This window comes from Lissotriton vulgaris, unplaced genomic scaffold (assembly GCF_964263255.1).
Source record: "Lissotriton vulgaris unplaced genomic scaffold, aLisVul1.2 SCAFFOLD_2690, whole genome shotgun sequence".
In the NCBI taxonomy this organism is placed as follows: domain Eukaryota; kingdom Metazoa; phylum Chordata; class Amphibia; order Caudata; family Salamandridae; genus Lissotriton; species Lissotriton vulgaris.
The window spans coordinates 2263-290620 of NW_028250117.1; the positions used below are offsets into that span (position 1 = coordinate 2263).

The 288358-nt window shown below is 47.3% G+C and overlaps 1 protein-coding gene across 1 annotated transcript; it reads left to right on the top strand.

Annotated features, from left to right (window-relative positions):
• Positions 1-33940: 33940 nt before the first annotated feature.
• Positions 33941-195457, top strand: LOC147663365 (ubiquitin-conjugating enzyme E2 E2; the record flags this gene model as incomplete). The annotated part of the gene is made up of 3 exons (XM_086950495.1): positions 33941-34073; positions 107655-107802; positions 194667-195457. Coding segments are annotated over 3 exons (379 nt in total), but the record flags the coding sequence as incomplete, so codon positions are not given.
• Positions 195458-288358: the final 92901 nt, after the last annotated feature.

Sequence of the window (288358 nt, forward strand, 5' to 3'; positions counted from 1 at the left end):
TGACGCTGTTTGAATATTAAGAAGTCACATGTATACTTACTCCAATATATGCAATTCTATTGCACCTTGGTTTTTACTCAGTCAGCTCTTTTAGGTTTATGTTACTATGATCCGCAGCCCTGAGGAAGTCTTTTTTTGTCGAAACGTGTTGGCTGCATGGCTGTATTATCCATCAAATGTCACATAAGATATAATCAAGTACTGCCTAATGCAGAGCTTTCCAAACTGTGTGTCCCGACACAGTACTGTGTCGCCTGCAAATGGTGGGTGTGTCACAGGATGAAACCAGTATTAAGAGCACTTAGAAGCATAAGTGCTGTTAATTAGAAGGCATTCCTTTGAAAGAGTGTCTTGGAGTCAGCCGCAGCAGCGCGGACTCCAAGACACTCTGCTCTATGGGGGCCGGGCGATTCACAACAAAGCCCCATTAACAAGTAAATGGTCTTTTAAAGACCTGCGAAGTACTCTGTGCTGCTGTGTCTGTGCCCGGGAAGCTGGGGTGTGGTGACAGATGGGAAGTGTCTAAATGTCAGCTTTGTGTGCGATGAATACGATGACTGCGGAGACCTCAGCAATGGTCCGCACCACTGTGGTAATTCGAGTGCCTTTGTTAAGTGAACTAACAGAGCACCTTTCAAGTAGTGAGAAGATTCCTGCTGTAATTTACTTCCCGACTACTTCCTTGGTGTATGTGCGAATAAGACCCATGGATTGAAATTTGTATATGTGTATACTAAACATACAAGCAGATGCGATTAATGATTTAGAATGAATTGGATTACACCCGATTTGTCTCTGGTGATAAAAATAAATAGATTGGGTTCTTTAAACACCACAGCAAAGTTAGTGCAAGAATGCAAAACTCTTGACGTTATGCATGAGATGGTGAATGGACATGTCCTGGGGAGGCCATAAACTAGAGAAGCTGTATTGCTTGCCCGCACGTTTGGATAAGCTGAGAAATAACAAAATGCATTAAAGTGGACTTTTAATGAGAAAGAGTAATATATGAAAAATGCAATATAATTCAGTATGTTATAGGGCCTAATGTACGGATTTTCCAATTGCAAAAAGTGGGTGCAAATTGCATACCGACTTTTTGTGAATGAAAAAGAATTTTGTGAACCAGCGAATATAATAAGAGGGAGGAGGGCGACAGAGGGAGGAGGGCGACAGAGGGGCGAGGACGACAGAGGGGGGAGGGAGACAGAGGGGAGTGACTGAGGAGGGAGGGCGACAGAGGGAGGAGGGCGACAGATGGAGGGAGGCAGACAAGAGACCGAGGTAAGGAGACAGACAAGAGACAGAGGTAGGGAGACAGACAAGAGACAGAGGGAGAGAGAGAGAGAGAGAGGGAGAGGTAGGGAGACAGAGAGAGAGAGGGAGGGAGACAGAGAGAGAAAGGAAGGGAGACAGAGGGAGGGAGACAGAGAGGTAGACAGAGAGAGAGAGGGAGATAGAGTGAGTGAGACAGAGGGACACAGGGGGAGGGAGAGAGAGGGACCAAGATTGAGGTTGGAAGACAGCGAGAAAGGGAGTGAGAGAGACAGACAGATATAGAGACAGAGACAGGGACAGACAGAGACATATAGAGGCAGAGACAGGGACAGAGGCAGACAAATGGAGGCAGAGACAGGGACAGGGGCAGACAAATAGAGGCAGAGACAGGGACAGGGGCAGACAAATAGAGACAGACGGAGACTGAGGGAGAGGGACAGACAGAGACAGAGAAAAACTGACCGATAGAGGCAGAGAGGGAGAGGAGAGGGAGACAGAGAGAGGGGGAGAGGGAGACAGAGGGAGGGAGGCAGAGGGAGACAGTCAGGGGGAGACAGAGAGAGAAGGAGACAGACAGAGGGAGACAGGCCGAGGGAGACAGACAGGGGGAGACAGACAGAGGGACGGAGACAGAGGGAGGGATATGGAGGGAAGGAGACAGAGGGACGGAGACAGAGGGACGGAGACAGAGGGAGGGAGACAGAGGGCGAAAGACAGAGGGCGACAGACTGAGGGAGACAAACAGAGGGAGACAGACAGGCAGCTAGACAGAGGGAGGGAGGGAGACAGAGGGAGACAGACGGAAAGAGACAGAGGGAGACAGAGGGAGAGAGATGGAGGGAGACAGAGAGGGAGACAGAGAGAAAGAGGAAGAGAGAGAAGGAGACAGAGAGAGAGAGGGGGAGAGAGAGGGAGACAGAGAGAGAGAGAGAGAGAGAGGGAGAGAGAGGGAGAGAGAGACAGAATAAGTGAGACAGAAGAAGACAGAGGGAGGGAGAGAGAGGGAGCAAGATAGAGGTAGGAAGACAACGAGAGAGGGAGTGAGAGAGACAGACAGAGATAGAGACAGAGACAGGGACAGACAGAGACAAATAGAGGCAGAGACAGGGACAGGGGCAGACAAATAGATGCAGAGACAGGGACAGGGGTAAACAAATAGAGGCAGAGACAGGGGCAGACAAATAGAGGCAGAGACAGGGACAATGGAAGACAAAAAGAAACAGACGGAGACAGAGGGAGGGAGACAGGGACAGAAAGCGACAGAGACAGACAGACAGATAGAGGCAGAGAGGGAGACGGAGAGGGAGAGGGAGAGGAGAGGGAGACAGAGGGAGAGGGAGATAGAGGGAGGGAGGCAGAGGGAGACAGTTAGGGGGAGACAGAGAGACAGGGAGACAGACAGAGGGAGACATACAGAGGGACGGAGACAGAGGGAAGGAGACAGAGGGAAGGAGACAGAGGGAGGGAGATAGAGGGAGGGAGACAGAGTGAGGGAGACAGAGTGAGGGAGACAGAGGGAGGGAGACAGGGCGAGGGAGACATAGGGAGACAGAGGGCGACAGGCAGAGGGAGACAGACAGAGGGAGAGAGACAGACAGAGGGGGACAGAAGGAGAGAGACAGAGGGAGAAAGAGGGAGACAGAGGGAGAGAGGGGGAGGGGGGCAGAGGAAGACAGAGAGAGAAACGGAGAGAGAGAGGGAGACATAGAGACAGAGAAGGAGACAGAGAGAGAGGGAGAGAGACAGAGTGAGACAGTTAGAGGGAGAGAGACAGAGGGAGAAAGACAGAGGGAGAGAGGGAGGGAGACAGAGGGAGAGAGAGGGAGGGAGACAGAGAGAGGGAGACAGAAAGAGAGAGGGAGAGAGACAGAGTGAGACAGTTAATCAATCAATCAATCAATCAGTGACATTTATAGAGCGCGCTACATACCCGTAGGGTCTCAAGGCGCTGGGGGGGGGGGGGGGGGGGGGGGGGGGTGCCGCTACTGCTCGAACAGCCAGGTCTTCAGCTTCTTCCTGAAGGAGAGGTGGTCTTGGGTCAGGCGCAGGTCGGTCGGGAGGGAGTTCCAGGTCTTGGCGGCCAGGTAGGAGAAGGACCTTCCTCCTGTAGTCGCTCTTCGGATGCGGGGGACGGCGGCGAGGGCGTGGTTGGCTGATCGGAGGTGGCGTTTGGGAGCGTAGAAGTTGACTTGGCTGTTGAGGTAGCTCGGGCCTTGGTCGTGTAGGGCTTTGTGTGCGTGGGTGAGGAGGCGGAAGGTGACTCTCTTGCTGACGGGGAGCCAGTGGAGGTCTCTCAGATGTCCGGAGATGTGGCTGGTTCGTGGGATGTCGAGGATGAGTCTGGCTGAGGCGTTTTGGATCCGCTGGAGTCTCTTCTGGAGCTTGGCGGTGGTGCCGGCGTAGAGGGCGTTGCCGTAGTCCAGTCGGCTGGTGACGAGGGCCTGGGTGACGGTCTTCCTGGTCTCTGTGGGGATCCACCAGAAGATCTTCCGTAGCATGCGTAGGATGTTGAAGCACGACGAGGAGACGGCGTTGACTTGCCTGGACATGGAGAGGGAGGAGTCCAGGATGAAGCCCAGGTTGCGTGCATGGTCTGTCGGTTTGGGTGCGGTGCCCAGGGCGGGAGGCCACCAGGAGTCGTCCCAGGCGGAGGGTGAGGAGCCCAGGATGAGGACCTCCGTCTTGTCCGAGTTCAGCTTCAGGTGGCTGGTCGTCATCCACTCGGCTACCTCTTTCATCCCTTCGTGTAGGTTGGCTCTGGCGGCGGCGGGGTCGTTGGTCAGGGAGAGGATCAGCTGGGTGTCGTCGGCGTAGAGAGAGAGGGAGAAAGAGAGAGAGAGGGAGACAGACAGAGTGAGTGAGAATCCCCCTTACGTGGTTCGGGCTCGCTACGCTCGCTACCCTGCCTTACTGTGTCCCAAAATTATGCATCTCCAAAAAGTGTGTCCCCAACATAAAAAGTTTGGAAAGCTGTGGCCTAATGTGTATTTTCTTGTTTGAACCATCTTTGAAATTTCCCAGGACCTTGTATTTTTGCATTCTTCTGCCAGGATTATGGGCATATCTTACATGTTTGTAGGATTCTTTTTGTTCTGCTCTGCATTATTGAATGTGATTATTGTTTTCGACCTTTTTTTTTTAAATAAGGATAACACTTTCTATGCACTAAATGAAGGGAATACATTTTGATATTTTCCAAAGTTCTTAAACTTAGTGCTAATCCTAAACTATTATTGTTGGGGGATTTGTTTTTGGTGGTGTGCCCCAGTTTAATATAGCATTCTACACTTGTCAATTACATTGTAATTTCCACGTTTCACACTTTGATGCAGCAGGAGTGTCATTTGTGTGGCACCCACCTCATTTTATCATGTGGTCATTAATACACGTGGGGGTGGTGGGTTGGTGCAGTTTGTCTTTTGCTGCTTCTGCTATCTGTAGCACTTGGGTGCCAGGTTCATGTGGAATGTTTTCTTTTTTTTTTTCTTCTTGTTAGATTTGGCTTGCAGTTGCTTGCAAGATTAATTATTACCAATTCTTTAAACTATACTTAAGATAGTCGTGGGCTGCACTGGAATGAGTATTACCTTCTCACCTCATGCTATTGGATGCTTGGTGTACCACTCTACCTCATTGCAAGTCGTTCCTTTGGGATGCCTGAGGGTTTGAGAAGTAGGCCCAATCATCACACTGTTCATCCCATTCAATTCTTTATCTCCTATATCCATACAACACAGAATTCAGCGCCTTGTTACCCTCACAGTTGACAAGCAGCGCTCTACAAATCCACCTTACATTGCAGTACAAGATGCACATTTTTTCTACATTTCCCTCTTCGTTGACAAAGCAAATAGCTTTAAACAGTATGTGCAACATGGAAACAGCATTTGAGAAGTTTATTTTTAGAATCTTTGTCACATTAAGCCCAGACCTATTGGCTTTGCCAGTGCTTTTTATGTTTGTAGCAAACGATTGCAGGCAAAAGCAATTACCAACGGAAATGTTTATTTTTATTTTTTATTCTTCTGCTTGGCAGCAGGCATCTTTAATTGTTTTTGTCTGCACTCAAGGGCGAGTGTCAGACCTCTTGGCTTTGCCAATGATTGTTTGAGAAAATTGTGGGTGAGTATGCACACACGCATTGGGGAAGGCCTATGCCCCAGCAGGATGCACATTTGCAGGCATATATGCACAAAGCTCAGATCAGCAGTTATAGAATCCGTTTCTAGTTCCACCAGTAGGTGGCGAAGGTGCCCCACTGGTTGATAATGGTAAAGAATGAATACAGTAAAAGTTATAGAGTCATCAGGAAGTTGATTTTATCATTATCTGTTTCCGCTGCTTCCTGAGCAGCTAAGAAGGCGGTAAAGGAAGGATGCAATGAGTAAGTGAGAGGTGCCATGGGTGTCTGTCTTGGGTGAAATATGTATATATTGTCTGTTCGTCACACAGTGATTGGTAAGGAAAAAAAAAACCAAGGTGCCAGTGCCCTCATCAGTAGGCCACTGCAGCTTGCATCGCACTTGCCCCTGCCAATGCAGCGCCCGTGCCAATAGCACAACTATTAACCATCATAATCCTACACGTGTGACAATTCAGACTATTCCAGGCCTACACAATTATAACATAGGCTTGGGCGGCATGATTTTAGTCGTTTTTGATGTATATTGAACTAATAAGTAACTGTTTTTGTTCTCATCTCTAAATTACACAAACAGTGCCACCATGTGGTAGGCTCTCATAGGTCATGGTGTTGACAATAAAGTGCTGGTCCTGAGCACCGGAAACCACTGGCTCAAATTAAATACTGGCTTCACACTGATGGCATTGAGTGCTGTGTGATGCTTTTCAGGTGCCCAGAGCCTTCAAACCCAGGGATGGTAGCTTGACTATATTTTTCTTTCAAGAGTGAGAAAGGGGATTTCCAGTTTTTAAAATATGAACTGCCAGGATCAGCCATGGGCTCTAAATTTAATTTTAACACTTTCCTTGGCAGAAATAACATTTTCACTTGGCCAGTAATAATTAAGAAACTTACCTTTATGAATGTTAATCGTGCTGCACAATAAATGTTCAGTGTTTTTATAACTGTCATTTAACAACCTGCCAGACAGTTGATGAGATGCTCTTAGTAATACAAAGCCTGATTTTAGATCCGCAGCAACTGATTTAAAGATTCATTGTTAAGAACTGGACAAATAAGGAGCAGAAGAACAAGGCAGGACAATTCCTAATATCAGACAAAGCATCCCATACCTGGGGAGTAGTCTCAGCAAAGAGGCCAGAAACAGAAGAGGCATTAGCAAGTGGTTTAATAAGCAGCACCTATCCACCCTGGCAAACTCTGCTGGTGCAATGGTCTGCTGGTTGTGTTTGTGGAGCGCAGTCAGGAGCCGGGCTCCTTGGAAGGTTGGACCTTAAAATGGCCCTGCAGTTGAGCCAAGGCTGAACAAGTGGTCTGGGTCGTCCCTTCATGCCAAAGAACATGCAGAACCTGCAAAATGTTTGGGATGCATATTACACAACAAACAAAATGTAAGAACATGATAAAGATTCTAAAATGTAGATACACTTTCTTCAACATAGAGGTGTTTCGATTTAGCACATTCGATCACCACATTGCATTGACAAATATTTAAAGCTAAAGTTTCTAATCATGAAACTTAAAAGATTTACTAACCCTCCCTTCTGACAGAGCCATGATGGAACCAAGGGAACCAATTGTCTAGTATCTCTTACATCACTGCTAATATTATTGTCATGGATGGTATAACATTACAGGCCATTAAAACAGATACAAATGCAGTGTTTGTACAGGATCCATCTTGAACTGAATAACTTGAAAGTGCTCTCAAATGTCACTATCAAGTAAAATAGACAAATGAAGTAACTTGATTTTACTCAGAACACCCAATGTGGTCATGCAGGAAGCTGGGATTTGAACCCATGTTTCCTGGTCACGCAGAGTGCAATTAAGCTACTGATTAAATTAATGTATTTTTCTCAATCCCCTTCAACACCGGACGACTGTGTTTTGTATAATTCTTTCAGATGAATAGTATTCTGTGTCAAGTAAATACAGATCACCGGTTAATTTGGGAGTATTGAAAATAAAGATACATAGGGAAGGTGAGGAACTCCAGAAAACCATATGCTAATATCACTGGCTTTCTCAGACTTTACAACGCTATTCAACTTAGCATTCGAAGCGCAGTAAAAAAAATATTGATACTGTTTATCCTGAGTCCAGTGGGGACAGGGTCAGTGAGCGAGGAGGCGGAATCAAAGATATGTAAATCCAGCTACCCCAAGGCATCCAGGCGCTGGGGGCCGTCGGGAAGATTAAGCAAGCTATTGCCCAGAGTCACATGGTGCTGGGTTGACCAGCCGCTGATGCCGGGGATCGAACCGTGAACCCCAAATTCTAGCGTCAGTCACCCTGGCCGCGGCACCACACCTCTTCCAGATGTGATTAAATAGAACAACATATTCTGAAACTATTTTTTTGATCGTTCACCATCAGATAAGTACATATAAAATAATGCTCACCTTAAATGAAAAATAAATGCAAGTTAAACTATCAGTGGGAAATTACCGATTTTGTGTTTGAAACCTCTGTTTGTTAAAGTGATCACTGCAGATGTATGTGTGTGCAACTAGACGCATCAAGAATTGAATCCTGTTTGGTGCAGAAGGGAAAAGAGACTTGTGTATCTTTAGCACCCCCCCTCCCCCTCTCGGGAGCACAGGATTCACTTCCTTCCACTGCAGCTGAGCCATCTCAACTGTCGGAATTAGCATTTTCGTTTAGCACAAATCTAAAATGATGGACAAATGCTGTCCCTGGAAAGTTCATTTCGGACAATGGACGTTAGAGATAATTTACAGACAGTCTGTGTAAATTACGGACAAGTGGTCACCCTATTCAGAGATAAACATCGCCTTATGCGTTGATGGTATTTCAAGGCTGTTCTACCACTTTCAACATACAGAAGGCGTCACAATGAATATCTATGGAAGCAAAGGTGTAGGTCCACCGTCTGCAAAGAGAGATGGAACATATATAGGCTTTCTTGTCACATAAGAGATTTGATGTCAATGTCGGTAGGGAAGTAATATCACAAGTGATGTGATTGGTGCCATTCCTGATGTCATCACTGTGTATATCGAATTAAAGCTTCATGAACTACACGCACCCACAAATGACACATATGCTACAGGCATTATTGGTAGGTGACCAGCTGGAGCACTGCTGCTGACGAACCAGTGGGTGCCCAGTAGCTCAGCTGATATTCTTTGAAACTGATTTTGTGAAATAAGGACTGGCCATGATATATATATATATATATATATATATATATATATATATATATATATATATATATATATATATATATATATATTCAATGAAAAAACCACAGGTTATAGACTATATATAGTTAGGAATTAGCATTTACAAAACCTTGAAAATTCACTGAAAAAACCATAGGTTATAGACCATATATAGTTAGGAATTAGCATTTACAAAACCTTATTTTACTCGCACAAAACCATTGAAATTCCATATATAGTTAGTTGCACTAACTATATATCGCGCACCCGCAATCCACTGCTGATGATGTCACATATTACATCATTCATGACATGGTCAGTGACATCACTGATGACATCACTGATGACATCTCAAATGACATCACTGATGACATCACTGAAAACATCTCATTTGACATGACTGATAACATCACTGATGATATCATTCATGTGATAATACCATGAACCTCTTCAGACTCTAATATAACCTTAGATACAATCAGTGTAAACAGACAGTCACAGACTGTCACTCATCCATGGAGTTACTCACACACCTAGTCAGTTATGCCAAAAATCAATCACACCTCCATTTTCTCAACTATACAGTTATACACACCTTACTTATTCAAACATATACTAACACATATTTACTTTACTCTCTTATACAATCTCTGATACATGTTCACAATGATCCATACAGCCACTCACACATTCACTGGCTCTTATGCACAGTTATTTATAGATGTCAACTCTCACATGTACTGTGTTTTACATATGTACTTATTTTGACATGTAGCACTGAGATATCCATTCACTCACTAATACACTCATGCACAGTCAACCGCCCATACAGCTGTTTGCACATGCACTTTTGAATCTATACATATAGTGAATCAACTACTCACACATCTATGTACAGAGTCACACACCTTCCAGCCACCCATACACACACACTCAGTTTCCCATACAAATACTTGGACAACCAATCAACCCATACAGTTACTCATATAGCTACTGATCAACATATGCAGCAGTTTGTAGAACAACAGATATAATGATGCACAAATTAAAACAGTTTAGTCACTAACCCATGCACTCAGTGAGACACATTTAATCACTCACTCAATCAGTCAGTCATGCACCTACTAAATCCTTCATCCAGACACTTATACATCCACTCATTCTTCAAAATATAAGACATATTTTAACTTTACAGAAACATACAGTCACTGGATGTTGTCATCAGTGATGTCATCAGTGATGTCATTTGAGATGTCATCAGTGATGTCATCAGTGATGTCACTGACCATGTCATGAATGATGTAATATGTGACATCATCAGCAGTGGATTGCGGGTGCGCGATATATAGTTAGTGCAACTAACTATATATGGAATTTCAATGGTTTTGTGCGAGTAAAATAAGGTTTTGTAAATGCTAATTCCTAACTATATATGGTCTATAACCTATGGTTTTTTCAGTGAATTTTCAAGGTTTTGTAAATGCTAATTCCTAACTATATATAGTCTATAACCTGTGGTTTTTTCATTGAATTTCATTGGTTTTTTAAAAGCTAATATCTGTAGCTGTAAAATATACTCTTTATTACGTGACGTATCACGTAGCCACGTGAGACGCCTCATGACGCGTCGCCTCTGCAGCGCAAACCAAACCCGTAACGTAAGCGCGCCGGAGCACGCTTACAGATATATATATTTTTTTAACCTTAATTAGACAAAATCCACACATGCACATATCTTGAGGCCTTGCAAAGGCACATCAAACAAACAATCCCTACCGCTCTGGACTGTTTAGAATGTTGACAGACACCGGAGAGCCAATCAGCTCCGCTTCGCAAAGTTCCGATACGCGAAAAGTTCGCGAACCGGAGCGCTACCCGGAGCGCTGTTACAGATATAGCTGCCCGGTTAGCTGCCGGTTAGCTGCCTGGTTAGCTGCCCGGTTAGCTGCCCGGTTCGCGTACCAAGACGCGTCTCTACGGCGAAAAAATCGAATCTTTTTTTTTTTTTTTTTTAGCTTAGCTGCCGGTTAGCTGCCTGGTTAGCTGCCCGGTTAGCTGCCCGGTTAGCTGCCCGGTTAGCTGCCCGGTTCGCGAACCAAGACGCGTCTTTACGGCGAAAAAATCGGATTTTTTTTTTTTGCCCCGCGTGGCTCTATAATATCCCCCTCATCAATCCTAGGGGGTCAGGAGGGGTCTACCTTGCCCCCTTTCCTTCATTTCCCCCTTCGTTTTTCACCACATCTTGTCTCTCGAGAGACAAGATGGCAGCCGCTCCGGACTGTTTACAATGTTGACAGCCAATCAGCTACTCCTCCGACTCACGTTACGCTGCCGGTTAGCTGCCCGGTTAGCTGCCCGGTTAGCTGCCCGGTTCGCGAACCAAGACGCGTCTTTACGGCGAAAAAATCGGATTTTTTTTTTTTGCCCCGCGTGGCTCTATAATATCCCCCTCATCAATCCTAGGGGGTCAGAAGGGGTCTACATTGCCCCCTTTCCTACATTTCCCCCTTTGTTTTGGCCTCCTCTTGTCTCTCGATCCTACCGAGAGACAAGATGGCGGCCGCTACGGACTGTTTAGAATGTTGACAGACACCGGAGAGCCAATCAGCTTCGCATCGCAAAGTTCCGATACGCGAAAAGTTCGCGAACCGGATCGCTGCCCGGAGCGCTGTTACAGATATATATCTTGATTTAAACGTTAATTTCTCAAAATCCACTGAAGCACATATATTGAGACCTAGCAAAGGCACATCGGGCTAACAGTCCCTACAATTTTGCCAAGTTTCGTGTAAATCCATTCAGCCGTTCGGGCTAAAAGTGAGTCCAACCGCCCTATGGAAATTAACATGGGAAAATCGCGTTTTGGGACCCCCCTTTTTTCTCAGCCCCCCCTTGACGAACCCCCCCCAAATTTCCAGGAGCTGCTCAGAAACAAAATGTGCCATTTTCCTGAAAATTTCAGCCGATTCCGTCCACAAACGCCAAAGTTATTAGGCATAGAATTTTCAAAAGTCCCATAGAGAAAAAATCCTAACTATATATACCTACTGGCTATCGCCAGTAGGTAATATATATATATATATATATATATATTAAACAACAGCAATTTTTCATCACAAACCACCGGCAAGGCAGCTGAACAGAATAACCACGCGAGTCCCAATCTTCATTTGGCAATATTTAATGGAGAGTCAAGTTCATCAAATATATATCTCTCTCACACACACGCGCGCACACACACACACACACACACACGCACACACACACACACACACACACACACACACACACACACACACACACACTCACTCCCCGGTCACTCGTTGTTGTGGCTCAGTCTGGTTAAATGGAAGAGAAAGAAAAGAGTAAGCGCACAATTCTAATATGTTTAATTTCACAATGCTTGTGGGTATACAATATGTATTTGTCCATCCTAATATATGTAGACTATCGTCTATATGCGTCCCTTGTATTTGTTGCGCAGCAACCAACTCAATAGGGTCTGTTCGGCCTTTCGATTAAAAACACGCGCATATTGGACACGTACGTATTCGAAACCAAGGTTGTGTATATATAAACATGTGCTAATGTTGCAAAGTGAACCAACTCCTCCCCCCTCCCTCCACCCACTTCCCGGTCTACCATCCTGACACCAACTGTCCATCCTAATGCGTCTATTTTAGTTGTTGCGCAGCAACCCAATCGATAGGATAAGTTCGTCCTTAAGATTAAAAACATGCGCGTATTTGACACTCACGTATTCAAATCCAACGTTGTGTATATATAAACACACGCTTATTCAAATTCAACGTTATGTAAAAATTTCAAATCAATTGGTGAAGAACTTTCATAGATTTAAGATTTTATCAAACGCACATTGACATTTTTATGTGTCTTTGTGCTTTCGATTAAAAACACACGCATATTCGGCACGCGCGTATTCAGATCCAACGTTGTGTATGTAAAAACACGCGCATATTCGAATGCTACATTGTGTCAAAATTTAAAAGCAATCTGGGTATTTATTTCAGGCTTTCGTCAAGTCCCAACGCGTTTCGGGGACAACCCTTTGATCACCAGTCAAAGCGTCTTTAGTTGGTGTGCTTAAATAAACAGTTATGTGATTTAACAATCATAGTAAAAAGACTTTGAGTTACATCACTCAAAACTTCATCTTATAAAGTGAATTAAAAACAAATACATGAAGTGAAATAAAGTGAAAAGGACGATTGTATTTTGTCAGACACATATCTCATTGATATTAAATTTAAATAGCAGTTTCTATGTAAACATTTTTTAGTTTTCTGTTTTTTTCTGTTCCTGATTACAACAAAGCTTTATTATTCATATGATTGTGTGTCACTTCAGCCTTTTGTTTAAATTCATATTTCAGTTCTAATTTCATTAACCATTCAGCCCCTGTGGGCCTTGAGCATTTAAAAAAAAAAGTGACAAAAACTGTATTTGCCCGCTCATTCACATGCTAGAGCTTACCACTCTATTTAATTAATTGTTTTGTTGTACCTTACATTCAGCTGTGATTACTAAAGCGATCTAGCCCCAGTGGACATACTATAGCCTGCCTTACTATTTCTCATTCAGAATCTAGCCTGAAAGACAATGTTACAAAATAATGGAAAATAGAATTAATAGAAAAAAGTCTCTGTCTTCTCATACTGTCTTTACTAAGTTCCTACTTGGATACTTTCTTTCTATTTTACAAGAATTATACAAAATTGTTTGGTGGCAAGCTGGGCTGGTCTTCAGGACAATGAGCAACAAAGTCCCGTATATATATGTATGTATGTATATATATGAATGTATGTCTGTGTGTGTTTGTGTGTGTGTGTGTGTGTGTATATATATATATATAGGATTATTTGTCTATGGGACTTTTGAAAATTCTATGTCTAATAACTTTGACGTTTGTGGACGGAATCGGCTGAAATTTTCAGGAAAATGGCACATTTTGTTTCTGAGCAGCCCTTGAAAATTTGGGGGGTGTTCGTCAAGGGGGGGCCGAGAAAAAAGGGGGGTCCCAAAACGCGTTTTTCCCATGTTAATTTCCATAGGGCGTTTGGCCTCACTTTTAGCTCGAAAGGCTGAATGGATTTGCACGAAACTTGGCAAAATTGTAGGGACTGTTAGCCCGATGTGCCTTTGCTGGGTCTCAATATATGTGCTCCAGTAGATTTTGAGAAATTAACGTTTTAAAAAATTTATATATCTGTGACAGCGTCCCAGATAGTGCTCCAGATCGCGTACTTTTCGCGTCACGGAGCTTTGCGAAGCGATGCTGATTGGCTCTCCGGTGTCTGTCAACATTCTAAACAGTCCGGTGCGGCCGCCATCTTGTCTGTCGGTAGGATCGAGAGACAAGAGGAGGAGAAAAACGAAGGGGGAATTTAATGAAAGGGGGCAAGGTAGACTCCTCTTGACCCCCTAGGAATGATGTTGGGGTTATTAAAGGGTCCCGTGGGGAAAATAAAAAAAAAATGATTTTTTACGGTAGAAACGCTTCCTGGTTCGCAAACCGGGCCTCAAACTGGTAGCGAAACGGGAATTCGCCATTTTGTGTTTTGGTTTAATTAAATTACAGGGTATAAGGGGGTACGTTTTCTGAGGGTGGCTGAGGAGGCTCATATATGTTGATACATGTCTTCCAGCGGCAGTGCGTGAGCGTTTTTTTTTTTTGCTGCGTGACGTCTGTTAACGTTCGATTCGATGGAAATCAGGAACTGTTGACCGCCATTTTTTCACTGCGATAAAATATTTTGTTATAAATTAATCCTTATTGATAAACATTGTCTGCGCCATCTTGCCTTTTTTCCAATGCCACAATTTTGTCGTGCACGGCAGCCATTTTAGATGCCTTGACCAGACCCACTCTCTGCACGCCGTCGATCCTCAGCACGGCTCCCCACCCTCGCAAGCATCTCCCCCACGCACTGGTCACCCCCGCTCTCTCTCTCATGCATGGGCCATAAACCTCCCCCCATCTGCGCTGCTCTTCCCTGAGAATCACACCCCGTGCCCGCCTGACACCTCCCTTTCACCCTATTCACTACCGCACCCTCTGACACTCCTCTTCCTCTGTGTCCGATTGTCCAGGCCGGTCCCAGGCTATCACCTAGCCCTGCGGATGTAGTTTATGGCCCCAGCTGTAGAGAATCACCCCTCTTCAAAGGAGTTACAGTAGATCAAGGCCCCCACCCCATGAGATCCGTCACACCATACGGGTTCCTACTATCTGATAACCATCCTGTATTGTGCTTGGGGAGGGGATTCTCACTGTGAGGGTGTGTGGGACCGAGCCTGAAGCGGAAGATTCCAGGGATGCCTCTTTGTACATCAAAGTTTTTACAATTATGTGTCACATTAAAAATATATAGCACTCCGACAAAGTAGTAGGATTATAAAACTTTAATAACTTATAAATATATACAACGCAACAAAAACAGTAAACACATTTAAAAAAAAATTTGAAAAAAGAAGCAACAATGGTCAGTAGCTGTGTTTTGTGCGAATAGTCCCAAGGCAGCACAACAAGCTGAGTTCTGGACGGCACCCAGGTGATGTCACCTGGGTGCCGCACTGGTTTTTGGTATCCTACAATGCAGCTCCGAAAAATGGCGTGGGGCGTCCCTGGGGAGGCCTTGTCAGTAGCGGTCTGTTGTGCGAATAGTTCCAAGGCAGCAGAACGCGCTGAGATGTGGATGGCGCCCAGGTGATGTCCAGTAAACTGCCGCACTGGTTTTTGTATCCTATAATGCTGCTCCGAAAAACGGCGTGGGGCGCCCCAGGGGGGGGGGGGGGGGGGGGGGGGTAGGCGGCGTGAACGGGCCTCCCCAGGTGGCGGCTCGTGTGCTGTAGTGGGGCGCCCCTTTACCGTTTCAGTTGCCATTCCGCCCGCTTTTGGTACACTGTGCCAAAATCCGCCATTTAGCTGAGTTGCGCCTACTCTTGCGGTTCAGCGATAGGCGGCTGCCACAGGACTCTCAAAATGGCGGCAGGCTCTTTCCTTTTTGGGCCTGTAATCTCTAATAAAAGAGAGAGGGACCCTCTACCAAAGGGATGGGGTACCAGCTATTGACTTAGTCAAGAAAGAAATTCCCTTTGGCCACAATGATCAAGACAACATAACATACAACAAAAATGCAGGCAAACTAAGAGCAGTGCAGTAGTGACCCAAATTCTGAAACAACAAATAAATTTCCAAATGCATAAATTTATTAAAAATATGGTTAAAAACAGAGTTAAAATGATATTAATCACAATCAAGGGAAAACAGACAATATAAGGAACAAATAATCTTCACAGTTCATCAAACAAGTTCCTAAAGTACAAAGAACAGAGAACAAAGAAAGGAGGAACTCAGAAAGGTTATATTCAGCTTCAGTCAGAATAGTCCTTAGTGAATATTGTGAATTCTCTCCCCCACTCTTCAACGCGTTTCGACGGGCCAGAAAAATTACCGCCGTCTTCTTCAGGAAAAAATATATTAGCTGTCTTCCCCAGAGATACTTTAGAGAGGACTTGATATTATAATAAGGGGCAAATAGCTCCCGCTGTAGAAAGGGAAAATTTCCTCTTTTCTTTGCCGAAAGTACGTGCAGGCGTAATTCCAAATATAGTGTGTATAATACACTCCTATCAAAGGGAAACGCACATTTTCTTTTCCGTGTAGACCAACTGCAGGTTATTTAATAACGTGTTACAACTATAAAGAGTCTCAACATCTTCTAAACACGCGGTAGTTAAGGTAAGTCAGTTTCAAAAATTCCCATTAAGGAAGCAATTATTTTATATTCACATCAGCTCTTAGATGAAATGGGACTACCTTCGTCTTCCCACTCACTAGTGGATGCTGCTTCTTTAGCGTGGAACCGGTACACTTCCCGCGTGTTTTCTCTTTTCGAGTGGTATCAGCTTTCCTTTTTGGGCCTGGTCCACTAAAATGGCCCTGGGACACCTTGGAACTCGGACGCTTGTCTGCTAGGTCTTGGACCCCATTCTCGAAAGCGTCCCCTCAGCCGTGAAGATTCTACAAAAGTCTTGGGGGCCCTCGACTCCTGCAGGCTTCCGGTGGGGAGCGGCTGCCATGATTGCGGAATGACCACGACGGAGCCACGAGATGGTGGTGCTTTCATGCTGACGCCAGCTTCAGTCTGAAACATCCAGAAACAAGGTGGGGCTTTCATCGTTTGGGGAAAAAAAATGTTCTAAACCAATGAAAAGTGTTATTTTTAGGTCATATGACCAAGCCTTCCATCATTAGGAAACCAAAAGTAAAATGAACCAATGAAAAGTTTTATAAACAAGTCACATGACCTGTTATGCGGCATAGGGCTGTAAAAAGCGTAGAAAATCCGTTGGCACGTGAGGCGGCGTCAGTAGCGGACCGATGTGCGAATAGGCCGAAGGCAGCACAACGCGCCGAGATCCGGATGGCACCGAGGTGGTGTCCAGCAAGTTGCTGCACTGGTATGGCTATCCTACAATGCTGCGCCGAAAGTCGGCGTGGGGCGCCCCGTTGGCCTGTGAGGTCGCGTCAGTCAGTGGGGGCTGTTTGAGGATCTGACTGCATTGGAAAGCAATGTGATGGTGTGCGTCGCCCCCAAGATACAGGCTCCTCGGCTGCAGTGGGGCACCCCTTGGTGTTTCACTCGCTATCCAGTTGAGTTGCGTCCGCACTTGCGGCTACAGTAGGCCGAAGACAGCACAACACGCCGAGATCTGGATGGCACCGAGGTGGTGTTTAGCAAGTTGCTGCTCTGGTGTGGCCATCCTACAATGCTGCGCTGAAAGTCGGCGTGGGGTGCCCCGTTGGCCTGTGAGGTGGTGTCAGTAGCGGACCGATGTGTGAATAGGCCGGAACCAGCACAAGGCGCCAAGATCCGGATGGCACCGAGGTGGTGTCATAGTTGAGAGTTCTGAGCAGTGCTTGTAACACTGTCTGAAGCTTATTTGCACCTGCTGCAGCTTCACTATCGCCCTGGTGTGGCAAAAGATCGCCCATGACATAGGCGGCCGGCTCCCGGGGTCTGGCGGAACTTTTTTCCTTTTCCTTTCTGCATCTTGTCCCACAATCCGTTTGACCTGAAGACACGACCAGGTCCCTGAATGTGTGCAGGGGGACGCTATTGATTGAATCAAAATGGCGGCTTCACACAAAGCTGAGTCAAGCGTTGCTGTTGGTGCTATACAGACAAAAATTGGTTTTCAGTTTGTACATTCTTCAGGATTTTTCCATCCAAGGCTGGTTGAGAGTTTGTAGAACAATGGCTTCAGATTTTCAACATACTACTCTTCAACATTCTTCCTAAATGTAACAATGTGAGACTCACTAGGAGAACGGCTGTTTATCTTTCCTTTCAAAATGCTGCCAACAATATTTTCTGAATGGAAGACACCATCTTGTAGCATAAAGGGCCGAAAGGGGTTCTGGTCCGGCCGCTGGTTGGTGGAGACATTTTGACTATATCCTGGACCTGCCTGGCCTCGCCCAAAATGGCGCCGGTATAAATGGGACTCTTAACTCCTTGTTGTGTACTGGTTGAACAACCTTGATATCACGAGATACGAATGCAGTTTTGAAGCACATGGCGGGCGGGGACGAGAATTGATTGAATATTTCGACATCCCTATTGATATTAAGTTCTGATGTGTTATTGATTACTGTACTATTGAAAGTTCGAATTAACGTCACCCATGGTACTTGCCCGCAAATGTATATCTAGATAATTTTATTGAAAGTGGCCCTTTCGTATTTTAATTACAAAATGTACGTCCACCGATTCCGCAACTGTTAGACACCTTAGTTCTTGCAACCTAATGGCCCGCTCGTTACGTTCCTCTACAATGTAAATGTCTCCTCATCATATACGATTCCAGTTTGCTCCGTGGCCGGCCCACGTGGTTATAGGCCCGTATTTGTATACTGACATTTTTACAATAAAGGTTTTTAAAACAAAACATGGTAGTAGTATTTACATTGGTAAAGTTTTTAATTTTAGTCACTGTTTTCGAATCAGTAAAAGGCAAGTGAAATAAAGCAGTCCAATTACATGACGGATAAAAGGTATAATACGCAGGAACGCAGTAAAGATAAATGGTCAAGGGCAGTTGTGTTTTCCACTCCTGCAACATAAAGTGATCGATAAGAGTCTGATAATCAGGCGTATCGGCGACTAAGACAGCAGGCCGAGCCTCTTTTACTCAACGGCTCCGTCATGGGACGAAGAAACGCCCTTTTTCTCGAAAAAGGAATATATTTTACTTGCAGGACAGTTGTAAATTTTCCGGGAAAGTACATTAGCTTGAAACATTATAACATATATGTTTAAGAAAAAATAATGTTCGAAACCAATAAAAAGCGTAATTTTCAGGTCATATGACCAAGCCTTTCATCATTAAAATAACAAAAGTAAAATGAACCAATGAAAAGTTTTATTAACAAGTCACATGACCTGTTATGCTTACGTTACGCGCTGCGCGCCGCGCCCCGGATCGCTTCCGGGAAGCTGCGCTTCGCGCACCGGAGCACTTCCGGGTGCGCTAACACGGCGTGTCATATAACTCATTACGCGACAACGTAGGTCCAGAATATAGTCAAAATGTCTCCACCAACCAGCGTTCGGAACACAACCCCTTTCAGCAGTCTAAAAAGTTCTGTTAAATGACAACAGAAGGGACAGGCAACAAGAACCATCAGTCAAAGAGGGGAGGGCAAGTTCTTCTCTACCGGGTCACGTTGGGGCGCTACCGGAACTGATCGAATTGGTAGACTACAGTGTTTCTGGATGTTTCAGACTGAAGCTGGCGTCAGCATGAGAGCACCACCATCTCGTAGCTCAGTCGTGGCCATTCCACGAGCAATCATGGCAGCCGCTCCCCACCAGAAGCCTGCGGGAGTCGGGGGCCCCCAAGACTTTTGTAGAATCTTCAAGGCTGAGGGGACGCTTTCGAGAATGGGACCCAAGCCCTAGCAGACAAGCGTCCGAGTTCCAAGGTGTCCCAGGGCCATTTTAGTGGACCACGCCCAAATCTGAAGAGCCGGCCGCCATTTTGAGAGTCCTGTGGCAGCCGCCTATCGTTGCATCGCAAGAGCGGGAGCAACTCAACTACATGGTGAGCGAGACGCTGTAGTCGCAAGAGCGGGCGGTACACAGCTGAATGGCGGAAGAGGCACAGTGTAGCAAAAGCGGGCGGAATGGCAACTGAATCGGTAAAGGGGCGCCCCACTACAGCGTGTCTTCAGGTCAAACGGATTGTGGGACAAGGTCCAGAATGGAAGAGTCATCAAAAGGCAAAAAGTTCCGCCGAACCCCGGGAGCCGGCCGCCTATGTCGGGGGCGATCTCAGGCCACACCAGGGCAACACGACTTGGGGAGGGGGCAGGAGCCAAGCGCCATCTCACCGCCCCTCGGGGGCCTCCGTCAAGCGGTTCAAGGAGGCACCGCATCACATTGTTTTCCAATGCAGTCAGGTCCACAAACGGCCCTCACTTACTTTGAGAATAGTGAAGCTGCAGCAGGTGCAAATAAGCTTCAGACAGTGTTACAAGCGCTGCACAGAACTCTGAACTATGGCACCCAACATCCAGGACTTATGCCATTTGAGCATGGCAGTGACATCGAAGCAACTCAGGGACCAAAACCATGAACGTACACTCACGTATGAAAATCTTACTTGGGGAGGGGGCAGGAGCGAAGCGCCCCCTCCCAGTCCGCGCCACCACACCGTATGTTGAAAATCTGAAGCCATCGTTCTACAAACTCTCAACCAGCCTTGGATGGAAAAATCTTGAAGAATGTACAAACTGAAAACCAGTTTTTGTCTGCATAGCATCAGCAGCAACGCTTGCTATCAGAGTGCATGAGTTTCATGCTCAATCGATTGAGCTAGCCGGATCGGGCAACAAAAAGTATAAAATCGTTATGTAAATAGTTATTTAATAAAATGTTTTACCCTGTTACTTTGCTGGTGTGTTGTATATATTTATAATATTTGCATAGGGTTTGTCGTTATTTTGGGTGGGGTGGGGTGGGCGGCAGAGTCGAGCTGTCTTGCAGCCATCATGGTGTGGAGCTAAGTTCATCTTACTAGTTTCGTATTTCTCATGAGGGGTTGTTCTTAATGTTTCTATTTTAGTGAGGTCAAAAACAGATCCCATTAGTGGCCTACTGATTTTGCTCGATTCCTTTTGTTTTTTTAAACTATTTTTCACTATCTGCAAAGACTAAACAGAGTATTGTGACTCTGTGCTTGTTTGTAAATACAGAATGAACCAAAGAGAACCAATTCTAAAACAGTAAATGCTTGGATAGCAATCAATCAAATAGAGAGAGAAGCAGGCACGACGGATTACAACGGGGGCAAAGGCCTGCGTTAACTACCCTTCACTATCTGCAAAGAGAGAGTACTCCTAAGAGAAAAGAGGGGGGGGGGCAGCGTTCAAAGCACATCAGCGTGCATAAACACGAAAATGTTTTTACCTATCATGTACATGACATTTGACAGCATTTGATATTTGCTATTAAAAAACCATTGAAATTCACTGAAAAAACCATAGGTTATAGACCATATATAGTTAGGGATTAGCATTTACAAAACCTTGAAAATTCACTGAAAAAACCATAGGTTATAGACCATATATAGTTAGGGATTAGCATTTACAAAACCTTATTTTACTCGCATAAAACCATTGAAATTCGCATATATAGTTAGTTGCGCTAACTATATATCGCGCACCCGCAATCCACTGCTGATGATGTCACATATTACATCATTCATGACATGGTCAGTGACATCACTGATGACATCACTGATGACATCACTGATGACATCTCAAATGACATCACTGATGACATCACTGATGACATCTCAAATGATATCACTGATAACATCACTGATGACATCTCATTTGACATTACTGATCACATCAATGATGACATCATTCATGTGATAATACGATTAACCTCTTCAGACTCTAATATAACCTTAGATACACTCAGAGTAAACAGACACTCACAGACTGTCACTCATCCATGGAATTACTCACACACCTAGTCCGTCATGCAAAGAATCAAAAACACCTCCATTTGCTCAACTATACAGTTATACACACCTTACTTATTCAAACATATTCTAACACATATTTACTCTCTTATACAATCACTGATACAAGTTTTCAATGATCCATGCAGCCACTCACACATTCACTGGCTCTTATGCACAGTAATTTATATATGTCAACTCTCACATGTACTGTGTTTTACATATGTACTTACTTTGACATGTAGCACTGAGATATCCATTCACTCACCAATACACTCATGCACACAGTCAACCGCCCATACAGCTGTTTCCACATGCACTTTTGAACCCATAGATCTAGTGAATCAACTGCTTACACATGTATGCACAGAGTCACACACCTCCCAGCCACCCCCCCACACACACACACTCACTCTCCCATACAAATACTTGGACAACCAATCAATAACCCATACAGTTACTCATATAGCTACTGATCAACACATGCAGCAGTTTGTAGAACAACAGATATAATGATGCACAAATTAAGACAGTTTAGTCACTAACCCATGCACTCAGTGAGACACATTTAATCACTCTCTCATACAGTCAATCATGCACCTACTAAATCCTTCATCCAGACACTTATACATCCACTCATTCTTCAATATGTAAGACATATTTTAACTTTACAGAAACAGACAGCCACTGGATGATGTCATCAGTGATGTCATCAGTGATGTCACTGACCATGTCATGAATGATGTAATATGTGACATCATCAGCAGTGGATTGCGGGTGCGCGATATATAGTTAGCGCAACTAACTATATATGCGAATTTCAATGGTTTTATGCGAGTAAAATAAGGTTTTGTAAATGCTAATCCCTAACTATATATGGTCTATAACCTATGGGTTTTTCAGTGAATTTTCAAGGTTTTGTAAATGCTAATTCCTAACTATATATGGTCTATAACCTATGGTTTTTTCAGTGAATATATATATATATATATATATATATATATATATATATATGTGTGTGTGTGTGTGTGTGTGTGTGTATATGTATGTATGTATATGTATGTATGTATGACTTTGTGTGAACGTGTGTGATTATAAATTGAGCCACTCGCCCAAATGCGTATATATCTATTTTAAAAGCTCAAGTTACATATGTGTATGTAACCACAGTAGTGTGGGTTCTTGGCATAGGGTGGCAGTAGTTTGTTTCTATGAATTCACCTTTGTCCCGGGGCTTTCTTACATCTCTGGTCCCTCCACAACCATCTTACGTTCAAAGAGGTAGTATTTCATAATATTTGCTCTGCTTAGAATGAACCATCACGCGGCGCCTAATTGCCTGAGAAAATCCTTTTATTTGGAAATTTCCAGCCTCCGGTGGATAATCTCTGAGTAAATGGTATTATCTCGGCGGGGTATTTTAATTGGAGCAGGGTGGGCTGCAGTTGTTATCAGTGCGTTCTGAGTATATTTGCAAAGAGGTGCCTAAGAGCAGAGTTAATACAAGGGATGTGGTAACATTATATTCATTTCTATTTAATGTGTCCATTATCTTCCATGGTGATGGCGGCCCTGCCCTCCGTGTCCGCTTCCTCGCCCCGTGTAACACCTAGGCGAATTCACCCCCGTGGCTTTGGAGTGCGTGTCCAGGGTTCCCCAGAGCGCACCTGACCCTGTCCATGGCGACCCAAGGCGCTCGCTATCGGGGTCGGACTGTCCGTAATGGGCATCGGGCATTTCCCCGGGTGGCTGGAAGGTTGGGGGCCGGCGTTGCACCAGTGGGGACCAGCTTTGCACCAGTGGAGGCTGGCTTTGCACCAGTGGGGGACGGCTTTGCACCAGTGGGGGACGGCTTTGCACCAGTGGGGGCTGGCTTTGCACTAGTGGGGGCTGGCTTTGCACCAGTGGGGGGCGGTTTTGTTACTGGGAGCCGGTTTTCCAGCAGTGCTGCACTAGCCGCCCCCAGTTACAAAAGCAGCAGTGCTTCAAACGAGCATGCCACCTCTAGAGCCACCCCCCCCCCATTTCCCCAAGCTGATCTGACAAAATTGCCAGGGCTGCTTTGGGTTCCAGACCGGTCCTGCTCGCTATCCTGTCACCACGTGTTTTAGAAATCCCACTTGTGAAATTGCAGGGTGCTGGGGGCTCAGAGGCTGGTGAATGGGTATGCCATGGTGTTCCATAGCCAGTCTTTGGCTAGAGATCGGATGTAGTTAGTTGTAGGTTGCACAGAATCCGCTGAATGTCCTGCTGTGCTTCCAGGTAAAACACACACCTCTTAGACACCATCACCTTTACGAGAGCAGCCCTTTTAGAACTCTTACCTCTGCAACAGCATGGATATTAGAGGTGGACGATAAATTCAGCTCCACCAGCAGAGTTTTGAGATAAGGCGGAGGAATTCCGGCCAAATTCCGCTAACCGCCTTGTGGCGGAGTGTTTTCTCACACATGGTTCAACAACGTTAAGTAAGAAAGCGCAAGCAAGAGTTGGCGTCTCCTAGTGTAATTTTCAGTCACTAGGAGGGGACCCGGTGATTTTTACCCTACCCGGGCGGTCTCGAACAGTCATGACCATTCGAGATCAAAAAGCTGCCGTTGAAGTCGAAAATCTACTTGATCGATAGGAAAATCAACTCGAGAAGCAGCGCCCTCTGGCATGCTGCGTGTTGCCATTCTTACTGATTTGACAGTGCAAAATGAGCTCCAAGTGCTAAAAACTAGCGTGACGTGCCTAATTCCGCCCGCTTACGGAACTCTGCTGAATCTTGTGGAGTTCTAGTGTAACTACTCGGAATTTCGCAGAGTGAAACTTCGTGAGTTCCGCCCACCCCTAATGAATATACCTTCCTTGCGGCGCACACTCACCTCACCCCCCAGCAGACACTCTGCTCCACAGCATCACTCACCCATCTTCAAGCCACTACTCTCCTTGGTGAGAGCACTCATGGTCACCACTACCGTACTTGCTCGCCTCTAAAGCGCACTCACTGTCATTCACAACACCCCCATGTCCCACTGTCCCAGAGCAAGTGCTCACCACTGCATCTGCTCACATACACAACAGCTCTTGCTCACCTACACAGCAGCACCCCCTCTCCTCCAGGGCAGCACTCGCTTTCCTTCGGTACAGGACTCGCTCTCCACCAAGGTAGCTTCTGTGCATCACTATCGCTCTTATACAACAGTACCCTCCTCTGAAACAGCATTCACTCTGCTCTGTGACAGCACTCACTCTTCTCTTGGACAGCACTCGTTCTCTTCCAGAGCAGCACTCACTTTCCAGCGTGACAGCACTCTGACCTCATTCACTCTCCTGCCAACAACGCTGGTCCTCCTCTGGTACATCACTTGCTCCCCTCCAGGGCAGCTCTTGCTCTTCCCCATGACAGAATTCACTGTCCTAAGCTAGAGCACTCGCTCCCTTCAGGACAGCACTTTCTCTCTTCCGCAACAACACTTGCTGTCCTCTGCGACAGCACTCGCCCTCTTTTCGGATGGCACTTGCTCTCTTTCGGAGCATAACTCCGTCTCCGACAGGACATCACTCACTGTCCTCCACCAACAGAACTTTTCTCTTCCAGGACAGCACTCGCTCTCCTCCGGGGTGGAACTTCCTCTTCTGTGTGACACTACTCCAACTTGTGTGCAACAGCACTGTGCTTCCTTGCTTTCCTCTACGACTGCTCGGGCCCATCTCTGTGACAGCACTTCCCCACCTCCATGACAGCACTCCCTCTCCTTTGTGAAAGGACTCACTCTCCTCTGTGTGTGTGACAGCACTTGCTCTCCTTTGTGACAGTACTCGCTCACCTTTATCACAGCGCTCACTCTCCTTTATGACAGCACTCGCTTACCTTTATGAGAGCACTTGCGTACCTTTATGAGAGCACTCACTCACCTTTGTGACTGCACCCGGTCACCTTTATGGCAGCACTTGCTCACCTTTGTGGCAGCACTCGCTCTCTTTTGAGACATCACTCGCTCTCCTTTGTGACAGCACTCGCTCTCCTTTGTGACAGCACTCGCTCTCCTTTGTGACAGCACTCGCTCTCCTTTGTGACAGCACTCGCTCTCCTTTATTGCAGCACTCCCTCACCTTTATGAGAGCACCCACTCACCTTTGTGACTGCACTCGCTCACTTTTAGGGCAGCACTCGCTCTCCTTTATGACTGCACTCGCTCTCCTTTATGACAGCACCCGCTCACCTTTATGACCGCACTCGCTCACCTTTGAGAGCACTCGCTCACCTTCATGACAGCACTCGCTCACCTTCATGACAGCACTCGCTCACCTTCATGACAGCACTCGCTCACCTTTGTGACTGCACACGCTCTCCTTTGTGACTGCACTCACTCACCTTTATGGCAGCATTTTCTCACCTTTATGACAGCTCTCGCTTTCTTGTTCTTCTTTGACAGCACTCACTCACCTTTGTGACTGTACTCGTTCACCTTTATGACAGCACTAGCTCACTTTTGTGACAGCACTCGCTCACCATTGACAGCACTCGCTCACCTTTATGGCAGCACTTTCTCACCTTTATGACAGCCCTCGCTTCCTTACTCTCCTTTGACAGCACTCACTCACCTTTGTGACTGTACTCGTTCACCTTTATGACAGCATTAGCTCACTTTTGTGACAGTACTCGTTCACCTTTATGACAGCACTCAATCACCTTTATGACAGCACTCGCCACCTTTATGAGAGCACTCGCTCACCTTTGTGATGCACTTGCTCACCTTTATGGCAGCACTTACTCACCTTTATGACCGCACTCACTCTCCTTTATGACAGCACTCACTCTCCTTTATGACAGCACTCGCTCTCCTTCATGAGAGCACTCGCTTACCTTCATGAGAGCACTCGCTTACCTTCATGAGAGCACTCGCTTACCTTCATGAGAGCACTCGCTTACCTTCATGAGAGCACTCGCTCACCTTCATGACAGCACTCGCTCACCTTCGTGACAGCACTCGCTCACCTTCGTGACAGCACTCGCTCACCTTCGTGACAGCACTCGCTCACCTTCGTGACAGCACTCGCTCACCTTTGTGACTGCACTCGCTCACCTTTATGGCAGCACTTTCTCACCTTTATGACCGCCCTCGCTTCCTTGCTCTCCTTTGACAGCACTCACTCACTTTTGTGACTGTACTCGTTCACCTTTATGACAGCACTAGCTCACTTTTGTGACAACACTTGCTCACCTTTATGACTGCACTCGCTCACCTTCATGAGAGCACTCACTCACCTTTGTGACTGCACTCGCTCACCTTTATGGCTGCTCTTGCTCACCTTTATGGCTGCACTTGCCCACCTTATGGCAGCACTTTTTCACCTTCATTACATTTCGATATGCCACATGACTGCCTCACCTTTACAATCACATTGGCTCGCCATCAATCTTGACAAAAAGCCTCCTCCACCAGTGACCGAACAGGACAGGAATGTAAACACTTTATTTATGGATTTTGTTTTCTGCACAGGTACAATACGTCCCACTGCAATAATGTCAGCATTGCCATTATTACATAAGTATTCATTGCAGTCGTCATCTCCCACTCCACCTAGGCATCAAGCCTCCGTGCTTTGCACACGCCCCCTCCCTCCATGATCATAACTCTGCTCATGTGGCTGTTTATGGGTCATCGTTGTGTGGGGGCTACTGGACCCCCCGGTGTGCTGGTGTGGAGGCCAGCAATGTGTATCAGTTTGGGTGAGCGAGAGGCCAGAGGGTCTACCACTCCGTCTCTTAACATATACACTTCAAATGCTTTCCATACTCTATTAAATGTTGCCTGTGTGTCGTGTATAATGGCCGAAAGTTTCTCCTAGCATGGATCAGGGGTCTTCAAACTGGGGGTGGGCCCCCCTGGGGGAAGGAGGGGCCTCAAGTGATCCATGGGGAGTGCCAGGCTCTGGCCAAAAGAAGCATTATGCTGCTAAGAGCTTTGTTTTCAGCAGGAAAAAATCAGCAGCGGTAAGCCACTCTGTAACGGGCCATAACTATTGCTTGTCGTTTATATCCTGACTGGGAGGAGGAGTCAAAAGGGAGAGGACTAGGAGGAGGGGTCAAAAGGGAGAGGACTGGGAGGAGGAGTCAAAAGGGAGAGGACTGGGAGGAGGAGTCAAAAGGGAGAGGACTGGGAGGAGGAGTCAAAAGGGAGAGAACTAGGAGGAGGAGTCAAAAGGAAAGAGACTCCAAATATTCTTCAAAATCTGAACTGAACTGCAATGTTTACATAAGTCTAGACATATTTAAACATTGCCAGTTTAACCTGTTGACCACGGCGTGAATTCCGCCACGGTGCTGGTGAAATAATGAGTGGGCGGGGATCGGACAGCTCACGGCCGTCCTCCGCACACACACCCTGTGTCGTCGGACGGCCGGGGGCCACCCGACGCAGGCAAAGGGTTAAAAGAATACTTGTGAAAATTGTTGAGGGGGGGGTCCCTATGATTTGTTTATTTCTCCACTTGGGGAGGTGGGGGGGGGGACGGCATGAAAAAGTTTGAAGACCACTGTCATAGATCCACAAACGTCACTCCCCCAGAGGTGTATGGCGGTGTTAATTGTTTCCACGCGTGTGGTAGGTACATTCTCGCTGCCTGTAGGCGCTGTGAGATCAGTTGGCCGATCAGTCTCATTAGTGGAAATATAGCGGCGTCACCTGGGTCACCGAAAAGCATCACAAGAGGCAGCTGGGCACCCCTAATATGGCGAATATGCATTAAAATCCCCCCCCTAGTATGTCTGTATGTGGGTGCAGGACCACCACTGGTATGAGGGTGCCCCTCTCTCCACAACCCTTCCAACCGAACTCCGGGCTCCCGTTGATGGCGTAGGAGAGAGGTACCATCTCCCCAGCAGGCTGTAAAATTGCATGTTTCATTAACGTTTTAAGATCTTCTATATAGTACATTTCATTATGTCTCTACACCGAGGGGCATTTATTACAAGAGATGTTTCTGCAGGTGAAATTAAAAATCTTTCACTAACTGTATCCTTGGCCCTAATGACCATAGAGGCAAGTCACTTATTATCAGGGCTACTGGAATTATGCTCTAGGGGAGCACTGAAAGATGTAGCAGAGTGTCCTAAATTATGCAAATGATGTGGCATAATGCGTCACTTTTTGGGTAGTACTGCTTCATTATTTTATCATTTTTACTGATGGTAATACTGCCTGGGGAAAGATTTCACCTACTTAGTACCAGTTTAAGAACCAAATACAGAAATAAACAACTGAAAGATGACTAGTTAACCTTTGGGAAGGGCCTTCCACCATGTGTGAAAACGTCACCACATTTTTAGTAACTTTTGATCCCTTTGAGTTAGAGGCAATTTTTTTGTTGAAATCTACAGATTAAGTGGCAGATGATAAAATGTGTGGCAAATCTTAAGCGAAAAAAGCTTTGGCCGCAGATTCGCATAATTCCAGTGGCCCTGGATATTATGTGGCACTTAGTTTTTGTAGAGTCTCACACTAAATTTAATTATTTGAAGGTTTTCTTAAATGTAGTGATCAAGGAAAATGACATCATAAAGAAATTGCTTAGCATCACACAATTTAGCCAAGTAGGGGCGCCAAGATCGATATAAGGTTTTGTGGTTACACGTCGTCCTCTTTTGCCACAGGATACTTCTAGCCTCCTCTGTCCAGTTTTACACTAAATCCCAGTGTTTAGTGTTCAGATCTTTGAGACTGTGTTAAATCTGTACTTGTATTGCATGTTAAATCAAGCTGACACAAGCAGTCTTTCTAGGCAAATGTAAACTTAAGAAAAGGCAGGGCACTCTCTTTTATTTTTGATGATATTGCCCAATGAACCCTGACTTAATAAAGAAGCTGTTTCCAGGAGATGTACATACCTCCTAGAAGGCTGTTAAAGGTGCCATCAAAACCAAAGGCCCTCGGTGGCTCCAGCCCTGCAGGTCTTAGGTGAAGTGCAGAGCTGGGCTGCAGACAAGCTCTCCCCAGAGCTCAGGCCTTTAGATTTTTTTACTTCCGTCTTTTTTTTGCATTACTTTCATTGACTCTTAATGTGGGGGGCAGGGGGGCTTGATGGACCCCTTCTGTAGAGTTCTGTGAAATAGCTCAAAGAGGGATGTAACTATGCTGAATGTTTAGATAATCAACCTCTAAATACTAAAAAAAAAGAAAACTTGCCAGACTAAAACACACTTCAGGCACTTTCAAAGCACTGATGGGCATATATACAAGCCCCTATCGCTACCACAAGGTCACTTTCAAAGACGTGGTGGCGATAGGGGCTTCGCCTTATTTACAAGGCAGCGTTAAGCCACTCAATGTGGCTTAACGCTGCCTTGTAATTAAGGCCCCCTTTCACGCTACACTTAGCGTGAAAAGGGAGGGCAGTGGGTGTTACTGTGTGCATTCCACCGCAACACCTATTGATGAGGAAAACCTGGTCTTAAACCAACAAAGTGAAGAGCGATGCTTTATTTCTCCTCGTTTTTGCTGTTTCCATGAGTGCTGTATTGTGCAGCACATCTAAAACCACAACACGCGATTATGTGTTTATTGTTTATGTGCAGGAATGTGTCCCTTCCTGCACATAAACAATCATTGAAAAAAATGTATGTCTTGCAGCTTCTCTGTTTGTTGCACTGAGCAGCACACACAGAAGTTACAAAGCGCCATTACTAATTGCTTATGTGCAGGAAGGGACGCCGTCCTGCACATAAACAATATTCCCCTGCAACACAGACACTTTTGCACTATGGTGTAAGGGGGCCTGCTTTGCGCTGGGCAGTTAAATTAGCGCCAGTGCAGGGGGAACGCAGGGCTGCACCATATTCTTGATAACCGCTGCAGCCCTACATTTCAGAAGTGGCGCAGCATGGCACTGTTGATTCGGCCTTCAACGACCATTCAGCTGAAAGTACTTTAGCCCCTCCCCCCCCCAACATCCCCTGCCCTGTCAGGTGTGTGAAATGGGCTGGGGCTGCCGGTCAGTATTCCAGTCCCATTTAGGGCGTTGCACTGGCCTTACTAAAGCAGTGGTGTGCAACACAACCCTACACCCTCACCAAAGCTGGTTTTCTTGTCATGTTTTTGTTCAGCACAGGAGCTGCTCCCCTTTGTGTGACCCTCAACACTAATGGCTGCATTTGCATGATAACAGCAAGGGGTCCATGTGTGTGAAGGCAGCCCTACCCAAAAAGCAACGAATAGCAGGGAACGCTGCAGCACCCCAGGAATGACAACAGGCAATGGATCTGGTTGTGGGGAAAAACGAGATAAACATAGAAAGAAGGGAGGGAGGAATGTAAAAAAGTGTGGTGACAGCTAAAGTTAGGATTGACACTTTTTCCCGATAAAAATTCCAGACATTTGTTCAATTCTGAAATGGGTGCCTAGAAATTTTATTTTAAACATAAATTTGTGTAAAGTAAAAAAAACGGCTGTATTTCTTCAAGTAACCGGTTTAACTATAGATGAACCACATGCGAGTTCAATTGAATTGCCTCTTTTAATGCCGGGAAGCAGTCTGATCAAGAAAAATGAAATAACCTTTAGCCTGAAATTTAGTGTGAAACATTCCCATGCAGAATTTACAGGCCCACGACGGCACATGCGCGCGCACACAGGCACACACTTTAACAGCTTGCAAATACTTTTGTAATGATTACATGATTTATGCTTTTATTTACCGAAAAAAAAATCAATCCTGATTTAGTAATGTTGTTTTTTTTTGCAAGGCTTTATTTAAAAATACTGGCCTCAACAGTAAGCGTGCTCTATCAATACAGATAATGAAATATAGCACAACAAAATACTGGCCAGGTGGCATATTTAGGGTATGGGTACATCATGGAGTGGAGAAGAGGAGGCAAGTGGGGGAAAAACAGTGACAAAATGTAAGAGACTTGTGGAGAGAGTAAGCGAGAGGCAGGCCTGGACTGGCCTTTGCGGGCACCGGGCAATCCCCCGGTGGGCCGCATGGTTGGGGCCGGGTTTGGCCCCCCTGGGGGCCGTTTGTGTTCCAGGGCCGTTATGCTGCAAAAACGGCCCTGTAACAAAAACGGTCGAAAACCGTTCCTGGCACAGAGCGCGGTCGCACCTCCCCCTCCTCCCAGAGGGGGGAAGGGGGAGGGGGAGGGTGGGGGCCGGCCGAGCACTTTTCCAGGGCCGGTTCTGGTTCCCAGTCCGGCCCTGGCGAGAGGTGGGAGTAAAAGGGGCAGAACCACAGAGAGGCGGTTAGAGGCTGGGTAGAAATGAGAGGTGAATCGAGAACAGAGAGGAGATGTGTATGTAAAGACACTGAACCAGCAAGACACAGCAAGAGCCTGACCATAGTGAAAAGGGCACAGACAGTATTTTAAATGTGACGATACTCACAGGTACGGAGTTCCGGCACTTCTGATTTTTATCACTGTTAGTACTGGCACTTCACTATTGGTAGGCTCATTGCCTGATAGGGCTGGTGAACACTAGGCTGTCCGAGAAGAAGCTGCCTCTGACAGCCAAGGTGCTTCTGTAATGCTGACTATTCAGCATCGGCTCCTTTGCACAGTGGAAGGCTTTTGTGTACGTATGCTTGTTTGTTTCTTTGTGTGTGCACGCTTGAAAATATATAGCATTGTGTCAAACAACAACAAATAACGGCATGACTCTAAGAAGTTGCACTATTACAAAACAAGGAAATATTAACATATCCTGTTTTGTTTTCATTGTGTGTAATGATTTAACCTATTTTGTTTACATAAATGCATTTTTGTTGTGTTTTGATATGTGCTGCAACTGGTATAGAAGTAATCAAGTAATATTATGTCTTGCCCTTAGCCCCGCCCCTACCACCGCCCACTTGCCACGCCTCTAGATCTTTTTAATGAGTACCTGCACTTATTTTTTCGCATTTAACCCGTTAACCCCGCCGCGGTGCAGGCGTTTCCGTGCGCGGGTGGGGCGCCGTCGGCCAATGGCCGACGGCAGCACTGGGGAAGGTAGTGCTGCCGTCGGCCAATGGCCGACAGCAGCAAGGAAAGGGTTAAAGCACAGGCCAAAGGTAAACATATTTTGTAAGTGTAGGGAAACGACCTAAGCCCGCGTTGTGGATTCCGGGGCGGCGCTTTTTATTTTTCACACCTTGGTGTCGTTGGCGCAGTGCCCTGCGGCCTGCCCTCTTTATCAAGGAGGCGCGAACAGCCGCGGTTTCCTAGGCCTGCAGCAGGGGTCGCTAATCACAGCATCATGACTTTGAGCCAGATTGTAGGATTTTTTACATTTTATCCCACATGGGCCAGTTGACCTTGTTTTTTATCTTTTCAAAGAAATAAAGTTGCAAAAATAAACATATGATAGTGCTGGTACGAACCAGATGAGGTGAGCGGTTTCTCTCCCGCTCTCTCTTTCTCTCCCTCTCTCTCTGTTTTAACTGTAACGAGGAAACAACAATTTTAAAAAGTCGTATTTTCGCTATCATCAACAAAGCAGTGTGATGTGAGCCCGGGGAGGGGCCCATCAAATGTTTTTAATTTAATGTTGACAATCCTTCATAGTCCGTCCTGGTGCTAGTATGCTTTATAAAGTATCATTCATTCCAATGTAGATCCTGATAGTAAATAAGAAATGTGAGTTGTGGATGTAGTCACAGACAGCGGTGCACAGGTCAGTCTGTGCAAGCGAGCGCGAGGAACATTAAATACCAAAAAATGCAACCTGGGAACAAGTGTTGATGTTTTTTACTGGTATTAGCTTTAGCATTTATACGTTTTTATTGGCATCATTTTTATTGGTTTTGTTATTCTTACTACTATCATCACTATTGATCTTATTATTGCTCTTAATATTGTTCTATTATGTTTACATTTTAATTTCCGTTTACAAATTAATTATTTATTAGTGTATTAATGTAAGTAAGACAGTCTTGGTTCAGAAAACATAAACATCTAAACACGTTGCCTATAAGGCGGAGGGGAGGAGGACAACCGACCCATGGTTGGTGGACCGAGTGTCAAACTTTTAGTAACATTAATACTGGTTGTAACTCCTACAAGTTTACGGAAACATGTGCTATACAAAAATAAGTTATTTTTTCATTGATGAAGTATCACCTAAAACTATTGATACATAATGTTCTTTCTAAGTAAATGCAATTGTAGATGTAGTAGTTTCTCTGGAGGCCAAGGGCGGCCAATCAGAAGCTTGCTTTTCTAAACACAGAGTAGTAATTGTGTGACACAAGCAAACTAGCTTGTAAGTTTCTTTGCTCTAACGTTGTCCATCTTCTGTTTCTACAGTGCCGGCCCTAAGGGCGATAACATCTACGAATGGCGCTCCACGATCCTGGGGCCCCCGGGCTCCGTCTACGAGGGCGGGGTCTTCTTCCTCGACATCGCCTTCTCCCCAGACTACCCCTTCAAGCCTCCAAAGGTCAGTGGACACTGGAAGTGTAGTAAATGAGGAGCCAATGGGATTTAAGTGGTCAATAGTAGCTATCCTGCCTTGTGATCGGGAATGAGGCCTGGGGATGGATCAGCACACACGGATAATGTTTGTATTTGTGTAAAATTAAGATCACTTTGGCAGATATAAATAACCCTTTATCAATGCCGCTTGTAAAAAAAGCCTGCTGAATATTCACAATCCATCACCAATATTTACTGTATTGGAACATGGACAGCAGATAGTAATTTCTCCTGGGATGTTAAGTGTTAAATGCTCCAGTCCTATATTTTCTTTAAAATTGCAAAACTCAAAAATAAAAAGATATATATAAGCCTAGGGCTGGAAGAGCTACTGGCATTGACTTGGAGAACATGTGATGTGTGCATTCATCCTCTTTTAGAAATTGCCATGAAGTGTAGTTCAATAACATTTCTATACACGTGTAAAGCTGTATGTTCAAGGCATGTGTGCTCTTACCATCTGGTATTGGGGCCGGATATTTGCAAGTTGTTTTTCTTCAAAGAAGTATTTTCCAGTCATGAGTGAGGTAAGGTGACTCCTCCTTTCGGTTATCTTGCGCATGGGCATCGACTCCATTGTGAGGTTGTTTTGTTTCCGCCATCGGGTTTGGGCGTGACTTGCGGCACTCTGGTTCAAAACTGCCCTTCGGCTTTCCCTCCAAGCGCAATCTACTGTACCCTCATTGGTATTGTTCTCGTATGCGTTTCATTATTCTCCGTGTATTAAAAAGATGGGAAAACTCCATCTTCGATCGAGAAGAGAGCTAGCCACTTCGGTAGAATTATACTCTGTTCCGTATTATCCAGTTTTCTGCAGATGGAACGGACTCTGTTTCAATTCTGTCCTTAGTGCCACTTCAAGTATCGACCTGCATAAGTTGGTTGCAACACGTGTCGATCGGTCCGATCGGAAAAGTCTTTGCAGGATCGTCAGGCTTGACGAAGGGACATGCAGAGATAAAACATTGAACACAGTCCAGATATCTTCGGGGAAGACACCGAACACAAACAGAAGGAAGCGCCCGCGGTTCTCTATCCAAGAATCTGATTCCGAGCTGGAAATCGAGTTAGAGTCCGAAGACGTTCCACCAGGACACAGTGCTGATAGTAACACAGCCCCTTTGCCCCTCCAACTCTCTTTGATTAAACAAAAGGCTTCAGCACCACCACTGAATTCTGGCCATAGTCAGCACCAAGTCGCTGCTGCCAAACTTGTGTTGTTTCCTGAACCTGATTCAGTGGCAGAAAGGGCTCTTCACACATTTGATGTCAGAAGAATACTATTATACTATATTGACAGGACAAAAGATTTTCGTAAAACAAAGCAACTTTTTGTGGCATTTGTTCCACCTCACAAAGGCAATCCTATCTCTAAATCTGGTATTTCTAGATGGATTGTTAAATGTATTCAAACTTGCTATGGTAAAGCTAAAATAAGTTTATCTACACCCCTAGAGCTCGAAAAATAGGAGAATCTGTGGCCTTTTTAGGTAACATTCCCATAGCAGATCTATGTAAAGCATCAACATGATCTACACCACGCACTTTTACTAAACATTATTGTGTGGATGTGTTAGCAGGTCAAAAGCTAATGTAGGACAAGCAGTGCTAAAACACTTTTTCAAACAACTGCAATACCTAACAGTTAGCCACCGCTTTGGGAGAATACTGCTAAACAATCTATGCAAAGCATATGCATCTACAACACACATGCCTGGAACGGATTATGTCACTTACCCTGTAAGCATGTGTTCTTGCCATGTAGAGCTGCAGATTCACATGTGCCCTCCCACCTCCCTGGGCACCTGTAGTTGTTGCATTTCTTATAATTTACATTACAAACGCATGGACATCTCTATTTTCACGTACTTTCTTTATCCTCACCCTCTTGCGGAAAGCAATATAACTATGAAGTCTATACCCATGCGCAATATCACCGAAAGGAGGAGTCCCCTACCTTGTGACTGGAAAATACTTTTTAGAAGAAAAACAACTTGCAAACATCCGGACCCAACACTAGATGGCAGGAGTATGCAAAGCATGTGAATCTACAGCTCTACATGCCAAGAACAAATGCTTAAAGGGTAGGTAACCTAATCCTTCTTATCCATTTAAATGTCCTGTCCTCCCCCGTCTGCAGATAGCGACAGTTTAAGTGCCGATTCCTGTCTTGCTCCAGACACCCTGTGGCTGTGGTTTTGGCTCCTTCACCAGCACAGTCAGACATCAGACCTTTAGTCCTGCACTTTTTTCGAATAGTTTGAGTGAGAATCTATGTTATTGTATAGTTATTGCAGTATGTCTCTGGCATGGTTGAAGAGGAGACAGTCACTTCCTGTCAACAAAAGGGAAAACACTTTCAGCCAATGCTTTAAAAAGAAATATAGAAGTGCTGGTACTCACTCTCTGAAGTACTCATTTGTGCCTGAAAAGTGTCATTAGTCTCCCATTAAATGTATTGTAGGAGTGTTGAGAAGTGCAGGTACTTTTCATCTCAAATTAAAGAAGTGTAGGTACTCAGTACCAGACAGCACCTGCTCATTTAATCTGAGTATCAGCATGTTTGTGCGAAACCTCCGCATTTGCGTCCAATCGCAGCATTAACCTTCCTTGTTTCATTAACTTGACACACATGTTCTTTAAACCTCAGAGGACCACTGGATTACAGAACTACTGTAATTCGTTTCAAATCAGATATGGGGGAGAGTGTAAAAGTAGCCTATTTCCAAATGCTACTACATCTTGCTGGTTAGGGCACCAAGTCACACACGGATGAATATTTGCAGAAGATCACACATCTGCCAGACTGGAAAACCAGTGCCAGAATTCAAGGTCTTCTGTATGGAAGAAACACCACCACCTGTAATTGTACACTTGAGTCAGGATGTAATAGTGTACTGTTCACAAAAAATACTCATGGTTGTAATGAATATGAGCAGCACTTATAATTTAATGGCACACTTACCATTTCCAGTAGCCAGGTTGAGGGTAGATAGTAGATATTTGTCAGAAATTCTGTGGTTTTCACAGGCAGTGACAGGAGCCATGAGGCAAAACTATGTGTCCACCAAGCCCTGTGTGTTAGATCTTCATAGCTACTTGCTACTCCAAGTGGTGCAGCTGGGAGTTTCTAAAATGTTATTTAAATTATATTTACCCCAATTTCCCACTGTTCTTCCATGAGTTAAAGATTATATTCAGTGGTAATGGGATTACAGTTGGCGGTGATCCTTTTAAACCTGGCAAGCGCTTCACCGTTAGCAGTAACCTGGCTCGGTGGACTTTACTTCCAGAGGTGTTTTTTCCTCTTTTGTAACAAGAGGCGTTATTCCTGGTCTGCAATTCCACCCAGTGTCTTCGGTGTCAAGGGCGATTACTAGGCCTGGACGGCAAATTCCGTTCCGCTTGCGGAATTAGAGTAATTTATACGTTCCGCGGAGAACGCAGAATTCAAACTTCTGCGATCCGCAGCTTCGCTGAATTTTTTGCTTGTTCGCGCTTTCCTAATGCTTGTTTGCAAAATATTTCTCCCTGAGCACACAAACAGAGACCGCGAACATGAAAAAAGCACTGCGAAAGGGCGGAACAAGCAATTCCGCGTGTTCGCTGAACTTTTGCGTGCTCACAGAGATTTTTTACCGTTTCGCAGAGCTTTGCGTAGCGCGACTATGCAAATTCCGCCCACCCCTAGCAATTACTTGGACGCGTGGATGCAGAACCGAGCTTCAGTTAAAATCAATGGCTGTTGCCCACGAAAAATACTTTAATGCTGCGGGAGAAATATATTGAAAGGTAGTAAAATTGAGTCATGAATTGGTTTTGGAAAGGGGGCGTGACCTTCTGTTGGTCAGAGCAGAAGAGTAAAGGGTAAGGATGCTTGCCTCTACTCAAGGCTCTCTGTAAATCACAAATGTTGGTTCAACATTTACAGAAATGTATTGCACGTCTATGCTTATTATATATATAGATGACATAGCACCTGCACATCCAACGTGAATTACATGCCTGATTGTACATATGTTTCTAGCGCGCTTTTCTGTGGTTGGCCCATTTTGCAAGCTGAACATTATTTCCATTGAATACAATGGCAGTCCAGCAGTGTTAAAAGTCCTTTACCTACAGGCTCAAAGAAATGTGTGAGATAATGTTTCGGCTGATAGTGACTATGCAAAGCCTTCTTCAGGGCACATCGAAGTAAGTAGCTTTCTTTATGCAACTGGCCCATGGGTTTTCCTTTTACTCAATCCTTTTTCCAGGACAAATAAGAAGCAAACATTGTATTCTGCCCAGACATTTTATACATGTATTTACATAGCATGAACCTGGCAGAGGCCTAACTCAGTGGCAGTGTCTGGCTTCAGGCTACACACTGAATTGTTTTAGCCACAGATCAGTTATACACAGGCTCTGTTAGTAATATGATCGTTAAAGATCTGCGCTGGGCTTTCTGATGTCAGATGTGAAGGCCAACAGGGCTGTAATTCACAGAGAGCTGCAAGCAATATTGTATTATTGCGTGTTGATTTCTGCTGGCTTCCATAGTGTTGTCGGTTATTTTTAGTTTAAATGACCCACCGGATGAGTAAGATGGCTAATTGCCTGTTTTCTTGCCAGATTTGAACTGCTCCCTTTGTTCCCAGTAAGAGTTGTGCTTAGACCACACCAACATTTGCAACAGTAAAGTACACAATTTATATAGTTCGCAGGTGTAACTTCTAACTTGGTGGTGCTCATTTCATCAACCTCCAAAGGATGACTAGCTTAGTTTGCCCTGTTGGGATTCAAACTTGTAAATTAAAGATTTCTAGCAGCAAGTGCTCTAGCAATTTCTTGCTTATTGAGCAAAAATAGTTTTTTGTGTTCTGGGGGGCCGATGACACTAGGAATACCTTTTTCCTGATGAAGGGACCATCTTGGGGTATGGTTGGTCTCACATGCTCCAATACAATCATTGTTAGTGTCATTTTGAAATGCATCTCATCAAATTTCCCCATAAACTGAGACTAAAGAAGATTTTTCTTCAATTTGCATTGACAACGATGGTACTCTGAGGCCAGCTTCTGCGGTATTCTGCGCTTTATTCGGGAGACGGAAGCCCTGTGGACTCCGAATGATCTTTTGAATGAAGACAAATGGGCCTTGTTAATGGGCGTAATGAGATGAGAGGCTCTGACATCAATCCCAGTCCCACTGTTAACATTGCCCTGAAGCATTAAGCTATGTTCTCGCCAAGGTTTGATGAAAAGGATGCTCTGAAAAGGTTCTGCAAATTATTTTTGAAACACCTTTGCTCTCTTAAAGCAAATATGATATATCGCAAGAGTAATTGCAGTAAAGTGTAATTATTTTGTTACAGTAGGTTTATCAATTGTGATCCAACCTTCCGATAAGGGTGGAAAATTTGTTGGTAACGAAAAATTTGCAGTATTATAGGGAAATGCACGTAGATATTTTTTTTCTGAAATGGCAACTAAGCTAGGGAGCATCCAAACAGTGTAGGTCAGAAGGAGTGTATAAACTTTGTCAGAGGAAGGGAGTAGTGATTTCAGATCCTGTCCAGTGGGAAGCGAAGCAGGATTCCTGACGTAGGGCCAGAAGTTGGGGGAGCTTTATGGTGACGTGTGGTCCTTATTGGTGCTTGAAAGGGCATCTTTGACGAGGTGTCTCTTTAATTACTGTCTGTAATGCAGGAGTAAAGGTGAGATGTTGTTGTATTATTCACAGTGCACAGATGAAGACAGCTTGAATGTTTTTCTCTTTTATCTACACTGTTGGGTTTACAGCATTGCCGTACATTACCTTATATCACCTTCTAGTATTAAACTGGCTGTCTGGGGTCATAAGTTTGTTGGTCATGATTGCTGGTGCCCCGACTCTTGCTGCTGTGAGGTCGATGTGTTAGAGTTTGGAGGTGTTGCAGGTGATTTGGCTTCTGGAAGGCACCATCACTATCTTTATGAAGTTCAATATTGCTGAAGCTTATAGTTGGATCCCACCTTGGCTTTCGAGGAAGAGGCGAATATTAAAATTTAATTGTGGTTTGATCCCGGATGAGAATTGTGTATTTCTGAGGTCACCAGAGTGCACACATCTACGAGCAACCTCCGTTGGAGACCCATTGTGGACATCCGTGGTTACCAACACAGCCTTTCTCGGTATATGTAAATGATTTAATGTCTAAATTTGTAACCTCTGGGGGAATCGACTTGAAAGTTTTCCGCAAAATTGAGATTATTCCACAGAAGCAAGGTTCACCCAGGCATCATTAGCAATCAGCATAATTCTGGAAATAGCTATAAACTGAATTTATGAATGGCCCAGAGGTGGTGATGCACTTTCTAAATATGAAAAGGGGTGCAGAAACCCTTAATAAGGACACAGATAACTAGGTAATGAAACATAGTTCGTTTTTGATAGATGATGAAGCTTTCTTTGAGATCCTATAGATGCAAGGCATGTTTTAGGCACGCGCTTTGCACCATCATATGCCAATGTTTGTGTGTAGTGGTGGGAGAGCACGAGCACTTGGAATTCCTCCTTCAGAGGTTCCATAAACACGCCGGAGTCAACATCAGTTACACAGATGAAGCGTTACCCATCTAGTCCAGCACTTGAAACCCGTTTCATGAATGTGTCCTTGATCATATGTGGTAAAACCTCTTACACATAATCCATAAATACTGTAGGCGTTGACTTTCTAGTTCTAAATATTGAGTTATTTTATGGCTGCTGGTGAAACGTTTCATCTAGTCCGATAATTACTGCCCGCACCTCGTGTGCACCCTGCACAAATTAAATGACCCACTCCTCTAGTTAGGGGTTACTTTAGAGTTGAAGTAATGCACTGTAACTTATTCACAGTATAAAGTATAGAGGGAGTACATGCTTTTTTTCTAAAACATAGTTTTGTGTTCAGTGTGTGCTGGGAATTTCTGAGGATGTGAAGGGGTGTAAAGGGCGTGGCTAAGGTTATGAAGGGCGTCAAGTGTGTTGTATTGGGTGTAGAGGGCGTGGCTGGGGGTGTAAAGGGTGTGGCTCAGTAAGTGAATGGCATGACTGTGGGTGTGACTGGCTTGGCTGAAGTTGCTGTGGCGTGAGTGAGAAGGTGCAGGATTAATGACTCCTAACCGCTGAAAGAGGCTTCCAAAAAGTATTCTGAAAAGGCAGGAGTAAGGAGGCCTAGTGTCCACCCACAAAATGATCTTACTTTATTCCCCTGGGTCTGGAGATGGGAAGTTCCTGTGACAATGATTCCTCGGACCAGTGCTCCTTGCCTGCTCCCGGACCCTTAGGTGCCTTCACCACCACTACATTTCAGCAACAACCAACCAATTCCAAAGTAGTACCCCTTCAAACACTTATCAAAGGGCTAACACCAGTGTCCCCCTCAGCCCTCCTCCCGAAAGAGTGTCTTTTAACCATCTTGGACTGGGGTGTGTCTCCTTGAACTGTATCCAATCTCCTCTTACACGTGCTGCTGGGTCCTCTGCGTCCCTCCACGCCCCTATCCCTGACTCTGGAAACTGCCCTCCAACAGGACCATTGTTGTTCCCTCTCATGTGGATGTGAACGAATGTTACTGTCTGTACATCCCTTTCAGGGTCTGTATGGCAGGGATGACATTTACAGGAAAGACCCATAATTAAAATCTCAAACATCAAACAAACACGGCCCGAATCAGCAAGTTACAAATTCAGACATGCGGGCAATTGGGAGGGTGTATCTCTTCACCTTTAGCTCCTCCGGTACCCGTAGTATTATAGCGGCTGTTCCTTCTACTTCCACATTTGTATCCAGTCCCCAGACCACTGGCCCTCATCTCCCCGATTAGGGTGACACGTCCCAGATTTGCTGCGCTAGTGCAACATTACTAGTTTTAGCCCGACACAGTTATGTATTTCACTAAAGTATGAACATATGTCCCGGATTTTCCGAGTCAGCACTGGTTTTTAGGTCGAAGACCGTAAGGCTGCGCTTGCGCAGTCTCTGGTAGGAGATTTAATGATTTCTAGTATGGGGGCTTGAACCCGCCTCTCTCCTCCATTGGCTGGCTTCCTAAACTGAGGCCAGCCATGGGAAGAGAGAGGCGTCACTCCGTTCAAGCCCCGTCTCTTTCAGATTCGGGGGCGTGTTTTTTTGCGTTCTTTCGACCTGTGATGTCATCCGTCACTCAGAACGCCCAAAACACGCCCCCCTGAATCCTAAAATGGCCGTGTGTTTCTCCAAGGCATTTCTGCCTCGCCTCGGAGAAAGATGTTGGCGCTACGATGCTTCCAGCCCCCCTCGCCATGCTGAGAGTCTGAGAGGCACCCGCAGAAGGAAACCGGCATCTCTGGAGGCCCGCAGCGTCAGGGAAGCTGCTACGGCCTCGGGGAGAGAAGCGCTTCAACGCCACCCGGCTGCAGCCCAGTAAACCACACCGGTGCTGCCCAGATGCCGTATCGCTTTCCATAGCAGAGTAAAAGGCCAGTCTCAGCCAACATACAGATGTCCCCGTATTCCCGCATGGCAGAAAAAGGAGCCTTGAACGCCTGCAATTCTTCCCGCAGCAGCCGTAAGTAAATATACAGCCCACTGAATTCCTAAACTGCTTTGGCCTGCTGAAATTGTTACCGCCCCACCTAGCAGCTACTCGCGGCACCGCGTCCTTGCCTGAGTGCTTGACTCCAAGGAGGCGCCTCGCTATAGATATGGTGGGTGCAATATATATGCCACCCTGCTGCTTGTCCTAAAATATTCATACGATGCTTCCAGCCCCCCTCGCTATGCTGAGTAATGGTTGGCGTGCGGGAAGAGGAAAACTCACACAATGCCCGCACGGGCTTAGAGGCTGCAACTCCCTGCACAGCATGTCGAACTCGCCCCAGCATTGAAATAAGCCCACTCTGGCAGTCTCAGCCGACACTGCCCGTCGGTACACCTGAGAAGGGGGAACGTAGCCCGCTCAAGGTGAGAGCGGGCCATCTCTAAATGAAGTAAACGGGTGACGGAGCGAACTGGAGCTGTTACTGGGCAGGCCAGAGCAGTCTGAGAGGCACCCGCAGAAGGGAACCGGCATCTCTGGAGGCCCGCAGCGTCAGGGAAGCTGCTGCGGCCTCGGGGAGAGAAGCGCTTCAACGCCACCCGGCTGCAGCCCAGTAAACCACACCAGTGCTGCCCAGATGCCGTATCGCTTTCCATAGCAGAGTTAAAGGCCAGTCTCCGCGCAACATACAGATGTCCCCGTCATCCCGCATGGCACAGAAAGGAGCGTCGAACGCCCGCAATTCTTCCCGCAGCAGCCGTAAGTAAATATACAGCCCACTGAATTCCTAAACTGCTTTGGCCTGCTGAAATTGTTACCGCCCCACCTAGCAGCTACTCGCGGCACCGCATCCTTGCCTGAGTGCTTGACTCCAAGGAGGCGCCTCGCTATAGATATGGTGGGAGCAATATATATGCCACCTGCTGCTAGTCCTAAAATATTCATACATGATCAATGATTTCACCCCAAGCAGTCAGGCGTGCGTTTGGTCCCTGACGTTCACCTACCTGTTTAGCACTGGCGGTGCACAGAGAGGCAGGGAACAACAGTGCAGCAGTTAGAGGCGCAACTGTTACTTACAGCCCCCCATCCCCCCTCAGGTAAAAGTGTGCACCCAAACATTCGTCCTGAAAGTGCCATTAAATGTACAATATTACGTAGCTCTTGCCAAGTAGTCAGTATCAATCATGATGCAAATGTACGATATGCCTATATTTGCATTGTCCCTACGCTGAGCCCCCAAGCTTCTCAGCTCCACGTGTGCGTAGCCAATCCGGTCCAGTGTTCATTGCATTGCATTCTGGGATTTGAAGTCCCGTTCAGCCTATTATGCAATCATGACTACAAGCCCCAAAATGGAAAGCAAAAGTGTAGATTGTATAAGCAACCCAAGCATTAACCTCACAAACACGAGTGTTCTCTCCACACTTTGAGTGATTTGTTTTATTGCAAGGAAGATACTGAGGCAATGCTCAGATCTCAAACCCAGTTTTAGCCCTGACTTGACAGCTCCGGTGTTGCTTACCTTTTGTGAGCAACAGAAAAATAGTTTGAAAAAGCACTGTAGAGAGGGGGCTTTCCCTCTGTCCAAATATTGGTGGACATGAGTACAGCATTCAATTGGGTAGAAGTTATGCAGTTCCACCCAAATGACGGCTTTTATTATTGCCTAGAGAACTCCATAATCTTCATGCCTTCCACAAAACGCATAGCACAAAAATGTGTGCAGTTGTGTCCAGTCTCAATGAAAATGGGCACTCATACTACACATTTCCACAATGCCTTACACAAAACTCTCTGGGATTATTTAGCATTTTATATAGCTTGGACATGGCCCGAAGGCATCATAGCACTTTACAACAGTAGAAGGATATGTGTGGGTGTGTATGTGGTTCTGGGTGTGTATGTGGCTTTGGGTGTGTATTGCTCCCCCGCCCCCTGGCTGTGCTTGATCCCCTGCCCCCTAACTGTGCTTGCTCCCGTGCCCCCTAGCTGTGCTTGCTCCTGTGCCCCCTGGCTGTGCTTGCTCCCGTGCCCCGTGGCTGTGCTTGCTCCTCTGCCCCCTGGCTGTGTTGCTCCCCTGCCCCCTCGCTGTGTTGCTCCCCTGCCCCCTCGTTCTCCTGCCCCCTGGCTGTGCTTGCTCTCCTGCCCCCTGGCTGTGCTTGCTCTCCTGTGTGTGTATGTGGCTCTGAGTGTGTGTGTGGCTCTGGGTGTGTGTGTGTGTGTGTGTGTGTGGCTCTGGGTGGGTGTGTGTGTGTGTGTGGCTCTGGGTTTGTGTCTGTGTGGCTCTGGGTGTGTGTGTGTGGCTCTGGGTGTGTGTGTGTGTGGCACTGTTATGTTATGTTATGTTAAAATGGGACTTTTATAGCGCAACGGCTACTCCAAAGGAGTGTCCCGCCGCTTTGTGCTCCAGACCTAAAGAAAGAGCTGGAAAACATAACAGTAAAAAAACAGGAGCCTAACAGAGGAAGCGGACTATCCAGAGAACAGCCAAGTTTTTAAGTCCTTCCTGAAGACAAGCAAGTTCGAGGTAGTCCGCAAGGACACCGGTAGAGAGTTCCATTTATTTATTTATTTATTATGCAACTTATAACGCGCAGACTAAACCCGAAGGTATCAAGGCGCCTATCAAAATCAATAAACAATAAACAGAATATACAAAGCACCACTACGGGTATGCACGTGTAAAGAGGTGAGTCTTAAGCGCGGATCTAAAAGTTTGCAGAGAGGGACTGGATCTTACTTCCAAAGGGAGGGCATTCCACCACTTAGGTGCCAGGAAGGAAAAGGCCTTACCTCCCCATCTTGCTTTTCTGACACGAGGTACAGAGAGGAGAATTTTGTGACTGGAGCGAAGATTTCTACTGGGGTTATGCCGAGAAAGAATGGATCCCATGCTTGTAGGGCTGGGTTTAGCTAAGGCTTTATACACCAGGCACATGGATTGAAAAGGATCCGGTATTCAACGGGGAGCCAGTGCAGTTGTTTTCGGGCTTCGGTGGCAGAGGCACGTTTTGGTAGGTCAAGAGCAAATCTCGCTGCCGCGTTCTGGACCACCTGCAAGCGCTGTAGAAGACTCTTGTTCAGCCCTGCATACAGCGCATTGCAGTAATCCAGTCGCGAACCCAAAAGAGCGACAGCAAGTTGCTTTCTTGCCTGGGGTGACAAAAAGTGCCTGATTTTCCTCAGAATGTGGATAATCCCCCAGCAGGTCGAAACAGTCCTGTTGACCTGTTGGCACATACTAAGGTTGGGGTCGATCATAACTCCCAGGTTTTTTGCTGACAAGGTGGGCTCGGGACATACGCCAGCGAGTTCGGCCACCACTCCGCCGACCAGATCGGTTCCTTTCCTCCAAAGACCATCACCTCCGTCTTCTCCCCATTCAGTTTTAGTGAATTGTGGATCATCCACTGGCCAACTGCCTCCATGCAAGATCTAAAATTGGCGGCAGTTGACGTAGCTGGCTGGGAGAGAGAGACTAAGATCTGGGTGTCGTCCGCGTAGGAAACTACCTCCATCCCGAAAGATCTAATGAGTCTGGCAAGGGGGGTCACATAGATATTAAAAAGGGTAGGACTGAGCGCTGACCCTTGAGGGACCCCACATTGCACAGACAGGGATGGAGATAGAAACGATCCCAGCATTATCCTTTGTTCTCTCTGGTCGAGAAAAGAGGAAAGGAGTCCCAGAGCAGGCCCGCGGACCCCAATCTCCCTCAGGCGAGATGTTAACACCACAGGAGACAGGGTATCGAAGGCCGCTGTGAGGTCTAGAAGGATCAGGAGGGAGGTCTGACCCTCATCAACTCTAGTGCGGATGGTATCCAGCACTATGGTGAGGGCAGACTCGGTGCTGTGTTCCCTCCTGAAACCATGCTGGGAGAGATCCAAACAGCCCGAGCTCTCCACAAATGCAGCCAGATGTTTATTTAGATGGGCTTCGAGCATCTTTGCGGGAGCCGGGAGCAGTGAAATGGGGCGAAAGTTCTTTAACACCCCGGGGTCCAGAGAAGGCTTTTTAAGCAAAGGTTTTACTACAGCATTCTTCCACTGCTGGGGAAAAATGCCTTCCTTCATCGCTCTGTTCATGATGTCAACCAGAGGAGGAAGGAGAGATTCTCTGCACTGCTTGAGGATCTTTAGCGGGCAGACATCCAACGGAGAGCCAGATTTGGTTTTATCAAGCAGGATTTCAAGATCCTGACAGGAAAGGGGAGGAAAGGAAATCAAATCCTGATGTTGAGAGGATTCAGCAACACTGGGCTCAGGGAGAGCAGGCAGCAAAGGAACGGCGGTCAGGGATTTTTGGACCTCCAGAGCAGCATAGATGTCGGCGATTTTTGACTGAAAAAAAGGCAGCTATCTTGTTGCACAGGTCCTGAGAGGCAACCACAGGATCCGGTGTCTGAAGGGTCGTAAGGGAATCGACAATCCTAAAGAGTTCTCTAGGAGATGACAATGAGGAGGTGAGTGCCGTGAAGTATTCCTGCTTGGTCTTAATAACTTCCAGTTTGTAATTTTTAAGCAGGACCCTATGGGCTTCTCTATCCTTAGGGGCCCAACTAGAGTGCCATAAGCGTTCCTGCCTTCTTACTTCCTGTCTCCGAAGCCGGAGCTGTTCGGAGAACCAGGGAGCTGAAGGTCTTTTCCTAGCAGAATAGCAAGACCTTGCAGGAGCAAGCTCCTCTAAGGCCTCAGCAATGGTATTTTCAAATATAGAGACCGCAGTGGAGGTATCTGCCTCCCGAGGAATGGACAGACTGGTTGTCCATGGATGGAAGGAATCTTCCCTGATCTTTTTGAGGTTCCTTCGCACTTCCATGGTGCTCGAGGCCCTTCTAATATAGCCCCGTGAGGGATACATCATATTGAAGGGAACGGCCAGATGGTCCGACCAGGAGAGATGGAAGGGGCTGGCAACTGTCAGCCTAGGGTCGTTAGAGAAGATGCCATCGAGCGTGTGCCCCGCTCGGTGGGTGGGACCGTTCACCAGCTGGGTGAGTCCGCAGGCTGACATTATTTCTACCAGGGAAATAGTGTCGTGAGCCTCCAATAGCTCAAGGTGGAAATTGAAATCACCTAGAATGGTCAGATTTTGTCGGCCAAAATAGGGTTCCAGAACCTGCATCAATTTCAGCCCAAATCCTGCTCTTGGGCCAGGGGGGCGGTAGACCAAGATTCCATTAAATGCTGGATTAGCAGAATCGGAGAGGGAAAAATATAGGACCTGGAATGTGTCCTTGGGGTCAGAAGGTCCATAGCTGAGGGGCAAGGAATCTAAAGGACCGGCCGCCAAGCCGAGCCCTTTTGATACGTGGTACCTGAGCCAGAGCCAATGTTTCCGACCTGAGGGATCGTGTAGGTCGGTAGAAGTCCAACCTCTTCTGGAGATATTTAGCACCATTACCATGCAAGGCCTTATGAGCTAGGGTCATGGCCTTGAACAGTATCCTCTTCCGTACAGGGAGCCAATGGAGGGATAGGAGAAGGTTAGAGGCACTGGTGCGACGATGCAGGCCAAAGATCGCTCGAGCAGCAGCGTTCTGGGTCACCTGCAAACGCTGAAGGAGATATTCTGGCAGACCCAGATATAGGACATTTGCGTAGTCCAATCTGGATCCTATAAGTGCCTGGACAGTGATCCTCCGATGTTCCTCAGAAAGAAGGGGAAAGAACTTACGCAACATTCTGAGGATCCCGAAACATGTTCCCGTAAGCATAGAGACCTGGGATTTGAGCGAGAGCTCATTGTCAATTTTTACTCCCAGGTTCTTAGCCCACTTAGATGACTGAGTTGGAGGGAACATGTCAGCAGGCCACCACCCATGCCAATCTGGTTCCGATGGGCATCCGAAGAATAGTATTTCGGATTTATCCGAGTTGCACTTGAGGCTGTTGTGTTGGAACCAACTAAAAACAGCTCCAAGGCACTCACGGATCTTTCCTCCATCAAACTCTTCGCTCTTACGGCAGGTGAACAGAAGCTGGGTGTCGTCAGCATAAGAGACGATCCGGGCCCCATAGGACTCCGCCAATGTCGCCAGAGGGGTCATAAGGATGTTGAATAGAGTGGGGCTCAATACAGAGCCCTGAGGCACTCCGACTCCCAATGGCGGCATTTCGGCAGACCCAGGTGGGACCCAGACCGTCTGCCGGCTGTTGGCTAGAAAGGAACGAAACCAGTTGAGCACCGTCCCCCCCAGACCGATGACGTGTAGTCTAGTGAGGAGATCCTCATGGGGGACGGTGTCGAACGCCGCCGACAGGTCTAACATAACTAACATCACCCTGCCTCCGGTGTCCAGCACCTCCTTCACGATCTCAGAGACTTCCAGGAGCGCCGTCTCGGTGCTTAAGTTGGAACGAAAGCCCGATTGGGATTCATGGAGTAACTCGTTTGACTCCAGGAAGTTAGAAAGCACGCTATGTACGTGTTTCTCCAGGATCTTGGTAAGTGCTGGAAGGAGCGAGATTGGCCTATAGTTGGAAGGCACTTCTGGGTCAAGATTAGGCTTTTTAATGAGAGGGATGACCATGGCCTGTTTCCAGGACTGGGGCAGAAATCCCTGACTCAGGGAAAGATTAAGAATGGGATTAGCTATGGGGTTAACGGCGTCTGCCATTCTCGCTAAGAATTTTGCTGGGCAGGGATCTAGCGGTGAGCCTGATTTAAGGTTCCTCATCAGGGCTAAGGATGCGGCAGCCGGAAGGGGCGGGAAGTCTAACAGAACTGGGCCTGGAGACGACAGGAGAGTTGTCTCAGTCGGCAAAGTTGACGGGTCATCTATAGGTCTCAGAGGAAAAGAATCCTGAATTTGCCTAATTTTGGTGGTAAAAAAATTTGCAATAGTATTGGCCCAGGTCTCCGCCGGAGCGTCCTGAGCTGAGATTGACCGCGGGCTGGTGAATTCACGCACAATTGAAAAAATCTCCTTACAGGAGTTTGCCGCGTCTTCAATCCTTTTGGCAAAATAACATTTCTTGCCCTGAAGTATTAAATCATGATATGACTTCATCATAGTTTTATAACGTTGTTTAGCCTCAGGTTCATACTGGACTCTCCAAGCCCGCTCAGCAACTTTGCATTGCCTACGGTGATGGGCCAATTCCTCCGTAAACCAAGGGGCCGAGACCCGTTGGGCGGCAGACCTGGGTGGCTGTAATGGGGCGAGCTCATTTAATCTAGCAAGGAGCCAGGATTGCAGGCTCTCCAGGTCTTTTTCCAGGTCACCCGTATAAGACATGGGGTAATCCACCAGAGCCTGCGCTAGCAGATCCGGAGTCACCCGATGGAGTGCCCTATAGCTGCTACCCCGCTGTCTCGTGGCACTGGCCGGAGAAGTCGTAGTAGATGGTATTTCGAAATGAACAAGACAATGATCAGACCATAAGACTGGCAGAAGTGTTACAGCCATAATAGGTGAGGTGGAAAAAACCTGATCAAGTGTGTGGCCTTTATCATGGGTCGGGCCAGAGATGTAGGGAGAAAGGCCCAGAGTAGATGCAATATCCAGCAGCTTGATAGCATCCTGGTCTTGGTGATCATCCATGTGGAAGTTAAAATCTCCAGCCAGTATGCACCGCTCCGATCTTAGAACAAGGACCGGCATAACCTGCTGGAGATCATCAAGAAAGGATCCCACCGGGCCCGGAGGTCTGTAAACAACCAGACCCTTCAGCGCTTGCTGAGGCGATAGGGAGATGGTGAAGGCAAGAGAGTCAGCCCCTGCGATGGTATGTGTATGCGTGGCCGTGCTCGGAAAAGATTTTTTCACAACCAGGGCAACTCCTCCCCCCCTACCCTTGTCTCTGTCCTGTCGATGGATGATATAGTCAGGGGGAATGGCTGCCGCAATGTCCGGGTGGGAGGAATCATTGAGCCATGTCTCAGTGAGCATCAGACAGGTAGGACTGGTCGTCGTAAGGAGATCAAAAATCTCTTGAGTGTGTCGGTGCAACGACCTCGTATTAAGGAGTAGACAGAGATGTTTAGTGCTACAATCCTTAATAGAGCTGGGGGAAGGGAGATTGCGAGTGGGATGCCATTTACAGGCAGGGCACTTATGTTTACCCCTATATCGGCCAGGAAAGACTGAGTGACAGGACGCATCCCCGTCACGCAAAGAGTAGAGTTCCTGAGCGGAGTAGGAAAGCATAGTGGCCAGAAGTACCTGCCACGCCGAACGCCTCCGGGACGCTGACGGGCGCAGACGGGCAGGACTCTGGCACGACTCCGGCGCAGGTCCGGCGCGTCCGCAGTCCGCGTCCGCTGCGCGGAGGGAGGGGTGAGCTTTTTATAGCGCTACTAGAGCGCGAGGGCGAAGAGTCCTACCCCCAAGATGGCGGCCAAAATGAGATCCCAGCCCTCGGCGTCAACACTCAGCCGAGGGCGGTCTCACAGTCCCAGGCAAGGGAGAGGGAGCAGGGCAAAGCGCTTACAAGCGCTGGGAAGTCTAAGGCAGGCAGCGCTAGGCTCAGGCACGCTTATAACTCAAGCGCGAGCACAAGCTGCACAAGACAAAAATTTAAATGAACAGCATGAAAGTCAAACACGCTAAGTTTAAAAATGCCAAAGAATAGTAGAGAGACCTCCCGGCTTCCGCCTCAGGAGGGAAAGGTAGGTAGCAGTTGTTAATCACTTGCAAGATGTTCCGGTTCCCTTTTATAGCGCTACTAGAGCGCGAGGGCGAAGAGTCCTACCCCCAAGATGGCGGCCAAAATGAGATCCCAGCCCTCGGCGTCAACACTCAGCCGAGGGCGGTCTCACAGTCCCAGGCAAGGGAGAGGGAGCAGGGCAAAGCGCTTACAAGCGCTGGGAAGTCTAAGGCAGGCAGCGCTAGGCTCAGGCACGCTTATAACACAAGCGCGAGCACAAGCTGCACAAGACAAAAATTAAAATGAACAGCATGAAAGTCAAACACGCTAAGTTTAAAAATGCCAAAGAATAGTAGAGAGACCTCCCGGCTTCCGCCTCAGGAGGGAAAGGTAGGTAGCAGTTGTTAATCACTTGCAAGATGTTCCGGTTCCCTTTTATAGCGCTACTAGAGCGCGAGGGCGAAGAGTCCTACCCCCAACACTGTGTGTGTGTGTGTGTGTGTGTGTGGCTCTGTGTGTGTGTGTGTGTGGCTCTGGGTGTGTGTGTGTGGCTCTGGGTGTGTGTGTGGCTCTGTGTGTGTGTGTGTGTGGCTCTGTGTGTGTGTGTGTGTGGCTCTGGGTGTGTGTATGTGGCTCTGGGTGTGTGTGTGTGGGCTTTGGGCATGTGTGAGTGGGCTCTGGGTGTGTGTGTGTGTGTGGGCTCTGTGTGTGTGTGGGGCTCTGTGTGGATAGCTTTTTTGTAGGTGGCTCTGTGTAGGTGGCTCTATGTGAATGACTGTGTGGGTGGCTCTATGTGAATGACTGTGTGGGTGGCTCTATTTGTGTGTGGGTGGCTCTGTGTGGGTGTAAATGCAATAGGTCATGCATTTGCGAGCGATTAGCTATTGGCATTGTAAATGACAGTGCCATTTATTTAACGATTAAGCTATTGGCAATGTAAATGACAATGCCATTTATTTAGGATTAAAAAAAAATGTCATGATCAATGCCAATAGCTCTACCTTTAATAATGCCGAGACCATTGCATTGCATTGTAAATGCTTGTTTTTTTATAGGTCTGTTCCGGTGCACTGAAGTTTTTCACTAAATTCGATGTATGTCCCAGTTTTGATTTAAATATTGTCAAATGAGCGTGCACAATAGTGAAATGTTGTGCATTTCCGCCAGACCTGCCTTGCTACATCACGTAGTAGACAGGATGTGATTGCCTAAAGACTGGGCCGTTACGCTCCTGTGCCTCATTCATGCAGCACAGCAGGCTTTAAAGAGGGACGAATCAGCATCTGAGCCCGGGCTCTCCAGCCTTTCTCTGGGCTTCATCTCAGCATGGGGAGGGGAGGGGAGGGAGAGTGGTTACTTAATTGCATTGTTTTGCAGTGGTTTTAGGTTTTGGCTGAGACAGCGAGAATGTGCTGTCGGTGAAATCTTTTGCAAATAAAAAAAAAAAAACTTGAAACCCACCTAAAGCTTGACAATGACTTACCATTGCATGTCTTCCTTTGTGTTCCATACGTAGGGGATGCATTGCAAACAATTCCCTTTTGATTCCATGTCAGTCCCTCCACCACTGCATTAACAAACATATTGAACCCTGGTTTTATTATTCGCTGCCTGACACTTTGTCCACAGTGGAACCCCGTCGAGCATGCTTTGATCCGTTCCGGTTGCGGGCAGTAGGCCCAGCCACACAAGTGGGGCAGTGGGCTCCGGCCAGGGGCCTGGTGCAGTATCTTACCGGAAGCTCACGGCCCGTGCTTCCGGTATCAGACTCCCCGTCAATGTTGTCAGCTGAGCTGTAGCACGCACTGCTGATTCACTGGTTCAGCTGCAGCTCACTGCATCTGTTTGTTGGAGATGCTGCATCCGGTGGCCTCGGGGACAGTGCATCTACTTTAGAAATCTGCATTTGAGCCCCGGTCACACGTTCAGATCAGTGTGTTTCGCTCATCTTTTCATCCTCTGTCGGTGCATAAAATCAGTACCTTGCATTGCGCAGCAATAGCCATGTCTTGCCCAGCACCAGGATGCCCCATAGGCAAAGCCACGGGAATTATGCGGCAGGAGAGGGCCAAATTATGCAGCAGGGTTGAATAATCAATGCAGCATAGCGCAGCACATTTTGTAATAGTATTACTTCATTATTTCGTCATTTTTAGGTCACGCCTGCGTTGTAGCGCATGCGCCGCTTCGCCTTGGCGCGATCTATTGTTGTTGCTTTTGTGTCCGGTTTCTCTGGGAGCGGGGTTAGTGTCCGCCCTGTCTCCATTAGGCCCCGCCCACCCTGGCTGGATATTTTGCTAGACTCGCTCGCGCTTTTCAGGAAGCATTCTCAGCGTTCGTTGGTGTCCGCCCTGTCTCCATTAGTCCCCGCCCACCCTGACTGGATATTTTTTGCCGAGCGCTTGTTGTGTTTTGTAGGGAAGAAAAACGATTTCAACACGCCCACTATTTACCATTCTAATTCGGCAGCCTTGTAGACTTCACTTTCTTTTTAATCTGACGCATGACTAAGGTAAGTACAGATTAATTTACTTTAATGAGTCTCTCTGCTGCTCATACTTTGATTTGAGATAGTATTTCTTCTTTTTCCGCATTTTTGTATTGCGCAAACTCGACCCGAACGTATTTTCCCAGAGCCACATGATTTTAATGAGCTTACGCCAGGCTCAAAGCCAGTCCCAAAGTAAGCAACCCCTGTTAATAGTTTAACCTGTAGGATCATGAAAGTGTTGCTCCTCCCCAGAGTGAGGGGAGGGGGCATGCCCAGGGAGGGCTGCCACCAGCGCCGCAGCTGAGGCCCGGGCCTGACCGCAGGATTTCTATCTGGCCTATAATTTAATCGCCGCGCTGGCTCTGCAGGGTGCGTGCCGGCTTTCGAGACACTGTGTCTGCAGCCTGCCAGCGCGTGCAGGGTGGTGATAATGGCAGCGAGGCGGCGGGGGCATGCCAACCACTACAGGGCTACAAACATGTTCTAGAACTGCGTGAAAAGTCAAATGGGAGTACCGGTACCTGCAAGCTGTTCTGGGATTGGATGGGCTCAGTCAAGTGGGGTTTGATGTATTTAGAAGCGTTCTACTAATGAGCATAAAAGAGGGCGAGGCGCAACGGGTCTCCAAACAGTTCACCAAACTTCTTTCATCTGTAGCTGAATTGGTAAACGATTGACTTTTGCTTAGTTTTGACTTTTAACCCATGGTTAAGGATGAGTGGCGTGTTTATAAAAATGTATATGGTAATCCATCAACAGATAATATGCAAATTGTATATACTGATAATCCATGTCAGTAAAACTGCGAAGATCAGTTAAAAGTTTCGCCAATATGCCCTTGTGTTGTGTGCACAATGTTTGTTTCTTTCTATTAGCCTGATGTATCTGCAGCTTTGCCGTTAACTAGTGGATCAGAGTTTCACGTTCAAATGTAGTGTTTTTTTGTGTAGGCAGGCACGCCTGTTAGCATAGAGGCTTTGGTATGTATTGCTCATTGAATTTATTATGAAACATACTTGTGCCATATCAGATACAGGGCGTTCATTGAGTTCCATGTTGATTTGTTCTTTGCATTCTGGGACTTGCAGTTTTCTTATGCAATTTTACGCAGAGAATAACATTGGCTTGGAAGAGTTACTTACGCTGGCATGGTAGCGCTTCCTATCTGCTACACGCATTCATCTGGCGAGTGGGAGCTCTTGGCTGTATAAAATTGGAATGTATAGATGTATATTACCAGAAAGTGTGCCGTTTTGTCTTATTTGTTGTACAGCTGATAAACATGGTTAACGCGAAAGTAGTGACGTCACAGTTGTGTATTTACAAGAGTTTAAGCTATTGGCATTGTAAACGACAATGCCTTTTATTTATGTTTTTTTTTAAAAAGCATTATTATTTACAATGTTAATAGCTCAAAATAATGTAAATGCGAGACCTATTGCATTGCAAATGCTTGTTCAACTTAGTAACACTATCTGGACATTGATTGCATCACATTAGTACCAATTTAAGACTCCTGTATAGCAATAAGCAACAAAAAAGTGACCAGTCCTGCTTCAAGGGGCCTTCCAATGCGCAGCAACACATATTGCTGCATTTAAAGTAATATTTGAACCGTTTTTTGTTCAAATCTGCAGATAATGGATTATGTGGCAAATGCGGCACATCAATAACTATGCGAAAGTCGGTGTGGCCGCACAGCCGCATAGTTTCAGTGGCCCTGCCCATAGGGTAACGTGTGCTTTACAAGTGCTCATGTTGTTATGTCAGTTTAATTGTACAGCGCACACCAGTTTTAATCGCCACATTTCTTACTCCCTTGCAGACTGAGCTGTGCGCCACGCTCCCCTACATACTATTTATTTATACTGTTTTATGTTGTGCGAACTAGCCCAAGGGCTTTATATGAGAACCACATACTGTAAGACCAGGGGCAACTCTTCAGGGTCCCGCTTGACTCAGTCAATCATTGAAGTTTCTTTTCCTGCATCATCTCTGCACTGCCTGCCTCCCTAAATGTCCTGTGAAGGAAGTGCTGGGTACCCCAGAAAACTCCCTCTGCCGTAGCCTGCAGCAATGCGCCCGGAAATCTGCTGTCAGCTCAGCCCCGGTTGGTGGGAACACCCCCACTGCGCTCCTCAGAAATCTAGCAGGCGCTCCCCAAATGTTGTGCTATGGTACCATTCAGGAGGATTATCTGGGCTTTAAGTGTGGCGGATCCTGCCAGAACTCAGATCCAGCAGTAATTAAAACTGCGACATGCGGCCCTGCAGGGCCCTATATTCATGTCCTTATTTTGAAATGCAAAAACGTCGATTTCTGGGAGAATTGACGGCTAAAAATGTAAACAGGGAAACCATGTTATGTAGTTGCTTTTTCCAGGTGCTGTTTGTGTAGGTTTTTTGTCATGCAACATATGATTCCTGTGTGTAGTGCTTTGTGTGAATGAACCTCTAGGTGTCTGGGTGAGTTCAGGTTGTGTTTGGGTGTTCATCACGGGCCACAATTGCAACTTCTCGATTTAAAGCAGGAGCCAGTGCAGGCAGTAGCGGCTGCTACCGGGCTCAGGTGATGGGGTGGGGGCAAGGGGGTCGGGGGTAAGAAAAGAAAGAAAAAAACACACTTACCTGTGAAGGCTGGCTGGTCAGCCGTCGCCTCTCCTCCTGACTCCGGTTTCAGCAGGATACCGAAACCAGCAGGAAGCACCCGGCTCCCGATAACCAAACACAATGTTGCAATGGAGCTGTGTGATTGGTCTGAACGCCGTGACACGGCGCTCAGCCAGGGGCTGGAGGGGTGGGCATGTTCTCCATGCAGGATGTAATGCAGCCTGCATGGAGAATATGGGAAGTGCGCATGACTGTTTTGGGTGGCCCGAGAGGGCTGACCAAACAGTCATGTGCACTTGGGAGTAGGCAAACCACTCCTCCCCTGCTCCTATGTTCTGGCAGCAGCTCTGCCCAGAAAGAGGCCGCAGCTGAAGGAAACCTAAAATGATAATAACGTGAGTTGGGCAACGCTCCTCCGCCTTGCAGGGGAGCTGCCACTGAGTGCAGGTTTCTCACTGTGCCTGTCAGTGGGCCATGAAAGTGTTTAGACCAGGCGCTCACCCAATCCTTTGCCTCTGTTTTAGGTTCACATATGTGACAATTGTAATTGCCTTTTTATGTGAAAGTGAGAAGGTGGTATACACAACTGTTGAAATATCGGCAGCGTCAAAGGAAAATAAAATGCTGCATTTGCAGGTGAGGAGAGAGAGAGAGAGAGAGAGAGAGATGCAACAAATACACACAGAAAGACACAGTAAATGGAAAGTGATGAGATGAGATGATGCGTGAGGAATACAGACGGATGATTTCGGAAATGTGTTGAGAGAAAAAGGGTATAAAATATCTAACCGACTCAGAGGCTGCAGATGAAAGATGTGAAGGGAAGAACAAGAATGGCTGCGGCATTGCAAACTCCCCTACCACAGACCTTAGTAATGTTTAATACATAGTCTCATATGTTCAGAATTGAAATATTGTATATTCTAGTTATTCACAGGAAAATAATAGCCATTCATATGATACTGCTAACAAACATTGACAAAGGCTTTGGGTCTGTCTAGTTGTAGGCATATGTCCATTGTTGTGTGGATGCAATATCAGGAAACTCATAGAGCGACACCCAACTACTGGTCAGGTGGCACCCCGCGTCAAACATATCATGTTAATTCAAGTGTGATGAGCCATACCCTTAATTACATAGGTCATACCTCTTAGGGTTCCTAGGTATGCTTCTTTGGCCAAACCCCGTTTACACCACCCAGCCACTGTTTTCATCTTATTTAAAGCAATGCATAGTTTGTGTTGGGGGACAGCAGGCCTTCTACCTCTGCACACTCGCTCTCATAGTGTGTTTTGAACAGCGGCTTGACCAGCACCGCGTCACAGGCTCGTTCGCGTATCTTGGCCTGAACTGCGCCCTCAGCGCAGTCGTAGGCGTGGCAGACGCTGGAAGGTAAAAATACCCATCCTGACTCCATTCATCAAATTTTGGGGGAAAGACCAACTTTCCCCCAAATATCCCTAGAGGCGTGTTTAGTGTCCCAACTCCCGTCCTGGAATGTTTTGGGAAAAGCTATAAATCCCGAAGTATTTTTAGGAATGGTTGAAAAGTAGTAATTTTGAATGACAGAAAGAGTTGTGAGGTCGCAGCTCAGGGCAGAAAACTAGACCTACCGCACCACAAAGGGCGCACTTCTGCTGTTGCTGGGTTCTCTGAAAAATCGTCTTTAGATTCAAAATATTTTTTTCTGCTTGAATTAATCATCTGCAAAGAAATGCACCACAAAAAATTATATTTTTTTAAATTAGCAGTGTCTTCTAAATGCAGTGCAACTAAAAATAAAAATGTGTTTTTAACCACAAAAGACCTTTTTATCTCATTTCCATACCTAGGGGTGTGAGTAAAGACATATACACTATGTGTTTACTTCCTTTATTCTGTAATTAAACTCTCTGTATTTTTAATCTTCTACGCATGCTTATCCAAATATCTTCAATACAAAGTTGTAGGTTTTTCTCCCCTTGGCACGGACTCTACGGTTAGGGTTTTCTCGACTCTGTCATTGTAATAGAATGCGGTTGAATCCTTTTAAAATATGAAACGGAAGCCTTATAAGTCAGCAGTATTATTGCAGTGCAGCCTGCCCTGCTGCCAAGGGGCCAGTTATAAAAAAGATCCCACGCATAATTCATCCCCACAGTTTCCTCTTCCAGGAAGCCTGCAGGCTCTGACTGTGCTCGCTGCAGACCTGTTCCTCTTAATCAGAAATGTCACTTCCCTATTAATCTGGGTCTCAAGTTTGATAAATTTAGTCATCGCCTAAAGTACGTGGTAAGAGTAACTCCTCCTGACACACTCAAATCTTTAACCGGATCTGAGCTGCTTGTTTTAAAAGTGTGACTTTTGAGACCTGTGCTAATGTGTGCCGAAAAACCTATATTGGCTGAAGGAGAAGCGCCCTTTATCTGAGGCCACCAGACCCCCACCCAGGAGGGCCCTTTCACCACCCACATATCAACAGCCTTCCTGAAAGACATCTGTTTCAAGTCTATTTAAAATTGATTTAGATCTACAATGAGATTAGCAATAGAACACATTATTAAAATGTATTGAACATGTAAAAAAGATTTTAAAAATCCACTTATAGTTCAGAAAGAAAGATCAAATATAGACACATATGGATGTTATAAAACATTGTCAAATACCTCCTAAAAATGTAAACACTGTACAATAAAAGTGCTCACTAGGAGCATTCATATTACGTTGAATCAATTAATTGTGTGTTTTAGTATTACAATTAATGATTATTGAATTTGAATATGGTGTTTTAGAGTCCCTTAAAGCTGGACAGACTTTGAACACGTGGGACGGATTTTGTGTTCCTGCCTGATGGGGACTAGGATATCTGTACCCAAAGCTGGAAGGGGACACACACAGTGGCTAGGAAGAGGGAGAGAAGTTGTGCCCTCACTGAGGCATGTGTTGGCCCATAGAGTAGATCACACCTGTTTTCAAAAAGAGGTCCCTAGCGAAGCCTCTGGCGGGTGTGAGTTCCTGGATAGTGTTGAGATAATACGCTCAAGTTCCTGTGGATTGTACTGGGCTGCACTGGTCGAGATTGAGTCAAGCGGGCGCGTGCGGGAGCGTGCCTCCGCACCAAAGTAGCTGCTCGAAATCTTCGTCTCAAGCTCATGAAGCACGGTGCTAGAATTTGGGCGCCCCAAAAACTGTGTCAGCTTGGAGTAAAAGTGGGGATAGGGCTGAATGTGAACTTTGCATTGGTTGATTTAGGTTCACCTGCTAATGGAATGCTGCTTACTTTCTTAAATCGGGTGTCCTGCGTCGCACGCGGGCGACAACTTGGGCCGGCAACTTCTTAGGGCAGTATTCCCCTATCAGGCTGGACACCTCACCATTTGCTTCACCACCCTTGTGGTGTGATGGGGGCGGCAGGGCAAGGCTATACCCCTCCAATTATGTCACTTTCGGGGGTTTGGGGTCTTTAAATACTCCGTAAGTCCAAGGGTCATCTTCTTTGGGCGATTCTCTAATGCAACCCATTATTCCCACAGGCAGTTGTAAGCCTGAGCAACTGGGGGCTTGCCTGGTGCCTCTGTGATTTTCCAGGACTATGGAGTCCAGATGCGGGGTAGGCCCCCAAAGGTTCATTATCATCAGGTGTATTCCTTATCCTCATTGGCTAATCTAGCGGGCAGCCAGCTTAGGTCATATAGACACTGGATGCCCTGGGATCGCCTGTAAGTTAACCTATTAACTTTCCAAATTAAACTGCAGCAAAACTTTCTCCAAACAAAACTGGTGTGGTCTCAGTCATTTTGCTTGTGGACTGTTTCTTTGCATGCAGGTATTCTGTGTTATCCAGTTTGGATGTGTGTACACCTGGCTATGGGATATCTGCGCTCAGACCCTTTCTTTAACCCGCTGGTACTTCAGAATTTTATTGGCAACTGGAAAAGGTTATTTCTCTCCATGCTTCATGAACATTTTCTTCTAAATGCCAAGGAAGCTCTGGAAGATTTTTGTTCCTACCCCTAACTGGGCCCATAGTTTGTTCCAAAACTGGGAAAGTCGCAATCCTGGACCTCTGGTTATTTGAACCAGTTTCTTTGAGAAGGGTTCCTGTGGGATGGCCTGATTCAAGAAGCAATTGGATGAGAAAGATGAAAAGATCTTAAAATACCTATCACCACATAAAACCAGCACATGGGGGCGTGAACTCTCTAGAGGACACAGGGGATGGCCGGTTGCAGACCCTCTCCTTGACCTGCAGTTTTGGGAACACAGACCAGACCATAGGTTGCTGAAGGCCTTTACTCACATCATGGTGGCCCTGGGATAGTCCTGCGTGATTGTACTGGGAAGTTGCCCTCACAAAAAATACCTAGTTAGTTTGCATACCTAGATTCAGTCTGAAACTTGCAATATTGGTCATAATGTGAAGCTAAAATATCTTCCTTGAAGTTGATATGAATTAGCCACCAATAAGAGGTGGTCTGTATTTCTAAATTGTGCTCGAGTGTTTGAACATTTTTAGCTCTCACCTAGGCAGCGCTTGTGCTGTCTCTTCGAGACATCCTGAATTCAGTTATGGACGTGAAGGTCTACCCATCTTTTCAATTGGCTCCTGTTTCTGTTCTTTGTAAATGGTGGCTTTTTATTCGTCAATAGGCTTAGTAGTCCCTCCTTTCCCCCCTTTGTTACCTCCCATGAGGACTGTCCCTCTTACGTGTGTTGTTACTCTGTATGTTTTATGTACAATCTGTGAGCGCTATTTTCTTAGATTACTTTGTCCTATTGCACCATGACATGCTTTCCTGCAATCACTTGCTTTTGTTAAGCAGCACGCCCGCCCTTTATCTTATATGTTTTTAGCTTCAAGAATGGCTGCTGCGCCATTAATGCTGCTTACGCCATCATATATATATTTTTAAAAGCATCACGATTTTAAGTACCGCCTTATGTTCTTTTCTCAAACGCGAGGAATGCATAAGGTTCAAGAATGGTGGCCACGCATTTCTTTTGTTATGCCCCGCTCGCCCAAATACAGTTAACACCCACTCATTAATGCCGCCAGTGGCTCGCAGCCCCTCATCCAGACCCGCCCACGGGCGCCGCGCTTTAAGTTTCAGGCTTCAGAACAAAAGTTTGTGTCCAGATACTTCTGTTTTTAACAAATTAAGCAGTATACCCAGGTCAAGTTGACGCGATAGACTATCTGTAATTTCCGTCCGCGATTTGTGGCATTTTCTCAGTGGTTACGCGCAAGGCCTCCTTTAATCTTAATTAGGAGCTGTCAGGGAGGTGCTGTAATGGAATCCAGATGCTGTGGGCGCGTTCACCATTATGCAGAGCGTGTGCACTGCTGTATTTTTTTTCCCTTCAGCTCTGTGTGCGCGCATGAACAGCCGGCCAGCAATGTAGAGAATCACACGCATCAGATCTTTTTTTTTTAAAACAATTGCGATAGCGAAAGTGATCGCTTTCTGTGCTGTTTGTTTTTCGTATGTAATCTTGTTCTTGTACGAACTCGATGGTAGCGGAGTATCCCATCCTCACCCTCTAGGTCACTTCATTAATGTTCCCCGAGTCCGCCGTGTCTGGTGGCGTCTGTGCCCTACCCTTTGTGTCTGTAGAACATTCCCCTGGGTGAGAGTGCAGCGAAAGGGCTGCATTTGTGTTCCAATTGCGACGGATATCTCTGCCCGCCAGTGATGCTGTCTGGTGCCCGAGGGGTGTTCACCATGTTTTATCACTGCTTCTAGTCGGAGGCTGCCCCCCTGCCCATGGTGCTCACGTGGCCGAGGGTGATGTGCAGGGAAGTCATGTCAGATTGGTAGTGCAGTGTGCAGAGTGGTAGTGCAGAGTGGTAGTGCAGAGTGCAGAGTGGTAGTGCAGAGTGGTAGTGCAGAGTGGTAGTGCAGAGTGGTAGTGCAGAGTGGTATTGCAGAGTGGTATTGCAGAGTGGTAGTGCAGAGTGGTAGTGCAGAGTGGTAGTGCAGAGTGGTAGTGCAGAGTGGTAGTGCAGAGTGCAGAGTGGTAGTGCAGAGTGCAGATTGAGAGTGCAGAGTGCAGACTGGTAGTGCAGAGTGCAGAGTGGTAGTGCAGTTTGAGAGTGCGAGTGGTAGTGCAGAGTGCAGATTGATAGTGCAGATTGGTAGTGCAGAGTGCAGACTGGTAGTGCAGAGTGCAGACTGGTAGTGCAGACTGGTAGTGCAGACTGGTAGTGCAGAGTGGTAGTGCAGAGTGGTAGTGCAGAGTGGTAGTGCAGAGTGCAGTTTGGTAGTGCAGAGTGCAGAGTGGTAGTGCAGAGTGGTAGTGCAGAGTGGTAGTGCAGAGTGGTAGTGCAGATTGCAGAGTGGTAGTGCAGAGTGGTAGTGCAGAGTGGTAGTGCAGAGTGGTAGTGCAGAGTGCAGAGTGGTATTGCAGAGTGCCGTTTGGTAGTGCAGTTTGGTAGTGCAGAGTGGTAGTGCAGAGTGCAGATTGAGAGTGCAGAGTGCAGATTGAGAGTGCAGAGTGGTAGTGCAGAGTGGTAGTGCAGAGTGGTAGTGCAGAGTGGTAGTGCAGAGTGGTAGTGCAGAGTGCAGAGTGGTAGTGCAGAGTGCAGAGTGGTAGTGCAGAGTGCAGAGTGGTAGTGCAGAGTGCAGAGTGGTAGTGCAGAGTGGTAGTGCAGAGTGCAGAGTGGTAGTGCAGAGTGCAGAGTGCAGTTTGGTAGTGCAGAGTGCAGAGTGCAGTTTGGTAGTGCAGAGTGCAGTTTGGTAGTGCAGAGTGCAGTTTGGTAGTGCAGAGTGGTAGTGCAGAGTGCAGTTTGGTAGTGCAGAGTGGTAGTGCAGAGTGCAGAGTGGTAGTGCAGAGTGCAGAGTGGTAGTGCAGAGTGGTAGTGCAGAGTGCAGAGTGGTAGTGCAGAGTGCAGAGTGGTAGTGCAGAGTGGTAGTGCAGAGTGGTAGTGCAGAGTGGTAGTGCAGAGTGGTAGTGCAGAGTGGTAGTGCAGAGTGGTAGTGCAGAGTGGTAGTGCAGAGTGCAGAGTGGTAGTGCAGAGTGGTAGTGCAGAGTGCAGAGTGGTAGTGCAGAGTGGTAGTGCAGAGTGGTAGTGCAGAGTGGTAGTGCAGAGTGCAGAGTGGTAGTGCAGAGTGCAGAGTGGTAGTGCAGAGTGGTAGTGCAGAGTGCAGAGTGGTAGTGCAGAGTGGTAGTGCAGAGTGCAGAGTGGTAGTGCAGAGTGGTAGTGCAGAGTGGTAGTGCAGAGTGGTAGTGCAGAGTGCAGAGTGGTAGTGCAGAGTGCAGTTTGGTAGTGCAGTTTGGTAGTGCAGAGTGGTAGTGCAGAGTGGTAGTGCAGAGTGCAGTTTGGTAGTGCAGTTTGGTAGTGCAGAGTGGTAGTGCAGAGTGGTAGTGCAGAGTGGTAGTGCAGAGTGGTAGTGCAGAGTGCAGAGTGGTAGTGCAGAGTGGTAGTGCAGAGTGGTAGTGCAGAGTGCAGAGTGGTAGTGCAGAGTGGTAGTGCAGAGTGCAGAGTGGTAGTGCAGAGTGGTAGTGCAGAGTGCAGAGTGGTAGTGCAGAGTGCAGAGTGGTAGTGCAGAGTGGTAGTGCAGAGTGGTAGTGCAGAGTGGTAGTGCAGAGTGCAGAGTGGTAGTGCAGAGTGGTAGTGCAGAGTGCAGAGTGGTAGTGCAGAGTGGTAGTGCAGAGTGCAGAGTGGTAGTGCAGAGTGGTAGTGCAGAGTGCAGAGTGGTAGTGCAGAGTGGTAGTGCAGAGTGCAGAGTGGTAGTGCAGAGTGGTAGTGCAGAGTGCAGAGTGGTAGTGCAGAGTGGTAGTGCAGAGTGCAGAGTGGTAGTGCAGAGTGGTAGTGCAGAGTGCAGAGTGGTAGTGCAGAGTGGTAGTGCAGAGTGCAGAGTGGTAGTGCAGAGTGCAGAGTGGTAGTGCAGAGTGGTAGTGCAGAGTGGTAGTGCAGAGTGGTAGTGCAGAGTGCAGAGTGGTAGTGCAGAGTGGTAGTGCAGAGTGGTAGTGCAGAGTGGTAGTGCAGAGTGCAGAGTGGTAGTGCAGAGTGGTAGTGCAGAGTGCAGAGTGGTAGTGCAGAGTGGTAGTGCAGAGTGCAGAGTGGTAGTGCAGAGTGGTAGTGCAGAGTGCAGAGTGGTAGTGCAGAGTGGTAGTGCAGAGTGCAGAGTGGTAGTGCAGAGTGGTAGTGCAGAGTGCAGAGTGGTACTGCAGAGTGCAGAGTGGTACTGCAGAGTGGTAGTGCTGAGTGCAGAGTGGTAGTGCAGAGTGCAGTTTGGTAGTGCAGAGTGCAGTTTGGTAGTGCAGAGTGCAGTTTGGTAGTGCAGTTTGGTAGTGCAGAGTGGTAGTGCAGAGTGCAGTTTGGTAGTGCAGTTTGGTAGTGCAGAGTGGTAGTGCAGAGTGGTAGTGCAGAGTGGTAGTGCAGAGTGGTAGTGCAGAGTGGTAGTGCAGAGTGGTAGTGCAGAGTGGTAGTGCAGAGTGCAGAGTGGTAGTGCAGAGTGCAGAGTGGTAGTGCAGAGTGCAGAGTGGTAGTGCAGAGTGGTAGTGCAGAGTGCAGAGTGGTAGTGCAGAGTGGTAGTGCAGAGTGCAGTTTGGTAGTGCAGAGTGGTAGTGCAGAGTGCAGTTTGGTAGTGCAGAGTGGTAGTGCAGAGTGGTAGTGCAGAGTGGTAGTGCAGAGTGGTAGTGCAGAGTGGTAGTGCAGAGTGGTAGTGCAGAGTGGTAGTGCAGAGTGGTAGTACAGAGTGCAGAGTGGTAGTGCAGAGTGGTAGTGCAGAGTGGTAGTGCAGAGTGCAGTTTGGTAGTGCAGAGTGCAGTTTGGTAGTGCAGAGTGCAGTTTGGTAGTGCAGAGTGGTAGTGCAGAGTGGTAGTGCAGAGTGGTAGTGCAGAGTGGTAGTGCAGAGTGGTAGTGCAGAGTGGTAGTGCAGAGTGCAGAGTGGTAGTGCAGAGTGCAGAGTGGTAGTGCAGAGTGGTAGTGCAGAGTGCAGAGTGGTAGTGCAGAGTGCAGAGTGGTAGTGCAGAGTGCAGAGTGGTAGTGCAGAGTGGTAGTGCAGAGTGGTAGTGCAGAGTGGTAGTGCAGAGTGGTAGTGCAGAGTGGTAGTACAGAGTGCAGAGTGGTAGTGCAGAGTGGTAGTACAGAGTGCAGAGTGGTAGTGCAGAGTGGTAGTACAGAGTGCAGAGTGGTAGTGCAGAGTGCAGAGTGGTAGTGCAGAGTGGTAGTGCAGAGTGCAGAGTGGTAGTGCAGAGTGCAGAGTGGTAGTGCAGAGTGGTAGTGCAGAGTGCAGAGTGGTAGTGCAGAGTGGTAGTGCAGAGTGCAGAGTGGTAGTGCAGAGTGGTAGTGCAGAGTGCAGAGTGGTAGTGCAGAGTGGTAGTGCAGAGTGGTAGTGCAGAGTGGTAGTGCAGAGTGCAGAGTGGTAGTGCAGAGTGCAGAGTGGTAGTGCAGAGTGCAGAGTGGTAGTGCAGAGTGGTAGTGCAGAGTGCAGAGTGGTAGTGCAGAGTGGTAGTGCAGAGTGGTAGTGCAGAGTGCAGAGTGGTAGTGCAGAGTGCAGAGTGGTAGTGCAGAGTGGTAGTGCAGAGTGCAGAGTGGTAGTGCAGAGTGCAGATTGAGAGTGCAGATTGGTAGTGCAGAGTGCCAAAAACACATTGCCATTTACAATGCCATTATCTCTAACTTAGTCAAGTCAAGTCAAGTCAAGATATTTATATAGCGCACTACATACCCAGAGGGTCTCAAGGCGCTTGAAGAAGGGTGGGGAATTACTTGTCGAATATCCACGTTTTAAGTTGCTTTCTAAATGCTAGGTGGTTCTGAGTAAGGCGAAGGTGAGTGGGAAGTGAGTTCCAGGTTTTAGCTGCCAGGTAGGAGAAGGATCTACCTCCCATGGTGGTTTTGTTGATGCGAGGTACGGTGGCAAGGGCTTGGTTGGAGGATCGTAGCTAGCGGGAGGGGGTGTAGAAGGACAGTCGTGTGTTGAGGCATTCAGGTCCAAGTGCTTTGTGTGCGTGGGTTAGGAGGCGGAAAGTGATCCTCTTATTGACGGGGAGCCAGTGGAGGTTTTTCAGGTGACCAGAGATGTGTTCTTTACGCGGGATGTCTAATATGAGCCTGGCTGAAGCGTTCTGGATGCGTTGGAGTTTTTTCTGGAGTTTAGCGGTGGTACCGGCGTATAGGGTGTTTCCGTAGTCCAGGCGGCTCGTGACCAGAGCGTGGGTGACCGTTTTTCTAGTTTCGGTGGGAATCCAGCGAAATGTTTTTTTGAGCATGCGAAGAATGTTGAAGCAAGATGAAGAAACGGCGTTGACTTGTCTGTTCATCGAGAGTGAGGAATCCAGGATGACGCCCAGGTTCCGTGCGTGGTCCGTCGGGATGGGTGCTTTTCCAAGGGCCTCTGGCCACCAAGAGTCATCCCAGGCGGAGGGGGAGGTGCCTAGGATGAGGACTTCTGTTTTGTCTGAGTTCAGTTTCAGACGGCTGTGCTTCATCCATTCGGCTACTTCTTTCATTCCTTCATGCAGGTTGGTTTTGGCAGTGTTAGGGTCTCTGGTGAGTGATAGGATCAGTTGAGTGTCATCGGCGTAGGAGATGATGTTGAGGTTGTGTTGGCGTGCGATGACCGCGAGGGGGCTCATGTATACGTTGAAGAGGGTGGGGCTGAGTGAAGATCCTTGTGGTACGCTGCAGATGACTTCAGTGGCCTCTGACTTGAATGGTGGAAGGCGGACTCTCTGGGTTCTTCCGGTGACGAACAAGGTGATCCATTCCAGTGCTTTTCCTTGGATTCCGACGTTTCTGAGGCGCTGTAAAAGGGTGCTATGACAGACTGTGTCGAAGGCTGCGGAGAGGTCGAGGAGGATGAGGGCGACTGTGTCTCCATTGTCCAGTAGAGTTCGAATGTCGTCTGTAGCTGCGATGAGGGCGGTTTCAGTGCTGTGTTTGGCTCGGAAGCCGGACTGTGAGGAGTCGAGGGATTTGTTGGTTTCGAGGAAGGCGGCGAGTTGGTTGTTGACCGCTTTCTCGATGACTTTGGCCGGGAATGGAAGGAGCGAGATAGGGCGGTAATTTTTGAGTTTGGTGGGGTCAGCTGTGGGTTTCTTCAGGAGGGCGCTGAGTTCGGCATGTTTCCAACTTTCCGGGAAGGTTGCGGAGTTGAGGGAGCAGTTGATGACGTCTCGGAGGTGCGGTGCTATAATGGAGTCTGCTTTGTTAAAGATGTGGTGAGGGCATGGGTCTGTGGGGGATCCTGAGTGGATAGAGTTCATCAGACGGATGGTGTCCTCAGTGGAGATTGGGTTCCAGTCATTGAGGATGTTCAAGGGGGGTGGGGGTCCTGCAGAGGGTTGGGTGGGTTGGTCTTCGAGTCGGTTGTTGAAGCTGTTGTGGATGTCAGCAATTTTGTTGTGGAAGAATGAGGCCAGTGAATCGCAGAGGGTTTGAGAGGGGGTGATGTCGTTGGAGTTGGCTGAGGGATTGGTAAACTCTTTGACGATGTTGAATAATTCCTTGCTGTTGTGGGCGTTGTTATCTAGTCGGTCTTTGAATGCGGCTTTCTTGGCAGACTGGATTAGTTGGTGGTGTATGCGGGTGGCGTTTTTGAAGGCGTCCTTGGTGCTGGTCTTTGGGTCTTTTTTCCAGGCCTTCTCAAGGGAGCGACAGAGTTTCTTGGATTTCTTAAGATCATCGTTGAACCAGGAGGCCTTCTTGCTGCCTAGTTTGATATGTCGTTTTTTCAGTGGTGCTAGGATGTCGGCGCTGTTGGATAACCATTGGGTGAGGTTAGTGGCTGCTTGGTCGGGGTTTGAGGAGTGGGTAGGGGGGTTTTGAAGAAGCGATGAGGAGATCTGGTCGATGGTGATTTTGTTCCAGTTTCTACGCAGAGTGGGTTGAGGTTGGTTGTTGGTAGGGGTCTTGTTGTAGGTGAAGTGAACGCAGCTGTGGTCCGTCCAATGGAGAGTTGTGGTGTGGCTGAAGGAGACATGTTTGCTGGAGGTGAAGATAGGGTCGAGTGTGTGACCTGCGATGTGGGTGGGGGTAGTGACAAGTTGTTTAAGTCCGAGGTTGGCGAGGTTGTCCAAAAGGGTGGTGGTGTTGCGGTCGTTGTTCTTTTCAAGGTGAAAGTTGAGGTCTCCCAAAAGGATGTAATCCTCGGAGGGGAGCGCGTGTGGAGTGATGAAGTCCGTGATGTCTTCGCTAAATTGTGCGCGGGGTCCTGGTGGCCTGTAGAGGAGGGTGCCTCTGAGTGTGGTCTTGGGGTCGATGTGGATCTGGAAGTGAAGGTGTTCAGTGTTGGCGAGATTGACGTCTGAGCTGGTTGAGATGCGGATGGATTTCTTATGGACGATAGCGATGCCTCCTCCTGTTTGGCCGGTACGGTCCTTGCGAATGATCTTATAGCCTTCCGGGATGGCAATGGTGATGTCTGGGGCTGACGTGGTGTTCATCCATGTTTCTGTTAGGAAGGCGACGTCCGGAGAGATGGTGTCTAGTAGATTCCAGAGGTCGATGGCGTGCCTGTGGACCGAGCGGGTGTTGAGCAGGATGCATTGTAGGTGGTTGGGGTCGGATATCTGTAGTGTGTTTGTAGATGAGGAGTTGTTCTTGTTGCCGTCGAACTTGCAGGAGTAGCAGGAGAAGGGTCCATGGAGGTGACCGGGAGCGGCTTGAACGCAGTTGGGGAGTCGGCCGGGGTTAAGGGCTAGGAGGGTGGAGGCGTCGTAGGTAATGCGGGATGGCTGGGCATTGCGAGGACCAGGGGCTCTGGCGCTGGGCGCGGTCCAGGCGCGGACGGGCGTAGACGGGCTTACCTTTGGCGCACCTTCGGCGCGACTGGGGCGCGAACGCTGCGCATGAATGCTGCGCGGAGGCTCATCTGTCATATATGGAAAGTGGAAAGAGGGAGGGGCGAGGGCGGCTCAGCTGGGAGGCGGGGCGGGCTCACGAGGACGCAGACCGAGGACAACAACAAAATAAACAAAGTGGCAGCGAGGGGGAGGGCAGAGCACAGCGCCGGGGGTAAACGCGCACTAAAGTTAAATTAATAGCAGCGGAAGCGAGGCGGAGCAGCGCCCAGTGCACTACAATACAGACAAACTTTTAGCTGGAATGCAAAAGAAATGCAGCACAACGATACCAGGTCTCGCCAGGGAGACTGGGGAGCGACCTCTCAGCAAGCAGCAATGAGGGGATCACAGCGCTTCCAGGTACGGGAGCGCTGTATATACACAGTGGGAGGGCGGCTCAGCTGGGAGGCGGGGCGGGCTCACGAGGACGCAGACCGAGGACAACAACAAAATAAACAAAATGGCAGCGGGGGGAGGGCAGAGCACAGCGCCGGGGGTAAACGCGCACTAAAGTTAAATTAATAGCAGCGGAAGCGAGGCGGAGCAGCGCCCAGTGCACTACAATACAAACAAACTTTTAAAATACAATACAATTGCAGCAGAAGCGAGGCGAAGCAGCGCCCAGTGCACTACAATACAGACAAACTTTTAGCTGGAATGCAAAAGAAATGCAGCACAACGATACCAGGTCTCGCCAGGGAGACTGGGGAGCGACCCTAATGCATTCCTAATGCTTGTTTTATATAGGTGAAGTTAATAAAACATGCCACCCACCCTCTTTCTTTTCATAAAACTTTGCTGAAGCAGTGTTTTGCGGAAAGGCAATACGCAAATGTAGGCCACTTTTTATTGATGTGCCCGGGCCGATTTTTGACCCCAATCAATTAAAAAATTGTTTCACTGTCCCACCAAAATGACAAACATAATCTTTCACAACTATACTACAAATATGGCATACTTAACAATTCAAAAATTGAAGTTCTTTTCAGTTATCCCTTTTAAAAATGCAATCAAATACATGTGTACTGACATGCTGTGGGTAGCCCATCTCTTCGGGAGTAAGGTATCCGCAGCATGACCTTTCGTCAGAAGTGGGCGGGAAGGACTTTTCATGGTAATTTGGAAGCTGTAAGGCTAATACCGAGCCTGGACTTAAGTAACTAAAGGTATTGTTAATGGCCCACGGCAGCGAGGTTCGCTGCAACTCTGTTGTTTATTTATCACTAAAAACACATCTAAAACACTTCAGTTGGTCACTGCATGGCGCCCCCTGGGATCAGAGTAGCCCCATCCACCCCCCATAGCCCTCATTCTGAGGACCTCTCTTCTGCACAGGGGGGAGCCTTGTGCTCCTGTCTGGCATCTATGCCAACAAGGGTTCCTTACTTCCTTCTGCCAGTTGGTGCCCCTGGCAGGATCTCCTGTTGACTCATTAAAAAGCATGACTGCTTTGTGCCCATCCAGAGGGGAGGGGGCATGGCGCACGAGCCTGGTGAGAAGAGAGAAATACACTGATTGCAATTATAAATAACAAGCAATTTATTTAAAAAAAAAAAAAAATCAAGTGGCGCAGCAGAGGGCTGCTTTGATGTACACGGCACATTGTTTGAGTAGTTTTATAAGAGGAAAAACAGCTAATAACAGTTGAAATAAAATTGTAACATTGGCTTTGACGAGGAAAGCGCGATATGAGAGCGACTGATCAGTAAGCGGTCGATCGCTCGGTGGTAGCGGGTTATATTTTCAGCATAACTGATGAATGTGAATTACCTCATTCTAATCCATGTTATGCAAATTTATCTCATGAATATTCATTGTGGTGTCATAAGGTTGGCGTTTCCGAGCTGGCTAGGCATCCAGCTGTCTCAATGGAAATAGTTTGGTAGGGGAGCCGTGCCGCCACGTGGCTCCACCTTCTGGAATGTTCCCTCGCACGCGCAGACTAGAGCCCGCCTTTCTGAGTTCCGCTCAGTGTTCTATCGCGACCTGTTCACACCGCCCCTTAAAGCCTGGGTGCCTGTAGGGCTCCGACTGCTGGTGAACCTGATTAAAATGGAGCCAGGGAGGCACATGTGGCTCATGGTCGCCCATCCTGCTCCTTAAGAAGCCCCCAGGCCTGCAGCCTACCGGAAAAAGGCCATTCCCGTCCTGGGTTTAAATGGGTCAGGAGCTGTTTGTACTTAGCAGTCAGTGGTGTTTATAAATGTTAGGGGAGTGTGAGTCTGAGATTTCCCAACAACCAATGTTGGTGCCAGTCTAATGGGCAGAGTTTGGAGCATTAGCCAGGACTTATTTAAGAAGTACTGCCGTTTTCGGTAGCTTTAATATCTGTATAGAGACGTGCAACAACACAAGTTAGTATGGAAGGATTAATGTATGCTTTGAGACGAGCCACAACACAAGCTAATACGGTAGTATTAATACATGTTTAGAGACATGTGCTACAACACAAGTTAATACGGTAGCATTAATACATGTTTAGAGACATGTTGCACAACATAATTTAATACGATAGCATGAATGTATGCTTACAGACATGTGCCACAACACAAGGTAATATGGTAGGATTCATGTATGCTTAGAGACGTGCCACAACACAAGTTAATACGGTAGCATTAATAAATGTTCAGAGACATGTTGCACAACACAAGTTAATACGGTAGCATTAATGTATGCTTACAGACATGTGCCACAACACAAGGTAATATGGTAGGATTCATGTATGCTTAGAGACATGTGCCACAAGACAAGGTAATACAGTAGCATGGCCAGAAGAATTAGGACCAACCCCGACTCCCAAACCAAAGATACAAAATTTGGGAGTCTGGTTTGACAACACTTTATCTTTTACAGAACAGATATCCACTCTGGAGGCGCGTGCTTTGGCCTTCTAAGAATGCTGCGAAAAATACTAGATATTCTACCTCTAGATGCCAAAAAGAACATTGTGCAGGCCCTGGTCACATCTCGCTTAGATTACTGCCACATCCTCTATTTAGGGGTCACAAAAAGCAACTTGAATATGCTGCAGAAAGTTCAAAATGCTGCTGCCCGGGATGATAGTGAACATCCCGAGACGTACCCCGGTGGGAGCGGCCCTAAGGGGGGTACACTGGCTACCAGTGCAGGCCAGAGTTACTTTTAAAGCTCTATGTTTCTGCCATAGGATTCTCAATGAGAAAGGGCCTTGTTACCTGCGCCCCTTACTCACACCTAACAGACCTATCTGGAATCTTATGTCCGCGATCACTGCTAAGTTGGTAGTGCCAAATATTCAAAAGTTACGTTTGGGAGGTAGATCCTTTAGCTTTCTATCAGCTAATCATGGAATAAACTGCTTTTAGAGCTGTGGATGCAGCCTTCAGAAGTGATGTTTCGTAGAAAACATAAGACTTGGTTCTTTCAGTCATCCCAGAGGGACTGGTGTTAATTTCTGCTGTTTTCGGATAGGTATTTTATGCTCGGACTAGGGGTTTTGGTGGATAGGGTTCGGCTGTTAAGGACTGGAATGTCTTAGCACGGGGACACTCCGTTTGGAGTAACCAAGCTCTTTACAAACTTTAATCTAATCTCCAGTCTAAAGGTGGTGCTGACATTTTAGACAAAAACACTTATCATGCCAGCATTTTTAAGCCAATCACTTTTAATGGTAAATATAAAAATACAGTAGAATGCTGCTAAGGGGAGCGCAGCTGGGTATCACGTCAGACACCTCTGCCAGCCTGGCTTTTAACCAGTAGCTCTTTGCAGTCTGATTTCTACATGATATGAAGGGAAAATAGCACTTCCTGGTACAGGTCAAAATTCAATCCTAAAGTGCAAGGGTTGGCTGAAAGTGTAACTAATAATATGAGGGGCACTTGACAGATGTTTACTTGGACCAAGAGGTGCTGGGGTGGTGTGGTGACAGTCTGTGTTGACATGGATGGGTAACCTGATGCAGTCCAGTTGACTTCTAGAAGCTATTGAGCCGAAACCAGGTTCCAGGTGGCACCTGCGGATCGCCCCGGCGGAGTCCAAGCTTGCTGTGCGGACACCAGGACGCATGCAACGTTGCCCATACACAGTCAGTGTGTTTCTAAAAATCAGTAATTCCTTTTGTCTACATTTGCCTTCTCATTGGGAGCATTTGAAGGTCACAATGAGTCCAGCTGAACACACACACATTTGCCACAAGGATGTTTTATAAATCTGAAAAAGAGATTCTATCACTTTTAGGGCCCTAGAAACTTGGAAAGTTAAAAAAAAAACAACACACGTTTCTTGCAATGAATCGGACATGTGACAGAAAGTCTTTGATATGCGATCAGGGATGTGTGTCCCCCACAGCGTGCACAGGGACGTGTGTCCCCCACAGGGTGCACAGGGATGTGTTCAAAAGCAGTGACCCACTTGTTTGTACTACACCTCATTGACTTACTGTACAAGGCATTGCTTGGAGCAGGCATGTTAACCGTCTGTTTAATGGGGATTATATGAGGATTTTGGCCTGTATTTACAGACTAATCTCGAACTCCACCAGGTACTTTAAACAAACATTACTTACAACCATCCAGAATTACATTGTGGCAGGACCTGCTGCTATGAAATCTAATCCTAGTGGAATGTATGCTGGCTGAGAATGTCTCAATTACTTACCGGTAATTGCATTACTCTGAGTCCTACTCCCTCGCTTCCATTACTTACGCATTGAGATGTACAAAGCCAATCAGGACAACCAAAGAAGGTATGCAAAAACAGGTATAATAAAAAAAACACCGACAACAAGAAAAAAACACTATTTAGGAACCATAGCGGAAAAAACTTTGTACCCAAAAACAGCAGCACAGTCAACCTCCCGGCCAATCCTGGAAAGAGAGGCAAAGGTCAAACAAAAAGGGTGTTCGGAAGAAAGAGCACCCAGGCCACCCAGGCGGCAAGCAGAGGAAAATGCCACCAAAAAGAAGGGCATAAAGGACAAAGGGCGCAGGTCCACAGAGAGCAAGGGCTCAAAGGGAGGGGACACCAAGGCGTCCAAAGCAAGAGACAGATCCCAGTCGGGAAAAAGTCGTTGAGGGGTAGGAAGAACAGTACCCAGACCCCTAAACAGGTGACCAACCAACCCATCAGGAACCGAGAGACCGACCCAAGAGCACCGAAACACCTCAATCGCAGCCCACGTCACAAGAAGGGAAAAAACCAACAAGCCCAAGGCATCACCTCAAACAAAGAAGAGCAGGATCCAACCCCTTGCCACGACACCACCAAAGGAAATAATGCTAGAGCCACAGGTAAGAACCGTCGATCGAGAGGCGCCCAGCCGCCTGCAGAGTAGAGGTCAAGCCAGCCGGAACTCGATAACGCAGCAGATGTAAGCATTCAACCGCCATGCCTCATAGCGCAGCCAGGCCAGAACATCCAGCAGCAACACCGGAAACACCAAAGGGCACGGAGACAGAGACAGCAACCACTCCACCACCTTCAACACCTCCACCAGGAGAGGAAACCAGAAGGCACAAAGCCAAGCCGGAGCCACCAGAACACCGAAGCCCCCAATGTTCGGACCCACACCAGGAAGCGGAGAAGAAGGAGGAAGGGAGGAAGAGGTATAGAAGCCCGCGAGGCCAAGGGCAGGAGACAGCAACCATCGCCCAGGCCGACCCCACCCGACCGCTGGAGACAAACCGGATCACCCCGGCATCGCCCACAAAACGTAAAGAGGGCCACCACTGGAACACCTCAACGCACCGGCAGAACCACAAACAACTCCATACGGAGGCAGAAAACCACACAGAGGATGGGACGGCCCTGCCAAGGGCATCCGCCAGGTAAAAGGACATCCCTCGAATATGAAACGCCAAGAGCGCCACCAGATGAGACTCCGCACAAACGAACAACCGCCTCGGCGCCAGAGAGAAGGACCCAGGCCCTCCCAGCCTGTTCACATAAGCCATGGCAGAGATGTTGTCCGGCCGGACCAGAGCAACGGAAACCCGCAGGAACCGGGAGAAGGCCAACATAGCCAAACGGACCGCTCCAACACCCCCCAATTCGAAGACAACCTGCACCGAGAGGGGGACCAGAAGGCCCTGGACAGAAGAACCCTCAGCCAGGCCCCCCCAACCCGAGAAGTCGGCATCCGTGGAAACCACCAGAGGACCCAGAGGAGAGAGAGAAACACCCTCCAGCAGATGACCCCGAACCAGCCACCAACCCAGAGCCGTCCGGACCAGAGGGGACACCGGGATCGGAGAAGAGAGGGGGAGGCAATGGGGAGACCAATGCATCAGAACAGGAGACACCAGTGTGCACAAATTGTAAATTGATACTTGTATAGCGCACTACTCACCCGCAAGGGTCTCAAGGCGCTTGTACGAATACCGCTGTGGAACCCGTCCTGGCTTTCCCTGTGAGGCGTCCACTCCTGGGCACCCCCAGGGTGAAGGCCAGGCATCCTTAGCATTGTGGGGGCCGTTGTGGAGATTAAGCAAGCTATTGCCCAGAGTTGCAGAGTGGGACTCCATGATTGGAATAGGCACCGAGGCGAAAATTATCAGGTCCGTGGAATTCTGAGCCCAAGACCCGCCGAGGCGGGGAATTGAACCCTGGTCCCGGGCTAGACCTCTGCATCAGGGTCTGCCGCTCTAACCATTGAGCCACACTTCTCCAAATGAAACCCGGCCCACAGAATCAGAAAAACCGTGGCTGCCAAATCCCCCGCACCCGGAGCCAACGAGCCGCCACCTGAACCGGGCCGGACAGAAGAGACAGGATGCGAGAATGAAACATGGCCACCCAGGCAGAAAGACCACTCCCAAACTGTTCGAAACCGAGACCCAAGAAGAGACCATCCAGGGATGGAACAAGGAACGACATCCCCACTTAGAGAAGAAAGCCGTACTCCCCCAAAACGGCCAGAACCACCTCAGTGTGACTGAGAGCCAACCGGAAGGATGGAGCACAAACCAACCAATCGTCCAGGCAAGGATGAAGAAACATCCCCTGACTGTGGACCAGGGCCACCAACAGAGCCATAAGACTGGTGAAGACCCAAGGAGCGGACAACACCCCGAAAGGCAAAAACGCAAACCGGAAGCGGAATTCGCCAATCGCAAAACTCAAAAACTTCTTATGCTCCCGAGCCACTGGAACATGAAGGAAGGCGTCCTGCAGAATGATAGACGTCATTAAGTCCCAGACCCCCACCAACGAAATGACAGACTGCAAAGACACCATCTGGAAGTGAACGGGCCAAACCCAACCATTCACGCTCTTGAGGCCCAAAACCGTCTGGAAACCTTCCGGACCAGAAACGAAATGGAATAACAACCCTGACCCTGTTGCGCCAGAGGGACTGGCAAGATCGCCTATCACGCCAGAAGATCCAGAACCCCCTCCAGAAGAGCCTCCAGCGACACCGGGGATCAGGGGAAAGGAGACGGAAGGCGCCCCAGTTCGGGCGGAATAGCAACAAAGTCTATAAGAGAACAGCTCCAGATAAAAGTCAACACCCGGAGAACCATCACATCCAGCCGCCAAACCACCAGGAAAGACAAGAGCCTCCCGCCCACAGGACTAGAGGCTGAAACGCCGTTGACGTCAGAAAATCCATATGAAGGTAACCCATGGAGCCTTGGGATCAGCCATGGCAGAAGACTGCCAGGGCTGGAACATGCGCCGACGGAACGAAAAAGGTCCTAGAGGACTGCAGGGAAGACAGGAAGGAAGAGGTGGAGGAAGGAGCCGGAATCCAGAAGCGGCGAGAGCCAGACGCAGACACCCAGCCCTCGTAAGGCAGAGCATGCCAACGATCTCTGAAGACGTCAGTGATCATAACGTCTAGTAGTTCACCAAAAAGCATCAAGCCATCAAATGCGATCATAAGGAGAGAGGACTACTCCAAAGAATCAGCCCACCAGTCACGCAACCACAAAACCAGGCGAGCCAAAACCAAGGAACCAGAAGCCATGGCCGAAGACCAAAGCACATCTGAAGAGACGGCTGCCAAGAGACTGGCCCGCCACACCTTGTGGGCAAACAAGCTAGAGCAGTCCGTCGCCACCCGAATAGCCGTGGCCAGCTCCCCAAAGACAGACACCAACAATTGAGCCGCAGAAGCAGAGTAAATGTCAGCACGCACAGATAAGGAACCAGCAGAAAAGGCCTTCCACAGCGTCCCATCCACCGACATAACAGCAGCAGCAGCAGGAAAACAATCCTCTGGATTGATAGCCCCTCGACCAATCAGGGTGGCCAACATGGCAACCACTAAGATGGAGTGAGGAAGAGAGACCTCCCCCACCACCAGGGAGTAAAGGTTCTGCAACAAGTGAGGAACTGAAGAGTGCTCCAGATCACCCCTTACCCCCGAAACCAAGTCTGTGAAGCGACGACGAAAGGGCATAGCGAGCACAGGGGGCTCAACACACCGTGGAAAGAAGTCATCCAACCCCACAGGAGCATAGAAAAGCGAAAACTCCAGGGTCCCCCTAACGAGTAGGAGAATCACAGGAACGTCCACCCTATGAACAAACCACCCTGAAGAGGCAGAAGGCCCGGCAGCACCCGAAGAAGAGAACTCAGAGGGTGAGACCACCGGACCCACCGCAGCATGAGATGACCCGCGTCTAGCAGGAATCCCGTCCATCAAAGAGCGAGCCACAGCAGCCCCAAGCAAGTCCGCCATCACAGAAGCCAACAGCAGGGCAGAAGAATCCCCTGGACCTGGGGACCCAGACCAGCGAGCCGGGAAAGACTCCTCATCCTCAGAAGAGGAGGACAAAACGTGACAGTGCGTAATTTGAGCCAGAGCTTAGAAGCGGCACCTTATCTACGGCAGCACCAGTTAAGGACACACTTACATAGAAGGCACGTGATTTACCCCAGACTCACAGGGTGTGGAGCACACGCCAAGACTCGAACTGGGTTCTCCAACACTGAAACCAGCAGCTCTACCCATTAGGCCAAGACCTCCCCAGCTAGCCACCAATGCATGCGTGTGGCAGCACGCTTCGCTACAATGACAGTGCAACCGGAAGTACAGCAGAGTCATGTCGAAATAGGGAGCAGCCCAGGAACTTAACAACAGGGAAACGGAGGCAAAGTAGAGAGCAAACAACAAACACACATAAGCACAAAAAACGGCCTCACACGAGGCCCTTACTGTAACGAGGATCAGAAACAGCCAGCCGAGGATCCCAGCCGTCCCCACTGCTGCCGCTTCCCCTTCCCGCCTCCGACTCGGAAAGACAGCCCCAGCCACCAAGGGCCGGTGACTCCGTCAGCCGGACCCCGTTCGCTCCGCCGCCAAGAGTGCACCGCTACTCCAGACGCGGTGAGGGAAGGCCCCGCACAGTCCAGGCCGGCACCGCCAGGCCCAGCAGGCAGAAAGTAAAGAGGGAGAAGCCCATCATCCAGGTAACACTCCCATGAAGAAAGAAACTCGAACAAGAAGACCGCAGCACCGCAAAGCGCCAGCGCGTGGTACGCGCGTCTCAACAGGTGAGACAAAGAAAAAACAGGAGGTCTGAGGGGGTTGGGGGCTACTTATAGTCCTGCATGATAAATCACGTGGTATGGGTGTCTGGTGAGGCAGGGATGCCTCAATGCGTAAGGAATGGAAGCGAGGGATGGACGAGGAGGTAATGTACGTTCCTCCTGATGGGAGGAGGATAACCAGTGGGCTGTGATGTGCTAACATTATCACAGCCTTCACACCACCACACACAAACATTGCACCACCGCACACAAACATTGCACCACCACACAAAAGCAGTTCACCATGACACACAAACAGTGCACCACCACACACAGTGACCCACCACACACACAGTGCACCATCAGACAGAAACAGTGCACCACCACGCACAAACAGTTCACCACCAGACACAAACAGTGCACCACCACCACACAGGGACCCACCACACACAATGCATCACCAGACACAAACAGTGCACCACCGCACACAAACAGTTCACCACCACACAGAAACAGTGCACCACCACACACAAACAGTGCACCACCACCACACAAACAGTGACCCACCACACAAACAGTGACCCACCACACACAAACAGTGCACCACCACCACACAGACAGTGCACCACCACCACACAAACAGTGACCCACCACACAAACAGTGAACCACCACACACAGTGCACCATCGGACATAAACAGTGTACCACCAGACACAAACAGTGCACCACCACACACAAATAGTAAAAACATGTTTTGCAATGCTGTGCAGCATCGGCCAAAGTAAGAAAAAAAATGTAAAACCAGGATGACGTGGACGTTGCTACATTATTTTGTAGTCACATGAATGTGTGATGGCGTGGCCACTGACCATATCATTTCATGGTGCTGCATACATGTGCATGTGCCATCATGCGAACGTATTTCTACGAAATGATGGGGCACTGTTTTTAGGTCTCGCCTGTCGATGCGCATGCGCATCGAGCAAGCGAGACTATGGGGGCTTATCAACTCTTTATCCACACTGCAAGGAATCGTGGCGATTCCTTGCAGTGCCCGTGACTTTTAAGCTCAATGCGCATGCGCATTGAGCTTAAAAGCGCGTGCACGTCCGTCTTTGTTTACCCGCTCCGCCCCCTCCCCTTCCCGCCGTCTCGCATTTCCCCTGCCGCATCAAAGGCTTTCACGGCCGGCCGGCCATGCTTTCAGTTTCACGACCGGCCGGCCGTGTCAATTACATTCCAAAGCCCGCTCTCCCTGCTCCGGCCGAGACGCATTTCTCCTCCCTCCTCCCCCCATTCACGTTTATTCGCAATTTTTTTAGAAAAATGTACCACAGACTAGACAATATTTTGAGACCATGTTTATAACTAACACGTGTGTGGACGGAGTTGAAAGTGAGTACATCAATTTTCATTTCGCCTCGCTATTTAGCACACCTTCGAAGTCTTTCTTTTGGGTCTGTGCTGCAGTCATCCAATGATGTCCATCCAACTACAGCGGTTGCTCGGTTTCTGGCTACCCGTCTGACTGTGATTGGTGTGAATCTAGATGGAGCCACGAGCAAACCAATCACCGGGAGCCACGGTTTGAGATCCGGGGCAGACGAGGGAGCGGCGCATGGCATTGGCAGGTAGATAATGCCAGACTCATCCGGGTTTGCTGCACTCAGACTCTCCTCTTCCCATCCACAACACAGCCGGCCCAGTCAGGGGCACAGACTGTTACGGACCCGACTTCGACATGGCTACACCGCGACTTCTTTTAGGTAGGACCGTGGCGGTGTTTATAATGCCCGGCAGCTTCCTTATATAATATGTTATATATATATATATATATATATACAATTCGCCCAGACCATGGTGTGATATTTGTAACCCCTTGTCGTTTCCCTGTCTATCCTCCTTACAGAAGCATTCTAACAGAAGTAAGGCTTTACTATTGTGAATGACGACTTTCTTCTTCCCACCTTATCGTAGAACTTATTTTCTAAGTTTGGGTGTGTAAGGAATTTCATTCATAACAATTGCTGTGGAAAATGTAAGACAGAGCCATAGATCCCATCGCTCTAGATTTCGTGGGGTTAGGTATGTGTAGCTAAAAGTTTTATTGAATCGAAAAGTGCCAGCTAGAACACGACCGGCTAGAATGTGTAAAGCTTAGTAATATCGAAGTGCCCTAGAGTGTAGAAAATCTTCGCTGCTGATGAACAGCAGCGGCAATTGGTTCATGTTTATCCCGCTTTCAATTTATGCATTCGATTTTCATTACTTGTTTAAAAAAATATATGTTTAAGTCAGTTAAAACGGTGTTCTTTAACTCTTTTATACAGAGGATGTAGGCTTAAGGCTCGCGCGATCGACCTCTAAAGCTGGGAGCTCGGGTTCGAGTATCGGGAACGACGCTCAACATCCTCTTGATTCTTGGCAAATTACCTAAGTAATCTCCCCGTCCCAAACAAACAAAAAATATGAATGTGTCCATCTGTAACAAAACTGGTGCTCATGTAACGTGCTCTTATACCCGATATCTTCGGGTCTAGTTCGCGCTATATAAAACTAAAAAAAAGATACCGCTATAAGCATGTAGTTCTTGTTCCGTAAACCGTGTCTTTACGCATGTATTATTCTGCGCTTTGTAAACTGATTAGTAGGCTCCATAGTTGTTGAGATTTATCATCTATCAAATTCCTCAAACAAGGAGCCTCAGTAACTTGCATGTCTGGCACTTGTATTTCGGACATAAAAAGAAGATTTTATTAAGCATCTTTAGTTCTGTGTATGCCAAAGGAGCAAATCGCTGCTTGAGCAAACTCATTCAATTTTGACATTGGCAAAGTTTGGAACTTTCTGTTTGGGGACACCCCTCACCCTCAAACCCTCACCCTCACTCACCCACCCTCAACCCCGCACCCTCACTCACTCACCCTCAACCCCCCCCTCACTCACTCACCCTCACTCACCCTCAACCCCTCCCCCTCAACCCCTCACCCTCAACCCCTCACCCTCACCCTCACTCACCCTCACTCACCCTCAACCCCTCACTCACCCTCACCCTCAACCCCTCACCCTCAACCCCTCACTCACCCTCACTCATCCTCACTCTCACTCTCAACCCCTCACCCTCACCCTCACTCACCCTCAACCCCTCACCCTCACTCACTCACCCTCAACCCCTCACCCTCAACCCCTCACTAACCCTCACTCTCACTCATCCTCACTCAACCACCCTCAACCTCCCTCACCCTCAACCCCTCACCCTCAACCCCTCACCCTCAACCCCTCACCCTCAACCCCTCACCCTCAACCCCTCACCCTCAACCCCTCACCCTCACTCACTCACCCTCAACCCCTCACCCTCAAACCCTCACCCACCCACCCTCAACCCCTCACCCTCACTCACTCACCCTCAACCCCTCACTCTCACTCACTCACCCTCACTCACCCTCAACCCCTCCCCCTCGACCCCTCCCCCTCAACCCCTCACTCCCCCTCAACCCCTCACTCACCCACAACCCCTCAACCCCTCACCCTCAACCCCTCACCCACCCTCAACCCCTCCCCCTCAACCCCTCACCCTCACTCACCCTCAACCCCTCACCCTCACTCACCCTCAACCCTCACTCACTCACCCTCAACCCCTCACCCTCAACCCCTCACCCTCAACCCCTCACCCTCAACCCCTCACCCTCACCCCCTCACCCTCAACCCCTCACCCTCACTCACTCACCCTCAACCCCTCACTCACCCTCACTAACCCTCACCCTCACTCTCACTCACCCTCACTCACCCTCACTCACTCACCCTCACTCACCCTCAACCCCTCACTCACCCTCACTCATCCTCACTCCCCTCAACCCCTCACCCTCACCCTCACCCACCCTCAACCCCTCACCCTAACTCACACTCACCCTCACTCACCCTCACCCTCACTCTCACTCAACCCCTCACTCACCCTCAACCCCTCACTCACCCTCACTCACCCTCACCCACCCTCACCCTCACTCACCCTCAACCCCTCACTCACCCTCAACCCCTCACCCTCACACAGTGCAATAGGTCTCGGAGCATTTGAGTTAGAGCTTTTAGAATTGTTTATGGCTTTTTTTATTTGTAATTCTTTAGCATTGGCTACAGGAAACAAAAATGCTAAAGATTTACAAAAAAAAACCATAAACAATTCTAAAAGCACTAACTCTAATGCTGCGAGACCTATTGCATTTTCAATGCTTGTTTTATTTGCTGATCCAAGATGGATTGGTACTAACAATGGAATTACAATAGCATAAAAGTTGTTTTTTTTACGTGAAGGTGCCAGCAACAAATTGCTCACTTGCCCACCTAAAAGAATTTAAATAGGGCCCTCGCTATGGAGGAGGTCGGGGGATGCAACTGGGTGTGGGTGGAGATAAAAATAAGGTTGTGTGGGGAACAGGGGAGGGGGGGGGGGGTTTGAAAGCAGGACACCAGGGAGCAAAAAACACAGCCCATTGGTGGGTGTTTGGCATGTACAGAAGCACACAAAGAGAAAGTTAGAAAAAACATACACTCTCGTGGAGTGCTTAACCAACAAGCATTGGCATAGCCAATAGGTCTCGTCTTGGGATCTGATAAGTGTTTAGCCAGAGCTATTGGCTTTGCCAATGTCTTTAAGCTATGTTGTAGAGTGGCGGGCCGGTGTGCCTCATATTGAAAAGTTATAATAAAAAAGTGTTAAGCATTTGTTTTACCTTATAAACGGTACAAAAGCCGACGCTGCCTGACCCTATCACCTTGGAGGACTACAGGCACCTTGGGAACGGAAAGGTCACCTCCAGACATTCCAGGAGTTGGGAATCATTAACAGAGGTCAGATATGCTTTAATTCAGTCTGAGATCTGTAAGTGCTACAACGGAAGCGCAGGGGGGCAAAAGAAGGAGGGAGGTAGGGCACATCCTGCCTGGATCACAGACCAGTTATCAAGGGAAGGGTCAGTGGGCTCGCAAGGGGGGATGCTTTCAGAAACAGTAGCCACTCCTGAAGCACTAACCTTGTACGCCCTCGTTCAGACAATGTTAGGTAACAATACACATCACTTTACTAACAACTGAAACAATGTGTTGAATCTGCAGAAATCTACTCATCACACGTTGAACCCAACTTATAACGCTCCTGACAATTTTTAGATGTTGTAGGGTTGTAAGACTCTATTCCGTGGTCAATAAAATGGAACCACAATTATATTATTTAAATTTCATTACTTGCCGCTACATCCGACATTGATGGTAAGTACATTTTTATTGGTTTACCCCACGTCGTTTATCTAATACTGCTAATACTGTTCACTATCATATTCACCTGTTATACTAACCTATATTTACACTGTGGTGCAGTGAATGCAATGTCATTGTCATGACTTATAATACCTGACAATAATGAGTGGTATACCCAAAGAGGGGGGCTTTAGTTAGCGCTCTTGTGTTGTATTGTATTCCGATGTGTAACGCATTATGACCATGGTCGTAGCCTCTTCCAGGTGAATAAACAATTTTCTCCAACAACAAAGATGTATGTTGTCAAGTGTATAGCAAGGGAAGCGCTCATTGTTTACGTGTTTGCAGATCTGCTGGTCCTACTATCGGGCAGGAAAGCATTAATGGATGCCATGCGCTGGTTTGGTGTCCCCCAGCTACACTTTCATTTTAACACCAGAAACAATATGTGTACCATGCTTGTTGGCAAATAACCGTTCACCTGTATAACTTCTTGTTTTGCATTAGTGATTGCAAGCTAATCTGTTGTGCACTTTTTGCATAATAAGGAAGAGAGAAAATTATGTTTCAAACTTTTCAAGAACATATTAAAGAAACACTGATAACAGGGCAACTTCTGAATATATATTTTACACTTCTTTTGTTGCTTGTATGCTGCGATATCGGTGTAATGGCCGGATTTTCCGCTTAGATGGGATCAGCCCCTAGGGGCCCCTATAACCCAGCCAAAACGTACTCACCTCCCTCCTTAGAACGTATTCACAATGGATATGGATAGATATATGTATATACAGGTCGTACCTAAGGATGGGGAAATAGCAATACACATGCATAGATTTTCTACTATATCTTATTCACATCAGTTAGTCTCGCGGCCACTCCGACCCAGACTGATCTACCCCAGGGCAGATATGACACACAATCCGGTGCGTCTACACATGGGCCTGCAGAACCCAATGCTCTCCTTTCCAAACGGTTTACAATCCGGCAAACCTACACGCCAGTCATCCCCCTGACGCTCTCACTTATGCAAGCCACAATCCTGTGGGTATCCACGCTGGTAATCCAACCCAACGTTCTCACTAACGCCGCATATCAACGACGACCACATTCCTATGAGCACTTATCGGAACAATGTCTCCTTTGTCTACTTGGGATAAAACTATAATAATAGGATTTGGTACGGTTTCCAAATAGTTCAATGTGCCTACTATCCTTGGCATCGAAGGTCCACGTTACTCCCTATTTATGTGATCACCTCTTACCTGATTGGGATTACTCGTCCATTCATATAAATGGAAATCACCTAGAAATACTGTTTACCAAGATTGAACAAGAATACACGGCACATATTAGTTCACTAGAAACTATGGTATTTATTATCATCAATATATGTATAACACAATACTATGCAACACGAATTATGCAAAGAAAAGAAAAAGGTAAGGGTTAGAATGCGCGCTTATGGTGAAAAGAGCAGAGGTCACCTTATTAACGTGAAGTCGGGACTCGGCAGTCATCTAGGTTCCCTTCTCGTCTCTGTGTCCTGGCTCGCCTCGTAGTCACACCCCAGCCGTCACAAGTACACGTCTGCACCGCTAGGCTCAACCTCGTCTGCTTCCCTCCAGGCCACCGGAACCTTGCTGGTTATTAACTACCGTCTCTCTCTCTCTCTGTGTCAGTGCGCTCCGCGCTAATTCTCCTTCAGTCTTTCTCAGAGAGTTTCGGTCTTAAATCTTTCTCGGACTTCAAAGATGGCGACTGTCCGCCATGAAATAATTAATGGCAGAGATGCTAACGGCTAGATGCCGCCTACGAACTGACTGACGACTAACTAACACCTTCGCTAATATCAAAGCCCGTTCCTTCATGGAAAGCTACGGCCAGCAACCTGCCGCCCACCAAATTCTTGTACCTCCCCGTACCAAGGACACGTTCCCAGCCGGCCGGCCTGAAGTTGTGTCTTCGGAGTGGAGAAAAATACATTCCTTCGATAAGGGCCAGCCTGAGCCGGTTCTCTCCAAGCGAACAACAGCTTGAAACTAAAACATTACACTTGACCTAGATGGCCTCTCGAGCTACCAGGCAGAGAGCAAGATGGAGTCTGTCTCGTTTAAGGCCTACAGGGCCCGCAATATGCGTAACTCCATGGAAAATATCCTAACACGTTAGCAAATGGGCAAATCATGATTAATACTTATGTATCTATCCCCTAACTTAAATTCATAAGCCCTACTCTAAGGAAAGGGACACGAAAATGCTCTACTATATAAAAGGCAGGGATACTGTCTATAGTCCTAATCCCTATGCTATAGGGGTGATAGGCTGGAGTCACTCTTCATCATTCTCCCTCTTAAAGGAGCCAGAAAAAGGGCAGCCATTACAATCGGTAAAAGGGAAAATCGCGTAACAATGAATTAGGAGTGAGATAAAATCATTCGGTGACGATCACATTTTTTTAGATGGAGAAATCTCTATTTTACTCGGTCTAAGCTACGATGGAGCTAGTTAAACGCTCGCAACAGACTTTTGCTGTTGTCTGCAGCTCGTGTGTTCGAATACTGGTGCGGTCAATTGAGTTTTCCAAGGTCTGTGAAGTGAGTGCAATCACATCGCATCGCATCATGGTAACGCCTGTTACTGACAGCGCTTTAACAGAGTAGAAAGGCGCTTAGGGGTGATCTTAAAAAAAAAGGTTATAAAATGGTGCAAAATAGCTTTACAAATTTTGGGCAAGTGCAAAATGTGTACAATATTGTTTAAGTTGGGAGGAGCCAAGATGGCGGCGGAGACGGACGTGTAGACGCCCGGCTCCCCGAGCCTGTACTCCCAGCAATAATATCCTGATCTTTATCCTTCACGGCGCTACCGTCGAAGCACGGGGGAAGCACGCTGCTGCCGGGGGTGTTTTCCCGGTGTCCCCACCTGCCTGCAAGACGAAGATACTGGCGTGCTGCCCGACGACCGTTGTCGACCCTGGGACCGGACCCTTTGTTGCTGTGTGCCGCCTGAGCGGCTGGAGAACCCGCGGCTGACCGACGAGCGGTGGCACTGACATCCCCTACCGCTCTGCAGACTGTGGCCGCGCCCGCACTGGTTTCTCCCTTGGGACGATTGAATTGACCGACTGAGGGTCCACTCCGCTACCCCTTCTCTGTGCGAAGCCGAGGTGAGCCGCGCTGGGGGTTTCTTCATTAACGGCGAGGAATTGGCCGCTGTGGCTCGCCCTGGTGCTTTCTCCTGCTGAGCCCACATGAGGTGAATCTTGTCAGCTGTCGCCATGTAGTGCGGTGCCCGGACCGTGCCGTGAGCTCGGCCCCACCCCATTACCTATTGTGCGATTTGCCTACACCACCGGTGTTCTCCTACTTATCTGAAATATGGCGGCCGTCCCCCCTGTGACAATGGTGGATTTCATCTCGGCCCCTGACTGGGTCGCCCCGCATGGCCTCGGAAGGCATGTGGATCGCTGGGGCGCGCTACGGACTGTGGATGCCTTGGGTTAGCTGCCTGTGCTCACCACAGCCACCATTCTCAAAGCGATTGTTGAATTACGGGCAGAATGGCTTGAATGTTCCCGCGCACTCGGCGCGAAGCTGGATGCAGCCGCTCTCGGTTTGGAGAGTACATCGACGACCGGGGCTCCCCTTGCTGCACCGACCGCTCCCCCCCTTGCATTGCCATTGAAACAATGTTGCAGTCTGCTTGCGAACTGGAACAGCTTCCTGACAGCGACTATTCTACCGGATTATGGTCAGCCCATACCTCCGCTGCTACAATGTTTCCTACCCTGACTCAGCTTTCATTCTTGGATACTAAATCGCTGTTCCTGCTTGTGGGTCCGCTGGCTCTGTTGCTATTCGCCTTGACTGTATATCACATGTGGGGTGAGACTTTATTCAATTGTTTTATTCAATGTTGGGCGGCATTGGGAGCGGCACTCTTCTGGATCGCTATCATTACATCTGACTGGTGGTGTCCATTTTGTGTTAGGGGACCTTCTTCTTGCCGAGGGCGGCCATCTTACCCCTTTGTTCTATCTGGGGTGGACCTATTTCCGGAGCCACGTACAGGGGGACACTTGAAATCGGGCCAGGGCTAGGAAAGCTTGTTTTCTTGTTAAGGGACGCCCTCCTTGACCTTTTCAAACGCTCAGACCGGGGCTGCAGTGGTCTCTCCCGCTGCTTTTGCTTGATCGACTGGCTGGGACCCGGACTGGAACACTTGCCGACACATTGGTGTTGATACATTTGTGGAATCCCCTATTCTCGACTGCGATTGCTATTGCTTAACATGTTTATTTTCATTTCGGGCTTCACCTGATGTATCAGATTTTTGGTTCTTTCAAACGAGGTGGATGTAATTGGTGACTGGGAGTCCGGGGACAACTGTGACTGAGGGTGGTCTTGTATTTGTTCTGATCAGCTGAGAGGGACTCGGGTTGGGACGCAGTCTGGATGTCAGTAGGGGCTCTGCTTAGGTGTCCCTCCTCTTTAGTGGCAAGGTCTTTTGTAATCGCTCTGATATAGTAATTGTGGTGTAGATCTTGAGCGGGTGGTGGAGAACGGGACTTAGACAATATGGCCCTCCTCCGGGGTTAGTTGTTTCATGGGAGTTTTTAGATTAGAAATTCTTTTCTTGCTCCCTATATCTAAGGTGATATTATATTTTTTCTTTCTTCCTCTTATTCTCTATTCTATATTTCGGGTTTATGGGGCGACAGACGCGCTGCAGGGGGGGGGGGATAGGCCGTAGCCTTCGCATGCGTGTAGGGTGGGGGTTGGGGGATGGGTTTTTCGTTTCTCTTTTGTTCCTATGGTGCCTTGTTTTTCCTTTTAATTTATCTCTTTCCTTTTTCTATCTTGGGTTCGTGACGATGTTGCTGGCGGGCGGGTGGCGGTGGATCATTGTCAGGGCTTTGGGTCTGCCTTCCTGTGGCGTACACTCTGGCCGCCATGCCGCTGGGTGGGGTTTGTCATCTAAGCAGATGGGCTGTGTGTGCTTCTATCATTACTGCTATCTCACGTCTCCATGTACCCTGTTTTTTCTTTCGCTCATGTTCTCTTTATTGTAATGGAATAGTTGGACATTAATACTTGCTATGAAAACTTTAAAAATTAACCTTCACCACTCCTGAGGCGCGGTAGCACGTTACCCCCAGTGTAACTGTTAAATGCTTGCTACTTGATATTGATATGCTATTGCGTCGCCGCATTGTATGCTCCTGTGCTCAACAGTTTTGTGGCCGGCCTGAGGGTTGTAGGCCACTATTTGTATTTCTTTGATGCACCAATAAAGGTTTTCAAAAATTAAAAAAAAATATGTATATATATTGTTTAAGTTGTGCGTGGGAAAATTCACTGCTGCCCATGAAAGGGTCTGCAGCACGTGTGCGGCCTAGCGCCGTGGTACAAAGCTCGATTTCGAGTTACATGTTCAAAGAACTCAGTGGCATTTAAGAGTTGCACAACTGAGGTAGCGGGGTTGCATTTCTAAGGGAGACATGGTGGATCTGTGCGGGTTTTTTGTTCTATAAATCTACTTTTTGCGACTGTTATAGTAGCAAGTTAATTCTGCACATCAAAATTTAGAGGCTCAGGTGAAATGGGTTTAAACAGAGCAATGTGGCGTGAAAAGGGGTTTGTACCTCGGAGGCCCACAGATGCGAACAATGAAAGTGAAAGCGACCACGCAATGTTAAATTAGTAACCTGATCCACGACCAGCCTGCGCGCCTCTGCTTGTTCCCGAGACCCAAAGGCCATGGGAGTGAACGTTTAGAGGAAAGTCGGGACATGCCCTGTGTTTGGCCATTTGTGTGCTTTCATTATTGAAAGCCACACGCAAAGGCCAATGGAGTGTGTGGGAGGAGTCCGACCCACACAGCGAAGTCTCCGGGAAGTCTGGAGTGATTCCAAGAGGCCCTCTCCTAGAGAAGCGCATGCGCGCTGCGCTAGGCGAGACCTAAAAACTAAAGCGCAGTTCCTGGGAGAGTGAGCAGTGGAAGTATACAAGTCAGCCAGAGAGGGAGGAAATCAAGAGGAGGAAGTCAAGCCATCGAATTAGAAGCAATGAGATTGACATTAAAGCCAACCAGTGGCAAGAGTGGGCGGGCTGTAACCCCACTGTGCATGTTTGGTAAGCTCATAAAATGTCTTTTGCGAGACCGAAGAGAGGACATTAAAATCGGCCCCTGAATGTGTCTAGATTACATTTACGTCTTTAACTTTACGAGTATCGATTATGCTGCAGTGCCCTTGATGCACAGGAATGATTGGTGATGTGTTTTTTTATGACTAATCTTTTATAAGGTGATTATTGTTGAAGCGAGCATGTTGTAGAAAGTTGGTATCCTTGTTTCTTCACCCACTGACCCCCCCATTCCCCCCACCCCCACCCCCCATGTAAACTTCTCACCAAAGAACTGATGCGACTTCACAACGAGCCGCTTGAAGGGCTTCAGGTTCAAAACAGGGAGAATTGTTAATAACTTTAAGGTGCAGTTTTTCAGGATAAAGCTCGAGCAAGGATTTCTTTGGACTACAGGTGTAAGGATCCTCGAGGCGAGCCAGCGAGCATTTCACACGTTTTACTTCATCTGCATTGGTATGTCTCTCTGTTCCCTTAGACTATTTCATTTTCCCAATGTTGTTTCTATAGTTTTCATGCAGCATATGAGTCTTGTTTGGCGAGTACGTCCAACTGAGTCTCCTGCTGGTGTCAGGATGAGTTCACTATATGCACTAGTGAACCGGTGGTGCACGATTGAGAGCTCTGGAGCGGAGTGTGAAGGCATTGCGGGTTCCTCACAGTGCCTTTCACCGGTTCATAAGCCTATAAAGACTATGCACACATCCAGTCCTTGGCCTCTCTGCGCGTATGTCCAAGTGAGTCTCCTGCCGGTATCAGGATGAGTTCACTATATGCACTAGTGAACCAGTGGTGCACTATTGAGAGCGCTAGAGCGGTGTGAAGGCATTGCAGGTTCCTCACAGTGCCTGTCACTGGTTCATAAGCCTATAAAGACTATGCACACATCCAGTTCTTGGCCTTTCCGCGCGTACGTCAAGGTGAGTCTCCTGCTGGTGTCCGGATGAGTTCACTATATGCACTAGTGAACCGGTGGTGCACGATTGAGAGCTCTGGAGCGGAGTGTGAAGGCATTGCAGGTTCCTCACAGTGCCTGTCACTGGTTCATAAGCCTATAAAGACTATGCACACATCCAGTCCTTGGCCTCTCTGCGCGTGTGTCCAAGTGAGTCTCCTGCTGGTTTCAGGACCAGTTCATTATATGCACTAGTGAACCAGTGGTGCACGATTGAGAGCTCTGGAGCGGAGTGTGAAGGCATTGTGGGTTCCTCACAGTGCCTGTCACTGGTTCATAAGCCTATAAAGACTACACACACACATCCAGTCCTTGGCCTCTCTGCGTGTACATCCAAGTGAGTCATCTCCTGTTGTCACGATGAGTTCACTAGATGCACTAGTGCTCTGGGGTGCACGATTGAGAGTCTTAGAGCGGAGTGTGAAGGCATTGCAGGTTCCTCACAGTGCCTGTCACTGGTTCATAAGTCTATAAAGACTGCATACACATCCAGTTCTTAGCCTCTCAGCGTGTACGTCCAAGTGAGTCATCTGCTGGTGTCTAAATGAGTTCGCTATATGCGCTAGTGCTCCGGTGGTGCACGAATGAGTGCTCTGGAGGAGAGACTGACGGCATTGGAGGCTCCCCACAGTGCCTGTCACTGGTTCATAAAACTAAAGACTACATGCACATCCAGTCCTTGGCCTCTCTGCAGGGCGCACTGAGCGATTGTCGGGGATGTGCCAATTAGCTGTCAAATAATGACCCTACTAAAGAAACAGCATATGTTGGGTGGGGGGGTGCGCACACCCTTGGCTGTCAGTTGGGGTAGTCAAAGACGGCCATAATCAGGGTGCTGTGGGCCTTCCCTGGACCCCGGTGCACTGCACCTGCTATACCATATGTGATAGTCATAGTGGGCACGTTTACAGATTGTGTAAGTGTGACTTTTCCATGCTTCACGTCTATGTGTGAGTAATAACTACTAACGTTTCCCGTAAGACTTTCTCGCGAGTAAAATCAAGCCATGAAGTCCAATCAAAGACGTAATTATCAGAAATTACCCTTTTTGTACCATAAGAAGCTGTAGGCGGCCTTGATACCGCTGCAAAGCCCGGAAATGGAAGGTTGCTCACTTAATTGCTGGTTCAGGCTCTTGCTGGCGGAATCTGCGTGCAGTCTATTCACAGATTTGACTCCTCATAAAATAGCATAGATTTAAATGTGCCTGTTGCAAAGCACAACAGGGCACAGATTTGTGTTTTATGCAGACAGCTCAACGGGTTACTGCTTTCGCTGCAGAGATGGATGTGGTAACTGCACGTCACAGGTTATTATTCGTTAAACATAGTTTACTTTGTTATCACGGCCTCAAAGAGCTGAATGAAACTGAGGCATAAGTGTAGTGGGAGAGTCTGTGACTACACCGGTCCTGTGAGGATGGATCTCGGGGTGGCACGCACCCAACTGTACTGTGTGGCCCTAGAGAGACTGCAAGGAAGAAAACATTGCCTTGCAGACTAACATGTCTCAGGGTAGCACACAGTGCTTAATTTGTAGACAGATAATGTCTGGGGCCCTTCTCCGGAGGCCACATCAGCTTACACCACCCATCGCTCCTACCAGCGCTGCCAATGTCATGCCAACACAACTCCTAACCATCACACTCCTCCAAGAGTGTCAATTCAGATTATTCCAGGCCCCCAAAGCTATAAGAATGGCTTAGGAGGCAGGTATTAGTCATTTTCAACGCATATTAAAGAAATAAATGCTTGGCAATAAATTGGACGAATAGCGCCACCTTGTGGAAGACTAAAGTGCCGGTGACTAAAGTGCCGGTGCTAACAACTAAGTGCCAGTAGCGAGCACCGGAAACCACCAGCTCAAATTAAGCACTGGTGGTGTAGCGATACGTGTCTGGGCAGGGCAGCAGGAACACAAATGCATTTTCCCTTGACTGGAGTTGCAGTGTCTTCTGGGACAGGAAGTGAATTACAATTGCTGAAGGGCTCTCAGTGACCAGCAAAGTTTTTAATAATATGTCCAGTTACCTGCCGCAAGCGTCCTCTCCGAACCAGCCATGTGGAGTGCGGCCTGGTCTTCGGGCCTCCCACACCTCACGTGCTTCTTGTGTTTCATTGGGTCTTCTCTTTTGCTCACTACTTCCGTTTCCTGTCTCCAGATATCCTTCCTCTTTGCCTGCTCTCTGATTTTCCCTCCCTTTTGGTGAGCATGTAAGTAATTTCAAAGGAAGTCCCTCTCTGGGATATGTGACCTAACAGCTAGAGCTTCTGCCTTTGAAACTTGGGGACTAGGTTGGAGCCCCGCACTGTATAGAAGTGGAAAAAAAATACAGGCTTGCAAAGGTGGATAGGTCTTGGGCACAGCTCCTGCGCGGACCACTTTTTCTTTGTCCGCAGCAAAGTCGTGCACCTCTGCCTCACCATTTCTCCCTTAAATTTGGGGGGGAATCATCCCCACTGCATCAAAGCAGGTGCAGTATATGTTGTCAGTGGGGATCCAATACTTAGCAGGGTGCCCCAATGCCATACTCTATAGGGTAGGTAATATTCCTGTCCTGATGAAATGCCAATTGACCCCTCTGGCAGTTAAGGCATGAAACATGTTGACCCCACTCCATTTCACATGTTAGCTATTGAGGTAGATTACTACCTCAGATATTTCCTTTTGAATTTTTACTGTGTGAGGGGGCCACAACCCCAATACAATCCCCCTGGTTCCCTTAGAATTTTATACCGCTCCTATCTTCACCCCTCACTTGCACTCATTATAGGGTGTTTTTTGATCAAAAGGTCTGCGACAAAGAGCCCACTTGGACCGTCAAGCATTGCAGCGCTGGTTTGACAAGGAGCGCCCTATGATAAAGCATGACACCCTACCAGGCATGTGAGGGTACTTTGATCTGACCACTCCAATCCCCCTCGATCCAGAAGAGTCGGACTGTTGATTCCACAAAAAATGGGGTCAATTTCGTCCCTTCCTTGAGGATCTGCCCCCTTTGAGTGCATCATGAACCATGTACCTTTCCCAACCTTAAGCTGTTGGTTATACATGCAAGTGCAATAAAAATGTAATGCACCAATCCACAAACTGGACCGTGCAATCGATAGTGACACGTCTACTCTGTATTTTATTTGTGCTTCTATGAAATGTTCATGTGAGAAATTCTAAACTAGTTTTTGGCCTGCATCAGGATGCTGTGTGAGGATGGGGCAGGTGGCCTCCTATTTCCTCTGTTAATCTGCATTTAGTGACAATGTGCACCAGACAAAGCAAACAAGCCGGGATTGACTAGGATGTGGTATCCTTAGCAGCCACTCACATCCCCTACACATTGCAGGGTCAAACTCACACAGCTCTGAAAGGAGCTGCAAAGCCAGGCGGGATAATAGTGTTTAGGTGACTCAGCATTTTAATGCAGTGTGGCAGACACTAGCATAACATGCGTCATGATGACCCCAGATGCGTGATACTTGGCAGGGCTGTATGAGAACATAGAGGAGACGAAAGAAAGTAAGTGCGTGCAGAAAGGGAAAACCTAAACATATGGATGAGGTTGGAGATGGAGGGACTTGAGAAAGAGAGAGGTGGGGGTAAAGGGAGTAAGTTTAAGTGACTAATGCAAAGAGAGTCTGCAGGAGAAAGTGGTGTGAAGGGGAGAACAGGAGTGACGGGGGCTGAGGACACTCCACTGTCACACATCTTAGTAATGTTAAATTCGCTGTTTGTTATTTTCAACACTTTTCAAATGACATAGTTTCAGTATACAAACACTTTCATCTTATATTGAATAAAAGTCAGTGCTAACAAGCGTTGTCAAAGCCAATAGCTCTGGTTCGATTTTAGCTGAGCATGTTTGTTCTTTGTGGTAATTGGTGTGTAGCACAAATCGAGTCTCCCAAGTGCTGGTCACGTGGCAGGCCAACTTTCACACAGGATTCAAAGTCACTTTTTAGGCCACATTCTTATTTGGCCAGGCCAGTGTTTCCTAAACTGGGGGTCGGGAGCCACTTTTTGGTAGCTAGCCTTTCTAGAAAGAGAACAAAATAAAACAAGCATTGGCAATGCCAATGGGTAGCGCCTAAAAGAGGTCTAGTGGCTTTGTCAATGTTTTTTAACCCTGCTGCACAGAAGCCATGCGGCAGCTGTGCATCACGGCTGAAAATAAAGAAAATGAAAGCGGTATGACGCAGTCAACACCTCCCACTTCATAGTGCTTTTTTTAATTTATGTTTTTTACTACCAGCCATACTGCTATTTCAGCATGAATAAAAATATATAAACAAAGCATATAGATCTTAAATATAGGCGAGACCTGTTGGCTTTACCAATGCTTACATAGACAGACCATCACCTCCAGCACTCTTTGACAAAGCATACTGCATGTAGGCGGCACATTTCTGGGTTTTAATTAAACTGGACTTGACCAGCCCATTCCAAAAGAAAAAAAAATAAGAAAACTCCCCCGAGTAGAGCGCTGCACGCGCCACAGCTGTTGTTATAGCTCCGGCAAGAGGAGAATGCTTCTCGCTTCGGTGCTTTTATGCCTGTAAGAGTCCGGCCGGGTCTCATTCTTGTGCTACTGAGCACACAATCTGTCACAATAACTTCTGCAAACTACGGAGCGCGACGGGGGACAAACTGTGCTTTAGAATGAGCGGCTGTGTGGCACAATGAACGGATTAAAATGCACATTCATTACAGAACTGCCCGTCAAATCTTCTTCGCTCATAAAAATATCACCATGATGGGTGAGGTGGGGGCACTTATGCACAACGGAGAACTTTAAAAAAATATTTAGCATGGTCTACAAATACTCAGAGACACCGACAAATAGGGATACAGACACAGGAATGCGTGCTCACGCGCAGCAAAGTCTGGCTTTCCAGGCAACCCAGGCTTTCCTGCTGACACGATTACGCATTAATAACAACCCTTATAAGACTGCCATGAATGAGTCAACGGTTCCCCCCCATCAGAGGACAAACAACTTTTGACGGGCAGAGGGAAAGCCACAGTGAGGCGCTGGGGTGCGGAAAAAAACAATCAAAGAAGTGAAGGATGTTAAAAGAAAGATACAAGCACTGCTGCTCAAAACAAGCTGGATTACAAGTTGATAAAGTAGCTCAGTGGGTTGAGCTCTCAAAGCGCTGATTTCCTTAAGCAAGAGGCCAGATGTTTATCCAGACAAGGCCACCTCAGCCTGCAATCCTTCCAAGGTCGAGAACACTGGTGCCACCTATAGTAACAACACGTAATGCTGAAGTTTCAAGAGGCAATCTGTACCGTGTGAATAATCACTATTATTATAAACGTGTCATAAAGGCGAATACATAGGCATACCCGGTGCTAATTTAAAAGTGCATTTCACGCTTTCGTTTTCGTGTGAAGGTGTACTCTCACATTCATTATTTATTGCGCTACAATCAATTTCAGAAAATAAGATGTTAATAAAAGAGTGTCTCGGTTCTCATTTGGGACTGGCCTTAGCAGAAGTCACTGCTCCTTATGTCGACCCTACAGCTTGGGGCGTTTAGTGAACGTGTTGGTGTAAGAGTGCAGCGCCTCGAAGCCGTGACGCTGTCAGCAGCCATTACTTCATGCCTAAATTAAGCACGGCTGCAGTGAGACCCCATGGGCGGCTGAATCGTGAAAGTGACTTCAGTGTTGCCCCGTTGAATGAAAGGAGTCACAGTGGTGCGCAGCGTGATGAAACGGGGACAAAAGCGCTATATAGGGAGCAGCAGGGAGTGGGAGGATGGATGAAATTGTACCTCACTCACGCTGGGAGCGGCTGATGGGCACTGATAACGTGGATTCAACTGTGCTTGGTCCCTGCTCCACTTCAAGCATCGGCAGTGATGTTGCGACTTGACTGGCCAATTAGGGACGCTGAAATGAAGAGTGACGCCGAAGCGCACAAATGTCAATTGATGGGTGGAATCAAAGCCCTTTTTGTAAACAATAGTGTCTTGCCAGCGAGAAGCATACACTAGCGCATGCTCTCACAGCTCGACCCTAAAAATGGAATCTCTCTGCTGAAGGAGAAGCTGCTGGCAGAAGAGGAGGTACCCTTTTGATGGGAAGTATGCCCCATAATCTTTCTCTCTAAATCCTACTTCCAGAGTGCCCATAACTGCCTGAGGGCCCCTCAATTCCCACTTCCGCCAGATGGTCTCTTGCTTAGTTAGGACCTACCCTAGGTGGCTTCCCTCTACTCGATCCTGCAAGATGCAAAGAAGGAACTTGGCAGCAGTGCTTAATTTGAGCCGGTGGTTTCCAGTGTTCGGCACTGGCACTTTATTGTCAACACCAGCACTTATGACAGTCTGCCACATGGTGGTGCTGTTTGTCTAATTTAGAAACAAGCACAACATTTGTTTATTAATTCAATATACATACAAAAAATTATTATTAGCTGCCACCCAAGCCATTCTTATAGCTTTGGGGTCTGGAATAGTGTGTATTGTCACACTTGTATGAGTTTGATGGTTAGTAGTTGGTTCGGTAGTGTCATTGGAGGTGCTGACTGCAGCAATGGGTGGTGCAAGCTACAATAGCCTACCGATAAGGGCCCTGGAACTTATTACTTTACCATCCAAGCCCTGCTCGACAGGTGAAAGTAAGTATTAAAAATGCTTTGTGAGTGAGTGAGCATTAGTGGGTTTGCACATTAGCATAATACCCACTGCCTATACTGGTAAAATCTTGGTTAATTGTGGGCTTCTATTGCCCGTAGGTGCCCGGCCCGGCCATTATGTTCCCCCGTCCCAGTGGTGATTTCTGGCACATTGTGATTGTTACTGTCAGTGGCACACTGGTGGTTCTGAAAACACTATGGCAATTATTGGGTCCAATATATTTTTGAGACCTCAGATATGTCGTCGTGGTATACAAAGGCTAAAAGAGAAATACATTTAACTCTTTCAAATTGAATCTTATCTCTTCTATGGACATAAAGTCAGAAATGTATTTTTATTGAATGGAGTTTATTTATTGAGTTTTCTTAGAAGAGAATCCAGACTGTGGATGGCTGTCGATGGTAGCTCCTGACAGAATTGGGTGTAAATAATATTGAATACATTTAAGTTGAAGCAGGCTCAGAGAAAAATAAGCCGTGATTGTGAACATATGTAAAGTGTACGATAGTTGAACAAACGAGCCTGACAGTGGAACCCTCTGATCAAAAGCACCTGATAGTCTTTTTCACACTGATACAGCTGACACGATGCTTTATGTAAACGCCATTCGTCAACATTATTTAGGTTTATAACAGCCTTGTGTTGTGCTTGCCCAATCCTTGGGCACCTCGGTATACTCTTGGCAGATTTCTTTGACAACAAGGAACCTATACTCTTGGCTAATATTTAATTGTAATATCTACCATTTTGGGTGTGACCCCATTTTATACAGCATTTCGGTCATCTGCGTATTAGCAACGGACCTACCCGTTACCTTGGATTAGCAGATCCTCTTATCTCTTCATGGTTATGATATTTGATATTTGATATTTATGTGCATTTGTAAAGCGCGAACGTTCGCTGATGATGAAGTCAGTGTACATATTTTATATTGAAAAACCTGATGGGGAATACTTATTGGATACGGAACCGGTTACTCACTGGATTCCTTCTTGATGAGATTGATCCATATAGTTTCTCAGTGCCCTGAAGAAGTCCTGTATAAGGACGAAACGCATCGGCTGTATCAGTGTAAAACAAGCATTTGCAATGCAATAGGTCTCGCATTAGGAAAGTTTGAGCTATTGGTATTGTAAATGACACATCTTTTATTTATGTGTTGGTTTTGAAAATAGCGAAATTAATAGCTTTGTCATTTACAATGCCAATAGTTATAACTTTAGCAAATGTGACACCTATAGCATTTGTAATGCAATATGTGTTGTATTTAAGTGACTTAGATGTATTGATATTACAAATAACAACGCCTTTTATTTTTTAATAATTGATACTTAAATAAAAGTAATTGTAATTTATAATGGCAATAGCTTAAACTTTTGTAAAGATTATGTTCAGTGTATTTTATTGTGACGAAAATCCAAGAACAGAAGTTAAATATTAACATTTTTTGTGACATTTGTAATAAAGCTTGAAACATTAAGAGAATATATTTGAACCAGTTGTTGAATGGTTGCGCAGATTGATGCTGTGGTGGCGCTGAGTGATGTTGTGGTGGCGCTGAGTGATGTTGTGGTGGCGACGAGTGATGCTGTGGAGTTCACTGATGCTGTGGTAGCGCATAGTGTGTGTGGAGGGGTTGTGTGTGTGGGGGGTTGTGTGTGTGTGGGGGGATGTGTGTGTGGGGAGGTTCTGTGTGTGGGGGGGTTGTGTGTGTGGGGAGGGGGTTGTCTGTGTGGGGGGGGGGTTGTGTGTGGGGGGGGGTTGTGTGTGTGGGGGGGTTGTGTGTGTGTAGGGGTTGTGTGTGTGTAGGGGTTGTGTGTGTGTGGGGGGGGTGTGTGGGGGGTGTGTGTGGGGGGTTGTGTGTGGGGGGTTGTGTGGGCGGGGGTTGTGTTTGTGGAGGGGTTGTGTGTGTGGGGGAGTTGTGTGTGTGTGTGTGGGGGGAGTTCTGTGTGTGTGGAGGGGTTGTGTGTGTGGAGGGGTTGTGTGTGTGGAGGGGGTTGTGTGTGTGGAGGGGGTTGTGTGTGTGTGTGGAGGGGTTGTGTGTGTGTGTGGAGGGGTTGTGTGTGTGTGTGGAGGGGTTGTGTGTGTGTGTGGATGGGTTGTGTGTGTGTGTGTGTGTGTGGAGGGGTTGTGTGTGTGTGTGTAGTCAAATGCTGTTTCATAAACGTGTGTGATCCGGGAATGTGGGCCACTTTTTTGGTCGTGCCCAGGCCGAACTATGATCCCAATCAGACCCTGAAAAGAGGTGCTGGTCAGGTGCAAAACTCAACCAATTTTAGGTCTACATAATCCTAAGAAATAGGAGTCATTCACATCCACATAGAAGAGGTGGCATTTATTCCGATTTGTACATAATTCCGGTTTGGGTACAGCCCGGATAGGTCTTCAAACTCGTTTTAGCATTACAACCAATGAGACAGAGAACTCTAGGGGATTTTCAAATAAACTAACTTGTTTTTGGAATAAAGGAACATCATGTGTTGCAGCACCTACACTAATACACAAATTTGACATCTGCCCAACCTATATTAGCAATTGGTTCTATTACCAGGTCGGACTGCAATGGCATCAAGGGCACACCAACATTGTCCCTCTTCCTAGGATCCAACCCTCAGAAATGAACCTGTCCTCACTCATCTATGGACTTACGTAAATCAGTTTTACTCACTCTATAAAATAAGGTCCAAAGTTAGATCTTTACAGAACTTACAAAAGGAAACACCAACTGTATAGAAATCCTTGTCAATATCTAGGCAGGCTACGTATTCATCCCCAGATCTACACATATTGGCCAATTCTATCTATGTGCAACAAACTCAGATGGGGATAACAGCAATATCTGCAGCACTCTCCTGGCCAATCCTTTATTGGCAAGTGTCTTGCCAAACAAGTTGATCACAGATAATGGTCAGTAAGAATTAAAAACTGCTGGTTCAACTTTGGGGTTCAGAGCAATTACAATCAGCGCTTCTCTGGAGAAACCCAGTATCAATGCCACGTCACGAGAATTCACAGACACAACTGTTTTTTTAAATATATATCTGAGGCACATAAATCTAACTCCATCAGAAGGACATAAGTACCTGGAGCCTTTCCCCGCTCTCAGCAAGCTGGAGCGGTGCTCACTAGTGTTTTCAATACAACTGTAAACATCAACTGGAGTTGCAGTAAAGAGGCCCTATATAAATCGTCTTACATCAAATCCAGAAACTTGGTATGCAGATGTGTATGAAAGGATTCTAAATTACACTGGAAAACCCCATGGATTGCTTCCTGAGTGCACACCAGCCCACCTTGTTCATCAGTGAGCCACACGCTAATATCACCTGATTTCTCCCTCTGTAAGAACAGAGCTAACATCCTTTAAGATGTATACTCTTTCTTATGGAGTTTGTCAGTCAATGTCTACGAATACCTGTAAAGTGAGCCATAGAAGTCCCAAACTTCTGTTTGTGTTGGAATATTAGCACCTCATTCGCACTCACCACCACCTACTTCTCCAACCTATCTCCCTCTCAGTCCAAGAGATGTCACAATCCAATTGCTTTCAAACCCCATATACTTTGCATAAACAGGCGTTCCTCGTCACCACTTCAGGGCATCTTACTTGACTTCTCTAGATCAGGCGGGCCTTCAACTGATTTCCAGACATGGTCTCCATATAGGGTGAGAGGAGTTGGAGCGGTAAATGATCTCACAGGGGTCTCCTCAAATATATGTCGGAACATCCATCACTAATGGCCTGACTAATTAAGACAATCAATTCTGCTGCATGTTCTACATGGCAGAGAGAAGAATGAGAAGACTGAATCCCAGTGTTGGTGAGTTTGCCAAACAGGAATCATATGCAGATGTGCTGCCACCTCCTACTACTTCTTCATACGTCAATATTGGGTACCATGCCTGGAGGGGTGGGGTCTAATATCTACAACATCATACAGTAAAGAAAATGAATACCATATCACTAGAGCCTTGACACACATGAAAACAACCTCCCTCAGCTTTGGAAAACAGAAAATATCCACAACATTCAGAGCATACAGGTTCAGCAAGACCAGTTTTGTCAATCCAGTGCCGTAGACACCAGTACAAACCTCCCCTCAAAATCTCTAATCAACACTTCCTCACCAGATGACACGCCACCCACAAATCAATTTGCCAACCCCTCTCAGAATACCTTTTACCAAGAGTCAAACAGGTGGCCCCTGAATCAATTTCCCAAAGAATCAAGCTTTTATACTCCCAGATGAATGCCCTGCACGAAGGTCAGGTACACCTCTTGCCTCATAACATAGCAAAATACTGTATACCTTTGGTATAGTTGTTAAAGCCTCAGATAATCCAACTCACCAAATTCAACTATCCAGGTATTTGTCATCACCCCCCTGCCTTTTACCCCTCAAGGCTTCCTCATTCCTTCAATATCGAGTTCGGCAGTACACCCAACAATGCCAACTGTATTCAAATATCATAAGAGAAAAACACAGGCTGGACATGAGATCAAGGATGTCCAACAAAAAAACTGATTTTCACCATTTACCTGTTCCACGGTACCCATTGATAACAGGGAAACAAACGGAATATCAACAAAAAAATAAAATGGGTTCTAATACTACAAAGTGGGAAAGCCTCCAACTGAGACCAATGACTTGTTGTTAAGCAGACACTGGACAGCAGCGAAGATTAATTCTCTTAAAACAGCAGGGCACTGCTTAAGTAGGCACAGGAATGCAGAAAGGAAACATGGTGTAAATAAATTAGTTATGTTTTTGTCCTATTCCAATGCCAAAACACTAGAGGACCAATTGCAAAGGAGCACCCACTAAAATAAGTTTAGAAAAAAAATTATATTCCTCAAATTTTAGCATTAGAGAATATATATAAAACAAAAAAACTAAAATAACATGACAATTAAGGAACCATTCAACAATCTATTGTTGAGATGTATCATAGACAGAAATGTTAAGTGCTTCAGTATCAGAAAAAATATATGGTGTGGGTAGTGCTAACTTAAGGGCAGACAACATGGGAAAGGAGCTTCCAAGAGCCCTAAGGTACCGTCTCTGGGCAAAATATTTTAACAAAAGTCCGATGATTTTGGTCTTGATAGGTCATTTTGATCCTCATTTCCCAAATCATTTTACCACGACAATAAAATTTATATTTCTGTAGTAAAAAAGAAAATTGGGGATTTCGAAGATATAGGCCTTCGAGGCCTGTGCACATATCGTTTGCTCTTTGATATCTACACAGAAAGGCATAAACAATCAGTGCGATAATGTCAAAAAGAACGACCCCCAGAATAAGGATGTTTTTTATGGAAAGCCCTGCCAAATGATGCAGATAGCAGCACCAACCTTTCAATTGCAAAAGGAATCTAAATATAATTTGGTAACACCCAAGGGAGCAGAACGTGCCTTTACTTGAAATAAACATACAGCATGCTCAGAGTACTGGCATGAAAAACAAATCTCACACCTACAATAAAATAGCTTGAGGCACTTTCCATGATGTCAAGCAATGAGGAAAATTAGCATATCCCACAAAGACAACTGTAAGTTCATCCCCGAAGACACGAAATCTTGTCGTTTAAGTATCAGGCTGCTAAGCAGAGAATTTGCAAAGCGGCGGAAATTGTGCACTTAACTAGACTCCTGCTTTCTTCACACGATTTCCACACTTCAATTGCATTTAGCCCTTTAAAATACTCCTTAGATGTCACTAAAGGACGCCTCACATTGCGCCCAGAGCTGTCCTCTTGCCCACCAATGCGGTCCACTAAATCAACAAGTTCACATTAAGGAGTGCCGCCGCGCTGGCTGCGGCGACCCGGAAGCTCTAGGCCGGCCGGCGAATCCGGTCGCGGCCGACCGGAAGTCCCGCCTCCCGAGGTCCGCGAGCCCGATTGAGAAGAGGAGACGAGACGCGCCGCGCCGTGAGGAGCCCGCCGGAAGAGCGCAATCGGTGAGTGGGGCCGGGGCTGAAGTGAAGTGCGTGCGTGCCTGTGTGTATGCCTGGGAGGGATGGGGGAGTGTGTGCGCGCGTGTGTGCGCGATGGAATGTGTGTGCGCATGCGTGACTGTGTGTGATTGAGAGAGAATGCGAGGTAGGGGATAGTGTGCCTGTATGTGTGTCGTATGCCTGCGTGTGCATGCGCGCGCCTGTGTGTGTGTGTGTGCGTGCATGCAGAGGGGTGGGGGCTGCCTGTGTGTGTGTGAGAGCAAGGGATTTGCTTCGCGCATGCGCAGCTACCAGACGCTCGCTCCCGAGGTGAAATCTGACCTCGTCAAAGCGCGCGTCTGGTAGCTGTCCACATTCCTAAATACGGGCCACAATAGGTCTGAAGCAGACACCTCAATGCTCACGCATTGAGGGTTAGGTCTGCTCGACCTAAAAACTGTATTATTGTGAAAAATTATGTCTTTGACTTCGTTTTAAAACGACTGAAATTGGAATAAAAAGAAAAAAACTTTTTTGAAGAACCTCTGTATTGAATACAGACTATATAATTGCTCTAGTTGTATTGAAATTGATGTGTGGTGCACCTGTGCTTATGTGGTAAATGTGTACGATAGTGTAAATGAGTAGTCTTTGTACTAAACTCATGAGCGATGCTCATTGCCAGGTCTTTCCAAAGTGGGTTGAGCAAGGATGAAACGTTTGCATTTTTTTTACATGGCGCTTTATATAGTACTTCTGACTTTAAAAGTGTTGTCAACAAAAGGTGTCAGTATTTCTGAGTCTGGTTCCTTTGTCTCTGCAGCAGCCTGTGACGTGACTTTAGGCGTGGTGCACCTCAGCACCCCAAACAACAAACTTTGGGGGGTAAAAGGAGAACTTTGAGGATAGGTCACTCTAAACTATTCAGTCCAACTAACAGACTTGCATGTTTGTCGCTCAAATTAACTCGTACCTCCCTATACTAATACTGTACGCGTATGTCCCTTTACTAATCCTCCATTAATCCTTTTGGGTTCTGTAGTAGTGTACTTTTTACCTAATAGTGCTTCAACGCCTCATCAGGAGTAGTAACCACTATATAAATACAATTGCAATTTTACTGTAGGAGATGAGTGCATGAAGAGAAGTTTCTGCTGTGGTGCAGACCCATCCGTTGTCTAGAAATGAGTGAGAAGTGAAAGGGGAGTGAAGAGAGAGAGTGTGTTATTTCTTGCAGAATAAGAAAAAAGGTATTGAGTGCTGCACATAATTTAGCATATTCCTTCAGCTGTAGTATCGTAGTTGCAGCTAGAGAAAACTTGGAGTTTTTTAAAATATAAAAAGCACCTCCAGTAAAAGGTGTAAAGCAAAACACAGACTATGGCTCCCATATATCAGAACACTTTACAGACATCTACACCAGGGCTTAAGTCATAAAAAACAAATGGGGGGAATAACCAGGTTAGGCAGTATGCAATCATGATGTGTGCCATCAAAGCACATGATGTCACGACGCGTGACATTGCATGTGACATCACAGGAAGTTACCTCACTGGAAGTGAAATCAGATATTAAGACCTCACACATATTATTATCTGGTATATCATGAGTACATTTAATTGCATTATGAGATCTAACAAATCAGATTTGACTTTGGGGTTGTGCCAAAAAAGTGTCGCAATCCCAATGCAAGATCTTGGGCTCAACTAATACCTTTGATTTTTTTAAGCAATGCCACAAAGAAAGTGGGAACATGGAGAAGTAGATCTGTTATGCTTAAATGGTTGCAAAGACTACATTTTAAAATATTTGATTGGGTTAAGGCATCTACTGTGAAGGTGTCCAGTAAATCTTAGGGAATAGTAATAATGGAGCGATAACTCTGGAGTTTAATGCATTTGTTGGAGAGATCTGTGTTTTGAATCAAAGTAGTATACGGTTAATGTGTCTCCTGCAAAGTACATCACGTAACATGCAGAAGACAGAATTTGATTTTATATAGATAGTAAAGTGGGTTACTGCTTTTAACACAGACATCCTTTTGTTTCCTGCAGTTCATAAATTACTTGTAATATAGCACAGTAAGCTATGAAGGACATGTGACTCCTACACCTTGTAACCCTGTCTCATGTAACTCATCTTGGACATTGATTTACACATGTACATGATTTATATTCTTTGTATGATGAGTATGTTACATAAGGAGCTCTGACACCATGCCTTGGGCTGGGTAGCGCTATAAAAGAAATAAAATAGTGCTACTGAAATTGTAATTTCTGTAAATACTGGGACAGAACAACACATCTGACATTCTTACAGTGCATGCATCTCTTGGGGACTGAGCAAAGGCAAAAGCATGCCTCTCTTAAGTACCTGTGAAGAGATAACAAGCTGTGTGCCTTTGTTTCCCCTCTGTGGCATTTACTTTTAAGTATGCGGTTCCAGGCCACCTAAAGTCAGGATATTCAAACAAAAGGAGGCCTGATGGCCCCTTATCTTCGGCCCAGCTGGAGGGGGGAAAAAGCTCCCTCCCGGCCTGCACGTGCTGCTAGGAATTGAAAGCAGACAAGGTACGGGTACTGCTGAGCGTGTCCCAGTGTCCTTTTCACAAGGGGAATTCAGCATATTTCTGTGTGGCCCAACTTCTTGGCAGGGGGGCGGCATTCACCCTGTGAAAATAGTGGGTGGACGCCATGTGCCTGCGTGTACCCCCAACTTGTGCCTTGATCAAGACCCTCTTGATAGAAACACAAAGTTCTCAGTAACCTAGCACATCACTGTTCCCCTCTCCTTGAATCCTTAATTTAATGATGCTTCCAATACTTGCTTGTTCCCAGAGCAGGAAAATGAGATGAAATATATTTATTAAAATGCCCCTCGAAGGTTTGTGGCCAATGGGGGAGGCCTGATCTTGAGTATTGTGGCCCATCCGTTGTTGAGTCGGCATTGTCAGAACGTTACACATATGGAGACAGTCCATAGACTCTGGCTCATAAAGGTCCATCTTGGGAGTGACCATTATTACCTGGATGCAGAAAAGGCATTTGATCAGGTGAACTGGAAATTTTTCATTTGTACATTAGAACATACGCACTTTCCCTCCTAGTTCACTTAGTTACCAGCCACACTGTATTGTTGCTCAGGGGCTCTCGTATTCAGTAATGTGCAGCTGGTTGTAATGGAAGGGTCTCATATATATAACCCCTCCCTTTCGTATTAGGTATCACCATCACTGCTAATGATATTTTCCTCCTGTGCTGGGATTTTCAAAAGTCCATTGATCATGACGAGCTGGGCTCGTCATCAGCCTGGTAGGAGGCTACTTCATGACGAGCCCAGCTCGTCATGAGCCTGGAAGGGGGTATAGAAGAATTGGTGATAATAAGAAAACACGTGAAGACCGCATCACTAGCAAGTGATGCATGTATAACATGTCTTCCAAATAACATTTTCTAAATAAAATTATGTGCAGCTGATGCATTGTTATTCCTAGTAGTGGATTAACAAACTTTAGTATCTGTGTACTTCAGGAAGGCTTGGCACTGTACCTCTATGTGCTGCAGCAGACTCCCTTTCTCCTGGAATTGTGAAGGGATTAAATCTACACTTTCCGAGTAACAGATAACGCGAATACTCTTGACTATCAGCTATTTACCGCTTTTATAGAAAATTCAAGGGTGCTGTGCAAGTTGAGCATGTTACCCCTATCATTGCTCAGGTCATAGATCTGCAAGAGGTCCATTTAACCACTTTTATGTTTTAAGTTCAAAATACATTCTATCATGTTGCAAATGTATATTTCATCAGATAAAGGCATGTTGGTACTCTTTATCGCTTGCTTAGTCTGGAGATTAAACAACTATATTAAGTTATATGTCGTGTGTACTATGTTGCACGTTAATAAAAATAATCTTATGGGATTTCTTAACCAGATTTTTTGTTGTCTGCGGAAAGATTTTTTAACTGTACGGCACAAGTATTTTTATTTGAGCTTATTTCTCAATAGGAACTTAATATTCGTTTTTTTATTACTATTACGTTTTCTAGCATTGCCTGCCATTTTCTATTGCCTGCCGGGGCCTGGCCTTAATAGCTGCCAGTCTGTGTCCTGCTCATTTTAAAGCTTTGAAGTCAGTGACACTTTCTCTTCTACCCATAGGTCACGTTCCGAACGCGGATCTACCACTGTAACATCAACAGCCAGGGGGTGATCTGCCTGGACATCCTGAAGGACAACTGGAGCCCGGCCCTGACCATCTCCAAGGTGCTGCTGTCCATCTGCTCGCTGCTCACAGACTGCAACCCAGGTGAGCCGCTGGATGAACAGGGCACCGCAAGGCGTGCGCTGTGTGACATAAGGCATAGGCCCTGTACTGCTGGTGGTCCGGTATAAGGCATAGGCTCTGAATACTGCTAGTAGTCAGGTATGAGGCATAGACTCTTTATACTGCCAGAGGTCAGGGCATAGGGAAAGCCTGGGTACTGCTAGTAGTCAGGCCACAATGAGTGGGATTTTGGTACTGCTAGTGGCCGGGCACAAGGCATAAGACTGTATACTGCTAGTGGTCAGGGCACAGGGGAGCGTAGGTACTGCTAGTGGTCGGGCACGAGGCATAGACTCTGTATACTGCTAGTGGTCACGGGAATCTGGGTACTGCTAGTGGTTGGGCACGAGGCATAACACTGAACACTGCTAGTGGTCAGGGCACGGGGGAGTCTGGGTACTGCTAGTGGTCGGGTACAACGCATAGATTCTATATACAGCTAATGGTCAGGGCAAGAGGAGTGGACCCTGTGTACTGTTAGTGGTCAGATACAAGGTGTATTCTCTACCACTAGCAGTCAGGGTGCCAGGAATGTTCTTGGAGTACTGCTAGTGGTCAGGGCACAAGGAATGGAGTCTTGGCACTGCTACTGGTCGGGTATGATGTATATTTTCTCTACTGCTAGTGGTAGGGCTTGAGGCATTGATTATGTGTACTGCCAGTGGTTAGGATACAATATGGAAGCTCTCTGTACTACCAGTAGTCGGGGCTAGAGGCATAGAGTCAGTACAGTTAGTGGCTGGACATGAGCTGTGGACTGTGTACTGCCAGTGGTCGGGTTAAGAGGCGTAGATTCTGTTTACTGCCAGTGATCAGAGTAAGAAGTCCTCGTCCTCGGAACCACCCCATCGGTATGGAACAACACCTGGTGGCCCACTGCCCTCAGTAGCCCCCAGACCCCCACAGACTATGCCAGAAACCTGGGTTTGGTACTCGACTCTTCCCTCTCCATGAACCGACAGGTCAACGCTGTCACCTCCAGCTGCTTCAACATCCTCTGTAAGACTTTCAAATGGTGCCCCCCCCCCCCCCCGAGTCAAGGAAGACAGTCACCCATGCACTGATCACCAGCAGACTGGACTACGAAAACTCCTGTTACAACGGCATAAACAATTCTCTACTCCGCAAGCTCCAGACGACACAGAACACCGCTGCCAGACTTGTCTTTGGTATTCCTAGACAAGAACACATCCGCCAACACCTACGGACTCTCCACTGGCTCCCCGTCAAGAAGAGAATCACTTTCAAGATATTCACCCACGCCTACAAATGCCTACACAACATCGGACCCCAATACCTCAACGACAGAATCACCTTCCACTCTCCCAAAAGTAACCTCCGATCCGCCAACCTGCCGAAACCCCACGCATCCGCAGAGTCAAAACAGGGGTAAGAGCCTTCTCCTACATCATGGCCAAGACCTGAAACAAAAATGATTCAGAAAAGGGGGTGGTGATGAACAGAGTGTCTGAATTAAGCAGACCACTCTTACCCAGTCCAAAGATCAGGGCTTGATCCATCACAGTTTTTCAGCTCACTGCACCATCCCAGCTCAGAACTTGGCTATATGCAAATTAGTCTGACCCTGGCCCAGGGAGCTTCCTGAGGCAGACAGCAGCGCCGTGAGGGAAACGGCTTTTCGAACTTACCTCCTTTGGGCTGCCAGAACTGTGCACCAGCACCGCCGTGAGGGAAACGGCGCAACGAACACCCACACCTTGATCGGCGGCGCCGAGCGGGCAGGGAACTACAATTCCCAGGTGCCCCGGCGGCCGTGACGCCAGCAGAGCGCCCGGAGGCGCGTAAAAGGAGTGCAACGCCTCTCGCCCCGCGAGTCGCGCCCGGGGAGCGCCCGGGACGAAGCCCGGGCAAAGGGCGGGCCGTTTGTGGCCGTCAGTGGACTGCAGTGGACGGGCGGGCCACCCCTCTAATCTCTGTATCTAAGGTGAGCACTTACTCTGGAACATAAAATGGGTGACAGCAATAATACTGATGTCGGAAACAAGGTTGCTGACACATCTGTCTCCCTTATTACTTCTTTTGAGTCAATGATAGACTCCGCTTTTAATGAAATAGTGGAGACTGAGAGAAGGTTTTCTATGGGTTCCTTTCCCATCAACAATAAAATGCCTTTTTCAAGTAGTACAAGCTGTGACAACGGAGACGCACATATAAACCCAGAAATAATTGTGGTAAAACCTTCACATCCCTTTGTTGACGTGCCCACTATTTTGGATGATGAAAATACTGTCACCTACATAGCACAAGATTCCACCTCTATAACATCAGTGGCAGTAACGCCAATACTAACAGTGACATCTCCAGTATCCCTCCAGACAGAGAGTGTTCCTACAATTATAACTGCCTCGCAGGATGATGTCATTAATCTGGACATCACTGATTCTAGTAGTAACAAACTGGGAAGGGAAAAATGTAAAAGAGGCACAACTAAGCAAACCGCAAACAAAAGGAAACAGCCCTTATTCCACAAAAACCAACCCACACCTCAAAGTCTGTGGAATAAAAATAAATCTTCGGGGACACAAATTGTCCTTACTGAGGATAAAGAGGACAAAGACTCCGCTGACATGGACAGTATTTCTGATGTATCTACTATTCACTCACATGGGAATTCTAAAACTATATGGACCCAAACAGCATTAATGGGTGATAATTACAATTTATCCAGACAAAATGGGAACCTAATAGAAACCATAGTCGGTACTATTTTTAACCGGATTGAAAAACAAATGATCAGTCAGTTTAATAATGTTTTTAAAAGACTGGATAGATTGGACAACCTGGTTAAGACTGGAGAAATCAAAAGGAAGGGGTCAATTATTTTGGATCAAGTCAGAGCAGATCACCTTTTGAAGGAATTGGAAACCGCAAACAATATACTGTCATCAAAGAAACAGGACATCACCAGCACCTTGGGTGGGGTATTGAGTAATTCTGTATCCTCATCCCCATCCACTGTACCAATAACAACAAAACCCACAACTACTAAAAGAGGGCCAACTATGAATAAGGTTAATTTATCCTCAAAACCGACTCCCATACCTGCCCCTAGGAAAGTTGTTAATCCAGCCACCTCTAACATTTCTGTTCCAAACAGCAATATTGGCCCAACTAAACCGACTGCAGCTCCAAAATCGACAGCTGCAAACAACAACATGGGTACTGGCTCTCAAGGGACTATTAAATCTTTTAAACATCAAGGACCAGCCTTACATTTGCCACCGGATGCTTGTCCTTTTGTTTTGGTTCTAGCAGGTGTCCCGCCATTGAGGGAGGACCAGGGGGAATCATGGGTGCAATTGAGAAATAAGAGCATAGACTGGCTAACCAAACACAAAGGGGTTGGTTTTGACATCTCAAGAGAGATTATATCTGCACGTAGGGTATCGTGGGTTGGCCCCTTACTCAAGGACAAGGAAGGTGACTGCATAGTTCTTAACTTTAACAACCCCTTAACAAAAATTGCAACTATTCAACCATTTCTACTGTTGCAACTATGTTACCCTTGAGTTATTTTTATAGACAAATGGCCACACAACCTCGCCCAACTTTTATGCAATTCCCAGTGCCATCAATGCATTTCCAACCACCACCTACGCATTTTCAACCACCACCTATGCATTTTCGCCCGCCACCTATGCAATTTCATCAACCTTATTTCCCATTTCAAACGTATAATAGATTTGCACCTCTTTCGGATCTGGACATGCAAGATTGACCACTTTCGACTACCTCTGTCGAACTATCTCCGGCATCCGAACCCCTGACTGTTTCAGAATCCTTGGCTCAATGCACCCTGAGTGAACCACCTCAGACCCTTACTCATTTGCCTTTGGACTCAGAATTATCCCTTGTTAGCTGGAATATAGCAGGGTTAAATTCTAAACTGAAAATTATAGAGTGGTTCAATTGGGTTGATAATAATTGTGATATATTGTTGCTACAAGAAACATGGAGTACAACGTCACCAACAATTGAGGGTTTCTGCTGTTATAATCTCAAGGCTTCCCCTTCTCCCATGGGTCGACCTAGTGGGGGATTATCCATTTGGTCCAAAATAAAATGTGGGGTGCAAACTAAGCTGATCCCTACACCGGGTATTTGTTGTTTTATGGCTAAGTACATTAACAGATTGAAATTAGGTATTATTAATTTTTATAATAATGATTTTGTTAACCGTCCAAATGATAATTTTATATTATTGTTTAATTTTATAGATGAAATTATGGGGGGGCAAAAGTACGGACCTTTTGATGGCATTTGCATCGGAGGGGATTTTAATGCACACATGTATCGCCATAGCCCAATATGTAAAAATGGGGAAGAATTGAAAAATTATATAGCTTCCCGTGACCTAGTTATTGCTATGGAAATCGCAGGTACAAGTGCAGGTAATACAACAACCCCCACTTACATAGGTCAGGGCTGTGCTTCTACGATAGACTATATCTTCACATGCCCTGAATTAGGTGAAATAATTTTAAAAGCAGAAGTTGTCTGTTCCGTGTATAGCGACCACTATCCGCTTAGAATTAATTTACACAATCCCCAGACCTCAAGGGTTGCAGCGAAGCAAGAGGTAGGGCCTCAAAATCTAACATTATCAACGGATAGATTAAGACTAGTATGGAAGGGAGCTGACAATAAAGGAATTCTCTCCAGAGTAATTAAAAAACATCCAGAGACAGTTGAGATTTGCCTGTCTTATATAAGTTCAAGTAATGAGGTGGTTGGCGCTTTTGGTGACTTATGCAGGGCAATCAAAATTGAATCTTCTAAACCTGCCAGGCAGAACATCTCCCAGGGACCCCGCTGGTTTGATTCTTCTTGTTCCAGGGCCAATAGGGATTTGAGGGCCACACTTAATACCAACCCAAGGGACCCTCAACTCGTAAGAGTATTAAGATCACAATATAAAAGTGTCTTACGAATTAGATCTGAAGCCCTAATAATTAATCACTGGGAATCTCTTACGCGCACCGCCAAACTAAAGGACACAATGGGTTTCTGGAAAGAAGTTAAGTCCTTAAGATCTTTTGGTTCTAACATCAATCCAATCAATAGTAATATAACTGGCGAGGCGTGGGTAGATCACTTCTCCCAAATCTACGCCATATCAGCTACCCCCCTAGATACTGTCTCTCTACCCTATAGCATTGAACCCTTGACTTTTTCACTACTTGAGGTCGAGGATGCTATCATTGACAGTGCTAGTAATAAAGCCCCAGGCCCAGATGGTCTTTCTATTGACCAGATAAAATCAGAAATTAATTTCTGGGCCCCTCTTTTATGCAACCTATTTAATAACCTAAACGACAGCTCAATTCCCGAATCCTGGTCGAACAGTGTCATCGTCCCTATATTCAAGAAAGGTGACAGGTCGGATCCCGCCTGTTACCGTCCGATCTCACTGATCGATAAGACGTTAAAAGTCCTGGGAAGAGTAATCTTTAGACGGATAAGGGATTGGGCTGAAGATAACTGGGATTCAGAAGCAAGGTGGGCACTACTGAACAATGCTTAAATTTAAACCTGATTATGGCTAAATATATCATTGTCAAAAAATCCCCTCTTAATTTAGGTTTTATGGATTTGAGTTCTGCGTTTGATTTTGTTAACCGTTCTAGGTTGTGGTCACTTTTGCTCGATTATGGTTTAGACGACTCACTGGTGTATTTCCTTTCTTATTTACATAGGGACTTAAAAGCCCGAGTACGAATTAATAATGATGGCGATTTATCTGATGATATCCCTATCAGCAGAGGAGTTAGACAGGGCTGCGTACTCGCCCCACTGCTTTTTATTTTATATATTAATAGGTTAAGTAATACTTTGAGTGAGATTATTAAGGATGTTCCAATAATAAACGGTTCCCCCATTACTACCCTACTATATGCAGACGACGCTGTATTAATGGGGCGTACACCTAATGCTTTACGCATTTTAATTTCTGGGTTTGTTACCTTCATGTCCGATCTTGGTCTAAACACTAATTTTAAAAAATCTTTTATAATGAATTGCGGACCAAAGAAGTATAACATTAAAACCATTAAATCTGGTAATAACATTTTAAAATGCACTAGCACTTTTCCTTACCTAGGGTTGTTATTTTCCAACTCAGGCTCATGGCAGCAACATGCTGCCCTTGCGAGTAACAAAATTGGCAAGTCAATTAATTCGATCTTATCCCTCCGTCAACCAAAATCGGCTGACGTTGTCACCCCCCTTCTTACCATCTACCGTACCCAATGTCGACCAACTGGGACTAATGGTGCAGAAGTATGGGGCTATTGTAACAGCTCGGCCATCCAGGTGGAGGAAAATAGATTTTGTAGGAGGGTGCTCCCACTCTGATTTGTCACAAGGAATTAAGGCTGCCATATATTGTTGATTTTATTAAGTCAAGGCCTGCCCTTTTTTGGATTAAAATATGGCTAAATCCAGCAGCAACATTAACGCGCAGTATTATATCTGACTGCTTGTCTAGTGATAGATCTCACCATATACCATGGCTAAATGCAGTTAAAAACAGTTTGCAGCATGTGGGACAAGGATCTTTATTTAGCTCCCCTGATTCTATTGTACCCGCTCACAAGAACAGCATTAAACGGGCATTTATGGACCTATATACTGAGGAAAGGATGAGATCTGAATCTTCTAAACCAGTGGTCAGTAGATACCTGAGCACTATTGATTTAGGTGTTGATAATCCAAACAACCCTACAAGGTACCTGACAATGTCTATAGGTAGATGGAATCGGAGTCTCTTATTCAGGTTCCGGGAGGGAAGCATAGTTTATTTGCTTAGCTTTCCTATTGGCTACAATAAAAAATTAGAAGAGCTGGATTGCCCATGTTCTCAAGGTGGCCGACAAAATTTATTACACTATTTTTTCTTTTGTGGCCACTATAAACTGTATACCTGTCAATATTTAAGACCAATCTTACGTAAATATAATTTACGAGACTCCATTCTCGCTCTGCAATTTTTGCAAATGTTGTATACTGATGATGTTGTTTATTCTGTTAGTTGTTTCATAAAGGCCTGTGTGAAATCGAGGGCAAGTATGGAGCACGGATAATGGGCAATAGTACTATGTTATCCTATGTATTTGTGTACTTTACCACTGTACCGGCTACTAAATAGTGATTTCATTGCACATGCGTAGGAGAACACATCTATATTTGGTAACTGTGGACATCAACGGACTAATACTCCTCCAGTATTATGTATTATGCATTTTGCACTTTAAATATTTTGCACTTTAAGCCATATATGCTGCTTAACCTAATTGGACTGTTTGTTTTTAACTTTTTAAAATGCGTGTTTTTAAAATGTTTTTAAATGTATTTTCACTCTGTATGTACTTTTATGGATGTACTAAATCCGAATAAAGATCATTTGAATTGAATTGAATTGAATAGTCTGACCCTGGCCCAGTGCATCATGGGAACAGGGCAGACCAAACTACCAAGCCAATTCTTATACTGGGAAGGAAACAAGCTACCGGGGACCGGTTTCTGGCATTTCAGCCGTCTTCGGCCCGGCTTGCTTGAATCCTGATGGTGCAATGAGCTAGGGACTCACATCTGAGTATACCCTTCCACGCTTATGGTGGACAAAAATGATTCAGAAAAGGGGGTGGTGATGAACAGAGTGTCTGAATTAAGCAGACCACTCTTACCCAGTCCAAAGATCAGGGCTTGATCCATCACCGTTTTTCAGCTCACTGCACCATCCCAGCTCAGAACTTGGCTATATGCAAATTAGTCTGACCCTGGCCCAGTGCATCATGGGAACAGGGCAGACCAAACTACCAAGCCAATTCTTATACTGGGAAGGAAACAAGCTACCGGGGACCGGTTTCTGGCATTTCAGCCGTCTTCGGCCCGGCTTGCTTGAATCCTGATGGTGCAATGAGCTAGGGACTCACATCTGAGTATACCCTTCCACGCTTATGGTGGACAAAAATGATTCAGAAAAGGGGGTGGTGATGAACAGAGTGTCTGAATTAAGCAGACCACTCTTACCCAGTCCAAAGATCAGGGCTTGATCCATCACCGTTTTTCAGCTCACTGCACCATCCCAGCTCAGAACTTGGCTATATGCAAATTAGTCTGACCCTGGCCCGGTGCATCATGGGAACAGGGCAGACCAAACTACCAAGCCAATTCTTATACTGGGAAGGAAACAAGCTACCGGGGACCGGTTTCTGGCATTTCAGCCGTCTTCGGCCCGGCTTGCTTGAATCCTGATGGTGCAATGAGCTAGGGACTCACATCTGAGTATACCCTTCCACGCTTATGGTGGACAAAAATGATTCAGAAAAGGGGGTGGTGATGAACAGAGTGTCTGAATTAAGCAGACCACTCTTACCCAGTCCAAAGATCAGGGCTTGATCCATCACCGTTTTTCAGCTCACTGCACCATCCCAGCTCAGAACTTGGCTATATGCAAATTAGTCTGACCCTGGCCCAGTGCATCATGGGAACAGGGCAGACCAAACTACCAAGCCAATTCTTATACTGGGAAGGAAACAAGCTACCGGGGACCGGTTTCTGGCATTTCAGCCGTCTTCGGCCCGGCTTGCTTGAATCCTGATGGTGCAATGAGCTAGGGACTCACATCTGAGTATACCCTTCCACGCTTATGGTGGACAAAAATGATTCAGAAAAGGGGGTGGTGATGAACAGAGTGTCTGAATTAAGCAGACCACTCTTACCCAGTCCAAAGATCAGGGCTTGATCCATCACCGTTTTTCAGCTCACTGCACCATCCCAGCTCAGAACTTGGCTATATGCAAATTAGTCTGACCCTGGCCCGGTGCATCATGGGAACAGGGCAGACCAAACTACCAAGCCAATTCTTATACTGGGAAGGAAACAAGCTACCCGAGACCGGTTTCTGGCATTTCAGCCGTCTTCGGCCCGGCTTGCTTGAATCCTGATGGTGCAATGAGCTAGGGACTCACATCTGAGTATACCCTTCCACGCTTATGGTGGACAAGACCTGAAACAAGCTCCCGATCGACATCAGACGCATCCCCTCCCTGAACACCTTCAGGAAATCCTCTCAAGACCTGGCTCTTTGGCTGAACGGAACTACTGACCCCCACTGCGTGCCTTGAGACCCTCACGGGTGAGTAGTGCGCGTACAAACCTCTGATTGATTGAAGAGGGTGTATATTCTCTGTACTGCCAGTGGTCGGGGTAAGAGTAGTAGATTCCGTCTACTGTCAGTTGTTGGGTGAGGTGTAGATACCGTCTCGAGCCAGTGGTCAGGGTACGAGGCATAGATTCTGTGTACTGCCAGTGGCTGGGGTAAGAGGCGTAGATTCTGTCAGCAGTCAGAAGTAAGGGCAAATATTCTATTGTTGTACCAGAGGCTGAGGCATGAAGGGTACGTAGTGTGTCCTGCCAATTTTTGGGGTGCCATGTGTAGATTCTATGTCCTGCCATGGTCTGGACGCGGTCTGCCAATGTCTGACTGTTGTGTCAGAAGTTGAGACAAAAGGTGTACACTTAGTGTGTACTGCCAGTTTTTGGCACCTGAGGTATCGAGGCTGTGTATTGGCAGTGGTCGCTTTAAGAAGTGTAAACATTGTGTCCTGCCAGTGGTCTAGGTAAGAAGCACAGACTTTGTGTTCTGCCAGTGATCACGGTAGGAGCTGTGCTGCCAATGCTCAGAGTAAGAGGCTTAGATTCTCTGTTCTATCAGCATCACTGTAAGAGCTGTAGAGTCTCTGTGCTGTCTGTGCTCAGAGTAAGTGGTCTAGATTCTCTGTTCTGCCAGTGGTCGCGGTAAGAGCTGTAGAGCCTCTGTGCTGCCAGTGCTCAGAGTAAGAGGCGTAGATTCTCTGTTCTTCCAGTGGTCGTGGTAAGAGCTGTAGAGCCTCTGTGCTGCCAGTGCTCAGAGTAAGAGGCGTAGATTCTCTGTTGCCAGTGGTCGCGGTAAGAGCTGTAGAGCCTCTGTGCTGCCAGTGCTCAGAGTAAGAGGCGTAGATTCTCTGTTCTTCCAGTGGTCGTGGTAAGAGCTGTAGAGCCTCTGTGCTGCCAGTGCTCAGAGTAAGAGGCGTAGATTCTCTGTTCTGCCAGTGGTCGTGGTAAGAGCTGTAGAGCCTCTGTGCTGCCAGTGCTCAGAGTAAGAGGCGTAGATTCTCTGTTCTGCCAGTGGTCGTGGTAAGAGCTGTAGAGCCTCTGTGCTGCCAGTGCTCAGAGTAAGAGGCGTGGATTCTCTGTTCTTCCAGTGGTCGTGGTAAGAGCTGTAGAGCCTCTGTGCTACCAGTGCTCAGAGTAAGAGGCGTAGATTCTCTGTTCTGCCAGTGGTCGTGGTAAGAGCTGTAGAGCCTCTGTGCTGCCAGTGCTCAGAGTAAGAGGCGTAGATTCTCTGTTCTGCCAGTGGTCGTGGTAAGAGCTGTAGAGCCTCTGTGCTGCCAGTGCTCAGAGTAAGAGGCGTAGATTCTCTGTTCTTCCAGTGGTCGTGGTAAGAGCTGTAGAGCCTCTGTGCTGCCAGTGCTCAGAGTAAGAGGCGTAGATTCTCTGTTCTTCCAGTGGTCGCGGTAAGAGCTGTAGAGCCTCTGTGCTGCCAGTGCTCAGAGTAAGAGGCGTAGATTCTCTGTTCTTCCAGTGGTCGCGGTAAGAGCTGTAGAGTCTCTGTGCTGCCAGTGCTCAGAGTAAGAAGCATAGATTCTCTGCACTGTCAGTCATCGTAAATGGAGTGGTAGAACCAGTGTTTAGTTTTGCAAAATCAAAGGGGCAGATTTACAATTTGGTGGATGGGTTACTCTGTCACAAATGTGTTCGATATCCTATCTGCCTTACCACAAGTCCAGTATATCCTACGACACGTGTAATACAGAGGACAGGATCGCCATCACGCTTGTCACGGATTGTCCATGCGCCAACCTCGAAATCAGCCCCCAAATTGCGAAGGTATTTCGCAGGAGTCTGCTGCAGCTGGTAACACCCACTGCTCCGGTTACTGCTGCTGAATGCCAGTGCCAGGACTACCTTTGTGGGAGTTATCCTTTCTTAAGATTGTCTTAAATAGTTAAATGTTCCATTGATGAACTCTGCTATAAGAAAAAATAACAGAACAAAAGGCACACAGGTCCACAATATTGTGGACTCATAAATATGTGCCAGAGTTTAGAAATAATTGCCAGTGCTGAACACCGGCAAACTCCAGCACAAATTAAGCATTGTAGAACAGTGGCCTAGCAGGGTACTGTGGGTCCAGTTGACGCGCTACAGCAGGGGAAATGTCTTAGAGGTGACCATCCCCACTCCCAACGGAGCAGAGTCAGAATTCCCCCTTTCCTGCGCAGGTAGAGCATTTCCTACACCACCCCTCAACAAAGGATGTGCAGTGAGAATGTTACCCTACCATCCCTGCTTTCCTGCCTACTTACTTCAGTTTCACCCATCATTTGCTACTCCGTCTCATTTTTTTCCCAGAAGTGCTTCCTTTAGCCACCTCAGAAAGCTGAAATACTGAGTCAGCCCGACTGTAATTCCAGAAGCACTTTAACCCACTAAGCCATCCATCTACCCGCAGAAGCACTGATTTCTGTAGGCCTGATTGACAGGGCCGCCCTACATAATGCAGGGCTCCATCTTGCAGCTATTTGTTCCCATTGTTGATTTAATTTCTGTTTCGTGTGCCTTTAGTTGTTTCTTATCGCTGTGAAAACAAACAGAGCCGCAGCCAGGAAGCATACATCCTTCCCTGGTAGGACACTGTACACTTTCACTTTGGAAGGATGTTGAGATCTTTCAGAGCTTGGAAAAGAGTGCCCTGTCTTTAAATAACCCTGTAATGGTGTGTGCAGTGCTCCTGTGGGTGTGAAACAGACACGCCCCACTCACACCTTTCACCAGGGTGGCCTCTGTCGTGAGAAGCACGGGGCAGTGCTGCAGCTCCCTGCAACCTCCTGACTGCACGTACTCCTTTGTACACTGGTCTAAACTTTCATAGCGCCCCATGTGAAAAAGTTTCATCAAGGCGCTCCAAAATGAAAAAAAAACAGATGTGCTCGCATTTATTACATAAAATGTTAAACACTGTCAGCAATATGAAGAGATTCCCTGGGCTTGAGGGACCTCCCTGCAACAAACATAGATAAAACTAATCTGGTTCGTAGTGGTGCTTTTTAGTTTACCGCAGTAAATATATGTACTGGAAAACAAAGCAAGCATTTAATGTTTAATCGCTGGGTGAAGGAGAGAATTTTAAAAATATTCCAAAAGTATTGTTATTTTTTCTTGCAAGAACCCCCATATATCAAATTAAAAACAAATCACATGTATAGGGCCCATCATTCCAGGGGAGATTCATAGGACAGCCATACATTTTACCATAAGTAGATGTTCTTTCTTGCCTTTTATCTTTCACATTATACCTAACTGGTGATTGACCTCACATTATCTCTGCCGCCTTCAGCCTATCATGGCTTGTAGCCAAAAACCCCTTGCCTGCTGGAACGGTGGTACATGTTAAAATCTAAAATTCGTGAAATAGCGTGTTCCCTTGGCTAAATTACCATTCATTAATGTCTTGCATGAGATATAGGGGCACTTGCCGACTATAAATGTGTTTCATATTTTGAACAAGCCAGTTATGTTCACTTAAGCCTTTTTAAAAGCACACTCGAGTACACGACTGCCAACAGTGTTATTGGCAGACCTAAAAATGTCCCCGTTCAGATGGGGCGAGGAGTTAGGAGTATTTTGCAGGGCATCCTTTGCCCACTGTTCTCAGCCAGGACATGACTAACCAAAAGCGTTCCTGATTGGCTATTGCAGAGTGGCGCTTTGGTTTCTTTCCCAGCATCACCTTATTGTGTGATGTTTGTCTGCACTCTTCAGGGGCCGGGTAGGTGCACCTCTTGTGCCAGGTTTATAGCCATGCATGCATCCGCGGGGTGCCCGCCTCACAGTCCATTGCTGCACACATCCAACTCCAAAGGCCTCTTTAAATGGGAGGCATGAGGGGAACCTTTCTTCTTCAAACACGCCTTGGCAAAGTCAATAGGTTTCACCTCTAGGGCTTCTTTGCTTTCTTTACCAATGCCTTTTGGCGACGCTGTGCAGCATGGCCAAAAGAAAATGAGTTTTTAAAAACCGCACAATGACGCAGCCGCAGCAGTCACTACACATGCGTATGCCTACAAAATGACGTAGGTGCTATATTTTTTTAACTTACCGATCCAAATAGAGCGGTAAAAGAAGCGCAAAAGTGTTTTTTTTTCAAGGCCAAAGGAACTGTTTGCTTCTCCCCAAAAAGACTAATTATATATAAAAAAGTAATTTATGTAAAAAAAATTGATGGTGGCCTTGGAGAGCAGCAGGCGAAGGGGCGAAGCAGTGGAAAAGCAGGGCACGAGGTGGCAACGCGGGGGCAGATGCACGGGTGAGAAAGCAACACAGGGCACTGGGTTGGGAGTTAGGTGGGGACAAAGCACATGGGAGAGAGCTGCAACACGATGGAGACCGCAAATGGTGCGTGTGAGGGCGGGTGTTTGATATAGGAGAAGCACACAAGGGGGAGTGCTGGAAAACAGTGCTTAAGCTAAAAGAAACTAGCATTGGCAACGCCAGTAGATTTCACCTACGTAAGAGCTATTGGATTTGCCAATGTCTTTTAGCCAAGTTGTATAGCAAAGTGGAGTGGAGTGGCATGGCGTAGAGTAGGGTGGAGTGGAGTAGATTGCAGTGGCATTGAGTAGCGTGCAGTGGGGTGGAGTTGAGTAGAGTGAAGTGGTAGACTAGAGTGGCATGGAGTGGTGTAGAGTGGAGTGGCTTCAAGTAGAGTAGAGTGGTGTGGTGTAGAGCAGAGTGACATTGAGTGGAGGGGGGGTGGCATGGAGTGGTGGTATAGTGTGCAGTGACCTAGAGTAGAGTGGTGTAGAGTGGCATAGAGTGCAATGGTGTGGAGTGCAGTGGCATAGAGAGCTGCAGAGTAGAGTACAATGGTGTGTAATGCACTGGGATAGAGTACAATGAATTTGAGTGGTGCAGAATAGAGTGCAGTGGCATAGAGTACAGTGATGTAGAGCGCAGTCATGCAGAGTAGCGTGCTGTAGCGTAGAGTGGTGCAGAGTAGAGTACAATGGCGTGGAGCAGAGTGCAGTGGTATAGAGTGTTGCAGAGCAGACTACAGTGTGATAGTGTACAGTAGCATAGTGTAGTGCAGAGTAGATTAAACTGACATAGAGTGCAGTTGTGTAGAGTAGAGTGCAGTGGTGCAGAGAAGAGTGCATTCAAGTAGAGTGCACAGCTTAGAGTAGAGTGGCGAAGAGAGGAGCAGAGTGGCATAGAGTGCAGTGTTGTCAAGCAGAGTGGTTTAAAGAGAGTACAGTTGTCCAGAGTAGAGTGCATTGGCATATAGTGCAGCAGCGTAGAGTAGAGTTTAGTGGCATAGCGTACAGGGTGGGAGAGAAAAGAAGCAACATCGAAGAGGGACAGTTGGGAGGGAAAAGAAAGTACGTGAACAGGGATATGGCAGTCAGGCTGAAAACACAAGAACTCAGGTTGAGTTCTTGAACACAAAGAAAAAAGTAGCTCCAAAAACGGCGGTTGTGGATGGACACAAGTATTTGGTCCATGCTCCAGGTGAGGGCCAGTCACAAGAAGAGGACATGAGGCCCACATGCCGTGATAAATGGGGAAGGAAATGAGTGACACTAATTTTAAGATATGGGTGGGCTGCAAGCCCATTATATGTAAACAACATGTCTCGCAGAGAACGCACATACTCTGTCTAGGCAAAACCTAAAAATGAGTTCCCTAAAAGGGAACAGTGGAGGCTAGAAGCCAGCTCATCAGAGAGCTAGAAATGAGGCTATGCTCCAGAGAAAGGAAAAACACAAGATGGCGAGCTGGGATAAGGAAAGGCAACAATTATAGGAGCATGCAACTAAGTGTGACCGTAAAACCAACCATTGGTAAGCAAGGACAGGCTGTAAGCCCCTGTAAGATCATGCCAGCACAAAATTGGTCTTTTGCAACCAACAGCTTACACACTCTAGTAGGTGAAACCTAAAACCAAAATATCGAAGCAGAATTTGATATAGTTTCCGTGCACTTCAGCAAGCTAGGGGATGCATAGGTGTTTCTGTGTGTTTTTCTTGATGTATCTCAGTGTCTGCTCTAACCAAGAGACAGGGCTCCCATGGCAACATGAAATTAAATACTTTATACTTTATTAGATCTGCCTTGCCACTGTGACCTGTATTTTAAAATATACTTAGTGGGCTTTGGCTGCTCTCACAAGAGTATTTCTCTCTCACTTCATATTTTTGGGTATTTGGTGTATCAGTCTGTCTCCTGTGGAGTCCTTACATTACAATGCACGAGGGACTGCCTTTTATCTGAATCATCACGCATTATATTCTTTAACTCATACATTCACTCTATACAGAAAGTATGTTTTTGATATCTCTCTGCAGCATTCTTTTTCAACGTCTTAGTCAGGACTCAAACTGCAAACCAGGCTTATTGGCTTTGCCAATGCTCATTCTTGTAGGTCACAGAGGTGTTTCTATGCTAGGGCTGGCATCACAGTGGACTGATGCTTCCACCGTAGGAATTTTGTGTTTCATGTTGTAAGGTGTTGGATTATTACTTGGGGTGGGTGACTGCTCACCTCAAGTCATAATCACAATTCTTGTCCGGGTGAACCCTTTGATTAATTAAATTAACCTGAGCTCATCCCCCTAGCAGCTATGGCACAGAACAAACAGGTTCATCTTAGGACAATGTGTAAAGTACTTATGCAGGAACCAAAACAGTAATAAAGTCAAAACACCAAACAATAAAACTCCCAAACCAAATTAGAAAATGGTGTCATTTTTAAAGTAGAATTAGCTGCAAAACACACAAAGTGCCAACTGTAATTAATAATTGCCATAGACTATGACCTATGTGCGATTTGAGATTGGCCGTGATGGAGCGCGGGTCAGATGCCAGGTTCATCCTGGTCAAAGATTGTACGTTCTGTCTTAGGACCTGATTTAGAGTTCGCCAGATAGGTTACTCCATCAAAGACATGTTGGATATCCCGTCCGCCGTATTACAAGCGCATTATATCCAGTGGCACTTGTAATACAGCGGACTGGATATCAATGATGTTTGTGATGGATCAACCCATCCGCCAACCTGTAAATCAGGCTCTTAGCCCCTTAAGTCTGTTCCAGCCACAATAGTACACTTCTAAGGCCTCCAGGACCTATGGGGAGACACTTAGTGACTCACAGGGTGCCAGGCGGAGGCCAACAGCAGGGTCCAGTCCAGGTCCAATTGCTACTGGTCAGCGAGTTCTTCTAGGAAAAAAGTTTGTTGTTTCCCAGTAGCTATGTGGGAGGTCAGCCAACTAACCCCATGCAGTCCACTTCTTTGTCCTGGGAGCAAGAGGGAGCCAGTCCTGTCCTCTATGGCTACTCCCAGATCCCTGACAGCAGGTCAAGTCCTCTTCTGGTCGCCTACAGGTGAAGAAATTGTTCTGAAGAGTATGCTTGGGGTTGCCCATTTATGCCTGCCACTAGATAGTGGCTGGGGGTGACTCCATTCCTCTTCTCACCAATGGGGTAAACGTTCCCAGGCCCTGACCTACCTACTTTCGCATTAGTTCATGTTTGCCTTAAAACACGTACAGGAAGCGTCTGTGTTTGACACCATCATAAGATCAAATTCTAGCTAATCAACTCAGGCCTCCATCCTCGCAAGGTCGATAACAGTAAACACCACAAAGCCCTTAGCGTTGATCATGGCTCTTAACAAATACACCAAAGTAGCCACCTCCCTGCAGGCCTCACGGTTGGCGCTATGCAGACCTTGCCAGCTACCATTCCAGGACGCACTGATATCCAAGGCTTTGCAGCAGGGTGCTGCTGAGAGTGTAATCTCTCCTCGAGGAGCGGAGCGGGGGAGGCACTCTCCCCGGATGTGAAGGTAAACACCATGTAAACCGAGGCAGTCAATTTGCGTTCTGCTCTGAGCTAATGCTAACACGTGCACATGCAGTTTGTATCCAGTTTAAAACTACACATTCTTTCTAATGGTCCAATTACGTTTTCCTTTGTGCCAGTAAAATAAACTGCAGCATATTAGACAGCTAAGCCAGCGATATCAGAATGAAGCACTGTTAAGATCGTGATACCATTTTTTATCTGAAATAGCATATATTTGACAAGATGCAATGTGTCAGGGCAAATCCAAGATGGTGAAAGTCTTTGGCCACACTAAACGTGGGTCTGGGGTGCAGTAGATGTCAGCCATGGTAATCTGAGTGTCCTCCCACATATAAAACTAAAATCTAGTATGAAGCAGACACTGTATCCACAACAAACCCAGAGACAGAAGTCTGGTAGGACAAAAGCAGCGTCCTTCAGCAATCAGACTAGGGATCCACAAGGCTTGTCTTAACATCATGTTCTCTCCCTTTCAGGTGTGCCAGAGTGTTACATGTGACTCTACAGACCGGTCAAGCAGGATTTGTCTCTGAGCTGTTAAAAGGAGGCCCACAGACCCCATCCTGCATATTCTGTTGAGCTTAGAGGAATCATCTCTTCCCAACCTAGTCAGCTTACTGTTTGCTGCAGGGTTGTATTTCACACCTCTTTCTCACCTACTCAGGACTATTAACTGGGTGTGGGAAGCTGAAGAGTTAATTTAAGGTAGCCCCCATGAACTTCAGACAAGGAAAAGGTAACTTTCTAAAAGTTACTATTCCTTAATATTTTTTAAAAACCCAACTTCACCATTGAATTTAAAAAAATAAAATAATTATGAAAACTAGTTGTTTAATTATTTTTCAAGCCAGTCCCATTCCCAAGATACAGTATTCGTATTTTAATCTGTACTCTGATTTTTTACGCAAGACAGCTAGGCCTGACACAGTGAAAATAGTTTTTTTGAGCCTTATCACTGTAGAGATATGGTACTGTTATTTTCTACATGTTTCACTTTTAAATACAATGCCCTCTATTGTGCACTACCAGGCTTACATAAGGTGACTTACTAATATTTAAAAGGGAGGTTTTTCCCCATCAAAAGGGTTATTTCAATACGTTGCATTGCAGGGTTACACTACAGCAGTCAGGCTATGCAGAGTAGGCCTAAAGCCATGTTTGCCCTCGCACTGTTGCGGATGTCACAATATATGCTGTAGTGCACAAGTGGCATTTTAACTTTCTGGGCAGACAGGGTGGGAGGAGAGGTGCATGCTTCTTCTGTTGTAAGGGAGGGTGGAGGTGCATGCGTCGGTCTGTAGAGAGGATCAACAGATTAGCATGCATGCTTCTTTGTGTTTCAGGGAGGTGCACAGTGGCGTAGCTAGGGTGGGGTGGGGGTGGCACTGTTTCTGGTGGCACCTGAGGTGAGCAAGTTGTGTCTGTCGACTATCACTACCCCCCTGCTCCCCCTAAACCTCCCCTTACAAGTTTGCTGCCCAACCGCTCTTACCTGTGCACTGGGTGGCAAACTTAGGGTCCGCCCCGGGTGGCAGTGGGTCTAGCTTGGCCACCGGAGGTGCATGTTTGTCTTTGGCCGACTGGGTCTGCAGATGGAAGTGCAAGGTTGTCTGCCATGGAGGATGGAGATGCATGTCTCTGTTGAGAGGGGGTCTGGGAGGGCGTGGGCATGCCTGCTTTCTGTTGCTGGGGGGGTGCATGCTTGTTTTCCTCCAGCTGCATAGGACGGTGGCGGTGCACGCTTATATTATTTTTTTAATTTTGAAGATGAAAGTGCTAGATCTGTGTATGTTGTTTAGTTGGAAGGTTGAAAGTGCTTGCTCCTCTCTCCAAGGTAGGCAGGGTCGAGGAGCTTGCTTCTTTCTCTTGCAAGGGAGGAGGGAGGGGGGGTCCATGCCTCTGTCTCTGTCAGCCACCTTTGATTCCAATTCCATTTGGAAGAAGGGGGGTGCGACGTACTTCCGGTTTGGAGGGGTGGGGAAGCAATGCTCGTCCTAGCCTGGGTGGGGAGTGGAAGGAAGGAGATGCCGTGCTCGGCTCAGATGGGCGGGGAGGTGGAGGTGCGAGTTTGTCGGTCATATAGGATGGATGTTCGCGCTTCGGTGTTTGTTGGTCAAGGTGGTAGGAGGCAAGCGCATACGTCAGTGAGGGGGAGGAGAGTGAGTATTTCTGTCTGGAGCTCCTCGTCATCAACACATCTGACTCACAGCAACCAGGAGGCTCTCAGCCAGCCCTGGCAGAGTGTGAACGGTGTATAGTATGTACTCACCTGCGGGGGGGGGGGGGGGGGGTGATACATAATAGGTATTGCTGTACATATGTAGAATGCATAACAAGTCATTGTGCACTGTGGTGCAATAATGCCTTAATTAAGTTTTGTTAACCTAATCAGTCACGAAAATGAGAAGGGTGCAAGTAAATTGTTATTATTATCAGAACCCCAAGATGGTGTTATTAGACTATGGTAAACATATTATGTTTTATGTACATTTTTGCCTGTTTTTTGGTTTAGTTTGCATGAAAAAAAAAATCACAAAGCAAAATATATATTTGAAAATCGTAATAAACACTGGGCTACGCTTTTCGTCTGCGTGTTTAAGTAAGAATAGAAACCATGATGTTCAGATGGTGGAGTGTTAGTGAAAGCATGTTTTGCTGTGCTAAGAAGCCCATTCTGTCTGTAGTGGAAAGGCTTTTGAAGCTGCTGTCTCCGAGGTTCAGCCTGGTTTTTTGCTCCAATTGTCTAAATCTATTGTCAGTTGGAGATCAATTCACTGGTGAGGAGGCAATTCGAAAGAAACTTGTCCTCCCATTGGAAAAATCCATCCTTTACAGAAAGAATGTAATTTCATCAAATAAGGGAAATAATTCATGTGTCTTCCTAGAGAAACTACTGCGGTGTCTGTGGGGACAATGGCTTGCAATACAAGTGCAGGAACTAACTCAACAGGAGCCGGGGGAGCAACTAGGGGCCAGATGTACAAACATTGGGAATACCGATTTCCTAATTGCAATTATCTCCGAATCTCAATTAGGAAACCGGTATTCCTAATATATGAAGTACTTCGATTCCAACACAGTGATTCCTAGTAGGCTGCAGATTGACCTACCTCATGAATGTTAATGAGGTAGGTCTCAATTTGGGACCCATTAGCAATCTTTCTTATATCTCAGAGCTTTACTATCCAACTTGTCTCAACCCTGTCCCTACTCTAACTGCCCTCATCCTGTCCTGACTCCTCCTCTTCCCCTCAGCCCACCTAGCTCCGCCCACCCCAGCTACTAGACTGTCAACTATATTACATCTCCCCCCCTCTTAACAAAATGAGCTTAATGTCTTCAGTGTTCGCAATTCTTCAATCCACCACACGGGTCGGCGGACAGCCTGTTCTTCAAGCCTCAGTAGTGTCGAATCAGTGGTGGGCTTGGTTTTGGTCAATCTTTCCGTTGTCTTAATCAGGGCATTCTTGACCACGTTGCGTGTGAACTGTTTACTCTCACACTCCGCAGTCATCATGTTTCCTTCCTGTGGTGTAACTGCTGTTGGTTCAGATGCTCGGTCTCTTTCATGAGTGGATAATGTTCTGGTCCTCTTCTGAGCACCCGCATCTACTTTTACTTCCTTTTGTCTTGTCCGGTCGAGGGCAACACTGTCCTCCAATTCAGGATCATGTATACCAGACAATACGGTACTATCTGACGAGACTGTCTTGGTTTGGTTCGATAACTCATTTGCGGCCTCGGATTGTCTGGCGAACTCGTGGGCTATCTGTGCATAGGCATGTCTCTCTCTCATCCGATGATGATCTCTCTCTACTGACACGTCCAGCTTTCCTTGCAGAGTGACTGGCTGGTCCCTTCCCATCCGGTGACTAAGGTCCACTGTCTCTGTTTTCCTTTTGTCGGTCCTTTGAGTCAGCCTCGCGGACCCCTTCAGGGGTGACGGTGTCTGATCTATGTCCAGATATACTTGTGACTGACATGACAGGTTGTCTTGTGGCGTGACTGAGTATTCAAAGACCTTAGTGTGTGACATGTTGCTCTTGACGGGAAGGATGTCCTTTGGTTCCATGGTGCGTTCGGGTGGTTGACGCCATGGCTGTTGTCGGGACCATGACTCGGTCGACTCACGGGATTGAACAGACGTGCTTTCTGGGTCAGAGAAGTCTCTTGTCGACTTCCAGGATCGGACAGACGCGCTCTCTGAACCAGAGGAGTTCCTGGCCATAGACGTGCTTTCTCGGTCAGAGAAGTCTTTTGTTGACTTCCAGGGACGGACGCGCTCTCTGAATCAGAGGAGTTCCTGGCCATACTCCTTTTAAAGCGTTCCTTTGAGAGTGTATCGAGTAATGGATGTCTGAAATGAGTAGGCCGTGACACGTTCTTTGACTCAGGGTTGTCTTTAAGACGCTTCTCCGGGCGCCTTCGGCGCCTTCGTCGACTTGTCTTTGGCGTTGTTTCATTTGAGAAGTTGTTCAACAACCACGTGCTTGTTCTTTGTGTTTGATCTTGAGGTTTTCCATCTTTGCCTTTCTCACATATCAACGACTTCTTCTCAGTTTCTTCGTTGTCCCAGGTGCCATTGATGCGTTGGTCTTTTCCTGTTCGTTGTTGGGGAGGGTCAGTTCGTCTTATGCGACCTATTTCTTCTTCCCACTTATTTGGTGCTCGGACACCCATGATACGGGTGTGATGTGTTCTCCTGCTGGATGTTCCTTCAGACTCATCTTCACAACTTGGCGAAGAATGTTCCTGCGCCAACTTCCAGTTTTGACCATTTTGATCTCTTCTTCTATAGTTTGTCTTCCTTACTCTCTTGTTGTGCAGGTTGCCATCTTGTCCAGGAGTGCGATCTGTCCCACTTGACGCTCCCTCCTCGTCAGACTTTGAATGACACCTTGAGGGTGAAGAACTCCTTGAGGTTGTCCTTTGACTGATTGACTCGGAGTGCTCCTTGTCACTTTGTCTCTCTTGTTGTCTTTTCACTGGTCTGCCTTCCCTCTCTTTCCTTTTTGTTTTGTGCATTTTCCGAGTTTCATCCGTCCAGGCATCTTGATATTTTGCCTTCAGCGGCAGGTCCTTTGATCTGTCTCTTGCCTTGACGTGTATTCCAATTTCAGCCTTCCTAATGATTTCTTCTAATGACCAATTTCCTCGCAGGATCTTGAGCTTTGTGTCAGAGTTTGCGCAGCCTTCAATTATCCGGAGTCGAACTGCGTCCTCATTCGTAAAGGTGTTAAAATGGCAGCCTTGTACCAGGTTTTGCAACCGAATGATGAAAGTTGGCAATGGTTCGCCTGGTTCCTGCCGAGCTGTGTTGAAAGCGATGCGATCATGATCCACTTCCGCTTGTGCGGAGAGACGGGCACATAGCTTCTCTTGGAGTCTTTCATAGATTTCTGTGTCTTGTTTGGAAAATGTTTTGATTGGGCATCGGCCCTCAGGACCCACCAAATGGAGGAGCAGCATTAGACATTTCCTCTCTCTTTGTTCACCATTGGCGTCCAGGAAGTCACCCAATGTTGCCAGCCATTGGTTCCGTTTGAGACACAGACTCCAGGTATCCGTCTGCACCCCTGGGGGTGGTACTTCAATGCAGGGATTGAACCGTTGTGCTACTTCTTCCCCCGCCATGAGAGGAGGATTCTGATAGATTATATTTGCAGGGCACGGGCTGTTCACTCGTCTTCTCGTCTTCTTAGCTGATCCTCTTTAGTCGAAACCTTCGGTCTGGTCATGTGCTGGGACGTTGATAATCTTTGCAATCATCACAGTATGTGCCAGTGAATCACTTAGATTTTGTGCGTTCCGAAGTGTCCACCACCCAGCTGCACTGTGCTAGACACAAGGTTCCTTTTCTTTCGAGTCGCATGCTAGTGGCAGGTGGTTACCAACTCTTCCGCGGTGATGCTGGGCACGTTTGACATCTTTGTTAATTCGGGCGTTCCCTGTGCACTGGCGCAAGTCCTCCAGTCACTTCAGTGTGTGTTGTGCTTGTTTCTGGGACTGTCTTTCGCAGTCTTGCCCTCTTCTGAACCTCGCGCGGTTTTGTCCAGCAGAACCTCTCTTTTACGCTCTTCGGTATGGGTTCACCATCACCTTTACCCGTTGCTTGCGTTTGCTTGTGCTTGTTTTCTTGTTATACTCCTTGCATTTGCTCGTGATTATTGATGTCCACTTGTCGTTTTTTACCTGGCTCTTGCATGCGTCTGTGCTCGTTTCTTTTCCTCACTTGCGTTGGCCAATGTTTGTTGCATCACCTTTGTAGGTGCTCGTGCTGGTTTGCTGTTTCTCGCCAATGTTTGTTTATTTGCTTTTCCAATGCTTGTTTGTTTCTTTCCGCCACTGCTTGTTGGTTTCTACTCGCCACTGCTTGTTGGTTTCTACTCGCCAATGCTTGTTTGTTGGCTCTTGACAGTGCTTGTTTCTTTCTATTAGCCAATGCTTGTTTATTTGCTCTTATCAATGCTTGTTTGTTCTTCGCCAATGCTTGTTTGGTTTTCGCCAATGCTTGTTTGGCCTTCAAAATGGCCGCCTACAGTTTGCACAGGGAGGATGTCCCAAAAGTTGCCTGACTCAAAGATGGCTGCCGTAGTTGTCTGCAGGCACTACTTTCTCTCTCTGCACTCGACCCGATTCTTCACACAGGACTCACCGGCAGTTGCTTCCAGGGTCAGCATACTCCAGATTTGGCTCCCTCTGGTCACTGCTACAGTCAGGTGAGGTTGGGGTGGGCTCCCGCCTTACTTTGCAGGGTCCTTCGGCGGCGGCGTGCCAAAACCCACGCATCCGGCGTGAGGTTTTCCGACGTCGGAGCTCACTCTGGCTCCAATTTCACTGCGCTCAGCAGCGCTTGGCAGGAGACCTTCGTGGGGGCAGTAGACCTTCGTGGGGGCGATGTCCTTCACCCTGAGGTACTTTCCTTTCACATTTGGGGCTTGGCAGCGTCGGAGTGGGCTCCAGACTTCTGCTCGTGCAGCACTCACTCGTTTTGCACGCTTCACGCATGAGTCGCGTTTCGGCGCGAACAGCGTCCCTTCCTTCGAGCGGTTTGGCGCTCGGTGTTTCGGCTCTTTCTTGGCTCCCTCTTAGTCTCTGGAGGGTAGGGTCACCTGCTGCTGGCCTCAGTCCTCATGCTGCAGCTCCGTTTTACGCGGCAGCGTTTTCCTCACCTCGAGGCTGTTTGGGACAGGGTTCTCTCATCAGGAGTTCTCTCAGGGGGTTCTATGAATCGTGGGCTTGCTTGATCCCATCCTCGTCGCCAGTTGTAGCATCCTGCTACAAAGAACCACAGACACAGGTTCTTATATCTCAGAGCTTTATTTCTATCCAACTTGTCTCAACCCTGTCCCTACTCTAACTGCCCACATCCTGTCCTGACTCCTCCTCTTCCCCTCAGCCCACCTAGCTCCGCCCACCCCAGCTACTAGACTGTCAACTATATTACACAGCCATCACAGGGATGGTGGCCTGCTGAGGTCAGCAAACCTGTGATTGCTTTTTAACAATTCAGAAATGGGGGGGGGGAAACCGGTCCCCGGAAGCTTGTTTCCTTCCCAGTATAAGAATTGGCTTGGTAGTTTGGTCTGCCCTGTTCCCATGATGCACTGGGCCAGGGACAGACTAATTTGCATATTGCCAGGTTCTGAGCTGGGATGGTGCAGTGAGCTAAAAAACGGTGATGGATCAAGCCCTGATCTGTTGACTGGGTATGAGTGTTCCGTTTAATTCAGATACTCTGTCCATCACCACCCCCTTTTCTGAATCGTTTTGTCCACCATAAGCGTGGAAGGGTATACTCAGATGTGAGTCCCTTGCTCATTGCACCATCAGGATTCAAGCAAGCCGGGCCGAAGACGGCTGTGATGCCAGAAACCGGTCCCCGGAAGCTTGTTTCCTTCCCAGTATAAGAATTGGCTTGGTAGTTTGGTCTGCCCTGTTCCCATGATGCACTGGGCCAGGGACAGACTAATTTGCATATTGCCAGGTTCTGAGCTGGGATGGTGCAGTGAGCTAAAAAACGGTGATGGATCAAGCCCTGATCTGTTGACTGGGTATGAGTGTTCTGTTTAATTCAGATACTCTGTCCATCACCACCCCCTTTTCTGAATCGTTTTGTCCACCATAAGCGTGGAAGGGTATACTCAGATGTGAGTCCCTTGCTCATTGCACCATCAGGATTCAAGCAAGCAGGGCCGAAGACGGCTGTGATGCCAGAAACCGGTCCCCGGAAGCTTGTTTCCTTCCCAGAATAAGAATTGGCTTGGTAGTTTGGTCTGCCCTGTTCCCATGATGCACTGGGCCAGGGACAGACTAATTTGCATATTGCCAGGTTCTGAGCTGGGATGGTGCAGTGAGCTAAAAAACGGTGATGGATCAAGCCCTGATCTGTTGACTGGGTATGAGTGTTCTGTTTAATTCAGATACTCTGTCCATCACCACCCCCTTTTCTGAATCGTTTTGTCCACCATAAGCGTGGAAGGGTATACTCAGATGTGAGTCCCTTGCTCATTGCACCATCAGGATTCAAGCAAGCCGGGCCGAAGACGGCTGTGATGCCAGAAACCAGTCCCCGGAAGCTTTATTCCTTCCCAGTATAAGAATTGGCTTGGTAGTTTGGTCTGCCCTGTTCCCATGATGCACTGGGCCAGGGACAGACTAATTTGCATATTGCCAGGTTCTGAGCTGGGATGGTGCAGTGAGCTAAAAAACGGTGATGGATCAAGCCCTGATCTGTTGACTGGGTATGAGTGTTCTGTTTAATTCAGATACACTGTCCATCACCACCCCCTTTTCTGAATCGTTTTGTCCACCATAAGCGTGGAAGGGTATACTCAGATGTGAGTCCCTTGCTCATTGCACCATCAGGATTCAAGCAAGCCGGGCCGAAGACGGCTGTGATGCCAGAAACCGGTCCCCGGAAGCTTGTTTCCTTCCCAGTATAAGAATTGGCTTGGTAGTTTGGTCTGCCTTGTTCCCATGATGCACTGGGCCAGGGACAGACTAATTTGCATATTGCCAGGTTCTGAGCTGGGATGGTGCAGTGAGCTAAAAAACGGTGATGGATCAAGCCCTGATCTGTTGACTGGGTATGAGTGTTCTGTTTAATTCAGATACTCTGTCCATCACCACCCCCTTTTCTGAATCGTTTTGTCCACCATAAGCGTGGAAGGGTATACTCAGATGTGAGTCCCTTGCTCATTGCACCATCAGGATTCAAGCAAGCCGGGCCGAAGACGGCGGTGATGCCAGAAACCGGTCCCCGGAAGCTTGTTTCCTTCCCAGTATAAGAATTGGCTTGGTAGTTTGGTCTGCCCTGTTCCCATGATGCACTGGGCCAGGGACAGACTAATTTGCATATTGCCAGGTTCTGAGCTGGGATGGTGCAGTGAGCTAAAAAACGGTGATGGATCAAGCCCTGATCTGTTGACTGGGTATGAGTGTTCTGTTTAATTCAGATACTCTGTCCATCACCACCCCCTTTTCTGAATTGCTTTTTAACAAGGCAATATTTTTTTTTTCCTTAAAGGAAAACGGGATGCGTTTCACAAAATAAAATGAAACTTTAAAGTTTCATTTTTTAAGACCAGGCAGTGGTCCCTTGGCCCACTGCCTAAAAGATATTTGTTTCAGCATTCGGGGCCCCTTCCCATTTGCGAATGGTTAGCACCACCCTTGAGGTGTCAGTAAAATATTTGTGTTTTGCAACCGTAATTTGGTCGTAAAACATTCATAGATATCACTGCATTTCGGTACTCGGAAGGGACGCCCTACACATGCCTTTTCCAAATATCCAATCGCTAAAGATAAATTACAATCCAGTAACATGTTACCGAATCGAAATTTGTGCTCTGTGCATAAGTAAAAGCCTTTTTGCAGTCGGAAACAGCCCAATGTCGACTGCAAAAATGCGTTTGCGTAAGTGACGAAGAAGAAATCACTTCTAATGTGTGCACGAGAGATGAATCATGTGCGAGCCCTCTCTGTATTGGGCTGCTGGTTTAGGGTGTGTGGGTTTTCGGTGTTTTTGTGATGCTCAGGGTCTTGTGTTTTTTTCTTCTTTCGTTTTCAGAGAAATGTACTTTGAGAGTGATTTGGATGATGGGGTGCTGGAACAGTTGAAGAAAACAAGTAGACAGTGCAGCTCAGTCCCTTCTGCCAGCCTTTGGCTGACTCTGGCCCTCACCCTCCACCCCTCAGACAAGCCCTGGGTGCTTCCTTTATTCTGTACCGCAGCATCGTGTCCACAGGGAGAGGAGAGTGATGGATGGACAGGGGGGGCTCTTGGTCCCCTCCCCCATCAATTCCTTTATTTTTATCCCTGATTGAATGGGCGGGACCCTGCCAGGATTAATGACGCTGGAGCAGCAAAGGAACTGAGGTCTAGCCCTCGACCGTTCTGCTCTTTTCACCCTGGTAATAATAGTTCGACGAGTTCTAGTATCTCTCGGATGCTGAGGGATTCTTGTTGGCCCAGTTCCCGTGAATTGTGACAGCACACAGGCGCTGAAGACTCTGTTCACTCTGCAAACATTCTGAGGCACAGCACACGTTTGTATCTATTGGAGGAGTGCCACCTTCTCACCTCATGCTATTGGCAGTTTGCTGTATCATTCCAGCTCCTTTGGTGTTCGTGCATTGCAATGCACGAGGGACTATTTGCAGTGCTTAATTTGTGTAAAATATAAAATAACTGCCAGGGCCCTTATCAGGAGGTCACTGCAGTTTGAGAGATCCTTCACTGTTCAGCTAGGGGATTACTCATCTAAATCCTTTAAATCCTTCTGGGGGGTGCCGCAGGGCTCGTCCCTAAGTCCAACCCTCTTTAATATATATGCGGCCCCATTAGCAACTATTATTAGGAACTGTGGATTTCTCCCCGTATCCTATGCGGACGACACCCAAATAGTGGTGGCTATCTGGAACAACACAGACGAGACAGCAGACAGATTTAGGCTGTATGGACCAGATCAGCCGCTGGATGCAATTAAACTGCCTAAAACTAAACAGAAATAAGTCTGAGGTTATGCTGCTGGGGGCTGAACGTAGCATTTGGTCACTTAATTGGTGGCCTGCCAGTTTAGGCAGTTGTCCTTCTCCAGTGGACAATGTAAGGATTTTGGGGTTCATGTTGGATTCCAAACTAACATTTAGAGCCCAGTTTAATAAACTCTCCTCCTCTGTGTGGCACACTCTGAAGTTGATAAGAAAGGTGCTGCCTTTTATCCCATTAGATACCTGCAAAACCCTTGTAACTATGCTGGCACTATCCAAAATGGATTACGGAAATGCGCTGTATGCAGGGCTTCAAAAACAATTACTGCTAAAGCTTCAGCGCCTCCAGAACGCTGCAGCCAGGCTAGTTCTGGACATCCCTAGGTTCGAGCCGTTGGCCCACAGAATGAGAAGTCTCCCCTGGCTGCCGATGGAAAAAATAATTGAATTCAAGTCAGCATGCCTGGCGTATAAGGCCTTGCATGGGTCAGGCTCTCATTTTCTGAAAACTATCCTACAACAGTATGATCCGCCGAGGACTCTTAGATCCAGCAGTGCTAAGCTACTCAGGACTCCCAGATTTAAACAACTAAGATGGGGGGGGAGAAGCTTTTTTCTGCATACAGCTAAAACCTGGAACCAGATACCAGTACCAATAAAAAAATAGCCCATCACGGTTATCTTTCGAAAGACTTTAAAAACCTGGCTCTTCTCAGCATAGTCCTGGCTCTTCTAGCGCACTGTTCTTCTCCTACCTCCGGCAGGCATAGACACTCTTAGCGCCAAGACGCCCTAGGGCATTTGTGCGCTTTACAAATTCAGTAATCAAATCAAATAATTGCCCCTGCCAGCGCTGCCAATGATAGTGCCAACACAACTACTAATCATCACACTGCTGCAAGTGTGACAATTAAGCACGTTCGAAGCCCCCAGGGCTATAAGAATGGCTAGGGTGTCCGGGATTAGTCACTTTTAATGTAAACTGAATTAATAAACAACTGTTGTTCTGCTCATCTTTTAATTGCAAAGCCCCCAGGGCTATAAGAATGGCTAGGGTGTCCAGGATTAGTCACTTTTAATGTAAACTGAATTAATAAACAACTGTTGTTCTGCTCAACTTTTAATTGCACAAACAGCACCACCAAGTGGCAGCTGTCATAAGTGCTGGTGTCGACAAATAAGTGCCAGTGCCGAGCACTGGAAACCACCCCCTCAAATTAACTACTGACTGTTTCACATCTCAAAACGACACTGAATGGGAGCGTGGTCAAGATGGCGGCCTGAGCAATCGCAACCCGTGGAGGCTCCTCGTCCCAAACCCCCAAGGCGATATTTTCGAAGCACTTCCCTGCCTCTGCAGGCGATCATAAGCTGCGGGGGCGATCCGGTATCGACCCTACCAGAATAGTAGGAGCTGGGGGCAAAGATACAGTCCCGCGAGCATCGACCGCCGCCATCAGCTGGAGGAACAGAGTAGGCGAGGCCTTCCCGCGAGAGCAGCCGGGATCCCGCACTGCTGCCAGCCAGAGGTCGGCCGGAGAGCAATGGCCTGTGCAGGCCACAGGAGCTGAGCGGAGACCGGGGCCTGAGATCTGAGACGGCCAGCCAGGTGGCCGGTGAAGCGGAGGACAGCGTCTGGTGGCGAGACATACCGCCGGAGGCCCGGAACAAGACGTCCGCCGCAGCCGTCGCCGATCCGGAGAAAATGAGGTGAGGTACAGGCTGCCTAAGCGCGTGCGGAAGGCACCTCGGGGGGTTGCCATCGAGCCCCCGGAGCGGACAGGGCCCGCCCAGCGATAGCGGCACATCGCGAGGCCCGGTGAAAGACGGCCGGACGGCGTAACGGAGGCAGGCAGTAGAGGGTGGCAGAGGCCCATGCGGCCAAAGGCTACGATTGCAAGGTGGGAGCAGGAGAACTTTAGAAGCCCCGACGGATAGAAAACGGAGGCACACGCTGAGCTCCTGGCAGTCGGCGGTGGGGCGGCGAGGCCCCCACGAGAGGGAACGGTGATTGCAGGGAGCCGCGCAGTGAGCCGGAGGCGAGGTTGAGGGCCTGAGTTGCCTTCCGGCAGATGAAGACAGGAGAATGCGGCGCCAAGGCCAGGCGGCCCGGACACGAAGAGACCGGCTTCGGGGGGCATACACCGAGCCCCCGGCGGTAGGCACTAAGACGACACGACCCGAGGGAGGCCGAGTATACCCCAACAAAGCACCGGCGAGGACATAGGGTGGCGAGGCGGGGCCGGTGAGCCGGGGACACTAAGCGTGAGAGTTGCCGCGCGATCGACCACGGCAGCAAACCGCCTCAAAGTGTGTCCCCCGCACGGACCCCCGACATAACGCGGAACACCCCGTTGGGGCCGGAGCCGACACAGCACCGCGACGAGATATCCACTTAGCAGCCGCCATTTGCAGAGTATCCACGGCTCCCTCGCAGTCTGGTGGCCGGTCATCGAGGACAGCGGAGCTGCGCTAACAAAAGGAAAGTGCCAACAATGTCCTCCACGAATCGTAGAGGGGGGCACACCATCCCCGAAATGCTCTCCAAGGGATCACACAAGGGGGAGAAAAGCCCAGACAAACCAGCGCCACAGTCTCAACCACAAGACAAAGACAAGGATGAAGTAGAAGCTCCCGCAACGAAATCGTTCATGGAGAACATATTCGCGTCTCTGAGGGAGGACATTCAGACCCTAAGGCAGGATATGGCAGGCGGCTACAAAGAACTACGGCGGGATATAGATGACATAGGAGAAAGGGTAGCGGCAGTCGAAAATAGAGCAATCCAGGAGTGGAGAGGTGGAACTCCTGCAACAAGAAATCAACAGGCTCCATGAACAGCAAACGGACCTACAGGCACACTCAGAAGACCTGGAAAACCGCTCCCGGCGAAACAACATAAGGGTTCGAAATGTGCCTTCTAAAGCAGAAGGGGGGGACATCACGGCGTACATGCAGGATCTGTTCCGCGAGATACTGGGTGAGGGCGAGGACTTAGACATTCGCATTGATAGAGCCCACAGGGTGGGCCTTGCACGCCGATCGCCCGCCCCCCCACCGGACATTTTGGCTTTCCTGCTGGACTACCCCCTTAAAGAACGCATCTTGAAGGCAGCGAGACAACTGCGACCCATTAACTTTCGTGATCACACGCCTGAGCTCTTCCAAGACCTGTCCACGATTACGCTGCAGAAGCGGCGAACATTCAAGGTGGCAACTACCTTCTTAAGAGACAATGGGGTTCCGTACTCCTGGGCCACCCTTTCAGACTGATTTTCAAGTGGAAAGGGGCCCTCCACCAGCTCAGATCATTAAGGGATACATGCAAAGTTTTGGGCATCCCCCACGAAGAGCACGCTCCGGACGATGATTCAGGTCAACGATCCTCCCGCCCAAACTCCTCACAACAGATGAGAGACGAATGGCAACAAGTGAGACGCAGACGCTCACCCAAGAAAGGGTTCAGGCCGGACCCCGAGACCGTGGCACACGAACATGAAGCAGCTATACTGGAGGTCTCCAAAGACACCAATGCCGATTCATAAGCACACAAGAATGGAGGTGCATACTCGCCTCTCAGTAGCATTGCCGGGGGGGCGGGACGGGGAGCTTCGGGCTTGCCATGGACACGCTTTCCCACAACCAGACAATATACCACAGGCCTAGACTGTTGTTGAAGTGGCCTGGGACATTGTTCACCAGTTGGGGTTTCAAAGTTGGGGTCGGGGCAAGGGGGGAGGGGTGGATGGACGGGGGTCGGGGGACTCCGTGTGTTCGGTCTGATCAAGAGATACACAGGACTGTAGGGGGCAGTGCTAGGTCAGGACTTCAGCGGGTAGTGCATACACCTCCCAATGGCTGAGAAGCCCATCAAGATTCTCACCCTTAACGTAAAAGGGCTAAACAACCCGATTAAAAGGAGGGCGATCATCTCTTTCTTGGAACATTCTGGGGCGGATATATGTCTCCTCCAAGAGACGCATTTGCTGGCTAAAGATTGGCACCGTATGAAATCCAGGGCCTTCCCACACCAATACTACTCCTCCACGACTGAGAAAAAGGCAGGGGTGGCCATCCTAGTAGCAAGGCACTTTAAGGGGCGAGTAGGCGACAAAGTGGCCGAAATCAAGGGCAGACTACTGGTCCACACGGTGCAGATGGGTGCTTTGTCATTCACAGTTGGGTCACTCTACGCACCAAACTCCAAACAGGAAGCCTTTCCTAAAGGAGCACTATCTGACGCACTTACCGAGGATACCAGACATATATTAATTGGGGGAGACCTCAACCTGGTCATGGATAATGTGCTGGATAGATCAGGGCGGAGATCCGGTGACACAGGGGCCCTTTCCACAGCGGGGAAACAATGGCTGGCTGATAGGGGGTTGGTAGACGAATGGCGAGAAAAACACCACACAGCCCCAGGATACACTTTCTATTCCCACGTGCACCGCACATACGCCAGAATAGACCACTTCATTGGGTCCGCTGATCTGTCCCCCATGGTGAAGGATGTAGAAGTCACTCCAGAGGCACTATCAGACCACGATGCAGTGGTCCTTCAACTGAATGTCCCACACACACGTTGTCACAGAGGCAGAAGGCGCCTTAGGGAAAACATACTTACCCACAAAGAGGTTACGAAGCAATTGTCCCAAAGTATTACTGACTACCTGAGCCGAAATGACACAGGGGAGGTGACTCAGGCGACCGTTTGGGGAGCACTAAAGGCGGTCCTTCGAGGGGTGATAATGGCGATAACGGCAGCGGACAACAAAGAGCAAAACGAAAGACGTAAGGACCTGGCGGAACAGGTGTTGGAACTAGAGAGAGTTCACTGCCGGACAGGGGCCCCGAAAATCTGGCGAAAACTGAAGGCGGCCAGGGCGCAGCTCGCGAGCCTGGATTTGGACCGGGCGGAATACGCGGCACTCCGCCTCCGCCATACATATTATGTGGGGGGAGACAAGACTGGTCGTCTGTTGGCCAGCAAACTGAAGGCAAAAACGGTCCGCTCCAAGATTCCCCTCATTTACGTAGAAGATGGAGTGGAAGCTAAAGAGGACGATCGCATCGCGGAGGCCTTTCAGGCCTTTTACGCCAAACTATACGCAGCAGATCCGGACTTGGATCATGATGCTGGCACCGCATACCTAGAGACCGCAGACGTGACGGCCATAAATGAAACTAGCGTACAGGCATTGGAGACTCCGATACGCCTGGAGGAGGTAATATCGGCAATAGCAAGACTCAAACCGCTAAAGGCACCGGGACCAGATGGCTTTTCCGCTGGCTTCTATAAAACATTCTGCCCTTTGCTAGCGCCGGTATTGACAAACCTATTCAAGTCCTTCCAAGGCCCGGGCTCGATCCCGCGGGAGATGCTGGAGGCTGATGTTATAGTCTTGCCGAAACCAGGTAAAGACCCAACTGGGTGTGCGGCATACAGGCCAATATCACTCCTTAACATAGATCTGAAGTTATTCACCGGGATCTTGGTTGCACGCCTCGGCCCTTGCTTGCCAGGAGTAATAGAACCAGACCAAGCGGGCTTTGTACCCACCAGGCAGTGTGCAGACAATACTAAACGCCTGATGCACATAATAGATAAGGCACACTTCAACGCCTCGGATGCGGCCTTGCTATCAGTTGACGCTGAAAAAGCGTTTGATAGAGTGGACTGGCAATATATGGACAACACCCTGGCGAGATTTGGCCTAGGGGATAGGTTTCGAACCTGGGTAGCCAGCTGCTACGCCTCTCACCAGGCGACGATTAAAGTCAATGGGGCATGCTCCAAGCCATTCGAAATTCGGCGAGGCACCCGGCAGGGTTGCCCGCTATCGCCACTGCTGTTCGCCCTCTATATAGAGCCGTTCGCCCAACACATTCGGAATAACAAAGATATCTCAGGCATCAAATTTGGAGGGGAGGAGCAGACCATTAGCCTCTATGCAGACGACATTCTAGTCACGGTAGACCCCGGAATGTCTATACCGGCATTCCTGACAGAGATGGAGCAATTTGGGGCGGTCTCTGGATTTAAGATGAACGTGGGAAAGTCCGTTATTCTCCCCCTGGGCAGCAATACCCGTCAGGCCCACAGAGGTACGCTCCACGTAGGGGGGATGGCTGTGCAAACTGCATTGCCATACCTATGAATTGAATTGACTCCCTCCACAGCCCAAACAGTTGAACTTAACTACTCCAAACTCCTGACCCGCATACAGGGACACATATCTAGATGGCGGCAACAACCGCTCTCGTGGTTGGGCCGAGTTGCCGCTGTCAAAATGACACTGTTACCGAAAGTGCTCTACTTGTTCCAGACCATTCCAGTCACTCCCCCCCTGGGCATGCTTAAAAAATTGCAAGACACCATACACCGGTTTATCTAGGTAAACAAACGTCCCAGGCTCCGCCGCGAATTGGTCACAAGAACGACGGAGGAGGGTGGACTGGGGGTAGCTGACCTGAAGCGCTACTTTCAAGCACCACAGATGAGATATCTTCTGGAATGGTCCCGCCCACTCTCCGAAAAACGTTGGCTTTTTCAGGACAGGGCGATGGCGGGAGTGCCGCTGTGGAGGGTCCCCTTTCTGGCACAGGCACACAGACCAGCATATCTTAAAAAGTTGCCCATCACCAAAACACTTCTCCAGGTATGGGACGCGGTAGCGGTCCCCAGGGGCCTGACGTCATTTCCATCACCAATGACGCCCCTGCTGGACAACCCGGCGTTTCCCCCCGGGGGTACTCCCCGGCTCCTTTCCCCAATGGCGGCAAATTGAATGCTGTTCCGCAGGACACTTATTTGACCTACAGGGCTTTATGACGTTGGACACGATGAAGGAAACGTATGGACTTGACCGGCCGCACCGATTTCAGTACTTTCAGCTGAGGCACTGGCTCACACATAAAGACGTAGTACCCCTAGTAGGCCGGCCCCTCACTCCATATGAGAAATGGCTCCTCACTAAATCCAAAGACTCGAAAGCCATCACAGTGCTTTACAAACTACTAGTCCCCCCTCCGCCAACGATGAGATCAGCAGGTCAGAAGAGGTGGGAGAAAGAATTAGGACGAACACTCACTGACAATGAGTGGCAGGACATATACTACCGAGCACACCACACGGCTAGGAACACAGCCAGCAAAGAATCGGCGGCGAAAGTGGCCTATTACTGGCACCTAACACCGGAACGCCTCATTAAAGTAACCTACGGAGAGATCCCGCATGTTGGAGGGGGTGCGGACAAACAGGGACCATGATACACATACTGTGGGAATGTGGGGAAGTGCAGGAATACTGGGAGGGGGTACTCAAAGACATAGATGTACATTTTGAGACGGAACTTCCCCGTTTCCCGGCATACACGATCCTCAGCCTTCCCAACAGACTCATGTTCCCACTCAAATCCATCAGTGGAAAGCAGATGGGACTGGCACTAGGAGCTTCAACACAACACATCCTCTCCCTGTGGGGAACGTCAAGGAAACCCACACACACAGGGTGGCTGCATCGACTGTGGTACATAATGGGGATGGAGAGGATCCAAGCTTCACTCACACAAACATCTGACGCATTCAAAGAAACATGGCAGCCTATACTCACCCTGCTCACCCAAGAATTCACAAAGCTCACATGCCCTAAATACCTACGGCTCCTCACGCTCTCAGATGAATTCCGCAATGAGACAAAGGAGGAGACGCACAAGGCCTAGACTGAGTCCCCTCAGGCGCTGGCGAAGGTTGGACACACCAAGGGGGCGGGGGTGGATGGTATTGGGAGACATGGTGCAGTTGGGGTTAGGGAGGGTCGAGGGAGGGGCTATAGGGGTTCTAGCTTGCAATGTTTATACAGGCTCCCATCATACAAGCTTACTTGGACACAAGACAGCCGTCCCCAAAGCTCAGAACTCCAGGGTATGTGAGCTACAACAGGAGGGGAATGGAGCGCAAGGTCATATTGTATTACAAAATGTGTTGTATTGCTTGGCTGAACCCAATAAAAACAAATTTGATCCAAAAAAAACTACACTGAATCATTTTTCTCATAGATGCAGCCTATACAGGTAGCGACCAGTTTTTGTTTTGATTTTCCCCTGCAGAAAGCGTGTTTTTCAGTATTTTAGTCAGTATTCCACTGACTTTGCTATTGGTTGCATATGAACATGCAAGCTCATGCCTGTTCTTGCAGACATTGTGAGAGCTCATTAGGAGCACACAGTGCCACAGCATGGAAGGCGACCATAATTCGCCTCCGGTACCCCACCTGGAAAGATAGTCTTGGCTGGTTCTCATCAGGGAGCCTTCTTCCCTGAACGCCCCCTGACTCTTGTCTAAGACTCTTGTCTTGTCTAAGTCCCATTGCCCACCTTTCTGGCTCATTGCAGCTTCAACCACTGCTCTGTTTCTGTGCTGGAACTGAAACACAGACACATACACTCATCACACACACTCACTAACACACATACTCTCTACAACATTTCTAGCCCCCCTTACTAATAAGAGACTGTGCCCACCCGAGTGCAATTCCACTCTGTCAGGGTCCAGTTTTGACCCCACGCTGAATATCCTGTGCTTCGGTCCACACATTACCCTGGCAGTCGGTTTGCCCACGAACTGCTGCCATAACTGCTAATAGCGCCACCCAGTGGCAAGCAAGCACATTACAAAAATAAATAGATACATGTAGACATGTTTTGGCTCACTCTTAGTGTACACACATCTTGGCTGAGTAAAGCTATAGAGATTCCAGGTGTGGACCACTGTTGCTAACTCCCGCCCAGCCACATTCTGGCTGTTTCTTGTTGCATCCGTGCACAAATCCAGGCTCGATTATGCTGCACCTGTGCCCTTCCTAATTCACAGTGTATGCACCTTCCCGCTTACTCTATGGTAACGCCGTCCTTACTCTCTCAAGGTATGAACGTTTCCTGGTTATATGTGGCTGTTCATTCTGTTCCACATCATACTGGGACACCTTTAGTGCCCCTAACCATGGCACAGCTGCTGCTGCCTTTGCAATTAACTTTGTTCTTTGTCATCCGTTTCCTTCTTTTTTGCTCAATATTTAAGCCTCTTAGAACAATTTTAATCCACATGCAAGGAAATGCCATTTCCTGTGTTTCTCATGTTCAAGATGGGCCCTCCGAACCTCTCATTTCAAGAATACGTGCAAAAGCAGAGTTCATCAAAAGCAGTTTGTTTGAAACCCAATGCATTTCGGGCCTCCAGGGGCCCTTTGTCAGGGGTAACTGAAAATAACAATTGAACAAGCAGTGCTCCGCTGAATATACAAAATCCCATAATTGTCAGTTGCACCCCATTTAAAACAACGCTTATGCAATTGAATAATACTATTTACCCTAATCAAACTGAAAACATCCTGATGTCTCACTTGTGTTCATATTGCGTTTACACATTTGATTCTGTTTGGACCAGTGAAACACTCACCTGCTCGACGCTGCCACGCCGCCACCGCCAGGAGTCATTTCTGGGGCAAAACAGATACCGGGAACAGAGCCGCCACCGCCGAGAGTCAGCTAACATCAAGACTACACGCGCCGCCGCTCCGGGACTTCAATTCCCGGCAGGCAACGCGGCGGCGCGCTCACCAACGACGCGAGGGCGCCAGGAGGCGCACAAAAGCGACTCTGATACCGGCGGAGCGGGGGGACCAGTGAAACACTCACCTGCTCGACGCTGCCACGCCGCCACCGCCAGGAGTCATTTCTGGGGCAAAACAGATACCGGGAACAGAGCCGCCACCGCCGAGAGTCAGCTAACATCAAGACTACACGCGCCGCCGCTCCGGGACTTCAATTCCCGGCAGGCAACGCGGCGGCGCGCTCACCAACGACGCGAGGGCGCCAGGAGGCGCACAAAAGCGACTCTGATACCCGCTGCGCGGGACGCGAGCGGGACGCCCGGGGCGAAGCCCGGGCAAAGGGCGGGCCCTCTACGGCCCTCATCGGCAGGAGGAGGCAGGGCAGGGCCCAACCCCCTGGTCCACCAGAGATTCATCAACAAGTAAGACTTTGTTGCAGTGTTGTTTGTGAACCGTGTGACATATAAATGGCAACAAAAAAGAAACCTGCTGCTCTGCCCGCAAATACCATGGATAATTATGTCGTGCAAACTGTAAAGAAAATAAATGAACAAAGGAGGGAATCACTTGGGCTAAGCCAGTCACCAGATTTGCGTAGGTTAAGCCCTACTCTACCTCTGTCAGCTGAGGATAGCCCCTTCGTGTTGGTGGAAAATAGGGTCTCACCAAATGTATCATCTACGATTGAGACTGATAGCCAGCCATTGATTACGCTAGCATCTCCTGTCACTCTCGATGTAGACTCTGACAATGTTATTGATTCAGACTCAGAAACTGTATCTGGTCCTGTGGAGGATGATCTGCCACTGATCGAGCATACACCACGGCCTGTGCGCGCCTGTGTGAAAAATCAGCGGAAACAGGGCGGGCAAAGGCCAAGAGTGAAAAGGAAAAGAACATTATCCCCAGGCTCCTCTAGAGCTCCTCAAAAGGCTGTAGGAGAAGGGATTATAAGAAACAGAGGAGATGATGAAATGTTAACTAAACTGCTTGAGGTTGTAGAGGGTAAACTTTTCGAAATTGTAAAACCTCTGATCTCCAAAATAGATAAATTACAGGCAGAAGTTAAACGACTTGGAGGTGTGCAAACAAAGTTGACGGAGGAAATAGGTAGCCTTAATACTTTACTAACAATAAGAGATACTTCCGCAAGGGTTAATCAAGCCGGGGAAGGGCCATCTGGTGTGTCGACTAATGTAGTGCATATGCCGGCCCCGAAAGTTAATCACAATATTGCAACTACTGTAGAGTGCCCAGTGATAGAAAATTTACCCCAAGCACAAACCCACGGAACAGACCCCCTGCAGTTTATTGAGGAAGCTTCACCTGTCGTTCTGGTGTTAGCCAATGTACCCCTGCTGGATGACGGTATTACCGAGTCATCCAGCTCTTTGTGCAGTAAGGCCCTACACTGGCTCTCTGGTAATATGAGGTTAGCGCCTGGTGGGTCACAGCAACTGGCGCATGATATCAAATCAGCTAAACGTGTTCCCTGGATAGGGAATCGCCCCAAAAGATTTAAAGGGGACTGTGTGGTGGTAACGTTTGCCCACCCCGATGTACTTCCTAATGTCCTAACACATATTCTCCCACCTCAGCGTAGAAGAGGTACGGTGGTACCCCTAACATTAAAATTCTTCTATGGGGAACAGCAAAACGTAACTCTACCGAAAACACCAGCACTAGGTTGGGATAACCACCTGAATATGCATAATCGCTGGGCATCCCCCCTAGTACCAAGCACGCAATTACATAATAGATATGATGCCTTGTCTGGTCTTAATAATTGCGATTGACAAGAGGTCAGACATGAGCTTGCTGAAGTGGGTGCAGGATTTGATTTACATCAGTCCCCAAGTACTACTGGTAGTATACAGCCTAAATATGTGGGTCCATCTTGTAATACTTTAGAGGGGGCATCAACATCTCGCCTTATTGCTAGTTGGAATATCGCAGGACTAGCCTCTAAACTAGAAGTATTGGGGTGGCTAGAACTTATTAGAACATTTGATATCATATGTTTACAAGAGACCTGGTGTCTAAATTTTAAGGGCCTCGATGGTTTTGTAGCATACGAGTTACCAGCAACGGCTACTACCTCAGGGAGGGCTAAAGGTGGTTTGCTAATTCTGACCTCTGTGAAAATGCGAATAAGGGTGAAGGAGCATATCACTGTGGGCAACAATTCCCAATTGCTGTGGTTAGCTGATGAGGCAGACAAAAACATTTTGTTGATTAACATGTATAATAATGTTTTTGATGCCAGCAGATACACGGTCATTTTAGAATTAGACGTCGCAATCAAAAAACTGATGAAAGTTTCTAATATAGTTTTTGAGTTCATATATGTTGGAGATTTTAACATTTCTGTTTGTCCTCTCTCTAACCATAAGTTGTGTGGTACTTTGAATCGTGTTGGAGAGCCAGCTACGCATTTCCAACACAATACATATGGAGAAACTTTGAACTCCTTCCTATTAGACTACGATTTGGAGATCCTAGAGATTGAGCAGGACGGGAAGGGTGATAGTTTGCCAACTTTTGTGGGGAGAGGGGCAAACACTGTAATTGATTTTATTTGCATGTCTTCCGAATTAGCTCATTTTAGCTCCGATGTCAAGGTTGTTGATTACTTGGTTAGTGACCATAACTGTCTTGTTATCGAAACTAGGTTTTGGAAAGTTTGTACAACCCCAGATAGTAGCCCTATCATAAACATTGAGGTACATAGGCCGAATGGATTTAGGATAAGGTGGGCAGGGGATAGAGCAGAAGTAACTTCTAATTGCATTATCTCAAGCTGCTTACCTGATATCACATCAATTATTGATGAAAAACCAAACATGGAGGCCTGTATCCTTTACTTTATGAAAATCAATGTTTTTATTAGTGGTAAGTTTACTAGGCTGGCTGGAAATTTTAATAACAAAGCCAGGGGATGGTTCAATAATGCCTGTACTGTGGCATTGAAGTCACTGAAAAACGCACTATCCATCAAACCTAGAGACAAAACAGTTGTGGCTAAGCTTAGATCCGACTATAATCTGGCCCTTAAGCAAAGGAAAGGTGAATTACGTGAGGAAGCTTGGGAGCGTCTGGATCTAGCGGCTGCATCAAACAATTGTACTCTTTTTTGGGCAGTAGTAAATAGCCCCCTTTTAAAAGATGATAAACTTCCCGTGTTAACCTCAAACGTGGGTAAGGAATCGTGGGTACAGCACTTTTCTGGTATTTTTAACTCTAATATGGTAACGTTGCCGATAAGTTGTTCTTGGCCAGTACTTAATTTAGATTTCACCTTGCAGGAGGTCCTAAGTAGTATCAGGGCTAGTAAGGGTGGTAAGGCCCAGGGACCCGACGGTGTCCCAGTCGATATGTACAAATTTGCACCTGAGACTTGGGGACCAGTACTAGTCAAAGTTTTTAATGCTGCTGTTCGCTATACCTTTCCGTGCACCTGGTCTGAATCCATAATAGTTCCGATCCACAAGAAAGGGGACCGAGGAAATGTTAAAAACTACCGGCCAATCTCATTGCTGGATTCGTCCGTCAAGATTATGAGCCGTGTACTCCTCGTCCGATTGGAAGAGTGGGCAGAGTCTAACCAGATAATGACAGACTGTCAATATGGGTTCAGGAAAGGCAGAGGCTGCATCGAACAATGCTTAAACCTGGAACTCCTGATAGGGAAATATACCCGAGCTAAAAATGGTTCACTCTACCTCTGTTTCGCTGACCTGAGCAGCGCTTTTGACCTGGTGGATCACGCAATTCTATGGACTACCTTGCTAGAAATGGGAGCACCTAGGGAAATTATATACTTTCTGGCCCGTCTATACGAGAGGCTTAGCTCGAGCGTCCGTTATGGGCCTTCGGGCGAATGTACAGACAAATTTAGGGTCAGGAGAGGTATTAGACAAGGGTGTGTTTTGGCACCCTTGCTTTTCACTCTGTTTATTAATGAAATAGACTCAATCTTAAAGAAGGCACCAGCGGACGCCCCTAGAGTAAACACAAGTACCATCCCCGTGTTACTCTATGCGGACGACGCTGTGTTGCTCTCTAGGACCCCTCGGGGCCTACAGCTTTTGATGGATAAATTTGTGGCCTTTATCGAAAAGAGAAAGCTGGTCATTAATAAAAGTAAGACCTATGTGATGGAGTGTGGAGCTAGTAAAGTCAAAACTAAAAAGCCCTATAGGTATCTCATCGATGGTCAAGAGGTGCAGTGCGTGGAAAATTTTTGCTACCTGGGGGTCAACTTTTCCAAAAATGGCCGCTGGGATATCGAGCACAAGGTGGTGCGCGACAAAATGACCAGGAGTGCCAATGGAATATTTGCTTTTGCAAGTAAATTAGGTAGTAGAAGACCTAAAGCAATGCTTAAGATTTTTGAAGCTAGGTGTCTTTCTGCTGCCCTATACGGAGCAGGGGTATGGGGGGTTTCCAGGGCAGAATCTTTACAGGTAGAAGAGAATACATTTCTGAAAAAATTATTGTGTCTCCCGACTTCTACTGCTAATAGTTTGGTCCATAAAGAATTAGGACTATGTCATCTAAATGATCTATTATTATTGAGACCTTTGATGTTGTGGCGCTCGGTCTGGTTGAAAGACGAAACCTCATTTAATAGGGCCATCATTGAGGATTGTCTTCGTCTTGACTATTTTCACAGAATCCCATGGATTAAATACATAATTGAATCCTTCTCTAATGTGTTCGGGTTTGACGTCACATCAGATCACCGTTCTGCTTCGGATCTCTCTAAAGAGAGTCTGAAATCAATTTTCCTAAATCATTGTGCAGAAAGACGGGCCACGGATGATCTCAAACTTTCCAGCTGTGTACGTTATAACCATTTGAATGAAATTGTGGGACTACATCCCTACCTCACTCAGGTAACTAAAGGGCAACACCGGTTTGTTCTTACTAGGTTGAGGATGGGTACGGTCCACCTATTGGTTGCATTCCCCGAGATTAAAACACGCCCCACAGGTCCTTGTCGGTGTGACAACAGTTCAGAACAAAGCACAGAGCACTTTCTACTTACTTGTAACTTGTATAGCGAATGTCGTAAATTCTTTTTAAAACCTTTATTTATCAAATTTGGAGCTAGAACTGTTAAAGCGGCAATGAAATTACTTTTTAACTTGCATCATCCTGACATCTGTTTTTATACGGCCAGTTTTTTACTTAGGGCCATCAGCTATAGGAAAAGCATGATTTTTTAAAAATAATATATATAAATTCTTTATAGAACATTTTCTTTTTATTCAAAACCTTTTAAAGTGCGTTATCTGATTTATTATATGTACCATACTGTATTTTCTTTCTTAGTGGATTGCGATTGTCTCATATATTTTAATATGTTTTTCTTGTATGTATGTACTTTTATGGACATGATTTACATGTTTCCGAATAAAGTTTATTGAATTGAATTGGTCTATTTAACATTCCTATGCAATGACCACGTCGACTATACCCTCATTTTCATGATGTTCATTCTGTTTATCATATAATATCCTTCACAATGAGTGGTATGCATGCATCTTGGCTGCTGCGCCCACACCTTAACTAAATGATGCTTTTCCCCAACCCTGGTTACGTCATGCTATGTGTAGGTCCTACCTCTTGTACTGCAATAACAAATCCTGGTTCAGTCTTGGTGGCTGCATTTCTTGAATAGTTCACGCCAGGCACGCATGTCTGTGAATGCATGACCAGCTGGTGCTCAATAGCCCATGCTCTCCAGTGCCCAGACAGTTTGTTTTAATGCACATACCGATAAAGCATTCTGTTCTCCACTCCAGTCAGGACCACAGAAGACACACAAACTGGCCACTTGCAGTGTGCATGCCGGTGTCCATTAATCCGTGGTGGTCACTCCTCATGGCTGGCAGATGACTTGTAAGCATCCTAGTTGTCAATCTGGCATCTTTGTTGTATGCATCTGCAGCGGCTACTAGTAGTGACGTAGGCAAATATTGCATTTCTAATGGTATGTACACAAATGAAGTAATCCATCTGCATGCATCCCTCCTAATTTATAGCATGCACCATAAAATGTTGCATAACGTGCATCTGCACAGGGTGACCCCTATGGTTCATCCCATCCCATGTGGACTGTTCGCAGGAGCCTAATTCTTACATGGTGGTCTGTCCTGTATAGCAACACCGCTTCTGTGGAGTGGTGTGGCTCACTGGTTAGAGGCGGCAGACCCGGAAGCAGAGAACGGCCCAGGACCAGGGTTCAATTCCCGACGCGGCAGGGTCGTGGACCAGGGTCAACGGACTTGATAATTTTCGCCTTGGTGCCTACTCTAACCAGGGATCACACTCGGCAACTCAGGGCATTAAGCTTGCCTCATCTCTACAACGGCCCCCTACAGACGCCGGGGGTGCCTGGTCTTCAGCGCCAGGACACCCCGAGATGGGGTAACAGTGCGCTTTACAAGTATCATCATTACATTACATTGCATTGTATGCCCTTCCTCGCAGGGTCGGATGTGAGTCTGCTGTGTTTTTGCGTCTTATATCAGTGTCTTTAGATGCATCGCTAGAGTTGTGTTTTTGCGTCCGTGTCTAAAGATGCATCTCTACAGCTGTGTTTTTGTGTTTGTTGCTTTGCAGAGTGATTTCTTGCTATGTGCGTCGCAGCATTCATTATTGTTGGCGACACTCTCTTGCAGGCATTCATATAGACAGGGCCACTGGAATTATGCAATGTTGCGGCAGCTGTGTTTTCCGCATAGTCATACATTTTCTGCATTTGTCACATAATCCATCATTTGCTGCATAATCTGCCGCTTTTTTTAAAAAAAAAATGTTTTTAAGAGAGAGAGAGAAATACTTAATTCGGCCACTAAAGGCTATAAAAGCAAAAATTTGATTAAAATTACAGTAGTTAAAAAATCCCAAATATGCAATTAAAAAACGAAAACACGCAGAGCAGTAAAGTGAAAACCAGCAGTACACACAAATACAGTTAAAAACACGTTTTTGTTAAAAGCCGTCACTGAGCATTATGGTAAGCATGAAATGCGACAAATAAAGTGCATGAATAATAAAGCGTTAACTCAGTAGATAGACTAGGAGTTAATATAGGGTAAGACATGTAGGTCCCAAAGCACAGATACAGCCTCACTACTGCAAAAACAACCTCTTCCTATGTCTTCTTGCCCCCGTTAAAAAGCTGGCAACCCCAAAAGCAAACCATAGGAGAAGAAAGCATTTGAAGGTCTAGCAGTGCAGGCCTTGCTTGAACAAAATGACAATTTCTGAGCAGGGGGAGTATAAACCTTTTGCGTAAGGAAACATAAAATCACAAAAAAAGATGAAGTGGAGAGTATCTTGCTCAGAAAAATAGTCACAGGAGCAGGGCTTTAGTGCTCCAGGTTTCGTATAGCCTTTGGGATCGGCTAGTAGCCAGGGAACCAATTTAATCGGAATCTATAGCAAAAAGCAATGGTATGCGTTAGTGACAAACAACAGGTATGGCTGGACCTGCAAGCTCAGGCTCAGGGGGACAAACCTTCTCACAGTGGGCTTAGTTAACGCGTATCCTTCCCTGACCCCCTGCCTTTTGGCCGGGAACTTTTGTTTAATGTCTCTAATGGCTGCCGGGCCTAGGATTAGCAAACAAGTCGGGGGAACCCATCCATTTCATTTGCTCCCTAATATAATTTAGCCAGGGGATACGTGCCCCCCCCCCCCCCCCCCCCATGTGTAAGGCAGTCCATAATGACATATTGATTTAAAGTGGGGTGGGACAAGCCCAGATTCTCAGCCAGCGCAGCAACGGGGCGACCGCAATCAGGTCTGAGATGTATCCCACACCCAATTCCTCATGTAGTATGTACGCCTGGGTGGAGGGGGAAGCGGCAAGAAGTTTGGGCATTAATTTATTTTCTGCCCCATGGATGTCTCTCACATCTTTATAACCCCAAACATCAGATCCATACATAGCCACAGAAATACACTTTTCTCTGTACACTTCAAACAAGGCGGGGATTGGCAGGGAGCCCAGCCTTTTTGCAAACGCCAGGGTTGCCCCGCTGCCCAGGCCGGAACGTTCTTTGTGTGCATTCTTTGTGCATACCAAGACCCTCTGTCATCAAACAGCACCCCAGGTATGGAAAGGTTGACACTTTTGTTAGTTCTGCCTCTTTGCAAAAAAACTTTAACCTGGTAGCCTTCCACGAGCCTATCGACATAGTATGAGGTTTTAAAAAATCGGTGGCTAGGTCAGGTGAGTCCATAATATCTATAAAGCTGTTTATAAGTTTTTGGAGACCCACAGCAGTTCTGGCAAACAGGACCGCATCGTCTGCATACAAGAGGACAGGGATCATCTTCAAACCAGCTCTCGGGATGTCTTTGCAGCCAGATGAAAGGGTGTCCCCTAATTTGTTAATATACAGCGTGAACAATGGGGGGACCAAAATGCACCCCTGCTGGACATCTATCTTAACCTCCCAGGAGTCCGTCAGGCCTCCATCCTCATGAAATCTCACTGCCACCATGGTATTGTTATGGGCGGCATTTAAGAAGGCCACCAATTCCGTATCCAGACCCAGATTCCGGAGGGTCAGCCACAACTTGGTTCTATTAACACAGTCAAACGCGGACGTTGGGACCATATGACCCATATGTAAAGTGCCCTTCTTATCATTTTCATATTTCCCAACCACCAAGTGCAGGTTGAGACCTTGATCCAGCATCCCTTTACCTTCCTTAAAACCGTATTGTAAGTCAGATATGACATTAAAATGATCTAGCCACACCGTTAAACGGTCCAACATCACTTTCCCCATAATTTTTGCAGCCGAGTCCAAAAGTGAAATCGGTCGATAGCAGGCAGGATCGTTCGTCCCTTGAGCCCTTTTTGAAAATGGGAATGATGGCCTTGGCCCAAGAGAGAGGGAAGCCACACACACAGGCCGCATTAAAGACCCGAAGTAGTGTGGCTCACTGGTTAGAGGCGGCAGACCCGAGAGCAGAGGACGGCCCGGGACCAGGGTTCGATTCCCGGCGCGGCAGGTTTCTGGACCAGGGTCAGCGGGCTCGATAATTCTCTCGCCTCGGTGCCCACTCTGATCAGCGATCACACTCGGCAACTCTGGGCATTAGCTTGCCTCATCTTCACTAACGGCCCCACCAGACCGCTGGGGATGCCTGGTCTCACCCTGGAGATACCCATTAAGGGACCATCTCTCAGGGAAGCCAGGAAGGGTTTCGCAGCGGTCGAAGCGCCTTGGGACCCTACGGGTAAGTAGTGTGCTATATAAATGCCTATACATACATACATACATACATACATACATACATACCCGTGCCAGAATCGTTGCCCAGAACGCAGGGTCAGCCCTATGAAGGTCTGAGGGGACACCATCCGGATAAGAAGCTTTCCCTCCGGAGGTGGAGCGTATGGCTTTGTAGAACTCGTCTGTACTAAAATGAAGTGAGGTACTACCTAAGCCGAAGTTCCCGTGTACCTCAGATACTTCTAAGCGGCCACCACTGCACATGCCTTCAAAGTGCTGAACCCAGCGGTCAGCAGATATAGTACAATCCGTTCTATGGTTCGCTGTATCAGAAAAATTGACTATTTACTACAGCCCAAAACTTTGAACTGATGGACGGAGCACTTGCTTGTCTGAGAGCCTCCTGGGCTTGTTCCCCGATGCACTTCTTTCTTTGATGGACTACAGATCTGTAAGCCTGCCTGCAGCTCCTAACCGTGGCCTCATCCCTCGGGCCTTGTTTTAGTGCTGACAATAACCTCCTATGGGCTGTGGAGCGGGTACCATCAAACCAGCTCTTAGCCTTAGGGCCTTTAGTCTTACTCTTAATTGTTAGACTAGAGGCTATCTGTTCAGTTATTTTATCAAAGGCATCTAGGGCCTCCCTTTCCTGCGCATTGGGGTTCATGCCCACTGTAATCTCCGAGGAGCGTGCATCATGCAGGTTGTCCAGGAAACTTTCTGGTATCCCCTTCTCCCATTTCAGCCTACGTGCTTGATCTTTGATACCAATGTCCTCATTTGAGATGCACCAACCCTCTGCCCCTTGTAGAGTAGGCGCGAAGCCCAGCTCAAGCACAAGGGGATTGTGATAGCTATGGCCGCTCCAAGAAATGCTCAATTTCTCCACAGCCTGGCTATAGGTGCTGATAGCATTATGCAATGGATGGTACTAGTGCAACCCCTGCATGTATAAGTAGGAACATGTTGTCACCTCAGTTTGCTGTAAACAGTACAGGTTATTGGCTGAGAACGCCTCTATATGAGGGCCTGATGGAGAGTGCTCAAAGTGTGTAACAAAGGAAGATGGACCCCCCATAGCCGAATGTAACAATACAATTACAGTGATATAGATGGGTGTAAGTCATCCAGAATTATCTCATAATAAGAGTGCTTCCCCTCCCCATAGTGTTCAAGCATCTCCTCCAGGGCTACTAGGTGCTCTGTCTCCAAACTACTAGTAAGATAATTTTATACATTAACAAATAACAAGGTAGAATGATTCTTAAATATCATCTCCAATAGACCAATAGAAGACGACCCCCCCAGCCTTCCCACTGTTGAGGGAATTGCACACTTAAAAAACGAGATAAAACCATCCAAGAAAAAACTATTTGTGGTGTCCCAGGTTTCCTGAAGGGCAATTATATGACGAGATAAAATGAAGTTTAGCCATAATGGGTCATCTCTTTTTGACCTTAAGCCTGGTGTGTTCCACTAAGAAAGACGGACTCTATAGTGCGACCCTATACAGATTAGTAGGTCTGGGAGGGAGCTGCCAAGGACGATTCAAGGATGTCTGATCAAAAGGATAAAAATGCTGAAGGGGAAGAATCCTGATTGCTGTTTGAGCTATGCCTTAGATGACAGCCAGCAAGGGCTTTTGCTTTGTACAGGATGTTGAGCATTGACTATACAACAATCCCTGCTTGTCTTTCCTGGTCCCGCGGCCAACCAGGCCCACTCTTCTGGCCATAATGATATCAGGAGATATATTTTGAACATTAACCACATTAACTTTGTGTTCAAGGTCCACAGTGGATTCCCTCGAACTGCTGGACAATGGGGACCCCCACTACCACAACAGCCAAAGCTGCTGATTCTGGAGGCAAATCCAGGCTGCTCTGGCTTTTCAATTTTTAACATAGCAGGTTGGTGCAAGATAGGTGTCTCAGTTTGCCCCGCCCCCTGGATTGTTTGCAACCCTTGTGTTTGCGCTACCTGTGTGGCTGGACTAGAAATGGTTAGGTCGCAATTATTCCTGGACCTGTGGTAGCCCCCTCTTCCAATGTCAGGCAGCCGCGCAGGCACTCGCTTAGCAGAACAAGACCTCCCTTCCCCCTCATTCTCTGTCCCATTAAAGGGATAGGCGGTCATTGGGAGGGGGGTATTGAACCTCGCCTCTATGCCCTTCAGCTTTTGACGTAAAGGTGCTACAAGATCTTTGGTCATCTGTTCTATCCTGGAAAAAAAGGTGTCTAGCAGTGGTTCAACACTATTACTGGGATTAGCTGTCTTCTTCCTCTTGGAGGTGGGGCTGTCCAGTCCAATCATCTCATGCCATAGACGTAACCGGCTCGACATTGGAAGCCACCATGGGTGAAAACGTGGGCACAAGCTCGGGCGCAGGCACGTGTGGAGCGAGATCTGGCCGAGAAGTAGCCCCTAAAATACCGCCGGTTTCCACTGTAGTTGAGTTCTGGACAAGTATCCTAGTCTCAAGAGAGAGCCTTCTTTCAGTTAGGGCTATCTCCTTTGAAATATCGTTAGCTGCCCTAGTTAAGAAGGAATCGATGGTTGTGACTGTGCCGCCCCCATTAGCTCCCCCTGAGGTACCCCCTGCAGCGGTTTTCCTTTTAACCATAATAATTGATAGTGCACAGGATCTGTCGAAATCGAGTTCCTCGGTGGGGCCGAAGGGTAAAATAGAGTCAAAATGCACACTCCACTTGCTTGTGATAACGTTATAACAAACAGTCAAGAGGACCTTAGGAGGCCGATTAGTGTACAAATCAAAAAGTCAACTGTGAAAGAAGATATGGCCAGTACCTTGACTTTTCAAGGGCCCCCAGGAATCCAGAAGACAAAATAAGAGCCAAGGCACCTGGCCCATCCTAGCCTCTACCAGCCTTCAGACGGGCCCGCTCTTGGCCCAGTCTTTGCTGGGCTCGCGTCCGAGCCGTCCCGCACAGCAGGAGGCCGCGGACAGTTTCAAAGCGCCTCCGGCGTGGGTTGTGTTAGGGCATGCCGGCCTGCCCCCGGAAGATAAACAGAGTGGTCTCCCGTGCAGCTGGAGGCCGCGGCCAGTTTCAAAGCTCCTCCAGGGCCGGGCGGTGCTGAGGCGTGTGGGCCTGCCCCTCGAGGATCAACCGTTACTAAATGTGCTGCAGGGATACTTGTTGCCGCTTCACAAAAGTTGACTAGTCACTTTTCTGTTGCTTCTTTCTATAGTTTGGTGTCAAAGCGGTACGAATCAGGTGAAACCTTTTCCCACATAGTGCCAACATGTGTATAGTTCCAAAATAATTAGGTAATACGAACATTAAATTTGCCGCATTATGCTGCTTACCTGTGTAATTTAGAGCCTGATTTACATCTTGGCGAACAGGTTACTCTGTCACGTATATCCGTGACGAATATCCTGTCTGCTGAAATATAAATCCTAAAGGATATAATGGGATTTATATACATTTTTTTTTACAGAGTTTTATATAGCGCAAACTTGACCCAAATCGGGTATCAGAGCGCTTTACATAGCACCAGTTGAGTTACATGAGGACACACATTCATTTTTGTTAGGCAAAGGGAGATTAAGTGATTTGCCCAGAATCACAGGATGTTCGGTGTCATTGCTGAGACTCGAACCCAGTTCCCCAGATTCGAGGTTGGACGCCCTAGCCGCTAGGCCAACTCCTCTCCCCAAATTTCAGCGGACTTGAAATTTGTCACTGTTGTGATGGAGTAACCCGTCCTCCAACATCTAGATCAGGCCCTTTGCCAACTCCGGCACATCATTTAATCTTTCCCTGCTGCATAATTTCAGTGTCCCCGCATAAAGCACAATCTCTGAGACGGGCAATGGACCACTGTAGATGGACTATGAAGAGCATAATCACCGCAGTCCAGCTGGCGATAGGAGCCTGACCGAACCACCCATTTAAAGACCGCAGTAGAGGCCAGTGCTGTGCATTTAAGGGTTCGGATTTGGTGCAGTAGCCACCGGTATCCGTTACCCCCACACTCTGCCATCCCTCGGGCTGGCCAGTTTTGTGTTCTCTTCTCTGATGCTGGGGGTAGTGGGCTGGCCTGGTAGGGCTTCTCTGATGTCGGGGGTACTGGGCTGGCCTGGTAGTGCTTATCTGATGTTGGGGGTAGTGGACTGGCCTGGTAGCGCTTCTCTGATGCTAGGGGTAGTGGGCTGGCCTGGTAGTGCTTCTCTGATGCTAGGGGTAGTGGGCTGGCCTGGTAGCACTTCTCTGATGCTGGGGGTAGTGAGCTGGTCTGGTAGCACTTCTCTGATTCTGGGGGTAGTGAGCTGGCCTGGTAGCACTTCTCTGATTCTGGGGGTAGTGAGCTGGCCTGGTAGCACTTCTCTGATGCTTGGGGTAGTGATCTGGTCTGGTAGCACTTCTCTGATTCTGGGAGTGAGCTGGCCTGGTAGCACTTCTCTGATGCTAGGGGTAGTGGGCTGGTCTGGTAGCACTTCTCTGATGCTGGGGGTAGTAGGCTGGCCTGGTAGCACTTCTCTGATGCTAGGGGTAGTGAGCTGGCCTGGTAGCGCTTCTCTGATGCTGGGGGTAGTTACCTGGCCTGATAGCGCTTCTCTGATGCTGAGGGTAGTGTGCTTGCCTGGTAGCGCTTCTCTGATGCTGGGGGTACTGGGCTGGTCTGGTAGCACTTCTCTGATGCGGGGGGTGTTGGGCTGGCCTGGTAGCGCTTCTTTGATGCTGCGGGTAGTGAGCTGGCCTGGTAGCGCTTCTCTGATGCGGGGGGTGTTGGGCTGGCCTGGTAGCGCTTCTTTGATGCTGCGGGTAGTGAGCTGGCCTGGTAGCGCTTCTCTGATGCTGGGGGTAGTGAGCTGGCCTGGTAGCGCTTCTCTGATGCTGAGGGTAGTGGGCTGGCCTGGTAGCGCTTCTCTGATGCTGGGGGTAGTGAGCTGGCCTGGTAGCGCTTCTCTGATGCTGGGGGTAGTGAGCTGGCCTGGTAGCGCTTCTCTGATGCTGAGGGTAGTGGGCTGGCCTGGTAGCGCTTCTCTGATGCTGGGGGTACTGGGCTGGTCTGGTAGCGCTTCTCTGATGCTGGGGATATTGGGCTGGCCTGGTAGCACTTCTCTGATGCGGGCGGTGTTGGGCTGGCCTGGTAGCGCTTCTCTGATGCTGGGGGTAGTGAGCTGGCCTGGTAGCGCTTCTCTGATGCTGGGGGTAGTGAGCTGGCCTGGTAGCGCTTCTCTGATGCTGGCGGTAGTAGGCTGGCCTGGTAGCGCTTCTCTGATGTTGGGGGTAGTGGGCTGGCCTGGTAGCGCTTCTCTGGTGTTGGGGGTAGTTACCTGGCCTGGTAGCGCTTCTCTGATGCTGGGGGTTGTGGGCTGGCCTGGTAGCGCTTCTCTGATGCTGCTGGTAGTAGGCTGGCCTGGTAGCGCTTCTCTGGTGTTGGGGGTAGTTACCTGGCCTGGTAGCGCTTCTCTGATGCTGGGTGTGTTGGGCTGCCCTGGTAGCGCTTCTCTAATGCTGGGGGTAGTGAGCTGGCCAGGGAGCGCTTCTCTGATGCTGGGGGTTGTGGGCTGGCCTGGTAGCGCTTCTGTGATGCTGGGGGTAGTGGGCTGGCCTGGTAGCGCTTCTCTGATGCTGGCGGTAGTGGGCTGGCCTGGTAGCGCTTCTCTGATGTTGGGGGTAGTGGGCTGGCCTGGTAGCGCTTCTATGATGCTCGACCTCCTCCATTGCTCCTTTGAAGTCTGCTGGGCAGCACAAAGTGTTATATCCTGGTTATTTACTTATGTGCATCCCCGTTTGCCTATCTCCCTGCTGCTCAGCCAGTGTGAGTGTTGAGAGTGGAATGTCGTGTGACTCTGATGTGTGGTTGAGGTGTGACAGTTGGAAGATGGGCTGAGCAGCAGGGATGCTGCTCCTGGTGGGGCTGAAGGGCAGATGTACATCGAAACCTACTAATTGTACTTGAATGCCATCCTGCAACTTGATCTTAATAAAGAAACACTTAAAATACAACTCAGCTAGGTCTGGTAAGATACAACACAAACCCTCCTGAAGATGTCTGTTACTTGTTCCTTGACCTTACCTCTGTGCTGATTGGCTGTGCATCCTTTGATGGCACATTCTGGCTGGAGTTGTGGTGTGGGGCAGTTTCTTCAGGTATTCAGGCCTATAACACCAGATGATTTTTAACCTGTGTAGAGACGTTTGAATGTGTATTTCTTTGTTCCACTGGGAGCCTTTGGCGCTCGGTCAGGGCCAAGGTGATTGTTTGTCCCTGGTTGAGACACAGCCTTGCCACCAGGTTCTGGATTCTCTGAAAAGTCACCAAGTTCAGTGTCAGTGTGAACTTTACCACACTAGTCCAGGCCTGACAACACTAGTGCACTGCGTTGGATAGAATATTGCAGACACGTTCAATAAAATCATGAGACAATCACTGTTTCCACGGAAAACCTGTGTGCAGCTATCGTGAAACTGACTGTGTGTAGTAGTTTTGTGTTCCCAATGCACCCCGCCATGTCTGTGCTAGCCCTGCGGAGAGGTGTGGCCCTGCAGGGTTGCAGAATTGATACTGCAATCTGAAGCCCTCCTGTGGCTTTTGCATGTAAAGGTGTCTCAGTTGTGTAACTATGAGGGAAATGCAAACCTCCCACACTTGCACAGTAACACAAGCTTCAAAAGGAACCGAGCCCTTGTCCTCTTGCCCTCCAAACTGGAAATCAGGCCTCGGTTACACTGCAAGGCTTGCACCTCTCTCCCTCCAGCTTGGAAATCAGGCCTCGGTTACACTGCAAGGCTTGCACCTCTCTCCCTCCAGCTTGGAAATCAGGCCTCGGTTACACTGCAAGGCTTGCACCTCTCTCCCTCCAGCTTGGAAATCAGGCCTCGGTTATTGTAATTTATATTTATATAGCGCGTTATCACCAACGGCCTCTAAGCGCTTGCTTTGGGAACCCGTCCTGGTTTTTCCCTGTGAGATAACCCGTACTGGGCACCCCCAAGGTGAAAGCCAGGCATCCCGCCGCGGGGGCCATAGTGGAGATTAAGCAAGCTATTGCCCGGAATTGCAGAGTGTGAACCCGTGATTCGAGCAGGCACCGAAGCGAGAATTATCGAGTCTGTGGACATTTTGGGCTCAAGACCCTGCCGCGTTGGGAATTGAACCCTGGTCCCGGGTCTGACCTCTGCTTCATGGTCTGCCTCTTCTAACCATTGAGCCACACTTCTCCCGCTTACTCTGCAAGGCCTGCATCTCTCTCTCTCCAGACTGGAAATCAGGCCTTGTTTACTCTGCGAGGCCTGCGTCTCTGTCCCTCCAGCTTGGAAATCAGGTCACGGTTCCTCTGCAAGGCCTCCATGTATGTAAATGTGCATTGGTAAAATGCCAAGCTCTGCGTGAATGGCAGATAATGACTCCCCAGGCTCCTTGTGGCTGTGAAGCTCAGCTGCCAGGAGGGCCTATTCTTCGGGCACGAGCCGGGAGAGTCTAAGGAGGGGGTGGGAGGGGGAAATCTACCCTCTTAGTATGAAGGTAATCTCCTAAGAGCCTAGAGAGGACTCCTCGCATTACCGCCAGCCCTTTGTGCCATGAAGCCAAAGGCTGAAGCGCGGTTGTGTGTAGACAATGCCGCGGGCTTGGGTTGATGTCCTCCAAGACTCTTTGCTCGTGGGGTGAATAATGTCTCTCTGTGAGAGTCACACGTGCAGAGCTTGTCTACAGTGACTCTAAGGCAAGGGTCTGCAACCTTTTCACTAACAGGAGCTATTTATTTTCAATGAAAATCATCCCGAGCTACTAATATTATCGCTGTACACATCAGGCAAGGTTACTTTAGTGACCACCCCATGCACGGTTACCAGCCCTGATCACCTCACTGCAGGATTGCCAGCAGTAATGTAAATAAGGATTAGTCAACTAGGAATGCCTCAACAAGGGGAATACATACCAGCCACAGATACAATGCCCCCTGGCACCAAGGTAATAATATTAGTAATAAGTCTTGCATTTTATCGCTCATATTTATCATTCAGATACCAGATTCAAATACATTTTGGAAATTATGTGTTCTGAAAATACACACATTTTCATATCAAATACACATTTTTCACTGTTGGTATACATATATTAATTCAGCCAAACAAAGGCTTCAAATTTAGTACCCAGGAGAGCAACTCACAGGTAGCTGTTGAGCTACCAAGTAGCTCATGAGCTACTCCTTGGAGAAGCCTGCTCTTAGGCCTTCCACTGCACAACACTATTCGCTGACTATTCACTTGACCATACTAAAAGTCTTATTTTTAGGTCGAGCCTTTACCATTGCGCAGGAATGGGAAATGGGGAGAATTCAAGTCGGCTATTTTCTCGTCAAACCAAAGGGCTTTCAGCCCGCGGTTTTCATGCAGTGCCCGTCAACATGCACGCGCATCGCATGCAAGCCCAGCCCAGTCCTCCCCTCATTCACGCCCACCCACCAGGCTCTCCCGCCCCCATCAGGCTCCTCTCCCAATCCGCATGCAAGCCCAGCCCAGTCCTCCCCTCATTCACGCCCACCCACCAGGCTCTCCAGCCCCCATCAGGCTTCTCTCCCAATCCGCATGCAAGCCCCTCCCACACCTCCCCTCTCTCTCCACGCAATCACAGGCATGCACTTCAGTTCCGCCTCCCCCTCCCACACCAGCACCTCCCCTCTCTCTCCACGCAATCACAGCCATGCACTTCAGTTCCGCCCTGAGAGCATGGTATGGCAACATTCGTCGTAGCAGAAGGGCAGTGACAGAGCCGGAGACCTCGCAGCTTGTGGCGGTCCGTCCCTGGTTCAATTTTTCCTCAGTCTTCCCCACTTTTTCTCTCTCGTGATGTCTGTTGTTTTCTTCGTCGTGCTCTCCTCCCTCCTTTTCTCCAATCATGTATTTGTTCTTCCGGTATCTCTCAGCCTCCCCGCGCGCCCTCCCTCCCTACCTCCAAACAGCAGGCTTCAGTCACAGAGGGCAGATCTCACTTTCTCACCCATGCACGTTCACAGAACATTCAATTATGGCTTTTTCCCCACAGCTTCACCCCCTCCCCCGCTCCTGATCATCGCAGACTCCCACCAACCCCCCCCCCCCGCATCCACATCCTCGCGTTGCAGCTCTCTCGTCCCGGGCTGCTCGCCCTCTCCTTCGGTCCTTGCAGACCCCCTTACTGTCCGCCACATCCCCTCATCCCGACCACCACACAACTCCGCCGTTTCTTCATGGACCCTTCAAAACACCAGATGCCATCGCACTATAACCCTAGGAAACTACCCAGCTCCCCCTCTAACTACCCAGACTCAGTCATAACCCTTCCCCTCAGCCCTCGCTCACCCCCGCAAGACCTCCAGCTCACGGCGCCCCCCCTGCAGACTCCTGCAGTATATTAAAACCACAGCCATGCACTTCAGTTCCGCCCTGAGAGCATGGTATGGCAACATTCGTCGTAGCAGAAGGGCAGTGACAGAGCCGGAGACCTCGCAGCTTGTGGCGGTCCGTCCCTGGTTCAATTTTTCCTCAGTCTTCCCCACTTTTTCTCTCTCGTGATGTCTGTTGTTTTCTTCGTCGTGCTCTCCTCCCTCCTTTTCTCCAATCATGTATTTGTTCTTCCGGTATCTCTCAGCCTCCCCGTGCGCCCTCCCTCCCTACCTCCAAACAGCAGGCTTCAGTCACAGAGGGCAGATCTCACTTTCTCACCCATGCACGTTCACAGAACATTCAATTATGGCTTTTTCCCCACAGCCTCACCCCCTCCCCCGCTCCTGATCATCGCAGACTCCCACCAACCCCCCCCCCCCCCCCCCCCCCCCCGTCATCCACATCCTCGCGTTGCAGCTCTCTCGTCCCGGGCTGCTCGCCCTCTCCTTCGGTCCTTGCAGACCCCCTTACTGTCCGCCACATCCCCTCATCCCGCCCACCACAGAACTCCGCCGTTTCTTCATGGACCCTTCAAAACACCAGATGCCATCGCACTATAACCCTAGGAAACTACCCAGCTTCCCCTCTAACTACCCAGACTCTGTGAGGAACAGAGACCACAGAGCCCCCACATTACGTTGAATTCGGACCGTTTACACCATGTTAATTGCACTCCCGCCCCCATCCGGCTTCCCTTCGGCCTCTCTCCAGGCCATGTTCCCTCCCCTGCCAGAGTCCACCCCGCCCCTAATTTATCTCTCACATCAAAGCCCCCAGGACCCCCTCCCCCGCTCCTGATCATCGCAGACTCCCACCAACCCCCCCCCCCCCCGCATCCACATCCTCACGTTGCAGCTCTCTCGTCCCGGGCTGCTCGCCCTCTCCTTCGGTCCTTGCAGACCCCCTTACTGTCCGCCACATCCCCTCATCCCGACCACCACAGAACTCCGCCGTTTCTTCATGGACCCTTCAAAACACCAGATGCCATCGCACTATAACCCTAGGAAACTACCCAGCTCCCCCTCTAACTACCCAGACTCAGTCATAACCCTTCCCCTCAGCCCTCGCTCACCCCCGCAAGACCTCCAGCTCACGGCGCCCCCCCTGCAGACTCCTGCAGTATCTTAAAACCACAGCCATGCACTTCAGTTCCGCCCTGAGAGCATGGTATGGCAACATTCGTCGTAGCAGAAGGGCAGTGACAGAGCCGGAGACCTCGCAGCTTGTGGCTGTCCGTCCCTAGTTCAATTTTTCCTCAGTCTTCCCCACTTTCTCTTCTCTCGTGATGTCTGTTGTTTTCTTCGTCGTGCTCTCCTCCCTCCTTTTCTCCAATCATGTATTTGTTCTTCCGGTATCTCTCAGCCTCCCCGCGCGCCCTCCCTCCCTACCTCCAAACAGCAGGCTTCAGTCACAGAGGGCAGATCTCACTTTCTCACCCATGCACGTTCACAGAACATTCAATTATGGCTTTTTCCCCACAGCCTCACGCCCTCCCCCGCTCCTGATCATCGCAGACTCCCACCAACCCCCCCCCCCCCCCCCCGTCATCCACATCCTCGCCTTGCAGCTCTCTCGTCCCGGGCTGCTCGCCCTCTCCTTCGGTCCTTGCAGACCCCCTTACTGTCCGCCACATCCCCTCATCCCGCCCACCACAGAACTCCGCCGTTTCTTCATGGACCCTTCAAAACACCAGATGCCATCGCACTATAACCCTAGGAAACTACCCAGCTCCCCCTCTAACTACCCAGACTCTGTGAGGAACAGAGACCACAGAGCCCCCACATTACGTTGAATTCGGACCGTTTACACCATGTTAATTGCACTCCCGCCCCCATCCGGCTTCCCTTCGGCCTCTCTCCAGGCCATGTTCCCTCCCCTGCCAGAGTCCACCCCGCCCCTAATTTATCTCTCACATCAAAGCCCCCAGGACCCCCCTCCCCCGCTCCTGATCATCGCAGACTCCCACCAACCCCCCCCCCGGCATCCACATCCTCGCGTTGCAGCTCTCTCGTCCCGGGCTGCTCGCCCTCTCCTCCGGTCCTTGCAGACCCCCTTACTGTCCGCCACATCCCCTCATCCCGACCACCACAGAACTCCGCCGTTTCTTCATGGACCCTTCAAAACACCAGATGCCATCGCACTATAACCCTAGGAAACTACCCAGCTCCCCCTCTAACTACCCAGACTCAGTCATAACCCTTCCCCTCAGCCCTCGCTCACCCCCGCAAGACCTCCAGCTCACGGCGCCCCCCCTGCAGACTCCTGCAGTATCTTAAAACCCCCCTCCGCGCATCAAGGAACACTACGTTTCATTGCCAATACTACACCTGCCGTAGAGCCGATTCATTGTAAATAGAATGTTCCTCCCGCACTGGCGGTGCTCCTAATAACGATGCTATCTTATTTGACAAATCTTTAATAAAAACAGTTTTCTTCCCAATACACTAATATTTAGTGTAAATTTAGTCCGCCGGTGAGTCAGCCCGGATCGGCTGCCCTCCCCCCACCTGTGTGTCTCAGGGACACCACCACACTACTCAGGGACACCACCGCACCACTCAGGGACACCACCACACCACTCGGGGACACCACCACACCACTCGGGGACACCACCACACCACTCGGGGACACCACCACACCACTCGGGGACACCACCACACCACTCGGGGACACCACCACATCACTCTGGGACACCACCACATCACTGATGTACACCACAAAATCAATCAGGGATACCACCACACCACTCAGGGACACCACCACACCACTCTGGGACACCACCTCATCACTCACGGACACCACCTCATCACTCACGGACACCACCTCATCACTCACGGACACCACCTCATCACTCACGGACACCACCACATCACTTTAATACACCACTACATCACTGAGCACCATAACAGCATCACTCAGCACCACAACAGCACTGTCCTTGCTGGCTAACAACAAGCATTCCCATAGCCAATAGGACTCGCATTAGGAAAGTGTAAGCTATTGGCTTTGTAAATAGCAATGCCATTAATTTATATATTTTCAATGCAAACACATATTAAAAAAAATAATTGTCATTTACAATACCAATAGCTCACACTTTCCTAATGCGAGACCTATTGGCAACGCCAGTGCTTGTTTACAAAAGGATAACACTACTTGAAGACATATTTTATTGCATGTGATACATCTGCTTTCCGAACTTCTCCTTGTGGCCCAAGGGTAAGTCTGGACCCCTCGACTTTGCCACCCCTGAAACAATTGTCAGTTTGGTGAGTTGACAGTAGTACCTGGTTCTGTGTCTCCAAGGATAGTAGCCATGATGCTTACAGGGACTGACTAACTGCCCTTCAGTCACAGAGGCCCCAGGGAACTGTCCTACTAGAGGGGAGGGGTCGAGGCGCTAGATCTCGGGGAGCAGAGTACTCCGAGCAGAAGGGTGAGGTAATTAAGAGGAAGAAGACGTCATCAACCCTGCAGACCAATGGAAGCGCTCCTTCGGCAGAGCAAGGACATGTAAATGCATCTCCTTCCAGATGTGAGGTACATTTTGTATAGCTTCTGCATCACCATAAAAGCGGGGGAATACTATCCATTGTGGTCCTTGACTCCCCAGAGAGTGCCCCCACTCAGGCCCCAACAGTGGCCCAACCAGATGTGCAAGTTCACAATGAGGAACTGTCTTGTGGCTTCAGAGTTTACGAGAAAAGGCGCTTTGTAGTACAGCAGCTAGACTTATTTAAGCGCTAGTTTACGGAGAGACAAATACCTCTCAGAGTTGTTTAACAATCACAGTTTTACACTACGCGGGGCTCTTCCACCGTAGTGGAGCATTATTTAAGAGTAAGGAAGCTTGAGGCGACTTGTGCAGTGCAATGCCGGCGTTGTATAGTCAGCAGAACGTCAACCATAGTGTGCGCTGAAAAGAAGCGGATCTCAGGCCACCCGACCACGACTGACGCAAACAGCGCGCACTGCAAACAGATCACAGTGGAGGAACTCAAGCAAAGTGCTGCAGAGGTGGGGAAGGCGCTAGATCCATGGACGAGTCACGACCAGCGTGGGGCTCAAAAGATCTCAGCGCAAAGGACATTACGCTGCAGCTGGCTAAAGATGGTTTGCCCAAGATCACACAGTTGGCAGTGGCGTATCAAGGGAGCCAAAGCCCGGAAGGACATCGACGCTCTGTGTCCCGTGGATGGATAAAGGCCCTAATGGAGCTAACATGGCCTTGATTCCACTGCACAATTTGTACCCTAGCCCATGACAGTTTGGCCTAATATTGAATATGGTTTTTCATCCCAAGGTTTTTGGTCATAAAATCTGCAATTTCGGCAGAGTAGTTAACTTTTCTTGTCACTATCTATTTTTTCACGAATGTAAATGCGTTGTACACATTTGTGCTGTGACAAGCAATTGTCTTCAAAATGTTCAATAAAACTGGCTGGCAAATCAGGTCATAAATGTACCCTAGACTGAAAAAGAATGAGTTATTTATTAGAGACACTGGGAGTAACTAAATCTCAATAGAGTATCTGCTAAACTCGTATAACATTTGGGAGGATGTAATGTCTGTAAAAGCAGAGTTAAGCTAAATTCAGTAATAGTGTATTACAAGTGAGAAGTGGCAGCACACAGCGCGCGCCCTTCCTGGCCTCGGAAAGGCCCAGCTGCCTGAACAGACTGCGGCAGAAGCGGGTAGAGCAGGGGCGTGGACCGGGGTCAGTCTGCTTAAGCACCCTCCGCGGGGGCGGGCGAGAGGGGCGGAGGGGGATGCCTTAGGGTGACCAACCGTCCGTAAATTTCACGGACAGTCCGTAATTTTGGCTGTCTGTCCGTTGTCCGTGAAAGATTCTTTAACGGACGCCATTTGTCCGTAATTTTACCCGGGCACAGCTTGCCCCACCTCCCTTCTTGACTCCGATGCTGTATGAAAGCTCAGACCCCCAGCAGCACCGTAGAGGCACAGCGGGATGGCAACCCTCACACCTCCAGCCCTTGATGAGCTGTTAAAAGGTGCTTGAAGGTGACAGAGGGAGGGGCGGCAGGTTCAGGAGCAGGGACATCCATTCACATGCAAACAGCCCTGAATGCGTCTTGTATCTGCTATTTAGAGGGGGGCTCACACATTCCATTTCTACCCAGGGCCCCAAACATCCGAGACTCGGTCAGATTACACCCCTGATTACACCGAGGCAGCACGTGGCTCACTTCACAGAGCGTAATTACTGTCACTAATTTGTAAGCAAACCTCGGTTCTTCAAACATGCATAATGTAATACAATAAAGAAATGGCACAATCGCACCCACACTGATTAACAAAGTATGGAGGACAATCAGTTCAATCAAAGTTTTTTCAAAGTTTTATTTATTATGATTTGGCTCTCATCGAGGGCCACATAAAATAACATACATAATATCCATAACAAAAATAAGCACAAGATACAGACAACTTCAGAAGTAACCACTAAATATAAGCAGATAATGAACTCAGCAGCATCTCCCAAACTCATATTAATATATATCTAGAAAACCTTTAGAATAATTAAATAATCTGGAACAGAACATTTCGTTGGGTGGGCAATACAGAGCATGGCAAAACATTTTTATATTCAAAATTCCCAACTGTAAACAGATTGGTTTAATCCATTTTTTGCGCCATTCGTGTAATATCGGGCAGATAAACAATACGTGGTTGAGGTCTTGAGCAGCATTATTGCATAGGTTGCATAAATCAGTCACACCATACCATTTTGCAAGAAGTGTATTAAGTGGAAGCAAGTTATGGCGTAAAAGGAACCATATCCTACGAACACCATAAGGTATATTCCACCTTACATATTGTTGTGCAAGTTTAGGTGTATAGGTTAGGACCAAAGCTTCCCTTTCTTTATACTTCTGTTGGGCAAGTATATCCTTCTTATAGCATAGTTCCCAGGATCTACTTTTTAGCTTTTGCTTTAACTCTAATGGGGAAAGAGAAAATAACATACTTTCATCTAATTCCAGTAATACAACAGCTTTTCTAAAATTTTTTACCAGCTGCGAAAACTCATTAAAGGTACCTAAGAGCTCTTTTTTTATGATTTCACGTAGGGTTCCTGGTTTAGCTCTGGCCAGGGAAGCTATCCACCTCACAAGAGCGGCCAGCCCTTGGGCCCAACAACTTCGCAGACCAAATTCTAGTCTGCAGGAAGTCGTGGAGCAGGCTGAATTAAGTGAGGAGATTTTCCTTAGTACCTTTCCCTCCACTTTTTGCATAAAATCCCATTGCTTTAAATCCACCAATTCTATTCCATAAAGGAGGGTGGCGGGAATCTTCGCTCTAAATACCTCCAAGCAAGAGGAGAAATGCCTCTTCCCTGTCGCTTTATATAATGAACATAATCCCATACCATGGGCAGTTGCCTTTCTAGAATTATTTTCAAGGTGAGGCTTCTCACTAAGGTTAGAAGATATTATTTTGCCCAAAAATGTATAGGAGTTAACTACTTCAAGTTTTTCTCCGCTTAATGACCAATTAAAGTTCCTCGATCTGCACTTCTTTTTACCAAAGATGCACATGATCTTGCTTTTAGAACTATTAATTTTCATACAGTGTTTTTCCGCGAAATCATTCAAAGTATGAAGACGATTATCGAGACCTTTAGGGGTCAGGTCTAAAATTAGTATGTCGTCAGCATACATTAGAATAGATACGGCAGTCCCTCCAATTACTGGGGCAAGACCATCACTTTCTGCAATTACCGTAGGCAGATCGGCCATGTACAGGGAGAACAGTGTGGGTGCTAGTATACATCCCTGTTTTAACCCATTGCAGGAGGGGATTGCTTGCGTAAAACCCCTTTCTCCGCCTTGTAACACCTTACACCAGGTGTTACAGTGCAGGGACATAACTAACTCCAATAAGTATCGCGGCATACCCAATGACATCAATTTTCTCCACAGCGTCGGTCGGTCAACCCTATCGAACGCTGCGGAGAAATCTATAAAGGCTGCATATATGCCCCCGCCACGAACACGCACATATTTGTCCGTGATTACATGCAACATAGTTAGGTTATCTAAAGTTCCATGCTCTTTTCGAAAGCCTGTCTGTTCCTTGGGAATAACATTATTTAAAAGTGCCCAATCTGTTATTAATATTAAAAGCATTTTAGCGAAGATTTTTCCAATCGCATCTAATAACGCAATTAGGCGATAATTAGCAGGATTCTCACGGTCTCCTTTTTTAAAAATTGGAATTAAAATACTTCCCCGCCAGGAGTCAGGAACTGTACGCGTTTTGAAGCATGCCTGAAACACAGGAAGCAGGATCCTGCTCCAATTTGTTACGTCTTGCTTAATTATAGACATGGGCACTTCATCTGGACCCATAGCCCCAGAAGAACGCATGCTCTTAATTGCGGTGGCTATGGAGTACTCAGTGGGGAGTTCCATTTTATCATCAATGTTACAGTCTGGAACCCAAGCGTCCCCACCAGCTCCATTGGATGCATATAAGGTGAGCACGTATTGGGTCCAGACATCTTCAGTAATAACAGTAGGAGTGGATGTTTTAACAGACCCGCATCCTTGTCTTATTATGGACCAAAAATCTCTAGAGTTTTTACTCCAAGATGCTTCTCTTAAACTGATCCATACCATATCTTCTTTATCTCTTTTTAATTTGGCTCTCAGTCTGACCCTCCTTCGCTTTAGTAACGCTAGCTGTCTCCCAATTTCTCCTGATCTGAATAGATATTGCGTCCTAACAAGTTTGTTAATCTCTTTATTTAACTTTAATAATGGACTAGGAGAAAAGTATTTCTTTTTAAGCTTTCCTTTACTCCTGGCCCTTTCAGTAATTTTTAGGATAAGCGTTTCAAGGAATATGAATTCCCTACCTTGCCAAGAGTCAAGATTTGTTAGAAATAGAGTAAGGGTGTTTTCTACATCCTTATTATGGTTGGTACCCCAATAGCATCTCCCAGAATGGGAATTAATAGTGAAGCCTTTATTCATTAGGGACCAGTGGTCAGATTCCGGGGGTATTAATGAGACAGTTAGTTTAATAATTTTATGGTCACTCAGAGGGGTATGTGTAATTACCAAGTCATTAAAGCAAGAGAACGTATCAAAATCTGTTATTACATAATCCAAAATGGATTCACCCCTGATAGAGCCATGTGTGTAATTAGCAGGGGAATCAGAGGGCATTCTGCCATTTATAATAATTCCCTCCATAGCACTAAGCTCCCCGAGAAGGATCTTGCCCCTTTTATTCGTTTTTATATTGTTAGGGAAGCAAGCTTGGGGAATATTAAAAACTTCTTCTTTTACTTTGTTTCGAAACAGGTCTAGGGAAGTATTGGACACTTTACAATTTAAGTCCCCCACCAGTAATAAATACGGGGGGTCATCCACCTCTAGTACCTGCTTTATGTAGGCAAACATTCGTTTTAACACTGGAGTAAAATTATCTTCGGGAGGGATGTAGGCATTTAGTATTATAAACGATGACCGTTGTACAACAGTATCCAGATTAGAGATGGTTATGGATTGGAATAGATTACTCTCATCCTTGTAGTGAGAGAATTGCCATTGTAATGTATTAGATAGCAAACAGGCAATTCCACCTTTAGCGTGGCCCCTTTTGGAGGGCGTTGCAGCGGCTTCAAGGATGAAGTAATCATTCCCCCCATACGGGAGAGTATCACACCATGTTTCTTGTAAACAGTACAAATCTGCCTTTAGAGAAAGAAGATAATCGAATTTCTCCGGACAGTTAGACAAGCCAGCGGCATTCCAAGACACTATGTTTAAACACTGGTTAAAGATATGAAGATGGTCGTGGGTTTCTCGAGGTAGTGTTTGAGAGAACTCCCGGTAACCAGCTCCACCTCGAAGCATCTTCATCTATAGGGTTATCCGTGCCACCCGTTAATGGAAGGACCTGTGAAACCATACGTTTGCCTCTGGAAAGCCAAATTTTCAGGTCATTGTTACCTACAGGATAATCATCCTGACCAGAGGATAACCTTCTGATTCCTTCAACGAAAGAATAACATACATTTTTGTTGACAAAAGGTAACACGTCAATGCCTCTACGTTGAAAGGCTTCCGCTTGTTGAAGGACCAGATTAGCAATAATTTTTGAATAAAACTTGACCCTTATTCGTTGGCCGTTAATGTTTCTTATAGGAAGAACTAAATCAATATCATTTGTCTGGACCAACTTTAAGCTTTCAATTTCATTAAAGCAGCTTAGTAGCCAAGATCTATTCATTCTCAAATCAGAATCAAGTAAGGGCAAAAAATCCAATAACATGGTATCCACATAAGGAGTGATACCCTTAGATGACTGTTGAGGAGCATTTCTGGGTACTTCAGCCTGAGGCAGAAAAATAGGGGCTGTTGGGTTAAATACTCTTGTTATTATTGGAGAATGTCTGTCAGTCACATTCATATGTTGGGAAACATGGGCATCACTTGCAGACCCAGAAACCACCCTATTTGGAGTTGCATCCACTATGGCCACAGTTACTGATCCAGCAGTCACCCCATTCGTAATTACTTCAACTGGGGTATCATTGGAGTCATTTGAGATACCTTCCGGCTCTACATTATCTGGAATAACAGAACATGGGCTATCCCCTCTTCCTACGGTAGCGGGCATTTCAGTTATAACATGTTTTGGAAAAATAATATGTCTAGGTCTTTTCTTTTTGTATTTACGCAATGGTTTCCCTTTTTTTTCTCTTGTTGTCATTTTGGAAACTCGGGGAGACCCAGAGTGACTTTCTGGCACCTTTTTATCAAGCACAAAAATGGGAAAGAGATCATGGTCCCCCGTTTGAGCATCTTGACACACATTCTCTTCCTGCTCAACTAGGGAAGTTTCCGTTCTCAAAAGCAGGACCGATGGAGAGCATGGACTAGTGGACTTACAAATCTCCTGCTCAATGTGTAGTCCCAATGGAGCAATTTCCTTCCCTTCAGTAGAGGAGACAGCCTCTATGTGTACAACAGGCTCAGGATTAGGAGGGGCCACTAGGGACACAGATTCATTTGCAGCCTTTTTCACATTTTGTGCCAACAATACTTGTAGTATTTCAGTGACAGAGGATAAAATACAATCTGAGTTTACAGCAAATTTACCCATTAACAAAAGAATGGAAGACAAGATTTGCTCCAAGGCTATAAGTGACTCAGAGATGGGTTTATCATTCTTTGGATAACTTGAAGATGTAAGGGGACAAATCCCCGATAGATTAAAATGAGGGGATTGTTCATTACTCAGTGGAGATAGATTATCTGTGGATTTAACAGAAGGGGTACTGCTATATAATAGCAGACCAGACGGTGTTTCTCCAATTGGCGTTTTATTAGCTACAGTGGGAGGCAGAGATGACTTATCCACATATCTTCCACAGAGTTCAAGGTCAATACTAGTGGCTATGGACACATCACCCTTATCATCTTCCAAAATATCATTCCCCTTATAGACATCCTGTATCAATGATTGCGATGTTAGCCGGGGATCAACCGCAGCCATATGTTCAGAACCTTTTAGCAGGTCCGCCACCTTAGACTGGCTTAGTGACCTCTTCATTTCTACCATGGGGCTCATCTCACTACCTTCCTCCTTACTTAAGCAGGGATTTAATTGCTGTAGTGGATCATTATCAAGTTTTCTGGACGCTTCAAGGGATCTATCTAAGCTTTTTTCCCAAATTTGGTTTAATTGCAACTGACCTTTCATAATAGCACTGTTAGTTTGTTTTTTTCTCAAATGATTCAGACCATGTGTTGTACCAAGGTTCTCCATTACAACCTTCCCAGATCGCAATGTCTTAGCCTCCATCAGATTAAAAATATAATACAGCCTACAATGAAGGTCCCAAAGTTATAAAAATATCTATTTAAAACTAATACAAAACAAATAAAGTGGGAGAGATACTGACAGTCTACTGTTATATGCCTATATTTCAATCAACTTATCTGCGTTACCAAGCAATATAATGACGCAGACTAGTATATACACATACGACTGAAGAGTCAAGATACCGGGGCCCAGCCCGGCCTACCTCGGCCACTGAGGGCCACAGAGGGCCCGCCCTTTGCCCGGGCTTAGCTCCGCGCTTTGATCCGCGCGCGTCCCGCTGGCGCGTCCTTCAGTGCCTTATTATACTATGAGTGGGCGGGAAGAGGGCCAGCTGAGGCGAATTGATTTCCGCAGCGCCCGCTGGTCCTCGCAGTCCCTGACACTCTGAAGCACTCTGGAGATTCCCTCGTCGGTTTCCTTTCTGCCTCGCTGAGTCCGCTGATGACAGGCACTCGAACGGCGCCCGCGAAGCGGGGGCCGTGAGTCGTGGTTTGGAGAGCAGAGAAGCAAGCACCCAAAGGCAAGTGAGCAGAGTCTCGCCTTAGCAGGTACAGAGTGATGCGTTACACCTCCACTTTTGATTCCGGCGGGAGGGGGCGGGAAGAGGGCCAGCTGAGGCGAATTGATTTCCGCAGCGCCCGCTGGTCCTCGCAGTCCCTGACACTCTGAAGCACTCTGGAGATTCCCTCGTCGGTTTCCTTTCTGCCTCGCTGAGTCCGCTGATGACAGGCACTCGAACGGCGCCCGCGAAGCGGGGGCCGTGAGTCGTGGTTTGGAGAGCAGAGAAGCAAGCACCCAAAGGCAAGTGAGCAGAGTCTCGCCTTAGCAGGTACAGAGTGATGCGTTACACCTCCACTTTTGATTCCGGCGGGAGGGGGCGGGAAGAGGGCCAGCTGAGGCGAATTGATTTCCGCAGCGCCCGCTGGTCCTCGCAGTCCCTGACACTCTGAAGCACTCTGGAGATTCCCTCGTCGGTTTCCTTTCTGCCTCGCTGAGTCCGCTGATGACAGGCACTCGAACGGCGCCCGCGAAGCGGGGGCCGTGAGTCGTGGTTTGGAGAGCAGAGAAGCAAGCACCCAAAGGCAAGTGAGCAGAGTCTCGCCTTAGCAGGTACAGAGTGATGCGTTACACCTCCACTTTTGATTCCGGCGGGAGGGGGCGGGAAGAGGGCCAGCTGAGGCGAATTGATTTCCGCAGCGCCCGCTGGTCCTCGCAGTCCCTGACACTCTGAAGCACTCTGGAGATTCCCTCGTCGGTTTCCTTTCTGCCTCGCTGAGTCCGCTGATGACAGGCACTCGAACGGCGCCCGCGAAGCGGGGGCCGTGAGTCGTGGTTTGGAGAGCAGAGAAGCAAGCACCCAAAGGCAAGTGAGCAGAGTCTCGCCTTAGCAGGTACAGAGTGATGCGTTACACCTCCACTTTTGATTCCGGCGGGAGGGGGCGGGAAGAGGGCCAGCTGAGGCGAATTGATTTCCGCAGCGCCCGCTGGTCCTCGCAGTCCCTGACACTCTGAAGCACTCTGGAGATTCCCTCGTCGGTTTCCTTTCTGCCTCGCTGAGTCCGCTGATGACAGGCACTCGAACGGCGCCCGCGAAGCGGGGGCCGTGAGTCGTGGTTTGGAGAGCAGAGAAGCAAGCACCCAAAGGCAAGTGAGCAGAGTCTCGCCTTAGCAGGTACAGAGTGATGCGTTACACCTCCACTTTTGATTCCGGCGGGAGGGGGCGGGAAGAGGGCCAGCTGAGGCGAATTGATTTCCGCAGCGCCCGCTGGTCCTCGCAGTCCCTGACACTCTGAAGCACTCTGGAGATTCCCTCGTCGGTTTCCTTTCTGCCTCGCTGAGTCCGCTGATGACAGGCACTCGAACGGCGCCCGCGAAGCGGGGGCCGTGCGTCGTGGTTTGGAGAGCAGAGAAGCAAGCACCCAAAGGCAAGTGAGCAGAGTCTCGCCTTAGCAGGTACAGAGTGATGCGTTACACCTCCACTTTTGATTCCGGCGGGAGGGGGCGGGAAGAGGGCCAGCTGAGGCGAATTGATTTCCGCAGCGCCCGCTGGTCCTCGCAGTCCCTGACACTCTGAAGCACTCTGGAGATTCCCTCGTCGGTTTCCTTTCTGCCTCGCTGAGTCCGCTGATGACAGGCACTCGAACGGCGCCCGCGAAGCGGGGGCCGTGAGTCGTGGTTTGGAGAGCAGAGAAGCAAGCACCCAAAGGCAAGTGAGCAGAGTCTCGCCTTAGCAGGTACCAATCAGTTCAATCAGTTCTCTTAGAGTATCTCCTGTAAGTACTGTACATCACAGTGGGGGATGGCATTTTGGACAGAGAGCCTGTCTTCTCGTTGTCTTGTGCAGGAGGGGGCGAGAAGCCCAAGATGATACTAGAATACTGCATGCCCACCCCTGTGCCCACCCTGGTGGATCACGTTCCCTCTCCTGTGATGACTCCTGCTCCTGTCCTCCCATGTTGTGGCTCTAGTCCACCCCCGCCTGTGATGGCTCCTGTGCCCCCCATGTGATGGCTCATGTCCCCTCTCCCGCCCCCCACCCACCCCCCACCCCCCACCTGTGATGGCTCTTGTCCCCCCCCCCTGTGGTGGATACTGTCTCCGCCCTGGGTGGCTTCTGTCCCAGTCCTGGAATGGCTCCTGCAGCGAGGGTGAAGTTCTTGATGGGCCTCTTCTCAAAAGGGCTCAGCTCAAAATTAATATGGAAAGGTGTGCAAGTAAGTAAGTAAAGGGATGTGTGAATGGCTGGATGAATTAGTGAAAGGGTGAATGGATGAATGAAAGATTGAATAAATGGATAATGAGAGAGGATAGATGGATTGATGAGTGAGGGGAAGGATGGAGAGAAAATGTAAATAGCTGGATGTATGGGTGGAAGGGTAGCTGGATGATTGATGAGGGGAAAGATGGGTGAGGGGAAGGATGATGAATGGAGGTGAAGGATGGATGGATGGATGAGGGGCAGGATACATGGATGGGATGGATGGATGGATTGGTGAGGGGAAGGATGATGGATGAGGAGAAGGATGGATGGATGGATGGAGGGGAAGGATGGATGGATGGATGAGGGGCAGGATACATGGATGGGATGGATGGATGGATTGGTGAGGGGAAGGATGATGGATGAGGAGAAGGATGGATGGATAAATGGATGGGATGGATGGATGGGTGAGAGGAAGGATGGGTGAGAGGAAGGATGGATGAAAGGAAGGATGGATGAGGGGAAGGATGGATGATGAGGGGAAGGATGGATGATGAGGGGAAGGATGGATGGATGATGAGGGGAAGGATGGATGGATGGATGGATGATGAGGGGGTGGGTGAAAGGATGGATGGATGGATGGATGAGGGGGTGAAAGGATGGATGGATGATGAGGGGAAGGATGGATGGATGATGAGGGGAAGGATGGATGGATGATGAGGGGAAGGATGGATGGATGGATGGATGATGAGGGAAAAGGATGGATTGATGATGAGGGGAAGGATGGATGGATGGATGATGAGGGGAATGACAGATGGATGGATGGATGATGAGGGAAAAGGATAGATGGATGATGAGGGGGAAGTATGGATGGATGATGAGGGGATGGATGATGAGGGGAAGGACAGATGGATGGATGGATGGATGATGGGTGGGTGAAAGGATGGATGGATGGAGAGTGGGTGAAAGGATGGATGGATAAGTGGGTGGGTGAAAGGATGGATGGATAAGTGGGTGGGTGAAAGAATGGATGGATGGATGGATGGATGATGGGTGGGTGAAAGGATGGATGGATGATGAGTGGGTGGATGGTGGGTGGGTGAAAGGATGGATGAGTGGGTGGGTGGATGGTGGGTGGGTGGATGATGGGGGGTAGGTGGGTGAGTGAAATGATGGATGGATTGATAAGTGCAAGGGTGAATGAATGGAGATATGAGTGAAAGGGTGGGTGTAAGGATGGATGAGTGAGTGAAAAGGAGCGTGGATGGACAAAAGGATGAATAGATGTGTGAAGGAGTGAAATGATAGATGGATGAGTGATGGGGCAATGGATGGATTCATGAGTGGATGAGTAGATGGATGATGGGTGGGTGGATGGATGGATGGAAGGAAGGCTAAGTGAAAGGGTCGATGGAGAGAGAAAGGGAGGATGGATGGATGACTAAAAGAGTGGATGGGTGGAAGGATTAGTAAGTGAAAGGATGGCTGGATTGGTGAAAGGGTAAATGGCTGAATGGATGGATGGGATGAAGAGTGGATGGATAAGTGTACAGATGGATAGGGTGAAAGGGTGGATGGATGGATGGATGGATGGATAATGGAGGATGAGTGAAAGGATGGATGAGGGGATGGATGAAGGGATGGATGAGTGAAATGATAGATGGAAGGATACATGATGGATAGGTTTGCAAATGGTTGAATAAGTTTGGAAATGGCTGGGCTTACTTATATACTATTGCGCAACCTCTGATGTGTCTGTAAAACGTACCTATTGTCCTGAAGTTTTGTCCTGAATTTTGACCTCCTGTCCTGAATTTGTGTCCTGAATTTTGACCCTTTGTCCTGAATTTTTGCACTCACCGTCCTGAATTTGCACCAATGCCAGTTGGTCACCCTAAGGATGCCTCCGCTCTCGGTGGCAGTGCCTCTCCCTGCCCTCAGCGGCACACCTCATAGCAGGGAGTGGGAGTGTTGAAGTCCTGCCTCAGAAGGAGAGACCGAGCCAGGGCCGGTCAGCAACAAGTGTGCGAACTGGGCCCACGCCCAGGGCGCCGACCTTCAGAGGGGCGTTGCAGCTCCCTATGAATAAGGTCTAAAGAAAATTGTGGTTTAACACATTTTCGGAAGGGTGCTGACACTCTTGTTTTTTTGTTGTTGTTCATGGTATTTCTTATTCTTGCTCCTCTCCCCTTCCTCACACCCCACACACATTTTCAATACATAGACTCTTCAAGAAGACACACGTGGTTTCCCCATGCCGCTCTCAGAACAAAGGCCAGCTCTGACAGAAGTGGTAATGCTCCCAGCGCTGATGCGGTTTGTAAGCAGCGCATCGATTTCCCTGGGCACAGGGAACCATTCCTTAAAACAGAGCACAGAGAGAAGCATAGCTGCACGCGCTGAGGGCAGGGAGCTTCCGACAGCAGTTATTTTCTGTTTTTCGGAGCAGTATCCTTGTTATCAACCTTAAAGGAGCACCGTGTTCTTGCAAAACAGAGATTTTATTTTTGGCTCCGGTGTTAGCCAAGACTTTTGTTTTTAATAAGACTGTACATACTTTACACACGGGGGCTTTCGCTCTGCTTGCATCATCTGTGGGTGCGCTGTAGTGTCGGCCGCACGTTGCCTCTACCCTTCACAGCATAGGGGCACAGGCAGGGTCAGCCAGCTGCAGCCATTGGCTATCCGGACTGTGAGGGACAGAATTCTGCTCTTGCTCAATGTGCGCATGCGCACGGTAAATACTTTCATTTGATGCCAGGGACTCCTAGTACAATTCGCACGTTTCTATTGTAATTGCAATTATATAGCACTTGCTGCCCCAGACGTGGCCTCGAAGCAGCGTCCGATTGGTAATGAGGGCACTCGGGCAATGCCCGAGGGGCCGGTGTCCGAGCTCCAGCTGTGGGCTGCTTTTTTGAGAAGCCTGGGGGGTGATTTGGGCGGTTTCTGAGTTGTTCCATGCCACCAACGGCCCAGTTGGGTTCTGAGTGGCCTTTCTGGAGGTTAATGGGCGTTCATTACCTCCCTTTTACCAAGGGGCAGAGGTGTCACTCCTTTTGTTTCGCTGGGCCGGCCCATTAATGTATACATATTGAGCGTGGTAGGGGGTCTGAGCAAAAGTGGCCTCACTTGTCATCAGGTGTGTTTCACCAGTGTTAACTAATCCCTGCATTTTTTTTAACGCTTCCCCCCTCCCCCCCCCCCCCACACACCTTTTTAATAAAATTTCACTGAAGCAGTGTTTTGCGGCAACGCAATATACAAATGTGGGCCACTTTTTTTTAGCGTGCCCGGGCCAATTTCAATCCCAATACAACCCTGCCTAGAAGCGCTTTTTCGGCGAGTAGCACACTACTCTAGAACCCAAAAAGGATTAGTGGAGTGATAGAAGAGGGAAGGGTTTGCATTTATATAGTGCTTGCTCCCCCTATGAGGTCTTGAAGCGCTTTTCGGTGGGTAATACGCTACTCCGGAAGCCAAACAGGGTTAGTGGGAATTAGTATAGGGAAATATGAAATTCATTTGCGCAGTTGGCATGTGAGTCTGTTAGTTGGATTGAAAAAGGATAGTGGAGGGATAGAAGAGCGAAGGGTCTAGAAAGGGTTGGATTTTTTTTAGCTCCTTTTTTTAGGAGGAGTTTTGGGATGAGTAAAGTGGAGGTGGGGGTGAAGAGTCGAAGGGAAGGGTTTAGAAAGGATGGTTTGGGAGATCTGAATAGTAAAAGAGGTTTGAGATGATGGAAGGAGGGAAGAGTCTAGAAAGGGGTATTTTGGGGAGCACAGTAGCAGAATATAATAAAATATATTTTGGCTTTTAGACAATGCTTGTTTTACTTGGAGAGGGACCAGTAGTTACCCTAACACTGCTACATGGCTGCTCGTGTCTCTCTTGTCTTCATATTAAAAACACTCACAAACAGAATAAGCACTGACAAAGTCAAAAGGTTAGCAGGCAACATCCTATGTTTTGGCTTTGCCATTGCTTGTTTTTTTGTTGCACTCCACTCTTCATTAGCTGCAGAGGCCCCTATTAAATGTGAAACGTAAGCCTGCTATGTTGTTGTTACCAACACGTTTTCAACGTTCTATTCTGGTGCTGGAAGTTTAGTTTTTAAGATTATTGATCTCTGATAAAAGAATCGGAGCTGTCAGTTAATAGCCAGATGTGGCTCAAAGTTTAAGTATGATGTGTGTCCACTTACAACTATGGCAGTGATAGTGCTACTGGTGCTGAAAGGGCTGTAAGGCTAGAGGATCATATATTATAAGGAATAAAATACCCCCAACCGTACATAACAAGCATTGGCATAGCCAATAGGTCTCGCCTGTGGCACCTTATAAGTGTTTAGTTATCCAGCACAATATCCTTGGTGCAACAACATCAACTGTTGCATGGCTAAACACTTATAAGGTACCAAAGGCGAGACCTATTGGCTATGCCAATGCTTGTTGAGGTAAGGGGGTGGGTCGCCACTGGGATGGTACTAGTGCGCTGGGCCATCGCTCCCGGTTATGTTCAGTTAACTGCATTGGGGGTAAGGTGATGTGCATACATGGGAGTGGTGGTACTAGACCCCACCCCCCCTGCAGGAGGAATTGAGATGTTACGCAATGTCACTAAGTAATTCCAACAGCTTATGCATACAGAACACAAGCTAGCAAAGCGTGAGTGAGGGCACCCGGTAGATGAGACAACAGGCTACAGTAAGGTGCAATTGAGCTTAGTGGGCTCCGGGCGGGCGAGAAAGAGGGCTGACTTGCCGGTGGTCATGGACTTTCTGGCCTCACCTGAGATGCTCGCTGGATGGGCTTTAGGTGCACCCTGGCCGATGCGGTATGTTTGCAATTATTAAGGTTATAACAAACATCAGGGGTTTAAAATTGTTTGCCCTCACTGGTGACTAATTTTGGCGGGGTGCATAATAAATGTTACAGCTTCATATTGCCTTTAACAAGGGTAACAACATTTTCTTATGACTTGGCGCTAGAAGCCGCTGTGTGGCGGGATAGCACTCTCCATAAAGTAGTCAACAATAACAGATGGGGAGTGTACCCTCTTCGTTATTTGCAAGAGTCTCCTGTGAGCAGGTATGCTGGGGGCGGTGCTTTCCTTGCAAACAGTGAGGGCAGATGCTCTAGCCTTGGCTGCTCCAAAGCCCTTTATTCAAACGACTCCCTCTAGAAACTGGGACAAGTTGTTGAAGTCAGAGGGAAAGACACAGGAGAGAAACGATGCAGGAAAGAATGAAGAGAGAATGGGTGAACACAAGATTCTTGGAAGTGCAGAGATAATAAAGGAAGGAGACCAGCAGAGATGCTATCCAGTGCTAAGGAGCTTGTGCTCTCTCTAAACCATGGTAACATTGGTTTCCACCAAATTACCACACTTAATTTACTTGTAAGTCCCTAGTAAAGCGACACTTCCTGTACCCAGTGCCTAGATTAAATGTGGCTGGGGGGCTTGCACCATTATTGTGACACCCACTTAAGTAGCCCTTAAACATGTCCCAAGCCTGTTGTTGCAGCCGTGTGTGCAGTTTAGACCGCCTTTGTGACCTGGCAAGTTAGACCTTTGAGAGTCAATTGCTGGTAACCAACCAGTTACACTGACCCAAGACGCGCTCCTATAAGGCCACAAGCTTCAGATAAGTAAATTGCTTCTAATCGAAATTAAACCAATATGTCCAAATTCTTCAATTCCATTCCTATATTGCTATCTCAAATATGTAAATCTTACGTGATGCTGCTCAAAATATATCCAGAACGTGCTACAGTTCAGGATGACGGTAAACAATAACATGCCGCTTCATCATGGACCCGGTGCTTTTCGGGTAAAGACCCATCCTCAACGGGGGTACCTGTAACACAAGGTTTGGAAACGCTATCAGAACGATTCATGGGGACTATCGAATGTCACATGTATGTAAGGCCAACTAAACACGCAACCCACGTGCGCGATTGGGGTGCGTCCCAAGAAAAAACAGCACAACAGTGCCCAAAAGGACAATAAAACCGTGCCAAAAAGAAAATCGATAGTGCCAAGCTACATTGTTTATTCCAAAACATGTCCTTAAACAAAAAGGTTCATGCGGATTCCCAATGAACCAACCTAGTCCAATGTGACCATAGTGCAACCAAGCACGACGCCCAAATTGTTAAAAAGTACTTAAGTGGTGCAATAGTGTGTACGAATGTATCCCAAAAATGTATAGTATTAGACTATTAAAAAAAAATAAAAAATTCAAGAGCAAGCATATCCGAATACTCTAGTACATGGTTGAGACATCCAAGCCAAGCGTTTGCAAATAAAATGACTTAAGACTGTAGCGTTACAACAACTAAATGCGTGTAGTGATGGTGGTGCCTGGAAATTCACACCGACCGCAGAATGGTTGAAGTGTTGTATCATGTGAATCCACACAGGCATGCTTAAAGAATAAATTAACAACAGTATATTCGGGGCTTTAAGTGGCTGGGTCCTGCCAGTGCTCAGCAGCCGCAGTTCTAAAAGGCAGGTGTCGAGACGGGTCCCTATCAGACTCTACAGAATCCCAGTCGGGCAGCACACTATGCCAAGCAACGATGCCAAGCACAAGCTTACGTGTTTTTAAGCCACGCCCTTAATTACATCGGCCATGGCTTTGGAGACTCCTCAGTTTCATCCCATTTAAAGCCCTGGATATAATGTTTAAAAACCTGCAATGCTCCAATAACAACGCTCCATACAGAGGTGAACAAGAACCCTAATTACCTTTTAGGAAGAAAGAACGGCTCCCACAGCATAGTGGCGGTGTGCACGTGCTTGTAAAGGTACGCCATGTGTGCCCGGTAAAATTCAATCACCACCGGAAGAGCAGTGGTGAAGAGTGAAAGAAAATAGAAGCGACACGTTGAGTGTAGAAGAATGTGCGTGGCAGTGACGTTATATCATGTTTAAAAACCCGCAATGCTCCAATAACAACGCTCCATACAGAGGTGAACAAGAACCCTAATTACCTTTTAGGAAGAAAGAACGGCTCCCACAGCATAGTGGCGGCGTGCACGTGCTTGTAAAGGTACGCCATTTGTGCCCGGTAAAACTCAATTAACACCAGAAGAGCAGCGATGAAGAGTGGAAGAAAATAGAAGCGACACGTCGAGTGTAGAAGAATTTGCGTGGCAGCGACGTTATAATTAATCAATTATTTGTCCATAATGGATACAAATGCACCACTTGTACTTGCAATCGATATGCACAAGTAATAAACAAAAAGATCATGTAAAGAAAGTGAAAGTGATCGCATGGCGGCTGCGCGGGGGCACACAAGCTTGAGGCCACCAAAAGCCTGTGGTGGCACTTTCAAAAGCCGCTTACTAAATGTCTCGGAGCAGCGCATGCGCTGGCTCACTGAGACCTAAAAAAGGACATTGAAAGTCACCTCTTAATTCTGAACTCCAAAGGCACGGATCCGTCATTGTGCCTATCATTGACATGCAATATCCTTATAATGTACGGTTGGGGGTTTCTTATCCCATATACTATGCATGGAAGCCTACAGTCCCTACATAAAAGCCCCACTCTAATCTCTTTGTTGTAGAAGACGAGATGTTTCTTGTCACCTGTGATAAATGATGTAGCTCCTCCACTGTAAAAACGTAATACAGTTGAGTTCTGATGTTGCAGTGCCTGCTGGCAGAGATAGCAGTCAGGGGGAATACCAGGTCAGGGATCATTAGGCTGCACTTTAAAAACAAAGCATCACTTCCTTCTTCTGCTCTTTTTCTAGCTAAAGAGTGAGCAGCTAAAAGGAGATATTTACGGCAGCATCATTATTGTTTCCATGATTTATGTCATTATATGAAATATGGAACGTTTCCTTATGTTTCTACACAGCTGGTTCCAATGTCTTTTTGAACAAATACCTAAATGCTTTTTGGTGGGTTTAATTTTGCACTAGAGTTTAAAATTGTATTTCTCATGTTTACAAACATCCTATCTCCTTCATGTGAAAGAGCAATACACCAGGTATTTCAGTGGGGTAGGAATGGTGATGGTGTGACTGTATTATGAGAAATAAATACTATCTGCCACACATTATAAGGATCTTTCAAGTCGCCTCGGAGTTCCATGACCGTATAAAGGAACTCAGCTTTTTGCATCGTTCCTCTAAATGGTCACGGAGTGCCTTAATGATTTACAATATCCCTAGAATGTATGACAGGGGGTACTTTATCCCATATAATGCACTCCCAAAAACTACATATATAAAAAAAAACTGTTTATTCTCCATGGGACAAATGTATTTGCAAGAAAATTCTTGCACACTGATTATATAAATATCCCTGTCTGTCCCTGACTTAATTCTCAAAACTATTTTCAAAGATGCCAACACAGTAATAGAGACAAGGAATGAATAACCTGGCATGGCACTTGTGTTTTTTGGCTATCCAGGCTGGCTATCAGGTGTGTTAGTCACAACATGTCTCTGGATGCAACCCAAAACGACACTATCCAGAATGCAGTTGGTTTAATGCTCAGGACTGGAAACCGTGTCATTGATGGCACCGGGTGAGGTAGCTGCCCTAAACTTTCTAAAGCATCGGGTTTTAGGGAAGTGGGCCCTGCTTACCTCTTCCTTGAATGTGTAGAAGCAGAGCACTGCTTCCTTGTACCAGAAAGCTCATGGAAGGGCGTGGTTTGGCTGCTTACCTAACTCCTCAACTGCTCCCTGAATGCTGGTTAGTGCCAGCAACTGCGTTATATTTAGGGTTCAGTGTGGAATAGAAATTCGACCAATTAATTTGTGATAACATTGTGAAATCACTATCTTGAGAACTTCTGACAAGTTCAACTGTGTCCAAAATCTCTTGCTCAAATTTGACCTTTTTTCTGTGGTCGAGCCCAGTCTGGTGAAAGTGATAGGGAGGTCCATCTCGGTGTAGTGCTTCCTTCTGTGGAACCTTCTAGATCCAGGTTTGAGAGCACGGTCCAGGTTCCTGCGCAAGGCAATGCTGAAAGCTACTTCAAATAGCCCCGCCTGTGTAGTTGCCCACCGCTGCTCCCACGGTGTGCAATGCATTTCTCTCCGATGCACGTCCTCATCTGTACCCCCTGCATACTGTGCTGCATCCTTTCTTTGAAGTGGTCTGAAGCCAGCCTACTTGATGCCTTGCACAACATTCACAGTGAAAACAGTGGCATCATTGAAAATGTGGTGAAGGGCCCATTGGATTCTTGGCACATGCAGTAGCTTCCAGCAGAGAGCCTTTCGGAACGATCATATCCTAGTCCTACAAGCACGCTAAGCGAGCACCTCCTAGTTTATAACTCAGAGGTCTCCCCTGTGTCCGCTTCTTGCTGTGGCGACCAGGATGGGATGTGGCGAGGAACACTGCCAACAGCTAGTTATCGGCAGACATTGTGGTGGTGAGAACCAAGATGTGTTGTATGAATGAGGATGCTCCAAGTAAGTCAATAGGCCTCCTGCGGCAGCGTACCTTCCCATTCTTGCTCACTTACTGCACAGTCCACAAGAGTTCCTCATCCTGTATCTCCTTGCCTCGACAGCATCAGCTGCTGCGTACGGTAGAGACCTGCCACTAAGAAAATATTAACGTATAAGGAAGTTTCTCGCGTTAAAGCACCTGAATTCTCTGTTTTCCTGTGGCTTTATAGAGGAATATTATCACCATGAAGAATAAGTATTTTTAACTTTTGAATGCATTCAACTCACTGAGCTGTGCTGACTCCGCAAGGAAGGTGAGATTTACAAAAAAGGTACTGTGCTATTTTCAGTGCAACAGTAAATGAACTACCTTGTGCTCATTTACACACGTTCTCCCTCAACTGGTCTTGCCTAATGATTTTTTTACACAGATTTAGGGCCGGTATTACACTAAGGCCATTGCAGCCATCCGTCTTAAGGAGCCACTGCAAATGGCCACAAGGGGGTAGCAGATTGCAATAGATCTCCAAAGAAAAAAATCCTATTCATGGGAGGAGGAGGAGGGTTGTGGAGTTGAGGAAGGAGGATGGAGGATGGAGAAAGACTCCAAATAGCAAAATATAAATATATTTCAAGCCAGGTGCTTTGCTCCAGACCGAGAGGGCGTGCCGGCTAAACGGTGCTTGCTACCGCTGACAGATACTGTCCAAATCCCACTCTGTTTAAGAACAGGTCCGACACAGCCAGATGACCGAAAACAGACTTTAATGCCACAATAGCAGGCACGTGACATGGAGCTGATGGTGAAACGCTAAGCAGACTGGTTTCAGCCTTGCGGCTTTCCGCAGTGCTGGTTCGACCTTAGCAAATGATTTTCCCACCTAGCTGCCAGATTAAGTCAAGGAAGGTCACTGCCATTGGAGCAAAAGTTAGCCCCTCCTCCAAGCTCACAGGTTTGTGCTCCTCCCAACGCTGATCCACACCGTGTTTTGTGCCTCCCGCTGCGAGTGTGAATTAAGTCATTTCTAACACTCGTACGCCCAGTGGCGTCCCAACACTGCTGGCCCCGGTTATCACACTTACACGGCAGCTTTATGCAATAGAAAATGCTGGTAAGTCTCTCTTTAGTCACCTTCCGCCGTAAAATACTGCTACCTCTCTCCCCAAGCAACATTGTAGTGTTGATAAGCATCTTTTTATGCGGGGGGGTGTATATATATATATATATATATATATATATATATATATATATATATATATATATATATATTATTATTATTATTATTTTTTTATTATAATTATTTTTATTTAATTTTTTTAACTCGTGGCTCCTTCTGGAACTGTGGGACCCTTGGAAAGTGGCGCGCATGCAGGCAGAACATAGCGGCTTGCCATCATTATTACAAAAGTACAGTAAGTGCGTTCTCAGGATGTAGCACAAATAGACCCAGTTATTGCAGGAAACTGTTTAATCAAACTAGCAATAACTGGGTCCATTTGTGCTGCATCCTGAGAGCCGCTTACTGAACTTTTGTTAAAAAAAAACATATATATATATATATATATATATATATATATATATATATATATATATATATATATATATACATACATACATACACCCCCCCCAGCATAAAAAGATGCTTATCAACACTAGCAAATTCACATCCTTCTGCTCTTTTGCCAGCAACTCTTGATGTCCTGGGGTGTATATGCCACATACTAGGTAAAGTCCCCCTGTGCGAAGTGCTGAGGAGAAGTCTTCATGGAGAAAAGGAGGTTTCAGGTATAGGGACCGGATCCCCCAGCATGCTCCACGCCCTCCCATCACCCACCCAATAATTAAACTTGAGATTTGGTGGGTGTCAAAGAACGGCCATGTTTAATATTCACACAACATAAACATGACGAAGTATTATTATTAAAGTTATTAAAACTTGCAAATCAAAACACTGAATTAAAACTGTACATTATCATGTTCAACAATCACACAGAATGACATTATCCCCCCAGCACCAAGGGGCCCTCTGGCTATGCTCTCCCCAGGAAGCGATGCCCACGCGAGGTGCAACCCACCTGCGTCATAGAGTGATGGGCCCCAGCCCTCGTAACCTTGTCCGCCATTTCCAGGGCACCACCACTCCTCCACCAGGTTGACCAGGGACCCAGGAGGCTCGTACCTGTCGCCCTAGCCTCCCCAACCGGTGGTCTCCATCCCCCTGTGAAGAGCTTACCCTCTCTCCCCTCAGTGCTGGCCTAAGGGAGTGTTCAAAGGTGGACTCCCGTCTATGCCATCTATCAAGATCAGTGTTCGAATGTCTCTTTTCCGCCACAAGGGCGACTAGGGGCCATAGGTCCGACGCCCTTCCCCCCTTCCAATAGATGCAGCACAAAGGACCAGATTCCATTGATCCATGCGTCCATGCCAATGTCTGACAAGTGCACACCATCATGGTGAAACATAGCCGGGCCAGAAATCATTTTATGTGGTAAGTGCAGCAAACGGCCCTTCGCTGAGCACAGTTTTGCCAACTCACCATTCAGACGTCTCACTGAAATGTTCAAAACCCTAGCCCTGATGTCCTTGCCCCACCATTTCCTCGGAATCATACATGACCATGCAATCCTGGCCTGTGGGAAGGTGTGACCAAGCCAAGAGAATTCGGCGAGGAGCGCCTCTTTGACTGCCAAGCGTCCACGGTCCACCATGTCATTGCCGCCCAGATGGATTATGATTAAGTCCGGGGACTTCTGTCCCTCGCGTTCTTTGATCTCGTCCACGAGCCGCCGCAGATGCCGAATGCGCATTCCTCCCACACCATGCCATAGAAATTCAGCCCCGACCAAACTCGATGGCTTCCTCAGTCGACGCCGCCGCAGATGCTCAGCCGCCCGTCGCACAAATGAGTGACCCAACACCCAGACCACCATACCCGGCATACTAATCAGAGAGGAAATAGAAAAGTTAGGAAAAAGTGGCAAAATATTCCGTCACAGTAATTCAGGGCGAACGTAACGCTTGAAACAATTGGACGTCCAGCGGCCCACTTTCATAACATCCCCCGATGACAACCCTGCTCCTGCCGCCAAAGTTGCTGCCCCTATTCTAAATGAGTGAGAAGAGTACCCTGCGCCCTCCAAGCCCAGATGTGTTAAGGCCCTCCGAAACACTGCCTTGAATTGGAACTGCGATACGCACTCTCCATTCTCATGTATGAACAAGGCTGTCCACCCCCCAACAGGACGCGAGGCTAAATACTCCCGCATAGAGGCCACCGGGCATACCGGGGCTCCCAGCGCGGGGCGCAGGTGAATCACTGCTCCCTTTCCAGCCTGGTCAGTTGTGAAAGTGACCTATATAGGTCACGGCCTCTGACCCCGCCCGCGCCGGAAACGCGTCACTGCTTCCAACCCGGAAGGACTTCCCCTACCCGGTCGCCACCCATAGGGTGGACGACCGGCTACCCTGCACGAATGGGGTGCGTGGGCCGGGGGGCCGGCCCCTAAAGGCGGGCTCGTCTAGCCTCGCCCTTAGTAAATGCTGCGGAGAGACTCGAGCCAAGGCGAAGGCTGGCTTGTATGTCCCGGGTTGTATACACTGCTCTACTCCTAAAAGTTTAGTATTAATATTGATATATATAACATATCCACAAACTGCTTGGTCTCTTGGTGGTTCGATAGTTGGTGCTTCACCAAACGTGGTGGTCCTGGCTTTCACAGCACCAGCAGTATGAACGCTTCAATTATCTGTGCTTTGATTTGATCTGAAGACCTGCAAATTATAGACCGATTTCTTTGTCTTACACTCTGTCGCCATATAATAGTCAATATTAGTAGCAGGCATAATCAAGTTTAGAAGCAACGCTTTTTCTGTGGCTGGAAAGTTTTTATGGAAATATTTTTCTGTAAAAACTTTTTTTGTGCCAGCATTTTTCCTAAAAATTGGGTTTTTGAATAGATATTATTTTGTATTGAATTTAAAAGTATAAAATGTGACTGAAACCCAGGTAGGGTGCCCTGGTGCTGAGGGTTAAACCTGGGCACAGAGCAAGAATCAACAGAACAGCCAAGTCTTTATATTTTAACGGAAATATAGCTATTTAGGCTCTGTTCTGATGCTCGGAAGGAGCTTCAGAGCAAAAACACATTTGCCACCTAAATACCCATACCCACCCTAAACCCTAAAAATGCCATTGCCACCCAAATACTTTTAACCACCCTAAACCCTAAAAATATAATTTCCATCCAAATACCCTTACCCGCCCTAAAAATTCCCTTGCCACCCAATACTCTAACCTACCAGTAAAATGTCATTGCCACCTAATAACCTCACCTACCCCTAAACCCTAAAAATACCCTGCAAGTATACTATTCATATTAAACTCCAGGTTTAGTCCATAGCAGAGCTCTATAATTAGCCCCACCAGGAGCAACCTCCTTGCTTCTCAGCCCATACTCCACCTGACACACTCGACCTTTAGCCACCCAACATTCCAAGGCATCACCCCACTCCAACATTCCACACAGCACGTCCATACCGGCTGAGCAGCAAGAAGCAGAGTACCAGGGAAAATGTACAGCACAATAAACTAAATATAACGAGAGCGTACATAGATAACTTGTTCTTACAAGGTGCTGAGTGTGGGGTTGTGACGGATAGTGCTGCGGTAGCTGTGCCCAGCCTGAAAGGATGAAAGTTATTATTACACATGCTGGATAGGAATCTATGATTCTCTAAAGTACATCTCAGCAGCACGTGAACTCGCCACGTAAGCAATCTAACATGGATGGAACCTCTGATCCTGCCTGGACATTGACCTTGGTTTACAACTATCGAAAGCTCACTCCTCCCTCCTCTCCTTGGCGTCCTCTGCATACCCCTCTCTCCCTGTGCTTGGCCTGCTCTAACTTACTTGCCCTCTTTTTAGTTTCTTTTTCTAATATGAAGTTCTACAAATTGCCTCCCTTGGTTTCATAGCTCTCAGCCTCTCGTTCCTTAACCCAATAACACTTCATCCGTTCAGCCCTCTCTATTCATCCCTCGAACCAGTTCCTTTGTGCCAGAAATCCTCCACTAATGTTGCCATCGAAATGTTAATCAAATATACCATAAAGGAACCCGAAGAAAATGCACGGAACGCTTTCCCTCCGAGCAGCAGGCTTAGCCTAATATCCAATTAACCGCTGGATGTAGCCACTAACCCTGGGTTTACAAGTTCCAGGCTACTTATAAAGCGCCTCAAGCCCCATCAACGGTGGTGAAGCTCTATGCAACGCATTTACTATAAAATGTTACCTTCGCGGGACCCGAACCCGTGACCCGCAAGACATCCCCAGCTCTGTAGAAGGGGAATTAACCACAAGCCATGTGACAGACAACCTGTGGCATGCAGCGCATGCGCAGACCAGTGCGGCTGAAGGTGCATTCACCACCCGGGTGAACTCACAATAACTACGAGAGCGAGCAGTTTATAGGGTCTCTCTCTCTCTCTCTCTCTCCCCCCTCTTTCTCTTCTCCCCCTTTCTCTCTCTCCCTCCCTCCTCTCTTTTGCTCCCCCTTTCTCTCTTCTCCCCTTCCCTCTCTCTTTATCTCTCTCCCTCCCTCTCTCCTCTCTCCTCTCTCTTTCGCTCTTTTTTCTCTCTCTCCTCTCTCTCTCTCCCTCCCTCCTCTCTTTCGCTCCCCCTTTCTCTTTCTCCCCCCTCCTCTCTTTTGCTCCCCCTTTCTCTCTTCTCCTCTCTCTTTCTTTGTCTCTTTCTCTCCTCTTTCTTTCTCTATCTCGTTCCTCCCCCTCTTTCTCTTCTTTCCCCCCCTCCGACCTTGTATCCGCCTGAGGTCGGTTAGACTAGTATGGTTGAGTTCTGTAGTAACTCCTGCTTTGAAAACGCTGCGAAGCTATTAAAAAGAATGTATAGAAAATGTGCGTCCACCATTGTGTGCAGTACACCGCAACACTGCCAACACAAAGCCCGGCGGACACAGCTCCGTAAAGCTGTGCAGGGCGCAGAAAGGAGGCCCTCTTCCGCCCCCTGAAGCCCCAGCTGCGCTCAGGGATAGGGAGTGATCGTGATGTATAATTCATAGCGCCTCGCTGCCGCTTCCGGATGCGTGCACGTGAGTGCAGAGGCCGGGTTTGCTCTCACGAGGACGTCCGTGCTGCTGAATGCTCTCCTAGACACAAGCTAGCGCCCTGAGGCCCTCGGCACGAGTGAAGGGCTACATTCGGGCGGGGCGCAGGTCCTAAAATAAGAAGTGGGGGGACTGACCTTGTTTGGCAGTATGCAAGTGACATCACACATGGCATCACAGGAATTGCCATCACAAAAAGTGGCGTCACAAACCACGACTTTACAGGAAGTGGCATCACAAGAAGTGACATCAGATCTAAAGCCCTCCCATATATGTTTAGCAGGTCTATCGTGTGTACGTTTGAGCGCATTGCGAGGATAATAGCAGAGTGAGCTATGGAAGATGATATGTGACTTCTACACCTTGCAATCCCCCAGTTGTATGTAACACATCCTGTACATTGATTTACAAACATATATAATTTATTGCACGTGCAATATTCACATGTTGATGTAAAGCGCTTGGACACCCTGCTTTGGAATGAGTAACGCCTCGTCAGGTGTAGTGAGCTCTGTACAAATGCAATTTGCTTTGTGTAAATACTGGGAAAGGCCAACACATCTGCCATTCTTACACTGCCTGCAAATCTCCTAAACAGGGAACTGAACAAACTGAAAAGCTGCCTCTCTTGTATGTGTGAAGTGCTAACAAGGTGCGAGCCTTTGTTTCCCCTCCGCTTCATGTGCATCAGGTGTGAGGCTCCTGACTGCTGCCAGCCAGGAGACAAACAAAAGGAGGCCTTATGACCCGTCTAATTCTGCCTTTTTTATGGGCCCACCAGGAGGCCTAAACAAGAAAGATAACGCAACATTCATGAACTATTCATAAATCTTATGCTTAATTTTTTTTTTAAAAAGCACATTTTAATTGCTTATTAAAAGAAGCTTAAAAATATAATAAATAGAATTCCCAAGATACACATCTATTTAAAAATATTCCCCCTTTTAGTCATTTCCAAGCTTATTTGCACATTAATAGGATAAAAATGCAAGTGTTTTAAAAAAAGTAAAACCAAAATAGTCTTCGTGATTATGGTAATTTGTTGCTTTTGTAAAATAGGCCCTTGGCCGTTTAAGTAATGTTGATTAAATGGGCACTGCACCACTTCCTGTGACATCACTTCCCGTGATGTCCTCGTAAATTGTATATGATGGTATATAATTAGTCCCTACCCCCACATTTTTCCTTAGGACTTGAGCCCTGACCACCATCCCAATCCTCCTGCGTTCTTTATCACTGCGGCCATTGATTTATCTGTGACTCTGTATAATCAATCTATCTTTCTCACTGTATCATCGATTAACTTCGATTATCACATATTCATCTGATCGCATTATCAATGTATGGCCTCTACCTATGCACAGTACTCTTGCTTCGGTTTGGGGTTGGTTCATTCTCTACAAAACCTTGGGATTAAAACCGGATTTTCAGTTCTTGCCTTAATTCTTGTCTCTTTCCTTTGTGCAGCGGACCCGCTGGTTGGGAGTATCGCGACACAGTACATGACCAACAGAGCCGAGCATGACCGAATGGCCAGGCAGTGGACCAAGAGATACGCCACATAGGAAGCGAATTAGACCAGTTGGACCTGCGCAAGCACACTCACTAAGTGCACCCAGAGCCCTTCGTTTGTTTATTTTTATTTTTTTGTTTTTTTTTTCCTTCGAACGGTTGTGATACAAAGTTGTCATTTTCTTTAATAAATTTGATAAGATAACTTGAACATATTTTTCCCCCACATTAAAGGGGATTTCTTTGTTTGTTTGATGATGATGCGGAGAATGTTGAATCTGTTCTAGCCTAGGGCTTTGTCACAAAGCTTTGTAGCATTGTGTGTAATATTTTCTTACATGGTTATATTGTTTATGTTGGGGGGGGGGGGAAGGAGGGTAAAGAATAAACAAATTCAGAATTGAATCTCATTTATACTTAAAGGTTGCATTAAGGGTTAATTTTTTTGTACTGAAGTTTTTTTCGTGGTTGGTGCGTGCATGCTGCCGGAAAACAGAATTTTTGTACAGAAACCTCTGATCGACAGTCACTACGCATTTACCCAAGACCGCAAGAATTGCACACATTGCACCCCCACCACAAGAGACTTCCCAGTTTGAACAAAGTAAATGTGTATTTTCACCTTCTCAATAACAAAGCCAAGTACTTGTAAATTTCTTAAGCGATCTGCACCACCTTTGACTGTAGATCAGTTGTTCACTTGTGTTTACTGAGAGCACGCAATAAAACACTGGCTGGTGAAAAGTTTCTTGTCTGACTCTCAGTATCGCTCTGCTCTTTCTTCTTCCAGCACCATCAGGACTTCTGTACTTCTATGCTTACAAATAATCTAACCACTGGCAAATGCTCAGGGTAGCATTCCGGCCCATCGATTTGTGCACACTTTGCCACTCTAGACAAAGGCCCGCCTTATGCAAATCAGAACTGACCCTGCTCATCATGGGAGCTGTCCATCATTCTAGAGGACCGCCTCTAGAAGGAAACACAAGCATCTCCAGACCAGTTTAGTACTTATTGGGCCTCCTCAGTGAGGAATACCTTGGATCCTATTGCACAGTGAGCACGGGACCCTCGTCTGGGCACACCCATGGCCATCTAGGGCATTACATCCGTCACTCAAATGATGATGGGAGGAATGCTTGTATGTAGAGTAACCACTGACAACTGCTTCTCCCTTCACACCTTTGTTTCCTGCTCTTTGCCTTGCATGCTTTCAATTTCCATTCTCTCTTTTCCTTTCTTTTCAATATTTCTCATTATCTTTCCTACTCTCTCTCTCTCATGTGCACCTCTTTGACATACAGTTCTATCTCTTCGTAGTCTATTTGCGTTTTCTCGTTTCACCTTCATTTGTTTTTTCATCCTGTTCTCTTATCCTCAGCGCCCGCACTGTCTTCACACCTACAGCGTCTTGCTCTCTTCTGTGCCTATTTAATATAGCCTTATAGCCCGCCATAGCGGGCTATACCGGCTATTAAAGGCCCGCTGAATGGTTAAAGGCCCGAGCCGAAGACGAGGGACTTTAACAAGACAGCGGTACTTTAATTGCCGGTATAGCCCTGCTACGAAGGGCTATAAGGCTATTAGAACATTCTGCCATTAGAGGGCAGAATATTCTAACAAATTAAACAAAGGATTCTCGAATCTCGAGGGGATATAAATCCCCTCGAGCTTCGAGAAGCCTTTGTAGAACATTGGAATGTTGCTCTGCGGGCCTTTAACGGCCCGTAGAAGCAGGGAGCACTCAATTGTCTGCAATGGAGCTCCCAACATTCCAATGTTCTAATCTATTATACATTCCTCTGTCACACACTTCTCGTTTTTCCAACTCTCTTCCTTGTGTTGCTCTAATAACTGCTCTCTTTTACTTGTCTCTACTACTTTTATCTCCATCTGCCCCACCTAACGCCAGCACAAGGATTTTGTGTCATACCTTGTTCAAGATACATTTTCTGCACCCCCGACTCTAGCAAGGGTGCCACATATGCTGCTTACAATTAAAATATGACCCCCTCCCCCTGGTGGCAGCCTAGGCATTCATCTACTCTCTTCCCCAACAACTTCCCTTCCCCTCGTGTCTCACTCTGTACTCTATTCTCACAGCAAGTCTCTTAAACTCTTTTTTGAACATTCACCCCTTTCTCTTCCTAAATGCATGAGCTTTACACTTTCTGTTCTCAACACTCCACCTCCCTTTCTCGATCTCACATACCATCCTCTCACACTTCATTCACAAACCAGTTTCTCTTCATCATCTGATACCCTGCTCTCTCTATCCTTGTTCACCATACCCTCTACTCTTTCAGACATTTATTTCACTACTTTATGACATATTACTTTCACATACCTTCTAGCTTCGCCCTTCTCTCAAAGACCCTCCTTTGTGTCTCACACACTCCCCTTGCATCCAATTTTGTGAATTGTGTTTTCTTACTTTTCTTAAATTCTGTTTTTAAAATTACCCTAACGCCCACATACTTGCACCTCAATTTGTGCCTTCACCGCTTGTAGAGCGGACTACTTCGGTATTTTACCTGTCACTCGAGACGCCGGCCGCCATCTTGGGGCAGTCTCACTATTCGATTGTGCCACTTCTCTGAGCGCTCTAGTGCTCAGCTTTGGACACCAGGTGAGCCTGTATTTAAAGCTCACTCCCCCCCCGCGCAGCGGAGACGCGCAGCGGAAGCGCCTGATTCCCGCCTGAGTCAAGCCAGAGTCTGCCCGTCTGCGCCCGTCAGCGCTAAGGAGGCGCGTGAGGCGGGAGATTCAGATCACTTCCCTGGCCGTCCCCCCGATTCCCCCTGCTTCAGGTATGTCACACGAGTTCCTATTATCATTTCGCGGTCCTCTAGCCCCCTGTCATCACTCCTTGGCCCCACACACCTGGCATGGTCCGTTTCGCTGTGCTCACTGTCATCAGACTTTAATCCACGACTTACCCATTGAGACACCCACAAACTCTATTCTACTTCAAGGCGGGCTAATTAATGCACGCTCCTTAGTAAAAAATGCCCAGAACGTTTATGATCTAATTACTGAATCTCAACTGGACTGTCTTTTCATCACAGAAACGTGGTTGAAGCCATGGTGCAACCCTGCCTTAGCTATAGCATTACCAACTGACTTCCACATCCAACGTCTGGACAGACATGAACAACGAGGAGGGGGACTTGCAATCATTTATCGAAACACCTTTAAATGCTCTATAGAAGAACTGACTGAAATAAAAGATTCAGAAGCACTGGCTTTCTCTTTAGCAATCCATGATTCCTTTGTATTTTCTGGAGCCCTTATCTATCGTCCTCCCGGCCCCTCTTCTAAATTTCTGGACTCTGCCGGTGACGTGCTCAGTGATCTAACTCTCAGGTCCTCTAACTTTACGGTGTTAGGTGATCTTAACCTGCACCTCGAAACCCTAAATGATCCTGGAGTTAGTAGCTTCTTGGACACACTTGAAGTGTTGGGCCTTACGCTTGTGAATTGTGAACCCACCCACCAGGCAGGACATCTACTGGACTGTGTCTGTTCTAATCTCCCCTTGTTGACAACCAAATCCCCTTGTCCTCAGGTTTGGACAGATCACTTTTTTATTCCCTTTTCCATAGCTGGGACCCGGAAACCCACAATAAACTCCTCAAACTGTAAGGATAAATCCCACACGAAATCCACCCCGGACTGGAAATCGCTAGCCATGAGAGCTGATATTGCCGAAAAACTTAAAGATAGGCTACCAGTCCCTGCTGACTGCACCTCTTCAGACTATCAGATCTTTTGTGACTGGATTGCTAGCGTGGGCATGTTGCTTAAACCATCTAATAAGGAGAACTCTAAATCTAGGAATAAGAAAAATAAGAAAAATGCCCCCTGGTTTTCACCAGCTCTTAAGTCTGAACTAGGTGAAATAAAGACACTAGAACGAAGGTGGCGTCGTAACTACGACACCGCTGCTCGTCACGTCTATATTGCAGCAAGACAGAAGTATCACGCAGAAATAAAACTAGCAAAAAAATCTCACTATCTACAAGCCATTTCCTTAGCAGGTCAAGAACAAAAAGCAATCTTTAGGATTGTTAAGGATTTTATGCATCCTTCAGCTCTATCGCTAGAGATCCCTCCATCCCAAGAACTCTGTAATGCGATATCTGATTACTTCGACAATAAAATCCTGACCATTACCAAGACTTTTCCTTTGGAAAACACTACGATAATGGATGATCAAGAGATAGTGAAGACAACTTCCTTCCTCCATCTTGATGAGTTTACCCCAGTGTCTCTAGAAGAAACTGCCAAAGCTACTTTAGCCAGTAAATCGGGTTCCCCCTTCGACCCCTGTCCCCCTCCGGTGTTACACTACTTAATAGAGATGGTCAATCCTATCATTAATAAAATCATTAATTCCTCTCTAGCAACAGCAAATATCCCCAATGACTGGAAATTGGCAGCTGTTAAGCCACTCCAAAAAAAGGCCCTTGCCGATCCCACCACCCTTTCCAACCTACGCCCAATTTCCTTGTTGCCCATCCTATCCAAGCTGACTGAAAAGTTTGTCAATAGTCAACTGACTAACTTTTTGGAGAAGAATAACGTTCTCCATTCCAATCAGTCAGGATTTCGGTCAGAACACTCTACCGAATCAGCTCTATTATACACTGCTGAAACTTTAAGAACAGCAATGGACCAAGGGAAACAGGCTGTCCTGATCCTACTTGACCTGTCGGCAGCCTTTGATACCGTGTCCCACAACATCTTATTGGACCGGTTGGCTGCCGCAGGGGTAGGAGGACAAGTGTTGGCTTGGTGTAGGAATTTCCTCACTGACAGACGCCAAATAACAGTGCTAGGCCCATATCAATCTGAGGCTAAAAACGTCAGCTCAGGGGTGCCACAGGGCTCCAGTTTGAGCCCAGTTCTTTTCAATCTATATATGGCACCCCTGATGAACTTGATCGAGTCATTTGGGATCAGTTCTATTTCATACGCTGACGACACCCAACTGATTTTGGTGCTGGACACGGAACGGCCAGGTGCAGAGGAAGACCTTAGGGACTGTCTTGCAGCAACATTTAAATGGATGAACAACAACCATTTAAAGTGCAACACCGGTAAAACAGAAATTCTGCCTGTAGGGACAAACAACCCTTTTTCCCCTATAGCATGCTGGCCATTAGATGCTGAAGTGCCACCTAATACAATTGTATCCGCCCGGAATCTGGGTATAAAATTTGATAATAAATTATCCTTTAAACCCCAGGCTATAGCAGTAGCAGGCATGTGCTTTCAAATCATTAAATGACTCAGGAAGTTCTTTGACCTTCTGCCTCTCTCGGCCAGGAAAACAGTTGCAGTGGCCTTAATTAATTCTAGGCTAGACTATTGCAATGGACTCTATGTGGGAGCAAATAAGATCGTTCTCCACAAATTGCAGATGGTCCAAAATGCGGCAGCTCGCCTTGTATTGCGTCTGCCCCGTAGATCGTCAGCCTCAACAGCCCTGAATACTTTGCATTGGCTGCCAATTGGGAAGAGAATATTATTCAAACTTCTCCTAATCACTTTCAGGGCTTTCCACCAACGTGGACCAACCTACCTACAAAAGGGGTTCAAAAGATACCACCCAGCGCGTTGCTTGAGATCCACAAACCAGAACCTACTCTCTACACCCCATTTCAAACTGACCACTAAAGGTGGCAAATCCATCTTCGTTCTGGGAACTAAGGCCTGGAATAGACTACCCCTTTCCCTACGGTCTTTTTCTCAAGAAGCCCCCTTCTGGAAGGCATTGAAAACCTGGATTTTCTCTCTGCCTGATGCCGTGTACCGGACTCTGGTGTAATGTGTGTGAAGAGATTAGGACATCTTTTTCCTGTCCAACTTTCCATCTGAGTTGTGTAAGCGCCAAGATACTCCTTGGAGTGGAAGTAGCGCTATAGAAATGTCCATTACATTACATTACATTACATTACAATTTCCATTCTGATGGACTCACACCTTCACCTCTCAAGTAAATCTTTCACTCACAACCTCATAGACACATCCCATTCCCTCTTCCAATCCTCCTTTCCTTCGCAGAGCCTACTCCTCTTCTCACACACTCAACCTCTCTCACACTTAGCCTTCTTTTGCTTAGGTTCTCAGCTCCTGTTTCTCACAAGCACTTTCACTTTTTCACTCTGTCTTAGACACACCCTCACAGAATGCTTTTTGAGAATTACGCTGGTGAAAGCAAAGCTGTGTACCGCAGTATGGCAGTCCCGACTTACAGGCCACACTGATCAGGTCTGAAGAAAAATCCTTCCTATGCAGGGCTTTAAACTTTACACAACACAGTGATGAATTCGAGATGGAACATGGATATTTATTTGAGAAATTGAAGCAAAATGACAATTTGGAGCATTTCCTAATCACCTGAACATGTTTTGGCTCATTGGTTTTCTACATATTGAGAAGTAGGCGTTGCTTCGTCGGCCATTCGTATTCGGTACAGAATACGAAAAGTTAGTAACTATGGTCTAGACGGGCACACAGGTGCCTAATGCTGGTACCTACGTGCCAGTCTAGAGCCTGGCGCACCATGCGCTGGTCAGTGCACAGGGCTCCAAGTGCTGTTCAATTCCAACCTCTGTGCTGTATTTCTTCAAACTGTTGAGCCACCAGAGATTGGGCTTTTCCTGTCAATCACCCTCAGTCGCTGGGTGCCAACCTAGGACACGACCCCCCATCCTCCTCCTGCCACTGAATAGTCCAGAACCGTTGCACGTGGCTCCCTTTAGATAGTTCAGGATTTCTTTGAAGCTAGCCTGACCATTCCCTGCTCTCTCTGGTGATTGGTCACTATGCCAGAGGCTGTGCGGCACCCTCCCAGGTCACAGGATTCACAGTGCCAACCACCCTAGTGCCCAGCCCCTTTGTGCTGTGCTGTTGTGCAGCTGAGCCCCAGTCTATGCCCAGGAAGACTTTACGCTGAGTAGCCTGCTTTTTCCCAAGACACTCTTAGTAAACCTGCCCCACACCTCACTTAGGTTTCAGAGGTGTCACTCATGCGCGTAGCTATCAAGTGTGCAGCAGGTGCACTGACACCAGTCCCAGAGGCTGGAGAGACCCCCTGAACCCTGATGATTGCTGTATTTTACTACCCAACCACAGCACTGAGGGGGTCACATTTATAGCTTGCACTAGGACCCATGGAACCTTTGCAAGGCCACTTGCGTCAGTGTAATAATGAACCCACTGCTAGTGCCCTCGCACGTGGGCCTTGGGGTACTCCCACTTCCGGTTGTAGTGGAAGCCAGGGGGGTCACTGTCATGTTGCTCCTCAGCACTTACATGTGGAATCGTCTGCACCAACATTTCCCACTAGCCTTTTGAGATCCAGGTGTTGGGTAGCATTTCTCCAGGCTCTCTAGCAGCTGGATTGTCGCCATGCCCAATTGGGGCAGTGGGCTGAGTGGCGGGGCTTTCTGCAGATAGAGGTAAGTATAGTAGGTAGGAACCTGGCAGCTCCCAGTAGTTCAAAGAATGGTCTGTGAGGTTGGTCTCTGCTCCACCAAGCTCAGCACTCTGAAGCAGGCACACGCTGTGCCCAGGTGGCAGTGATCATCCTGAAGCTGGGGATTGTGGAGGTGTGTGGTGCTCCACCTGGCTCCAGGTAAGCTGTGCCCTGTTTCTCCAGGTGACCCCCACCACCCCCAAACTCTGAGATGTGCGCCTGCCCGTGGAAGCTGAGAACCCTTCACATGTCAGGGGAGCACACCCCCTTCCAGCAGAGCGAGGGCAGCTCTGGGGATGTTCCAAAGACCACATGGTCAACTACACATACATTCTGTCAGCCTACCGAGGCTCCATTGTGACAGATATTTGTTTATGGTCTATGTTTAAATCGTATAATCCTAATGGAGGAACAATTCATATGCAAGTGAATAACTAACTCTTAATTGTAATCGCATTTATATAGTGCTTACAGCCACGACGAGGGGTTGAAGCACTTTATGGAGGGTAGCATGCTAATCTGTACCCCAAAGCTAGTTGTTAACCCAGTGGTTAGTTTATATCTTAGTAATAAAATAAACTTTGAAAAGATTTTGAGCTTTGTTTTTCAGGATTTTAATCAAACGTTAGTATCAGATGAGTGGAAAAGTGAGAAAAAATGTCCACTGTACAGACTAACATCTGCTGGTTCTGCAAAATGTTTTCCTAGCCCATATTTTAGTCCTTAAAACGTGTAAATTGACCCTTGAAGAAGCCAGGCCTGGACATTGTTTAGATGAATTGCTCAGCTTATGTTAGTAATTCACCTCTGGTGACTGGGGTGTAGCACGGAAAGTGAAAGTGCAAGTCCTGCTCTGCACTTTAAAGCTAACCTTTAATTCACATCTGGTGACTGGGGTGTAGCACGGAAAGTGAAAGTGCAAGTCCTGCTCTGCACTTTAAAGCTAACCTTTAATTCACCTCTGGTGACTGGGGTGTAGCACGGAAAGTGAAAGTGCAAGTCCTGCTCTGCACTTTAAAGCTAACCTTTAATTCACCTCTGGTGACTGGGGTGTAGCACGGAAAGTGAAAGTGCAAGTCCTGCTCTGCACTTTAAAGCTAACCTTTAATTCACCTCTGGTGACTGGGGTGTAGCACGGAAAGTGAAAGTGCAAGTCCTGCTCTGCACTTTAAAGCTAACCTTTGTAGAACTAATCAATGCTCCTTTCATTTCCTTGAGTGTGAGGGAAGAGGCAGGGGGAATGCACCTGCAGGGAGACTTGTATAGAAGAAGGTGGGTCGTGATCACTGTAATGCAAGCAACACTGCTATTACATACATGTTATTTGTGCGTCAGTAACCTGTGTATGCACATGAGAACAAGCACTCGAAGCCACTGAAGGATCCTGCTGTTCAGGAGGAAACAAAATGTGCTCTGTTTTGGCTATTTGTAGAACGCACACCTCACCCGGGAGGGCATCTTTTTGCTGGATAAGAAGTGGACTGAGCTGGCCGAGTCCGAGGTCTAGGTAAAGAGCCATGTCTTCAGCTTCATGCGGAATTCATGACTGAGGATAAGGCTTTGATGTGCATGGGGAGATCATTCCATGCCGGGGGTAATGAGGTACAGGGAAGCACGTAGCATAGCCAGGCCTCCGCTACCTCCTTGCCTCCTCCGCTGAACCGCATTGTGGACATTAGATTGGCCAGTTTCGTAAGCCAGCAGCTCTCCTCATGCCACAATTTATAGGCCTATACTACTGATATGAAATTTAAAACTACAAGTCCCAGAATTCAAAGTGTCAATGACTGAAAAGCACTGCTGGCTGAAGGTAACTCTTAAAACATGGGGGCAATTGGCAGCTAGAGGTGGGCGAGCCACTGAAAGCTCAAACCAGAATCCTGGCTCTGCTCGATATCCTATGGGAACCTCGAGCCCATAATGAGCCGAGCTTTCATCTGGCTTCTGCCTCCCTTCGCCTGGATGTGGTGTTACGGCCAGAGCTGCCGACTATGGAACTTGGGAAACAGTCTAGAGTCTGTGCATCGGCTCAACATCATCTGATTTTAGGCAAATCTCTTAGGGGCTCATTTACGAGAGGCCTGCACTGCGGAACCTCACCTTTCTTTGACGCTCCAGTGGCGCAGGCCTCTCAATTATATCAATGAGGCAACGCAAAGCGTCCCAGCGCGGTTTTACGTGGCCTTCTAGATCTGGAGTAAGGCCCGGCAGCGCAAAGCACTCTGTTGTCTTATCCTGACCTGCATCGAAGAGGCAATTCACGGGTATTGTTCCCACGCAACACCCATAGATTTTGACACTTCCCCGGGTTTACAAAATCGCATAAACCTGGTGCAGCGCCAAAGTCTTACGCCTCCCCAGAGCAGGCGTAACGGGGAGAAATGTTTTCATTTCTACTCATCATTTCCTCTTTCCATGTGTTCTGCATTCTGCGGCACACACAGAACGAGGAAAGCAGGTCTTGGGATTGTTTTTGAGAGAGAAAGCGCTCCTTCCTGCACAAACACAGTCCTTACAACAACGCAGAAACCTCCTGCAATGGATCTAGGCATCAAATTGTGTCCTGGCGCCGGCTGAAAGGGTAAGAATCCACTGTATCTCGTAAATGTGGTGCATTCGTGCCCTTTCAAATTGGCATAGGGCCGCACAGTAAAAAAGTCTTACGGTGCTGCCCTGCATCAATTTGTGGTAAAAAAGCCCCTTAATCTCCCTGTGAGGATCTGGATGTGTTATATGACATGGCAGTGTGGCCTTATCGTAGAATAGACTCGCAAAACATTTATTGAGTGCAGTCCGGCCCTTTCGAGCAACCTTAAGCTCAACCCTAGATAGCTATGACTTTCAAGCAGCAAGGCTTGAACACAGGAACTGAGTTCAAAGCATTTAGCAGTACCTTACAATGAAACAAGAAAGCCATACAAGACAAAAGAAACACAATACCAATGTATAAAAAATAGAATGTATTTTATGAATGTTTGGAGTGTAAGATGAGCACAATTGACCGGAGGGTTCCGGAGAAATGATTTTATCACTTTTAATTTCGACCACAAACAATCATTGGTAAACAAAAAGTTTGTAAACATAAAAAAGTTTGTGAAAGTTAGTCGGACTACTCCGATCCTGCTTGGGTGTCCAAATCCAACAGGATGAAGGCCTAGGGAGCGCAGTGGGGTAGATGTGGATAGTTACCTGACCAACAGAGCATTTCCCAGTCCAGTTCCAGTCTTTACAGCACAGCCGCCATAGACCATAATGGAGTGGTCCTTCTGATGGGGATGTAGGATGAAAAGATGCTCAAGGATGCTCCGGTTGATGTGTAGTCCCTAGGGGGGTGCCTTTGTTGCGGTTCCTCGGTCCATGGGCTATATGGGGCAACAGAGGTCGGGTCCTAGGAAGTTCTATTTCCGATCGTAGAAGGCCTGGGGTGGCTGGACTTCTGGTCTCTGGGTACAACTGTTGAAGCGCAGTCCTTTAGTGGGTGCTAGGGTCTCTCTGGAGCGACCAAGCCAAACGTTGACGACACTCCCATGTCCAGCAGACTTGGCTGCAACTTTTGGCCACTGAATATTGGTCTCTCGATGTGCACTGTCACTAGCAGCGAATCTTCTGCTGTGGCTAGCAACTAGCCGGTTTGGGCTATTTCTCCTCTTTTAGCCCTGGAGCTGGTTCCAAGAGATCAGCAGCCTGATCACTGCTTTGGTCTGTGGCTCCGGAACAACTTTTCCCTGAGCAAGGAGCCACAGGCACAGTCCAAACTTTGCTAGCCCAATGTGCAGCAGGTGCAGTCCAGCAGTAAGGTTCAAGTTCAAAAATTTGTATAGCGCACTACTCACCCAGAGAGTCTCAAGACGCTTGAGGGAGGGGGGATATTTTACTTATCGAATATCCAAGTTTTTAGTTGCTTTCTGAAGGAGAGGTGGTTCTGTGTAAGGCGGAGGTGGGTGGGGAGAGAATTCCAAGTTTTGGCAGCTAAGAAGGAGAAGGATCTACCCCCGTGGTGGATCTATGGATGCGCGGAATTGCGGCGAGGGCTCGATTGGACGATCGCAGTTGTCGGGGGGGGGTGTAAAAGGACAGGCGCGTGTTGAGGCATTCGGGTCCTAGGTCGTAGAGGGCTTTGTGTGCGTGGGTGAGGAGACGGAACGTTATTCTCTTGTTGACGGGGAGCCAGTGGAGGTCTTTCAGGTGACCGGAAATGTGATCTTGGCGGGGGATGTCTAGTATAAGTCTGGCTGAGACGTTTTGGATGCGTTGGAGTTTTTTCTGTAGTTTAGCTGTGTGAGAAGTTGGCCCGATATGCAACGTTCGCTATTCTAGCGACCGCTATGTATCGTTCCAACGACCCTTATGGTGTTTGGTTGTAAGTCAACCTATAGACCAGCTATCCTAGTAGCGTGGATACGAGCAGTCTAAGGCTAAAGACTCGAGAGGGCGCGTTAAGCCAGCTGTTTACCACACATGTACCCCTTGAACACCCAGTGAAAGGACACCACACAAGTGTTATGAAAATAAACAATATATTTATTAAGAATCACAACAGCCCTGTACTCTTTATGAGGACAGGGTACTAAGCACAAACCAATCTCTTTAGCAAATACTTCAAGTGCACGTTTAAACAAGTGTCCGAGGACACGGAAAGGTTAAGGCAAGTCGGAAGCGAGGGACTCGGGACCCTAGAGTAAGGAGGCTATGCAGGCACCGAAATGCCGAGTTACCTAGCCACGAGGGCTGCGGCTGCACAAGTCTTACAGGCGTCGGGGTCTTCGCTGACGAACCAGGAGCCGGAAGAAAGGAGTTGCTGGCCGGCGACCAGTGATGAATAGTTCGTAGAGATCCAAGCCTGGATCGGAGATTGATGAAACCTGAAAGCAGAGGGGACCAAGTTCGTACTACTAGCCAGTAGTCAGAGGGTACCAGGAAGGCACCAGTTGGCCGTCACCTCGACTAGGTGAGTGGGCGACGCTAGGCTCTGCAGTCTCACGGACCAGGAGGCGTTGTCGGCGACCACGGTGGAGGTGCGAGCTGTCCCACGAAGGATGGCGCTGTCGGCGTCTTGGGTGGACCAGGAGGGTCCGGGGTGCTTCTCGAAAAGATGGAAGCAAGGGCCAGTCTGGAGCAACCAGACCGGCAGTGATGATTCTCGGATGTCGTCACAGAAGGACACAAGCCAGCGGCTAGTGACCAGACAACGTGCCGAGCAGCGAGCAGAAGGGCCCCCCGCAGATCGTGGAGATGCTGGGAGACTGCACTTCGGTGCTGGAGCGGCTCAGGGTCGGGGCTTCTCGGACCCCAGAGCACTCACCAGAGAGTTACCTCGATGGTCGTGCTGGTTTTTAAGAGCATGCAGGTTCTGATGATGGCCGGTCCCTCGAGGTCTCGTCGCACCCACAGATCACAGCTGAGCTGATGACGTGGGTAGAGGTCAGAGGTGCCAGGGAAGCCGGTTCTCGTCGAGCTGGGCCGTCGGATTCCTTGAGGAAGGACTTACAGCAAACCGCAGAGTTCTTAGATGGTGCCCGCTGATGCAGGGTGACTACTCCTTAGTCACAAGGGAGAAATCTTGAGAAGAGTCTTGAAGTCCTTTCGTAGAAAGTATTCTTGATTCAAAGATGATCTAATTTGGAAGGGTCCCCGCTCCGGCCTTTATCCTAAAGAAAGGGGTGGGTACATGACTAGGTCCTGCCCTAAGGGTGGGACCAGGAAGGGGGGTAGTTACACCTCTCTCCCCTGCCGGACTTTCCCCAGGCCAGGGCTGTCGCCCCTGGAACTGGTTCTAACCGGCAGATGCGTAGTGAGCACCGGGGTGCCACTCCGCAGTCACCTTCTCGCAAAAGCCCTACCTACCCAGAATACACAAACCCTGTCTGGGACGGTGCGAACACCGCCCTCGACAGGAAACCCTTTGTCCAAGTGCTCCTCGCTGGAAGGACTCCCAGCAGCAGGAGGTCAGACTCGTGTCTGTGGTGGCAGCATCCATTTTGTGGAGCTGAGGCTTTCGTTAACTTTAACCGGGGTTCACAGTTACGTACATGTCGTGTCCCTCTAGAAGGGCGGAATGCTAACCTCGTCGCCAGGGTTGGTGAGAGGGCAGCACCCCGATTCGTATGACACCTTACTCGACATGTCTTGATAACGCGACACCGAAGTTACCGATGTGGTACGCGTTATCATGGAACAGCCATTGGGTCTTTTCTCCGCAAGCTGCAACCGGCTCGGCTCGGGCCAGAACACAGTTCACACGAGCCCATGCACTCTGCCTTCAGGATTGTCAAGGCCTGCCATAGGAGTGACTGATAGGAACTCGGGTGTCCATTGTAGGGTTAGATATAGAGCTACTATATCTAAAGCAAAGGGTGATTACACGACTTCGCCCCAGCTGTCATGCAGCCAGTTGTGTCAAATTTAGGAGGCCAGCCAGGGGTGGCATAATACATGCTGCAGCCCCTGGCGGCCCTGGGTACACCTATGCCCTGAGTTACAGGGTCTGATAAGGTGGCCCAGTACCAATTGGAAATGTACCTAGGGTACATGGAATCCATTTTAAAGAGAGAGCAGTAGGCCTGGGGTCCTGATTGGCAGGGTCCCAGGTCGACTATGTCCAAAACCAGCTAAAACACAGGGCAAAAAGTTGGGAGCAACCATAGTCAGGAGGTACCTTCCTACACAACCCCCCCCCAAACGAAAGGAGATAAGGCTATCCTTGTCCAGGTAAGCCTATATTACCTAAGTGGCCATATAAGGAAGTACCAGCTCTGGCTTGGTTTCCCCCTGTGTCATGGTCCACTAGGCAACCCCTCACCCTAAGGGTATCTGAGGGTCTCCACCATAGGGAATCTCTGTCTCTGGTGTGTCTTGGGAAAGAAGAAGGCTGATGCTGGGATGGAGTACTGAAGTGAGGCTCCTCTACCTTTGGGCTCAACTTCCTCCAATCACCATTCATCATGTGTGCCTTTCTTTCTTTAGCTGAGATGCACTGAGCTCTCAGGGTCAGCCTCTGGCTACCTAAAGCTGGAGGCTGAGTCCCTCTGTTTGGCTTACTGGAGGGACAGGTCAGGTCTGGGGTTTTTAGGCCCCATGTTTGGCTGTGCCCAACAGTGTCCAGCTGTGGGAGTTCCCTAAATACTTTTAAGGGGGATCCCTCAGGAGTCTGTTCTATTTTCACTTGGCTAGGTCTACCAGCTTCAGTGATCCTAATCTGCTGATTAAGGGGTTCTTTTGGACAGGGGGCCCTTTGGGGTCCACCACTGGCCTCCCTGATCTCTTCAGCCCTGGGCTGACTGAGGCAGGGTAGAGAGGTGCAGGTTACCTGCTCCAGACTGGGTCCCACCTGGGAAGGGTCCACTGCCATCAGGGGCTCTGCCAGGCTAAGCCTGACTACCTCTGGGGCAGTTCCTTCAACAGGGGTAGAGTCAGTTCCCTGAGGAGGCTGGCTCTCACCTAGTGTCTGGGAGGGGGAAGACTCTTCTTCCTCCTCAATGCTCTCTGTTTGAGTGGAGTGATCCATTGTTTCAGGCTTCACAACCTCACTATCTGTCTGAGTAGAGGCTGAGACCATTTCAACCTTGCCAACCTTTTCAGGAGGGCACTCAGTTTGTGTTTGGGCTGTGACTGTCACAGCCCTCCTATCCTGCTCTGGAAAGTCTGTCTGAGCCTGGGCAGTGGCTACCACTGCCCTTCCAACCTTTTCAGGGAGGAATGGTGCTGGGACTGGGGCTGTAGCTATTACTGCCCCACTAACCTGTCTGGATAGGCCTATCATTCTGGAATGAGTTTCTTGCTCCACCTCAGCCCATGCTGAGAGTTCCAGGTCATTCCCCAGTAAGCAATCTACAGGTAGGTTATCTGTCACTGCCACTCTCATGGGCCCTGTGACATTACCCCAGCTGAGCTTGACTACTGCCATGGGATGCCTTCTCTTCATTCCATGAATGTCTGTCACCTGATAAGTAAAACCAGGGGTCAGTTGAGCAGAGGGGACCAGATGGTCAATCACCATGGTGATGCTGGCCCCTGTGTCTCTGAATGCCTCAACTTTCTGACCATTCACTATGACCTCTTGTCTATACTTTCCCAAAATGTGGGGTCCAGTAGTGAAGTTGGCAAACCCCATGCCAGTCTCACAGACAAGAGTGTGGTCAGGGGACCTGGCTAGGCCATAGTCCTCCTGATGGCCCAAAGTAATGCCCACCACATTCTTGGGGGCACTCCCACCACCTGGGGGATTACCACTAGTGGTAACAGGAGGTCTGGGAGTGTTACTTGGGGGTATGTTTTCCTTATTGCTATTTTTAGGGCACTTGGCATCACTTTTGTAATGGCCCACCTGTTTACAGGTATGGCAATAAGGTTTCTTCTGTTCTGAAGGAGTGTTCTGGGACCCACCACCCTTGTTGGAGTTTTGGGGCCCTTGGGAAGTCTTCTCTGTGGATTTATCCCCACCCTTCTCTTGAGACTTGGTTGATTCCTTTTCCTGGTCACCACCCTGGTTTTTAGGCCTAACCCTGGTTCTGACCCATTTGTCTGCCCTCTTACCCAATTCCTGTGGAGAGGTCAGATCAGAGTCTACAAGGTGCTGATGTAATAACTGGTTCTGACAATTATTTAAGATTTGCTCCCTCATAATTAGATTATACAATCCTTTAAAATCAGTAACCTTACTACCCAGTAACCAGCCTTCAAAAGCCTTAGTGGCACAATCAACAAAGTCAGTCCAATCTTGAGACTGAGTTTTCTGGGTGTCTCTGAACAGCATCCTGTATTGTTCAGTGGTTAAACCAAACCCATCAACCAGTGTATTCTTCAAGACGTGGTAATTATTAGCATCCTCTACCCTTGTGGTGAGGAGCTTGTCTCTTCCTTTACCTTCAAAGGAGAGCCACAAGATAGCTGCCCACTGACTCTGGGGAACACCTTGCACAGTGCAGGCCCTCTCCAAAGCAGTAATCCATTTGTGGATGTCGTCCCCTTGTTTAAAGGGGGGCACTATCTTACCAAGGTGTTTCGTATCAAAACTCCTTTCCCTATTGCTAGGTATAATGCTGCCACCAGTGGGGACTACCCCACTTAACTGTTGCTCTCTAGCAAAGGCAAGCCTTTCTTTGGCCAGGGCAAGTTCTTCCCTTTCGATCCTCAGATTAGCTGCCCTTTCCTTAGCTTCGTATACTCTCCTCTGAGGGGACGTCATCCCTCTTTGAGAAGAGTTGTGAGAGCCATTGGTTTGAAGGGATCTGCCAGAGTCTCTTGACAGAGATCTGGCTCGTCCATTCCCAATGTTAAGCTGACCTGATAGTGGCCCCAGGGGTCCCCCAGTACCACTGTCATGTTTGCTTAAGTTGGACCTGCTTAGTCTAACGACTTCTACCTGTCCCTTATCTGCCTCGTCCCCAGAGAGATCCTCATCCTCATCCTCCTCGCCATCTTCGTTCTCAGTTGCGAGGTGTATGAGGTCAGGATCGTCCCGGGTTCCCTCGAGGGGAGGCATGTCTCCTTCTGGATTAGAAGAGCTACGAAGTTTCTCAGCTCTCCTGGCATCATAAGTCTCCAAGAGACCAATCAGAAAGGACGTTGTGGGGTTAGACCCCTGCTGAATCTTCCGGGAGTGACACAGTCGTCTTAACTCCTTGAAGCTCAGCACAGTATATCCTGAAGGGATGACCTGTGGAGGGTCAACTGACACAAGGGGAGACTCAGAGTTTCCTCCTTGGCCCGACATACTGTTTCTAGTGTGGTGTAAGTGATGCACCTACCTACACTATGTGTTTTCCTACTGTACCCTTGCTAAGAGTTGTAGCCAAGGTGTGCTAAGCCTTGAGGAGCTACAACAGCTGGTTCAGTAGAACTCAGAGTATTCTAAGCTTTAGTTATATGTACTAACAGTACTTGTGCGATCTTTCAACAAGATATTCTTAGGATACGTGTGGTAAAACAACAGCAAGCTCAAATCCCAACCGCTGCTCACCAATGTGAGAAGTTGGCCCGATATGCAACGTTCGCTATTCTAGCGACCGCTATGTATCGTTCCAACGACCCCTATGGTGTTTGGTTGTAAGTCAACCTATAGACCAGCTATCCTAGTAGCGTGGATACGAGCAGTCTAAGGCTAAAGACTCGAGAGGGCGCGTTAAGCCAGCTGTTTACCACACATGTACCCCTTGAACACCCAGTGAAAGGACACCACACAAGTGTTATGAAAATAAACAATATATTTATTAAGAATCACAACAGCCCTGTACTCTTTATGAGGACAGGGTACTAAGCACAAACCAATCTCTTTAGCAAATACTTCAAGTGCACGTTTAAACAAGTGTCCGAGGACACGGAAAGGTTAAGGCAAGTCGGAAGCGAGGGACTCGGGACCCTAGAGTAAGGAGGCTATGCAGGCACCGAAATGCCGAGTTACCTAGCCACGAGGGCTGCGGCTGCACAAGTCTTACAGGCGTCGGGGTCTTCGCTGACGAACCAGGAGCCGGAAGAAAGGAGTTGCTGGCCGGCGACCAGTGATGAATAGTTCGTAGAGATCCAAGCCTGGATCGGAGATTGATGAAACCTGAAAGCAGAGGGGACCAAGTTCGTACTACTAGCCAGTAGTCAGAGGGTACCAGGAAGGCACCAGTTGGCCGTCACCTCGACTAGGTGAGTGGGCGACGCTAGGCTCTGCAGTCTCACGGACCAGGAGGCGTTGTCGGCGACCACGGTGGAGGTGCGAGCTGTCCCACGAAGGATGGCGCTGTCGGCGTCTTGGGTGGACCAGGAGGGTCCGGGGTGCTTCTCGAAAAGATGGAAGCAAGGGCCAGTCTGGAGCAACCAGACCGGTAGTGATGATTCTCGGATGTCGTCACAGAAGGACACAAGCCAGCGGCTAGTGACCAGACAACGTGCTGAGCAGCGAGCAGAAGGGCCCCCCGCAGATCGTGGAGATGCTGGGAGACTGCACTTCGGTGCTGGAGCGGCTCAGGGTCGGGGCTTCTCGGACCCCAGAGCACTCACCAGAGAGTTACCTCGATGGTCGTGCTGGTTTTTAAGAGCATGCAGGTTCTGATGATGGCCGGTCCCTCGAGGTCTCGTCGCACCCACAGATCACAGCTGAGCTGATGACGTGGGTAGAGGTCAGAGGTGCCAGGGAAGCCGGTTCTCGTCGAGCTGGGCCGTCGGATTCCTTGAGGAAGGACTTACAGCAAACCGCAGAGTTCTTAGATGGTGCCCGCTGATGCAGGGTGACTACTCCTTAGTCACAAGGGAGAAATCTTGAGAAGAGTCTTGAAGTCCTTTCGTAGAAAGTATTCTTGATTCAAAGATGATCTAATTTGGAAGGGTCCCCGCTCCGGCCTTTATCCTAAAGAAAGGGGTGGGTACATGACTAGGTCCTGCCCTAAGGGTGGGACCAGGAAGGGGGGTAGTTACACCTCTCTCCCCTGCCGGACTTTCCCCAGGCCAGGGCTGTCGCCCCTGGAACTGGTTCTAACCGGCAGATGCGTAGTGAGCACTGGGGTGCCACTCCGCAGTCACCTTCTCGCAAAAGCCCTACCTACCCAGAATACACAAACCCTGTCTGGGACGGTGCGAACACCGCCCTCGACAGGAAACCCTTTGTCCAAGTGCTCCTCGCTGGAAGGACTCCCAGCAGCAGGAGGTCAGACTCGTGTCTGTGGTGGCAGCATCCATTTTGTGGAGCTGAGGCTTTCGTTAACTTTAACCGGGGTTCACAGTTACGTACATGTCGTGTCCCTCTAGAAGGGCGGAATGCTAACCTCGTCGCCAGGGTTGGTGAGAGGGCAGCACCCCGATTCGTATGACACCTTACTCGACATGTCTTGATAACGCGACACCGAAGTTACCGATGTGGTACGCGTTATCATGGAACAGCCATTGGGTCTTTTCTCCGCAAGCTGCAACCGGCTCGGCTCGGGCCAGAACACAGTTCACACGAGCCCATGCACTCTGCCTTCAGGATTGTCAAGGCCTGCCATAGGAGTGACTGATAGGAACTCGGGTGTCCATTGTAGGGTTAGATATAGAGCTACTATATCTAAAGCAAAGGGTGATTACACGACTTCGCCCCAGCTGTCATGCAGCCAGTTGTGTCAAATTTAGGAGGCCAGCCAGGGGTGGCATAATACATGCTGCAGCCCCTGGCGGCCCTGGGTACACCTATGCCCTGAGTTACAGGGTCTGATAAGGTGGCCCAGTACCAATTGGAAATGTACCTAGGGTACATGGAATCCATTTTAAAGAGAGAGCAGTAGGCCTGGGGTCCTGATTGGCAGGGTCCCAGGTCGACTATGTCCAAAACCAGCTAAAACACAGGGCAAAAAGTTGGGGGCAACCATAGTCAGGAGGTACCTTCCTACAAGCTGTGGTTCCGGCGTAAAGGGTGTTTCCGTAATCCAGTCGGCTAGTGACCAGTGCGTGGGTGACCGTTTTTCTTGTTTCGGTGGGGATCCAACGGAAGATTTGTTTGAGCATGCGTAGGATGTTGAATCATGATGATGAGACGGCGTTGACTTGTCTGGTCATCGAGAGGGAGGAGTCCAGGATGAAGCCCAGGTTACGTGCGTGGTCCGTTGGTATGGGTGCGGTTCCCAGGGCCGGTGGCCACCATGAGTCGTCCCAAGCAGAGGGGAATGAGCCTAAGATGAGGACTTCCGTTTTGTCCGAGTTCAGTTTTAAACGGCTGTTCTTCATCCACTCGGCTACATCTTTCATTCCTTCGTGTAAGTTGGTTTTGGCGGTGTTTGGGTCTTTGGTGAGGGAGAGAATCAGCTGGGTGTCGTCAGCGTAGGAGATGATGTTGAGGTTGTGTTGGCGCGCGATGGATGCAAGGGGACTCATGTATACGTTGAAGAGGGTGGGACTGAGTGATGATCCTTGTGGTACGCCGCAGATGACTTCGGTGGCCTCTGATCTAAAAGGGGGGAGGCGGACTCTCTCGGTTCTTCCGGCGAGGAACGAGATGATCCAGTCCAATGCTTTTCCTTGTATTCCGACGTTGCTGAGGCGTTGTATGAGGGTGCTATGACAGACTGTGTCGAAGGCTGCGGAGAGGTCAAGTAGGATGAGGGCAACTGTTTCTCCGTTGTCCAATAGTGTTCGAATGTCGTCTGTTGCTGCGAATAGGGCGGTTTCAGTGCTGTGTTTGGCTCGGAAGCCGGACTGTGAGGGGTCGAGGGATTTGTTGGATTCGAGGAAGGCAGCAAGCTGACTGTTGACGGCATTCTCAATGACTTTGGCAGGGAATGGGAGGAGCGAGATGGGGCGGTAGTTCTTAAGTTCAGTGGGGTCTGCTGTGGGTTTCTTCAGAAGGGCGCTGAGTTCGGCATGTTTCCAGCTTTCCGGGAAGGTGGCGGAGTTGAGGGAGCAGTTGATGACGTCTCGGAGATGGGGTGCGATCATGGAGTCTGCTTTGTTGAAGATGTGGTGGGGACATGGGTCGGTTGGCGATCCTGAGTGGATGGAGTTCATCAGGCGGAGGGTGTCTTCAGTGGTGATTGGGTTCCAGTCGCAAAGGTTGTTAGAGGGTGGTTTTAGTTCGGAGGTGGGTGGAGCGGACTGGTCTCCGGGCTGGTTTTCAAAGCTGTTATGTATGTCGGCGATTTTGTTGTGGAAGAATGAGGCTAGGGAGTCGCAGAGGTCTTGGGAGGGAGTGATGTTGTTGGTGCCGGCGGTGGGTTTGGTAAATTCTTTGACGATGTTGAATAGTTCCTTGCTGTTGTGGGCGTTGTTGTCAAGTCGATCTTTTAATGCTGTTTCTTGGTGGATCGGATCATTTGGTGGTATTTGCGGGTGGCGTTCTTGAAGGTGGTCAGGTTGTCAGTGGTTGGATTTTTTCTCCAAGCTTTCTCGAGGGTGCGACAGAACTTCTTGGATTTCTTAAGGTCATTGTTGAACCAGGGGGCTTTTTTGCTACAGCTGGTAACCCTGTGTTAGCCAATGGGCTACTAACGTTTCCACAGGAAAGACACAATTCGGAGGTTTTGCTGCTAAGACATATATAAGTATATATGTCCTACTTAATAATATGAAATTAAATGAAATGATTACGCACTTGTATAGCGCACGACTACCCGTAGGCATCTCGGTGCTTGTACGAATACCGCCGAGGAACCCTTCCTGGCCTTTCCCTGTGAGGAGCCCACTCCTGGGCACCCCCAAGGTGAAGTCAGGCATCCTCAGCATTGTTGGGCCGTTGTAGAGATTAAGCAAGCTATTGCCCAGAGGTGCAGAGTGGGACTCAAGCTTAGAATAGGCAACGAGGCGAGAATTATCAGGTCCGAGGAAATTGAGCCCGAGACCCGCCGAGGCGGGAATTGAACCCTGGTCCCGGCCAGACTACTGCATCAGGGTCTGCCGCTCTAACCATTAAGCCACACTTCCCTACCTATGCAGCTGCCTGCCATAGCGCTCTCTAGGCCTTCCTTAGGGGAGACTTGCATGTGGTATTAAGGTAAGTGGTGGTGTTGCTATTGGTTTGAATGGCAAAGTTTAACTAGGAGTGTGACACAGCCCTTGCAGTCTGCAGTGGCAGTCTGGGAGTTATTTTGTACCTTGGTGGCATAATCAGTGCTGCAACCCTGGGTGGACACCCTGCCTTACATGCCCTTTGTACCCTGGGTACCATATAGTAGAAACGTATAAGTAATCAGTACTTGCCAATTAGGTATTACCAATTCTACGTACACTTTGAAAGAGTTCAGAGCACTGGCCCTGAGGTCTGGTTGGCAGGCTTCCGTGCACTCTTGAGTCGAAACACAAGCAGCATCAGTCCAAAAAGTTGGGTTTAACGTGCAAAAATAGGAATTTCCATACATTCCCTCTGCCTATAAACAATGCATATGACTGTGAGTAATGTAACTTGTGCTCATGTAAAACTCCCTAATACCTTCGGGCCGAGTTTGCACTATATTTTATAAACTGCAGAAGAATGCATGAAGTGCAAAGCCAAGCAAAGAAACAGAAGTTGTAAAGGGTGAAACCGGAACCTCATGCACAAACTAAGGCCCACGCAGCCGCTGAGAGATAAATGGGCGGCCCTCCGAGGGAGGGACTGGACGGACAAGGAGTGGACCATGATCCTGGCCAGCCCAGTGAACATCCCACGCAACTCCCGATTCAAGACCATACAATTTTACATACTGCATCAGGCATATTTATCACCAGACAAGATCAATAGGTACTTCAAGGTCAACACTACTGCTTGTCCCCGATGCGGCCTATTGGATGCGGACATTTTGCACATGCTCTGGCGCTGCCCCTCACTTGCCACATATTGGAAAGAGGTGACAACTCTCTTGACACACAGCGCTGGTTCAGGCCTGCCGCACACATGGGAGGCTTGCATTCTAGGGTTCTACAAAAGAAACAAATTGAATAAACCACAAGCCAGATTCTGGGACTTAGGCCTTATCACCGCCAAGCGACTGCTCACTAAGCACTGGAAAAAGCAGGAACCACCACACACTAAACACTGGTACATTTCCTTCACCAACTGGGCCAGGGCGGAAAGCGTAGCACTACACCGGGAGGAAATAGCAGGCTTAAGAAAATTCCCAATTGCACAACTCTGGGATGACACATTGGGCTATCTCCAGCGGGAAGGCACGACCAGGAAGCTCATTTAATATACTACCACATAGGGGGAGACGCGTTCAGCGTAGGCGTGGAGACACTGAGACCCTGGACAACAATGCCCCCCACGATGCCCGCCTGACCTAGGCACTGGCGGCACAGTACTTCCATAACGGCAGGAGCTTGACCCTCCCTGCCACATTGCACGGAGACCGTAGCAAACCTCCCATATGCTAACCACAGGTCTCGGCGCCCTCCCACGCGACGACCCAACAGAACACGACACAACATAATGATCTCCCAAGGCTTCCCACGGCCACACTCCCCCCGGACACACTCATTCTCCCCCCCCCCCCCCCTTGTTCTTCTACACAATATCCCCCTTACCTATTTTTGAGTCTCCTTCCAAAGTATCAGCAGACACTACCCCCATGTTCGTTCCACCTGGGACACACCTGCAGGCACCTGACATGCCCGCACTGATACTTAATAGTTGATTGCCACTTGGGCGCTTTGCTCCCTGACCGGAGCAGGTTTACGGCATGGCTGTGACAGGTTGAAAAACTGCCCTACGAGATAAGAATTAAAAGGGAACAGCCTAGGGGCTCAGAAGCACACCCTGCCAGACACCCCAGACTATGCGTCATGCAGCACAGTACCATGATATATCAACCAGTTATGAGGTGGACCCACATAAAGATCACACTTACATGCCACCTCCCATAGGACACCAACACACAATCCCCTGAGACCATGCCAACCTAAGAATGAGGGTACATACGACAGGCACAATACTATATCTCCGCGGAATGCATTGTGCAAGCCTCATTGCTACAAGCTATAAGCCTAGATCTACTCAAAGTGCGATGAGGCTATGCTATTTGAGTATGTTACGACTTAACTAGCGCATTGATCACCAGCGGAGGCACCTCGCTCTAGGTAGGCGACATGACTCACTGCACGGATAAAGAAACCTACCATACCAACGACTTCCATCCACACGACACACTTGCAGGGTCTGTCCATGACAACCATGATCATCCGCACAGCAGAAACCAGTGTGACCCCCTAACGAAATAACGAACTCTCAGAGACAATTGGATAGGAGCTGTTGGGTTTACAGAGTTGACTTCCTTAGTTATAATGGAAAAAAAGATAAAACGAGACGTCATTAGCGAGTAAAATTGTACTATGAGCATACAAGAAACATGCAACGCAACCAATGTTGATAACCCTGATGTTACGGGTGGACGAGATATGTGCAATTATTATGTTGTCCCTTTCCTACTCTCTCGGTCCCCCATACTATTTCTTTTATATGCATAAAACTGTTGCAGCCGGCCCCAAGGGTTTTAGGCTCCGCATTGTGTACTGCTCTAAGTTACTAATAAACGTCTTACAAAAAAAAAGGGTGAAACCGGAAAACCTGTATAGTTCACATCTTCCCTGCTAAAATGATGTGATCTGAAGCAACATTTTAGTTCACCAAAACTTTTTTTCCTCGTTATCACCAAAGAAAGCACTTTTGAATGTAGGTACAGTACCAGCTGTCCAAAACTATCAACATCGGTGCTATAATGTGCCCTATTAATATCAAAGCATCCATTTATTAAAGAGACACTTTTAAAAAAAAAAGACTTTTTAACTTTATCTTATTTTATGTGTTTCGTTTTATGATTTACACAACATATGTTTTTACGGCTCGTGCACGGGCTCTAAGATGATCCGGCCCGATCTTGGCTCGGCTCTGGCTCGCCCTGTTCATTTAGAGATGTACGAGGCATCCCATGACTCGCCCTGACGCACCTGTGTAGGCGCAGCGAGGCGGCAGTGACCTCGGCTAGCTCCTGGCTCAGGGGGTGAGCTATAAATATGCGATGACGCGTAGCCACACCCACCGTGAGTGCACCTGCCACCTCCACTCATGCGCTGGAGGGGGGGCACGTGGTGACGCTCGTGTGTACACTGAGACATGAACAGAAACGGGTTAAGATGGCATTTGCCTCAGCCGGGCCTCCCGACCAATCACTATCCAGATAGTGCTGCGTAAGTACCTGACGCAGGAGGCGCTACAAACCATCTCTGGGTTTGAATCAAGATATAATGCTTCACCAATTTAAGATCAGTTGTAATTGCATAGTGGCCGGGGTATTTCTGAGAACCGAAGCACGAGCCGAGCCCTCAAAATCTTCGGCAAGTAAATTACGCAACCGGCCAACGAATGCTGCGTAAAATATGAGAGTCTAACATTAAGAAAGCGCGTCTTTGAGAAGCGTTTCAGTTTAGCACATTAGATTTAATCACTGCATTGAGAGAGACGTATTGGCGGTAAGAGTTTGGAAACATTCATGAAGCGTCTGCCCTGACGAGGTCCTTCGTGAAGACAGAGGCACGTCAACTGCCACGTGGCCCTTACGCCAGGCCAATATTGGTTTTACACATGGAATAACATTATAGCATAAATGCCAATAGACCCGATTCAGGCGGGAGACTACCGACGTTTCAAGCCAAAAATGGCTTTATTTTAGCTGTCTCCGCCGGAAATTGCATTTACTACAATAGAAGTCAAAGGGGAATTTTATTTTAAATCTCGCACCTCCCTGCTCTCAAATGTTGGCATGTATGTTATAGTGAGTTAAACCGCTACAAGAGAAAGCTTTGCACACTGCATATTCTGAAATTATGTATTTCAACGCACTCTCAAGTGCAAATATCAAGGAAAAGAAGGCACATTGAAGTAAAATAAGTGCCACGGATAACACAGATTGGTCCAGCGGGGAAGCCGGGATTGGTCCCAGGTATTCTTGCTGCACGTTGTCATTTTAGCCACTGGGCTCCTCGTACCTCCTTTCTGCGTCCTAAAGAGAGCGCTTTGTGTTCAATTCTTAGCAGAGGTAAATTACTAATTCTATTCTATCAAGCTAACAGTCTTTGTAGGACAAAAGTTCAGCAGTAAGTAATGAGAAGCCTGGACACTCCTGTTTTTACTGTGCTTAACAAAGGCGCTGATTTCAAGAGAGGTGTAAGCCCCTCAACCCTGCAGCAAAGGCGGCTGCAAGCATAAGTACAACGTTACAGCCTTACTGAGACAAGAGAGACGGTCAGAGCTCAGGGTCACTGCAAGCTTAATCCATTTTGCATTTTTGATTTCCGTCTAGGGGAGGGAAGATGGGCTGATGATCAAAGCAGACTGAGCTCCCGCAAGGGGTAATCACATATGTAAACAAGCACTGGCATAGCCAATAGTCCTCGCTTTTGGGACCTTCTAAGTGTTTAGCTAGATCTAGTCTGACTCTCGGCTCGACCTAAAAAGCCAGTTCATAATTAAGACAGAGTATGGCGCAGCCAAACAAGGCCGTGCATAGGAGTCAGCAGAAAACCTGCGACAGGGCGAGTTTTATGGGAAAAGCCACAGGATAAGTTCTCTTAATCTACGAAGGATAGAATGAGCGTGTTTATTTAAAATTTATAATAAAAGATTTTGTTCTACTTCACAGTTTCATCCAACAGGAAGCGGAAGAACTTACTGCATGCCTGTTTAATTGATCTAACACAACCTTCCTGATGCTCGTAGCCAGGGCTCGAAGACGGCCGCGTCCTGTTGGTGCTAAGCACTGGCAGTTCTTAAAAGTAGGTGCTGAGACGGGTCCCTATCGGGCTCACCATTTTTGCCCTCAGGGTGAAAAATAAATAAATAACCTGCAGTAGTACCACCATTCACTGCTTTTTATGTAACTTCAAAGAGACACTTTTTTTCACTTTTATACTGCGCAAACTCAGCCGAAGGTATTGGTGCGCTTTACATAACCACCAGTTACAATACACAATGATATATACATGTTTAGGGCTCTCCCCTAGCGATCCAGTGCACAGCACTGCTCGTGCAGGCGAGAGCCCTTTTGTGGAGGGTTCCAAATCGCACCCTGAAATCGCACATGCTCGTGCGTGTGCGATTCCATTCTGTCCACGGTATTGGCGTTTGCGGTCGTCTTTTTTACAAGACAGCAGCAATAGGCCATGGGCAGTCGCGTTGCTCCGCTCATGGCCTATTGGTGTCGGTTACCCGCACGTCGACATCTGTTTTCAATTATCGTGCCCAGACACGGGCGTGATAATTGAAAACTGATCGCTCGCTGCGGCGCGCTTGCGGGTACCACTCACAGGATTGTTTTTCAGGGGGCATCGGCAGCCACCGTGGACCGTCCCTCAAAAACTGACCACTGATTGTAAAGTAACGCAAGGAGATCAGAAAGGTCACAATGCAAACACATCCAGGCTGAATGGTCACAACAGCAGCAGCATGCGCTGGTGTAAGAAGAAGCCCTGGCCAGCGCGCGACGGCTGTGTTTAATTAACATTTGTCAGATGGAAATAATAAAACTTTCCAGCCTGCGCCCATCCCTGGCCGCAACGTCATTGATGAGGCAAGCAGCGCTCATGTTTCTGTCGGAGGAGAATAAAGGGCACGTCGTGCAGGAACACCCCCTCCTAAAAAGCATGTTCTGACATCCGCCCCCCACCTGGCGTTCAAGTGAGAGGGTGTGTTGAAAACAACGAGCCAGAGCCATGGGTAATTCTCAGACTGCACGTACCACGCCTTGCCTGTCCTACCAGACACTAATATGTACAAATCTGCAGTGCGTCACTGGAGGATCGGCCAGGTCCCCGCGCTGTTGTTAGGAGGCCAAGGCTGCCTCTGCCTCAGGCCCCTTTACTACAACATTCTCCACTTCCGTTCTCCAACTCTTGCAGCTTTACAAACCCCTTTCCCAGGGCTTTAGGTGGGTTGTGGGGGGGGGGGGGCACCCAAAGGGGCATAGCCAATATAATTAAGGGTGTGGCTTTAAAACACATAGCTAAAAATCTTTGCTTAGCATAGTGTGCCACCCGACTTGTATTGTGCGGTTTGTCATTGCATCCAGATAAATGATACAACAAGTAACATCATACCTACAACCAGTCAGGACTATTGACTTTGTCAATGGCTGTTAGTTGCATAAGATAAATAAGCAGCAACTATGCCTAGTATATAATATTGAAAAAGCTTCCTCTTAAAGCCCTGGTGACAGCACAACAATGTTGCTGATCCTGAGTTTCAAAAGGAGAAGGGAAATCCAGAGAGAAAATGACTCTTTAAAGGATTTTCCTTCCCCACAACGCTCACCTGGCATGACGTAATTTCATAACTTCTCCACTAGTGAGAAGTGAGCAGTGTGAGCACGCGCACATCGATGTGTCTGCTGTCACTGAAGTTCGGAAAAAATTGGACCGCCTGTGCAAGGACACAAAACAGAGCCCGATAGAGACCCGTTTAGAGGGCCCCTTTAAAAAACTGCCAAAATCTGCCGGTGCTCAGACCCGATGAGACCCGGCCCACTAAAAGCCCTGCCCTTTCCCCCTTGTTTGCCTAAAGTTCTTTCATTCTCCTGTCTTTGCCTCTCCAATAAGTGACGACCCCTAACACCTGCACAAATTAATCACAATGACATATGAGGGATTTTCAAAGATCAACCTCAGGAACACTAATGACGGTCTGTGGGGCTGTGGTAAATAAATTTACCTATGCATTTTTCCGTATAATTATCAATACAAGACAGCTTTTCCGTATAATTATCAATACAAGACAGCTCATTCAAATGAGAGGCAGAGTCCGTGGTATCTGAGTCATACGGGCTAAACATGGAGAAAACGTGTGCGAATTTCAGAAGTGCACCATGTAAAGACGTTGGCACCGTATGCCTAGAAGCCTAATTAACGGGATTTCGTTGCATGACTGGATAGCTAACATGTTAAGGATGGACGCAAATGTATTTGCGTCTTTCTAGCATGTACAGAACAGAAGTTACACGACATACATGGAACATGGGTGCATGGATAGGGTGCGAGTGGGGGACACATTAGCTACCTGAAAATTTCTATTACCTCCTTCCCTCCTTGGACCCTACTACACCCTTCAGGATATATCTATATTCATGAGACCATCTATCTGTTCATAAAGCATCATTTGTTCTTCTTTCTTTATTCGGGAACAGGAACGTGTACTTGGACGGGGAATACAAGCTGTGGCGCACAAGCCGCAAATCGCTGGCCCACATTGCAGACAGAGACAACAACTGAATACTATGACCAATATTATTCCTAGGAATGACAACAACTTCCATCCCCAGGCGGATATTACACTCCAGAACCAACCGGACCAAGTCCAGGAGCCTGGATTCTGGTGTATCAGGTGAGCTATTTCATGGAGCCGAGTTATGGCCTTATACACGGATGGTGCGTTATTCGGAATAAACACGCAACAACTGGATCCAATGACTCTACAAGCCCCGCCCCTATCTGCCAGGATGACGTCAAGGACAAGGCGATTTTGGAGAACAACAAGTCTCATAGCAGACTGTTCCTCGGTCAGGTTACCTAAAGCAGAAGTAGTTTCGTTCACTACTGCTTCCAAGGTTCGAGTTAACTTGCGTATTAGTTTACTATTTGAGACAGTGCCTATGAATGGAAAGAATCCTTTATTGAAATCTATATATTGTTCTAATGTAGTTTCAGTCTGATCGACAATTGGGATCTTGATCTCCCTTCTATGTCTTACATGAACGAGATGTGGATTTCTGTGATAATCAGGCGGGACTAGAAAAACAGGTGGCAATAGGAACGCAATCTAGCACGTCCCATCCCAATCCAATGGCAGACGTACATAGGCTGCCTGACCACATATGAAATAAGAATGGCGAGAAGCTCTGAAAGTAGACTTTCCTTTATCACTGAATTCGACAACAGTATTACAATCACTGTGTCCTAGATGTACTGAACCATTCTTTCTGACGCATAATTCACCTTTCACTGGTAAAACGGTAATGAACGGCAAGGACATTAAAGTAAACCATGCACCACACGAACCATTATGTGTGAACGGATAAGGAAAGAGGGGCAGAGCTCCCTTGTATTTCTGATAGGGAGGGAGTCGGCCACATACCCAGCAATTAGTGGCATTGCTGGTCTGGTGTGAATGATGTAACATACGGATGAATGTATTGTTGCGCATGGCTAAACGATAGGATAGTTCATGTGGGGGCAGATCACTAAAAGTGTGCTCTACAGTGTCATTAGAGGAAGCGTGTACATGTGAATCAAGAGGAAAGAAAACGTGTAACATTAGACTAATGCATATAATCGCAAGACTCAGAAGAAACATCGAGATCAAGGCAATGATGCATCTGCTGTGCAAAACTTTACAGTACTTTTTTCTTTTCTCGATACGCCTATCTCTCTGACTACTTGGGTCTATTCTATACATGTCAGAAACCTGTCTAACCGCTTCACCCGAGGGGGACTTAAACAATTAAACGCTGTCTGACTTACTAGACCTTAGCTTAGCACGGTACTCCTCTTGGGGAGTTTTCTCTAGCAGGGGAAGTTTAGAATCAGTCTCTGAAAGTGGGCAGTCCTTAATAGGAGAGTCTGGACACAGTCCGTGAACTTTTTTCACATGGCTCGAATGCAGCCATCCCTTCCTTCCTTCTAGTTTGACTGCGGTCCTTGTTGACAATAAAACCAATCTTGGCTGTTTCCATCTGGGTTCCAGCGGACTCTTCCGGTCGAAGTTCCTCACGAGGACCAGATCACCAGTGCGGACTTCATGAGGTTTTACTTGGGTGTTGTCCAGAAAGGCAGCCGCGACCTGTGAACGACAAGATTGTAGTGCAGACATCAAGGAGGCCAGGTAATCTGTCAGCATACAACTGTCAACATCAGTAATTTTACGGGGCATAGGCGTCCCCCACATATTCGGAGGCCTACCGAAGATCACCTCATACGGGGATAGCCCTGTCCTAGAATGAGCTACCATTCGCATGTAAAAGAGTGCAACTGGCAAGGCAACTATCCAATCTACACCTTTCTCGGCACATATTTGGGCTAGACGTGTTTTCAGGGTCTGATTATGTCTCTCTACGAGACCTGCGGCTTCAGGATGTCGGACACAATGGAACTTCCACTGGTAACCTAACAGGAGTGATACCTGCTTCATAAGCTCGGACGAGAATGGCTGTCCATTATCAGAGTACACGACACGGGGCAAACCGTACCGCGGGAAAAACTCACGTACCAGCTGTTTGGCAGTGGTTACAGCAGTGTAATCGGGGACTGGATATGCTTCTGTCCATCGGGAAAGAGCACATACAACTACGAGGACGTACTTGAATCCTCGACATCGGTCCATCTGGATATAATCCATCTGGAGGACTTCAAAAGGATGGTCAGGAGGATGAAATCCACCCTGTTCCACGGGGACACCTTTTCCTGGATTGAACTGACCACAGATCATGCAAGTACGCACTTTCTGTTTTGCGGCTGCTCGTAAATGTTTGTTGTACCAGAGATTCTGTAAACTGTCTAACATGGCTTTCTCTCCTAAGTGTGCTGGACTATGTGCTGTGTTAATTATAACTTGAACCATAGAGTCGGGGAGAAACCATGTGGCCCTTCCCTTCGTCATCCATCCCTGACCTGTTTGGATCCCTCCTTGTTCAGTCCATTTCTTGATTTCGTCTGGTGTGGCATGTGTCTGTATGTCGAGTACATCTAGAGTGGGATCCTTAACTGTCAGGCAATGTGTCAGTGTAGTCGGATCAGTCTTTGTCATATCAGTCGGAATGTCTGTCTGAGCTGTGAGTTTGGCTGTACGGTCTGCCAGGTCGTTACCCTGGGAAATAGTGTCGGTGACTTTGGTATGTGCTTTGCATTTCATAATGGCTATGGCTGTCGGCAAGTGTATTGCTTCTAACAGGGCTTGAATAAGGGGACCATGCTGGATCTTGGTACCGTGAGAAGTTAAGAAACCTCTCTCTTCCCAAAGGACTCCGAAGTCGTGAACGACTCCGAATGCATACTGTGAGTCTGTGTATATGTTAACTTTCTTGTTCTTGGCTACTATACAGGCTTGAGTCAGAGCAATGAGCTCTGCAGCTTGAGCAGATAGGGTGTCAATACGGTGTGTTTCTATGACTTCAGTTTCAGTGGTCACTGCATATGCGGCCACTAATTCTCCTGTACTTGTTCTCATACATGAACTATCCACGTAAAGTGTCAGGTCTGGATCGGTCAATGCAATATCTGTCAAGTCTTGTCGGGGCTTCGTCACTGTATTAATGACTTCTACACAGTCATGTGGTGCTGGATCTGTTGTACCCGAGGGTAACAATGTGGCAGGATTAAGTATGTTGCAGCGTCTGATATCTATGTGTGGCTGGAACAGTGTCAATTCATAACCTGTCAGTCGTGCTATGGTCAAGTGCTGAGTCTGGGTGCGGTTCAGAAGAACTTCCACAGAATGTGGAACCTGTACTGTCAAGGGATGTCCTAACACTATTGAATCGCTTTGTCTGATAGCTAGAGCTGTAGCTGCAACTGATTTCAAGCACGCAGGCAGAGCCTGGGCAACTGGATCCAATGTACTAGAAAAATAAGCACAAGGCTTATGGTGTCCTGCTTGATCTTGTGTGAGAACAGATAATGCTGTGCCATCACGTTCTGTGACGAAAAGTGTAAAAGGTTTACTGTAACATGGTGTCGCTAAAACTGGTGCTTGGCATAAGGCTTTCTTCAAGTCATTAAAAGCTTGTGTATGTTCCTGAGTCCAAGGGAGGACAGTCGAAGTCGCTGCCTCCTGTGTTGTCAACTGTATGAGTGGCTTGGCTAGAAATGCATACTGGGGAATCCATTGTCTGCAATACGAAGTGAGGCCAATAAAAGCCCGTACTTCCTTTTGTGTCTTGGGTTGTGGCAGATGTGCAATTAACTGAATACGATCTGGTGTCAACTGTCTACCCCTCTTGGACAGCAAGTGCCCAATGTATACCACTTGCTGGGCACAGAATTGGAGCATCGAAGGGGATACTTTGTGCCCCTTTTCGGCCAGAAAATACAAGACTGTCAGTGACGCGCGCTCGCAGTCACGTTCGGTCCGTGCCGTGATCAGTAGATCATCAACATACTGTAGTAGAGCAGTGTCAGTAGGCATGTGAATACTGTCTAGTTGTCTTTTCAATGCTTGACTGTAAATACTCGGACTTTCCATGAACCCTTGAGGTGCACGTGCAAATTTAAAGCTTCGGCCATTTAAACAGAATCCGAAAAGGAATTGGCTATCAGGATGAATGGGGACGCTAAAAAAGGCGTTCTTCAGATCAATTACAGTAAAGAACGCAGCTTCGGAATCAATGGCAGTCAATAGTGATGAAATATCTGGGACTACTGGATACTGTGGTACTATACATTTATTGAGTTCTCGAAGATCGATCACCAGTCGATAGACTGGAGGTGCATTTGGGTCAGTACGTTTAAGAATCGGAATGATAGGAGAATTACATACATTGGAGTCAGTTTCTACAACTACTCTTTGGGCAATGAGTTCGTCAATAATTTTCAGTAAGGCTGCTACAGCCTCGGGGGGCAATTTGTATTGTCGGATTCGGGGCAGTACAACACCTTGCTTGAGTGTGACACGATAAGGAGTAATGTGCATACAACCTACATCAGTTGGACCTTGCGCCCATAAATGCTGTGGAACATTTTTCAATCTTACATCAAAATCTCTTAACACATAATGACCCTTAAAATCACGAAGGAATAATCTCACTCCTTCCGGGGAACAACAAATAACAGCTCCTAGAGCTTTCAGCGTTTTAATACCAAGCAGGTTTTCAGGACATGATTTCGTAAGCAATAAATCTGTAGTACGGGACAATGGACCAACTGCAAGGGGAACTGGCTGTGATACTTCGTTAACAATAGGCTTTCCTGAAAATCCAAGGGAAACATTCTGTGAGCCTGAGAGGGGTGCCCCTGGGACCTCGTCATGACTAATGGTAGTTCTGCTCGCCCCTGTGTCAATCAAAAATTTTCTGTCTTTCCCTAATACCTGACTATGTACATAGGGACCATCTTGATCTACAGGAACCTCGATAAGGGGCAAGCCAACCTCCCTCTCTAGGCTGTTTCATGTGTACTGCTGATAATCTGGGTAATCGGATTGTGCATACTGGTACATTTGCTGTGTGACGTGTTGTGTTGCAGCAATGGGTTGGGGTTGGGGTACAGCTACTGTCTGTTGCTGTGCATTCTGTGGAGGTTGCGGGTTCTGTGGAATATTCTGTTGAACGTGTTCTGGTCTAGGCGGACGTGGTCTTTCTTTCGTTTTGCCTGTAGCAATATTGTGTCTGAGAACGGCACATTCATTTATAAAGTGACCTGGCTGTTTGCAGTAATTGCAATTCCCTTTAACAGGAGCTGCAGAATGACTAGTCTGTGAGTTCTGCGTGTTACCCCTCTTCTGACCGTCTGCTGGAACAGACTGGGCAACTAGTACTTTCATTTTCGTGTCTTTCATACGTCTCTGCTCATGATCGTGTTCCTCTCTAATTCGGTTCTGGTGGTACTGTAACATTTGTAACATTTGGGAAGGCGTATTAGCTTGCCATGTACTTTCGACTTTTAATACTCTGTTCTTAACCTGTGGTAAGGAATTCTCTACTAATTTGGTCACAAAAAGATGTGGGAATGACTCGCTACTTGTTTTCAGGCCACTATTAATAATGAAACATTTCTCGAATCTTGAATAAAAATCACTAGTGTCTTCGTCTTGTTTCTGTTTGCAGGCTGAGATTGCATCCCAGTCTTCCTTTTTAACTGTCAATAATCTAGGCAAAACCTGTACTAATAATCCTGGCAATGCTTTAGTTTTTTCCCCAAGACCTAAACCTGGGGTACGTCTATTTTCCTCGTCTTCTAGTTCAGCCCAAATAATCTTTTTATCTCCCACCTCCCATTCTTTTTCTTTCAGTTTTTCGTAAATCCCTGCTGGCAACAATACTTTTAGCATTTTAAGAATGTCGGAATACGTGTAATCTCCCATAAGTAACATGTCTTTTAATTCACGGTGGAATCCTGCAGGATCTTTATCGTGACAAGGTACAATTTTCTTCATTTCCAATAATTCCATTTTAGTCAAAGGAGTGTATACGAATACGCGTTCAAGCGTACCCCCTGTACCCAGGACTGGATGAACTTCTCGTAAGGGATTCTGTCTATCTAGGTGATATGGTTGTCTTACGGGGGGTGGAACGGAAACAAGATGTGGAGTTAGGAAAGTTCTGTATTTGTGACGTTGTTCTAGAATTATATCAATTAAATCGGTACCTAGGCCTCTCCATCTTCTCAGGAGTAAGTCTTGCAATAAATTATACAATGGACCTGGATCAGATTGCTGATTTTCATATAGTGTAATGAGATGTTGGATCATGTATATACCAGCTAGTCGCTGTTCTTCTGCAGTAAGGCTCAAAAATGTTTGCACTACTAAATCATCTTTATATATACTGTCATCCCCGGCCCATTGGACTGCCGACCGGGCTAGTTCCTGATCACATAAGGTATTAAGTTCATGATAACCTATTCTTTCTTTCAGTATCTTATCAGTAACTTGGAATATATGTTCAAGAGAACATTGCTCTGGTATCGGGGAAAGGAAACGTTTCTTGTTTTCTAGACGAATGGGTCTGTCGAAAGGTCTATCAAAAGAATACTGTTTAGGGAGTTTCACTCTACCTACGTACGCTATTTTATCCTCAACCTCTACTGGAGTCTCTGCTTCTTCCTCCTCCGAGGAGTCATTCTTGTCTGACTCGGCTTCTTTTTCAGCCTTCCGTCTGTTATGTATTGCTACTATTTCTTTACGGATCTTTCTGGACATGGCATCTATACAAGTCTGTTTATCATGTTTACAATCTGCAATATTTTGACCCCATTTTATCAGGACATCCATCTCTTCTTGAACAACACCTGGCTGATCTTGTTCCCTTATCAAACAATTAATCAAGAATCGTAATAGTAAACCTTGCGTCTCAACTTTCTGATATGCCATGGCTTCACGAATACATTCTGGCCTCTCCCCCGTTCTAATAAAATGATATATTTGGTCTAGATGTTCTGGCATTTCTGGTAATATCATCAAATAATCTGTAACACGTCGTAGACGTAACGAGGCTAACATCATGTCTCCTCTCTTGCCAGGTACTGGATCATATCTACAATCCGTAAGATACTGTCTAAGTTTTTCATGTGTCATCGCTTTCGGAGTACGCTGTGTTGCTAATTCTCTCATTGTCACTCGTTGTAACTGTGGCGGGGTGTGAAGGTGACCTCCTGCGGCACCTCCTGAGGCAGAACCGTGGGCATGACCTGACGTCATGGCGGGTAGGAGAGGTACATGTAACGGGGACTGACTCTGGGTTGTATCTGTCGCAAAAGGATTGTGAGGACCAATAATAGGGGGACCAGTAGCAGCAGCAGTAGAAGGGGAAGTGACAGCAGGTGCGGGAAGCGAGTCTTGGCGTGGAGGGGTCGTGGCTTGATCAGCCGGAACATGCTGCTGTACATTATTAGCGGGTGGTACGGGTACATTGGTATATGCTGGAACTACGTCATCTAAATAGGGAGAAAGGAAAATGTCTGCTGCGGTCTGTTTGTGACGGAGTTTAGTCGGAACCAATGGTGGTGGCAAGTTACGGGGTACTTCCGGGGTCGCCTTGGGCAGGCCCTCGGCAAGAACTGGATACATGCCTGTAATGAGTGCATTTCTTTGGCGGTCTAATTGTTCTAATCTGACCTGTTCTCCTTCTTCTAGTAACTCTTTTTCTCTGGCTTTTTCGGATCCTTCTCTACTTTTCTCTGTTTTTCTGATTGCTTTTTCTGTTCTTCTATGCGATTCTTTACGCCATAATTCTATGGCATCTTTCTGCGAATGTCTGGCTTTCTTTTTCCACAACGCTTCTTCTACTCTCATGATGCATTCGGCATCCCATGTCCCTGAGACAGGCCATCTAAACTTCTCTTCCAGATTCTTAGTGTAATCCACCCATAAGTCTAAATACAACACAGCATCTAAGCCATGTTTGTGGTACATAAAATATCCTGGAGTGTCCCTAGGCGGGACAGGAACTGCTTCTTCAAGTATCCCATTCCTAGTACCTATCTGACGTAATTTTGAAAACAGCGGCATGACTAGAGTGATTCGGACGTGCACACAATAAACACAGTAATAAACAGTAAACAATCATCCATACCACAACATTAAACACATTAAAACATGTCGGGCTGAAATTACCTGGAACACAGAAAACACATATTTCGGGATAAAACGGAATAACTAAATGCACTGCTAAAACAGTACAGACCGGTCTCATAAGAGACACGTCGGACCGTATCCACCTAAGTGAACACGTCAGGACCAGAATTGTGTACCCAAATCTGTCTTTACCGGGCACAAATTAATGAACCCGTCTAGATGCGTTCCCAACAACAGTACTCACCGGGAAGCAAGAGACTGAAGGCCTCGGAAACTGGACTGGACTGGACTGCTACGACATCTGACTGGCACGCATCACGCTACCACGCATGCGCTTCGGAACAGGTGGGCCTCCGGACACCTCGGACCTTGCTCTCTCGACTAGGGCTCTGGTCGGGATCCTCTGCATTCCTCACCGCCTCGTCTGGACGCCGGACCGCAGTCTCCGTCTCCCTCGTGGGCCCGAGGGAAGATAGCAGGAAAACCCGCAAACGTGCACGGTTTCCGTCGGGGCTGTAGAAGGGGTCAAAGGCCGCGTGACTTCACCGGCGAGTGGGGAAGGGGGGGGTCCCTATTCGGGCACCAAATTATGTGGCAAATAAATTTACCTATGCATTTTTCCGTATAATTATCAATACAAGACAGCTTATTCAAATGAGAGGCAGAGTCCGTGGTATCTGAGTCATACGGGCTTTAATGGACAATGATCCTCGAGGATGGGATATCATGTTCCATCACCTCTAAGGTTCAGGAAGGGACATTCAACGTTTTATTAGCATTACACATTATATATAGTAAAATGTCACAATTGAATCCAATACAGTAGGCGTAGCAGGTGAAAAGAGAGAGATAAGAACACATGTGCGTAATAGGAGGCGTGAAAAAGGGCGTACACATGGGCGTGCACTGTACATGTCAGAGAAACGTCACAAGAATAGTCACATGTGGGTGGATGCATAGGGAAAGTTGCAGAATCAGCAGAAACCCTTGACCTGCATGCGCGCGCAACTAGCATGATGTGTAACCGGGGGCTTTGACTTTAGCACTAGTGGAGGAGACTGGTGTCTGGAGTGTCAGGGCAACCTGTACCTATAACATATCTGGTATCTCATGTTTGGAGGATGTAGTGTCTGAAGTAAAAGGTCTCTTGGGCAGGGCCCATCCAATACTGAAAGCTAGTGCGTGCATACGTGTCTTGGTGCAACGTGCGGAGCCATGGGCCTACCATGGTAACGGATTCAATAAATCACTTGCAAGGAGGACAGAAAAGGCCGGGCCCTTTGCTCTGCAGCCGGGAATATGTTTACCTATTTCACTAGACTGGAATGTGTTTTCGAGGAGGCTGAGCAGATAATTGTAGGCAAAACATGAATTTGGCAGGTAGTCCAGGCCGAGCCGGGCACCGCTGCGCTGGCAGGAAGTAAGGCAGGGGTCAGGGATGCGTACAGCTTTCGGAGACAGGAGAGATGAGGCAGAGAGCCTCGTTTAAGGGCCTAGCTCGACTGGGCCAGGAAACATGGAGAAAATGTGTGCGAATTTCAGAAGTGCACCATGTAAAGACGTTGGCACCGTATGCCTAGAAGCCTAATTAACGGGATTTCGTTGCATGACTGGATAGCTAACATGTTAAGGATGGACGCAAATGTATTTGCGTCTTTCTAGCATGTACAGAACAGAAGTTACACGACATACATGGAACATGGGTGCATGGATAGGGTGCGAGTGGGGGACACATTAGCTACCTGAAAATTTCTATTACCTCAGGGCCTCGAGGCGTGTGCACACAAGTGTACACCAAGGAGAAGCGGGTCGCCGTGTAGGTTTCACATTGACCTCTTTGTTAGGGAACACAGAGGAAGCAGCTCGCCACCCGGAGGAATGGGGGTTCACAGTTCTACTTTTCGTACTCAGTGTGCCACTGGAATCAAGCAGCACCCAACTGAAGATCCCCAAACAGGATGAAACCGGCCCTGGGTTGCTTGTGTTTCAGTTCAGCGAGGAACCGCCTGGCAGTTCTGACTGGAGCAGGGTCAAGGCTGATTTGTATGAGGCTGGGCCCAAACTGAGGTGGCAGGGTGAGCAAAAGAATGATGGATTGGGATGCTACTGAAGCGAGGTTAGACCTGTTGTGGGTATTCATCCCACCACCTTGTCTGTTCATAGCCCAACCGTACTACAAGTGCCCCGCAGCACTCCAGCTACCAAGAACATGTTTGCATCACCTCGTTCCACAGAGATCGGGGTCGCAGTAATTTGGACACACCTGGCATGAAATGCATCACTGGCTTACCTGCAAATCGGGGATTTTCATGCCAGGACCCTGCCTCTGAATGGCTATATGGCTGGGAAACTATTATTCGAATGCCAGTCTCTGCCATAACAGGAGAGGACTTCCAGAAGCAGCAGTGCCTGGGTAAACTGCAGATGTTTCTGTACACCAGTCTGATTCATTCTAAAAGGTTCCAGAACTCAGTGGCCAGACTTATCCTTAACCTGCCCAAACTGAGCCACAGCATCCTTCACCTTAGGAACCTCCACTGGATCCCTGTCCTGAAAAGATGTCAATTCAAGATACCAACAGACCTACCAAGCCCTCCACAACCAAGCATCAGCAGACATGAACCACCGCCTGAACTTCCACCAACCATCCAGAGACCTCCGCTCCGCCTCCCTCGCAAGGACACCGCGCATCTGTCGAAGTCACAGCAGAGTCGGTTCCTTCTCCTACCTCGCCGCCAAGTCCTGGAACAGCCTTCCCCTCCACCTCCGAACATCACCCTCGCTAGCTGACTTCAGGAAGAGACTCAAGACCTGGTGTTTTGACTGAGCCCAGCAACCTAGCGTCTGGATGCCCTCACAGGTGCTAAGTCGCGCTTTACAAATACTGGTGATTGATTGATTACAGCAGAGAAATACCTGCAGAGGTTTACCAGAAATCCCCAGGCACTTTATTTATGAACAATATAAGACCTGCTTTAGACCTGTATAAGGTTACAGGATGCCGGGCTGCTCTCTTTCCTGGAACCTTTGAAGCTGTCCAGCTGAAAACTATCCCCATTCTTCGCCACGCATGAACAACAGTTCCAAGAATACAATCAACTAGATTTGATATTTGATCATCAACAGGGGCACATCAAATGACTTTTGTAGGAAGAGGCCCGAGGGGACCTCTTAGGTGGTGAGTGCTCTTGAACCAGGAGCACCTGGAACTGGGATAGCTGACCCAGGAGTAATCCGTCTGCTCCAAGGCACGAAACTTCCTCCTATACCAGGGGAACATTATCCAGAGTGACGCGTTGCTACAAGATGCATCTTGTTGAACTGCAGTCGCGTTCGTTCTAGAACTTTCCTCAAGATGCTCTCCTTTCCTCTCCAAACTAGTGAGTAAGCAAATATAATGCAAAGCCAGGCATGACTGACTAACGCAGAGCCAGTGTTTCGTGTCACCCTTTAGGCCGCGAGCCACAAACCTGGTGGCAGGTTATAGTGACCCTACGGGTAAGTAGTGCGCTATATAAATGCCTATACATTTGAAGAGCTTTTGTGTGTTGAGCGTTCTTTAATAAAATGCTGAAAATCCCCATATCACATGTTCACATCTGTATTCTTTAGTGAAAACCCGAAGCCAACTGAGGGCAGAGTGGGCAAATGATCAAGTGGGACTTTTCTACAAAATAGACAACAAGCATTTGCAATGCAATAGGTCTCGCATTATTAAAGTTTGAGCTATTGGTGTTGCATTATTTAGCAATGCCAATAGCTCAAATTTAAATAATGTGAGACCTATTGCATTGCAAATGCTTGTTTTAATAGGCTGTTGAGCCAGGTCAGGCTCGAACCTGCTCTCTCAGCTCGAAAGCCGGCAGCTTTAGCCTAACACCACAACCTCACCCAGAAGAAGAAAGCATTTTCAATATTATATACAATGACACCATAGTTGTTGCTTATCTTATGCAACTTACAACCATTAACAAAGCCAATAGTCCCGGCTTGTTGTAGGTGTAATGTATGTGCAAATCCGGCAAAATTCCAGGGCGGCCCACTATGCAAAGTACAGATTTTTAGCGTGGCAAAGTGGTTAATTTGAACCGGCGCTTTCTCGGCACCTGCACTTAATTAGTTTCCAGTGCTCAGCACCTGCACTTAACTGTCATAACCACACTTATAACACTCTGTCACATGGTGACACTGCTCATCTGATTTAGAAGACTAAATACATAAATAAAATACAAATTCCTGCCTCCCCATCCATTTCTTAGCTTTGGGGTCCTGGAACAATCTGAACTGTCGCACTTGAAGGTGAAAGAGCTGGTTAGCAGTTGTTTTGGTACCATCATTGGCAGTGAGGATAGGCAATCAGCTGGTTAGAGCCCCAGCACATATTATTTTACAAATTTAGCACTGCTGATAGCATAAAGTGCGGTTGCATGGGTTCACCAAATTAAAAAGAAAACAAAATTGAGGCCAAATGTTGCATTTTTTAAATCGCAAAAAAGTGACTAAAACGTCAACTTTTTCAGATAGTTCCGAAAAGAAAGGGGAGACATGCTGTCCGTAACATCGGTCACTGTGAAACAGTTGCACAACCCATAATGTACCAACACGGGGGGAAGTCGAGGCGTGCACAACAGAACAGTACATCTCTTCTAAAAAAGCGTGTGCTCACACTTATGTGCATGGTTATACCGTAGCCACTTGAATGGAAGATGATGTCAAGCGCATACTTCGTTATGGACTCGTGCTGCACTACGCATTTCTGTACAATCATTTCTTCTCGCTTTTTGAATAAAGAAAGGAGACAAAGAACCACAGGGGGCGAGAGAGTGGAACTCGGAAACACAGCATCATGGCTCGTGGGGGTCACAGAGAAGCCCACGGTGCCAGTGAACAAAGGGAGAGGGTGGGTAGGCATGTGCAGAGAAGTGCGTTTGCCTAATATTATTTATCTGTAACTTTGTGGGACTCTGCTGAGTGGCGCAAAAGCGACTGCTCCGGTGAGATAAAAGAAAGTGTCATAGAGTTGCCACAAAGGCTATGTAATTTAAAACAAGAGCTCTGCGCAGTAAACTGACACCTTCTATGCCCAATCCCTCGCCCCCTGACCTCTCCCAGAAGCGCACATAATCGTGAATAGCCCTGTTAAAGGCACCCGCTGTGGAAGGAATGCAGCTGCCACCGTGCGCGCCGCTGCTCGCTCCCAAGCGCAAAACGCGGTGGGAGTGAACCTTTGGAGAAGAGGTGGGACATGCACCCGCCTTTAGCCATTTATGTGCTTTCATTCTTGAAGGACACATGCAAAAGTCAATCTAATATGTGGGAGGAGTCAGACCCACACGGAGAAAGCCAGAGAAGCCACAAGAAGCCTCGCAGAGCAGCACATGCGCGCTGGCTCAGGCTCGACCTAAAAAAAAGTCCCTCTCCTCTTCCCAAGCCCCTTCTTGTATTTATCACTCACTTCTCGCCATCTTGTCTCTTCACTAACTCTTATCTCCCTTTTTCTCTCACTCCTTTTCACCCGGATTGCTTTCTCTTTCCACTCACCGGTCTCCTTCCTCACTTTTCCCCTCTTCTCCCTTCTGACCCGCCCTTGTATGTTTCCCTCCTCCCCTTACAATTTTTCTTTGTTTGTTCTCTATATGATGTTGACCGCGGTCTTTACTGGCTGTTTGTGTGGAGGGACATAGCTCTTCCCCCGCCCTCGTTACTTCCGGGCGGGGTCACTGTATTTAATTCGCATAGTTGACCAGTTGCACAGAGACAGATTGCTGCACGCCAGAAGGAATTCTCACACTCTGAACCTTTACTCTCAATGCATTTGGGCAATCTTTTTAAATTGTTTTATTTCGGAATTGATTTTAACTTTATTGCACTGTATCTTTGCTTGCGACGCACACAGCACTTTACAGCTTAGCTAGTCCCCGGTCCACCACGGTCTTTACTGGTCTTTTATGTGGAGGGACGTAGCTCCTCCCCCTGCCCTCGTTACTTCTGGACCAGGTCACTGTATTTAATTCGCATGGTTGACCAGTCGCGCAGCGTACGCGCGCAGAAGGTGCGCCAAAGGCAAGCCTGTCTGCGCCCGTCAGCGTTTCGGAGGCGTCAGGCACGGGTAACTCTGCTGGTATTTTGCACCAACCCGGTAAGGTACTAACTTACAGCAGAGAGACACTATTTTTAAGTTTAGAAATCCTATCAACCTGTGTAAAGCTGATACACTCCCGTGTTGCCATCACAGTAGCTGGGGAGCCACTAATTATACCATAGATAATATACCAGCGACAAGTACTCAAGGGAACATTTCCTATAGTTCGGATTCGGCGTTACATAAACTAGAGAACATTAATGCCCTCTTGCTAATTTGCCGCTCGTTAAACATACATGACTTACACATTTATGACCTGATATGCGGCGCAGAACCTGATTTCTTGTTTCTGACCGAAACTTGGCTATCTGATATGTCGAATCCGACAATTGCTATAGCCATCTCCCAGGTTACTCTATTTTGAAGAAGGATTGCACAGGAGAGAAGGGGGTTGGAGTTGCAATTATCAGCAAGATGGACCTTCCAATCACCCGTATTCCTATGGAAGGAGCTGAAGGGGATGAGTGCCTTAGTTTTCAGTGCACTATTTCTCCCCCTGAGTGCCTAGCTGGAGTCCCAATATATATTGCCATGCAGGGGACTTTCTGAAATCCCTGGAGTGGGGAGGGGACATGTCAGCTGGCCACCATTGTTTCCAAATGTCCAGCAGAGCTGAGCCAAAGAAGATAATCTCAGACTTTTCCGGGTTGCATTTGAGATGGTTATGTCTGAACCAGGAGAAAACCTCTGGTCTCCAGATTTAAACACTTCCTTGTCCTGGGGGATTTTAATGTCCACAGAGTGAAACAGAGGGTCTGTTTCAAAGCCCTCTGTATAGCTTTTAAGGCCCTTAATGGTGTTGGTTCCGATCATTGAGGCAAAGATTCAAATGGTATAACCCTAGTAGAACCTTGCGATCCCTGGGAGCTAAATTGGTTCAAGTACCCACTTTCAAGAAATCTAGCCGGGGTGGAAGAGTTTTGTTACCTTCACGTCCAAGATATGGAACGTATTGCCGTTTCACCCGAGGAATGCCGATAACCTTCTCTCCTTCAGAAGGGGTTTGAAGACCTGGATGTTCTCTCACTAACTGTTTTGACCACCGGTCGGGCTAACTCAGCGCCAGGACACCCAAGGGTAATCGTGCACTCTTTATAAATTCAATTAACATAACATAACACATGGATAATCAGGATATTCCAGACTTTCTCTCTGCTGGAATCTATGGACGCACTTAATCTTGCACCATATGTTTTTTCTCCTACGCACGACAAGGGCCACACCCTCTACCTTCACTATGGTCAGATCACTACCTGGTGGGCTTGAGGCTACCGAAATCAATGAAATACCTACTGATCCAGTCTAAGTTTCTGCCTTTTACATCTAGGCTTTTTCACAGAATTACCCCGGCTGCCCTCAAATATGAACTAGCCCAACATCCTCTCACGCTGAGTGGCAATATAGAGTGGGATGCCGAGGCCCTTGAAAGGTGGGTCAAGCATGGTACCTGGGCTATTGCCCCCCTGATTTCTCGCCTAAAGCTGTTAGACGCTCATTGCAAAAAGGATTGTAAACTTCAGGAAAGAAAGTGGAGGAAAGATTTCAATGAGAAAATAAAGGAAATTACAAAAAGGCCTTAAGAGCCTACCACAAAAGGATCCAGGAAGTTGAGAAGAGTTTCTTTGCATCTAAAATCGAGTCCGCTGGGAATAAAAGTAGAGACATTTTTGGTATTGTAAAAAGTTTTTCTTCGCCCAGTGCTGTGACCCGACATTCTGCCCTTTCAGCTGATTGGATTAGACAGTTAGCGAATTTCTTCCATACGAAGATCACAACCATCCCCTGCTATTTTGATGCTTTGTGTGGAAAAGAGGTGCAGGCCTCCCCGCCTGTGAGAAGTTGGCCTGATATATGATGTTTCCAATTCTGGAACCACCTTGTATCAATCAAAACAATCACTTATGGTGTCTGGTTGTAAGTCAACCTTATAGACAAGCTATCTTAATGGTAGCATAGACCAAGCAGCCTTAAAGGCTAAACTCAAGAGGTCGTTTTAAGCGAGCTGTTTTACCAATCACAATCCTGTAATATCAAATGAAAGGACACCACACAAGTATATATTGTAAAAATATATGTGTTTATTTCTAAAATAATCCCCAGTACTCTTTATGAGCAAAGGGGCACAAGCGTTAAATCAAAAGCACATTATAACATACAAAGTTGCACAATTATGGATGAGGGCGGGTGGCCGCTCAAACCATATATTAAGAAAGTGGTATAAGAGATACCAATCAAACAGTGGTTAGGCCTAGGGCCTAGGGAATCGCTGGGAGCAGTCGGGACAAGCAATGCTGAAGTCGGGAAAAGCCAGCGGGATTCGGGTGCAGCGCTTAACACCATCGCTGCTATAGCAATTCCCCCTGTACGCTGAGGATCTATGAACCCCATTGTTCATGACGAGCTAGCTCGTCATGAGTGTACGAGAGGTATACCTCATGACGAGCTGAGCTCGTCATGAGCGTCGAAGGGAGCACATGCATGCACCAATGCAAAGTCAATGGTGCGTAAAAGTTACACAGATAGAGTTTAAGGATACTTCCGCTGAACCTAGATGGACAAATCTTTAGACACAGACCCTTGAGGTGTATACCAGTGTGGGAACACCGGCGTTGCAAAGTTACCTCACCCACAGGAAGCGGGTGCATAGGGTCGAAGTGGCATCGGGTTTCGTCACGCAGGTTGTTGGTGCTTGAAGCTGAAGATGCTGCAGGCGATGTGAAGGAGAAGTGTCCGGTGTGATCCAAGGGTGGATCAGTGTAGAAAAGTACCTGAAAGCAGAGGGGACAGAGTCTGGGTCACTCAGCAGTGACCAAGGTGGAACCAGGACGGAACCAGGCAATGTCGGGCGCAATCAGGTGGTTGTCGAGGAGCTTCTCTCCGCTGCCACGTGGGCTCTGGGGCATCTGCGACGTCCAGGAGCGGGTCACGAGCTGTCCCACGCAGGCTCTCACCGTCGGTGCTGTCGGCTTCAAGATCGGAGCAAACAACACTTGGCAAGAGCAATCCACGCAGGACTGGAAGATTGCTTCTCACTCTGACCAGAAGGGTCAGAGCGGGTGCTCCTTTTCAGAGGAGCTGGTGCAAGTCTGGAGCAACCAGAATCACAAGTCGGTTTTAGGTTTTCGTTGGCACAGGGGCCACAAGCCAGCTGGCAAGTGACCGGGCCAACGCGTCGAGCCAAAGAAAGCAGAAGGGCCCCACGCAGCACTCGTCGAGTGTAGAGGGGTGAGCTTCGGTGCAAGAGTGGCTCAGGGTTGGGGCTTCTCAAACCCCGGTGTACACCTTCGAGGGTCACTCGTGGGCTGCACGGTCAGCGTCTCGTGGTCTTTTCAAGATGGCGTGCCCCACGCTTCCGGTCCCCTCCACGGGTCTCAGCTTTTCAGGGACTGTGGATCGGGCTGTAAGAAGGCAGGCAAGCTTGATCTCGTTGATCTCTGTTGCTCGAGTTCCGGTGGGAACTGCAACAAAGCAGACGTCGAGGTACTGGATGGTGCCTGTTTGCACAGGGTGGTCACTCCTTGACCACAAGGGAGATTCTTCAGTCTTCTACGTTGAGTAGGATGTCGAAGGGTCCAGAGTTTCGTTTCCAGTGTTTCATCAGGATAATCTGAGTGCGTTGGCACTGCTCCCATTCTTATACCAATCTAGGGGGCTGGATTACCTGCTAGGTCCCCTCCTATGGGTGGGTTCCAGGAAGGGGGTGGATACACCCCTTTCCTTTGATCCAGGCCGCGCTGGGACTGGGGCTGGTCTGCCCCAGAACCAGTTTGGCCGGATTATGCAAGGGGAAGCCTTGTAATCCCCAGGCAGTGTCTGGTTTCTTTCAAACCTCCCTGCTACAATCCACTATCTCCTGTCTGGGGTGGTGTAACACCTCCCTGTGACAGGAAAGCCTTTGTCCAGGCCTCCTCTGCTGAGTTTCGGTCAGCAGCAGGAGGCCAGACTTGTGTCTGTGGCAGAAGCATCCATTTTGTGGATCTGAGGCTCTTTTAAAAATCAACCGCGTTTCAGTAAAGTAACATGTCTTTTCCCTCTAGAGGGGTGGAATGCTATCCCCGTCAACAGAACTGTCGAGGGGATAGTATTCCAAATCGTATGACACCTTACACGACATGTTTTAATAAAGCCAAACCAAAGTTGCTATATAACCTCGAGGATTATAATGCACTTAATAGTATATGGTTTGGCATTATCCCGGAACAGCTTAGGGAGTTGTTCCCGACAGCTGCAGACAGGCTCAGCTCATGCCAGAGCTCCATCTCACATTAAACCACGCACTCTGCCTCCAGGATTGATGAGGCCTTCCCTAGGAGTGGCTCACAGGTTTATATGTGTCCAGATATAGGTTTAGATATAGGTATACTATATCTAAGCAAGGGGTCATTACACCAACTTGCCCCAGCTGAGTGATCAGCCAGTTGTGTCAATTTAAGAACCAGCCAGGGGTGGCAAAAGCTATGCTTCAGCCCCTGGTAGGCCTTGGTGGCACCTATGCCCTGAGCACCTATAGTGCATGGTACAGGGGCTGACAAGGAGTCCATTTTCCAATTGGGTTATGTACCTATAGTACATGTAATCCATTTTACAGAGAGAGCAGATAGCCTGGGGCCCTGATTAGCAGGGAACCAGGTCAACTAAGTCTAAAACCAGCTAAACACAAGGCAAAAAATCTGGGGTAACCATAGTCAGGTAGCCATCTTCCTACACAACCCCCCCCCCCCAAACGAAAGGAGATAAGGCTATCCTTGTCCAGGTAAGCCTATATTGCCTGAGTGGCCATATAAGGAAGTACCTGCACTAGCATGGGTACCCCCTGTCTCATGTAGGCGTGGGCGGAAAATCCGTTCCGCTCGCGGATTTTGCGGATTTTCGGGAAATCCGCAATCCGCGAGATTTGCGAATCTCCCGCAAAATCCGCAAATCCGCGAGCAGCGGATTTTGCTCGCACTGCTCGCGCTGTTCGCGTGAGTTCGCGTGAGTTCGCGCCCCGCGAATCAGTGCAAAATTGCAGAAATACGATTTTAGCAAAACTGAAAGTAACTACTTACCAGGTTCAAAAGTTCAGGCTCATCATTAGTAGCCATTTCCTGTAGTGCTTCCTGAGGGGCCCCTCCAGAGTTCAGTTGCCAGTTGAAACTATTATGTGACCCTGCTCTGAACCTCAGAATAGTTACACATATGCCACAAAGGTCCTGAATTACAGCTAAGGGAGACAAGCAGGAGCCAGGCTGGAAGTTAAAATCCATTAATCAGCCCCTAATTCATTATTGTCAGTTGGGGCAGGGCAGGTGTTGTAACTAATTTTGCAACAATGAAAGCACTTAGCAAGTGCAAAAGATCACTAATCAGGGCGCACTAAGGAAGCAGGTGCCAGCTAAAAAAATATTCTGTGACACATTAATCAGCCCCAAATTAATTCAGGTCACTTGAGGCAGGGAAGGTGTGCTTTGCTTTGCCGAAAATAATGTACACTGGACAACCAGAGGGTGTGGTGATGAAACAGAGGGTGGCATGGGTGGGCCAGAGGGTGGCATGAGTAGTCAGAGAGTGGCAGTGGTGACAGAGAGTGGCAGTGATGAAGAAGAGTGTCCCAAACAGGCTGGACACGTAGAAACAACAAGTTCGCGAAACTTGCGACCCGACAGGTAAGTTCGCAATTTGCGAAAGTGTACAAAACCCTCGCGAACTGGCAGAAACACGGGCGAACACAAAAAAAAAAAAATCCGCAAATTCGCGGGAATTCGCGGATTTTGCGGATTGCGAATCCGCAAATCCGCAAAATTCGCGAACGCGAGATCCGCAAAATTCGCTCATGCTTAGTCTCATGGTCCACTAAGCAGTCCCTCACCCTTGGGGTATTAGAGGGTCTCCACCATAGGGAATCACTACCTTGGGTGTGTTTATGCAAAGTTAAAGGCTGGTTTGGATATGGAGTATTGAAGTGAGGCTCCACTAATTTAGGGCTCAGCTTCCTCCAATTATCTTCCACCATGTGTGCCTTTCTTTCTTCAACTGAGTTGCACTGTGCTCTCAGGGTCAACCTCTGGCTACCTAAAGCTGGAGGCTGGGTCCCTTGTTTTGGTTTACTGGAGGGACAGTTCAGGTTTGGGCCTTTTGGGTCCCAGGTTTGGCTGTGCCCAACAGAATCCATCTGTGGGAGGTCCCTAACTACTTTTAAGGGGGCTCCCTCTGGAGTTTTTAAAGTTTTCACCCTACTAGGGCTACTAGTGTTGGTGCCCCTAATCTGTTGATGGGGGTGCTTTATTTGACAGGGGGCCCTCTGGGTCTTACTGTCCTTCTTGTCCTCTGCAGCCCTGGGCTGACTAAGGCAAGGTAGAGAGGGGCAGGTTACCTGCTCCAGACTGGGTCCCACCTGAGAAGGGTCCACTGCCATCAGAGGCTCTGTCAGGCCAGGCCTAACAACCTCTGGGGCAGTTCCTTCATCAGGGGTAAGATCAGTTCCCTGAGGAGGCTGATCCTGTCCTAATGTCTGGTGAGGGGAAGATTTCTCTTCCTCCTCCATGCTCTCAGTTTGGGTGGCGTGATCCATCATTTCAGGCTTCACAACACACATATCTGTTTGAGTTTGGGCTGTGGCCATCACAGCCCCACCAACCTTTTCAGGAGGAGACTCAGTTTGGGTTTCTGCTGTTATCATAACAGCTTTGCTATTCTGTTTAGGAAGAGCTTCTGCTAAAGATGGGGCTGAGTCTTGCACAGCCCTACAAACCTTTTCAGGAAGGACATCTTGAATTGGGGCTATAGCCAGTACAGCCCCACTAACCTTTTACATTGGCATTTACCATTCTAGAATGGATTTCCTGTTCAACCTCAGCCCAGGCTGAGATTTCTAAATCATTACCAAGTAGGCAGTCTACAGGCAAGTTTGATGACACTGCCACTCTCTTTGGGCCAGTGATACCTCTCCAGCTGAGACTTACTACTGCCATGGGATGATTTGTTTGGATTCCATCAATGTTTGTTACCTGGTATGTGGCACCAGGTAAAAGTTGCTTAGAGGCGACTATACAGTCAGCCACAAAGGTGATGCTAGCCCCTGTGTCTCTAAAAGTTTCAACCTTCAAACCATTGATGATGGGTTCTTGTCTATATTTGCTCAGAGAAATTGGCAAACCCCATGCCAGTCTCATAAACAAGATCATTTGGGGATGGGGACCTGGATAGGCTAGGGTCCACCTGTGCTCCAAAAGTAAACCCACCCAGATTCCTGGGTGTGCTCCCACTTCCTGGGGGATTACTGCTGACAGTAACAGGAGGTGTTGAGCTGGCTTTGGAGGTATATTCTCTTTATTGCCATTCTTGGGACAACACCTGTCTGTTTTGTAATGCCCAACCTGTTTACAGGCATGACAATAAGGCTTTTTCTGAGTTGAAGAAGTGTCTTGGGACCCACCCCCATCCTTGGAGTTTTGGGGCCCTGGGAAAGTCTTTTCTTTATTTTTATCCCCACCCTTATCTTGAAGCTTGGTAGACTCCTTCTTCTGGTTATGGTCCTGATTCTTAGGCCTAATCCTGGTTCTGACCAATTTATCTGCCCTCTTTCCCAATTCTTGGGGAGAGGTCAAATCTGAGTCCACCAGGTGCTGGTGTAAGAGCTGGTTCTGACAATTACTTAGGATCTGCTCCCTCATAATCAAATTATACAATCCCGTGAAGTCATGTACTTTGCTGCCATGTAGCCAACCCTCCAGAGCCTTAGTAGCACAATCTACAAAGGCAGTCCAGTCCTGTGTCTGTGTCTTCTGGGTGTCTCTGAACTTCAACCTGTACTGTTTAGTGGTTAAGCCAACCCCATCTATTAGAGCACTCTTCAGGACTTTGTAGTTTTTAGCATCCTCATGTCTGACAGTGAGGAGCTTATCTCTCCCTTTCTCTGAAAAGGAGTACCATAACATGCTGCCCACTGTTCCTCAGGAACCTGCTGTACCATGCAGGCTCTCTCAAGAGCAGTTATCCACTTGTGGATGTCATCCCCTTCTGTGTAGGGGGGGCACAATCTTTGTCAGGTTTCTATTATTATAGGACCTGTCTTTCTCTCTAGGTATATTGTTGCTGCCACCAGTGGCATCTAAGCCACACATTTTCTGTTCTCATGCTAAAGCAAGTTTAGCTTGGGCCAGGGCTAACTCTTCCCTCTCTATCTGGAGTTCTACAGCTCTCATCCTGACCTTATGCTCTCTTCTATGGGGGGAAATCATTCCCCTTTGAGAGTTTCTGGAGACACTAGAAATGTGATAATCCCCTGAGGGAGATCTCACCCTTCTATTGTTTGGAACAGTTCTATTTTGTACTCTGGGGAGTTGCTGGCCCTCTCCATTTCCAAGTAGGTCCAAGTTGGTTTGGCTAAGCCTCCCCACAGGCACCTGGTTACCCCTCTGATCCTGATCCTCAGGCTCATCTACCTCTGAGCCATCTTCCTCCTCTTCCTCCTCTTCTTCTTCCTCTTCCGGAGTGTGCTCATTCTCAGGGGTGTTCACTCCATCTCCTAAATCTAAGGGAGCTGCACTCGCCTTATCTACGTCATCCTTTTCCAGGATGGCTATCAGGGAAGGAATGGTGGGGTTTCTGCCCCTTTTTAGCCCCCTTGCAATGCACAAGGGTCCCAAGTCTTTGTGGCTAAGTTTGTCATAGCTGGAAGTTGCCTTGGTAAGGTCAACTGTCACAGGGGCAGAGCCTGAAGCTCTTCCTGTGTCAGACATGACTGCTAGTGAGGTGCAAGTGGTGCACTTACCTACACTAAGTGTTTTCCTACTGTACCTTGCCAGTGAGTTGTAGTCAGGGTGTGCTAATCCCTTTAATCTACAACTACTAAGTTCAGTAGAACTTAAATATGATAAGCTTTTGATTTATATGTACCTAAGTTACTTGATGTGATCTTTCAATTTGATAAAAAGATTGCAATGGTAAAACAACAGCAAGCTCAAATCCGCACCGCTGCACACCAATGTGGGAAGTTGGCCTGATATATGATGTTTCCAATTCTGGAACCACCTTGTATCAGTCCAAACAATCCCTTATGGTGTCTGGTTGTAAGTCAACCTTATAGACAAGCTATCTTAATGGTAGCATAGACTAAGCAGCCTTAAAGGCTAAACTCAAGAGGTCGTGTTAAGCGAGCAGTTTTACCAATCACAATCCTGTAATATCAAATGAAAGGACACCACACAAGTATATATTGTAAAAATATATATGTGTTTATTTCTAAAATAATCCCCAGTACTCTTTATGAGCAAAGGGGCACAAGCGTTAAATCAAAAGCACAGTATAACATACAAAGTTGCACAATTATGGATGAGGGCGGGTGGCCACTCAAACCATATATTAAGAAAGTGGTATAAGAGATACCAATCGAACAGTGGTTCGGCCTAGGGCCTAGGGAATCACTGGGAGCAGTCGGGACAAGCAATGCTGAAGTCGGGAAAAGCCCGCGGGATTCGGGTGCAGCGCTTAAAGCACACGCATGCACCAATGCAAATGGTGCGTAAAAGTTACACAGATAGAGTTTAAGGATACTTCCACTGAACCTAGATGGACAAAACTTTAGACACAGACCCTAGAGGTGTGTACCAGTGTGGGAACACCGGCGTTGCAAAGTTACCTCACCCACAGAAAGCGGGTGCATAGGGTCAAAGTGGCGTCGGGTTTCGTCACGCAGGTTGTTGGTGCTTGAAGCTGAAGATGCTGCAGGCGATGTGAAGGAGAAGTGTCCGGTGTGATCCAAGGGTGGATCAGTGTAGAAAAGTACCTGAAAGCAGAGGGGACAGAGTCTGGGTCACTCAGCAGTGACCAGGGTGGAACCAGGACGGAACCAGGCAATGTCGGACGCAATCAGGTGGTTGTCGAGGAGCTTCTCTCCGCTGCCACGTGGGCCCTGGGGCATCTGCGACGTCCAGGAGCGGGTCACGAGCTGTCCCACGCAGGCTCTCACCGTCGGCGCTGTCGGCTTCAAGATCGGAGCAAACAACACTTGGCAAGAGCAATCCACGCAGGACTGGAAGATTGTTTCTCACTCAGGCCAGAAGGGTCAGAGCGGGTGCTCCTTTTCAGGAGCACCCGCTCCAAGTCTGGAGCAACCAGAATCACAAGTCGGTTTTAGGTTTTCGTCGGCACAGGGGCCACAAGCCAGCTGGCAAGTGACCGGGCAAACGCGTCGGGCCAAAGAAAGCAGAAGGGCCCCACGCAGCACTCGTCAAGTGTAGAGGGGTGAGCTTCGGTGCAAGAGTGGCTCAGGGTTGGGGCTTCTAAAATCCCGGTGTACAGCTTCGAGGGTCACTCGTGGGCTGCACGGTCAGCGTCTCGTGATCTTTTCAAGATGGCGTGCTCCACGCTTCCGGTCGCCCCCACAGGTCTCAGCTCTGCAGGGACTGTGGATCGGGCTGTAAGAAGGCAGGCAAGCTTGATCTCGTCAATCTCTGTCGCTCGAGTTCCGGCGGGAACTGCAACAAAGCAGACGTCGAGGTGCTGGATAGTGCCTGTTTGCACAGGGTGGTCACTCCTTGACCACAAGGGAGATTCTTCAGTCTTCTACATTGAGTAGGATGTCGAAGGGTCCAGAGTTTTGTTTCCAATGTTTCATCAGGATAATCTGAGTGCGTTGGCACTGCTCCCATTCTTATACCAATCTAGGGGGCTGGATTACCTGCTAGGTCCCCTCCTATGGGTGGGACCCAGGAAGGGGGCGGATACACCCCTTTCCTTTGATCCAGGCCGCGCTGGGACTGGGGCTGGTCTGCCCCAGAACCGGTTTGGCCGGATTATGCAAGGGGAAGCCTTGTGCTCCCCAGGCAGTATCTGGTTTCTTTCAAACCTCCCTGCTACAATCCACTATCTCCTGTCTGGGGTGGTGTAACACCTCCCTGCGACAGGAAAGCCTTTGTCCAGGCCTCCTCTGCTGAGTTTCGGTCAGCAGCAGGAGGTCAGACTTGTGTCTGTGGCAGAAGCATCCATTTTGTGGATCTGAGGCTCTTTTAAAAATCAACCACGTTTCAGTAAAGTAACATGTCTTCTCCCTCTAGAGGGGTGGAATGCTATCCCCGTCAACAGAACTGTCGAGGGGATAGTATTCCAAATCGTATGACATCTTACACGACATGTTTTGATGAAGCCAAACCAAAGTTGCTATATAACCGCGAGGATTATAATGCACTTAATAGTATATGGTTTGGCATTATCCCGGAACAGCTTAGGGAGTTGTTCCCAACAGCTGCAGACAGGCTCAGCTCATGCCAGAGCTCCATCTCACATTAAACCACGCACTCTGTCTCCAGGATTGATGAGGCCTTCCCTAGGAGTGGCTCACAGGTTTATATGTGTCCAGATATAGGTTTAGATATAAGTATACTATATCTAAGCAAGGGGTGATTACACCAACTTGCCCCAGCTGAGTGATCAGCCAGTTGTGTCAATTTAAGAACCAGCCAGGGGTGGCAAAAGCTATGCTTCAGCCCCTGGTAGGCCTTGGTGGCACCTATGCCCTGAGCACCTATAGTGCATGGTACAGGGGCTGACAAGGAGTCCATGTTCCAATTGGGTTATGTACCTATAGTACATGTAATCCATTTTACAGAGAGAGCAGATAGCCTGGGGCCCTGATTAGCAGGGAACCAGGCCAACTAAGTCGAAAACCAGCTAAACACAAGGCAAAAAATCTGGGGTAACCATAGTCAGGTAGCCACCTTCCTACACCGCCGATCTACCCCCAGATCCAGGCGGGTAGTGCCTCCCTCTCCCATTTTCCTACCCTGTCCCTGAAAGTTCACTAGCAATAATGAAGGGCCTTAAGTCTGGCTCCCCTTCGGACCCTTGCCCTGCTAAATTTCTGGCCTCAATGGCTGAGATTCTCAAACTTACAGTTAATAGCATTTTGAACGTGTCTCTTCAAAATGACCAGGTCCCTTTAAGCTGGAAGAATGCAAAAATCATCCCATTACTGAAAAAACCAGTAGCTGATCCAACGGAATTTTCAAATTACAGACTTATTTCATTGTTGTCTTTTTTTGCAAAGACAATAGAGAAATATGTTCACTCAGTGATTAGTGGCTTTGTTGAAGCCAATAACCTCCTTCACTCGAGCCAGTCCAGATTTAGACAGAACTTTCCCACAGAGACGGCCTTGCTTGAGGTCTCCATATCCATCAAAGAGACCCTTGATAAAGGAGGCACAGCGGTTCTTATCCTCTTTGACCTCCCTGTGGCTTGCAACATCGTGCCTGAAGTCGGGTAAAAGGACCTCCTGCTTTCCCAATTACACCCCAACTTACAACTGTCTTTCTTCCTGGATTTTATTTTTGACATGTAGCATATCTCTGACATAAACTTTCTGCGATGACCCTGAACTTTGGGTTGTACCATGTCTGCTTGAAGAGCCTAACTATGGCGTCTCTTCTTGTCATATGGATACTTCATTACATATATTGCGTTAAGTTAGCATGAGTGTATTACATGTTTAAACAGCCGTTTTGCCTTCGGCTTCAGTTTTGCACACGACACGTACTTGTTGTTGTAGCTTTCACCCTAGAAGCGGCGAGTTGCTTTATTTGAGAATAATATGTTATTCCTATGCTATCAGCTTTGCCTGGTACACTTGGTACAACTGTCTGCACACTGAGAGCTGCACACTCTAAGATTAACCTAACACAAGGTTGCTAGGAGGTCTGATCCTCGCACCACATTAGACATTAGACATAACACAAATAATGTTGATGCCAACATTTTGGGCTCTACGCGGGTTTAAGATAGAGTTACACGGAATGAACGCAGACACTTGGTGCTGCGCATGAAGAGAGCTGGTAGCGGTTGATGTGAACTGCTCCTACTGACATTGAGAGGTATGGGGTCGCCCTGCTAAAGCCCGAATGAGACCTTCTTATATATAATATAATATGCTAGATAGGGTGCGCGAAATATAGGTGATATAGATTTCTATAGAAATTGCATTATAACATGCTAGCACCTTTTGCTTACTATGGATTAATGACTATGCTGCTGACTCTGATTTTTATAATCTGCATTTTGGTATTATACAAGATACTGCGTTTGAGAACTTTGCATTGAATAATAAATATTTCAAACTTGCACTTGTGTTCTTTGACTCTCAGTTTTGGTTTGAAATGATTATATAACGAAAGAGTGTTCATGTGTTCCACGACTCCTGAGGTATTCTAAAGATCATGTTCTGGTTTGTCTAATACATGTATCATTCCATAATGATCCATGAGACACTGTAGCTAGCTAGGTAACGAGATTTCTGACACTGAGATGAGTTTTTGGATCATCCTAACTCACTAAGGTTCTAGATCTCTATGCACAGTTCTGTGGGAGAACGGAAACCCTGCTACATGGCGCCCAACGGATTGGTTGGCCGTATTTCATGACACTCGAGTAGTATATCATTCATACCTTGACACCTTCATTTCCGTTTCCGGTAAACGGCGGTGTCGGAAAACCTACCTGTTTTTGAAATAGGTCTTTTCAAGCTTGAATTCTTCTAAAAAGGTTTCTTTGAATCACTACCCAGTTGTGCTACAAAGTGTTCTTTGTCTAGTTTTTCTTCTTCCTGTGCTAACATGGCAGTGGAAATAGCGCAGCATAGCCGCGTCGCGGTTCGCGACCACTTGCGGGGATATAATGTACCCGCGGAAGGCTTAGCTGTGGTTCTAGTGGTGAGTGCGGAACATGCGTACCCGTACGAATTGTTTTATTCCTGGGTGACATTTCCGGAAATAGACGCTAATTCGGGTGTCTATCATTCATACACTGCCACGGATGTACCGGCGGCTTATGCTCCGTACAGGGCACTGGAAGTACCTATAGACGCTTGGCAGCACGGAGTTTGGTTTGGTGGCGCCCTACCCCATTCTTTAACGGCTCCGAGGTTAGGTCCCTTATCCATTCCGGGCACAAATTGGCCCGCTTTGGGTGGATTTACTCCTCATCCTAATCGCACCACTTGTAATGTGGGTGACCTGCGGCGTCTTCATGAGGTCGCAGTTGGTGTGATTAGAGCGCTTGTTCATTACATTGGTCGTAATATTCATGGCGCAGCCCCCGCAGGGGCGCAGCTTCGAGCAGACCAGGCTGGCTTGAAAATAAGTCCGGTCTTGGTGAATTCCGTTATGGGCAGAAAGCCAGATGTTAAGGATGATTTTCCTTACTGGCTTGCCGAGAAATTCGACCAGCTGGAGGCTGTGTTTCCTAATTCGACTCCGGGTGAAAAACACCGGATTCTTACGCTTAGTTTACCGAAAGATTTAGCCCCGGAACTTGTTGACTGTGAGACATGGGGTAAGACTTTTGCAGCGGTTTACTCGAGGTGCTTTGGCACACCGTCAGTGTCGAACCTGTCTGCAATCCTCAAACGTGTTCAGGATGATCACGGACCTGAGTCGGCGGTTGAGTTGGGTATGCGCCTGAACGGTTCATTTGAGACAGTTTGCGGTATTATCCTTGCCAATGTAAAAGGGGATGCAGTGAACTTTCAAGTGGCCAATGGTCTGGCGTTAATTCCCGATGCCGAGAAACCCCGTCAGCTGGCAAGAATAATTGTGGCGGCTTATAAAATGGTTGGCCGCAATTCTAAGGGTGCGAAGGTTTTTCTTGAAAAAGAAAAGAAGCAACCCCAGGGGCAGTCTTCGGAAACAGGTGGACAGCCCAGGTCCAAGAAACAAAATTGGCCTAAAAAGCAGAATCAGGGTAAGCAACAACAACAACAGACACAGGTCTCGAGTCCGGCGCCTTCACAACCTGCGCAGTCAGAGCGTGTTTATGAATTGCGCGATCGCGCTACGATTAAAACACCTGATAGATATCAGGCATCTGACCAACGCTCTCCTCGTTCCTTTCAGGACTCATCGGCTCCGTCAACCGGTGGTGGAGGGGGCGGCAGGGGCAGGGGTGGTCAGCAAGGACGTGGCCAGCCCCGCACGCGAAGTGAAGGGGATCAGCGGGACGACTCTACGCCTAAGAGACCGCAGTTTGCCAAGAAGAAGGTCGCTGCCTTAACGGCGCATCGATATGCCCCAGATAGTGAGAACGCGGCTTCGGAATCTGACGTGGGCTCTGACCTTGCTGGACAGCGCGGCGGAGATTACCATAGTGAGAGAGGCCCTCCGTCCACTGTTGAAGGTGACAGCGACTGAGACTTTTATTGTAATTGAAACAGCTGATACGCATGTTGCTCCCCCTGAAAGACTTTTTGAAATTGTCCTGTTAATTGAAGGTGACATGCAGCGAACTGTAAAAGGGGTATTTTGGGAGAATCTTTCGGATACGTATGACATTTTGCTTTCGGAGGCTGACTGGCCCCCACCTTTTGTTCTCGCAGCTCCGCGAGGGGAGGAGGTAATCCTCCCCAGTTTCGCGCACACTGTACCGAGAGTGGAAGCGCTGCATTTTGCAGAAGAGTGGGCTCTGGCGCTTGCGCCGGCTGTGTACCGAAATCAGTGTGGCTGGGATAAATTGTCCCCTAGCCATGAGATTCCTTTACGATCACAGCCTCAGCCACAACCCCAGTATCCCATACGGCGTGAAGCTAAGGCTTCAGTCGCGGCTATCCTTGAACAATTGGAATATCAAGGTGTAATTGAAACATGTGTGTCACCAATGAATAATCCCCTTTTTACTGTTAACAAGCCGGACGGCTCGTATCGTCTAGTTTTGGATTACCGGCATTTGAACTCGCATTGCCGTAACTGTGCAGTACAGAATACTCACGGCTCTGCCCTAGTGAATAGTCTTGAGCGTAAACGGTTCAAAACCACGCTTGACATTTCCAATGGTTTTTATGCACATAGATTAGATGGTCTAAGTTCCCAATGGACCAGTTTTACGTGCGGCGGCGTACAAAAAATGTTTAAACGTCTCCCAATGGGATATAAAAATAGTCCTGGAGTGTTTTCCGCCCGCATAGTCTCTCTTTTGGAGAGTTTCGATCCAGTTGCATGTTCGTATGTGGATGACATTTATCTCACAGACGACGAGCTTTGGGTGCATCTGTGTCGAGTAAACAGCATAATTTGTAACTTTGCAGACATGGGTTACAAGTTTAACTTTGCGAAGTCACACATTGCGGAGTACACAGTGTTGTTTCTAGGTTATGAACTTAACCATGAAGGAAAGGGATTGGCTCCTCACTTCCTGGAGAAGTGCGCGCAGTTGCGCTCTCCGACAACTCTGAAAAAATTACAGTCTTTACTGGGTTTTTTAAATTTCGGGAGGACATACATTCCGGAATATGCCCAGCGTATCAAGCCTTTATATGCCTTGGTACAACCATCTTTTTCCAAATCATGCTGGCTGCCTGAGCATTCAGCCATTCTGCAGTCTTTGCAGGCTGATTTGCTCACTTCTGACTACTTACAAACCCGTGATAACCAGACCAACCTGGTGATAAGAATTATCCCTGGGACGGTGGGTTTCACGTACCTGACTTTTAACGAGGGGGATACTGTGCCTATTGCTTACAAGTCACACTTGTACACTTCGGCTGAACTGCGTTTTTCCACTGTGGAGAAAGTGTTAACGGCTGTGCAGATGGCAATTCTTAAAGAACGTGCCCTGTCGCAGGGAAAGCGCATGTTGGTTGTTACCCCGTGTCCTGCCTTGGAGGCGGTCACGAAAGCCAGTGTACCTAATTCTAAAGCTTTGCACCCTCGGTGGATTCAGTGGGCTACTTCCTTGACATCTCAGGATGTCACGTTTATTTTTGACGCCGCTTTACGGTCGCAGGAGTATTTACAGTATGAATTTGTTCATCCTGCTCCTTTAGCAATGCGGCCGTTGGAGGATTTCCACTGTATCATTTACACGGATGGTTCGGCGCAGGTTGCGCATGGCTCTAAACATGCCTACGTTTCCGCTTGCGCCATTGTGGTCGGTGCAATGGTGAACGATGAGTTCGAGTCCAGTGTCGTGCACACGCAGACACTTGGGGACTGCACTGCACAATTAGCAGAGCTACGTGCTCTGATGCTTGCATTGGAGTACGCAGATCCTAGTGTGACGACTTTAATCGTAAGTGATTCTTACTACTGTGTCCAGTCTTACAATGAGAACTTGTTCTTTTGGATTCAGAATGATTTTCGTGATTCCAAAGGTAGCACAATAAAACATAAAATGATCTGGGTCCGAGTAGCGGAACTTAAAGAAAAGCTGCCGCTCGTGTTTGTGATTCATACTCTCGGCCACCAGCGCGTGGGAGTCCACGCTGTTGGCAACTCGCTTGCTGATGAAGCAGCGAAATCAGCAGTATCTAAATACTTAGTTGCAGCAGTCACGAGGTCCAAAAGCAAAATAGATGATGACATCTTGGCGGCTGTTGCTGCCACAGCGAAGGGAGGTAAATATCCTGCGGGATTCCCTTCAAAATACACATACCACTTAAGTCCCGATAAGGTTCCTTATGTGAAAATTCCTGAAGTTGGAGAGCGTCTAGTTCCCAACTCGGATCGCAGAGCTTCTCTGATTACAGCGGCTCATGAAGGTGTGGCGTCTGCGCATGCGGGCGTCTCAGCCACTGTATCTCAGCTACAACAGAGATTCTGGTGGCGGGGACTGTACAAACAGACGCGCGATTATGTCCTTATGTGTGACATTTGTCAGCAGATTAAGCCTTCTACTGCTGCGCGTCCGCCTCAGACACAGTTGTACATCTCTAATAAACCACTTGGATGTGTTTATTTAGATCACTGCGGTCCTTTCTCTTCTGATACTGCGTATAAATACATCTTAGTAGCAGTCGACTCATGCACACGCTTTGTGTGGTTATGGCCGCATCGCAGCGCTGATTCACGGACTGTCATTAAGGATTTGCGTGTCTTTGTGGGAATCTTTGCTTGTGGTGCTTTCCATTCGGACCAGGGTCCGGCTTTCGCCTCTAAGGCGTATAAGGATGCTATGGTTTCGTTGGGAGTACAGGTGAAGTTTTCAAGCCCCTACAGGCCTGAGGGCAATTCTGTGGTAGAAAGAATGAACCGCGACTTAAAGCAATCTTTGACAGCCCGAGTTATAGGCACTGGTAGAAACTGGCTGACCCACCTCTATGGCGTGCAGCGTGCGCTTAATAATCTCCCTAGAAGGTCTCTGGGTGGGCGGACCCCATACGAAATGCTCTTTGGTATCAAGATGTACGTCCCTGACCTTGATGGTGCAGACTGCGAGGCCCAGGCCGCGGCCTTTGACGTAGATGAACATTGCAATGTTTTACAGGATCTACAAAAGACCAGAGACAGTCTTGCAAAGGAACACTTGCCCTCCACGTCGGATGATGCGTTGCAGATCCCGGTAGTTGGCTGGCTACCCCAAGTTGGAGAACTGGTTCGAGAGAAGATCGAAAACAAAAAGGAGTTTGGTCCCTCATATCGAGCGCCAGTTCGGGTCCTTGGAGTGAAGGGCACAAGAACAGTCATTTTACCACCACTTCCAGGTTGTAAAGAAAACAGATTTATTTCTATTGACAATGTCAAGACACACAGGGTGGCCGATTCTTCATAGCATGACACCGGCTGTATCCTGTCCTTCCATGGTGAGGCACTCTGTGCTGGCTATTACATCTGGTGCAGATCAGGAGGTGTCCCTCGAGATGCCTGCCATATCAAGTCCTTTATTAAATACTATTCCTGTTACTAACATTGATGAGGTGACCTATGCAGATCCTGCTGATTTATCTATGTCCGATTTACATGCTCGTTTGGCTAACCAGTCCAGATTCTCTTTTGACTCTGATTCGGAACTTTCAAAGAAACCATCGACTATTGCAAAATATGCCACGTTGTTTAAAAAACATTTTTTAGTTCCACCTTGGACATACATTTGGCTGATACTATTTTCATTTTATCTTTTTATGTCAATTGGTTTTGTGTTTTATTTTTTCCGCCTGATTGATGGCCATTATGTGAAAGAAAGAACAGGAATTCGGTACCTTAATGGAACATTGGCCCCTCACTCCTCCTCACATTCAGCACACAGACTAAAGAGAGACTTAAATTCAGTACAAATTACTGCTTGGCCTGTCCTTGATGGGATTGTGTGGGATGCGGTTAGGTTTCAGATACATGGCCCCACAGAAGTTATTAATGTTCCTAATGTGCTTAGAGTAAACATGGGAGATGTGATTAAGCAAAATATTCGTTCTGATGATTGGGATCTTCAGGCTGTAGAAGCATTGTTTTCTGATTTGAAATATTATGCGGCCTTTGATGATGAGGATTTGTATTTAGATTCTGTCAATTATGGTGATTTGTTTTGTTACCAACATTATGGAAATCATTTCTTGCACAAGACAAGTTCCAGGCGGGTTCCTGTGAATTACACTCAGTGGGAACATTGCCCTGCTCCTTTACAGGGGAGCTCAAGTACTTTTCTGGGAAAATACTCTTACTTTACAGATTTTAATCAATCAAATCCTGAGTCTTTTTACTTCAAGGTGAAACAGAAATCCATGCCAAAAGTTAGACTGACTGACACAAAATTGTTGTATTCAAAGTCCTTTCTAGAAAGGTTATCTGTGGATGGCTATGAGTTATGGAAGGATGCTATTGACCTTAAATCGGTTTGGGGTACCAAAGATTGGCAGGTACAAGGCACTGAGGCTTTGCATCGTGCATGTCTCATCCCGAATCACATGTTGTTTTTAAATTCGACTATTTCCCAAACAACATGTTTTGGATTGGCTACATCTAAAAAATTAAATACCCCAACTATCCCTGATTTGGAAGAATATTCAGGTTGGAGTAATTTCACTACATTGTCCATAAGTGAGATACAAGCACTTTTGCAGAATTCCTCCTTTAATATTTCCAGTTTTGATCCGGATGGGTGGCTTTTATGGCAAAGAAGCTCTGATTCTTGCCAAAGTCGTTTTTTGGGTTTGTCTGAGGGTTTTACACGCATCAGGCCAGATCCCAGGTTTTACTCAGATCACACTGTTACAACTTATTCAGTAGGCAAATTGTGTCAGAACTGGTTACAACATTCCACTTTAGCTGCAGTTAAACTGCATCTGTCCCAGTTGAATGAGAACATAGAGTTAAATGATTTTATAAAAGGCCCGACTAAGGGTAGGTCTAAACGCTTTATTTATGCTATTTATAATGAAATTTGGAAATTTTCAAAAGTCGAAGCAGCTAAACGCCTGAGGGCTATTGATCAAGCCAATTTGGAAAAAGTGCTTGCAGTGGTCGATAATAGTATTAACACGCTTTCTTCCAGAATTTACACATTGGATAATATTGTTTCTTCTGTTGTTGATATTGTACATGATGAAGTGTCCACGTTATACCATGGTCAAAATCAATTACGTTCTGTAATGCAGTTTGCCTGGACTCTACAGACAATTAAGGTTGGTCGAGTTCCCTGGACCTCATTGAACGTTTCATCACTTTTTGCCCCTTTTAATCTTACTGATAAACAGCGCATGCTTTCAATGCATGATGCATCGTTTTCTATGTTACATATTGAGAAGCTAGAATCCTTACCTTTCTCTGTTGCTGAAACCACCACTGCCACGTGGCTTATTCATGGTTTAATTACATTACCATTTCCTTTATATAAATTTACTAACTGTATGCGGTATATTGCTATAGGACGATATGAGCCACTAGGCAATGCATTCCTACATGAGGCGTGGTCATTACCTTACACATACAGATGTCTGAAAGATGGAAAAGAAGTGAATCTTAATGGTGAGGAATGCACACAGTCACCTGACCATTCATTAATATGCAGACACATTCAGTTACACGGTTCTTGTAATCAGGACCGCCCAAATTTAGCATGTGTTTTAAAAGGCACGCCAGTTCCAGCAGTAGTTCCCACATTTACTTTATTAGCTAATGGTAGTTATTTGCTTTTAAACAACGAATTATGTTGTGGTTTATTAATTGGTGTGGCTTATATAGTTACTGTATCAGAGCGTGTAGTGTGCTGCAAGAACGTCCTATACCCACCCACGCATGGCTCTTCAGATGTCTCCATCTGGGCACGGATCCCAACCTTGGAAGCGAAATTCAATGGTTTAAGCAGAATAAGGGCTCTTTTGTCTCAAAAACAAGTGACCCTGAGTTCGGCCCGGGAAACTTATGTCCTTCACATAGCTAACACCCGCACAGAGGTGCAGGCGCTTTTAAACACTGATTTGCCATTTCATTTCTGCGAGCTGGTACACCAGATTTTTAATGCTTCTTCAACGACTGGCCTTGCACATTTTTTTAAATTAGTAAGCAGTGGCCTCGTGACTACGTTTGAAAAAGTTTTTGGTCTCATTCCCACGTTTTTCCACACTATTTTTTCGAGTTTGTTTGGTGGACTACCTGTGTTGCTGGCTGTAGCCGCAGGCTTTCTGTTGGTGTTTTTCTTCATAAAACATGGATGCCCATCCTGCGCAAGACGCCGTTCAACGCCTCCTGACACTGTGCCGTAATCGGATGCTCAATTACTATGGAACATTGCCGCTTGCAGCATTAAGCACGGCCTATAGATTGTCATTTCGGTTCACCGACTTCACGTGTGTCCAACCTGTGTTTCACTGCCTGAGCTGCGAGTTCGATTGGGCCATTGATTTATGCCTATGCTTGAGGACTGCTCCTGACGTCGATTTTGATCAGCTAATGCGTCCCGTTGTGGCTCACGAGCTGATCTGTTCTGGCGAGAGAGTTATGGCCTTGGCAGCGATAAATGGAGTTCTGGGCCAATGGGAGATCTCTGCAGCGGCGAATGCCTTTCTGACACACAGCGATCTGGTGAACCCACCGAGTTGTCCTCTGACGTTGCAGGAGGATCCGATGCTGGAGGAGCACGTATGTTCTTTCCCATTGCTAAATTGGATGGCTGAACTATTTTCGGATGATGGCAGTGATTTCATACTGGAGGCTGTTGCAACTTTCTTTGCATATACTTTCCAATCGTGAGATGCCTGGGAGGAATGCTTTGTGGTGAAATATGACTTTCCCCTCGCTGAATTGGAGAGATGAACTATGTTCAGCTGATGGAGAGTTCACTCACGTGATGTCGCTGGAGATAACGTCTAGGTGGCACATGACTTTGGATATCGGATAAGTGCCTTGGTTTTTCTCTTACAAACATTTGAAAGGATGAGACCTGGTCCTACATTTCGTAATTTTGAGACCTGGCGGATGACTTTTGATTCAAGGGTTTTTGTGGTTTTTTTTTTATTTAGAATTGAGGCCACTGTAGGCATTTATACATATTCATTCATACATATTCATTCATACATATTTTTAGCTTATTTTAGCTCAAGATTATTGAATTTTGCTTTCAATTTTTGTATCTGATTTTTCCCTTATGATTGGCGGTGCTCGGACCAATGGGGGGGTGTCATATGGATACTTCATTACATATATTGCGTTAAGTTAGCATGAGTGTATTACATGTTTAAACAGCCGTTTTGCCTTCGGCTTCAGTTTTGCACACGACACGTACTTGTTGTTGTAGCTTTCACCCTAGAAGCGGCGAGTTGCTTTATTTGAGAATATGTTATTCCTATGCTATCAGCTTTGCCTGGTACACTTGGTACAACTGTCTGCACACTGAGAGCTGCACACTCTAAGATTAACCTAACACAAGGTTGCTAGGAGGTCTGATCCTCGCACCACATTAGACATTAGACATAACACAAATAATGTTGATGCCAACATTTTGGGCTCTACGCGGGTTTAAGATAGAGTTACACGGAATGAACGCAGACACTTGGTGCTGCGCATGAAGAGAGCTGGTAGCGGTTGATGTGAACTGCTCCTACTGACATTGAGAGGTATGGGGTCGCCCTGCTAAAGCCCGAATGAGACCTTCTTAGATATAATATAATATGCTAGATAGGGTGCGCGAAATATAGGTGATATAGATTTCTATAGAAATTGCATTATAACATGCTAGCACCTTTTGCTTACTATGGATTAATGACTATGCTGCTGACTCTGATTTTTATAATCTGCATTTTGGTATTATACAAGATACTGTGTTTGAGAACTTTGCATTGAATAATAAATATTTCAAACTTGCACTTGTGTTCTTTGACTCTCAGTTTTGGTTTGAAATGATTATATAACGAAAGAGTGTTCATGTGTTCCACGACTCCTGAGGTATTCTAAAGATCATGTTCTGGTTTGTCTAATACATGTATCATTCCATAATGATCCATGAGACACTGTAGCTAGCTAGGTAACGAGATTTCTGACACTGAGATGAGTTTTTGGATCATCCTAACTCACTAAGGTTCTAGATCTCTATGCACAGTTCTGTGGGAGAACGGAAACCCTGCTACATTCTAACATGTGTGATTCCATGATATATTCTGGCCATGTAAGAAATCAATGAATCTGGCAAGACTGGTCTCCCATCGAGATAAACCCACACTTCATCTTCTGCATTCTTTATGCAACTAGTTCTGTTCCACTCTATTTTCCCATTATCACTGGCTTCTTCCTGCATTTGCCTTACCTCATCCCAAGTTTCAAATGTGGTCGTTAACATAAGGTGGCATTAGGTATTTACTATTCCAATTTTTCTGTTAATGGCCAATGTATTTTGTGTACAGTAACATGCTAATTGGTCCGCGTATCTGTTACCTTTTGTTACATTATCATCTCCTGATTGATGAGCAGCACATTTTACAACTGCAGTTCTTTTTGGTAATTGCAAGTCTTCCAATAATTCTTTTACAGTTTGTCTGTTTCTAATTGAGGACCCAGAGGAGGTCAGGAATCCTCTTTGCATCCATAGCTGACCAAAGTCATGTACGACACCAAAACCGTACTGACTATCGGTGTAAATTGTTACTTTCAGACCTTTTGCCAATTTACATGCTCTATCCAGAGCAAACAACTCTGCGACCTGAGCAGAGTATACTCCTTTCAGGCGGGATGCTTCTAGTGCTCCAGATAAGGTACAGACAACATAACCAACACACAATGCACCCTTTTCATCTCTCAAATACGAACCATCCACAAACAGTTCAAATCTGAATCTTCCAAGGGTTCATCCTCTATATCAGGACGGGGCTTAGTACAGAGTTCTGTCACTTCCAAAAAATCATGTTCTGCTTCCTCTATTACTTCTTCACATCTCGAATTTGGTAACAAAGTAGCAGGATTTACAGTAGTACATTTCACTACCGTCACATTTTCAGCACCTAGAATCACTCTTTCATATTTAGTCAGCCGACTAGAGGTCATATGTTGAGTCCGAGTACGTGTTAAAAGGACCTCAACAGAATCTGGTACATACACCTTTACTGGATATCCATTCACAATTGCTTCACTTTGTTCCAGACTTACACAAGTGGCAGCTACTGCTTTCAAACAACCTGGTAACGCTGCAGCCACTGAGTCCAGAGTAGCAGAAAAATATTCCACTGGGCGTCGCGCCATTCCATGTTTCTGAGTTAAGACTGCAGGTGCACATCCATCTCTCTCACAACAATACAACGCAAATTCTTCAGAGTAATCTGGCATTCCCAAAGCAGGTCCTCGGCAAAGACTGTTTCGCAATCTTGTAAAATATTCCATTCTCTCCTCATCCAACACAATTGGATCCTTCACATCTTTTGGTGTCAACCTCTGTAGAGGTTTTGCAATCAGTGAGAACCTACAGATCCACTGTCTAAAATATCTACCCATTCCCAAAAAATGTGTACTTACGTTTGATTTCTGGGTGGAATCATTTTCTTGATCACACTGTTTCTCTCTGGTGTCACCTTTCTGACCCCCTTTTCAATCTTGTGACCTAAATACTGAACTTCCGGTCTACAATATTGCAACTTTGATGCCACCAGTAGGTTATCAATGTACTGAACCAGGACAGAATTTTCAGGCATAACCAAAGTCTCTAAACATTTTTTCAAGATCTGATTAAAGATCGAGGGACTCTCAGTGTACCTTTGAGGAACTCGGCTCCATGCCAAGACACGGTTTCAAAACTGGAACGCAAATAAGTATTGACTTTCCGGGTGTAAAGGGATGGAGAAAAATGCCTGACACAAATCAATAACTGTGTACCATTCGGCATCACAAGGAATTTGGTAAAGTATTACTGCTGGATTTGGCACTACTGGACAACATGGCACTAAAAATGTTTTCACTCTTCTCAAATCTTGAACTATTCTATATTTTCCATTAGGCTTTTTAATTCCGATAATGGGTGAGCTACAGGGACTCCTCATACTCTCCTTTAGTATCCCTTGTTCAATCATCTGGTCAATCACAGTTGTGACACCTGCATTTACGTCTGGACTCGTTTTGTACTGTGGGGTACTTGGATATATAGCACCATCCTTTACTGTAATCTGAATTGGATCTACATTTTTCATTAACCCAATCTCTTCTCCAGTGAAATCCTACACATCTGTTCTCACTGTACCTTTCAATTCATCAGGCAAATCTTCTTCAGTGAGGAGTGAATATAATTTACTTACCTCCGATTCTCGTTGGGCAATCATGACTTTGTATTCGACAACCTCATCAGGTGTCATAAATGCAACACCATCCGCGTACAATAAATAGTACAATTCATTTTGCTCAACAAATCTCTGTCTAAGAGATTAACAGGACTGGAATCACATACCACAAATCGATGCATGGCTTTGACATTTCCAATATGAACCTCTATCCGGCTGTGACAGGAGTTATGATATGTTGATTTGCAATGCCTACAACTTGGATAGTTTCTCCCGAGAGGGGTAGGTTTGGGATTTCTGCTGCTCTCACAGTAGAACGGGTAGCACAAGTGTCCAACAAGAAGGTGATATCTTTACCATCTATCTTTCCATCAATAAATAGACCTGACTGATCTACCGCTAAAGATGCGCCAAGTACGCACTCTTCCCCCCCTCAGGCACCGTCGCTGAGATGAATCCGAATCACTCTCATTGCACCTCACAAAATACTGAGAAACTAGTGGATTCTTATCCAACTGCTCTTCTCCGTGTAATCCAGAACTTGCACTGAACATCTGCATATGAGCTTTCACATTACAGGATATAGGCGGTTGTGGTACCAGTAACTGATGAGTAACTACCTGCTGCTGCTGCTGATTCTCAATCACCTCATTCTGCATCTGTGGATTTACATTTTGAGTGGCGGAATTACCTTTCTGACCAGACCTACACTCATCCTTCCAATGTCAAAATTTTCCGCACGAATGACAAGGAAATTTCTTTTTAGCTTCTTCTTTACTCATTTAAAATGTTGCATTACCTCCATTGTTTCCCTGAGCAGCCTTACTCTGACCTTGTTGCACATTACTATTTTCTTGTTGCTGTTCTGCCATTTTTACTTGTACCCACATCATTTTCTCTTTTAATTTTCTATGCCTCGAATCAATGTCATCACTACAATATTTGGCATACTTTAAGATTTTGTCTATCGATTTGCTTTGCCAGCAGAGCATATCCTGCGGAATCATTGCGCTTATTTCTGGTTTTAACCCATACACAAATCAGTATCTTTATCTCCAATATTCTCAAACCCACTGTACTGCTTAAACACTTGTAGCAATCTCTCATAATACGCGTGCACCGATTCTTTATGCACCGATTCTTTAGGCTCTTGGGTCGTTATATCAATCTTAACCCAATCTGTTTCCTTAGGGAGAATCTTTCCCTTCTAAAAAGTAATGACCTGATGATATTTTTTCATCACCTGTTCAGATGGTGCACCTGTTTTTGCATCCCTAGGATATTCATCCTTAGGCCAGTCGACAGTAATCTTACATTCTGTCCACAAATCAGCCGGAACACCTATTTCAAAAAGGCCATATAAATCTTTCAACAACACCTTCGAAACCTTTACAAATCTATCCACTTGTTTATACCAATCAACAGGTTTCTCTCGCAATCTTAAAAAGTCATTCCTAAATGACAATATATCCTGTCTTGACCAAGGCACATGAACATATCCACCTCCTGGAAACTCTCTCATTGGACATGCCCTTTCTATTTGATCTGTTTCCTTTAACGGAAACATAGAAGTTCACTTTCCAGTAGTTTCTTCCTTCTTTTTCATCCATTTACTTCTCTATCGATGTACATTTCCCCATTTCTTTAAAATATTCATTCATTCTTTTATCTGCAATCTTTTTCCTTACACATTCAAACTCTCTAAATCCTTGTCAGTAAAAGCCATTCTATATGTTTTCTGCAACACTTTGGACATTTTTATATCCACGCCGAACTCACTAGCAGCTTCAAATAGTTTCTCATGAAGATTCTTCACTTTCCAGGTTACATAAAAATAACAATTGTTCATCACTATAAGTCCCTAGTCTATCTGGACTTACTGTTCCAATAATCATTTCTTGTAAATCTACTTTCAATTGACTCATATTTATACTCTTAGGCTGAGTCTGGGGCTTAGTCATTTCCTTTATCCAATTAGTTAATTCTTCTGGTGAGAGACCTGCTGAACTCCCTGCTACTGGAGTAATATTTGGTCCGATTTTTCTTGGGTCTAATTGAGTACTTCTCCTAGGGGTTTCTGTTATTAAGTCACCAATCGGAAAGTCTATCAAGGAAATATTTTGGTCATCCTTTTTATTTTCATTTGATACTGACACTATTTCACTCCTTGCACTACTTCTTGGGACTGTCAGAGTATTTACTTTTGGCAATGTCGATTTCTCTCCAAATAATGGAACTACGGGACCAATAATCACTGGTACCGTCAAAGCTTCTGCTTTCAAGTTTATCTGATTTTATTTCGGTACCTGTTCCATTCTAGCTTTATTTAGCAAACTCACTTCATTTTCTCGCACAATTCTAGAGATTTCGGTAACTTGAGGAGTTAATGGGGTTACATTTACCTGTTGTGGGGCACTTGGAGTCAGCCCCACTGAATTTTCTTCATATGGTGGAGGTCTTTTAGTCATAATATCTTCCAACAATTCATCATCAGGTTCATTCAAACCTTCTCTGGAAGTTTCTATATTTTTCTTTTTCTCTTTACATTTAGTACCGATCTGACTCCCTTCTATCAACACTGGATATAGACCTTCGGTCACTACAGCCTTTCTCCATCTTTTCATTTAATCTTCTCGCCTCTGAAATGGATATCTGGGCATAAATCCTCTAAATCTCCTACCACTTCTATCCTTCTCTCGCTCTTAAGCTTCCACTTCCCATTCTTCCAACGCTTCATACTGAGTAAGTCTAGGACCTGGTTCTAATGAGTTCATGCATGCTCTCAAATTCTGACGAATTCTTACATTAAATGTACCATGTTCAGGGAAAGCTAAGTTCTATCATCTGTTGTATCAATCAATCAATCAATCATGGCATTTATATCGCGCACTACTCACCCGGAAGGGTCTCAAGGCGCGTGGGGAGGGGGGTCTGCTACTGCTCGAACAGCCAGGTCTTGAGCTGTTTCCTGAAGGCGAGGTGGTCCTGGGTCAGCCGCAGGTGGACGGGCAGGGAGTTCCATGTCTTAGCCGCTAGGTAGGAGAAGGATCTTCCTCCGGCGGTGGCTCTCTGGATGCGAGGCACAACGGCGAGGGCGAGGTTCGCCGATCGCAGCTGGCGGGTGGGCGTGTAGAAGGTCAGGCGGTCGTTGAGGTACCTAGGGCCCAGGTCGTGGAGGGATTTGTGTGCGTGGGTGAGGAGTCTGAACGTGATCCTCTTGTTGACAGGGAGCCAGTGTAGGTCTCTCAGGTGGTTCGAGATGTGGCTGCGTCGGGGGACGTCCAGGATGAGTCGGGCGGAGGCGTTCTGGATGCGCTGGAGTCTCTTCTGAAGCTTGGCTGTTGTTCCGGCGTAGAGGGTGTTTCCATAGTCCAGTCTGCTGGTGATGAGGGCCTGGGTGACCGTCTTCCTTGTCTCGGTGGGAATCCATTGGAAGATCTTGTGGAGCATGCGGAGTGTGTGGAAGCAAGATGAGGAGACGGCGTTGACTTGCCTGGTCATCGATAGGGAGGAGTCCAGGATGATGCCCAAGTTGCATGCGTGGTCTGTTGGCTTGGGTGCGGTGCCTAGGGCTTGGGGCCACCAGGAGTCGTCCCATGCGGAGGGGTATGTTCCCAGGATGAGGACTTCTGTCTTGTCCGTGTTCAACTTTAGGCGGCTGCTGTTCATCCATTCGGCGACGTCTTTCATCCCTTCGTGAAGGTTCGCTTTGGCGGTGTCGGGGTCTTTGGTGAGGGAGAGGATCAGCTGGGTGTCATCGGCATAGGAAATGATGTTCCTCAAATTTCCTACCCAGACATACGTATGGTACCCTCACTCCATCATCATATGAGGTGCAGGCGTTTTAGGGGGTATAATTGGAATTTCCTCCCTTGTCACAATTGGTTTATCTTTCTTAAAGAAATTCTTTATGTTTTTATCAAACCCATTTTTGGACTCTTTTATTAGGATTTCTCAATAATCAGAATAACAAACCTTCTCCATAATTATTTTCTTCTGATTTGCTAAATCCTGTCCAATACCAGCGCGACTCACACTAACTAACCAATCACGGCTCACTACATAACCACAGTTTCAACCAATGTCAGCACAACTCATACTAGCTAACCAATCGGAGCAATGTACATACCCGCTATCTGACCAATGACGTAAGATTTTACGCCTTCTAGTGACCCTCCCTTTACAATCCGCTGCTTTGTCCAATACCAACGCAGCACTTTTAGACGTCAGTATCACTCCTGCTACTGACCCCTCCTTCACAAAATCTTACGGTAATATTTTTTCCAAATTTTCTTAATCAAAATTCTGTTAGTAACAACATAAAAATATAATGCTACTTTGTCCGTTCTGCTTTCAAAAAGACCCTTACACTCCAAGTAACAATAACAACCTGCGTTATCTCACTTTTCTAACAAGTTCCCGGTTGACCTGTTACTCCTCTAGGGATAAAGCCAAAGTCTCACAAGAGGACTTGGCATAAAAAGGTGTCCTGCTATTCCTCCGGAGATACTGCTAGAGTTTAAAAAGTGGACCCTTCACTATTTCAGGCAATCTACTTGTATACGAAATTTCTCTAAATATAACACTGACAGCCCTACCTAGCTTTTCAGTATTATTACAACAGACAAAGTACTTCTGCAGTGTGATTTCTGTACCACACTCTTCTTCTGCCTACCTCAAGCAAATTCCTTCCCGGGATTTCTCAGACAACTCCGTACCTGTACTTCTTGACAAGATAAAACGAGACACTAACTCTTTATGTCAAAACCTATAATTAATAATCAATAACTATTACCAAACTAATCAATAATTAAACTGTCCTCTGCTGCCATGAAACTGATCCAGTGCGAAACCAATAAATTGATCAGGGATGAATACTCAATAACATCACATACTTAGCCCATACCCATTCACCCAAATCCCTGATGCGCTGGGGTCAAGTTTATTTCCTTTTACTTTCTCATGGCATTCTAACATAAACATAAAATTCTGGGGCTGCTAAATTATTTAACAAATAATAATCAACTTTTCATCTATTTGGTCAATGGACCAATTATTTGAAGAGTTGATGATAATGGAAATTCTTAAACATCAATCATAGGAACACTTACTAAATAAACACTGACTCTTGGTAAGATTTAATAATTTTATATAGTAATAATAATTGATCATATCGACATCTTATAGAATTCAAATACTGGTAACCTCATGCGAGAGAGCAACGATGTAATCATAACCACGACAAAGTTATCAGTTCAAACATATGTTCCAAGGAGTGGCTAGATGAAGAGACAATAGATGCAAATAAAAATATATCATTATTAATCAATAAATTGGAGGGATAGACAAAGAGACAAAAGGTACAAAGACGAGAATATAACTGCAAATTCAATTCTACAATGCTACTTTAGATCCAAATACAAACCCAAAAGATCTGTAATGGAAAACCACCAACCAGGCCTAGATAGCAGTGGGGAACCCCGAACCAAGAGTCAGGGATCAAAGACTCAAGAATCAGGACAGGGACAGGAACAGCTAGGCCTCTCAGCAAAATGACTAACAGCGATGCACCCCTCTCTCGGACACCTTCAGCCTAAGCGACCTAAACCACACCCCTAAAGCACCTATTCTTATACCCTAAAAGTACATCTTCCATCCCACAAAAAGTGCAAACCCGTAATTTCTAGCTAAGAGATTGGTTAAATTCTAGGGGTGGGATGTCAAATCATCATGATTTCATTCTGTTTTTTGACCTCACCATTGTTCTAAATAATTTTGTATACAGTCATCAATATGACTTCTCTCTCGTGAGTACACATGTTACAATACTGTGTACAGTTAATTAAATTCAGCGACTACAGGTTCTGTCCCCACGATGACACTGGCTTTGGCGCGTTGTCAACAGTTTTGTCCTTCACCAGGACAACCTTTCTCCGCTGCGCTCAGCAGTTCAGTTGTGTGGTCACATGATTACCGCTCGCATGCAATTCAACCCACCCTCATTTCGGGCAATTTAACAACATGGAAGACTCATCCATTACTAAAAGAACGTGAAATAGACAATTATTAACGAAGTGAAATGTAATTCTCACTGTTTACCACCCACTTTAGCTCTAATTCATTATTAATGATTAACCTAGCATAGCACAAGCTAGAAAATTGCGTTATTCATTAGGTTCAATGCAACACACACCATGCATTTTACAAGATTCACATGCGGCCCTGCCATGCAGACCATCACAATACGTTCACATCACATCTTTATTACATTTACGGTTATTTACACATTAATTTGAGTAATGTTCATGCATACATTTGAAGCAAGCATCCCTTGTGTAATGTTTTGTGCACATTAGTACGTCTTTCACTATTTATTATTAGTACATGTTATAGGGGATACTCAATTGAACAGGTTTCTTTTGCGAAATCCTGCTCCATCAGTGTCTTACCAGTATTATATCTTAACACTTCCTGAACTGACAGATTTCTAGAGCAGGTGCGTTGACTCCGCCCACTCGAGCTATCATCAAATGCAGTCTTTTTTGTGATTATCAATAAAGTAAGCAGGAGCTTATTTCTATTGCACGTTTCCTTGTTGTCAATTGCTTCGGGGGGCGGAAGGGTTTCTAAAAAGAAACCATATGTACTGCAGGCGGGCAACTAGAGCCAAATTTCAGGGGGGTAGGGGGGCTGAAAAATATTTCGGGGGGGCTAATTCTTCCGACCATAGACAGAGTGGCTGTAAGAAGGGGTGAACACACAACAAAAGCCTCATTTACAAGTAAATGGTCTTTGAAAGACCTGTTAAGTACTCTGGTGCGGCTGCAATTAGATGCTCACTAGCCCACGTAGCTGTCTCTGCCCGGGCTGATAAACACGACGGGGGGGCTGAAGCCCCGTGAGCCCAATGGGTGTTGCACGGCTGATGTACTGGCAGGCCATACGCTGTCTGTCACTCATTCTGCATATTGTGACTTTTACCCCTATGGCGCCTCCCTTTCTGACCACTCCCCCTTTCTGCTGCTACTCCTTCCATTTTTTGCAATTGCAGGGGTGTCCCAAGTACATGTTTTCCTTTTCCAGCAGTGACTGAACAAAGTACCATATTATAGTTGATTCTAATTTGTAACAAAAAACATGGGACATTGTTAACACGTGACAGAGAAGACACCGTAAATTTCAGGAAAGTAATACAAGTTCAAGCACAGACATCGCTTTGCAACCTGAGGCCTAAACAGGGCGCCGGTTACTGTGCAACGTACACTTGTCGCGTCACTGGGTTCACCGCTTTCTCTCCCACAAGCCACCTCTCTGCCCTTCAGTTCAAGGCCAAAAATGTCAGAATTAAAAGAGCATTGCTCAGCTTTTAATGAAACTGCCCCTTTTATTCTTGATGGTGGACATGGCAACAGTTCACTCATATTAATGTACAAGAGTAATCCTCAGCACTTGTGTCCTTGGCTGAATGTGGTTGTGGCTCAGACTCTCTCACCTGTTCACTCCCAGAGCCAGTGGTTTAACACAGATGGATAGTCCTTGGGGTGCAGTTGGCCCCCACCCCTTAAAGGGACCCTGACAAAGCAGATGCTCACTATGAGTCAGAATTCACTAGAACCCCCTCCCCCCAAACCCACCATTAAAACTGAATACCCCAGGGGAGGAGCTACGCGGGCATCCAAGATGGTCGCGTGAGCAGAGAGCTCCCGAGACCCGCGCCGTCCTTCTTTATCTATCCTTCACCTATCCTGTTCATTTTGACGGGCTTTTGCAGCGCTATCTTCACTGATGCTAACGATCCTTTTTTGGTCGAAAACGAACCCTGGGGACCATTTTTCTGACATCTGCAACTTTCTGGCCTGCCCACGGGCGCGACCGGGGACTCGGCTACCTACTGTGGCCGACCTGTAATTGAACAACAACGGCTGCCTGGCATCTGGCCCACCGGAGGTGTACTGCTTTCACTTTCGGTTTCCAGCCTCTTTGTTCTTGTCTCCTCCTACTCTGCCTTCGCCTGCTGCCCTCACAGCCTACACTTTCCTCCGTAGGACTGGCGAGGAGGCCGCGATACTCCCATTTCCCTGGCACGTCGGAGTTTCGGGACTTTTCCTCCTTCTCGCCGCTTCTCCTGGCTACCCGGCCAACATTGAACGCGAGATGGCAACGAAAGCGGAGGCCGAAAAACGCCGGAAGGCTGCGACCCGGGGGGGATCGATCCAGTCCAATATGATCGAACGCTACACCCAGCCGAGAGGCTCCCCCGGTGTCACAAACGTGGGTGCTGAAGGACTTCAAACGGACGTGCCGTCTTCTTCGGAAGTATCGCTCCAAGATCTTTTGGCTGCCATCACTGGACTTAAGGCCGATATGAGTCAGCAATTCGAAGCCGTAGTGTCCAAAATAGACACGGTGGCAGTGGATGTAACTCTTATTCGGGCCGACTTAGCCAAAACAAATGAGTGGGTGAAGGCTCTGGATCTTAAAGCGTCGAGTTTGGTGACGGACATGGCTGAGGCGCAGTCTGAGATTGGTAATCTGCGTGCCTCGCACGATTTGCTGCTCAAGCGGATGGAGGACTATGACAACAGGGCCAGGCGGAACAACATACGCCTAGTCGGAGTGCCGGAATGTGATGGTGCTGTATCGACCGACCTGTTGGTCGAGGAACTTATTGTCGCTCAACTAGCTCCGGCAGGACTCAGTAAGTTCTTTGCCGTAGAGCGCGCCTATCGTTTTCCAGGAGGACAAGTGAAGCCAGGAAACCCACCGAGGCCTATCATTGCGAGGCTTTTTCACTACCGGGACAGAGACGCTATCCTCCAGGCCGCCCGTAAGCACGGCCCTTTGAAATACGACAATAACTCTGTCTCCATCTATCCTGATTTCACTCCCCAAGTGCAGCGACAAAGATCAGGTTTTCTTGGAGTGAAGCGTCGCTTGAGAGATCGGGGACTGAAATACGCCATGCTGTTTCCGGCCCGACTACGGATCGAATTTCGAGAACGTGCCTACTTTTTTGACCAGCCTGAACGTGCTGCCGACTGGTTGGACTTGTTGCCGGCAGATGACTCTGGAAGTGGAGGCCCTGGTGGTGCGGAAGGTGGTGCAACGGCCCAGGAGTAATATGGGTCCCCAGAGGTTCTGATTGAGACTATGCAATGTCCTGTGTAAATTAACTTTGTGCTTTATGGTACTGCCCGTGACGGTGCGGGAACGGGTGATTTCTCCCTTCCTCCTCGGGGGGTTCTTTGTGTAGATAATATGGGGCGACAGGCACACTGCAGTTGGGGTGGCTTTTTAGTCAGCAGGGGTGCAGGGAGGGGGGTGTTGTAACAGGTTTTGGTTTTTGGGTTGGTTTCTGGGTACTCGGTTGTGTTTTGTTTAGTTTGTTCTGTCTCTGTTTTCATAGTATTTCACATTTTGCAATGACTTTGAACTGTGGGTTCTGCTGGGGGGTGGGGGTGGAACGTCTTTGTCGCAATGGGGGGGGGTGAAATGCGGGTTCTTTCTTGGAACGTAAACGGATTGGGTGATAGGATTAAGCGGGGCATTGTATTGCAATTCTTGAGGCGCCACACCCCAGATGTTGTATTCCTTCAGGAGACCCACTTGATTGGAAATGCTTGCAAGGCCTTAGACCGTCGGGGTTATCGCCTGGTTGCACATGCTGGTTTCACTTCAGGTTCCCGGGGTGTGGGTATCATGGTAAAGTCCTCCCTTGCTCTTGCTATTGACGAGGTTGTCCTTGATGACCGTGGGCGGTATGCTGCTGTTTCTGGGAGGTGGGAGGGTAAACAGATCGTGTTTGTTGTTGTCTATATCCCCCCGGGACTGCAGGCTGCCACTTATGCCGATCTTGGCAGGACTCTCCTTGGGCTTCCGGACGGATTGTTGATCCTGGGCGGGGACTTCAATTCTGTAATGTCCGGTGAATGTGACCGACTTCCCCCTAGGGTATTGTTGCGGTCCCAGATGTGGCTCAGTGAGATGGCTGATACTTTTGGCTTGGCTCTCTCTACACCCCACACTCCAGCAATACACTTTTCACTCTGGTGCACATGGTAGTCTCTCCCGTATCGATTATTTTTTCATGTTAGCCTCCACTCTGTCCACTGTTCGGGAGATACGACATCTTCCCCGGGGTATCTCAGACCACTCCCCCTTGCTGATTACGATTTCTGTGGGCGGTCTACTTGGCAACAGGGTCCCCCCGATTCCTTCCTGGCATTTCCGAAACCCCCGGCTCCGCTCAGATTTGATTAAGGCGATAGATTGCTACTTCGCTGAGAATGTGGGCTCGGTCACTTCCCCCACTGTTCTTTGGGAGGCCTTCAAGACGGTTATCAGGGGTTCCGCCCTATCCTTCATTGCCGCAGAGCGTAGGGTGAAGAGGGAGGCTGTTGTTGCTCTTGAAACCGAAATTACTGCGCTTGAAAGTGAGTTGGGTGGGAATGACACGCCTGCACTGCTGCACACTTTGGAATTGAAGCAAGCAGACTATAAAGCCTGCGTCACGGATGCTGCTAAATTGTTGCGGGCGAATCAACTAGGCCGACTGTATGATGTGGGTGACAAGGCTAGCAAACTCCTTGCGTGGCTGGATAAGACTGAACGTGCAAGTCGTGTTGTACCGGCCATTGTTCGTGAATCTGGTGAGAGTGTCTCTGATCCGGGTGAAATTGTTGATTGCTTAGTGGACCACTTCCGGACGGTTTACACGCCTGTTAGTGATCGAGATGAGGCTGATTCCAGGCTACTGCTGCGTGACATTGCCCTACCCACTGTGTCGGATGAGGACTGTCTTGCCCTGGAGGCCCCTTTTACTGTTGATGAGATTGCCCTCGCTATCCGATCCTTGCGCTCGGGAAAGGCGATGGGCCCCAATGGACTCCCCATTGAACTTTACAAACTTTGTCCCGACAAGATGGCCGCCCACCTGCGTCACATGTTTCTCGAGGCGGTTGAGGCTGGATGCCTCCCCCTTGAGCAGCGCCTTGCTACCATAGTCGTCATTTATAAGGACGGCAAACCTCGTGACCGCTGCGCCTCGTACCGCCCCATTTCCCTCCTTAACGCGGAACCCAAAATCCTTGCTAAGGTTCTGGCCAATCGGTTGCTTAAGGTGATTTGCGACCTGATCCACCCGGATCAATCCGGTTTCATCCCCCATAGAAACACTGCCCTCAATCTGCGTAGACTCCACAGCGTTCTCGCGAGAGCTCCAATTCTCGCCGAGCCGGCAGTGGTCGCTTCTTTGGACGCCACAATGGCTTTCGACACTATCGAATGGCCCTACCTATGGGCGGCCCTCGCTAAATTTGGCTTTGGCCCTAATTTCATCGCATGGGTCAAGCTCCCTTACGAACGGCCACTTGCTCAGGTCGCGGTGAATGGTAGATGCTCGGACCCCTTCCCCTTAGGCCGTGGCACACGTCAGGGCGGTCCGCTCTCCCCGCTTCTATTCGCATTGGCGCTCAAACCCCTTGCCGCATGGCTCCGGTGGGAACCCTCTATTAAAGGGATCCGTTGGTCCCCAGACCTTGAGGACCGTGTCTCCTTGTACGCGGATGATATCCTCCTTTATCTCACTTCCCCTCAGAAGTCGCTTAACGTTCTCTTCGACGATCTCACGTCCTTCGGTAAGAACTCGGGACTTATCATTAACTGGACCAAGTCCTGTGTCTACGTCATAGCTGGTACTCTGCCGCCTCTCCCCCGCAGGTTTCCCATTCTGGTAGCGGCCGACGGCTTTAAGTATTTGGGGATCTATGTATCCATGACCTCATCGGTCCGCTATGAGCGAAATTTGTATGCTCCGCTCCGTAGACTTAAGCAAGACGTTCGACGTTGGCGCGATTTGCCTCTATCTCCATTGGGCCGGGCGGCACTCTTTAAAATGATGTCGCTCCCCGATTTCTTTACGCCCTGCAAAATTTTTTCGACCCTGTTCCAGCTCGCTACTTCCGTGAAGTCGAGAGTTTACAGCGACAACTGATTTGGGATGGCCGTGCCCGCATTGCCTTGTCCAAGCTCACGCTCTCCTGGTATGATGGGGGTATTGCGTTGCCGGATATTAGACGGTACTACTGGGCCTCACACCTGAGCGCTATCAACCATGCGACCTATGCTCCGGAGCCCGCTCCCGCCTTTGCCTTGGATAAACTATTGTTGCCTGGTGGTAATTTCAATAGGGCTCTGTATTCAAAGGCACCCTTTCGACTCCTTACGGGCCCGACGAAATGTGCAGTGCGGGCATGGAGGGACGCTACTGTGGCCACGGGCTGGGGTGGTAGGCTGACACGTAAGACGCCACTGTATGATTCGGAACGGTTGGGCAACCTGTGGAAGACAAAAGGGTTTGAGAAATGGGACATGATTGGGATCAGCACGGTGGAGGACCTGTGGGCACGGGGCGCGGTTAAGTCCTTTGAGTCATTGAAACTGGAATACCGGCTCGATGATAGAGAGCACTTCCGGTACATGTAGGTGAGGCACGCCTGATCTTCCGTCTTTCCACCTGGTACCGACATTCCGCAGTCCTCCCCTTTGGAGGATCGAGTTCTAGACGGCCACGTCCCGGATAGTACCATCTCCTTAATCTACAAAAAGCTTATTAACAACAGAGCTGACCAGCTTGAGAAGCTCCGGGCTGCCTGGACGGCTGACGGACTCGAATTAGACGACGAGGACTGGCAGTCAGCTGTGTCCTCCCCTAAGGAGGTGGCTATTCCGGCACGGCTTCGCTTTGTCCAGTTGAAGATCCTCCACCGTGTGTATCTGACTGGAGTGCGTCTGGTGCGAATGGGTTTGGTTTCGGATGGACGATGCAGGCGTGGGTGTGGGATGGATGGTACCTTTCTTCATGTTCTGTGGGAATGCCCGATGATTGCAGCGTATTGGTCCTGGGTGCATGATGTTATGAGTCGTGTCACTGGGATCCCACTACTTCCCGAAGCACGACGTTGTCTGTTGAATGTGTGGGAACCGTCTGATTGTAATGCTGCCCAGACGCTTTGGGTTTCCCTGGGCAACATGGTCGCAAAGAGAGACATCTCGCAGCTCTGGGGCTCCCCTAGATTACCATTGCTCAGTGCCTGGAAAGAGAACATGGACTGGTCCATGTTCCGAGAGAAGACTGTGTATGAGTCTCGGGGGCGTCCAGGGAAGTGGTCCAGAGTTTGGGCTCCGTGGAATACTTATCGCGGAGATATCTGTTCCCCTCCGCTTGATTATGAGGTCCCTCTCCCCTCCTCTCCATGATTTACGTTCCTCATCCAATTTCACTACATGTTTTGTTTTCCCGCTCGTGCTCACCCCCCCCTTGCCAGAGTCCTTTTTCCCACGTCACTTTTCCCCCCCCACCTCCAGCGACCCATGCCACTATGATACCATGTGTTTGTGTGTTGTTGTTCTTTTCGACAAAAACATAAAATTAAACCTTTCTTATCCTACTTGTATGATACTATGCTCTAACCGACAATGTGGACTTGAAAGATTGCTTTAGCAACGTACTGTCTCATAATCTACTTTTCACTCAGCCTGTTTATGTCATAGCGGCCGGCCCTGCGGGGTTGTAGGCAGACGCTGTGTATTGTGCATTCGTAAATAAAGGTTTAAAAAAAAAAAAAAAAAAAAAAAAACTGAATACCCCAGACTAGCTGCAAGATGGAAGCCCCTCCCACTAAAGCTGTGTGCTGCAGACTGGCACCCAATCAGAACCCCACTGCCAATAACGCTGGGTAACCCCGTCTGGGAGCAACCAAAATAGCACTGGAATAACACTAGTGCCCCAGGCTAGCAGCAAGCTAGAACCCCACTGCCATTAAAACTCAGTGCCCCAGACTGGCCGCAACCAAAATGCCATTGAAATAACACTAGTGCCCCAGGCTAGCAGCAAGCTAGAACCCCACTGCCATTAAAACTCAGTGCCCCAGACTGGCCGCAACCAAAATGCCATTGAAATAACACTAGTGCCCCAGGCTAGCAGCAAGCTAGAAACCCCACTGCCATTAAAACTCAGTGCCCCAGACTGGCCGCAACCAAAATGCCATTGAAATAACACTAGTGCCCCAGGCTAGCAGCAAGCTAGAACCCCACTGCCATTAAAACTCAGTGCCCCAGACTGGCCGCAACCAAAATGCCATTGAAATAACACTAGTGCCCCAGGCTAGCAGCAAGCTAGAACCCCACTGCCATTAAAACTCAGTGCCCCAGACTGGCCGCAACCAAAATGCCATTGAAATAACACTAGTGCCCCAGGCTAGCAGCAAGCTAGAACCCCACTGCCATTAGAACTGGCTGCCCCAAACTAGCCGCAAGCCATATTACCACTGAAATTTGTACTCAGTGACTCAGGCTAGCAGTAAGCCAGAACTCTGAATCCATTAAAACAGAGTGCTCCAAACAAGCAGCAACCCAGAACCCCACTTCCATCTAAGCTAATGCCCCAGACACTGGAAGAGGGACACAATACCTACATTTATTTACGCTGGTGACCAGAGGCTCTGGCAGCAGGCCAGGACCACTGCCCTTAAAGTGCAGGGCCTCAGACTGTGAAGTGAGGTAAACCGAAAAGTCATTGAAACTGTGGGGCACAGAAACCGGCAGCAGGCCAGAACCACTGGTTCAAATGGGATGAAAGGACGTGTTTTACTTAAAAAGGGCAGTGGGCTAAGTGTGTGGCTAAGAAACCGCCCTAAGAAACCCCCACAAGAGGCGTTTTCTAGGTAACAGCATGTTGTAATACAGCTCTAATGTTTGGTAATGTACATGTTCTTTTGAAGGAAAGAAATCGAGGGTGCCTTAGAGCCCTGGTTCAATGCCTCCCGCTCTTTTGCTACTGCTCGATGGTTTCCCAGTGGAATGGGCTCTGCGTGTAATGACTATTTTATTAATGTGGCAGTTCAACAATTGGTGTGAATGACTCTGCAGGCCTGAAGTACAGATTCACCATACATAGTTGGTGAGAACTGTATGTTTAAGTGTTGGGGCCTACTACTATTGTGCTTTATCACTACTACTTAGTTCAACATAGTTGGCATTTGTTCTTCAGCCCTGTAAACATGCATGAGGAAGGGAACTTATTCTTGACACGCCGCCCCATGGACTTTCTGATCACAGTGGGTAAGTGTGGTATCGGGTTCTCCAGGCCTACATATTCCGCAAAACCCGCTACACCATAAAACAGACGTTGGCACGGAAACTGGAAAATGCAAAAGACAAGTTTATTAGGACCACATGGAGTGGTGGTACATTCCTACAGCACCCTTCGGTAATGCAAGAAGTATCACACCGAACATCGGTGCGAGACATCTTTTATACAGTTTTACAGTAATAAAAAGAGTAGGCGGAACACATTTGCTCAGTTTAGGTACATATATGGTCATTTTTGGAACACAGCCAACTCATGGGAGGAGTTACAACACCACTGGTCAGTTTAGAGGGACATTCCTAAGTGATGACTGTCCACTAGTACAGAGGGTTTGACTACGCATGTGCAAGCTTGACCAGTACTAAAAATAGCCTGTTGCTGGGCAAGTTAGGTGGTCAGTGGTACAGAGAAAGGACAAAAGGGCATGCTGACCACGAGGCAACACGTTCATATAAAATGGACGCCAGTATTTTTCAAAATGGCTTCCGAACACCATAGTCAAGATAAGGGAAAATTTGTGTAGCAAAGCTTAACGCTAACCCGATCACCGTCAAATTACGACAGACAACCCTTTAAGCGTTTAGCTGAAGCTACCTCATAGTGGACATAATCAGGGTATTCATCATCAATATCAATGGACATAATTTTTGCTACTTCTCTATGAATCATTTGTTCATTCTTGACAATAGCTCGTTTGGATGGGATACAAGCAGAAAGGCACATGGAACATAACATAGGGCCACATTGAATGCAGAGACATAGGAAGAATAATATCCCAATTATTACACATAGGATTGTCAGCAACTTCCAACCCCAAGTACTAAGTAACGTCCAAAACCACCCCGAAAGTGTCCAAGTACCATTATCAGGATGTATCTCAGCAGCTATCTTATGTAATTTAGAAATTGCATCATATACAGAGGGTGAATTATCTGGCACGTACACACAGCAACTACTTCCGATAATGCGACATGCACCCCCACGATCAGCTAATACTACATCTAGAACCATTCGATTCTGGAGCGTTACAATTCTGGTAATTTGAAGTTCCTCAGTCAAGTTTCCTAAAGCAAAAACTGTCTCATTAGCAACAGCTTCTGCAACACGTGTCAGTCGTCTTATTTTTCGGCTGTTTAAGGCGGCCCCAACAAATGAGAAAAGACCTATATTAAAATCAACATACTGTTGCAAAGAAGTGTCAGTTTGGTCTATTTCATCGAGAGCTAATGCTCTCTTCACTCTATTCAGTATAAAATCGTGGTACAGAACAATGTCATTATGGTACATAGGTGGGGCAATGAACACGGGGGGTAATACAAAGGATATATAGCATGTTCCTAACCATCCTATAGGGAGACGGTGATAACCTTTATTTCCACTGATAAAGTAAGTGTTTCGTGAAGCCACAAAAGTGATACCATTTGGAGTGTCAAAGGTGAGAGTAGTGTTACATTCACTTCTTCCTACTGGGATTGTACCTTTATTTCGGACACACAGATCGGCTTTCGTATCAATGACTGTGATTACATGCAGACTAGACATATTTACATTTCGTTGGTTACTATAAATTCGAGGCGAGGATACATTATCGGGTCGATATTCTTCCCATTCAAATTTAGTTCCTTCAGCTTGTGGATAACCATCTCGGTCATTAAAGCAGACCTTGTTGAGTCGGAAAAGTAGTCCACCTTTTGTCGGCCATCGCAAAGTGAATAAAAGGGTATACCAAGCATTACAAGAACCATTGTGAGAGAATGGGAGTGGGATAAGCGGAGTGCCTCCTTTCTTTGGATGTCCAGGCAACATCCCACATACCCAACAGTTCGAAGTGTTCGTCATATTATGGGTGTGATGCAAAATCTGGATGAAACTATTATTCAAATAAGTCTGTCTGTGTCGTTCTTCATGATAAGGCAAAGTGAAATGAAAATGTTCGGATGGAATTGGGGTAGTTGGCAATAAATGTTCTCTTGCCGGCACCAGGAGTTCTACTACCCAAGCTATCACTGCTATCACCACAATTGTCATAACAAAGAGTACTGCACCAAGAATTCTCTTATTTCGCATTGTAGAAGATGCCATAGTTCAAAGTTCAAAATGTCTCAAAAAGTAACTAAAAAATAAAAATATGAGTGCTGAGCTCCGAGGTAGCCGTTGGTTTCTTCTCCGAGATTCAAGACGGGTGTCGCTACACTTGGCAGAACAGATCCCCCCCTTGATATTCCCGGCTTCCGTTTCACAAACCTGGAGCGGTAACTCAACCAGTCTCGCACAAAACAACTGCTTTTCTTGATCGTAGATTGTATCTCTCTTTACCAGGGACAGTGTGGTCTGGGAAGGCTCCCTCCGATTCAGTAGACGTAACAGCTGGGCTCTTCTCCTCGTCCAAGATGTCTTGATAATCAGACAGCACAGTTGGGCTCACCAGGTCCGGAGAGACACGACGACAATGAGTCGAATGAACCCATCGTTTCCTGTTAGTAACTCGCACAGCCGTTCGAATCGCTAGTAGCACTTGCTCGGGCCCACGCCACCTCGGCTCCAAGCTGCTTGTTCTCTCAAAGGACCTGACCATTACATGGTCGCCAGGACGAAGATTGTGAGCTTCTCCAATGGAATTGTCGGGGAGCGCTTCTCGAACCTGTTGATGAATGGAAAGTAAATCATTTGTTAATCGTGCCAAATAATCGTTCATCATTATACAAGGCACATCATGTAACAATCGAGGCTTAGGAACTCCCCATATATTCGTAGGCCTTCCAAACACCACTTCATAAGGTGTGATGCCAGTTCGGGAATGAGGCACTGATCTGATAGATAGCAATGCCAGAGGCAGAGCATCCGGCCATTTCAAAGATGTGGATGCCACGATCTTTGCTAGCTTCAATTTCAAAGTAGCATTATATCTTTCCACAAGACCTGCTGACTGCGGATGGAATACAGCATGAAATTTCTGCTGAATTCCCAATCCCTTCATCACATACTCCACAATGTTCCCAACAAAATGTGGACCATTATCGCTCCACAAAAATTTACAACCACCATAGCGAGGGAAGTACTCTTTGAGCAAAACCTTAGCTGTTGTCAGCGCTGTATTATCCTTTGTGGGGAAAGCCTCAATCCATTTACTGAAAGCACACGCCACCACTAAGACATATTTAAGGTTATTGCAACGCTCAAGCTGGATGTAATCCATTTGTAGTACTTCGAATGGTGCAGTAGGTGAAACAAACCCTCCTTTCGGAGTATACGTCCCTTTAGCAGGATTGTGCTGCAAGCATATCAGACAGGTCTGCACTACTCTTTAGGCCGTATTGGCAATCTCAGGATGCTCCCAGACTCGCATAAGCAATCTAGTAATTGCGAGAGCTCCAACATGTGCCAATCTATGTGTCATTTGGACCATTGCTTGCAAGTTAGCTGCAGGCAATTTCCATCTTTCCATATCTTTGCTTCTCCAACAACCCTCATCATCTAGCACTCCCTCCGCTGCCCAGGTTGCAAGTTCTGCTTCAGACGCTGATTTCTGAATGTCTAATATCTCCTCTCTAGCATCATGCCATCGCTCAGCCTGTGATTTCACTACATACATTGGCGAGGCATTTCGTAACATAGCAGTTTCCCTCGCTATGCAATCTGCAAAGGCGTTTCCCTGTCCTACTTTGTCTGTCACTTTCTTATGTGCACTGCATTTGATTATCGCCACTTTCTTTGGACAAAGTAGCGCATTCAGAAGATCACGCACTAGTTCTCCGTGCATGATGTGCACTCCGTGTGAAGTCAAAAACCCTCGCTCTCTCCAGAGTAGGCCAAAATCATGCGCTACTCCAAAGGCGCACCGGCTATCAGTGTAGATGTTCACACACAAGCCAGCACTCAATTCACATGCTTTTGTTAAGGCTATCAGTTCCGCTGCTTGGGCCGATTTCTGTGGTATTCGTGCTGCTTCTACCACTGTCTTAAGTGTCGTGATCGCATATGCTGCGGAAGTTGTACCATCTGGCAGCCTTAAACACGATCCATCAACCCACAGTTCCCCATCCACATCTGGAAGTGGCGTATCCTGTAAGTCGACACGACCCTTTGTTTGTTCTTCAGTCAGGAAAACACAATCATGGTGTTCTTCCTCCTGGCCCTCAGCAACTGGATACGGCAATAAAGTAGCAGGGTTCAGAGTAGCACATCTCTTTAGTGTTATATGTGGCGCCAACAGCATTAGCTCATATCCTGTTAAACGTGCACTCGTTAAGTACTGGGTCTTTGTTTGATTTAACAGAGCATCTACCGCATGGGGAACTAACACCAGCAATTTATGTGACAAAACTATTCCCTCACTCTGTCGTATGGCCACTGCTGTTGCTGCAACTGCTCGAAACACCCAGGTAATCCTCGTGCTACGGGGTCAAGGAGTGCCAAAAAATTCGCGCAAGGTCTCTGTTTATCCCCGTGTGTCTGCACTAGGACTGACAATGCACACCCATCCTTCTCGTGTACATATAATGTGAAAATCTTCGTATAATCTGGTGTACCTAACACTGGTGCAGATCAAAGAGCTTGTCTCAATTGTTCAAAAGCATTCTGACATTCATCTGTCCATTCAAGGGGCATTGGTGTGGTCTTGGACAATAGTGCTAACAAGGGCTTTATAATATGTGAAAATCTCACTATCCACTGTCTACAAAAAGACGTTAAGCCTATAAAAGCGCGCACATCTCTCTGAGTGCGGGGGACTGGTGTATCTAAAATCGCTTGGATTCGATCAGATGTCAATGCACGTCCCTCCTTAGACAAAAGATGACCGAGGTAGGTCACCTTTGGTCTACAATATTGAAGCTTTTTCCTAGAAACCTTGTGATTATTCTGAGCAAGAAAGGAGAGCAAAGCAAGAGTACTCTCCTCACACTGTTCTTGCGTATCTGCTGCAAGTAGAATGTCATCGACATACTGGATGAGAGCCACTCCAGACTGCAAATCAAAAGAATCGAGCTGTCTTTTTAAAGCCTGGCTATAAATGCTAGGACTTTCTGTATAGCCTTGAGGAACTCGACAAAATCTATACGATTTATTATTCAACGTGAAACCAAACAGATATCTGCTATCAGGATGGATGGGAATGGAAAAGAAGGCAATTTTTAGGTCAATCACGGTAAACGTGGTGGCCGTGGGCGGAATCAGAGTAAGTAAGGTGGTGATATCAGACACCACCGGGTACTGGGGTACTACTATCCTGTTAATCTCTCTTAAATCAATAATAAATCGATAGATGTTGTCATCAGTATCTTTCTTTAAAATCGGTAAAATAGGGCTGTTACAAACATTATAGGGAACTTCCTCCACAACGCCAGCAATGATCAAGTTGTGTACAATATGAGTTATAGCAACTTCACCCTCCCTGGAGATTTTATACTGAGGTACACGAGGCAGAGACGCTCCCTCCTTGACAGTTATTCGAATAGGGGGAATAAGCATCTGTCCCACATCCGTGTCTGAAGTAGCCCATAACGTTTGTGCGAGAGAGGCCAGCGCTTCAATTTCTTGCATAGTGCACAATCTCTCTACATCTGGGTAGGTGTCATTCAAAATAACCCGAACTCCTTCAGGAGCGCAGCGTATTGTTGCTCGGAAGTATTTGAGCAAATCTATTCCCATAATATTGTCTGGAGTGTTTGGTGACAATAAAAACGGGCACGGATCAAAGAATCTGTCAATGTAAAATGTAAGGGGTTGTGACAATGGGCTAAGAGAGGGTGTTCCATCGAACGCTATGGATGTAATCGTTTCGCCAGACAGGGGAGCCCTTGGAACCAAGTTTTTAGACAGAGCACTACAAGTAGCTCCCGTATCAACCAGGAACTGATCAGTAGAACCCAAAACGCCCGCTGATACATATGGACCTCTTTGATCTACTGGTACTTCAACCGATTCCACACCCCATCCTACGCAATCCTATGCATGTACATAATCCTGAGACTCCACATTCTCACCCTCCGATATCTGATACTGATTCCGTTGATCAAAAGTATTATTATCGGCCTGACCACGACCCCTCGCTTCAAACCTGCCGCGATCACTTGCTCCACCCCTCGCTCCTGAATAACTATTCCGTGTCCTTCCACCTCCTCGAAGAAAATGGAGGGCGTAAGGAGCACTCCGTTGTTTCTCACTTTTAGCAATGTATCTACTGGTGCTCCGATTTATCAGGGTAGTCAATCCTGCTTTGAGTTACTAGAGGTTACGATGGGTTTTGAGACCAATCAAATCGGGCACTGTTCACTTGGCGCTCCGCGCTTTAAATATGCTTAACACACTTTTTAGCTTTGTGCTTGTTTTTATTCTTATTCTTCAGTTTTTTGATAAGTTTCTATTATTCATGTATTTTTACATTTCTCATAACACAAACATATGATTCAATTCATCAATTTTGTAGACATTATGTCATGATTACACATTCAATACTTTGGCTTCATATTTATGCAATAAACAATTTTTTCAATGAACAATTTTTTAACAGAAGAGCCCTATGCATTTCGGCGCCTCGACGGTGCCTTCATCAGGGGCATATCTGGAAATAAAACATATAAAGATGTGTGAGAGTCATAATTCAATGTTGTTCAAGGGGGGTGAAATGCTGGGTTATGTTATGGTTGTATACCTGATGTATAACATGACTGGTGGTAAAATCGAATCGCCTCACTTGCTGGACTCAGTATTCGGTCTCTGCAAGTAATAATAAACAACCCATGTTGATTTTGAAATTTGATCAGCTTGTGGGTATAAATTTTAAGTTTTAGGGTAATTGGTAAGGACATACCTGTGGAAGATGTTTTATATTCACTGCAAGAATAAAAACGACATAAATTAAGACTAAAGATTTCCTGTTGTATATATCTCTTACGTCAAACAAATGGAGTTTGCAATATCTTTACCTTATCTTCGCCCGGACTCTTTATCTGTGCGATAAAGAAAACGCAATTATTACCACAATTGCGAGCATCTTAGTGGTAATGAGAATACACGTTGTTAAGACGGGTTCGTTCATACCTGTATAGCCAAAGGTTTCCGCCGTATCAAAAGTCCCTCTCTCGACCGGTCTCCTTACGCTAGATGCCGAAAAAACGCCATTAAGAACTCCGCGAACTCCGTCAGGATGCGGAGTTAGGAAACATAAAGAACGGACTAGATCTTACTCCTAGTCCCATTCGGGCTGAATGTTTGGGCGCCATATTTGAAAAACGTAAAGTGACGAATTGGCTACCCGAGTAGTAGGCTTTGTACGTGCTATGTTGCCTATTGTTACCATAACAAAATATATATGTAATCTGACAGAGGTCAGAAAACGTGAGGGGGTAATAACTTGCAGATATGCTGCCCGTGATAAAATGTCAGACGTAGTTAATGCTGTACGAAAAAAGTACCGAAGGGTTCTATGTGGCTAACACGCTTAGCATGTTTTAGCGTGAAATAAATACAGGTTATATGCCTCGGCTGACAGGGATAGATGAATTATGTAATGAAAAAGATCATACACTGATGGCTAAACAATAAAAGAACTCCTCTCGATATTTTACCTGCTAGGGGAGCCTATGTGGTTGCTACCTAATTTTTGGTGAATGATCTATTGGTGTACATGAGTCATGATAATCGTCTATGTCAAAGTGATAAACCATTGCACAAGTTAACATATATATCATACATTAATTCTTGATGAAAATCCCTATCAATGCGCATAACCAGTTCCCTGTTGTATGGTGATTTGAGCTCAAAAATATCGAGAGGAGTTCTTTTATTGTTTAGCCATCAGTGTATGATCTTTTTCATTACATAATTCATCTATCCCTGTCAGCCGAGGCATATAACCTGTATTTATTTCACGCTAAAACATGCTAAGCGTGTTAGTCACATAGAACCCTTCGGTACTTTTTTCGTACAGCATTAACTACGTCTGACATTTTATCACGGGCAGCATATCTGCAAGTTATTACCCCCTCACGTTTTCTGACCTCTGTCAGATTACATATATATTGTGTTATGGTAACAATAGGCAACATAGCACGTACAAAGCCTACTACTCGGGTAGCCAATTCGTCACTTTACGTTTTTCAAATATGGCGCCCAAACATTCAGCCCGAATGGGACTAGGAGTAAGATCTAGTCCGTTCTTTATGTTTCCAAACTCCGCATCCTGACGGAGTTCGCGGAGTTCTTAATGGCGTTTTTTCGGCATCTAGCGTAAGGAGACCGGTCGAGAGAGGGACTTTTGATACGGCGGAAACCTTTGGCTATACAGGTATGAACGAACCCGTCTTAACAACGTGTATTCTCATTACCACTAAGATGCTCGCAATTGTGGTAATAATTGCGTTTTCTTTATCGCACGGATAAAGAGTCCGGGCGAAGATAAGGTAAAGATATTGCAAACTCCATTTGTTTGACGTAAGAGATATATACAACAGGAAATCTTTAGTCTTAATTTATGTTGTTTTTATTCTTGCAGTGAATATAAAACATCTTCCACAGGTATGTCCTTACCAATTACCCTAAAACTTAAAATTTATACCCACAAGCTGATCAAATTTCAAAATCAACATGGGTTGTTTATTATTACTTGCAGAGACCGAATACTGAGTCCAGCAAGTGAGGCGATTCGATTTTACCACCAGTCATGTTATACATCAGGTATACAACCCTAACATAACCCAGCATTTCACCCCCCTTGAACAACATTGAATTATGACTCTCACACATCTTTATGTGTTTTATTTCCAGACATGCCCCTGATGAAGGCACCGTCGAGGCGCCGAAATGCATAGGGCTCTTCTGTTAAAAAATTGTTCATTGAAAAAATTGTTTATTGCATAAATATGAAGCCAAAGTATTGAATGTGTAATCATGACATAATGTCTACAAAATTGATGAATTGAATCATATGTTTGTGTTATGAGAAATGTAAAAATACATGAATAATAGAAACGTATCAAAAAACTGAAGAATAAGAATAAAAACAAGCACAAAGCTAAAAAGTGTATTAAGCATATTTAAAGCGCGGAGCGCCAAGTGAACAGTGCCCGATTTGATTGGTCTCAAAACCCATCGTACCCCCTTCCACCTCCTCGACCACGCTGATTACGTTGTTCTCGAAGCACCGGACAGTCTGAGGCCCAATGTCCAAACTCTTTACACTATGCACACTGATCCTCAGCAATGTCGGTACGACCAGAAGACGTACCATATGATCCACGCCTTCCTCTATCATTCCCTCTCGGCTGTGTAGCATAAACCTGAGCCAACATCACTTTCGTCTTCAATTCCTTCGCTTTCTTATCAGTACTTTCTTTAGCCTCTAATTTCTGTCGTTCATAATACTGAGCCATAGTCAATAAAGAATCAGGGGTCACCGTGGTCCAGGAACTTTCACTAGTCTTTAAACGTTTTGCAATCTCCGGTAGGAGATTCGCTACATACTTGTCAACGAACAAATGCCTACCCGTATCTTCTGTTAGTAACTGCCCACTGTAGTCATGAAATGCTTCTTCAAAACGTGAGAAGAAGTCAGACACCGACTCATCCGCCTTCTGTTTACAAGAGGCTGGCATGGTCCAATCAATCTTTTTAGGGGGAACGAGCGTTTTTAATTTATTCAAAATAGCCGTTGGGAGATTTAAGATTAATTGACATGGCTTACATGCAGGTTCCCTGTCTAAATCAGCTTGGGATAGAGTTTTCCAATCCGCCCCCAGGACCGCTCCATCATCAAAC